The sequence below is a fragment of the Arvicanthis niloticus genome, chromosome 3 (assembly GCF_011762505.2).
Source record: "Arvicanthis niloticus isolate mArvNil1 chromosome 3, mArvNil1.pat.X, whole genome shotgun sequence".
Lineage (NCBI taxonomy): Eukaryota > Metazoa > Chordata > Mammalia > Rodentia > Muridae > Arvicanthis > Arvicanthis niloticus.
Window position 1 is genome coordinate 138,335,411 of NC_047660.1, and position 288,358 is coordinate 138,623,768.

At 44.4% G+C, this 288,358-nt stretch overlaps 3 protein-coding genes, 1 long non-coding RNA gene and 3 pseudogenes across 5 annotated transcripts in view; 4 read left to right on the plus strand and 3 right to left on the minus strand.

Annotated features, from left to right (window-relative positions):
- The window catches only part of LOC143441847 (uncharacterized), a 4,667-nt gene extending 58 nt beyond the window's left edge, over nt 1-4,609 (minus strand). The window contains exons 1-3 of one of the 2 annotated variants that reach the window (XR_013109592.1): nt 4,431-4,609; nt 801-1,065; nt 1-86 (exon numbers count right to left, since the gene is read on the minus strand). The exon at nt 1-86 is cut by the window's left edge and continues 58 nt beyond it. This is a non-coding gene — a long non-coding RNA (uncharacterized LOC143441847). Of the gene's footprint in view, nt 87-800; nt 1,069-4,430 lie in introns of both variants that reach the window. The other variant, XR_013109593.1, reaches the window with a different exon arrangement.
- Nucleotides 1-25,328, plus strand: part of Vav1 (vav guanine nucleotide exchange factor 1) — a 52,279-nt gene extending 26,951 nt beyond the window's left edge. The window contains exons 15-27 of the mRNA XM_034497804.2: nt 15-124; nt 903-1,004; nt 1,342-1,439; nt 1,522-1,544; nt 1,733-1,778; nt 2,268-2,404; nt 3,152-3,217; nt 6,617-6,648; nt 9,692-9,808; nt 13,724-13,811; nt 16,765-16,879; nt 21,552-21,703; nt 25,024-25,328. Coding sequence (XP_034353695.1) covers nt 15-124; nt 903-1,004; nt 1,342-1,439; nt 1,522-1,544; nt 1,733-1,778; nt 2,268-2,404; nt 3,152-3,217; nt 6,617-6,648; nt 9,692-9,808; nt 13,724-13,811; nt 16,765-16,879; nt 21,552-21,703; nt 25,024-25,077 — 1,140 coding nt within the window. The 3' untranslated portion in view covers nt 25,078-25,328. The remainder of the gene's footprint in view (nt 1-14; nt 125-902; nt 1,005-1,341; nt 1,440-1,521; nt 1,545-1,732; nt 1,779-2,267; nt 2,405-3,151; nt 3,218-6,616; nt 6,649-9,691; nt 9,809-13,723; nt 13,812-16,764; nt 16,880-21,551; nt 21,704-25,023) is intronic.
- A 47,161-nt stretch (nt 25,329-72,489) lies between these two features.
- Nucleotides 72,490-187,511, plus strand: Adgre1 (adhesion G protein-coupled receptor E1). Its single transcript, XM_076932044.1, has 22 exons — nt 72,490-72,622; nt 77,097-77,159; nt 86,763-86,909; nt 87,391-87,546; nt 87,631-87,750; nt 106,427-106,573; nt 108,114-108,263; nt 126,042-126,182; nt 126,269-126,415; nt 128,994-129,082; nt 138,818-138,901; nt 143,627-143,804; nt 151,313-151,432; nt 157,063-157,247; nt 158,152-158,322; nt 160,861-161,055; nt 163,213-163,448; nt 167,343-167,409; nt 173,948-174,039; nt 183,166-183,334; nt 185,309-185,413; nt 187,111-187,511. The coding sequence occupies exons 1-22, from the start codon at nt 72,592-72,594 to the stop codon at nt 187,114-187,116; spliced, it is 2,799 nt and encodes a 932-aa protein (XP_076788159.1). The 5' UTR covers nt 72,490-72,591; the 3' UTR covers nt 187,117-187,511.
- On the minus strand, nt 95,617-96,269 carry LOC117705095 (large ribosomal subunit protein uL1 pseudogene; annotated as a pseudogene).
- LOC117705093 (ATP synthase F(1) complex subunit alpha, mitochondrial pseudogene) lies at nt 101,526-103,340 on the plus strand (annotated as a pseudogene).
- LOC117705097 (peptidyl-prolyl cis-trans isomerase A-like) lies at nt 152,772-153,651 on the plus strand. Its single transcript, XM_034497430.2, has 2 exons — nt 152,772-153,096; nt 153,272-153,651. The coding sequence occupies exons 1-2, from the start codon at nt 152,772-152,774 to the stop codon at nt 153,439-153,441; spliced, it is 495 nt and encodes a 164-aa protein (XP_034353321.1). The 3' UTR covers nt 153,442-153,651.
- On the minus strand, nt 156,226-156,705 carry LOC117705094 (U1 small nuclear ribonucleoprotein C pseudogene; annotated as a pseudogene).
- Nucleotides 187,512-288,358: the final 100,847 nt, after the last annotated feature.

Consider the following 288,358-nt stretch of genomic DNA (forward strand, 5'->3'; position numbering starts at 1 on the left):
TTTTCCATATCCAGTGGAGCCATATGTTCCTTCTGATTGAGGATCAAGGTGCCCAGGGCTATGAGCTGTTCTTCAAGACTCGGGAGCTGAAGAAGAAGTGGATGGAACAGTTTGAAATGGCCATGTGAGCCTCCTTTTCCTGTTATTTGGTTCAATCGTCACATCACAAAAACATCAGCAACAATAAACTCAAAACAAAAAACCCAAAAAATAAAAATAAAAACACCCAAAGCAAACAAAACAGCAACAAGCCAAAAAGAAAAAGACAAAAAATCAAAACAAAACAAAATATACCAAAAAAACCCAAACCAAAAACCCGAAGCCAAAAAGCCACCAAACCAAAAAACCAAAACTAAAGACCCAAAACCCGAAAACCCCCCTTCTCAACCCCCCAAGCCAAAACCAAAGACTGTCTCCTCACGTTTCTCCTCTATCTTCTTCATTCTCTGCTCTTTCTTCTTTCCCTCTGCTGGTCTTCCCCCCATGCACACTACCCACCCACTTCTCTGTTTTCTCTTTTTACCTTTCTTTTCTTCTACCTCAATGTCCTCTTCCTGCTCCTCTGTCTCCTCCTCTGCTGCCCTTTATTCCGTTGATGTAAAAATTATAACTAAACCCAAACACCCCAGAGCTACAATTCTATGGCATTTAACGCATTTGAAAGTGTAGTTATCACCTTGTAGCTCTAAACTCTTTCATCATCCTCAAAGGAGACCCCGCTCCCATTAAATAGCCACCTTCCACCCTTCTCTTAGCCTTGGGCACCTGCCCACCTGTTTCCCCTCTCTGCTGTTACTCACACTCGCCTGAGGCTGGGTGCCCAGATATAGTATTTATTCTGTAGACTTATTGATCCATGTTCAGGATGAAGTATTGGTTCTGATTTCAAATTCTCTCTCCAGCTCCAATATCTACCCAGAGAATGCGGCGGCCAACGGTCATGATTTCCAGATGTTCTCCTTCGAGGAGACCACTTCCTGCAAGGCCTGCCAAATGTTACTCAGGTGTGTATCGGGGAGATCCTGAGCCTTGAGCTTTCTCGGCTTTCCTCTCTAGAGAGGTCACCTGCTTGAGAGGAAGGAAGCCTTATGTTGACCCATTACTCTTCGTCTACACTTCCTCCTTCTCCTCTTCCTCTGCTTCCCTTGTTCCTGCCTCTTTCTTCTTTTCCTTCTTTTAGATAGTGTCTCCCTCAGTAGCCCTGGCTAGGCTTGGATGCAGTATCTGCCTCATCCTTCCAGTGCTAAATTGCAGGTGTATATCACTAAATTTGGCCTTTGCTTTCTCTCAGTGACTTCCCATGTCTCCATGTCTCCTTTATCTTTCTTTCTTGCATTCCAGAGGCACATTCTACCAGGGATATCGCTGTTACAGGTGCCGTGCACCTGCACACAAGGAGTGTCTGGGGAGGGTGCCTCCCTGTGGTCGTCATGGGCAAGGTACTTCTATGATAATGTGAGGGAAGTGGGCTAGCTTCTCTGTAGGGGAGTTTCCTTCTGAATGAAATTTTTCCTTCCATAGATTTCTCAGGAACCATGAAGAAGGTAAGATCTGATTTCATTCTGTACCTGAGAAATCACAGAGGCTCACAGAGAAATCAGAGAGGAACCAGAAGACCCCAGGAATGAGCATCTTCATCCTTGGCTGGGCAGGGACAATGAAGGGCTAAGGAATCACTTCTCTGGGAATAAATGCCTACTTCTGTGCCTACTTTCTTTGTCCCTCCTTCCAGGACAAGCTACATCGAAGGGCCCAGGACAAGAAAAGGAATGAGTTGGGTGAGTGTGCAGAGTGCTGTGGGGGAGATGACTGAATGATACTCCAGGAGGGGGAGGAGGCTCTACCCCTAACCATGTCCCCAACCTCTCATTGGGAGACTCTAGGCAGGGGTTCCACTTCTGACTCTTAGCCCCTCACTTTGGATTCTAGATGGGGGCTCTACCCCGCCATACCCCGAGCCCCTCACTGGGGGATTCTAGGCAGGGTCTCCACCCCGGCCACACCCCGAGCCCCTCACTGGGGGATTCTAGGCAGGGTCTCCACCTTTAAGCAACTGTATATTTTCATTCTCCTCAGTATTTATACAGGAGTGGTATTGCTGGGAACCAGGGTAGATACACTTATTTTCAGCAGATGCTGTCCAACTCGTGTTATAGTTTTTTCATCCCGTCATTACCACTTGGTATTGTCAATCTTTTTCTTGTGTTTAAAGATGCAGCTTTGAGTGTCCTACCGACCATGTTGTGTCATCTCCTCTCACCTTCCAGGTCTGCCTAAGATGGAAGTGTTTCAGGAGTACTACGGGATCCCTCCTCCACCTGGAGCCTTTGGACCATTTTTGCGGCTCAACCCTGGGGACATTGTGGAGCTCACTAAGGCAGAGGCTGAACACAACTGGTGGGAGGTATGGACACTGGCTGTAGGAGCCAGAGGCAAGCTATGAGTGTGGAGTCATGGATACAAATGACATGAAGGGTCAGGGAACAGCCTCAGGAGGCTCTTGAATTGCTTCCTGTGGAGTTCAAGAGTAAGTGAGGTCATAATTATGGGCTCAAGTCAAGGTCATGGGTGCAGGGAATCTGAGGGAGTGGGGTCATAGTCTCAAGAGGTTCTGGTGTTGGCCCTTGTGGGAAGGGTATGTGAGTGGAGATGTCTGGGGATGGCCACCTTCCTGGGAGTCTAGTTTTCCTTGGTAGCTCCAGGGTTATCACAGTGTCCTTTCTTCTATGGGTTAGATACCGTCTTTTCTTCTATAGGTTAGATTACTTTTTTGTGGTTCTGGATATGAATCTCAGGGCTTCAGGGTGCTAAGCAGGTACTCTATCTGTTGAGTAATAGCCTAGACTCTCACTGAGGGGTTCTAGGCAGGGGCTCCACCCATAAACATGCCCCCAGCCCCTCCCTGAGGGATTCTAGGTTGGGGCTCTGCCTTTGAAACATGTCTCAGGTTCCTCATGTTGAATGAGAGATAAATGAATAATAGTGTCCACTGAGAGGAGAAATGGATACACACATATAAGTGAGTGGATCTCTCTCTCTTTCTCTCTCTCTCTTACACACACACACACACACACACACACACACACACACACACACGCACGCCCCAGATACCTATACATTCTGATCATGCTTTTGTCTCTTGCATTTTTAGGGAAGAAATACTGCTACAAATGAAGTCGGCTGGTTTCCCTGTAACAGAGTGCGTCCCTATGTCCACGTGAGTGCCTCAATTCTGGATTGTGTGAGGGTCAAGGGTTCAGACACAGCCCTAGTAGACTGGGCTAGTCAGGTAGGTGAGAATAAGCCATAGATGTGTTAACTTAGCCTCTCCCATTCTGTTTATCGTGGCAGGTCACATCTTGTCAAACCAAGGTCTTATCTGCTTCTCTGAGCCACCTTTAGTCAGCATATGACTGATACAGAAGCTTTTTTCTTTTTCTTTTCTTTCTTTTTTTTTTTTTTTGTGAAACAACTTGCAGTTTCCCTGGGGTGTTGTATGGGACAGAGCAGATGCTCAGAAGGTGGGCCAGTCCCTAGCTTCTTTCCAAAACACTGAGCTGAGTCCTGTGAAGGCATCATGGGCTCCTTCTTCCTTGCCATGCTCCTGATGGACAGATCTGTTGTTTCCTCCTCAGTGGCTCCCTGTTTGTTATTATTTTTCTTTCTTTTTTGTTTGATAAATACAATTCTTGGAGAATTTCCTACATACATAGAATATATTTTGATCATATTCCTCCACTGTTCATTCCTCTAATTCCTCTCAGATCCACTCTCATCCCTACCAACTTTGTGTTATTTTTATTTTTTTTCTTTTAAAAATAATTCAGAGTCTATGTTGTGCCACCCATACACTTACGGGTATGAGGCCACTGACTGTAGCTAGGTTCATCTACCAGGGGCCACGCCCTTTAAGTTCAGCATTCTTAATTCACCTTTAGAGTTTTTCCTTTACTCTCTGCTTGTTTATTTGTTTTGTTTGTGTGTGAGTGTGCATCCCATGGCCTGCGTGTGGAGGCCAGAGGACAACTGGTAGGAGCTGGGTCTCCCCCTCCGCTGCATAGGTCCTGGGGATTAAACTTGTGTGCTCAGAGATGGTGCTGAGAACCTTTACTTGCCAACCATCTTGCTGGCCCTGTTAACGTTTCCTTAATATCAAAACAATGGGCTTCAGATGACAGTTTTATATGTTTCTGTCACTGTCCTTTGCTTGAATTGTTAACTCCCCAGCTGCCCTCCCGTCCCTCTCCTCCTGCTGTTCACTGTTCTCTTCCCAAACAGTTCCCCTTTATTTTCATGTTACATTTCTATGCCCTCACTCAGAACTTAAGTATTGTTGCGGTAAATCTCCTGCCCATAGGGAGTCCATAGAATAAAGACACAAGTCAATAAGTATCAAATGAATGCTGCATGCCTAGATTGGGCAGATTTACCATTAAACTACACTATTCCCCGGCCATGAGAGCTCTTAACAACTTGCGGTTTCCTTGGTCAAGGTCTCCTTCGTCTTCTCTCCTTCCACCAACTGCCAACCTCCTCTGCTTCCACCAACTGCCAACTCCCTGCTTCCACCAACTGCCAACACTCCTCACTCCAACGGCTCTCTTCTTCTTATCTCCTTTCCCTGCCTCTGGCTCCTCCTACTCCTCTTCCACTGCCCAATCACTGGCTGTAGCCTTTATTTAACAAATTTGATTGGACAGAAGGTTTACAAGATTCATTCCTCCTTTGCAGCCCCTCCCAGGAGTGGAATTACCATGACAACAAGAGGCTAGGGCTATCCACCACAAAGTATCTTAACTTACACTGTGAGCTTCGAACTCCATCATTCCTTCCAGATTGGGTAGTATTAATCGGTTATCTCAAGGTCAAGGCGGTGGCTCAGGGATGTGGCTAGGTCCCGCTTAGGAGCCCCCAATGAGGGGCTGGGTTTGTGTTTAGGGGTGGAGCCCTGCCTAGGATCTGTCTGAGATCTAGCTGGGTCGGGGGGAGTAGGATGCTTGCTTTTATGTACAAGGCTCCAAATCTCTCCTCATCATTGCCTACAAATTCTAAATGATGACAGAAAGACATCTTTTAAGGGCTGACAGTGTAACTGAGTGGTGAACATCTTACCTAGAAAACACTGTCCCCCTTCTCTATCTCCATAGCCACTCATGTATCCACTTGTCACCTGCCTACCCACCATCTCTGTAAGCAATGATTTGTATAATTTGTACACATCAGGAAGTCTTTTTATATACTTTTAAATAGTGAGCACTCATTGTACACAGCTGTGGACTTCCTAAGGCCATTGTCATACATGTGTATGATGTTCCTTCACTGTATTCACTGCTCCCTGCCGCCTTCCTCTTTAGTCTTGTCCCCACTCTTTCCTCCAGGCCTTCTTGCTCCTACTCCCAGGTCATCTATACATCTGTCACTTTATCTTACTTTGTGTGGACTTTTGCCCTTTGTTGAAGTAAATAAACACCATCCTTGGTGTTCTAGTTTCATTTCTGTTGCTGGGATAAAATACCCTGACAGAAAGCAACTTGGGGGAGGAAAGTGTGGGGAAGAAATCTCGAGGGGGGAGGGAGTCCGGTGGCGGGGTCTCGGCAGCGGCAGCGGGCTTCCCACACCGCCAGGAGGTCTCACATTGGTACAACCGCCAGGGGCTGGTGGTGGGCGGCTCAAGTTTCCAAAGGCTGGGAACCTGGCGGTGGCAGATCAGGCAGATCAGGCAGATCAGGCAGATCAGGCAGATCAGGCAGATCAGGCAGATCAGGCAGATCAGGCAGATCAGGCAGATCAGGCAGATCAGGCGACATGTGGAGTCTGGTTTTCCAAAGCTTTTATTGTTCATGACATGGTAAATAGATGTAGGTGGTACACGCTTCCCCCCCCTCGCCAAAGGCCAGGGGAGCCTAATTTTATAGGGAGGGGAAAAAGAGGAGGGAATAACTTAATTAGCTATGCCCCTGGCCTTTAGATAACTCATTAATATTTAAATCTCTGGAGGTGGAGACTTGTTAATCACGCCTTCTACCTGTGTGTTATGTGACTGAAGGTGGCAGGTTAAATGGAGTTAGCTCATCCAAGGCCCAACAGGAAAGGATCTATTTCAGCCCATCATTGTAGGGAAACCAAGGCAGGAGCTTCAGACAGCTGCTCACAGCACACTGACAGTCAAGAACAGCGGGAAATGGCTGCCTGCATGGCCACCTGCTCACTTGCTTGTGCTCAGCTCTGTTTATCCTCTTATAAAGTTCAGGACCTCCTGCCTAGGGAATGGTCTCCCCATAGTGAGCTGGGCTTCCTACATCAGTTAATATAATTTAGAACCCCCCTCCCCAGACACACCCATTAAGCACCCAATCTATGCAGTCCTCATTGAGACTCTCTTCGTAGGTGAGTGTAGTTTGGGTCATGTTGGAAAGCTAGCCCTCATACTTGACTTGAGGTTAATATATGTAAACTATATATAATATGATGTAAACACATGAGGGAAATGGGGTTCTAGAGTTGTTTCTTCCATGAATAGCACATACCTGGAACATGGTACCAATTCAGCAAATGTTAGTGGAGTAGATGTGTGTGCGCATCTTCTCTGAGTCTGGATTTTTGTCTGTGTTCCCAGGGCCCTCCTCAGGACCTGTCTGTGCATCTCTGGTGAGTACAGTTATGTTTCCTTTCTTTAAAATGGCTGTGTGTTGCAGGGTGGGTGAGTGAAGGGAGAACTCAGGCTGGACATGGGGGCTTTCACAGTGATCAGTGCTTTATTATTTGGATCCCAAGCACATACTTCTGAGTTTATCCTGGTCTGAGACCTGCTGGGAAAGGACAGGGGAAGGGAAGGTTCCTGATTCTGGGCAATTATGAAAGTCACAGTGACAGTCATGATGGTGGTGATAGTGATCATGGTGATGATGAAGATGATGATGATGGTGGTGGTGATGGTGGTGGTGGTGATGGTGGTGGTGGTGATGGTGGTGGTGGTGATGGTGGTGGTGGTGGTGGTGGAGGTGGTGGTGATGGTGGTGGTGGTGGTGGTGGTGATGGTGGTGGTGGTGGTGGTGGTGGTGGTGGTGGTGATGGTGGTGGTGATGGTGGTGATGGTGATGGTGGTGGTGATGGTGGTGATGGTGATGGTGGTGGTGATGGTGGTGATGGTGGTGGTGGTGGTGGTGATGGTGGTGGTGGTGGTGGTGATGGTGGTGGTGGTGATGGTGGTGGTGGTGGTGGTGATGGTGGTGGTGGTGGAGGTGGAGGTGGTGATGGTGGTGGTGGTGATGGTGGTGGTGATGGTAGTGATGGTGGTGGTAGTGATGGTGGTGGAGGTGGTGGTGGTGGTGGTGATGGTGGTGGTGGTGGTGGTGGTAGTGATGGTGGTGGTGATGGTGGTGGTGGTGGTGGTGGTGATGGTGGTGATGGTGGTGGTGGTGATGGTGGTGATGGTGGTGGTGGTGATGGTGGTGGTGGTGATGGTGGTGGTGGTGGTGGTGATGGTGGTGGTGGTGATGGTGGTGGTGGTGGTGGTGATGGTGGTGGTGGTGGAGGTGGAGGTGGTGATGGTGGTGGTGGTGATGGTGGTGGTGGTGATGGTGGTGGTGATGGTAGTGATGGTGGTAGTGATGGTGGTGGTAGTGATGGTGGTGGAGGTGGTGGTGGTGGTGATGGTGGTGGTGATGGTGGTGGTGGTGATGGTAGTGGTGGTCGTGGTGATGGTGGTGGTGGTGATGGTGGTGGTGATGGTGGTGATAGTGGTGGTAGTGATGGTGGTGGAGGTGGTGGTGGTGGTGATGGTGGTGATGATGGTGGTGATAGTGGTGGCGATGGCAATAGTGGTGATGGTGTTAATTGTGGAGAGGAGATATGATTGTGATGAATGATGGTGGTGAGAGTGATAGCAACAGTAATAGTGATGGTGGTGATGGTGATGATGGTGATGATAGTGATGATGATACTGTTGATATAGAATATATATATATATATACTCACAATATATAAAATGTAGTTATATATAATTATACATTATATATAATGTATATATATTCATGATACATATATCACCATAGCACACTCTACATTTACTTACACATATAAATATGGATACTTTAGCATGTATAGTGTAAGGAGACAGACATGGCTGGTGAAACAACTCAGTGGATAAAAGTGCTTGCTGCTAAGTTTCAGGACCCAAGTTCAAAAAACAAAACAAGTCTTTATCTCTCTGGTGGGAGGAGAGAACTGACTGCCAGTCTCCACCGTACTACGAAATATTTTGTGTGCCTGGCCCTTTAAATGACCCTCTGCTCTTCAGTGGCAGTTGGCTTTCCTGGGAAGGCGAGAGGATAAAGAAGGCAGCAGAGGCTGAGGCAGTGGAGGAGCCTAAGGAAGGAAGCCAGTCGGGTCCAGGAGACAGAAGAAGAAAGATTAAGCAGGACTGGGAAAGAGTAGAGAAGAGATTTTGACGAGTGAGAGTAAAGACAGATGAAGTGACTCTGGCTTGTAGACTGAGGAGACGGTCGGTGACAGCAGAGCCAGGAGAAGCTGAGCTGAGCCAGAGAAGGTATTGTTAGGAGACACATACAAGCAGAACCCACGAAGAGCCCACAAACAAAGTTGCTATATAAGTTTATACAGACAAAAATTATAAAACAAAGGCAACAGTTTTACATTTTACTTTTTTCACTTTTTACAAAGGCCACACTCTATAGCTAATTCAACAGTAATAAAGAAATTTAAAGGAGATGTAAATATATTACATCAACTATATTTCAATCATATTTACATTTGTCTTCACTATGTTTTGGTGTACTCAGAATGGAGTGCAACCATTGTCTAGTTCCAAAACATTCTACCCCATCTCACGGTCCTATTCCTCCAAGCAGGATTCCCCTGACCAGTCTCAGTACCTATGGATCTGCTCGCTCTCTCTCTGAACTCTTCTGCTCTCTGTGTGGACATTTCTCACATGGAGTTGCACATTGTGCAGCTTTTGGTGTGTGGTTTTTATATTGGCCTTGGCGTCCTTGAGGCCTCACTTTGTGAGCATGGTGTCCTTGAGGGCCCACTGTGTGAGCATGGTGTCCTTGAGGGCCCACTCTATGAGCATGGTGTCCTTGAGGGCCCACTGTGTGAGCATGGTGTCCTTGATGCCTCACTATGGTTGTGCATAAGCCTCATTCCTTTTTTAGTTGGCTTTTAATTGTTCTGTTTTTTTTTTTTTTTTTTTTTTTTTTTAACATTGCATTAAAATACTATTGATTTATTTCAGGCCTTCCCTGAAATGTTTTTATACATTGTGTGTGTGTGTCTCTGTGTGTGCATGTATATATGCATACGTGTACATGTGTATGTGCATGTGTGTATATATGTTCATGTGTGCATGTGTGTGTGTGTAGGTCACAGAAAAACTTGCAGGGGTTGGTTCTTTTTCTATTTTTGGATCCCGGGATTGAACTCAAGTCCTCAGGCTTGGCAGCAAACTCCTTTACCTGCTGAGCCCTTCTGCTAGCCCTTCCAGTAACCTCTGTATCTGAGGCTGACACCTCACTCCGTTTCTATCCTGGTGCTCACAAAGATTAGTTTCTAAAGTGAGCTCGGAAGATGCCCGTCAAAGCAAATGGCCAAATTCCAGGGATTCCCAAAAGCCTGAGCTTTAACCCACCCTGTACCCCTTGGCATGACTGACTGAGGTGTGTCCTGACAGGTATGCGGGCCCCATGGAGAGAGCAGGCGCTGAGGGCATTCTCACCAACCGCTCTGATGGGACCTACCTGGTGCGGCAGAGGGTGAAAGACACAGCGGAGTTCGCCATCAGCATTAAGTAAATCCTCCCTCCCTCCCTCCCTCTCAGACCACGCCCCTTTGACCTGGGTTTCTCCCTCCATGACCACGCCCCCTTACCTGGGCTCCTCCCTGACCACGCCCCTTTGACCTGGGTTCCTCCCTCCCTGACCACGCCCCCTTGACCTGTGTTCCTCCCTCCCTGACCACGTCCCTTCGACCTGGGCTCCTCCCACCCTGACCACGCTCATTTGACCTGGGCTCCTCCCTGACCACGCCCCTTTGACCTGGCTTCCTCCCTGACCACGCCCCTTTGACCTGGGTTCCTCCCTCCCTGACCACGTCCCTTCGACCTGGGTTCCTCCCTCCCTGACTGAGACCCCACAGACTTGGATTCCTCTCTCCATGACCATACTCCCTCTGACCTCCCCCCCCCCCATATGATCATGCCCTCTTTGACCTGGTCTCTTCCTTCTCTGACCACACCCCTTTCACCTGGGCTCCTCCCTCTCTGACCATACCCTCTCTGACCTGGGCTTGCCAAGGCTGTCTTGTCCTTTACCATACAAAAGTGTATACTTGTCCACAAGCACCTTTTATTGAACTACTGTTTTCTACCGACTTTCACTTTCCTCCCCTCCTCTTCCTTCCCTTACCTTGTGCCCCGTTCCTTCTCCCTCCCATTGCATCTTTTTTCTCTATTCCTTTTTGAGGCAAACACTTCTAGCTTTCATGTGTGCTTTAGAAGCTGTGATATTTGTCTTTCTGTGTCTGACTTGTTTCACTTAACACCCTCCAGTCCCTCCACAGTGTAAATGACGGGACACCATCCCTTTCTTGGCTGAATCCGCTCCACTGTGTGTGTCTGTCACAGTTTCTTCATCTGTAGACACTTTAGTTGATACTGTGTTCTGGCTGTTGTTGATAGTTCTGCAAAATGAGCACAGGCTTGTTGGAATCACATGGATATGCTGACCAATATCCTTGGGAAATAAAATCTAGCTGTTCCAGGACAGACCTCCTGGTCTCCACACTAGTAATTTCCATTCCTGCCAATTGAACAGTGACTTTTACTTGTGTTATTATTTTTTTGTTATTTGTGGACATGTATGTGGGCATTTACCAACGTGTCCACACATGGAGGCTGCAGGCTGATGATAGCTGTTTTTCAAGGAATCAAAAATTTTATGTATGTATGTATGCATGCATGCATGCATGTAGTATGTGTGTAAAGGCATGTGTGCCACTGCATGCATGTAGAGTCAATGACAATTTGTTGTAGTTAGTTATCTCTTTCCACAATATAGGTATCAGGGCTTGAACTCAAGTTGTTAGGCTTGGTGACAAGTGCCATCTCAGTAGTCCCTACCTTGAGTTTTGAAGCATTATTTTTCGCTGAGAACAGGTTCTACAGGCTGCCAGGGAGTCCTAGGGAACCCCTGTCTCTGCTACACCGGGCTGGGATTATAAGTGTTACCACTATCTTGCTCTTCTTATATGGGTATTGGGAATTAAACTCTAGTCCTCAATGCTTGAAAACAAGCCTGTACCGACTTAGCCATCTCCCCAGGTCCTAAAGACATCTCACCCTGGTTTTGGTTGAGGAGAATTCTAGCTTAGCTTGCAACCTCACAGGGTCCTTTGCTCACCTAATCCTCTCTAGAAATTTGGTTCTGCTTTTTCTTGGCAACAGCCATAATGGCTGGGGTCAGATGGTGCCTAAATGTAGTTTTAATTTGCATCTGCACAATACCTTCAGAAAATACGCCATGATAGGAGCTGGGGAGACAGCTGTTTGTGATGCACCCTCCACACCATATTCAGGCCTTGGTGTGATTTCTCAGCAGCCACTTAAAGCCAAGTCTGGCTGTGCTTGTGACCCTAGCAACTGGAGAGGGAGAGGCAGGAGGACCCTAGGGCTTCGCTGGCCAGCCTCATGTAATCTCTGAGCTCTAGGACACTGGAGGGTGGAAACAGTGCCTATGCTTGTGCAGGGGCCACATGAAGTGTGGGGAAAATAGCCATAGTGCTGGGGCCCACTCCACCTGTGCACATGACTGGCTGGTACAGCCACCTTTCATGCCAAGCTTGGTACAGCTATCAGGGAGTTAACGTGCACTGGCTGGCTGCTCTACCCTTGTTTCCAACTTTATTTTTACCATACCATTTTTACCATTGGGGTTTTCCAATATTTTCGTGAGAGTTCACTGGTTTGAAAACGTTCATTTTCGGTGTTGCCCATGTACGGCGGCGCAGTGTGAAGGCTGGAAGACAACTTGCATAAGTCAGTTCTCACTCTCCAACATGAGGGTTGTGGGGGTTGAACTCAAGTTGTCGAGCTTTGTGGCAAGCCTCTTTACTTGCTGAGCCATCTGGGTGATCCCTCAGCAATTAAAAACCAAAAGCATTTCTAGGGTTTTTGTGTTACTTAGCTTCCCCTTTGGCCATCTTCTCCCTATGCTGTCTTTCTTAGTGTGTCACCTGCCCCATTCATGAGGTTGGGTGTCACCTGCCCCATTCATGAGGTTAGGTGTCACCTGCCCCATTCATGAGGTTGAGTGTCACCTGCCCCATTCATGAGGTTGGGTGTCACCTGCCCCATTCATGAGTTTGGGTGTCACCTGCCTCATTCATGAGGTTGGGTGTCACCTGCCCCATTCATGAGGTTGGGTGTCTCTCTCCAGTCTGTTGTTCTGTGACCCTCCACATTAGTAGAGACTCTGTTCTTTGAGTCCTTCCTATTCGCCCATCTTTCATGTTGTGTAGCAATCTTTTCCTCTCTATCCAAGGACACTGTCTTTTTTGCAGGGTCCTACTGGCTTCTTAACATACCCTTGAGGCAGGGGGTTTATGTGTTGCACCACAGTGATAAAGTTCCTAACAAAGCCAACTTGGTGGAGAGAGGGTCTGTTCAGCTTGCTGTTGGAAAGAACAGTCCACTCTGATGGGGAAGGCATGGTGGCAGGAGCATAAGGCAGCTGGTTGGATCACATCCACACCCAGGGAGCAGACTGTGTCTTAGGGTTTCTATTGCTGTGGAAAAAACACCATGACCAAAAGCACCTTGGGGAGAAAAGAGTTTGTTTCAGCTTGCACTTTGACATTGTCAGGCTCCATCTCTGAGGTCAAGGCAGGAACCAGGAGGTGGAGCTGAAGCAGAGGCCATGGAGGATCACTGCTTACTGGCTTGCTTCCTATGGCTTGCGCAGCCTGCTTTCTTGTAGAACTATAGACGACCAGCCTAGGGATGGAACCACCTACAGTGGACTGGGTTCTCCTATATTAATCATCAAGCAAGACACTGCCCCACAGGCCAATCTGATGGGAACATTTTTTCAATTGTAGTTCCCTCTTCCCAAATGACTGTAGTTTATGTCAGGTTGATGTAAAACTAGCCAATGCAGAGATGAATAGATGAATGCTGGGTTTTGGGTCTTTCTTTCTCTCTCTCTCTCTCTCTCTCTCTCTCTCTCTCTCTCTCTCTCTGTTTGTTTGTTTGTTTCTTGCTTTCTTTAGTCTAGAACTTCAGCCCAGGGGACGTTGCCATCCTCATTCTGGGTGGGGCTTCCCCTGTCAGTTAACTCACACACAGACATGCCCAGTAGACATGCCCAGTAGACAGACAGGCAAGCCAGTAGACACTCACACACAGACATGCCCAGAGGTCTTCTATGGTGATTCTAGACCCTGTCAGGCTGACCTTCAGGATGAGCTACCTCAGGGAGAACAGGAAACTCCTTCTATATAAGGCAATGAAAGGAGGGTTTAAAGTAGTAGAGACCCCAGGAAGGGATGGGTCAGTCATTGTTCTGCATTCTGAACTGCAGGGCTCCCTTTGCTTGAAGGAGTCCAGCTTGATTCTTTTGTCCTTGGGGCTAGTAGCCTGGGTGGATGGGGGATAAAGATCCTCAGATTCAGGATTCAACCATCTGATTATCTTTCTCCCTTGCTCTAGGTATAACGTGGAGGTCAAGCATATTAAAATCATGACGTCAGAGGGGTTGTACCGGATCACAGAGAAGAAGGCTTTCCGGGGCCTTCTGGTAAGGGCCGCTGTTGGCTAACCCCACCTAAGCTGCTCAGAGACCATGCAGCAGTGTCTGCACCTGTGTCTTAGGGTCCTTACTTTATATTTATAGAAGCCCTTCCCAGGGAGCACTAACCATGAACTCATCCCCTTAAGGACCAGTAGTAAAAACAGTTATGACAAATAGTGCTTGTGGAGGAATGTTTATTGATGCCAAGCAAGCTGAGCTATGGGATGCTTCGTGGATAAAGCTCCCGAGGACCTGAATTTGATCTCCAGAACCCATGTAAAAGCCAGCTGTGGCAGTGCATGTCTGTAGCCCCAGCTCTGGGACCTGGAGACAAATGGGTCTCCTGGGCTTGCCACTGAGTCATGGTAGGCAACCAGGAAGCTCTAGGCTCAGTGGGAGGTCCTTACTCAAAATATTAGGTGGAACACAATAGAGGAAGACACCTGAAGTCAACCTCTGGTCCCCACATGCGTACCCATACTCACAGCCACAGGTGTGCACACTCAGTGTATTAGGGTTTTACTGCTGTGAACAGACACCATGATCAGGGCAACTCTTATAAAGACAACGGTTAATTGGGGCTGGCTTACAGGTTCAGAGGGTTCAGTCTGTAGTCATCAAGGCAGTAGCATGGCGGCATCTAGGCAGGCAGAGTACAGGATCAGCTGAGGGTTCTACATCTTCTTCTGAAGGCTGCTAGGAGAAGAGTGACTTCTTCTCCTTCTTCCTCTTCTTCCTCTTGTTCTTCATGTTCTGTTCTTCTTGTTCTTGTTCTCCTCCTCTTCTTCCTCCTCTCCCTCCCCCTCCTCTTCCTCCTTTTCCACCTCCTCCTTATTGTGTGTGTGCATACTCACTACAATGAACCTGTGAAGGTCACAGACTCTGGAGGCAGGTCTCTCTTTCCGTCTTTCCATGGGTTCTTGGATGGAACCCAGCTCTCCAGGTTTTTGAGGCAAGAATTTGACCCACTGAGCCACCTCACCAGCCTTGCCCCCAGTTTTATTTTTTTCTTTTTTTTTTTTTTTTTTTTTTTTTTTTTTTTTTTTTTTTTTTTTTTTTTTTATGACATTGGACATTTTCAGTCTGTATCTCTCCAGTAGAGTAGTTTTTTTTCCTGTGGAACATTCTTGAATTTGGACCCAACTAGTTTTTTGTCACCATCACGAGCTATTTGTGAAAGAAATATCCGTAAATCAACACACTGGGAAGCTGAAATCAAATAAAGTCTTTTACAGAGGCCCAGGTCTAAAAGTCAGCTGCCACCCAAGATAAGCTTGTGCCTGCTGTGGGACCTGGGCAGAGAACTTGGTGTCTCTGTCTCTATTTCTGTTTATAAAATGAGAAGGGACTGGCAAGCTGGCTCAGTGTGTAAGGGTGATTTTCACCAACCAAATCAAGTCAATGCCAGCAGCCAATAGCTGATATTCTAAAGATGGAAGAAGTGACCTGCCTCCACAGTCTGTGACCTTCACAGGTTCACTGTAGTGAGTACACACACACACACACACACACACACACACACACACATCATCATCATCATCATCATCTAATTTTAAGTTATAAATTTTCATTCAGTGGCCCCAGTTTCTTCTCAGGTCTAATGATCATGGGAAAGGCCCGCAAGACTCTGATCCCTTGATCCTGCGTGGTGAATGGTGAGAATCAATTCCTACAAGTTGACCTCTGACTGCCACATGCATTCCTTGATGTTCATCTGTAATTCAAAGTTATTAGTAAATCCTGATGTGGGGTTCCTTCCCACCTTAAACCATTTATGTTCCCAGATGAAAGACACATACACACATAGAGCTTTTATGTTTTAAAATATGTCTTAGGCATCACAATAGCTGGGAAGCTACCTACCCTCCATGCTGTTAGAATCTACTTTCCCATCGATAACCCCAAGTCATCACTTACTATTTACTGTGTTCCATCTTGGCTTCTCTTAACCCAGTTGGGAAGGCCTCTGGGCCATGATCTCTTGGCCCTTAGCCCATGACTACCCCCTCCCCCCCATTCTTTCTCTTCCATGCTCCGTCTTCTCCTTCTGCTCCTTCCTTGTGGCCTTTAGCGGGGGAAACCTCAACCCGCCTGTATCTCTTCTCCCAGCTTTTACCTGCTGACATCTTTATTTACCAGTCAGATTTAACTGGGGGCAGGTTCCCTCAGGCTGCTGCAGACTCCAAATCTTGGAGGCCAGCACTTAGCATTAAAATAAACAGTAAAAGACAAACCTCAACATTCATCTCACAAACAAACAAACAAGCAAGCAAGCAGACAACAAATACAAAATGGGAGAATTGTGAATATCTTTATCACTTGGGGTTCCTAGGAGACCTTGGTGACGTGTTCTGTGCACACTGGTCTGCACTTAGATGATTATTAGTTATAAAGACGTAGGCATTGATGGGAGGCCTTGAATTTTATGAGCTTATTTGGTAAGCTTGGCAGGAAGTAAGATGAGCTGGCTGGCTGGCAAGAACTGGCCTCAGCCTGTGGTGCCTATTGGCTACTTTGCTCATTGCTGTGAGAAAACAAAGCAGCTTAAAGAGGGACAGGTTCTTCCAGACCACAGGCTGAGGACTGTCATGGAGGGAGGCATGGTGGCAGGAGCATGAGGAGGCTGGCCATGTTGCAGCTGTAGTCAGGGAGCGGGGAGAAATGGAGGCTGGTGCACAGCTTGCTTTTCCTTTGGATTCAACCTGAATGAATGGGCTGGAGCCGTCCATGCTCAGGGGCCCTGCCCTTCTTAGTTAGTGTAGACATGGCTGCAGGCTAGTCTCTTAGGCAAGTCTAGGTTGAGTCAATATTACCCATCCCTTCCGCAGATGGTCCTTGCTGTTCCAGTAGAGGAAGGAGTTTCCCATCACAGGGCAGCCAAAGGGTTGTTTGGGGGGCAGCACTGCACCAGGGGCCGGCCATTTGGGATAATGACTATTCTGTGGTTACTTTTTTTCAGGAACTGGTGGAGTTTTATCAGCAGAATTCCCTCAAAGATTGCTTCAAGTCACTGGACACCACCTTGCAGTTTCCTTATAAGGAACCTGAGAGGAGAGCCATCAACAAGGCGCCAGGTAGGAGGATGCCCCTGCAGGCTGGAGGGCTGCACAGTAGTACCTTCCTTCTCTTGGTGTAGGGAGAGCCAGGGCCCCCAGGGCCTGCCTGCCTGCCTGCCTGCCTGCCTGCCTGCCTGCCCATCCATTTTCTTTTTAATAATTCTTTATCAGATGCTTATTTATGTGGCATTGTGTGGTGTTGGAGATGTCTCCTTTTTTGTTAAAGATTTATTTATATGTGTGTTGTACGTGTACATTGGTATGTGTGCTGCACACTAGTGCAGTATCTGCTGTGGCCAAAAAAGAACACTGTTTCTGGAGCTGGAGTTAGAGTGGTTGTAAGCTGTCCAATGTGGGTGCTGGGAACTGAACCCGGTATTCTGGAAGAGTGGCAAGCATTTCTTCTTTCTCTCTCTCTTTCTCTTCCTTCTTTCCTTCTTTCCTTCTTTCCTTCTTTCCTTCTTTCCTTCTTTCCTTCTTTCCTTCTTTCCTTCTTTCCTTCTTTCCTTCCTTCCTTCCTTCCTTCCTTCCTTCCTTCCTTCCTTCCTTCCTTCCTTCCTTTCTTTCCTTCTCTCCTTCTTTCCTTCCTTTGTTTTTTTTTTCTTTTTGAGGCAGAATTTCTGTATAGTCTTGGCTGTTCTGAAACTTGCTCTATAGACCAGGCTGGGCTTGAACCCAGAGATCCACCTGCGTCTGCCTTCCCAGTGCTGTATACCACCACTGCCTTGGCTGCAGTCAGCATTCTTAGTTACTAAGACATCTTTCCAGCCCTTAGTGTTTCAATTCAGTTGTTATCCTCCTTCCAGTCTGCGCTCTGACTGTTCCTCACCCCATACCTCTTCCCTCATCTCTAAGAGGATGTTCCCACCCCCATTAGACCTCCCTACTCCCTGGGGCCCCAAGTCTTTCAAGGATTAGGTGCATCTTCTCTCACTGAGGCCAGACCAGGCAGTCATCTGATGTATATGTGTTGGGGGGTCTTATATCAGCCAGTGTGTGCTGCCTGGTTGGTGGCTCAGTGTCTGAGACCTTGGGGGTCCTGGTTAGTTGAGAATTCTGGTCTTCTTATGGGGTTGTACTCCTCCTCAGCTTCTTCCAGCCTTTCCCTAATTCAATTGCAGGGGTCCCTGGCTTCTGTCCATTGGGTGGGTGTAAGTTTCTGCACCTGACTCTTTCAGCTGCTTGTTGGGCCTCTCAGAGGGCAGCCATGCTAGGCTCTTATCTGTAAGCACACCATAGTAATGCTGTCAGACCTTGGAGCCTCCCCTTGAGCTGGATCCCAATTTGGACCTGTCACTGAATCTCCTTTCCCTCAGGCTCTTCTCCACTTTTATTCATGCAGTTCTTTCAGACAAGACCAATTCTGGGTCAGAGCTTTTGACAGAGGCACGGTAACCCCATCCCTCCACTTGATAACCCCGTCTTTCTGCTGGAGGTGGACTCTACAAGTTCCCTCTCCTCACTGTAGGGCATCTCATCCAAGGTCCCTCCCTTTGAATCCTGAGAGTCTCTTACCACCCAGGTCTCTGGTACATTCTAGAGGGTCCCCCCTAATCTCCTGCCTCCCAAGGTTGCCCATTTCCATTCTTTCTGCTGGCCCTCAGGGCTTCAGTCCTGTTTCCCCACCCAATATCTGATCATGTTCTCCCTTTCCCTTCCTGTCTTCTCTCCCACCCAGGTTTCTCCCTCCCTCGCTCCCCATGATTTCTTTCTTCTCCCTCCCAAGTAGGATGGAGGCATCTTCACTTGGGCCCTTCGGCTTGTTGACCTTCTTGAGTTTTGTAGATTGTGTCCTGGATATCCTGTACCTTTTTGGCTAATATCCACTTACTAGTGAGTACATATTATGCATGTCCTTTTGGGTCTGAGTTACCTCACTCAGGATGATATTTTCTAGTTCCATTCATTTGCCTGCAAAACTTGTGAATTTCACATCAAACCCAGTGATCTCCACAGTTCTCCACATCTGTCCTCTGCCTCTGCAACCTTCCCCCAAAGAAAACAAACAAACCTCACCTCACCTCACCTCACCTCACCTCACCTCACCTCACCTCACCTCACCTCACCATGAAGGCTGCAGTGTGTCACAGCATGCCATACAATACACCCTCCTTGTCCAAACAGCTTTACTCCCAAATGATCATCGTAGTGAGTCATTGGTCTGGTCCGAGGACTCTGGCTTCTGCCACACTCCCAATACTGGTTCCTCATCTGGACTCCTCTTGGATATCCCGTGGTTGCCCTGTGGCACAGATATCTTGTAGCTTTAGATCTACAGCACTGGCCCCTTCACATGCTCTAGCAGTTCATAGATAGAGCAGACGGTGGAGTGGGATAACCCTAAGCTGTGGTTCTGGGCCTGGGTGGTAACTGAGTAGTTCTACCTGACAGCACTCCTGTACCCTCGCCACTAGGGCCAGCTCTCCTGCTTTGCCTGGGGGTGAGTGTAGTAGGTGTGAGTAGGGGAGTGGGTAAGGGTGAGTAGAGGTGGGGGGGTGCAGGGCCAACTCATCTCCTTGCTGTAGGAGGCAAGGAGTGTGGGTGGGATATCTCTTCCATATCCATGCCACCTCCTGGCATGAGAGTAGGGCCAGCTCTCCCAAGTGCTGTAGTTTGTGAGAGATGGGGCTAGCTCTGTCATGCTGCTCAGGTGAGGGCTATGGCGAGCTTTGCTCAATTCTTGGACATCTCTATGGCTCCAGGTGGCAGCCCAGCCCAGGGTCCTCCTTATGGCCTTTGGTAGTAACGTGGACTGTGGACATCGACACACAGACCCCAGCTGCTGCAGTGCCACAGACCTAGACATGGCCCTTGGTGGCAGCACTGATTGGACCTTCACCATGGCCTCAGGTGGAGCACAGGCTACTCACATCATTTTGTTTCTCACTACCCTCGTGTCTCCAGCTCTGCCTCTTCATAGTGCACAAACCATTTCCCTTCTCTTGCTCTCCTATTTCTCCATCACATTCTTGCTCATCATAGTGCCTCTCTCCAGAGCTATCAGTGACATCTTCTTTTGGAAGGTATGATGGTTACATGTTTGTCCAACCCAAAGATTCCAAAGGAAATACATCCCTGGCCAAAGTTAAACACAGCACAGCAAAACCACAATTCAACATATAGTTTCAGTCTCATGGTTGAACCACAAGCAACTAGAGAGATCAGCAGATAGGCCAATGATGAGAAGTCAACACAGCTGGACACGACAGTCAGCTGTGGTCTCCTCTGCAGGGTTTGCTTTTCTCCCTGGGCTAGGGTACAGCTCTGGGAGTCACAGCGACTCACATTGTGGTGGGTTTTCTCAAAGGAAAAGGCACAGGCCACTGGCACTTGTGTTTCTTCTGGCTCTATTGAATGACAGTGTTTTCCCAGGGAGCAGAAGCAGCAGCAGCCTTTGTGTCACCAATCCCACCTCTCCTCACAGTGCACAAACCACTCAGCTTCTCATATTCTTCCAACTCTGCCTGTTTGCTTCCTGCTGTGCCTGCCCAGCGATGCCCTCAGTCTTATCTCTGTGTTTCCCACACTGCATCTGGGTAACTCAGTGGAATCTGGAGGGAACTCTAGAGACAGAATGCCCTTCTCCCTAATAATCCTTGTCTCAGCGCCACTGACAGTGAGCCTTATTTTTTAATTTTTAGCTATGTGTATACATGTGTGTCTATGTATGGCTATGTGTACTGGAGAGCAGTGTTTATAGAATATGGAAGAGAGTGTTCAGTTTCCTGGAAATGGAGTTAAAAGTGGTTGGAAAGTTCTGTGTGGGTGCTGGAATTGAAACTCTGAATCACCTCTCTAGCCACCTGTAATGGCTTTTTAAAATGTAGTCTCTCTGTGTCTCTGGACCTAAATATGCTGGTTAGGGATTCACAGATGGAGAGAAATTGAGTGTATACAAAACACTATTAAAATTATGGAAGATCTGGTTTTTACCAGGTGCGATGGTGCGTGTTTGTAATCCCAGCACTGAGGAGGAGGCTGAAGCAGGAGGATGACAAGTCAAACCACACTGGCTACATCATGAAACCTTACTTAAAAAATTCAATTTTCCTAAACTTGGGTACTTATCAGATTGGGAGGTCAGTGTTGGGAGTAGAGTTGTGTCCCTTCAGCCTAGAGGTCACTCAGTACTGCGCATGCTCTTAGTTTCATGTCTACTGATGTGATAAACTATCATGGCAAAAGGCAACATAGGGGAGAAAGGGTTTGTTTTACTTCACAACTCCAGGTTACTGTCCCTCACTGTGGGGGAGTCACAGAGGCAGGGGCTCTGAAGGATGTGAAGGGGCTGGTCACATCCTATTAGTAGTCACGAGCAGAGAGAGTTGAATGTGTGCTTGCTCATTGCACTCAGCTTACTTTGTCCACTCTTAATTTGGTTTAACCTCCACCCCCAGCCCCTGCTTAAGGAATGATGCCACTCATGGTGGGCTGAAAATTCCACATCAATTCACTTCATTAAGACAATTCACATAGACATATTCACAGGCCAACACAGTGTAGACAATCCCTTACTGAGACTCTCTTCCTGAGTGACTCTAGGTTGGGTCAAGTTGACAGTTGAAGCTAACCATCACAAAAGCCCAACTAGATGGTACCATCCTGAGAACATGTCCTCACTCTACATTGTCTACAGATAACAGCTGGGTGATTCTCTCAGATGCTTAGGTATCTCATTTTCACTTCACAGCTGGAAGCACCAAGTATTTTGGCACTGCCAAAGCCCGCTACGACTTCTGTGCCCGGGACCGATCAGAATTGTCCCTTAAGGAAGGTGATATCATCAAGATCCTCAGCAAGAAGGGACAACAAGGCTGGTGGCGTGGGGAGATCTACGGCCGGGTGAGGCTGGAGGGACGGCCATCTGAGTGGGGGTGTGCAGTGAGTGTCCTGGCTGTGCTGAGATGGAGTGTGGCTGCTGTGCAGGTCATGCCAGGCCAGAGGGGCAAAAGAGCACTGAGATTTAACATATTTTCCCCACCGACATCAATTTATTGAGGACCTCCTGTGAGATGGAGGGGTTTCTGGGTGCAAAGGGAGCCTTTTCTAGTTGTTGTCTTTGTGAGACAATGTTTAATGAGCTGTGCTGAATTCTAACCAGGCAGTCACACTAAGGAGTGGTCAGGGTGGCGGCCACCAGGAAATAGGACTCCTGCGGGAGCTTCTGGCCCAGACTTCCAGGGATGATGCCTGTGGGCTGGGTTAATTCTTAGCTTACCAGCTTTTATTACAAACTTGAAGACTGAGTTCAAATCCCAGAACCTGCTGATCCTAGAACCCACCCATCCATCAGTTCATATATCCCTCAGATCTTACCCATTCACTCGTCCATCCATCCATCCACCCACTCATCAATTCCTTCAGTCACCTATGTGTACATCTGTCCACTGGTCCACTCTTCCCTTCCATCCCCCCATTATTCACATAAAAAGAAAATTGGGTATGGTGGCATCCGTATATAATCTCAGTGCTGTAAAGATTAAGACAGACAGATAACTCAGCCTCACTGAACAGCCAATTATTTAATTGGTGAGTTCCAGGCTGATAAGTTATCCTGTACCCATCCCCCAAAACGGACTGTTTCAGTAAGTGTCTTAGTCAGGGTCACTATTGCTGTGACCAAACATCATGGCAAAAGCAAATATGGGGGAAAGAATTTATTCACTCACAGTTTCATATAACAGTTAATCATCAAATTAGAGAGGGCAGGAACCTGGAGGCGGAGCTGATGCAGAGGCCACGGATGGTGCTGCTTTCTGACTTGCTCCCCATGGCTTGCTCAGCCTGCTGTCTTATAGAACCCGGGACCACCAGCCCAGGATCACCCACAGTGGGTTGGGGCCTCCCCCCATCGATCACCAATTAAGAAAATGCTCTATAGTCAGATCTTTTGGAGGCATTGTCTCAATTGAAGCTCTGCCTTTCAGATAACTCATGCTTGTGTCAAGTTGATATAAAACTAGGCAGAGCAGTAAGGTTGGGGAACATACAGAAGACAAATCCCCCAGTGTAAAAGGTGAGGGAGAGATTAACAAATATGGGAGATGAAATGGAGGGATTTGTGTCTTTGTGGCTAACTGCTTTGTCATGGGGTGTGGCACACAGTAGGTTCTCAGTAACTATTAAATGTGTGAAGAGGCAGATTTGGGGTGAACCACAGTGATCTTTGCCTGCTCTGGTCCTGGCTTCAAGGAAAAACGATATTGTTGAAGAGACTTTCAGTCAGCTTGCTCTGACTGAGTTCCTACTTCGTACTGTGGATGGAGATCTTTCTTCCTTCCAGCAGCTGATGAATTTGAACATTCTTCCTTGCTGGAAAGATTTCTCAAATATTTGTTGAGTGAAGTTAAGGACACTGGTTAGAACTTTTATTCTATTGGGAGAAACACTTCACAAAGCTCCCATGATTTGGAGAAATACTTACAAACTTGTTTAAAACATTTGCTGTCACATTTAGTGAGTGGTAGTAGCCATCTAGTGGCCGAAAGAGTCATTCACACTGCTTAAGGAAGTCTGGGGCAGATGGGGTTTATCCAAGCATCCATCTCCAGTTACCCTTCTCTCTGCCCAACCATCATTTTTATTTGTCTGTCACTGAACCCATCCATCCTTCCATCCATGTATTCATCAAACTATCATCCACCCATCATCCATCTGTTTACTCATGTCATCTACCCATGTATCCGTCTAACGCCACCCGTCCACTCATCATCATTACCCATCCATCCATTTACCCATCTATCACTCTTCCTTCCATTCATTCTTTCATTCACCTATCCATCCCTTCATCTACCCATCTATCCATTTTCTATCTCTTTTTCTCTTTTTATTGGATATTATATTTATATTTCAGATGTTATTCCCTTACCCCATTTCCCTCCCCACTAGGAACCCCCTATCCCATCCCCCCTTCTCCTGCTTCTATGAGGATGTTCCCTCACCAACCCCCCCACGCCCACCTCCCCACCCTCAAATCCCGCCCCCCACTCAGTGTCCAGCCTTCATGGGACCAAGGATCTCCTCTCCCACCTATGCCCAACAAGGCCATCCTCCCCTACATATACAGCTGGAGCCATGGGTCCCTCCCTGTGTGCTCCCTGACTAGTGATTTAGACCCTGGGAGCTTTGGTTGGTTGGTATTGTTGTTATCCTCATGGGGCCACAAACCCAGTAGACAACATTTTCTATCTCTTAATTCATCTACTCATCTATCTATGCATCATCCATCCACTCATCTGCTTAATTATCTATCATCTATCTATCTATCTATCTATCTATCTATCTATCTATCTATCTATTGATCTATCTATGTATGTATATATGTATGTATCATCTACCTATATATCTATCCATATATTTGTATCTATTGATGTATTTATCTATTATCTATATATCTATGTATCTATTTCTACCTATGTATTTGTATCATATATCTATCATCTATGTATGTATGTATGTATATATGTATCATCTATGTGTCTATTTATATATTTATCCATATATCTATGTATCTATGTCTATGTATCTATATCATCTATTTATCTATCATCTGTTTATGTTTGTACACATGTATGTATCTATCATCTATGTGTCTATCCATGTATTTATGTATCTATCCATGTATGTATGTATGTATGTATGTATGTATCTATCTATCTATCTATCTATCTATCTATCTATCTTTAACTCACCCATTTATCCATCTGTCCACCCAACACTCCAACAAATATTGATAAAGTGTTTACTGAGCACTGGGATCTATTCTAGGTTCTTGGGAGTCTGGTGAGTAGAAGACAAACTTCCTGCCCTTGCTGACCTTGTGTTTGTTAGGGGAGGAAGTTGGTTTAACAATTAATCCTGTAAATAGGAAGAATATGTTATGTGATCATTCAGATGATGGTGAATTCTGCAGAGAACAATTGAGTGAAAGAGTGGGTGGAGTGTATGGGGCTTACTATGATAAGTAGGGTGACCGGAAGGCTTTCCTGACAAAGTGACACATGAGCAGAGACTTTTAGGAGCCTGGAGGGCCATCCTTGTGTGTGTACAGAGGAGGAGTCAGCAATAAGTGTGAAAGCCCCAAGGCAGGAGAGGTCCAGCCTGCTGTGATGAGGCTGGAAGATGACAGCGGCTTTTCTGATGGGTTTCTCTTCTCTCTCTAGATTGGCTGGTTCCCTTCTAACTATGTGGAGGAAGACTATTCCGAATACTGCTGAGCCTGGTGCCCTGCAGGACACAGAGAGAGGCAGATGAAGGCTGAGCCCAGGATGCCAGCAGGGTTGAGGGGCCGTGAGCTGTCCTCACTGGCTGAGGATCTGGATGGAGTGCAGATGGCTAGTGGCCAGCTGGCAGGGTTCCCAGGATGAAGCCCAGACAGAGATGGTTAATTTATAACACACTGGTGATTTTCTCCAGTCCTTCAAGAAAGGTGGGGCTTGAGGCAACTGATTCTAATAAAGTGAGAGCAGGAACTGGTGTGCTCCAGACTGACTGTAAGGGGAGCCCCAGGGAGGGTGCACACTAACAAAAGTTCACTCGGCAATGCCCTCCTTGTGCCAAGGCCTCCCTTCCCTGACTTTTACAGTACTGGTTGAAGAGACCTGGGATTCCTACCTAGCAGAAGAGAGTGCTGTGTTCATAGGGTCTGGATTACAGAAATCAAGTCTACACCTCTCCATCCCTTCTTTTTTGTCCTGGATTCCAAGGAATGACTTCATGACCTCATCACGATAGGAAGACACACTACTGCTGAGCCCCTCACTGGGAGATTCTAGGCAGGGACTCCACCCCAACCACACCCCACTCCTCACTGGGGGATTCTGTATGGGGGATCCACCCCTGACCACGCCCCCATCCTTTATTGTGGGATTCTAGGAAGGGGGGCTCTACTGTGCCACACCCCCAGTCGCTTTAAAATCTTTGAGACAGGGTCTTGCTATATAGGCCAGACTGAACTTGGAACTTATTGCAGCTGGCCTTCAACATGTTATCCTCCTGCCTCAGCTTTCTAATAATAGAAGTTAATGTTTTGAGTTCTCTCCTTTTGCATTATGCTGAGTAAGGGAAAAAAATCTCAATATATGTTCTTCAAAAATCTAGTTTAAATTCTATAAACCTTGGCTCTGGTGTACTGAGGAGATAGCCAGCTTTCCTCTGCCACCTTGCTTCCTGTGGAGACATTATTAATTACATCAGAACTCTTCTTTGCCTGCCAGGTAGAACAAACACACTCTTGTTTACCCAGAATCATTTTGCCTGTTGCCCTGGTGTAGTTATTAGTCATAACCTATGTCCTACTTTGATTTTGTTGCGGTGACAAACGACCTGACCTAATGCTACTTGTGGGGAGGGGGGAGATTTGTTTGGCTACACTTGCAGTGTGCAGTTCATCAATGATGGAAGTCAGGGCAGGAGCTGAATCAGGAACTGAAGCAGAGGCCGTGGGAGGATGCTCCTACTGGCTCATTCTCTGCTTTATTCTCAGCTACCTTTCTTTCTTCTTTTGTAGTAATGAAGTTTTTATGTACTTTATATCCAGATGGCAGCTTCCCAGCTCTCCTCTCTTCCAAGTCCCCCTGCTCCCCTTTCTTCCCCGCCACCCACCCTTCTTCTCAGAAGAGGGGAGGCTTCTCATGGATATCAACCAGCCTTGCCATATCAAGTTTTTGTAAGATAAGGCACCTTGTCTCCTATTGAGGCTAGATGAGGTAACCCAGTATGAGGAGAGGGTCCCAGAGGCAGGCGACAGATTCAGAGACAGCCTTTGCTCCCACTTTCAGAGTTCCCCACGAAGATCCAGTTGCACAACTGTAGCACTTATGTAGAGGGTCTTAGTCAGTCCCAATGCCTGCTCCCTGGTTGGCAGTTCAGTCTCTGTGAGCACCTTTGGGCTCAGGTTAGTTGATTCTGTGGGTTTTATTGTGGTATTCTTGACCCCTTTGGCTCCTTCCATCTTCTGTCCCCATCTTCCTCAGGGATCCCCAAGCTCTGCCTAATTTTAATTGTGGGTCTCTGCATGTGTTTCCATCAGTTGTTCATCTGGCTTTCTTATGTAGCTCTGGACCACCTGTCTAGAGATGGTACCATCATATCAGGCACCATCAGTTAAGATGATCTCTCACAGACATGGCCACAGGCCAGTCTAATTTGGTCAGTTACTCAGTGTAGAGTTTCTCAGAGTAGCCATGTTAAGTTGACAGCTAAAGCTAACCAGGCACTCTGTTTCATTCTCCAGAGTGTCACATTTTTGTGGTACCTGCTCTTCTCATAAGATACTCTGAGAAAAGCAATTAAGGAAAAAAAAGGTTTACCATGGTCACAGTTCCTGTCCACCACAGCAGGGAAAGTATTGTGGCAGACATGTGAGCTGCCTAGCCACATCGTATCCACAGTCAGAAAATAGAGTTGAATGTTGGTGTTCGGTCTAGCACTTGAGCCCACAGGATGAGGCTACCCACAGCCAGTTAGCCTAATCTAGGGAATCCTTTAACCACACTGCCAGAGAATGGATTCCCAGGTGATTCTAGAGCCTGTCTATAGCACCACCATCATGATTTTGGTGTCCTAGGCTGTGCCATCTGCAGTCACACCCCAAGATAACGATTTGGGGTTATAAGGTTTCCCTGGGATGTTTCACAGGATCTCCAGAAGAGAGGAAGAGGTGCCACATTAACTATCTCTTTTTCTTCTTGTGCATATATGCACGTGTGTGTATGTGTGTGTGTGTTCATATGTGTGCCAGTGCACATGTAAATGTAAGTGTGCTTGCACATGTGTGCATGGATATGTGGAGGCTGGAGTCAACCTCGTATATCGTTTCTCATGTGTCATCATTGTTTGAGACAGGGTCTCTCTCTTGTCTGGAAAGCTGTCAGTGAGCTGCCAGACAGGATAGCTTGGGCTGGAGAGCTGCAGACCATGTCTTTTCTGGGTGCTTGGAGAGAGGGAATATCAGAGCTTCTCTTAAAAATTAAAAAGTTCTTTATTCTGGGGCTGGAGAGATGGTCAGTGGTTAAGATTCCTGGCTGCTTTTGCAGAGGACCTGTTCGGTTCCCCACACCCACATGGCAAGTCACAGCCAACTGTAACTTCTGTTCTAGGGGATCTGATTTCCTCTTCAAGCCTCAGCAGGCACCACACACACATTGTGCATAGACAGACATACTGGCAACACATCCATGCACATAAAGCAGTTTTAAAAATGTTTTTTTTTATTTCTAAGAATTTCATATATGTGTATAATGAATTATGGTCATGTATAATATACATGTATACTTCTCTCTCCTTCCATGTCGTTCCTCCAACTCCACCCATACTCTACTCAACACATTCCTATCCGAACTCCATGTCTTTGAACAAGCCTACAAACAACCCTACTACCAAAGTGCAGTTAGTGCTGTCTGTGGTGCAGGACTGTGAGGCCCTCTGCTGGAGTGTGGGACAACTACTAGTGGCAAAGAATGACTCTCCCTCCCCCAGCAGCCCCCATTGCCAAGAACTCCTCAGTGAGCATGGGGCCTGGAGAACTCCTTCCCAGATGTGCTGGGACTTCGGCTGTCTTGGTCTTGTGCATGTAATCACAGCGACCGTGAGTGTCCTTGCCATGCCAGAGTCTCACTGTACTCTCCCCAGCCTCCTGCTTTTACAGTCTTCTTGCTTTCTCCTCTGTGATTTTCAGCAAGCCTCAGGGGTGGTGGGGTTAATTGTCTTGTTTAGGGATGAGCACTCCATCTTGTATTCTCAGCACTTTGACCAATAATGCATTTCTCTATTGAACACTGTGTATTGTAGAAGGAGGCTTTTGTGACCCAGGCTGAGGGATGCCAGGGTTGTGGATGTATACATAAATATTTAGAAGGTATTTTGATAACATGACCATTTAAGACAATAATAGCAGCAGGTGCTACCCTAGAGCTATGACTTCTAAGCCATGAGTCATGACATCCTAGCCCTGGTCATGACCTCCCAGCCCTTGTCATGACCTTCAAGCCCTGGTCATGACCTCCCAGTCCTGGTTATGACCTCCCAGGTGTAGGTCATGACCTCCCAGGTATAGGTCATAACCTCCCAGGTGTAGGTCATGACCTCCCAGGTGTAGGTCATAACCTCCCAGGTGTAGGTCATGACCTCCCAGGTGTAGGTCATGACCTCCCAGGTGTAGGTCATAACCTCCCAGGTGTAGGTCATGACCTCCCAGGTGTAGGTCATAACCTCCCAGGTGTAGGTCATGACCTCCCAGGTGTAGGTCATAACCTCCCAGGTGTAGGTCATGACCTCCAAGCCCTTGTCATGACCTCCAAGCCCTTGTCATGACCTCCCAGCCCTGGTCATGACCTCCCAGCTGAAGACTTTTGACCAGAGTCAAGGTCCTGAGCAGGAACTTTCTTCTGTGGAAGGGTTTCAGTTTTATTTTTTATTTTGTTATTGTTTATTTTGGAGACAGGGTCTCATGAGTCTCATGACTGGCTATGAACTCACTATATAGCCAAGGATGACCTTGAACTCCTGATCTTCCTATCTCCACTTCCTAAGTGCTACGATGATAGGTGTGTACCACAGTGCCTAGTTTATCTGTGCTGTAGATGGAACCAGAGCCTCATACATGCCAGATGAGAACTCTACCCACTGAGCCACAGCTTCACCCTGCACAGAGAAATCTCTTTTCTCATGGTACCCTATTTGGGTGGATGGACTTGGGATAGAATTCCATATTTTTTTTTACCACCTCAGACTGTTTCTCATTTTCTCCCATCTATCTGCCATCTGTCTGTCTGTTCTCTTGGCTTCAGACTTCTGTTTATTTTTTACATGTTTTTTAAATAGTAGATACTACTTAAACCTAATAATGGGTTTTATTATGATATTTCCACACATGTATTCTTTCATTCTCTCTGTGCCCTTCCACTCTCGCTTACCCCTTCCTTTTCCTACCCAGTCTACCTTCTACTTCCATGTCTGTTTTTTTTGACAGACCAGTGAATTCTATCAGGATTGAGATGAGAGGCTATTACAGGAGTGTGGGCCACTGACTGTGTCTACATCACTGAAGTAATGTCTATCCTGTCCCTGGAGTCCTTGAACTGTCTATCAATCCCAGGAAGGGATGGGGCCTCATGAACCCCATCCCCTTAGCTCTGTTGATTTTATTTCAGAAAAGGCCTGTGCATCAGACTGATTCTTTTCAATATATATTATTCATGTCCTGGCATTTCTTTCTTATTGTAATAGACTTTATTTTTAAGATTGTGGTTAAGCACAGCATGCAGTCTACCATCCCTGCCATTCTGAGTGTTTTAACTATTGCTAAGTGTATTCATGACTCCAGAACTAATACCCACCTTCCAGAACTTTCTCATCACTTATATTACACCCACCACCCTCTGCCCCCAGGCCTTGGCAGTACCTCTCTCTGGTTAGACTTTTCCTGTAGTACTTCAGGGCTAAGTCAAGAACCAAGGAATTGCCTTTTGGGGTGAATTTCTTTTGATCAGCGGGGATCACCCTTATCAAGCTTAAATGAAAGAAGGGCTAGTATGGGTTGCCAATGGGACAGGACTTCAAATTGAACATTTTTTTAGGAAGGCGCCATTGTATTGAACATCCCCATGGCCCAATATTAGATCCAGTTTTGTGGGCAGTGGAGAATGGTGGTTGAGACATAATGGACTTGGAGGACATCTCAACCCCTGGGAAATTTACTGTACATTACCAGAGAATCAGGGGCATACTTTTTTGAAGGCATAGCATTACGATGTGTCTGGGGAGATAGCTCAGAGGTTAAGAGTTCTTGCTGCACAAACATGAGGACCTGAGTTTGAATCCCCAGCACCCCGTAAAAGTCTGGTCTTGGCCATATGTACCTGTAACACTTGCCCTGTGCAGGAAGATTTCTGGGGCTTGCTGGCTGTCAACCAAACTTTTGCTGAACCCATTCAGCAAGAGACCACATGTTAGGGGGATAAGTAGGGAGTGTTAGTCTCCTGTGGCCTCCACACCTATGATGGTCTAAGCACCTGCATATGCAGGTATTACAGGTGTGAATATGTTATACACAGGAACACACTAGAAAAGCCATGTCTTAGGGTTACGCTGTGCTCTCAGCACCCTAGTGCAGTGGTCACTGCCCCTCTGGAGGCTTTCACAGGGGTCACATATCAGAACATCCTGCATATCAGATATTTATATTACAATTCCCAACAGCAGCAAAATTACAGTTATAAAGTAGCAATGAAATAATTTTACTGTTTGAGAATATCACAACATGAGGAACTGAATTAAAGTGTCACAACTTTAAGAAGGGTGAGAAGTACTAGTCTAGTGGCTAACAGAGGCCACAGTACTGCCTGGCTCTCTCTCTGGAAAGCCAATACCCAAGCACTGCCTCGTGCACACACTTGGCCAAGGATAGACCATGGCACAGGAGTCTGGTATGAAATGCTTGTCATGTTGGAGGGTCTGCCTTCACTGTAGGGAGAGTCAATGGATTCACAGGCACCAAGAACTGCATTAGAGTTCACTAGAGGAACAGGACTGATAGAATCAATAGATATCAAGATTTATTAGTTTGGCATATATGATACAGTTTGGGCAATCCATAATGGCTGTCTGTATGCTGCTGAGGCCAAGAACCTAGTAGCAGCTCAGTCTGTGTGGTGGGTGCTGCAAAGTTTTTATCTGAAGGCTTGGGGGATTTCTGGAGGGTATCAAGTCTTCAATCCATGTCAGATAAGGATTGTAGGAACAACACAGAGGCAGCAACAGAATGCATGTGCTCTCCAGGAAGCGGCAAAACCAGGCTAAAACCCAATAACATTTCCTTCTCTGGAAGCTTCCAGCCACTGTCCAGGAGGGCCTTCTCCCAGATTTTCCCAGAATCATGTCTCTCAGCTGATTCAAGTTCAAGTTGACAGTCAAGGTTAACCATCACAAGGGCCATGGTAACAGAACCTGCCCTTTCCCATGGTTTTTCCATGAGAAGGAGAGGCTGAATCATGTGATGCTGAGGAATTACAGGTCATGAGAATTTGCTCTGGGAGCAATTCCAGCCGTGCTCAGAATGCTCACTCCACCTTTAAGGCCCAGGCTGGCAGAAGTTTATATTAGTCAGCTCAAGATAGGTCTCTCTGTAGTGACTGCCTACACTGGGATAACTTGTAGGGTCTGTGGGGGATTGTCTTAATTATGCTAATTGGTGTGGGAAGACCCAGCCCATAGTGGGCCACACCATTCCCTAGGCAGGAATCCAGAACTGTGGATACATGAGCATGCTGGCCTTCACTTCTTCATTCTTGACTGTGGTTATCATGTGACCAGCTGTTTGAGGTGTCTGTTCCAACTGCCCCACAAAGATGGGCTGCAATCTAGAACTGTAAACTCAACCCCTAGCTCTCCAAAGCTCCCCCCCTTTTTTTTTTGTCAGGATATTTTATTATACTATCAGAAACTAGGCCAATTCCCAAAATACTTTTCCTCAGCTGTTCTAAGGATTTAAAAACATGGATGAAGATGTGGGAATTCGGATATAAGCTTCAAATGCAGAGGCAGACATATAAGCAGGACTGGTCCAAGCTGGAAATTAAAGGCACGACCGCCCCTGGTGGACATGTGCGGTAATGACACAAGGTCTGCAGCTGTGTGGGTCCCTTGCAGAGGGAAGGAAAGAGGAAAGAGACTGAGTTTGTGGGTGCGCATACACATGTTTGCTCACAAGACTCTATATAAGAGCCCAGAGAGGCCTCTAGGAAGGGACCCTGGTACTTCTGGCACCTCCATCCAGCCTTCTAGAAGGAATGGACAGCACCACTACTGGGATGATGTGGTATCTTCAACTTATTTTTAGTTTCTTACTAAACTTATTTGATTTGTGTGTTTGTGCGTGCACGAGTATCACAGGAGCATGTGGAGGCCAGAGGACAACTTGCAAGAGTCAGTTCCCTCTTTCTTTCATGGAGGTCTTGGGGATTGAACTCAGGTCACTAGGTTTAGCGGCAAGCTCCTTTATTTGCTGAACCACCTCACAGACCTACCCCTCAATAATTTATTGTTATATATTTTTCTTAAAAAATGTCAAAACTTAAAACTTATTTTTATCTCTAGTGATTTCTAGGTGGATCTGAGCTTCATTTGTTGAACTGGTATTCTGGACAATTTTATTATTTTTTTTAAAGAGAAATGCATTTATCCAAAGGAATGACCCTTGTACTAGTGGATTTTCATACTATGAAGTCAGGCATAGGGCTGGCTCGTCCTTATGACTCCAGCGGGTTGTGTTTCTTTCCTCTGTGGTGCTGAGAAGCCCCAGCTTCATTTCAAGGAACACTTTGTGTAGTCTAACCACACAGCGCTCACTTGCAGTGCTGTGCTGCCACCTAGGGTACGTGAGTAATATGGCCCTTGGGTTCAACTGCGTGTATGTTCCCCAACTCCTCCCAGTTCCACTGTCATCCCAATCTTCTTCCAACATTATGCCTTCTTTTTAAATTTAAAATAGCCCATCCAGTCCAATTTGGGGTGTCCATGTAGTCCTTGGTGTGTGGCTATTCACTGGAGCAGGTCAGCCTGAGGGGTCAGGGGCATAGTTTAAAGAAAACTGCCTCTCTCTCTGCCAGCAGTCATTGCCTGTCCAGTTCCTCAGTTAGTGTGGGCTCATGAGCCCTTCCACCTCCTGCTACAAGGTTGACTGGTCTGATCATAAGCAGCACCTACAGCTGCTGTTGTTCACAGATGCTGGGGTTCTGCTCTGGTAGTGCCTGACCTTTGGCTCTTACAGTCTTCTTGTCTCCTCTTCTAAGCCTTGGGGAGAGGGTTCCATCTTATTTTTTGAGACTCCATAGGCCTGGAGTTCAATAAGTAGGCTGGCCGGTCAGTGGACCTTGGGGATACATAGATCTCCACCCCTCCCTCTCTCCAGGGCTAGATCACAGAGCTTCATTTCCATGACTGGACTTTCAAATGAGGGTGTGGAGAGTTCACACAGGGTACTCTGCTTACTTAGCAAACACTGATTAAGCCTGACTCCCCAGGTTACACCCCCCACACCCCCTTGAGCTTGGGTTTCTCTATGTAGCAGATCAAGGCTGACTTTGCACCTATAATCCCCCCGCCTCAGCCTCCTGAGTATCTGAGATTTTATAACCCTGCACCACGAGGTTCAGGAGGAGGACAGTGAGACCGAGGGAGAGGCTGGCTGCACACAGAGCCTGGATCTTTTCGAGGTCCTAATTAGAAACCAGTAAGTGTATTAATAAAAACTTAGGCTGGCTGTGGTGACAGAGGCCTTTTATCCCAACACTTGGGAGGTGGAGGCACAGGCAGGCGCACATCTTTGAGACTAGCTTGGTCTACAGGGTGAGTTCCAGGACAGCCAGGGCTGCACAGAGAAACCCTGTGTCAAAACAAAACAAAAACAAAACAAAACAAGAAACCAAAACCAAACCAAACCAACCAACCCCAAACCAAACCAAACCAAACCAAACCAAACCAAACCAAACCAAACCAAACCAAACCAAACCAAACCCAAAACCAAACCCAAAAACCAAACCAAAAACCAAACCAAACCAAAGCAACAACACCAAACTCAAAAACCCAAAACCAAACCAAAAACCAAAACCAACCAACCCCTCCCCACTCCCCCACCAAATGGGTGTGGGTGGGCAGGGCAGAAGATAGCTCAGCACTTGCTGTGAATTTCTGATGACCTAAGTTTGGCCTCTGGGACTCACATGGTGGAAAGTGAGAACCATTTCTTGAAAGCTGAACCTCTGACCTCTGCATGCACAAGGCAGGAGACACATTCAAATAATAAATAAATAAATGAGAATTAACAAGGAAATGGTGGTGGGGGGTGCTAACTGCCTCGAGAGTTTATCGTTTTACTCTCAATATACATACCAAATTATTAAGGTGTGCATCACACAATGAGAAAAAAGGAGCAGAGTAGACACAGCCCATGTGGTTTGGAGTCACATTAGCAAGGGAGCTTGTGGAGAGGACGAAGGTGGGACCGAGGGAGAGGCTGGCTGCACACAGAGCCTGGATGTTTTCGAGGTCCTAATTAGAAACCAATGTCTTTGTGGATGGTTGTGCTTTTCCTGAAGCTTGTTGGGTAAGGATGGCCCAGTTGGTCTGGTGCTTGCCTCACAAACCTGAGGATCCATGTTTCTACTTGTGGATTGATTCTAGGGTAGTGAGAGAGACCCCATCTTAGGAAAACACACGTGGGCTGCACAGATTTAACTAAGGAGGTTAGAAGACCAACCAAGTTGGTAGTGGTGGGCGGATGAGAGGGGTTGGGGGCAGGGATCACATATAATGAAAACAGACATCGGATGCTGCTTGATGGAGAAGAGTAAAGTTGGCCTGTGTATGCACATCAGGTTTTCATGCACCCCCACCCCGCCACTGAAAACAATGGGCTATATTTAATTTTTCCAAGTCCTTTCTGATTCTTAGAAGCTTTTCCTTATCGAGGATCATGGCCTCCTGCTTCACTCTGATAAAGATGAAACACAGTAAACAAGATTTGCAAACTTCTCCTTTCTGAGTTTCTGGTAACCATAGTGACCGTGTCTCCAAATAAAGGGATAGCTCTTCCTCAGAATTCAGAATGGTCCCTCTTTTCTCAGTTGGTTCTTTTTTATTTTTCAAAAATATGATTACTTTTATCACTTCTTTAAGAATTTCATTTATATATTTTTCAATGTCCTTTTTTTGTAAAGATTAAACCATTTAGACTTATTTTATGGGTGTTTTGTTTACATGTATATATGTGCACCATATGCACATGTTTGGTGCCTGCACAGGTCCAAAGGTGTCAGATCTCCTGGAACTGGAGTTATGGATGGTTTTGACCCGCCATATGGATCCTGGGAATTGAACCGCAGTCCTTTGGAAGAGCTTCCTCTCTAGGCACCATGCTATGTACTTTAATAACATTCATTCTTCACTGATCCCAGCAACATCTCTTAGGTCCCTCACCCATCCTTTCCCTCTTTGTCCCCCTCCACTCCCCATAACCCACTGACTCCAACTGGAGCTGCCCACGTACTCCAGGGTGGCTGCCCTATTACAAATCACATCCCTTAAGAAAGCTGACTCTCGATCCCCTAGGCGCCATCATCTGCCCAGCTCCTCAGTTAGAAGTGGGGCTCAGAACCCCTGCTCTCCCTGCTGCAAGGTGGCCTGGCCTGATTCTGTGCATTGACCACAGCTGCTGTAGTTCACAGTTGCTGGGTCCTGTCATAGCCAGAAGACACTGGTTTGCTCTGGTCCTGCCTGATCAGGTTCTTACAGTCTTTCTGCTCCTGTTTGTGTCAGCCCAGCCAGTCATAGCCTTTGGCCTCTCTGAATTTCCCCTGGTGTTTCCCCACTTTGTTTCCTGGTCTCTCCCTGGTCACCATCATCTTCTGGGGTAGTGTCTCACTTCATTTCCTGTCTAGTCCTTTTAAGCCCATCCTGTGACCTTCCTATGATACTTCATCCTTAGACTTTTCTCTCTTCACCTCTGTCTCTCTCTCTTCCTCTGTCTCTTTGCACCTCTCTATTTCTTTCTCTCTTCCTTCAGATTCCTTACATTTTATATTTATTCATTCATTAGCATCTCTTTATTAGCATATATTCATTGTACATACTGGGCTTGTGACATTTTCACACACATGCACTCTGTCTCTGTCTCTGTCTCTGTCTCTGTCTCTCTATCTCTCTCTCACACACACACTACATTTTGATGATATTCACACCCCATTATTCCTTCCTGTCCTCTCCATTCCCTCTTCTCAATGAGTCCTCTATCTGCTTTTATGTTTTTGTGTTTTTAGTGACCCTGTGAGGTTCTTTTTCTTTTCCTGTTTATTTATTTTTATTTTATTTACACCCCAAACGCTGCTCCCGCTCCAGGTTGCTCTCTCACAGAGTCCAGTGAGTTTAATTATGGCTGCTCAGGAGTATGGCCATCTCACCAGTGACTACACCACTGTAGTGTAATGTAGGAAGAGAATGTCAGCAACTTCTAACTGTCCAGGACTCACACTGCACCCAGGAGTCAGGGTTCTGCACCCCTCCTCCTTCCCCCAACTCTCACATTCTTTCTGCTGGTTCTTCCTGATGTTCACTGCATCTTGGGAGGGGTGGGCGATGCAAGTGCCCTGTTCGAGGCTGAGCACCCAACAATCATTGATTCTCAATACTCTGGCCAGTTGTGAGTTTCTGCTGTTTTTGTTCTGATTGCACAGAGGTTTCTCTGAGCTCTGTTGAGAGCAGTGGATGGACATATCATGTTCACTCAGCAAGAAAGCAATGCCTAGGTTGGTGCTTAACTCAGAAATCCTCCTCAGAGAATGTGTATGAATCATCATAGGTGGCTTTGTTCTTTGTTTAAGCTGTACCTTTGAAATTATTTTGAGAATTTGGTAAATATACACAATAAAATATGATGACACCCACACCCATTTCGTCTCTAAGTCTCCCCAGATCTCCCACTACTTCCCGTCCCCTCCCACTTCCTCTCTTCCTTCTCCTCTTATCTTCTTCCATTTAGTGCTTGGGTTGCATTTTTTTAAAAATTTTTGAGATTATGATATAATTACAACATTTCTCTTTTTCCTTTCTGCTTTCCAAACACTCCTCATACCCTTCCCTCCTCTTCTTCAGATTCATGGCCTTTTTTTCATTAATGTTATTGTATGCATACAGGTATATGTGTACACATACTTACACACAGACAGGCTGATACACACATACATTCCTAAGTGTAATCTGCTCAGTCTGTAGAATGTTACTTCTATGTATGTTTTAAGGGCTGACCCTGTGGTATTAGATAGCCATTTCGTGTGCTCCTCCTTAGGGAAGACTATTTCCTGGACTCTTGGCATTCCTTAGTTGCCTGTAATTCTGCGTGTAGGGTTGAAGCCTCATGGGCTTTTCCCTGTCTGTTTTGGCATGCCTATTGTTATCCTTGTTCAGCTCATATTTAGGCGGTCATGTTGAGAATTTATGAGCACAGCTTCTGACATTACCAGAAGGCACACTTATAGAGAAAGCTCCCTGGTGCTCTGTTTCTCATAATCTTTCCACCCTCTTCTCTACAGTGTTCCCTGGGTCTTAGGATATATCCACTGGGACTGGGCTCCACAATTCTGCATTTTGGTTGGTTGTGGTTTTCAGTAATGGTCTCCATTTATTGCAAAGAGAAGTTTCCTTGATGAGGGGTGAGAGCTGCACTTATCTTTGGCTATAAGGACAAACGTTAAGAATATAGTTAGAGATTATGCTGGTTTAGGAAAGTGGTGGGTGTAGGTTCTCTTCTCAGATCCATGACCTCACTAGCACTGAGCAGTTGGCTAGATTTCCAGTCCCAGCAGTTTCCTTCTTGTTGAGCCTGTACAATTAGACAGTTGTTGGTTACTGCCAAGATGTGTGTGCAGCATCCATGTGAAACCCTAGGCAGAGTGGTTTTGCCTGTAACCACAGTGTCTGGGAGGTGGAGACAAGAGGGCCTACAGAACAAGTTGGTTGAATTACCCAAATGGAAAATACTTTTCTTAATATAAGGCAGAAGAAGACACCTGACAACATCTGGCCCTCACATGCACTTAAGCACATGTGCTCCCCCTCCCCTATATATCTGCACTTATGTACACTGTGAGATTGCATGCACACATGCACACACCTCTCTCTTACACACACACATAAATAAATAAATAAATAAATAAATAAATAAATAAATAAATACAGATAGCTCCAGCACCCTTGTTGGGTGGCTCATAGCCCTCTGTAATTTCAGCAACAGGAGATATGATGCCCTCTTCTGGTCTCCCTGAGCAATCACTGCGCGCGCACACACACACACACACACACACACACACACACACACACACTCACACACTTAAAGACAATATTAAATCTAGGACCAGGTGTGGTAGCACACACGTTTAATCTCAACACTAGGAGGCAGAGGCAGATGGTTCTTTGTAAATTGGAGGCAGGTTGGTCTATGTAGCAAGTTCAAGGGCAGGCAGGGCAACATAGTGAGACATGATGTTAAAAAAATCTTAAAAGAGAAGAAAAGCAAACACTAAGGGTTAATATTTAGTCTTGGACACCAGGTCACATGTCAAGGGCTGACTGGATGGAGCTAGGTATGGAAGGTAAAAGTTGAATTTAGTTATAACCGTCCCACATACACACAGAAGAATCAACTCTAGATTCTTCAAGTTGACTTCCCACAAATTGGGACTCCTTCCTCTTAGAGCTCTGGGGCCCCAGTTTTTGGGTGCAAAGATGATGATGATGATAGAATCTTATCTTCTGCAGCCTCTATAACTCCACTTCCTCTTCTGAATCCACTTGTGTTGATATAAGAGGTGGGGGAGGGGTGCAGCAGCTCCTCTTGCTGTTGCTTCTGCATTTGGTGGGGCAGAGAAGGCAGAACATTCGGGAAACTTTCTGGCTGCTCACCCCGAAGCTTTGGCAGAAATCTGCAGAGGAAGAGTAGAGACTACACTCACTCAATAGCCCAGCTCAAAAGAAATGGCCAAGCTCCAAGAAGGAGAAGGAAAATGAGTTCCAAGATTCCCCCTCCCCCTCCGTCTTCTCTCTGTTTCCTGAGACATTTTGAGACAAATGCAACTTAAGGAAGGGTTTGTTTGGATCACAGTTTGAGGGTATATGGTCCATCATGGTGGGGAAGGTGTGGACAGAGGAGCTTGGGGCAGCTGTCACATTGTGTCCATGCTAAGGAAGCAGAGAGTCGTCCGTGGTGCTAGTGCTCAGATCAGTCCTGCTCTGTCCAGTTGACCCAGCCTAGGCCATGCCTCACAGGCTAGGTCATGCCTCACAGGCTAGGCCATGCCTCACAGGCTAGGCCATGCCTCACAGGCTAGGTCATGCCTCACAGGCTAGGCCATGCCTCACAGGCTAGGCCATGCCTCACAGGCTAGGTCATGCCTCACAGGCTAGGCCATGCCTCACAGGCTAGGTCATGCCTCACAGCCTAGGTCATGCCTCACAGCCTAGGCCATGCCTCACAGGCTAGGTCATGCCTCACAGGCTAGGTCATGACTCACAGGCTAGGCCATGCCTCACAGCCTAGGCCATGCCTCACAGGCTAGGTCATGCCTCACAGGCTAGGTCATGCCTCACAGGCTAGGTCATGCCTCACAGGCTAGGTCATGCCTCACAGGCTAGGCCATGCCTCACAGGCTAGGCCATGCCTCACAGGCTAGGCCATACCTCACAGGCTAGGTCATGCCTCACAGCCTAGGTCATGCCTCACAGGTAGGCCATGCCTCACAGCCTAGGTCATGCCTCACAGGCTAGGTCATGCCTCACAGCCTAGGTCATGCCTCACAGGCTAGGTCATGCCTCACAGGCTAGGTCATGCCTCACAGGTAGGTCATGCCTCACAGGCTAGGCCATGCCTCACAGGCTAGGCCGTGCCTCACAGGCTAGGTCATGCCTCACAGGCTAGGCCATGCCTCACAGGCTAGGTCATGCCTCACAGCCTAGGTCATGCCTCACAGCCTAGGCCATGCCTCACAGGCTAGGTCATGCCTCACAGGCTAGGTCATGACTCACAGGCTAGGCCATGCCTCACAGCCTAGGCCATGCCTCACAGGATAGGTCATGCCTCACAGGCTAGGTCATGCCTCACAGCCTAGGTCATGCCTCACAGGCTAGGTCATGCCTCACAGGCTAGGCCATGCCTCACAGGCTAGGCCATGCCTCACAGGCTAGGCCATACCTCACAGGCTAGGTCATGCCTCACAGCCTAGGTTATGCCTCACAGGCTAGGCCATGCCTCACAGCCTAGGCCATGCCTCACAGGCTAGGCCATACCTCACAGGCTAGGTCATGCCTCACAGCCTAGGTCATGCCTCACAGGTAGGCCATGCCTCACAGCCTAGGTCATGCCTCACAGGCTAGGTCATGCCTCACAGGCTAGGTCATGCCTCACAGGCTAGGTCATGCCTCACAGCCTAGGTCATGCCTCACAGGCTAGGTCATGCCTCACAGCCTAGGTCATGCCTCACAGCCTAGGTCATGCCTCACAGGTAGGCCATGCCTCACAGGCTAGGTCATGCCTCACAGGCTAGGTCATGCCTCACAGGCTAGGTCATGCCTCACAGGTAGGTCATGCCTCACAGGCTAGGCCATGCCTCACAGGCTAGGCCATGCCTCACAGGCTAGGTCATGCCTCACAGGCTAGGTCATGCCTCACAGGCTAGGTCATGCCTCACAGGCTAGGCCATGCCTCACAGGCTAGGTCATGCCTCACAGGCTAGGTCATGCCTCATAGGCTAGACCATGCCTCACAGCCTAGGCCATGCCTCACAGCCTAGGTCATGCCTCACAGGCTAGGTCATGCCTCACAGGCTAGGCCATGCCTCACAGGCTAGGCCATGCCTCACAGGCTAGGCCATGCCTCACAGGCTAGGTCATGCCTCACAGGCTAGGTCATGCCTCACAGGCTAGGTCATGCCTCACAGGCTAGGTCATGCCTCACAGGCTAGGCCATGCCTCACAGCCTAGGTCATGCCTCACAGCCTAGATCATGCCTCACAGGCTAGGTCATGCCTCACAGGCTAGGTCATGCCTCACAGGCTAGGCCATGCCTCACAGGCTAGGTCATGCCTCACAGGCTAGGTCATGCCTCACAGGCTAGGTCATGCCTCACAGGCTAGGCCATGCCTCACAGGCTAGGTCATGCCTCACAGGCTAGGTCATGCCTCACAGGCTAGGTCATGCCTCACAGGCTAGGTCATGCCTCACAGGTAGGCCATGCCTCACAGGCATGTCCAGGAGTCTTTTCCCCTAACGGATTCTGGATCCTGTGAAACTGTCAGTCAATGGTAAATATTTCAGTAGCTGACATACCCCATGATCCAGATACTCATGGATCAGGATCCGAGGTCATGAGTGGGCCTTGGACATGAAGCAAGGTCTGCTCTCATGAGCTGTTCTATACCTTAATCAGGTACGCTGGTTGGTTCTTGTCAACTTGACATAAAGTACAGCCACCTGGAAAAATGGAACCTTAGTGGAGAAATTGCCTCCACCAGGTCAGTCTGTAGGCAACTCTGGGTTGTGTTTCCTAGATTGAAGTCCGTAGTGGGAGGGTCCTGCCACCTCTGAGAAGGCAGAAGGGGGTGAGAAAGTCATAGGAACAAGCTACTAAGCTGTGTCAGTTCAGGTTCCTGCTTCCAGGTTTCCACATTGACTTCTTGTCCTGACTTCCCTCAACGATAGACTGTTATTTGAGTGTATAAGTCAAATCCACGCTTTCCTTCCCCAGTTACTTTTGGTCAGTGTTTTATCATAGTGACGAAGGAGCAAAGTAGGTATCTGCATTTTGGAAGCCACTCATGTATAAAAGTGTTAACAAGGCTGGCTCCTGGGAATTTGGGTTTGGGGATGGCCTGCATCAGTCGTGGTACCCAGAAAAATGACTCATGGTGACCACAGTACTTGCTTCTGAGTCTTTAATGGGCATCCCTGGTAGAAGCCCTTTCTAATGTTGTCACAAGAAGATAGAAAGGTCATCTGGACTCTGTGGGACTGCACAGGTCAACCACCCTTGGGTATTTATTTGGCATCCTGTGGGCCTCAGATCACATACTCTTTGTTGATTTATAGTATGTTGTTCGATTTTCCTGGAGGGAGACATGAATAAATGTCTACTTACTGCAGGCACCAAAAATGGACCAAGGAAGTGACTACACATAGGTCTAGCTTAGTGAACCACTGATTTTTATGTGGGTGACATCACATAAAAGCCATCCAGCATGAGTATGGGCAGCTTGGAGCTGTCTATGACTCTTGGATGCAATGCTTCACATTGGAGAGTGTTCCTTCCTCAGCAATCATTCCTAATTATGTTACTTGGTGGAGGGCCTTGCCAATCTTGCAAGCTTCAGGGCTTTCCTGAGCCTTGTGAGTTGTTGACTGCTTACTTCCTGAGGCTCAAGGAGCATCCCTAGGCTAGGACATGTCAATTCCCAGGACACGGGTCTGCAGGTATTTCAGATAAGTCATTAAGATGTTAATTGAAGGCAAAAGTGTAACTTTTATTTATGAAAATTTGAAGACAAAGACTATGTTTTAATGTGTAATAAAAACTAAGTATATTTCTGCATTCTGAAACATTTCTTAAGTAAAAAATGCCATTTGTATACACAATGAATGTGCTTTTTATATTTGTAAATCCTGACTTGAAGTGTTCAGTTCACAATTTCATATGAGTGTGTGTACACAAATAATTTGTTGAATACAGAATGACATATTATAAAGCACATTGTGAAAGTGGTACCAAGCCCATTTTAGGGATTTAGGTAAGAGGTCCCTGAAGCTGTGCTCTTGAAAGAAGAGGGATTATGTGTGTGTGTGTGTGTGTGTGTGTGTGTGTGTGTGTGTGTGAGCAATAGTTCAATGACTTTTTTATTTGCTGTGATTAATTACTTAATTAATTCACCTCACAAAAGCAAGTTACCTGACAAGAAGGTTTGAGGGACTCAGTCGACATGCTGGGAGTAGGAGGAGGTGGCTGGTCACATTGTGTTCACAGTCAGGAAGCAGAGGGAGGGGAAGAGATATGCTAGATCTCAGCCCACTATCTTCATTGTCCCCCATTATACAACGGTTTGACAGTTTATACACATGTACAAGGGACTTCAAACCTTGCTCTTCCCCCTCCTGAAACTCCCTTACCAACAAGGCTCCTCTGACTTTCACTTATTCTTTTTGTGTGTTTGTTTTCTGCTTTTTATTCAGTCTGGAACCCCAGTCTGTGAGACATCACTGCCTACATTCAGAGTGGGTCTTCCATGCTCAGTTAATCCTCTCTTAAAATGCCCTTACAGCCAGCCCCAGCACTGGATCTCCTAGCTGATTCTATCTTGTCAGTTAGACTTGCTTAGGATACTTAGGATATCAGCTAAACTCGTGCAGCTCCACTCAGCCTGGAGCCTGGGAGCCTGAGAGCCCCAGAGAGGTTTGTCTCCCTTCAGGGTCTGTGGATTTCCATGTTTCTGTGATCTTTAGATAATGGCTATAATTTGGGTCTGTGGTTTTCTGGAGCTGGTCAGCAAAGAGCAAAGAGGAAGTTGTGATCTGATAGCAATAGTCAGAGTAGCTGGATGCAGCAGCCAGTGCATGGTGCCAAGTCATGAGTTCTCAGAATACACTACAGGGACTCTCAGATTTTGGCAGGTGTATGTAGCAATGAATCAAGATGGCAGATAGGCAGATACCTTGGTTTTTTTTTTTTATCAACTTGATACCAACTAGAGTTGTCTTAGTTGAGAAAACGCCCCATGGGACTGTCTGTAGGCAAATCCGTGGGGGTATTTCTTGATTAATGATTGATGTCGGAGGTCCATATCCACTGTGGGTTGTACAACACTAGAGCAGGTGGTCCTGGATTGCAGGGAAAGCTGGCTGAGGGAGCTTGGTCCTGCATTGCATGGAAGGTTGGCTGAGTGAACCTGTAAGCAGTGCTCCTTTATGGCTCTGCATCAACTCCTGCCTGCAGGTGCCTGCCTTGACTTTTCTCAGTGATAGAGTGTGACCTAGGAGTTGTAAGATGTAATAAAGCATTTTCTTCCCATGATGCTTTTGGTTATGGTGTTAATCACAGCAACGGAGATCTTGAATAAGACACTAGACTAGACGATTCCTATGCAGGGTCTTAGGCTCTACTGGGCTCAAATGTCTTCCCAAGGGCAATGGGGAGCCAAGGGAGGACCGAGAGCACTAGAGGGACATGGTCAATTTTAATGGGGCTTCACTGGAGCCTTTCCCTGGGGGTCCTCCAGGTTCCCCCCACTCAGGGTGACAGCTCAGGAGCTCTGTTCATTGCAGCCAACTTCTCTAATGGAGAATGTCTCGTGCTTTCTCCACTGCTGGGAAAGTTATAAAGGGCTTTGGCTTGTGTAAGCAGCTTGGTTAGAATTTCTCACTTCCCCCTTTCCCCTTCCTGTCCTTTCAGTATCTCTTCAGGCCACACTGGACATCCCCAGTCATCTTCTAGGTTATAAGATGTGTAGGGTTTTCTGGCTTCAGTGATTCCTCACAATCAAGACCTCACCTGGGGTGGGTAGAGTAAGATATGACTCCTGACTCTCCACGTTCCTGTGTCCTTGACAAGGCATGAGCATTCTCTCTCCCATGGAAAAGGGGCATTGCAGATAGGGCTTCGTTAAGGACTTTGAGAAGAGGACATTAGATAGACGTTTGGATGTTACCACAGGGTCCTTGTATGATCAAGAAGGAGAGAAAGAGGAGAGGAGAGGAGAGGAGAGGACAGATATATGATAAAGAGAGAGGAGAGAAAGGAGGGAGGAGAGAGAGAAAAGAAAGAGGGTAGATTAGAGAGAGGGAGGTGGGGAAAAGGGAAAGAGAGAGAGGAAGAGAAAGGAATAAACAGAGAGAGGCTGAATGGAGAGAGGGAGAGATGATAGACAGACAGACTGACAGAGATAGATAGATTGATAGATAGATAGATAGATAGGTAGATAAATTACTGTGCCATTTCTGGAGACAGTTCTTTCTACAATGTGGGACCTGGGGATTGGACTCAGGAGGTCAGGCTTGGCTGCAAATGCCTTTACACTGAGCCTCCTCAACCCCCACAATACTCTTTCTGGAGACAAATGAAAAACCACAAACCAAGGAGGACAGAAGCCAAAAGACTCTTTCCTCCAGCTTCTAAGGATGCTGCTAGAACCCTGATTTTAGACCCCAGGACCCAGGGCCCTGACTTCCAGAGCATCATACTGTGCTCTTGCAACCCAAGTGTGTGCTGGGTCACACAGCAACTGCAAGACACTTGGCTACTGTCTCCTATCCTGTGCCCTCAGAAACTTGGGCTTGAGTGTAGAGGCTTCCAACCTTGTAGTCTAGCCTCAGATTTCAGCTTCTCTCTCTGACTCATCTTCCTGTCCATAGCCAAGTGTAACCCAAATGTTCTTGGTTTATCTCCTAAATTTGTTCCTTTTTATACATTTGAACTTTACCGTGGCCAATGCACAGCTTGTGTGGTACCAGTGACATAAAAATACTGGCTTGAGTCTGTGGTGTCATTATGGAACCCATTCATATTGTCCCAAAGGTGAGACCCTGGGAGCTGGAGTTAAGGCAGCTGTGAACAGCTGGACTGGGTGCTGGACCAGAGCACAGGCCCTCAGATGGAGTATTAAGTGCTCTTAATCGTATCACCAGCGTCGGATTATTTTCTCCTGAGATGAGGTCTCACTATGAAGTCCAGGCTGGCTTCCAACTCTCAGACCTCCAGCCTTACTCCTCCATGTTGAGTGCTAGGACCACAAAAGTTTACCATCATGTCTATCTCAGAACAAATCCTTTCCCATTGAAAATGTAAATAGTATTTTTAATTTATTTTTTGAAAATTTTATACACATAGCCACTCCCCTCTAACCTTCCCCAGGCAGCCCAAACTCATCTCAATCCTAATTTTATGTTTTATTTTTCCAAAATATATTTATTTTATCTCACATTTGGTTACATGAGAATAGAATAAATCAATCAATAATACAATTATTAAAAATTACTAGATTGTGTGTTCTTGATTAATATTAAACATTGCAAGTCCATGCACTTTCTTGCTAATTTTGTGATTTCAGTTTTTACAGATGTATAGTATTATTCCCTTTTCTATGTGCACCCAGTTTTCATTATTCATTCACCACTGGATAAGCAGTCAGTACAATGTGTAGAAAAGACAACAAGTCAGGTAGTATTTTGTGAAGGACATGTAAGTTATGATGGGGGATAGAAAGCTGATCGTTTCAGTTTTAACTCTGTCGTGGATATGTTTGTGTGGTGGAGAAATGCATAACAATGTATTGGCAGTTAGAGCATGAAATCCAAAGATGTGTGCACCCACATTACTATGAGCCTTGGGTCTGGCTCATCTCATTTGTGATACTTTTCAATCACAAGTTCTTTCCAATAAAGTGATTTTTATTATAAATAATTAAAAAGAACTTAAGAGAAATTGAGGATGAATAGACATTTACTTACATCTTTTCAGAAGTGTTCAAAACCTCTGTTTTGAGGGAGGCAGTTTGGTCACGGTGGGTGCCAGTTGGGTGGTGCTAATTGAGCCCTCATGGGGCTGGTTTGGTGCCTGTGAGGGCGAGTGTGTCTCCTTCTCAGTGTCTTGCTTCCTGTCTCATTATGTGATCTCTTTTGTATGTGTTTCTTCTCTTGGATGCTATCTGTCAAAAGATCCTCACACAAGCTGAGCTCAGGCTAGAATATTGTATCTTCAGAACCATAAGCTAGGCAGACCTTTACTCAGTCTTGGAGATTTTGTTATAGCAATACAAAATGGGCCAAGACATGTGAACTCCTCCATAACATCCCTCAAACATTCTCACAATGTAAGTGAGCAATTGTACCAAGGCATAATGAGGAGGAAGAAGGCCCATGCCACCATGGCGTAGTCTCAGTGGACATATACGGGCACATTTTTTCCTGCCTGTCAGGATCAGGCCACTGAGTTCAGCTCATACTCAAGAAGGGAGGAATGAAGCCCAATTGCTTGAATAAAGAAGTGTCAAAGAATATTCAACACATAATCAAAATGCACAATGTACTTAAATGAAGAAGTCATTATAGAGCTGATGGCTCAGTTAGTGAAATCTGTCTGTCTGACAAGCACATGGTTATGAGGGAACCCCAGGCACATAGAACAGTTATGCATGGTGGTGTATGTGTGTGATCACAGCCCTGAGGATGCAGAGAGAGTAAGGTTCCTGAGACTCACAGGAGTTATGGCTACCCACATGAGATCTGCCTAAGATCAAGCCAGCCAAACTTCTAGCAGAGATGAAGTCCTGCTCTTTTGGCCCTGCTCTTTACTGAGGGGTGACTGGCAGGTGCTGGGTGCTAGGGAAGGAGAAACAACCATTTGAGGGTGTGGCCAATGGTTGGGTGCCTTCATACATGCACATAAGGTACACTAACTAGACTTAGTGGCTTATATAAAAAAGACAGTTGGGAGAGAGTGTGTTTGGGGGTGTGGGAGAAGGAAAATAGGGGTGCATATGATCATATTTTTGTATGAATACAACTCTCATGGATAAAGAAAATTTACTTTGAGAGAAGTAGAGATGAAAATACAAATGCTTAGCAAAGGCTGTGAGTTGGCAGTGTTCCTGTAGGTGCCTGGTTGTGGTTCTCACAGCACTGGTGCTTGTTTGGGGGGGGGGGAATCCTCTTTGTGTGGCTATTTGTGTTCTGGGACCTTCCTTGTACTCAGCATTGAATGATTAGACACATCTTATAAAGTCCCGAGGGAGCTGGGCATGGTGGCCATGCCTCTAATCCCAGCACTTGGGTGTAGGGGGTGGGGGTGGTGTGGCAGGTATCTCTCTGGGAGTTCCAGGCCAGGCTGGTGTACATAGTGAGTTCCAAGAGAACTAGGCTACAGCTTCACCAGCACCTCATTGAAGAGATGCTCTGGTGACAATTTCAGTGAAACGGAAGGAACAAACCCAAGAGAGCTGCTGTGCCCTGTGGCCACTCTAGCTAAGAAAAGCTGCCATCTTAAGTAATGTCCTGGGAAGTTACAATTGACCTAGTGTGAGCAGCATTCACATCATAGTTATCTGTTTGCTTGGAAGAACATGGAAGGAGATGGCTCAGTAGGAGAAAACCCTGATTGCCTATCCTGATGAGCTGGCTTCTGCCTTGTGCCTGTGATCCTAGCCTCTGCCACCCTCTTGGGTACAGAGAATTTCATACATACAGTGAAATGCTCACCACACTTGGCTTCGTGCCAGCTTCTTATCTGGAAAACAGGGGAAAACTGTACCTTTAAGGACATGAGCTGGTCCACATTGATTGTCAATTTGACAGGATCTAGACTCTCCTGGGAGACAAGCCTCCTCAAACACCTGTGAGGGATGACCTAGGTAGGGGTAGCTGTTGGCTGTGCCTGTGGCTGATTATCTTAATTAGGTTAATTAAGGTGGCAAGAATCATGCTAAATTTGGGTGGCCCGAGGATCTTGACTGATAGAAAGGAGACAGCAAGCTGAACCCAGGTGACTGCAGATGCTGCTTCTTTGACATCTCCATCATGATGGACTGTACCCTCAAATTGTGAGCCAAAATAAAGTCTTCTCTAAACGGCTTTGTTGACATATTTTTAACTGTATTTTTCACAGGGCCAGAGGGCACTTGTGTACATTACATACATGTGGAAGTCAGAGGAAAAGCTGCAGGAGTACGTTCTCCACTTCTACCGTGTGGGTTGGATGGCTCTCAGGTTGTCAATCTAGGTGGCAAATACGTTTACCTGATGAACCATCTCTAGCTCTTATCAAAGTATTTTCTCACAGAATTAAGACAAGGAACTAGTAAGGCCCCAGTGAATGGCCAATGCATGGCATGTATTCAATGAATAGCACTGACCCTGGCCATTGGATATGAATGATGTTGACACTTTTGGCATCCGAGTGTGGGCAATGATTTGTTCTCATTGTGGAATACAAACAAGAAGATCCAAGGGACTCAGACTGTAGTTATAAGTGTGACCCAGGCAGGGGTGGAAATGATGGCCGTCCAGAGGAGTCAATGTCTAAGAGGAGACCTGGAAAATCTCCAGCCCAGGATTCCTGCCTAGAGAATGGCGCACCCACATTTGAGGTAGGTCTCCCCACCTCACTGTGCCTAATATAGACAGCCCTTCACAAGCATGCCCTTGGGCTAATCTAATCAAGGTCATCCCTCACAGGCAAGCACAGGGTCATGTCTCCTTTGTCACTCTGGATTCTGTCAATTAAGCTCAGCAGAAAGAGGGTGCTGGCCAAAGCAAGATTCACACAGGTGCTACAAACTTTAAGGAAAACTGGATTCTGAAGAGGGACTTTTCACATTCTTCTAGTTCCAGGATTCCTTCTATATTTAGAGAGAGAGAGAGAGAGAGAGAGAGAGAGAGAGAGAGAGAGAGAGAGAATGTATGTGTTGTATTCAAGTGTGGAGGTCAGAAAACAGCCTCAGGTATAGGTCTTTACCTTCCTCATTATTGGTTCAGGTCTGTCTCATTTCTGCTGTTCCATACACCAGGCCAGCTGGCCCAGGAACTTCCAGAAGATTTTCCAGTCTCCATCTCCCATTTTACTATAAGCTGAAGAAGCTGAGATTACAGGACTCAAGAGGCAGAGACAGGGGAATCTCTGTGAGTTTGAGGCTAGCCTGGTCTACTTAGTGAGTTCCAGGACAGCCAGGGCTACATAGTGGGACTATCTGAGTGTACCAGCCATTTCCATCTTCACTTAGAAGCAGCCATGACTCCATTCCATGAGAAACTATGGAGATGGGCCTTCATGATCTCACAGAATGGGGGTGAATATGATCAGAGTAATTAAGATGTGTATAAAATGTCACCATCAAGTCCATTATTATGCATATATACTATGATATATATTAACAAAACATTTACATTTATACATTATTATTATAGAGGACTATCAGCTGTATCATTTGTTTGTGCAGCTAAGGACTGTCACTGCTGATGCTGTGGTGAAAGTGCTCATGAGCCTGTCCCATCTGGGAGGAAGCTGTGGAGAACTATGGAGACGTGTAGGAGAAATGGAGGGTAAGCTTGACTCTGAGTCATCAGACCTCAGGGCTTAGCCTCTCTCTCCTATGCCTCTCCGACAGCTGTACCCCAGCTGCATGTGGTCTTGAAGGTGCTAGAGAGATAGAGGTTAATTTTGTCACTATGGGGAACTTGCCATCCATTGAAGGGTGAGATGTTTATGTTGGTGAGGTTGCTTTGGTGTCAGTTACCCCCATGAAAGTCATCTTCACTCATTCTTTTGTAACTAAGCCCAATAAAATCATTGTATCACCAAATTGGACTTGAGTGGAACTATCACTTTAGTGTGTCATTGGTGCCCTGTCTTGGGTGAGTAGATGCTAGTTCATGACTCCCCAGGAGAGGTTTATATAATGATGTAAAAAAGTGAGGCAGGGCTAGTTAGCTTTCATAGTCCTGAAAGGTGCTGTGTTGCCTGCTGGGTGACAAAAGACATCAGTGGGCCCACCCAGCTATGAATTCTACCCAGGAGACTGACTTTACCAGCAAGACGTCTCTACTTGCACAGTAGTGGCTCTGATGTTATGAGGTAACCAACTGCTCTTTGGTTGGATCTGAGGTCCATTTTACAATCCTGGTACTGTAAACTCATCTAAACCCTAAGTCTGGAGAAGTCATTGGCCATTGAGGGGACTGAATACTGTTGCTTGGTTCTCATGACACAGTGTCAAGCTGTCTTCATAAAAATTTATGGTTTCATCTATGGACAAATGCCACTCTGGGCTTTGACCTGAGAAGTTCTTCATGAGTTGGGATAAAATCAGAGACTCATGGCTGCACAGGGTGCTGGGAGTGAGTGAAAGATGAGTACTGGGCTCTGCCTAAGACATTCATACCACTCCTTCTAAGGGTCAAGGAACACTGTTGAGAGAGGACAGGAGAATGTAAGAGCTGGACAATAGGGAGAAAGACTGTGAAATGCCACCTTTGGGGGAAGACACAGCCATTTCAATTATGATTCTACAACAGTTGTGAATGCACATAGTGGGTCTACAGAGTACAGAAGAGATGGAGTAGGGGCTCAGGGCCTCACTCCTCACTGCTGAACTATTTGCTACAGGTTCAGGGAAATGAGCAGTCATTGCCCTCATTGGTGTACTCACTGATAACCCAACAGGCTCCAACACATAGGGGGTCAAGCAAAATGGTTACAAAGCAAATCCCAAAATCACGAGTCTGGGAAAAAGACAGTTAGCATAAAGTGGGATAAGGGATGGAAAGGAAATAAGAACAGGGAAGAAAAATTGTCAAGTGAGAGACATAACCAATACAAATGGAAAAAAGGTAAGGTTCAGAAAGGTGAGTCACCTCCTGTGGATACCTTAGGTGGGCCTACCAAGCACCAAGATTTGATAACATTTCTTGGTAACAGATCATATTGGCCAGACAGTGTTCAGAGCATTTCTCATGCCAGGCTATGCTCCAGGCATGTAAGCACCAGGAGGTCAACTCTATTGCATCTCACTGTGCTGGAGAATCAAAGCCTAGCCCTTGAGAATACTGACCAGGTGCTCCTGAGTATGGGGTCAGCCTCCTAGCCCCTTAAAGAAAATGGACTCTCAGTTATGCAGAAGCTACCAACTGTCCATCTGTTCATAGCTCTTTAATCATGTACTATGCTGGAAGGCTAACTGGCCTGGTCCTATACAGCAACCTACTATACCTGCTGTGGGTTCATGAGTGCTGCAGTCCTGCCATGTCTGAAAGATGATGTCTGCTCCAGTTTTTCTCAATCTCTGGCTCTTAAGTCTTTGGGACTCCTCTTCTGTGATGGTCCTGCGTCTTGGGAAGGTGACATAGTGTTATAACAGTACCAGACCTTAGCATGACTGTCTCTTACCTGGTGATGACTATAATGGATTGAAAGGTGAAACCAGTTATATGGTAACTGCAGCAGTTATTTTACCTGGAATGATCTGGGCTCAGGCCAGATACCTCAGCCTAGAGAAAAACTGATGGACCTGACATAGGCTTTCAGGTACGAAAAAGGAAAGTCCTCTACCATATATGTGGATAGTTGCTATGCTTTTACTACTGGGTGTGTCCACAGCATGATCTACACAAAAAGAGGAATTCTCACTGCTGGGAAAGGACATTAAAAAATACTGTCCCCCCCCTAGAGGCTATTTGTCTTCCCCTATAAATTGCTGTCCTTCATGTGGGCCGCTGATCTGGCTTCCCAACAAAGAGCCCTGGTATAAGTGTCACTTTTATTTTCTCAGATAAAGGAAGGAGACACACTGGTTAAGCTGAGCCCAGAGCATTTCCTTCTCTGTTCTAAGTATCCCTAGGCCTGGAATCTTCTAGCCTACATACACTCTAATCTTCCAAGCTGACTGATTCAATTCGACTTCTTTTGGCTTCTCACTGAATTGTTCTCCTTGGAAAAACTGCTGCTGAGCTCCATGAACTGAACTGCACTGACTAAATGGAACTGGATGAACTCAACTGCACTCAACTGAACTGGGCTAACACTTTCCTCGCACAGCTCTTAATTAGCCTCTCCTTCCTGTCCTTGTAAGAGTTGCATGTATCTTATTTCTGACTTACTTTGTCAAAACTTTCTGATTCATCACTTTACCCCTGAATTAGAGGTCATTATTTGGGAATAAAGGTTTGTACTAAAGGTGTGTCTGTATTTCAGCCAGAAGAATTAAATGTGTGTTGTGTGTCTGTATTCCAGCCAGATCATACAAATCTAGAACGTCTTTGGATGTGATCCCTTGCCAGAGCAGTCATGTTACTGGATTAAAATTCCTTTACATCTTCCCCATTTCTGTTTAAGCTAAAAATTGTATACAGTTTAATTGTTACAACAGAAGCAATGCTCAATTTTACAAACTTAACATTCAGAATGTCCTAATGAAGATCCATTGGTGAGATGATCCTTCATAGCTGCAGTCCTGATCATCTGCCCTTCAGCAAATGTCCCTTTCAACATCAAGGTTTTCCAGTCTGACAGTCTGATGAACAATTTGTCCTTCTTTAGTTGGCTTGTTGAGCTGTCCCTATGAAATGGGTATTGTAAGGCCCCCCACAAAGGGAGGACCTCACCCAAGCCTCAGGAATTCACAGCCACCCACTAACTCACAAGACACCGAACTTGATGTAATCAGCAAGAGGTATATTTTAATCGATCAACATGTTGAGGTCAAGACCCATGACCCACACAGGGGCAGTGGGGTCTGACCCCAGGGCTTTGGAGGCAGAGAAAATTTAAAGGCCAAAACCACAACGGGGGGGGGGGGGCGGAAACCACAACCCAGGGGGGAGTGAAGGAAGGTTATTGGAGAGTACCTGTGGAAAGTCCCAGCCCATTATTCAGTTTGTGACAGGGTCCAAGGAACAGTCTTGGGGAACATTTTGTATAGGCTATTCTCAAAGAGCCTATTCGTAATCAACCATCTATCTTATGGTCAGCCAAGTTCCTGAAATACAGAGCTCATGACCAAGCTGACCTGCACTCTTGGTTTTGCTCAGCCTGTTAGGAGTTTTTTTTTTGAAAAATTTTAACCCTTTCAGTTCCCTATTTCTTCTGATGTAAGTGTTCTAATCATAGAACTCATTTTAGTATCTTTATAATCTTGATTTTTCTGACCCTGTAAAGCATGATATTGTTGGCATAACATCAAAATCTGAACAGCACTTATTTTTTTAACAAAGGTAACTAATCTACTTAGAGATGTCTTTGACTTTCACCACTGTGGGGGTGGTCAGGAGCACCAGGTATGGTCTTTTCTAGTGAGGCTCAAGGTTCTTGATCCGGTGGTGGCAGATGAGAACAGCATCTTTAATCTGGAACTGATGAGGCACACTCAGGTCTCCAGTCTCATAAGCTTCTTTTAACTGTTCCCAGACCTCATGTCGGACCACCTCAAGTGTTTTCATTTGGATGAACAGGGATTTAGAAAGAACAACATCAGAATCATATATTTTATCTATCTCAGTAAGTGGTGGAGACCCCTCACATAAAATCTTATAAGGTGTTAACTTAAATCATAACCTGAAACAAGGCACAAGGAAGGAGGGCTGTCCAGTCATCCCCGCCAGTCTCCAAGACTAATTTAATTAAGGTGTCTTTAATAGTTCTATTTATCTTTTTTGTCTGTCCTGAGCTCTGGGGTCTGTAAGTACAATGTAATTTCTAATTAATCTCCAGCTAGGTGGCCAGTTCCTGACTTACCTGGGCAACAAAGGCAGGTCTATTGTCAGACCCAATTATCTTGGGTATTTAAAACCTGGGAAGTTCTCTTCTAAGATCTTCTTAGGCACCATGTTGGCAGTCTCAGTCTTTGTAGGAAAGGCTTTTACCCAGCCTGAAAAAGTATCTATACAAACTAACAAATATTTGCTATCATATTTAGCAGGATTGACTTGCGTGAAGTCCACTTCTCAGCAGGCCCCAGGTCTGTCTCTTTGAAGTCTTCTTCCTGGGGGACATCTTGAATACCCAGCGTTAGTGCACAGGCCTCACAGTTTTTTATTACTGTTTCAGCTACATCAGATGAGTTCACCACATAAAATTGAGAGGACTTTACCAAGTTTTTCACGTGTTTAGCTCTTAGGTGAGCTAAACAATGTAAATTTGTTACATATCTTTGTCTTTCTCTCTGTGGAAGGATTATTTTTAACATGGACATCAAAATATCTTTTAGGACTTTCAACAGTCAAGATCATAGCTCTTTGAGCAGCCTTTTTAGCTGTCAAATCTGCCATCTGATTTCTTTTCAGCAACAGTATCCTGGGTTTTCTGATGTCCAGGACAATGACTTTTTCTTCAGAAGTCAGCAGTCCCCTCTGTCTGTAAATTGTCCCATGAATATGGGCAGTGGCAAAAGCATACCTGCTATCAGTGTTCTTTTTGGCAGGCTGCTCACACAAATCACTTGTTTTTTTATCTACCACTGCTATTCCCGCCATCCGCTTACCTTCAGTCACAAAGCTGCTCTCGTCCGTATCTCAGGCAGCAAGGTGGCAGGGTTCAGGATGGCCGGGGAGGCAAAGATCACCCTTTCATGTGGGCATTAGTCATCCATCGGTCAGGGGGCTGCTGGATAATGTTCTCAAGGGAGTGAGGTCCCACAACAGTTGTTTGTTGTCTCAGAGTCAATTTATCAACATCTTTGTAAAAGCCAGCAGTGTCTAGGAACTCTCTCATTTGTCTTAGTTCTTTGTAGGTCTTTAAGTATAATCAAATGTAGTACCTGGCTTTTTTACTGGTAGCAGGGAGATGTTCCATGATGACTGGCAAGAAACCAGAATGTCCTGTTGTAACAGTCTGTGAATGTGAGGTCTAATTTTTTTCTCTGGCTCCTCTACTCATTGGGTACTGCCGCACTCTAATAGAGGAGGTTTCCGTCCAAGCTTTTGGAAATTCTGTTAACCATTTACTAATGTCGGGGCTTTTTGCTGTTCTTGAAGCTCATGAAGCCGGTACTCATCTTCTAGTTTTAAGGCCAATATCATAGAGGTGGGGGTTCTCTCAAGACACCCCTGATCCTGTCTGAGTAAACTTCAACTTTGTCTCTCTCCAACAAAGGCATAGGACACTCAGGAATAACTGGAGACTCTTGTCTTTTCCCCAGATCAATAGTTCATGAAGTAGTCCAAGAATATTGTTTCTGCCCAGTTGTCCCTATGACTATGGTCTTTTTGTTTTTTTAATTTTCTCAATAATTGTTTCAGAACTGAATAGTCTGCTCCAGTATCTACCAGAAAGTCTATAGGAGTCCCCTCCACTCTCATGGTCCCCTCTAGTCATCTTCTTTGAGATTCAGGACTTAGAGTGTGGGGAAGAAATCTCACGGGCGGGGGGTGAGGGAGTGCGGCGGGCTTCCCACATCGCCAGTGGAGGATCCCACATTCATACAGCTGCCTCGGGCTGGCGGCATCGGCAGGGTTCCAGGGTTCCAAAAGCTGGGAATCAGGCGGAGAGACCATGCGACACCTGTCCGGTTTTCCAAAGCTTTATTGTTCATGACATGGTAAATGGATGAAGGTGGTACGCGCTTCCCCCGCCAAAGGCCAGGGGACTCTCATTTTATAGGGAAGGAAAAAGGGGAGGGAATAACTTAATTAGCTACGCCCCTGGCCTTTTGATAATTCATTAATATTTAAATCTCTGGAGGTAGAGACTTGTTAATCACGCCCTCTACCTGTGTCCTACGTGACTGAAGGTAACAGGTTAAACGGAGTTACCTCGTCCAAGGCCCAACATTAGAGGTCCTGTCTTTTTTCTTTGGGCAGTCTCAAGCCCAGTGTCTTACAGCAGGCACACTGATCTTTTAAAAATCTTTTTTTTTTCATCTCTCTGTTCCCATTTGGTCTTGGTCTTCTGTTGCCCAGGTTCCCTGTCTATCTAGGCCCTGCCCTTTTTCTCTCTCTATCTCTTACAACTGCAGCCAGTATTCTAGTCTTCAGTGATATACTTTTTCTGTCTCTTTAACTAAATCCTGCAGGGTATAATCTTGCAATCTGTCTATACGCTGTAACTTCTTACTTGTCGCTAGAGTCTGGAGGGGTAAACTGTCAGCCGCTCCCTACCTGTAGCCGTGTTGAAGTCTCAGTCTGGTCAGTTAAGGGGGGCTTCTTTTTTTTTATTAGATATTTTATTTACACTTCAGATGCCATCCCCTTTCCCCATTCCCCCCCCCCCTTAGAAAACCCCTATTCCATGCCCCCTTTTCCTTTTTGCACTTATACATTTTTTTAAAATAATGTTAATCATAAGTGTTATAAGTTTGGAATTGTTTAATCAGAGGTGTAACCCACTGACCAACCTAGCTATAACAACTATCTTTGACTGGTGGAGATATATGAATATCTGCCTCCCTGTCTCCCTCCTCTTTCTCTCTTTCATCACCTAGCTTCTCCTCTCCTTCTTCTTCTCCTCTTCTTACTCCTTTTCTTCCTCTCAGTACTCCTCCTACCTTAGCTCCTCCTACACATCACCCTTCCTGTTAAAATGAAACTTTTCTCTCAAAATACAATTAGAGCATAATTATGCCAATTTGTACCAGTGAGGTACAGGATAGTCCTAATACCCCGTCCATCCTTTTGTTGACTAACCAGCACCTCTGTCATGTATCCTAACTAAAACATTTAGTTCTGAACCTGGCTTTAGGATGAATGTCAGCTGACGACCATCCACTCAAATCTTTTCTCTTACGGTAAATAGTAGTTTTCAACCCCGTCAGAAATCCAGAATGACTGAGTTAACTATAATTGTGGGAAGCACAAAGCATAGCTTCTAAAACTTAGCCAATTTATAGAGACCTCTGAACACCTGAAAAGCCTAAGGGGGGCTTCTAACAGGATCCTTTCTCGTTCTTCTCTGGTAAAGAGAACCTGTAAAAGCTTCTGGCAATCATCTCAGGTAGGCTGGTGGAAAACATTAAAGACTTTTCCAGTCCCATCAGACTGGCAGGGTTATCTGAAAAGGAAGGGTGATTAATCTTCTAGTTTGGTCTGTGCCTCGTTCTACGGAGGGCCAGGGCTCGGGAGCCTGGCTTCCTCCTTCTCACCCATGGTGGTGGATCTTGGACCAGTTCCTGCCACACAGTAATGTATGGCTGTTGATCGGGATGTGACCCCGGTCCTTCCTGAAAAATAATAGCTTTAACTTTAATAATAATAATCAAGTCATAAGTCTCTTCCGGTGGCTGGTCAACATCAAAAGTCGGCCACTCTGAGGCACAAAAAGTCTGTCATAGTCCTTTCTTGATCTCAACTGATAAGTTATGTGTTCTGGTTCTAACTTCAGTCCAATGGTCTAGGGTTAAATTTAAGTCACAGTCTGTCTCATTGTCACAAATAACATAAAACCCAGACAAAACATTTATACAGAGAGACTAACAAAATCCTGTTTTAATCCTGAGTGCCAGCCAGGAGGGATTCTACTTCCTCTCCGGCCCCCAGTGCCAGCCAGGAGAGATTCCACATCTCCTTGGCTCCCAAATGGGAACCTCCTAGACGTCTCTGGGGTCCCTGTCTTCCTGAGACGTCTCTCAGGGCACAGTAGCCGGTGACTCTCACAGCTCGTCTGCTGGTCACCCGTTTGTCTCTTCCTGAGACAAAAAACGGTTTACTGTCTCTTCAGACAGAAATAACTGTAGACCAAAATCAAAGTGCACTTTTCAGAAACCAAACAATTCACACAGACGGCCACATGAGAAACCAAACAATTTACACAGATGGCCACACAGCAGCCAGCCAGACAACTGCAGGTGAAATCTTACCTCCAAGTGGGTTCTTGGAGATAGGGTGGTTGCAGTTTCCCGGTCAGGGAACCAAAAATGTAAGGCCCCCATGAAGGGAAGACCTCACCCAAGCCTCAGGAATTTATGGCCACCCATTAACTCACAAGACACCGAACTTGATGCAATCAGCAAGAGGTGTATTTCAATCGATCAACATGTTGAAGTCAAGACCCATGACCCACACAGGGGCAGTGGAGTCTGACCCCAGGGCTTTGGAGGCAGAGAAAATTTAAAGGCCAAAACCACAACCGGGGGGGGGGGCGCGGAAACCACAACCCAGGGGGGAGTGAAGGAAGGTTATTGGAGAGTACCTGTGGAAAGTCCCAGCCCATTATTCAGTTTGTGACAGGGTCCAAGGAACAGTCATGGGGAACATTTTGTATAGACTATTCTCAAAGAGCCTATTCGTAAACTATCTATCTTGTGGTCAGCCAAGTTCCTGAAACACAGAGCTCATGACCAAGCTGACCTGCACTCTTGGTTTTCCTCAGCCTGTTAGGAGTTTTTTTTTGAAAAATTTTAACCCTTTCAGTATCAGCTTTCTGCATTGTCTATGTTGTTGTCTTTCTGCACCTTTCTTCCTTGAGTCATGCCTTTTATGTGGAGGCTTCTCTTACCTGGATCAGATCTTTATCAAATTTGTTAGAACCCATAGTCTTTTGTAGGCAAAAATCTCTTTTTCAGTGTAACAGATTCCCTGACTTTCATCCTGATATTAAAACATCTTTAAAGTATACAGGTTTATATAATTCAGCAGTTTTTCTACAATCAGTGTATTCCTGCTAATCTTATTCCCTCTTTCTGTTTATCCAGGTATAATTATATCTTTTTGAAACCACAGAAAACCTACACACTTCAGCACTCACATTCCATACCTGCCTCTGTGCTAGAGAGTTGGGCTTCTTACCCATTTAAACACAGAAACAATCAAATCATATTACATAAGATGTCAATATACAATGTCAGTTAAAATAGGTATCCATTGTCTAAGATTGAACGAATATTAATCTGTGTTAGATCTCCTTCCCATAGGTTTATGGCTATATCCTCCACAGAAGGCTTTACTCTTTCTATTTGACCATCTGGTTATACACATTTAATTTATTTTACGCTTTGTTTTACTTGGGATAATGTTCCAATCCCTACAAACTGTGTAGCTACCTTCTGAAGGTAACAATGTGGATTCTAAGATTCTCATGAAATCATAGTTATATCAGCTCCTGGTTCCACTAAACCTCCAATTTCAATACCATTTAATTTAAATTTAAATTTTGGTCTCTGGTCAGCAAACACCTTTAGGAAGTTTTCAGTATTTAAAGGATCATCCTATTGGTGAGGGTTTACCTCATATATTGCTTGCTAATCTTCATTAATTAGTCCAGTGCCTACCCTTACTTTATGTTCCACAGATTCTGGAAGGCTGAGGTCATCTAGAAAAGTCTCTAGGAATACCTTGCCTACAATTCCTTTCAGTTTAGAAGAATTAATGCTCTTTAGGACCCACTATGCCTCTTTAGATTATGATGAGTCCACAATTTGATTCATTCACTAAGACCAGTGGGGAATGTAACAGGGCCCCACGACCTTAGCATGACTAACTCCATGATGGAAGTGCCTTTCAGTATGTAAAACTCAGCACTAGACAGCACCACATGCCAAAGTGACAATAAAGACCTAATCTATCAGATCCATAGATCTGGGAAAGTATCCAAATGCACTAATCCTGCTTTTTAGCTTTTATAGTTCTGCTACTGGCTAACTGTTCTTGTTAACTGAAGTATGTCAACCCAGAACATGAAACCTCAGCACGAAAAAGGCTTGAGAAAACACTGGGATCCTGAACACCCAGTGTAGTCACAGGCTGACTGATAAAGACTTTCCATGTTTGAGTAGTTTTCTCTGGTGAGTACCTCCACAACGATACAGACACCACATTTGCAGCTTAGCACACCACTGACACATTCCCTGCACTTTGACAGTTGTGAGTGTCTAACACCATTCACACTGTACAAAAACACTTCTCCAACAAGGTGTGAGTGCTGCCAATCATGAAGGTGGCAACAGGGAGAACTCCCTACCAGTCAAACATGGTGCTGTTTTTGAAGCTTTTGATGGTGATTACATCAGATTAAAACATGTTTCTTAGAAGATACTGACTGGGCATGATGACAAGACTAGTTATGGTGTAGCTTGAGCATATTCACGCCCTTGTTGCTAACATGTTTCTCCTGCCCATTCAGCCACTCCACTCCTCTTCCCACCAACTCACCCTTCTACTTCCATGCCTTTTTTTTTGGTGACCCAGTGAATTTCTTTTTTTAAAAATTTTTATTGGTTATTTTATTTATTTACATTTCAAATGTTATCCCCCTTCCCAGTTTCCTCTCCACAAACCCCCCATTCCCTTCCCCATCTCTCGTGCTTCTATGAGAGTGCTCCCTCATCCACCGCTCACTAGTAGCACTCTGCTGTGCTGGGGACATTGAGCCTTCACAGGAACAAGAGTCTCCCCTCCCATTGAGGCCAGATAAGGCCATCCTCTGCTACACATGCAGCAGTGCCATGGGTCCCTCCATGTGTACTCTTTGGTTGGTAGTTTAATCCCTGGGAGCTCTGGGGGGCTGAGGTTGGTTGATATTGTTCTTCCCATGGGGTTGCAAACCCCTTCAGCTTCTTCAGCCCTTCCCCTAAAAGTTCTCCATTGGAGTCCCTGTGCTCAGTCCAATGGTTGACTGGGAGTATCTGCATCTGTATTGGTCAAGCTCTGACAGATCCTCTCAGGGGACAGCTATACCAGGTTCCTGTCAGCAAGCACTTCTTGGCATCAGCAACAGTTTCTGGGTTTGGTGTCTGCAGATGGGATGGATCCCTAGGTGGGGCAGTCTCTGGATGGCCTTTCCTTCAGTCTCTGCTCCACTCTTTGTCCCTGTATTTGCTTTAGACAGGAGCAATTCTGTATTAATATTTTTGAGATGGGTGAGTGGCCTCATCCCTCAACTGGAGGCTGTGCCTATCCATTGAACATGATATTTATAGGTTCTCCCTCCCCTTTGTTGGGTATTTCAGCTAATGTCATCCCTTCTGGGTCCTAAGAACCTCTTTGGTCCCTGGCATCTGGGACTTTCAAGTGGCTACCTCCAGTTTCCCCTCTTCCACTACTACACACCTCTGTTCAAATTCCTGACCCTCTGTATTTCTCCCTGTCCCCTCCCACACTTGATCCTGCCACTTCCCCTTTCCCTCCGTATCCTCTCTCCCTCCCAGATCCTTCCCTTCCTCTACCTCCCATGATTATTTTCTTCCCTGTTCTAAGTAGGACTGAATCATCCACATTTTGGTCTCCCTTCTTTTTGGGATTCATATTGTCTGTGAGTGTATTGTGGAGATTCCTGAAGGTTTTTTTTTTTTTTTTTTTTTTTTTTTTTTTTTTTTTTTTTTTTTTTTTTTTTTTTTGCTAATATCCACTTATCAGTGAGTATATAACATGTGTGTTCTTTTGTGACTGGGTTACCTCACTCAGGATGATATTTTCTAGTTCTATCCATTTGCCTGAAATTTCATGAAGTCATTGCTTTTAATAGCTGAGTAGTACTCCATTGTGTAAATGTTCCATATTTTCTGAATCCATTCCTCTGTTGAAGGACATCTGGATTGTTTCCTGTTTCTGGCTATTATAAATATGGTTGCTATAAACATAGTGGAGCATGTGTCTTTATTACATGTTGGAGCATCTTCTGGGTATATGCCCAGGAGTGGTATAGCTGGGTCCTCAGGTAGTACTATGTACAATATTCTGGGGAACCACTAGATTGATTTCCAGAGTGGCTATACCAGCTTGCAGTCCCACCAGCAATGGAAGAGTGTTCCTCTTTCTCCACATCCTCACCAGCTTCTGCTCTCCTGCATTTTTGATCTTAGTCATTCTGATGGGTGTGAGGTGTCATTATGATTTGCATTTCCCTGATTACTAAGGATGTTGAACACTTCTTCAGGTGCTTATTGGCCATTTGATATTCCTCGGTTGAGAATTCTTTGTTTAACTCTACACCCCATTTTAAAAATAGGGTTATTTGATTGTCTGGAGTCTAACTTCTTGAGTTCTTTTTTAATATTAGCCCTCTATCAGATATAGGATTGGCCATGGCTGGCTTGGCTTGTTTGCCTGGATTGGTGGTCTCCATGCTGGGAATGCAGAGGGTTCTTCTGTGGGAGATTAGGCAGTGATTCTGTATATGGAAAGCTGCTCCACTGTTCCCCACTGTGAGTCCCAAAGAAGAGAAACAGTCCATGGTTTTAAGATGCTTATTGTTATGGTAGAAAGATGAAAACTATACCCCGGTTTCCTCAAGGCAGGCCTGATGCTAAATACCTTTTTCAAGGAGGAAGAGGGTCTGGGAAGGAATGTTTAATTGGCTATGCTCCTCTGGCCTTTAGGTATCTCATTAATATGGAGATCTGTCTTGAGGTTCTGTGGCCTGTAGTCGCACCCTCTACCTGTGGAGGGGCTAAGGGTCATTGCCCTACCTGATTTACCTGATTTGAAAGGCACAGATTTATGGAGGTCTGTGACCTTCTGTCAGGAGCCTAGAGTTTGGAAGGGTGGGGAAATGCATACTGTCCCTTAGGTCACCTGTGTCCCACCTGGGGCCCCTCAGAATCACCTGGGATCTCTGGCAGTTTCCAGCCAGTGCTTGACAAGAAACCAGGTAGCCTTTCATGGTCCTACACTTTTATTCTTTGAGTATAGAAAGGCTACTGATTTGTTTGAGTTAATTTTATATCCAACCACTTTGCTGAAGTTGTTTATCAGGTTTAGGAGTTCTCTGGTGGAAGTTTTGGGGTCACTTAAGTATACTATCATATCATCTGCAAATAGTGATATTTTGACTTCTTCTTTTCCAATTTGTATCCCTTTAACTTCCTTTTGTTGTCTAACTGCTCTGACTTCCAGTATTACATTGAATCAGTAGGAAGAGAGTGGGCAGCCTTGTCTGATTTTAGTTGGATTGTTTCAAGTTTCCATTTAGTTTGATGTTAGTTACTGGTTTGCTGTATATTGCTTTTACTATGTTAAGGTATGGGCCTTGAATTCCTGATCTTTCCAAGACTTTTACCATGAGGGGTTGCTGAATTTTGTAAAATGTTTTCTCAACATCTAATGAAATGATTATGTGTTTTTTTCTTTGAGTTTGTTTATATAGTGAATTACATTGACAGATTTCCATATATTGAACCATCTCTGCATCACTGGGATGAAGCCTACTTGATCATGATGGATAACTGTTTTGATGTGTTTTTGGATTTAGTTTACGAGAATTTTATTGAGTATTTTTGCATTGATATTCGTAAGTGAAATTGGTCTGAAATTTTCTTTCTTTCTTGGATCTTTGTGTGGTTTAAGTATAAGCATAACTGTGGCTTCATAGAGCTAACTGGGTAGTGTTCCTTCTGTTTCTATTTTGTGGAATAGTTTGAAGAGAATTGATATTAGGTCTTCTCTGAAGGTCTGATAGAATTCTGTACTAAAACTATCTGGTCCTGGGCTTTTTTTTGGTGGGGAGACTTTTAATGACTGCTTCTATTTCTTTAGGGGTTATGGGACTGTTTAGATGATTTATCTTATCCTGATTCAACTTTGGCACCTGGTATCTGTCTAGAGAATTGTCCACTTCATCCAGATTTTGCATTTTTGTTGGGTATAGGCTTTTGTAGTAGGATCTGATGATTTTTTGAATTTTCTCAGTTTCTGTTGTTATGTCTCCCTTTTCATTTTTGATTTTATTAATTTGGATACTGTCTCTCTGTCCTATGGTTGGTCTGGCTAAGGATTTATTTATCTTTTTTATTTTCTCAAAGAACCAGCTCCTTGTTTTGTTGATTTTTTTTTGTATAGTTTTTTTTTTTTGTTTCTACTTGGTTGATGTGACAAATAATCAGCCCTGAGTTTGATTATTTTTTGCTGTCTACTCCTCTTGGACATAGACTAACAGACAGGATATGTAAGCAGAACCCAGCTGTATTTGGTACATTTCTTCAATCCTCGGGTACATTTGCTTCTTTTGTTCTAGACCTTTCAGGTGTGCTGTCAAGCTGCTAGTGTCTGTCCTCTGCAGATTCTTTTTGGAGGCACTCAGAGCTATGATTTTTTTCTCTTAGCACTGCTTTCATTGTGTCCTATAGGTTTTGGTATGATGTGCCTTCATTTTCATTAAATTCTAAAAAGTGATTTATCTCTTTCTTTATTTCTTCCTTGACCAAGTTATCAGTGAGTAGAGCATTGTTTAGCTTTCATCTGCATGTGTTGCTTTTGTTGTTAGTCTGTGGTGATCTGATAGAGTGTAGGTAAAAAAAAAAATGGTTGGGGAACCCAGGGTTCCTCCCGCCACGCTGTGTGTAGTTGGCTGGGAACCCCTAGGTTCCTCTAGCTGGAAGTTAGGCCTGGCTGCTGACTAAAGGCTTCTCCACGGTTCCGCACGGCAAGGCCCCAACACACGAGGAAGTCCTTGGATTTCCAAAACTGGTTTATTGGCATGGCGGATGGTGGATGGATCTGGATGTGCTCCCCCCCAAACCCAGGATGGACCTGAGTTAAATAGGGAGGGGAAGAGGGGAGAGGGTCTGAGGAGGAATGCTTAATTGACTCCACCCTCTGGCCTTCAGGTACCTTATTAGTATGTAAATCTCTCTAGGGCCTGGGGCCTATATCATGCCCTCCACCTGTGACTAAAGGGTGAAGGTGGAATGGAGATTAGACCTCATGTTAGGCCCGACAATAGACAATAGAGTGCATGAGATTATGTCAATCTTCTTGTATCTGTTGAGGCCTGTTTTGTGACCAATTATATGGTGAATTTGGAGAATGTACAATGAGGAGCTGAGAAGAAGGTATATTCTTTTGTTTTAAGATGAAATGTTCTATAGGTCTGTTAAATCCATTTGGTTCATTACTTCTGTTTTACTGTATCTCTGTTTAGTTTCTGTTTCCATGATCTGTCAGTTGCTGAGAGTGGGGTGTTGAAGTCTCCCACTATTATTGTGTGAGGTGCAATATGTGTTTTGAGCGTTAGTAAAGCTTCTTTTATTAATGTGGATACCTTTGGATTTGGAGCACAGATGTTCAGAACTGAGAGTTTATCTTGGTAGGTTTTTTCCTTTGACGAGTATGAAGTGTCCTTACTTACCTTTTTTGATAACTTTTGGTTGAAAGTCGATTTTATTTGATATTAGAATGGCTACTCCAGCTTGTTTCTTGGGACCATTTGCTTGGAAAATTGTTTTCCTGCACTTTACTCTGGGGTAGTGTGTGTCTTTGACACTGAGGTGTATGCAGCAAAATTCTGGGTCCTGTTTATGTATCCAGTCTGTTAATCTATGTTTTTTTTTTATTAGAGAATTTAGTCCATTGATGTTAAGAGATATTAAGGAAAAAATGATAATTGCTTCCTGTTATTTTTTGTTATTAGAGGTGGAATTATGTTTGTGTGGCTATCTTCTTTTGGGTTTGTTGAAAGAAGAATACTTTCGTGCTTTTTCTAGGTTGTATTTTCCCTCCTTGTGTTGGAGTTTTCTATCTATTATCCTTTGTAGGGCTGGATTTGTGGAAAGATATTGTGTAAATTTGGTTTTGTCATAGAATATCTTGGTTTCTCCATCTATAGTGTTTGAGAGTTTTGCCAGGTAGTCTGGGCTGACATTTGTGTTCTCTTAGGGTCTGTATAGTCTCTAGTGAGAAGTCTGGTGTAATTCTCATAGGTCTGCCTTTATATGTTACTTGACCTTTTCCCCTTACTGCATTTAATATTCTTTCTTTGCTTTGTGCATTTGGTGTTTTGGCTATTATGCGGCAGGAGGCATTTCTTTTCTGGTCTAGTTTATTTGGAGTTCTGTAGGCTTCTTGCATGTTCTTTAGATTAGGAAAGTTTTCCTATAATTTTGTTGAAGATATTTATTGGCCCTTTAAGTTGGGAATCTTTACTCTCATTTATACCTATTATCCTTAGGTTTGGTCTTCTCATTGTGTCCTGGATTTCCTTGATGTTTTGGGTTAGGAGCATTTTGCATTTTGCATTTTCTTTGACAGTTGTGTCAATGTCTTCCATGGTATCTTCTGCACATGAGATTCTCTCTTCTATCTCTTGTATTCTGTTGGTGATACTTGTGTCTATGACTCCTGATCTCTTTCCTAGGTTTTCTATCTCCAGGGTAGTCTCCCTTTGTGATTTCTTTATTGTTTCTATTTCCACTTTTATGTCCTGGATGGTTTTGTTCCATTCCTTCATCTGTTTGGTTGTGTTTTCCTGTAATTCTTTAAAGGATTTTTGTGTTTCCTCTTTAAGGGATTCTACCGGTTTACTTGTGTTCTCCCGTATTTCTTTAAGGGAGTTATTTATGTCCTTCTTAAAGTCTTCTATCATCATTATGAGAAGTGATTTTAAATCTGAATCTTGCTTTTCTGGTGTGGTGGGGTATCCAGGACTTGTTGTGATGGGAGAACTGGGTTCTGATAATGCCAAGTAGCCTTTGGTTTCATTGCCTATGTTCTTGCCCTTGAACCTAGCCATCTGTTTATCTCTGGTGTTAGCTGGTCTTGCTGTCTCTGACTGTGGCTTGTCCCTCCTATAAGCCTGTGTGTCAAGGCTTCTGGGAGACTATTTCTCTCTGGGAGGAATTTGGATATGGAGAGCAGTGTCACAAGGTCAGCTCCGGGGTGCAGATTGAAGTCAGAAGGATCCTGTCCCAAGCCGCTCCTCAGTTCCTGTGTCCTGATGTCTCTGGGTGGGATCCTCTTGGGCCAGGTATTTGAGAAGAAGTGGAGGTCTTACCTGTGATTTCAGGTGTGTCAGCACTCCTGAGAGAACAGCTCTCTCCTGGTGGGATTTGGGTATGGAGAGCTGTGGCAGGGGGTCAGCACCAGGCACAAACCTCCCCTGTATTTCTTTAAGGGGGTTATTTATGTCCTTCTTAAATTCCTCTATCATATTCATGAGATGGGATTTTAGATCTGAATCTTGCTTTTCAGGTGTGTTGAGGTATCCAGGAGTTGGTATGGTGGGAGAAGTGGGTTATGATGTTTTCAAGTAGCCTTGGTTTCTGTTGCTTATGTTCTTACACTTGCCTCTCACCATCTGGTTATCTCTAGTGCTAACTGACCTTTCTGTCTCTGACTGGAGCCTGTCCCTCCTATGAGCCTGTTTGTGTCAGAACTTCTGAAAGTCCAGCTGTCTCTATGATCCTGTGATTCTGGGGATCTTGTGATCCTGAGATCTTGGTGTGGGAGAGCTCCTAGGAGTCAAGATTCCTCTGAAATACTGAGATCCTGGTATGTCAGAGCTCCTGTGATCCTGTTATCCTGTGATCCTGTGATCCTGTGATCCTGGGTGTGTCAGAGCTCCTGGGAGTCAATCTTGCTCTGAGTGTTGTAGGAATGGGTGGAAAGTTGGAGCTTTGGTTCTTCTGGGCACAAGTGCAAACTGGAACAAAAGTGTCCTTCTGGCTGGTTGGGGATTCCTGCATCCCTGGGTCCCAGAGGGTCCCAGTTACACTGGTGTTAGGGCAGATGTTGTGGCCTCACCTATGATTCTGGGTGTGTCAGAACTCCTGGAGTTCAAGCTTTCTCTAGGTTTTGCAGGAGTAGGTGGGGAGCCAGAACCCTTGATCTGCTCTAGGCACAAATGCAAACTGGAAGGAACATGTGCCTTGGCTGGTCAGGGGTTCCTGCATGCGCAGGTCCTGGGGGACAGTGTCCCAGTTATGCTGGGTATTGAGGCAGAGATTGGGGCCTCACCTGAGATCCTGGTGTGTCAGAGCTTCTGGAAGTCAATCTTCCTCTGGATGTTGTAGGAGTGGATGGGGAGCCAGAGCCCTGGGTCTGCTTCAGGCACCGACCCAGTGAATTTCGTTGGAGTTTCTGCATGCACATTGGTCTGGGATTATTTCCATAATTGGCCACACCACTTAATAAAAATGCCTCTCTTTCCCTCACCAACCATTAATTGTCAATTCAGGAGGAGGGCCTTTATAAACCTCTTCCCATAGCTACCATTAACTGCCTTTAAATTCTCAGGGAGAGGAAGTGCCTTGGGAGCTCCTTTCCTGACCCCAGCAGATGCTGGGTACAATCCTGCACAGGTCTTACCCATGTGACTACCAGCCTCTGTGAGTCTGTGAATGTCACTCCATACCACAATATAGCATAACACAGCATTCCACCCCATCCTGAAGCTCTTGCTTTCTTTCCATCCCTTCTTCCATGATGTTCTTTGAGCCTTGGAGGGTGTGATGCTGATGCCCTATTTATGGCCTAAAGAACATCTGATAGTTGGTTATTCCCATGACCTGTATTGAGTGTTTATACTGCCCAATGGAAAAAAACCAAACTTTTTGGAATGTCAGTGTTTTGACACAAAGTAAAAGAAGAAACTCTGCATTTTATGGAACAAAAGGAAGTATAAAAAAATAAAGACAAAAACAAAAACAAAAAACCAAACCAAACCAAACCAAAACCAACCAACCAACCAACCAACCAACCAACAAGGGAGTGGAATGTTCACCCCAAGAGCTAGACCCTGAACTTTCATTTCTTTCTAATGCTGTGTGTGTTTGATCACACGGGTGATTCTTTTTTTAAATTTACTTTATATTCTGATTACAGCTTTCCCTCCTTCCTCTTCTCCCAGTCCCTTCCTCTTACATCTCTCTTAATCCCTCTTCCTTTATCCTCAGAGAAAGGGAGGCCTCTAATGGATAACAACCCACCTTGGCATATTAAGTTGCAGTCGGACTAGGTACATCTTCTATTGAGGATAGATAAGGTAACCCAGTTAGAGGAAAGAGAGCCAAAGGCAGGAAGCAGAGTCAGAGATAACCTCTGTCTTGCTTTTAGGGTTCTCACATGAAGACCAAGCTTTATATCTGATGTATATGTGTAGAGGGACTAGGTCTGTCCCATGCATACTCTCTGGTTGGTGTTTCAGTTTCTGTGAGCCCCTATGGCCTCAAGTTAGTTAATTCTGTAGGTTTTCTTATGGTGTCTTTGACCTCTCTGGCTCTTTCAATCCTTCCTCCCTTTCTTTCACAAGATTTCTGAGCTCTACCAAATGTTTGGCTGTGGGTCTCTGTGTTTGTTTCCATCAGTTGTTGGGTAAAGCCTCTCTGATTGCAGTTATGAGAGGCTCCTGTCTGCAAGTATAGCAGAATATCATTAATAGTGTCAGGGGTGGGCTCCCTTTCATGGCATGGGTCTCAAGCTGGGCTAGTTAATCATAGGCCATTCCCTCAATTTCTGATCCAACTTTATCCTTGCACACCTTATAGACAGGACAAATTGCAGGTTTAAAGTTTTGTGGCCGTGTTGGTGTCCTCATTCCTCCATTGTAAGTCTTGGCCAGTTACAGGAGATGGTTGTTTCAGGTTTCATATCCCTTATTGCTAGAAGTCTTATGTTGGATCACTTTCATAGATTCCTGGGAGTTTCCACTGTCCTAGGTTTCTAGTTCATCTCAGAGATGACCAACATAGATTCCAGTTCTCTGTCTGGCCATCCTCCCCATACTTGATCTTTCTTGTTCCCCTCCCCACCACCTTTCCCACCCTACTCCCTCCCTCCCTTCACTCCTGATGTCTATTGTATTTCCCCTCCTAGCTACTTAGCTTCTTTGGGTCTGTGGATTATAGCATGTTCTTTACTTTATTTTATTTTGTTTGGTTCTTTACTGCTAATATCCACTTATAAGTGAGAACATACCATATTTGTCTTTTCAGGTCTGGGTTACCTCACTCAGGATGATCTTTTCTAGTTCCATTCATTTGCCTGCAAATTTCAAAATGTTTTTGTTTTCAGTAGCTGACTAGTATTCCATTATGTAAATATACCACATTTTTAAAAATATCCATTCTTTGGTTGAGGGACATCTAAGTTGTTTCCAGTTTCTGGCTACTCTGAATAAAACTGCTATGGACATAGTTGAGCATGTGTCCTTGTCATATGGTGGAGCATCTTTTGGGTATATGCCCAAGAGTTGTATAGCTGGGTTTTGAGGTTGAACTATTCCAAATTTCTGAGAAAACTCCAAATTGATTTTCAGAGTGGTCGCACAATTTTGCACTCCCACCAGCAGTGGAGGAGTGCTCCGCTTGCTCCACATCCTCAGCAGCATGAGCAGTTGCATTGAATTTTTGATCGTAGTCATTGTCTGATGTGCCTGATGTCCTAAAGGCACTGTTTTATTGTTGCCAGAATTGTGTCAGCTGGAATCAACCATCTGCTTTTGGGGCCAGGCTCAGAAGTATTATCAACCTGGAACCCCATAAAAGCAAACCCTACTAGATAACTGACAGTAATGGAAATATCAGGACACTTCAGCAGCACTCTAGAGAATGTGTTCTTTGATGTTGTGCTGGCTAGTTTCATATTAACTTGACACAAGCTAAAGTTATATGAGGGATGGGATCCTCAATTGAGAAAACGCCTTCATGAGATCAGGCTCTATGCAAGCCTGTGCAGCATTTTCTTAATTAGTGATTGATGGCGGAGGGTTTATCCCATGTGGGTGGCACCATCCTTGGGCTGGTGGCCTTGGGTTTTATAAGAAAGCAAGCCGAGCAAGCCATAGGGAACAAGTCAGTAATCAGTACCCTCCATGGCTTCTGCATGAGCTCCTGCTTCCAGGTTCCTGCCCTGACTTTCTTCAATGATGAACAATGATGTGTAAGTGTAAGCCAAGTAAACCCTTTCCTCACCAAGTTGCTTCAGTCATGGTGTTTCCTCACAGCAATAGAAACCCTGAATGAGACAGATGCTTCCATAGACTCCACCTTCAAGACACTAGTTTGATGGCCCTCATTTTGGCTCCTCTCTCACTGCCCTGCTTTCCAACTGGTCTATTGAGGGGTCATCTCTCTGACAAGCAGCTTTGACCAGGACCTTTGTGTAAGGGCTTTCACCTAGGGGACCTCAGTTAACATATGACTTGGCTTCTGTATCTTCTGAGGTGGTGTTTTCATATGTGTTGGAGGCTGGTGTGTGTGGTGTGTATGGTATGGTGTATATGGTGGTGGTGGTGTGTGGTGTATGGTGTGGTGTGTGTATGGTGATGTTGTGTGTGGTGTGTATGATGTGGTGTATGTGGTGTGGTGTGTGGTGGTGGTTATGGTCTCTCTGTATCTGTCTGCCTCTGTTTTTCTGTCTGTCTGACTGTCTGTCTATCTCTGCCTCTCTCTCTCTCTCTCTCTCATCTCTCTCTCTCTCTCTCTCTCTCTCTCTCTCTCTCTCTCTCTCTCTCTCTCTGTCTCTGGTGTTGTGCATGTGGTGTGTGTGTATTGTACAAAGTTGACATGATTACAGAATTGAATTTTCTTGGCAGCAAGACCATGGATCCTGGTGATAAATGCAGCATGACTTTGTTGAAAAGTCTTTGAGATCTTGAAGGGTGGGATTGACCTCACTGTGGGCAGGATGTGCAATCTCACTTGTTTGGTGCAATGAAAGATGAGGATGAGAGGTGGGAGGGGGTGGTGGTTTGAAAAAAAAGAATGTTGGAGAGGAAACTGGAGTGTGTGTGTGAGAGAGAAATGGAGAGAGATGGGGTAGATGGTGAGATATGGAGAGAGAGGGAAGGAAATGGAGAGTGAGGAAGAGGGGTAGTGGGAGAGGGAAAAATGTGTACACCAGCCAGATTTAAGGGAGAAATTAGGGGATTGCCAGGCTGTCTACCTCTGATGGTGGCAACTCAGCAGAAAGCTGCTGGGGCCCTGTCTGGCTTTGTTGAGCAAGCCTGGCTCCACCCCTTTCCTTTCCCACAAAGCAAGCTTTTAAAGGGAAGGCTCTCTTCATTGAATGACTGCCACAGTACGATGTGGGGCTTTTGGCTGCTCCTCTTCTGGGGTGAGTATGAGGTTGAATGGGGCAAGGGGAGGTGGCTGAGGTGTGGGCTGGAAGCAGATTGTAGGAAGGGCTAGCCTTGGAGGGGTCCAGCCCATAGACTAATGTCTCAGGCCTACTGCACACAGCAAACCTCAGCTTGGCAGATCTTTGACAAAATTCCTTGACTCAGGAAAGTTCATTCATCAGCATAGACCTTCCTGTAGCTGTTCATTTGGTATGTATGTGTTTGTGAGCCATCTCAGTTCTAGTTAGAATTTAGCATGGAGTAAACTTACAGGGCTCCTGCATGTGCATCCAGGTCCCTAGGGATGGTGCGAGGGGATGGACAGGCACACAAGAATGGGAACCATTCCCTTACCATTGCATAGCCCTTCATTATCAGCCACATCTCACCATGCAGAACATGGGAGTGACGGAGGTAACTTTCTGGGCTTGGGCAACAGTATAGTATGTAAAGTGCCTGTCCTGCAAGCATAAAGACCTGGGTTTGATCCCAGAATTTATGGTAAAAAGCCAAGTATAATGTTGCACTTCTACCTCTGGATCTGGAGAAGAAAAGGAGGATCCCTGGTTCTTGATGGCCAGCTAGCCTAGCCCACGTGGTGGACTCCAAATCAGTGAGAAAGCTTGTCTCTAAACAATTAAGGTAGGTGGAACTTGAGGAAAGGTGTCTGAAGTCATCCTCTGGTCCCTACATGTGTGTACACACACATGTATGCTTACCTGCACTACACATTGTACAAAATGCAACACACACACACAACACACATGCAATGCACACACAGGCATTCAATGCACACAAAATGCACATGTGTACTCACAAATACACAAAGAAATACTGTGATCAAGTCTTAGTTGATGAGGGGTGGAACCATGGTGTAAAATCATTCCAGCTTTGACCTGGTTCAAACTTTTAGCCTTGGCTCATTTGTGCTGTGGGAGTCAGGGAAGACAGTCCCATTCTGGAAACAGACTGAGGCTTCACCTTCCTTTCCTGGCTCCTGTTGCTTTTGTTTTGGGGACTGGTGTGTTTCACTGCATGATCTTCCACTTCACTGGTTTTCTTGCATGTCTGCAAGATTTTTTTCATTGTTTTAAATATAAAGATGGGAGATACAGATTTCCTGTTTTAGGGATAAGAAGAAACTGAATCATAGAGAGTTGAAATAACTTTTCCCAGGGCATAAATTGTTATCAGTGAAGACATAATTAGAAAATGCCCAAACATTAAAATATGCACAATACACATATACAGGTACAAGCGTAACCCTAAAAGTCAGAGAACGACTTTGGGTATTGGTCCATACCTTTTATCTTGCTGAGAAAGAGTTTCCTCTGTACACTAGACTTACTGACTCTCCAGCTTCTGGGGATTATGTGTTCTCTGCCTTGAATCTTATTGTAGGAATGCTGAGATTATAGGCACACACTATGGCTAAACTTATGTGTTTTCTGGAGATTTGAAATCAGCTTCTCATGCTTGTGTAGTCAGTGTTCTACCCACTGTCTGGATGGGTGTCTGTCTGGTTTAATGTCTTTCTAAAAGCTCTCCATACTTATTTTCTGTTTATGTATGTATGCATACGTATATGTAAGTATGCATATATGTGTATGCATGTATGAGTGTATGCAAGTATGCATATATGAATGTAGCTATCATCTCTCATCTATTATCTATTTTTTCCTTTCTATCCATCCATCATCTATCTAATCTGCATGTCTATTATCTAACAATTATTTACTTAGATACATATCTATCATTTACCACTATATCTTTCATCTCTCTACATCTATCATCTATCTGTCTGTCTATCTATCTATCTATCTATCTATCTATCTATCTATCTATCTATCTATCTAATCTACCAACTGATGTATGGCACTTAGCAGGATGCTTTTATAGCATTCATAAATCGGTGAGTTTCCTCCCCAACACTGCATATGGCAGGTGTGTTGGTACACACATATGTTTTCAGCACTTGGGAGGTAGAGGCAGGAGAAGAAAAGGTTGAATGTAATCTTTGGCTACAAACTGAGTTTGAGATCAGCCTAGGCTACATGAGAATCTATCTAAAAAAAGTCTATGATTATTCTCATGACATTGATGATAGTGATGAAGCATGAAGATGATTACAGTAAGTACACAGGTGGCGATACTGGTGGTCACTACACAGGTGGTGATACTGCTGATTGCTACACAGGTGGTGATACTGGTGGTCACTACACAGGTGGTGATACTGGTGGTCACTACACAGGTGGTGATACTGGTGGTGGCTACACAGGTGGCGATAATGGTGGTGGCTACACAGGTGGTGATAATGGTGGTGGTGGCTACACAGGTGGTACTACACAGGTGGTTAAAGATGATGATGGTGGTGGTGACTATACAAACTGGGAGGCAGCATAAAGGAAAAAAATCTATTTTGCCTCACAATTTGAGATGGTATGGTCTGCCATGTTGTGGAAGCCTTGGAAGAATTATGGTTGGATTGTGGGACTGCCACTGCTTTATGCTTGTTGGCTGTGAAGCAGAGAGCTAAGAAGTTGGACTGGCATACAGATTTTCAGGTCCCCTTCCACGGCCTCATCCAGAAACTCCCCCAGACAACACCACCATCTGGTGACCAATAGGTTAAACACACGATTGTGTGGGTTACATTTCACATCCAAACCACAGCAAACAGCCTGCATACTTATGTCTATTACATGTACATGCCTTACACACATAAAAGCAATAATTTTAATATATTCTTATGAGTCAACTTAAAATAGCATTGTGTTTATTTATTTAAATATATTTTAATTTATTCTTTGAGGATTTAATACATAAATGCAGTGATTCTGAACACACGAACCCCCATACTACTCTACAACTCCTCTCAGACCCCTCTTCATTGTGATCATTCCTAATGTCATGTCCTTCTTTAAAAAAAAAATCCACCTAGATGCATGTGGGCATAGGGCCATCCAACTGGAGAGCAGGTGACCTTCTGGGGCACATCTCTGAAGCAAGCAGATTCTCTTCTCAGAAGCCACTGATTCTCAGTAGACCATTATCTGAGGATGGGACCAGACTAGAATGTTGGCTGGGGCTTGACTCTGTAGGTTTCATGTAGACAGCCACAACTGACATGAATCTTTAAGTACTATCATGCTAGGAAGACATAGCTTTTCCAAGTCCTCCTCAACTCCCAACTTTGGCTCAGAAACTATTGCAGAAGATGGGGCAATACTCTCCCCATGTAGTCTATTTCTCATAGGATGAACTGGTCACTGTGGGATTAAAACTTCATGGGAGAGCAGCATGGGTAATTTTAAGATTATTTATTGTCTTAGGGTTACTATTGCTGTGATGAAACACCATGGCCAAAAGAAAACTTGGGTAAGAAAGTGTTTACTTGGCTTACATTTCACATCACAGTTCATTAGTGAAGAAAGCCAGGACAGGAAGTCAAACAGGGTGGAGCTCATGCAGAGGCCGTGGAAGGCACTGCTTACTCACTTGCCTTCATAGCTTGCTTAGCCTGCTTTCTTATAGAACCCAGGACCACAATTCTAAGGATGGTACTACCCATGATGGGCTTAGCCCTCCCCCATGAATCATGCAATAAGAAAATGCCTTACAGGCTTGCCTGCAATTACATCTGTTCTGGCTGGTTTTGGTGTCAAGCTGACAGCAACTAAAATCATCAGAGAGGAGGGAGCCTCAGCTGAGGAAATGACATCCTGCTGTAAGGCATTTTTTTTCAATTAGTGATAGATGGGGGAAAGCCCAGCCCATTGTGGGTGGAGCCATCCCTGGCTGGTGTCCTGTGTTCTTTAAGGCTGAGCAAGTCATGGAGGCAAGTCAGTAAGCAGCACCCTCCATGGCCTCTGCATCAGCTTCTGCCTCCAGGTTCCTACCCAGTGTGAAATTCTTAAAATGTTAAAGAAAGTGCTGCAAGAAAGGATTTTAAATATTCTCACACAAAGAAATGACAAACTTTTGAGGGGAAGCATAAGAGTTAAAACCAAAACAAGACCTCCACACAAAAAGAGACATGAGAATAGAGGCAGATCATAGTGGTGCATGAACACAATACAGAGCATACTCCAGAATATACAAACCACGAACAGTAGCAACACTAACAAAATGTAGGTCTCAGAGAGATGCCTCTGCAGGTAAGGTACTGGCTGCTCTTGAAGAGGACCTGGGTTCCGGTCGCAGCACCCATATGGTGCCTCACATCCACCTGTAATTCCAGTTCCAGAGGCTCCTTCTATCCTGTGTGGACACTGTACCCATAAAACCAAACATCCCAATAAGACAAAGTGCAAAGAAATCAGGAGTGCTCTGTGGAAATTATGCAAAATGACATGGCCTCCTCAGTGGGGGTTCCCTTCTAGCTTTGTTTAACTGGTTTATAGGAGGTAAAGCTACAGTTTGAGCACAACCGGCTTTTCAACATTTTATGCTTTCTCCTCCTCTTCACAGGCTTCAGTGGAATTCACAGATGGCGGATGACCACACTTCCCACCCTGGGACAAAGTCTTAATGGTGAGTCAGTTAAAGAGAACAAATGTCTGGCCTGAACAAGATGGTTTTTTGGGGCGGGGGGAGCTCTTGTGTCCCAGAGGATGACCCTCACACTTTGTGGGACCAAGTTAAAGGCAGAAGCAATGCGATATATGTCTCCTGGTTCCTACTCCAGGACAGCTCCTCAATGCTCTAAAATTACTGTGCAACCCTAGGCAAGATATGTAGTCTCTCTGGTGTTCAGTTCCCTCAAGGGTGGGCTTTAGAGACCTATGTGCATATTGTCTGGGTGCTGCTAGGCCTCTCTTCTAGTATAAGTCCCTTCCCAACAATATTCTGCAGTCTTAACATAAATTCTCTTTTCTTGTTCTCTAATTCTTGTTTTGGAAACAGTAATCGGGACATTAGGATGTCTTTATTATTATTACTATTATTATTATTATTATTATTATTATTATTATTTGCAATTCTGGAATGCCATAATCAAACCTGGTTATTATATTTGAGCTTGCTTTTGTGGGGCAGAAATCTCGCGGGCAGGGGGAAGGGAGGGAGTCCGGCGACAGAGTCTCAGGGCGGTCTGGCACCAGGGCTTCCTGCGCCGCCAGCCCCACATTCATGCAGCTGTCGGTGGGCGGGCCAGCGGCTGCATCGGCAAGGTTCCAGGGTTCCAAAAGCTGGGAATCAGGCGGAGAGACCATGGACACGTGGAGTCCGGTTTTCCAAAGCTTTTATTGTTCATGACATGGTGAATGGATGTAGGTGTTGTGCGCTTCTTCCCCCCTCAAAGGCCAGGGGAGACCAGTCTTATAGGGAAGAGAGAAAGGGGAGGGAATAACTTAATTAGCTACGCCCCTGGCCTTTTGATAATTCATTAATATTTAAATCTCTGGAGGTGGAGACTTGTTAGTCACACACTCTACCTGTCCTACGTGACCAAAGGTAACAGATTAAATGGAGTTACCTCGTCCAAGGCCCAACATCCCACCCTCTTTTCTTTCATAAAAGGAGAGGCAACTCTGTGTTAATGAGAGATGTGGACCACATGGAAGTAGTTTGGAGTCCCAGAGCGCGGGGAGATAATATGCTGTCCCTGACAGGCAATGTCCTGTTGGGTCTCCTGGCTATCTCAAACCCAGCGCTCTATCAAGGGGGCCTAGGAACAGGGCTAAACATCCTACCATCCCTAAAAGGGTCTCCAGGGTTTAAAGCCCGTTCAACCAGGCTATGTCCAAACCATGTCTTCATGGCCCAACATCTCACTGTTTTTAGTGAAAATTTTGGATGAGGTGGTCAAAATAAAACACTATGTAGGCCAGAGGGTGTAGCATAACTAAGTCAAGGGTAATGGGAATTGAGGGTAGGGTTTGGAAGGCAGGGAATCATTGAAACAATTAAATACAGATTGTACAGTTTGAGGGTAATGACATCTGATTAATCTAAATAGACATTATGTTTTCCTCACTAACATGTAACTTTAGCTATGTGACTTTGGCAAAAGAGTTTATTTGTAGCTGGAAGGTCTAGATTTGTCTTCTGTAGTGAGCATCTCTGGGTTCTGGCATGCATCTCTGGAGCCTGGTGTGGGTCTCTGGATTTCAGCATGTTCTGGGGTCTTCAGTCAGATGAGACGACTGGAAGAAGGCAGCTTAGCAGGTTTCAGGAGGTGGCGCTGTCACTGGATCTCAGCATGTCTCTGGAGTCTGCAGTCAGATGAGTGGCTGGGAGAAAGCAGCTTGGCATCTCAGGCAGGTTCCAGAAGATGGCTGGACTCTGTTGGATCTGTGGGTATACCTGTAGGATAATCACAGGAGGGAAGCAGCATCTCGGGCAGGGAGATGTCTGTAGGCTGGACATGGGGCATTAAATTGCTTGGGAACAAGCACCTTATGGCCTGTTGTTAAGATCCTGGAAAAGCAAAGGTGTTTGAGGAAAGTTTGGTCTTGGAAGGTATCTGAGTCTGTTTTTGGATGGCTGAGGGAGAAAAACAATGTTAATTTTGTATCTGGGATTGGCAGCAACAGTTTGCCTGTAAAAGAAATTAGTTGTTAATTAAGACTCAAGAAATGGTGATCAGCACGTTCACTTAAACTGTGGAAGGAAATTAGATGGCTTTTAAACCTTGAAGAAATTATAAAGGTTGAAAAATAATGTTGGACATCTATCACAAGTATTAGAGAGAAAAGGCAGCATTAAAATAGAAAAAATAACAAATTTTTGGTTGAAAAAACACAAGCATTGTTGTTCTAGGTGTTCCTGTTAGGAAGAAAAGGAAACGTTTAAAATTTTTGTTGAAAAACAGGAACGTTTGTTGCAGGTCCTCCTGTTGGGGAGGAGCAGTAATGGCGGGTTTAGAAGCAGTGGGGGGAGGGGCCTAGCTCTGCCATGTGGCGTCTGGGTGCTCTGGCAGAGAGGTTCTGCATTCCTGCTTTTCTTTTTCTTAACTGGTAAATTTTAAATGTAGATAAAAGTAAAGGCCAACTTTGAAAAAAATTTAAGGCAAGCAAGAAGTATTGGGGAGGGCTAAGAGTCAGAAAGAGTGAGAGTCTGTGTCTATGAGAAAGACACGTGGAAGCTGGATTGGAGTCAGCAGCTTTGAAAGAAACTGGCAGGCAGCACAGGGGGCAAAGGGTGTAGGCAGGATTTTAGATCCGCTGCTTCAGGCAAGCTGGCTGAGCTAAGTAGCTTTAGTCAGCTGTAAATGATTGAGGGTGAGGGGCAGCATAGGCTGGCTAAGGAACACTGGGCTGGGTAGCAAGCAGGGTTCTGCCCTGTTGCTTCAGGCAAGCAGGCTAAGCCAAATAGCTGTAGCCTGTCGCATATGACGGGGGAGTAGGAAAAGAAGCTACCTGGCAGGGTGCTAGGGGCTAGAGTTTGGAGTTGGCGATTTTGAGAGAGAGAGAGAAAGAGAGAGAGAGAGAAAGAGAGAACGGTCTCAGCCGCGAGAAGGAGTCTCTCAGCCAAGGGAGTCTTAGAAAGAGGGTTATAGCAGGTGTTGTGGTTTGAAAGACAGCTATTAGCTGTGAAGGAACCCCCTCTGTGGAGCTGGGGGGATGGGAAGAGTGGGGGGCTAAGAAGCCGCCGCCATCTTGTCTTTGAGCTGGAGAACACGTGGGGAGAGAGACCTAGTTCTTTTGTATTAGGCAGGGGTTAGGCTATAGCTAAGAATTAGAGAAAGAAAGAGGGGGTAGGGTGGACACAGAGAGATGTTACTCACAGTTTTTTGCAGACACCAGTGGGGGCGCTTGCGGAGCTGGCTCTGTGCACGTTGTCCACCACCTGTGGGAAACAATGTGGCCCGTGCATGGGTGCACGAGTGTGGATCTCTGTTGCTGGTCTGCACCGTCCTTTGTCAGAGATAGGGCTATTGTAGAGGAGCAGGGGCTAAGCAGGCACTCACAGTGCGCAAGGCAGACTCTGCGGTAGGAGTCTCTCGGTGGGAAATCTCCGTTTTGGGCCCAAGCCTCGGCGATGGGTGGGTGCGGCAAAACGGGAGAATGTGGGGGTCGTATGGGCAGCAGATCCATATGCCGAGATTGGCCTCCAACTGGGGTCTAGGAACTCCGGCAGAATGGAGGCGGGGAGCGCGGGGCGCGCTGAGAGAGGACCAAGAGACTTTACATCTCGCAGGAAGTATACTTGCTTAGCAGATTTAGCCAGGATTTTTCTTGTAGACGCATGGGTGGTCGTGCCCCACGTTGGGCGCCATCTGTGGGGCAGAAATCTCGCGGGCAGGGGGGAGGGAGGGAGTCCGGCGACAGAGTCTCAGGGCGGTCTGGCACCAGGGCTTCCCGCACCGCCAGCCCCACATTCATGCAGCTGTCAGTGGGCGGGCCAGCGGCTGCATCGGCAAGGTTCCAGGGTTCCAAAAGCTGGGAATCAGGCGGAGAGACCATGGACACGTGGAGTCCAGTTTTCCAAAGCTTTTATTGTTCATGACATGGTGAATGGATGTAGGTGTTGTGCGATTCTTCCCCCCCCAAAGGCCAGGGGAGACCAGTCTTATAGGGAAGAGAGAAAGGGGAGGGAATAACTTAATTAGCTACGCCCCTGGCCTTTTGATAATTCATTAATATTTAAATCTCTGGAGGTGGAGACTTGTTAGTCACACACTCTACCTGTCCTACGTGACCAAAGGTAACAGATTAAATGGAGTTACCTCGTCCAAGGCCCAACATGCTTTGGGTCTGAGTAATCCAGCTTTGACTATAATAAATATCCAAGTTAATCAGTTTATAAAGAGAGAGGTTCATTTTGGCTTGTATTGATAGGGCTCTCCACTTGTGGTTGGTTAGTTCTGGGGGCCTGCCTGCCTGGAATGGGTTGAAGTGGGATGCAGCATTGAATGTATCAGGCCAAAAGACTGATGATCACCAGCCTTGTAGGAAATGCAACTTGTTTTTACTGTTCTATGCTTCATTAAGCGTGGGGGACATTTATCTCTTTATCTTTCTCATTACTTACATTATAATTCTCTGTGCTTGAATAAGCCTAAAAAACTTAACTCCTACATACTTATAAACTTACTTTATAATTCTCTGTCAATAAGCATATGCTGAATAGCAGTAGGGAATTCAGTAGCGGATTTATTGCTAAAGTTCCTTTCTCTCTGGGCAGGCAAGAGGAAGGCTTGGGGCAACTAATATTTAGTGAACCAGGGAAAGAAAGTCATGCTTGCAGAAAGAAAAATGTTTACATAGGCAATATGCAGAGAAACACATGAAATTATAAACACACAGAGACACATTCACATATTTTGCCTAACCACCTGTCTCATCCACTCCACAAGTATTCATGCATACAGTATTTGGTAGATAGAGCAAAAGCTTCCATGAGCAGATTTCATTGAGCAAATGCCAGTGCAGAAAGAACACACTCATTCTGGAAAAATAAGCTCCAACCGTTACTGCATAGAGAAAGACAACTACTTTTTAACTGGGTATGAAAAAGCCCTGTCCTTGTCAATGAGAAGAAGCTTGATGTTAAGAAAAAGCCTATCTCATGATAAGAAGAAGCCTGCCTGCTCTCTCTGTTCTCTCTGCTCTCTTATTGTCATTGTTCCTAGTTCTTGTGCTTTTGCAGGATACATGATCACATGGTATTATAAGCATCCTTTTTCAAAAGTTCACAAGTTCAAACATAAATTCAAACCTTAAATTGAATAAGAAGTTACAACAGAGATGTTTTTTACATGAGTTTCCATTAAGACTAGTTATCTAAGTAAGCATTTATTATCTGTCATTAACTCCATATATTCATTAAGAGTTTAAAACAATAATTCTTATGTCTTACTTTAGCATGATTTTGCCAAGAGGAAAATCATCTGCCTCATTAGATTAGAGGTTTTGCATAGATAAATCCAGTCAATATTTTATCTTCTGTCCCTGTACCTACAATAAATTGTTCATTCCCAGTTTATGACCTTTAGTTATCAGATAATGGTTTCATAGCTAGCCTAAAAGGAATATTTTCCCTAATCATAAATCTATTTCAAGCCTTCTTTCTATCTTAGTGCAATTAACCTGTAACACATGAAGCTTTACAGAGTACTAATTGCAGTCTCCATACATAGAGGGCTCAAACTTACCTGTATAAATTAAGGAATTCCATAGAATCATTATTAGGAGTTAAGAAATTGTCTATTTCTCTATATAGTATTAGTACAAGAGAGTACATCTTTGTTGATCTGCAGAAAATTTGCCCAACAGGGTGGGCTAAATAGATCATCATACTATTTAATAATAACAGGAAAGGCATGAATCAGTTTTGAGATTAACTCTCTTGTACTTTTAGAGTCTATCCATCACAGCCATGCAAAATGTTGTTACTTTCTTGTCTCTTCTAGATGGCTAGCCCCCAAAATTATCGGTCTTGGACTGGATGAAACAAGGGAAAGCCTGTAGAAAAGAATTTGTCTCTCTAGTCCGGGACTGCAGATGCAGTGTGAACTTTGCTCCTGTCAAAGTGCTTTCTTTGAAACCAACCTTTCCCTCCTGAAGGGACTCTTGTGGGGCATTTTGTTACATAATCAAGATAACCTACCTAAAACTATGACAATTGTGTTAGTTCCTTGAGAATGTTGTACAAAGATGCTGTGTGTTTTGATTGCATTCACCTCTCATTTCTCCTCTGTCTCCTCCCAGAACCACCCCCTAGGTGCCTTCTTTTAAAAGTAATGTTATTTTTAAGTATTTGTTTAAAATTTAACACTTGTATTCACTTTCCTCCAGTTCCTCCTTTGTCTTCCTCATCACTTTCCCTCCCAACTTCATGTTATCTCTATTTTTCTTTTATTCTTTATTTAAAATAATTGAATATTAAAATATAATTATATCATTTGCTCTTTTCTCTTTTTCCTTCCTTCAACCTCTCCCATGTCCCCACCCCTGCCACTCTTTACATTTCTGGTCTTTTCTTTTAATTGATCTTGTGTTATTGCTACACACACACACACATACACACACACCCCCCTACACTCTCTCCCAACATACCACACACAAACACATACACACACTCATATATACACACATACATACACAGAACCTCTCTAACATAATAATACAACATATACATACACACATACCCCCTCTATATAAACACATAATATATACAAACACTCCCCCAAATAACAATACAACATATATACACACATGCACATTTACACCACCCCACATATATAATACTCCCTATTTACACACATACACACATATCCCTCACACATATGTACATATACAAGCATCCTCACATATATACACATACATCTACATACATCCACATACCTCCATACACACATATACACATATACCACTCACATATCAACATATGCATATATACATACACACATCTATATACATCCATATACCCCCATACACACATATACATATGCACACATATACCTCTCACATACCAACATACACATATATACATATACATACCTCCCATACCCCCATACCCATACACTGCACACACAGATAGCACCCCTCCCCACATGAATGTGACCTTCTTAGTCCATTTAATGTGTTACTTGTATGTATACAATTTCAGGGTTGACCATTTTGCATGGAATAACCAATTGAGCCCTTTCCCCGGGAAGAATGATTCTCCCTCTCACCACATTCCTTGTTTGCCTATACGTCTTTATTTAGGGGTGAGGGACCATGAGGTTCCCCTTTCCACATTATTGTGTCCATTGCTGCCATCCTTTTACAGATCATTTTAGGTAGATTGTATTGCTGAGGTATCATAGGTGAAGGGTCTCTGTCACTTCTTGGAGACAGATTCTCTCTCAGCACACTTCTGATCCTCTGGATCTTGCAATCTTTCCACCTTATGTTCTATGATGTTTCTTGGGTCATAGGTGCAGTATCCCTAGGGGCCGGGCTCTCCACATTAAGTTATCTCTGTACTTTGACCAGCTGTGCTGTGGTTTTCTGTTATGGTCTTCCTTTCCTTCAAAGGGATGCTTTTTTGATGAGGAGTGAGCACTATAATGATCTGTTGGTATAAGGATACATTTTAGAATGCAGTTAGGAATTATGCTTGTTTAATAAAGCAGCAGTGACAGGCTCTCCTTTAAGACCCATGACTTCACTAGCCCAGGTTAGTTGGCTGGGTTTACAATACCAGAAATGATTCCCCTCCTGTTTTGTGGGCCTTAAGTCCTATTAGACAAGTGTTGGCTACTTCTAAGCTATAACTGCTATGAATGGACCTTTAGGGACATCTTACCATTGGGAAGTATAATTAGCTCAGGCAAAACAGCTTTATTTTATATATGTCTGTCTATCTATCTATCTACCAATTATCTGCTTATCTATCAATTATCTCTCTACCAATCTATCAACCAATTATCTATCTATCTATCTATCTATCTATCTATCTATCTATCTATTATCTATTTCTATCATCCATCTACACACAATAAATGTTTGCTTATATGTATTACATATAATATATAATATATATAATTTTAGGTAAACATAAAAATAATGATTTTTAGCTGAACATTTTATCATACCACCTTTTAAAAGGACAATTTTATTTTTTTATTTCTAGTTTTTTATTATTTATTATTTTATTTTTATTTCATTTTTTATTGGATATTATATTTACATTTCAGATTTTATCCCCTTACCCCATTTCCCCTCCCCCAGGAACCTCCATCCTATCTCCCCTCCTCCTGCTTTTATGAGGATGTGCCCCCACCTACCCCCTACTCCCATCTCCCCACCCTCGAATTCCCCCCCCCCCAACTCTGTGTCCAGCCTTCATGGGACCAAGGATCTCCTCTCCCACCTATGCCCGACAAGGCCATCCTCCCCTATATATACAGCTGGAGTCATGGGTCCCTCACTATGTACTCCCAGGCTGGTGGTTTAGACCCTGGGGAGCTCTGGTTGGTTGGTATTGTTGCTCTCCTCATGGGGCCACAAACCCTTTTGGCTCCTTTAGTCTTCTCTCTAACTACTCCATTGGGAAACCCTTAATCAGATCAATGGTTAGCTGTGAGCATCTGCCTCTGAATATGTCAGACTCTGGCAGACCTCTAAGGAGACAGCTATATCAGGCTCTTGTCAGCATGCACTTCCTGACATCCACATCAGCGTCTACCTTTGGTGACTTCACATGGGATGGGTACCCAGGTGGAATGGTCTCCAGATGGCCCCTTCTTCAGTTTCTGTCCCACACTTTGTCTCCATATTTGCTCCCTTGAGTATTTTGTTATTCTTTCTAAGTAGGACCGAGGCATCCACACTTGGTCTTCCTTCTTCATGAGCTTCATGTGGTCTGTGAGTTGAATCTTGGCTATTTCAAGCTTTTGGGCTAATATCCACTTATCAGTGAGTAAACACCATGTGTGTTCTTTTGTGATTGGGTTACCTAACTCAGGATGATAATTTCTAGTTCCATCCATTTACCTAGTTATTATGTCTTTATTTCCATATAATTTTTTATGACATTGACCTGAACATCTAGAACAAAATATTAAGATTTTGTATGGCATATGAATGTAGCTTTTGAATGAAAGGTAGTGGGAGAAGAGAGATTTAAGCTTCAAAACTTCTCTTTTTATAGTCCCCTTCATAAGATCAGAGAAGGGCCCAGGAAAAAAAATTATGTTCTATATTTTATTAAAAGAGAACCTCCTAATTCTCCCTGTTGATCATCCTCCTGACTCCTCTGCCTGCTCTCATCTCCTCTTGATGCTTTCTGGCCAGACAAGGCAGCCCAGCTAGAAGAACATATATCATGTACAGTCAACAGCTTTTGGGATAGCCCCCTGCTCCAGTTGTTTGGGACCCACATGAAGACCAAGGTGCACATCTGCTACATATGTGCAGAAAGGCCTAGGTCCAGCCCATGTATGTTCTTTGGTTGGTGGTTAAGACACCTACTTTGGAGGGCTCAATCCAGGGGCAAGCATGCTTGTCTCTAGGCTGTTCTTATAAAAAACCAGTTACTTCATCTATTTCCCTTGTTTCTCACATGGGCAAGACATGGATAAGATATCTTCCACAGGCAGGAGAATCTAGGGTATGGCTCCTCCATTCCTTTCTGTGACTCCTTGAAAGCCCTATTCTAGTGCTTTACACACATCTATATGTTTCTTTCCATGTTACCTAGGTGTGAATGAGTGTCAAGACACTACCACTTGCCCAGCTTATGCCACCTGTACTGACACCACAGACAGTTATTACTGCACCTGTAAACGAGGCTTCCTGTCCAGCAATGGACAAACTAACTTCCAGGGCCCAGGAGTGGAATGTCAAGGTGAGTTTATGCTGTGTGACTTCCTGGGGAGACATGAATAAACATCTACTCTTACCATAGATAGAGTACTGGCCACAAGCTGAAGAAATTATTCCTATATCACACTCAGGCAGCTTAATTTTGTATTACTCATATAACCAAGGGAAGGGGCCTTGTGAATCTGATGTTGAAGATGTTTTGACTTAGTCTAAGGAGTCCCTGCCTCCCTCAGAAGGGAACACTTCAGTTCAGAAGAAATCACTACACAAGTGTTCATATTCTATCAAAGACTGCTAGTGTTTGGTAGGAGGTCAGTGGTGTTTGACTTAGTAACCCACTTTTATGAACTTGGAACCAAAATTATAAGACTGCTTAGATTTAAACAGAGGGACCCTAGACCCCACCAAAGTCGCCAAATAATGAGCTCACAGAAGGAGGGTTATTTCAATTATTAGTTCCAGAACAAGAACAGTTTGTCACTCCAGACTTTTTCTTTGCTCAGATGTTAACGAATGTCTTAAAAGTGACTCACCTTGTGGTCCTAACTCAGTCTGCACCAATATCCCAGGGAGAGCCAGGTGCAGTTGTCTTAGCGGCTTCTCTTCTTCCACTGTGGAAAGCTGGATCCTGGGAAGTCCAGGTCATGTTCCTTGCACAGGTAATATTTTCAGGCTCTCTGCCATGGGTCTTTGGTGGTCAGCACACAGCACATAGTTCACTCACTCTTTTGCTGCCCCTGCAGATGTTGATGAGTGCCTGACAATTGGGATCTGCCCTAAGTATTCCAACTGTTCTAACTCAGTGGGAAGCTACAGCTGCACCTGCCAACCAGGCTTTGTCTTGAATGGCTCCACTTGTGAAGGTTTGTAACACCTGGTCCTAGCAAATATTTTTTTTCCTATGTATGTATGTATGTATGTATGTATGTATGTATGTATGTATTCTGTTTATATCCCAATATCAGCTCCCCTCTCCTCCCAGTCCCTTACACAGCTCCTCCCTCTATTTTACTATCTTCTCTGAGAAGGCAGAGGCCCAACTTGTGTATCACCCTACCCTGGCACATCAAGTCACACTTCAGGATTGGGTACATCCTCTCCCACTGAACCTAACAAAGCAGTCCAGCTAGGGGAAGGGGATCCAGTGGTAGGCAACAGAGGCAGGGACAGCCCGTGCTAAAAATGTTAGGGGACCCACAGGAAGACTAAGCTGCATATCTGCTGTGTGTGTGTGTGTGTGTGTGTGTGTGTGTGTGTGTGTGTGTGTGTGTGTGTGTATGTATGTATGTATGTGTGTCTAGGATCAGGTCATCTTTGGTTGGTGGTTCAATCGCTAGGAGCCCCAAAGAGTACAGGTTAGTTGACTTTGTTGGTTCTTTCTGTGGAGTACCTGTCCCTTTCAGGTCCCCCAGTCTTTCCCCCAACTCTTCCATAAGACTTCCAGAGCTCCATTTAACGTTTGGATGAGGACCTCTGCAATTGTTTCCATTGGCTGCTGGGTGGAGCATCTCAAAGGACAGTTATGCTAGGCTCCTGTGTGCAAGTGTAGCAGAATATCATTAAGAGTGTTAGGGATTGGTTCCTGCCCATGGAATGGGTCTCAACTTGGGCCAATCATTGGTTGGCCCTTTTCTCTGTCTCCACTGTATTTTTGTCCCTTCACATCTTGTAGGCAGGACACACTATGGGTTGAAGGTTTTGTGGGTGGGTTGCTGTACTTATCCCTCCATTGGGAGTCCTCTTGACTACAGGAAGTGACTACTTCAGACTCTATCACTTACTGCTTAATAGTCTCAGCTAGAGTCATAGACTCCCTAGACTCCCTGGGGCCTCCCTCTGTCCCAGGTCTCTGGTACATCTTAAAGATAGCCTCCCTCTGCCCGCCATTGATTTCCTTTCTCTCTCCCTACACCTGTTATCCCCGTCCTGTTCTCACCATCACCTCTCCCAATCAGTTCCCTTCCTCCATATGCTTCCAGTGTCTATTTTATTTCCTCTTCTGAGAAAGATTCAAGGATCCTTCCTTGGACCTTCCTTGTTATTTGGCTTCTTTGGGTCCGTGGATTGTAGCATGGTTATCCTGTATTTTATGGCTAATATCCACTTATAGAAGAGAACATGTCATGCATGTCGTTTGGGCCTTTGTTACCTCACTCAGGATGATATTTTCTAGTTCCATCGATTTGTCTGAAAAATTCATGATATCTTTGTTTTTAACAGCTGAGTAGTATACCAATTTGTGGGGTAAATATGCCACTACACCATTCATTCTCCTGGATCTCTAGTTTTTTCTCGTCTCTTGACGATTCTTGATTCTGAATTCCCTTTTACCTCCCATTCAGTTCCCTCTATCTATCTGTATCCTTTGACTATTCTACTCCTTCTCAGTGAGATTCAAGCATCCTTGCTTGGGCTTCTATCTTGTTTAGCTTCTTTGGGTCTGTGGAGTATAGCATGGGTATCCTGTACTTTTTGGCTAATTTCTACTTATAAGTTAGTACATACCATGCATATCTTTTGGATCTGGGTTACCTCACTCTGGATGATATTTTCTAGTTCCACTTGCCTGCAAAATTCACCATGTCCTTGTTTTTAATAGTAGCCTATTGTATAAATGAACATTTTTAATGTATCCACTCTTTGGTTGAGGGACATCTGGGTCATTTCCAGTGAATAATAAAGCTGCTATGAACATAATGGCACATGTGTTCTTGTGGGATGGTGGAGCACTTTTTGGGTATATGCTCAGGAGCGCTATTGCTTGTTCTTCAGGTAGAACTATCCTTTTTTTTTTAATCTGCCAGATTGATACTGAGAGTTGTGTGCAAGCTTGCACTGCTCCCAGGAATGGAGGAGTGTTCCTCTTGTTTCATATCCTTGCCAGCATGTACGGTTTCTTGAGTTTTTAATCTTAACCATTGTGATGAAACCTCAGGGTCATTTTGATTTACATTTCTCTGATGACTAAGGATATTGAACATTTCTTTGTTGAAAATTCTCTGTTTTCTTTGTGGGGGGGGTTGGTGGTATCTAATTTCTTGAGTTTTTAAAATATATTTTGGATAATAGTCAGATGTGGGGTTGGTGAAGATTTTTACCAAGATGTAGGTAGGCTGCTGCTTTGTACTATTGACAGTGTTTTCTGTCTTCAGATTCATGAGGCCCCATTTATCAATTGTTGATCTTAGCGATGGAGTTGTTGGTGTTGTCTTGTTTCCTGTACTGATTAGTTCAAGGCTATTTCCCACTTTATTTTCTATTAGATGTAGTGTATCTGGTTTTATGTTGAGGTCCTTGATACACTTGGACTTGAGTTTTATGCAGTGTGATAAATATGGATCTATTTGCATTCTTCTACTTGCAGACATCTGGTCAGATCAGCACCATTTGTTTCATTGTATAGTTTTGTCTTCTTTGTCAAATATCAAGTATCCGTAAGTGTGTGGGTTCATTTTGGGGGCTTTGATTTGATTCCATTGATCAACTTGTCTGTTTCTATAGCAATACCATGCAGTTTTTACTGCTCTGTAGTACAGCTTTATGTTGGAGATGGTGATACCTCCAGGAGTTCTTTTTTATATATTAATTAATTATTTATTTTATTTATTTACACCCCAAATGATGCTTCCTAATGTCCCCTCACAGAGCTCTCCCCTACCCTTCACCTCTGAGAGGGTGCAGCCTCCAGATTTCCTCCTACCTTGGGGCACCAAGTCTCTACAGGATTAGGTGCATCTTTTCCCACTGAGGCCAGACAGGGCATCCCTCTGCTATATATGTGCCAGAGGCCTTGCACCAGCCTGTGTGTGTATGTTGTTTGTTGGTGTCTCAGTCTCTGAAAGCTTCCAGGGGACCAGGTTAGTTGACACTCTTGGTCTTCCTGTAGGGTTGCCATCCCCTTCAGTTCCTTCAATACTTCCCCTAACTCTTCCATAGGAGTCTCTGACTGCCAACCAATGTTTGGATATGAGTATCTGCATCTGTCTTAGTTAGCTGCTGTGTAAAGCCTCTCAGAGAACAGTCATGCTAGGCTCCTGTCTGCAACTGTAACATAGCATTATTAAAATTATTGTGTGTTTGTGCCTGCCCATGGGATGAATCCCATGTTGAGCTGGTCACTGGCCAGCTATTTCTTCAGTCTCTGTTCCATTTTTGTCCCCTCATTTCTTTTAGACAGGAGAAATTTTGGGTCAGAAGTTTTGTAAGTGGGTTGATGTCCCCATCCCTCCACTGGGGGTCCTATCTGACTATTGGAAATTGTATCTTCAGGTTTCATATCCCCACTGTTGGGCATTTTAGCTAAGATCACCAGCAATGAGTCCTGGGAGTCTCCTCCATCCCAGATTTCTTGGACTTCCTAGCGATGCTCCCAACCCCCACCCCAGCAGATGCCTGTTTTTATTTATTCTCCAGGCCCTCTGTGCTTCTCCAGTGCTCCCCCATACCTGATCCTACACCCTTTCTCGTCCTGCTCCCCACTCTCATCCAGGTCCCCCAGTTTCTCTGACTCCAGTGATTATTTTGTTCCCAATTCTTCCTTCTTGTTAAACCTCTGTTTATGGGTGATACTATGTGTATTCTGTGCTTTTTTTTGACTAATATCTACTCATCAGTGATTACATACATACCATGCAATTCTTTTTGGGTCTGGGTTACCTCATGCAGGATTGTATTTTCTAGTTCCATTCATTTTCCTGAAAAATTCATGATGTCCCCATTTTTAATAGCTGAATAGTATTTCCATTACATAAACAAATCACATTTTCTGTGTGTTTTTTGGTTGAGGGGCATCTGGGTTGCTTCCAGTTTCTGGCTACAGAAGCCTACAAATAAGGCTGCTATGAACATAGTGAAACAAGTGTCCATGTGGTATGGTGGAGCATCTTTTGGTTATATGTCTGGGTAGTGGTATAGTTAGGTCTTCAGATAGAACTATTTTCAATTTCCTAAGAAACCTACAGATTGATTTCCAGAGTGGTTGTACAAATTTGTAATCCCACCAAAAAATGGAAGAGTGTTCCCCCTGTTCCATATCCTTGTCTGCATGTGCTGTCACTTGAATTTTTGATCTTAGCTATTCTGATTGGTATAAGGTGGAATCTCAGGGTTGTTTTGATTTGCATTTCCCTGAATGAATAAGGATGTTAAACATTTCTTTAAGTGCTTCTCGGCCGTTTGAGATTTTTCTTTTGGGAATTCTCTGTTTAGCTCTGTACCCCAATTTTGAATTGGCTTATTTTTTGGAGTCTAACTCTTTGAGTTCTTTATCTAATTTGGATATTATACCTCCATTTGTTTTAGGGTCAATGAAACTCTTCTCAATCTGTAGTCTGCCATTGTGTCCTATTGACAGTGTCTTTTGCCTTACAGAATTTTTTTAGTTTCAAGAGGTTCCATTTATCAATTGTTGATCTTAGAGCCATTGGTGTTCAGTTCACCATTGATATTCAGTTTTCCCCTGTGCCAATGTGTTCAAGGATATTTCCCCACTTTCTCTTCTATTAGATTTAGAATATCTGATTTTATGTTGAGGTCTTTGATACACTTGAACTTGGGTTTTGTGCAGGGTCATAAATATGGATCAACTTGTATTGTTCTACATATAGACCACCAGTCAGACCAGCAACATTTGTTGAAGATGCTTTTTTTCCTCCAATGTATGGTTTTGGGTTCTGTTTCAAAAATCAAATGTCTATAGGTGTGTGCTTATTTCTGAGTCTTCTATTCTATCCCATTGATCAACTTGTCTGTTTCTGTACCAGTACCATGTAGGTTTTATCATTGTTACTCTGTAGAACAGCTTGAGGTCATGGATAGTGATTCCCCCAGAAGTTATTTTGTTGTTCAGAATTGTTTTGGCTATCCTATTTTGCTTTCCATATGAAGTTGAGAATTTCTTTTTCATTGTCTGTAAAAAAATGTGTTGGAATTTTGATGAATATTACATTAAATCTGTAGATTGCTTTTTAGTAAGATGGCCATTTTCATTATGTTAATCATACTGATGTATGAGGATGGGAGATCTATCCATCTTCTGAGGTCTTCTTCAATTCCTCTCCTCAAAGACTTGAAGTTCTTGTCATACAGAGCTTTCACTTGCTTGCTTAGAGTCACATCAAGATAATTTATATTATCTGTGGCTGTTGTGAAGGATGTTGTTACCATAATTTATTTCTCAGCCATTTTGTTTATATAGTGGATTATGTTGATGGATTTTCATATACTGAAGCATCCCTGCATCCCTGGGATGAATCCTACTTGATCCTGGTTAATGATGTTTTTGATGTGTTCTTGCGATCAGTTCTCTAGAATTTTACTATTTTTGTATTGATGTTCATAAGAGAAGTTGGTCTGAAGATATCTTTTTTTGCTGGATATGGTTTAGGTATCAGGGTAACTGTGGCCTAATTGAATGAATTATGCACTGTTCCTTCTGTTTCTATTTTTAGAAATTGTTTGAGGAGTATCGGTATTAGCTCTTCTTTGAAAGTCTGGTAGAATTCTGTACTAAAACCATCTGGCCCTGGGCTTTTTTTTGGTTTGGGAGGTTTTGAATGACTGCTTCTATTTCCTTAGGGATTATAGAAATGTTTAGATAGTGTACCTGATCTTGATTTAACTTTGGTATGTGGTATCTGTCTAGAAAATCATTCATTTCATTTAGATTTTCCAGTTTTGTTGAGTATAGGTTTCTGTAGTAAGACCTAATGATTCCTTGAACTTCCTAAGATTCTGTTGCTCTGCCTTCCTTTTCATTTCGGATTTTGTTTATTTGGATACTGTCTCTGTTCCTTTTAGTTAGCTTGGCTAAGTATTTGTCTATCTTGTTGATTTTCTCAAAGAAACAGCCTTTGATTTCATAGATTCTTTGTAAATCTCTCTTTGCTACTAATTTTTTTCAACTGAGTTTGATTATTTCCTGACATCTATACCTCTCAGTTTGTTTGATTCTTTTTTCTAGAGCTTTTAGGTACACTTTCAAATTGTATGAGAAGTCTTCATTTTTTTTTTAATGAAGGAACTAAGTGCCATATTTCTTCTTTGTTTCATATTTTCTTCTTTGGTTTCATTGTTTCCCATAAGTCTGAACACTTTGTGTCTTCATTTTAATTTAATTTTACAAAGCCTTTAATTTCTTTCTTTATTTCTTTCCTTATCCTGTAGTCATTGAATATAGAGTTGTTTAGTTCCCATGAGTACGTAGGCTTTCTAGTTCCCACGAGTACGTAGGCTTTCTGTTGTTTCTTTTGTTGTTTAAGTTCAGCTTCAATCCACCATTGTCTCATCAAATACAAGGATTTGTTTAAATTTTCTTGTATGAGTATAAGGCTTGCTTTTTATACTTGAGTATATGGTCAGTTTTGGAGAAGGCTCCCTGAAATGTTGAGAAGAAGGTATAATTTTTTGTGTTCCATTTGATTTATAATGTCTGTTAGTTTCATTTTTTCTCTGTTTAGTTTCTGTCTAGATGGATTGTCCATCTAGAGGTGAGAGGCCGGTGTTGAAGTCTCCCCCTATTAATGTGTGGGATTTGATGTGTGATTTTACCTTCACTAATATTTCTTTTATAAATGTGGATGTGCTTGTGTTTGGGATGTGCTTGTGTTTGGGGAGTTCAGAATTAAATGGTCCTCGTGGTGGATTTTTCCTTTGATGAGTATGTCGTGTCCTTCTGTATGTTTTTTGGTCACCATAGGTTGAAAGTCTACTTTATTTGATATTAGAGTGGTTACTCCAGCTTGTTTCTTGGGTCCATTTGTTTGGAAAACCTTTGCCAGTCCTTTACTCTGAGGTAATGGCTACCTTTGTTGGGTGTATTTCTTGTATGTACTCACTCTGTTAGCCCGTGTTTTTTTTATTGGAAAAATTGAGAATAATGATGTTGAGAGGTATTAATGGCCAGTGACTGTTATCTTCTGTTATTTTGGTGTTGGTGTTGGTTCTCTCTGTCTCTCTGTTTCTCTCTCTCTCTCTCTCTCTCTCTCTCTCTCTGTATGTATGTATGGAATTCTCTTTTGGTTTTGCTAGTGTGGAATTATCTCTTGCCTTTGTTTTCTTGGATGTAGTTATTTACCCTCCTTTTCTTAGAGTTTTTCTTCTAGCGAGGGTGGAAAATATTGTTTAAATTTGGTTTTGTCATAGAATACATTGTTTTCTCTATCTACAGTGATTAAAAGTTTTCCTGGGTATAGTAGTCTGGGCTGGTATCTGAAATCTCTTGGAGACTGTAAGATATATTCTGAGGCCCTTCTGGCTTTTAAAATCTCTGTTGAGAAGTCTGGTGTAATTCTAATAGGTCTTCCTTTATTGTTACTTAGCCTTTTTCCCTTGCAGCTTTTAATATTCTTTCTTTGTTTTCTATACTTAGTGTTTTGGTTATTATGTAGTAGAAGGATTTTCTTTTTTCTTTTTTTTGCTTCACTCTATTTGATGTTCTGAAGCTTCTTGTACATTTATAATCATCTCAGTTTTTAAGATTAGGAAAATTTCCTGCTATGGTTTTGTTAAAGTTATTTTTTGTGCCTATAATTTGGGTTTTTATCCTTCTATTATTTTTATGTTTGGTCTTTTCATAGTGTCTCAAATTTTCTGAATGTTTGTCTTAGAAACCTTTCAGCTTTAGCATTTTCTTTGACTGTTGCATCAAATTTCTTCTATGCCTGAGAGTTTCTTTTCCATCTCTTGTATTTTTTTTGGTGTTTTTTTTTTTTTGTGGAGGATGATAGTACTGAGGTTTATTGGAGTATCCTAATACAGACACTGGGCTTGCCCATGGCACTGTTGATTTACAAAGCCTGGTGTTTGCCAGTTTTTCTTGAGCAAGAACACCAAGAAATTGATAGCCAGGTGGTTGTTGTAGACCAGCTCATCACCTTCACATGGCTGACAGCCAAAGCCAGACACAGTACCTTCTTCATCTGAACTTGACGGTAGATTCCACCTTATTCACTTTGGCCGCCACATTTTCATTGTGTGCCAGCAGGGAGGGGAACTTGCCAACCTTGTTTAGGCCTGGGCCCAGGATACGTGGGACTTGCTTGATCAGAGACTCAGAGGCCAAAAAGGCATTATACTTCTTGGCCAGCTTTTTGACCAACTTATTATTATTATTAAGCTTCTTAAGCGCCTTGATGTCCATGTGGGGGATATCCATGGCCTTGGCTTCATCACAGTGCTGCTGGTCAACCAGGATGCATACCAAGAACTTGGGGCAAGGGGTGGACTTAAGCCTGACAGGGCCTGAGAAGCATTTGTCCTTCTGAGGGTTGTAGTTCTTCAGGCTGATCTGCAACTCCACCATCTCCAGAAACTTGTGTTGGTTCCTATGCAGGATTTCCCACACAGCCACATATAGGGTGTGGTGTGAGACTTTGCTGCTCATGGCTGCTCCTGTCATGGAAACTGGAAAAGAAGCTTGGTGCTTCTTTTGTGTGTAGTTCTTGCTCTTTTTCCTAGGTTTTTCATTTCCAGCATTGCTTCAGTTTGTGTTTTCTTTATTGTTTCTAGTTTCATTTTCAGGTCTTACATGGTTTTGTTCATTTCTTTCACCTGTTTGATTGTATTTTCATGTATTCCTTTATATTTATTCCTTTCCTTACCTTTCTTTTATTGGATATTTTCTTTCTTTCTTTCTTTCTTTCTTTCTTTCTTTCTTTCTTTCTTTCTTTCCTTTTTGGTATATGAATCACTTGTTTCTTATCTAAGCTGGTACTATCCACTAGGGTTACCTATCCACAAGGTCTATGGCTATTAGTTCTTATCCAGGCTGGTAAATTTCCACCAAGGCTTCCTGTTTACAATATCTTATAGCTGTCAGTGTCAGTGTTTTTCCACAGAGACCAAGGCTTTGTGTTAGCAGGCTGACTTAGGCCTATGGCTGATTTTAGGCCTTCAGTGTATAAGCAAGGCTGCCTCTGACATCTCCTCCCTTCTCCAAGTATAGAAGGACTGTGGTAATTCCAATCTTGCAAAGGTGGGGGTAGAGGTTTGACCTCCAGTAATTAAAGGGGGCCTTGTAATGGCTCTGGTCCTCCTGTCATTGTTCAGTGAGGCATGACAGCCATACCCATCCCGATAACTTTTTCCTGGAGAGGGGATACTTTTGACATCAACCCCTATGCAGTCAGATTTGTCCCTCAGGGAACCCAGAAGGATATTTTTAACTTTTATTTATATTCCCTTGTAGTGTTTAGCCTCACAGTCTAAGCAATAATTTAAATCACCAGTCAGAGGGGGTTCTGGGTGGCCCCTCTCTGTTTGGTCTAGGGGCTCTTTTAGATTGGGTGGAGATGGGTTTGGGGAACACCCTGGATAGAGTAACAACCTTTCCTTGAGTCTCGTAGCCCTCCATAGCTAACTTATGATAATGTATCTGAATAGGTTTTGCTGTCAAAATTATCTATCTGTTGTTTCACAAAGTTAGTCAGCCTATTTAAGGCCCAGGGACCAAAAGAAATGAGCAAAAATAACCCAATTATCGGTCCCAAGATGGAAGGAAGATGGTCCCAAGATGGTAGGGTTGACAATTATGAAGGAGTTGAAAACCAGCTCTCATCTTTCTCCCCCCCCATCTCTCTGTCTTTTCTCAAGGCCTTCTCTGACCTTTTTCATGTTCTCTTTAACCATCCCTGTCTTATCTATGTAAAAGCAACATTCTTCTTTAAGGGCTGTACACAGTTTAGAGCTGTACACAGTCTTTTCTATTGTAAAAGAGTAAATCAAGTCCAATAAAGTCCTTTGCAATTTTTGGAGATCATTTCAGACAGCAAACCGAGGGATTTCTTCAGATAGCGATGTCAGTCTCTAGCTGTTTGATGTCCTTGTCAATGGCCCATTGAAGATCTGAGTAGTGTAAGTCTGGAGGCCAGCATCAGGATTAGAACTTCCAATAGCAAACACCATGGGTAATTCACTTTTACCTGGAAAGGAAAAAGAAAGGAATTCTTAGGAAGATTTCTCTTTCCTGGATGTCAATTGTTATTCATCTTATGTATAATTGGGCCTGGCTTTGTGGGGTATCTATTTCATTAATCTTTTTGGCAGCCATTTAGCTGTGCCTTCTTTGGCATCAAATAAGCATATCAATTCTTGGTCCTATATGAGAACTGGGTCTGGGCCATTCCATTTAAAGGTAAGAGGGTTCTTCCATATAACTGTGGCATAGTTTTTATTGTTCTCAGCATGCCAAAGGCAATCATCAGCAGCTTTGTCATGAGCTTTTAGATTTAGAAAATTAATAATGAACAAGGCATGATGGAGAGTATTTCTGGGAGACTTCTCTGGGGGTATAGTTCCCCCTCTTTTGTTTTAAAAGCCAATTTTTCAGAGTTTTTGTAAAACCAGTGCAGAAGCACAGGTAGCTTCTTCCCTCATACTCAGAGAGTTACTAAGATATTATTTTAAAGTTTTATAATATTTGTTTTATAATATCTTGTCTTTGAGGATTACAAGGAATTCCAGTAATATGTGTAATAATAAATTGTTAACTAAACATCTCAAATGTCTGACTGTAACAGTCAGTTTTGTTTATCTTAATCTGATATGGAACACCAAGCATAAAAGATACTATAGGCCATAACTAATTATATTCTTAATTGTTTCTCTTGTTAAAATAATTGTAATTAGAAAGCCTGAAAAGGTGTCAAATCACATATACATATTTTAATTTTTTTAAATAAAAAATGAGTAACATCCACTTATCATAATTGGTTAGTTATAAGTCCCTAAGTATTAACATTATTATGAAAAGATTGAGGACATTAAAAACAAATTTTGTAATTTGATCCATATACTCTCTAAAGATGTCAAATTGTTGTCTCAGGTTATTATTATTAAACATAGAACTATAAAAATGTACTATCTTGTAATGATGTTATATAATAGATGACTTTTTAAATCTTAATAATGATCTTATAAAAAATTAAAAAATATATTCATGATTATTAAGCTCTTTTATAACGAGACTGTACTAGGCATTTTTCTGATAGACAAAAACTTTCAGAATTTTGTCAGAATTTTGTCAGTCTCTCAGATACCATCAGTTAATTGTTCCTAGACAAATAACCAGACTTTTACTCAGAGCACATTTCAGGAGGTTATAGAACAATTTGTCAAAGGTCAATGAAAAGGGAACCAACAATTTATCATAGGTGTTAGGATAGAAAATAAAATACTGTCTGGGCTTATCTACACAAATCTTCACTAATAACCCAGTTGTAGTTCTGTGGCTATCTTTTTTTGGATTTATTGGAAGGGGGAGGATTACTTTCTTGCTCTTTCTAGGGTATAGTTTCCCTTCTTGTATTGGAGCTTTTCTGCGATTATCCTTTGTAATGCTGGGTTTGTGGAAAGATATTGTGTAAATTTGGTTTTGTCATGGAATATCTTGGTTTCTCCACCTATGCTGATTGAGAGTTTTGCTGGGTATAGAAGCCTGGGCTGGCATTTGTGTTCTCTTAGGGTCTGTATGACATCTGTCCAGGATCTTCTCACTTTTAAAGTATCTGATGAGCAGTCTGGTGTAATTCTGATAGGTCTGCCTTTATATGTTACTTGATTTATTTCCCCTTACTGCATTTAATATTCTTTCTTTGTTTTGTGCGTTTGGTGTTTTGATTATTATGTGATGGGAGGTATTTCTTTTCTAGTCTAGTCTATTTGGCATTCTGTAGGCTTAATGTATGCTTATGGGCATTTCTTTTTTTAGGTTAGGAAAGTTTTCTTCTATAATTTTGTTGAAGATATTTATTGGCCCTTTAAGTAAGGAATCCTCACTCTCTTCTATACCTATTATCCTTAGGTTTGGTCTTCTCATTGTGTCCTGGATTTCCTGGATGTTTTGTGTTAAGAACTTTTTTGCATTTTGCATTTTCTTTGACAGTTGTGCCAATATTTTCTATGGCATCTTCTGCACCTGAGATTCTCTCTTTTGTCTCTTGTATTCTGTTGGTGATGCTTGAGTGTATGACTCCTGATTTCTTTCCTAGGTTTTCTATCTTGAGGGTACTTTCCTTTTGTGATTTCTTGATTGTTTTTACTTCCATTTTTATGTCCTAGATGGTTTTGTTCAATTCCTTCACCTGTTTGGTTGTGTTCTCTTGTAATTCTTTATGGATTTTTATGTTTCCTCTTTAAGGGCTGCTACCTGTTTACCTGTGTTCTCCTCAATTTCTTTTTTTTAATTTTTATTTTATATTTTATTTACATTTCAGATGCCATCCCCTTTCCCCATTTCCCCTCCCTAGAAAGCCCCTATCCCATGCCCCCTTTTCCTTTTTGCTTTTATACAATTTTTTAAGTGTTAATAAAAGGCTTTATAAGTTTGGTAATGCTCAATCAGAAGTGTAACCCAATACCCAACCTAGATATATAAACTATCTTTGACTGGTAGAGACATGTGAACATCTGCCTCCATGTCCCCCCTCTTTCTCTCTCTCATCACCTAGCTTCTCCTCTCCTTCATCTTCTCCTCTCCTTACTCCATCTCTTCCTCTTGGTACTCCTTCCCCCTTAGCTCCTCCTATATATCACCCTTCCTGTTAAAATAAAACTTTTCTCTCAAAATACAATTAGAGCATAATTATTTCTAATTGTATCAGTGAGGTACAAGATAGTCCTAATACCCAGTCCATCATTTTGTTGACTAACCAGAACCTCTGTCATCTCACCTAACTAAAACACTTATTTTTGAACCTGGCTTTTTTCTTGGCTTTAGAATGAATGTCAGCTGAAAACCATCCACTCAGATCTTTTCTCTCAAAGTAAATAGCCAGGATTGGCTATGAGGCTATAGGTCTTCAACCCCGTCAGAAATCCAGAATGACTGAGTTAACTGAAATTATAGGAAGCACTAAGCATAGCTTCTAAAACTTAGCCAATTTATAGAGACCGCTGAACACTTGGAAAGCCCCTATACTACCGAACGTTGGAGCATCAAATCTTCAGCCTTCTGGCCCAGAATCATCTGACAAACCTTAGTGCTGCAGAATTATTAAGGGCTGATTACTCTGTCTAGGCAGATATAATCAGTCAACTATTCTGCAAGTGTGTCCTTTTCTGGACAGTAATTTGTCTGTAGATGGAGAGAGGTAATTCTTGCCTAGTGGCTGTCACCGCACAACTGGAGTAACTCCAAGGATGCTCAGTTTCTTCTTAGAATCCACAACAGGAAGCTGTCAGTAGCAGACAGGTCTCTAATCAAAATGAACATTAATATATAAATATTTGTAATGTCAATTCTATGGACTTCTGACGTTTTGAAAACCAACTATCCATGTAAGGTAACCTAGACTGTTGTCTGTTAACTCCTCTCAGCTATTTCTAAAGAAACTATGGAAAACACCCTAACAATAAACTCAAAGCCCTGAATTTGCTATAGTCCCTTAACTCATAGGCTAACCGTCCCAAATCAGTTAAAAAAGTTAAAGAAGGACTGGGTCTAAGCCTTGTATTCCTAAATGTGTTATACAGGCACAATGCCCATGAGAGTATCAATATTCATCTCACTTTTATATCAATAAGAAGCTCGTACCAATGAAAACCTTAAATTTGAAATCAAAGTAAATTTTGTACCATTTAAGAAATTATAACTTCGAGCCAGTCGTCCGGAGGCTGCGGCTGCGGCTGCAGAAGAGCTCTCCAAGAAGCTGCAAGGATGCTGTCTGTGCGCATCGCCTTGGCCGTGGCCTGTGCCCTCCTTCGACGGGTGGGACTGGTCTCCAAAAATGCTTTGGGGTCATCCTTTGTTGGTGCAAGAAATCTCCATGCCTCTAACACTCGACTTCAGAAGACTGGTACTGCTGAGATGTCGTCCATTCTTGAGGAGCGGATTCTTGGAGCTGACACTTCTGTTGACCTTGAAGAGACCGGGCGAGTCTTAAGCATTGGTGATGGTATTGCCCGAGTGCATGGGCTGAGGAATGTTCAAGCAGATGAAATGGTAGAATTTTCTTCAGGCTTAAAGGGCATGTCCTTGAACTTGGAACCTGACAATGTTGGAGTTGTCCTGTTTGGGAATGACAAACTAATTAAAGAAGGAGATATTGTGAAGAGAACAGGGGCCATCGTGGATGTTCCAGTTGGCGAGGAACTATTGGGCCGTGTAGTTGATACCCTGGGAAACGCCATTGATGGAAAGGGTCCAATTGGTTCCAAGACCCGTAGACGAGTGGGCCTGAAAGCCTGGGATTATCCCCCGAATCTCTGTACGGGAACCAATGCAGACTGGCATCAAGGCTGTGGATAGCCTGGTACCCATTGGCCGTGGTCAGCGAGAGCTGATTATTGGTGACAGACAGACTGGGAAAACATCGATTGCTATTGACACAATCATCAACCAGAAACAGTTCAACGATGGGACTGACGAGAAGAAGAAGCTGTACTGCATCTATGTTGCTATTGGTCAGAAGCGGTCCACTGTGGCTCAGCTGGTGAAGAGACTGAAGGATGCAGATGCCATGAAGTACACCATTGTGGTGTCAGCCACTGCTTCTGATGCTGCCCCGCTTCAGAATTTGGCTCCTTACCCTGGCTGCTCCATGGGAGAGTATTTTAGAGATAATGGCAAGCACACTCTGATCATCTATGACGATTTATCCAAACAGGCTGTTGCTTACCGCCAGATGTCTCTGTTGCTCCGCCAACCCCCTGGTCGTGAGGTCTATCCTGGTGATGTGTTCTACCTACACTCTCGCCTGCTGGAGAGAGCAGCCAAGATGAACGATTCCTTTGGTGGTGGCTCTTTGACTGCCTTACCAGTCATTGAAACACAGGCTGGTGATGTGTCTGCTTACATTCCAACAAATGTTATCTCCATCACTGACGGACAGATCTTCTTGGAAACAGAATTGTTCTATAAAGGCATCCGCCCTGCCATTAATGTGGGTTTGTCTGTGTCCTGTGTCGGATCTGCTGCCCAAACCAGAGCCATGAAACAGGTGGCAGGTACCATGAAGCTGGAGTTGGCTCAGTACCGCGAGGTCGCTGCTTTTGCCCAATTTGGTTCTGATCTTGATGCTGCCACTCAGCAGCTTTGGAGTTGTGGTGTGCGTCTAACCGAGCTGCTAAAGCAAGGACAGTACTCTCCCATGGCTATTGAAGAGCAGGTGGCTGTTATCTACGCGGGTGTCCGGGGTTATCTCGATAAACTGGAGCCCAGTAAGATCACAAAGTTTGATAGTGCATTCTTGTCTCATGTTATCAGCCAGCACAAGACCCTCTTGGGCAATATCAGGGCTGATGGGAAAATCTCAGAACAGTCAGATGCAAAGCTGAAAGAGATTGTAACAAACTTCTTGGCTGGGTTTGAACCATAAAGCCCTGTCACTGTCACCAGACACTGCTTTGGTTTTGTCATTTATTCTGGTAAAATCAGTACCATTTGTAAAGGGTTACTCGTGTACTCCTGATGTACAGGAATCACATGAATAAAAGTTCCATATTGTGTAAAAAAAAATTATAACTTCATCTTGATATTAATTATACAGATTTCTACCAATAGGTTATGGCTATGCAATAAGTCCTAGCTAATCCTCCCTGTTCCAATGAAACCACTACTTTTCCCTAGAAAGACCCACCAATGTTAACACCTTAGTCCCCAAGCCCAGGGAATAGGGGCGCTGACTCTTCTTTAACTTCTTCAAGCTGATTAAGGGCATTGAGATATTAGAAGAGGGGTGGGGGGAAGAGTAAGTTGATAAGCCTCTGACACTGTGTCTTCACTGCATCCAGATGGAATTCCAGGACATTGGAGGTTTGGGCAGGTCTGCTCAGTATGCTTGATGAGTAGATACACCAGGGCTGTGTATTCTGCAATATACAATTCTCAGAACAAGTTTTAGTATCAAGAAAAAAAATTTTTTTCCTAGAGGGCTGACATTTTTTTTTAAGGATGTTGGTTCTAACAACTTTTCTTTTTTCCCCCTTTTTAAAATTGGTTGTAATATTTGCATTTCAAATTTTATCCCCTTATCCCATTCCCCCCCACACCCCTCAATTTCTTTGAGAGTGTTGTTTAAGACCTTCTTAAAGTCCTCTATCATCAACATTAGAAGTGATTTTAGATCTGACTCTTGCATTCCTGGTGATATGGAGAATTCAGGACTTTCTAGTGTGGAAGAACTAGGTTCTGATGATGCCAAGTAACCTGGGTTGCTGATGCTTATGTTCTTGTGCTTTCCTTTTGCCATCTGGATTTCCTTAGTGCTACCTGCTCCGTCTCTGGCTGGAGCCTGTCTTTCCTATTATTTTTGTTGTATCAGAACTGTGTGGGGTGGGTGTTGCTACTGGGTTTAGAGCTGAGGCCCAAGATATGCTCAGTTCTCAGGCCCAGACCGGAAGGAACCAGTGCTCTGGGCCAGGAGTGACTTCCTGGGTCCTAATGGGTCCCAGTTACTCCCTGTTTGGGGTGGGTGTTGCTGTCTCCTTACCTAAGATACTGCCTGGGTTAGAGCTCCTGGGAGCCTGGCTCCCTCTGTTTTTTGTGAGATTGGGTGCAGAGCTGCCTTCTGGGATCTGCTGAGTCAAATATTTTCTTTATTTATATTTCAAATGTTATCCCCTTTCCTGGTTTCCCCTCTGGAAACCCCCTATCCCATCTCCCCTTCCCCTGCTTTTAAGTTTGATTGTATTTTCCAGTATTTCTTTAAGGGATTTATTTATTTCCTCTTTAAAGGCCTCTATCATGTTCATGTGGTTAGATTTAAGGTCATTTTCTTGTGATTCAGGTGTGTTACAATAGTCAGGGCTTGCTGTAGTATAATGGTTTGGCTCTGGTAATGCCATATTGCCTTGTCTTGTGTTAATTATGTTCTTATGCTGGCCTTTACCCATCTTCTTGACCCTAGTGTTCACAGGTCTAGTAGTCCCTGATAGGAGCAGGCTTCTGGTGCTTCAGGTAGAGTTGGTTGTTCCTGGTGGCAGCAGGATTTCAGGGATATAGGCAGAGCTGGTAGTCCCTAATGGCTTCAGGCTGCTGGTTATCCCAGGTGACAGCAGGCCTCGAGGGATGCAAGTAGAACTGGTGATGTCCCTGATGGCTTTAGGTGTCTGGTATTGTTGATACAAGTGTGGATTGGAACATGGAATGCAGAATGGACAGGGAAGACCTCGTGGCTGCTGGGCTTGCTAGGAACCCTGTAGATAGAATTGGGGAATCTCAGCTGGTTGTCCCTGGCAGCAGTAGGCCTCCAGTAATTCAAGTAGAGCTGTGGCCCAGGACATGGAGTGCAGAGGGTGCAGAGTGAAGCTTGCTGCTGCTGGGTTTGCCCAGAAGGACTGGTAGTCAGGGAATTGGGGTAGGGATCTCACCTGGTGGTCACTGATAGCTGCAGACATATGAGATTGTGGTTAGAGGCATGAACAAAAGAAAGGTGTGCAGAGGGGACAGAGCAGACTTCATGGCTTCTGGACTTGCTGGACACCTAGCAGGTGGGAGGTTGGGTCTTGGGGATCTCACCTGGTTGTCCCTGGCAGTAGCAGGTTTCTAGGGATTCAGGTGGAGTCATGGTTCAGGAACTGGAATGTAGATCTCACTAGTGCTTGCCATTTTTCATATAGTTTTGTCTATATTGAGGACAGAAGCCAGGGCCTTACACCTGCTAGGCTGGTTCACTCAGATATTCCCTCTTTCTTTTTAAATGTAATTGTTCACAAATCATCCTGTCACAACCCTTCTTTTTTCCTACATTTTTTGCCTTCCTTTCATGACTTTGTTGGGGCTCCATTGTGCTTGATTTATTGATGTGCTTACATAACCATGGGTGAGAAATTATTTATTCCATCAAAGACAATTCAACACTGTCTACAACACTGAAGAAAATCTCCCTTCCTACAGTCCCTAGTAATCATATCTGCTCAGGGAGCATGGTATCTTGGGAGTAGCTACATCTATTGTAAGTTCATGTGTACCATAGATTTGTCATTCTAGAAGATGTAGTACTTTACAGCATGACTTTTCCTCCTCTGTCTCTTACATTTTTTCTGCTTCATTTTTGCCATTCCTTACATGAGCCTGGGCTTCGTTTGTGTGGAAGTGCCAATCAGTTTCAGAGAAAGAACACAGGCAATAAGGCTTCTTGAGGCTCAAGTTTGGAGCTGACACCCATCACTTGTGCATTCTATTGGCCAACACAAGTAATAGGACAAGATGAATTCAAGGAGGTAGGGAATCAGATATCATTTGTTTATGACAGTAGTGGAGAAATCATGTGGCGTATATATAATTCATACCCCAAACTGTGGTTACAGGAGGCTTGAAGAACTATGACTATTTTAAAATATTGATTATTATGTTTTTAAGCTCTTTGCAACATATCTGCTTAAATAATATTGGCCAGGATTTATTCTTATGGCTATGTAAAGCTGCAAGGGAGGATAGAAAGCATGTCTCTGTGTTGCAGGAAAAAAAGAAAACACATGTATATTGGGAAAGCCTTCATCTTGTCAGCTACCAGTTAGCACGTAGCGTGAATCTCTAGTATGTCTTCTTCACTTCTTGATACCTCACTTGACTTCTCCTGCATTTTATCCCCAACTCATCAGATGAAGATGAATGTGTGACTCAAAATGTTTGCCCAGAGCATGCAACCTGCCACAACACTCTTGGAAGCTATTATTGTATGTGCAACTCAGGATTTGAATTTAGTGGAGGAGGGCCAATGTTCCAGGGCCTGGAAGAATCCTGTGAAGGTAGGTGAAGGTTTTGTCCAGGAAATCAAAATCTATTGAAAGTATGATGATAAGAAGTTTGGGCTTAGGATGAGTTTAAAACTTTCATCTGAAGAGCTGAAGTCAAGATTTCTCCCTCTCCTCTCTCCCCTTCTTCTTCATTTCCCCTCCATCCATCCTTCCCTCCCTCTCCTGTTCTCCCTCCCTGTCTCTTACCTCTCCTTCCCTCTATGAGTGTGGGCATGTGTGCATGATGGTGCATGTGTGGAGGTCAGAGAACAACTTTTGGGAGTCAGTCCTTGCCTTCCACATTATTGAGACAGGGTCTTTCTTGTTTCTAATGCTGTGCTGCCTGCTGCCTACTTACTAAGATTATCTAACTCTTGTCCACTGTTCTGTAATAACAAATTCATTGAGGTTTTGGATTGTTGTGTAGTTAGTACCACTCCATTAAAGGGAGCATAGCTTGCCAAACCTCAACTTTTCTGCATACGTGTCTCTGCGTTTATTCACTATTTATTCCCTCACTGCCTCAGTCAGGTTTCCAGGACCTCACCATGTGGGTTACAACGCACTTCCATGAGTGTAAGTTTGAATGTGTGTATGCCATGGTTGAAGGCCAGAGTGTCAGTCCTTGCCTCTTACCTTGTTGGAGACAGGATCTCTTTGTTGTTCACTGCAGCATATATGAGGTTTCCTGGCCCATGGGAATCTGACTATTCTCCTATTCTTGCCTCTCATCTTACTTTGAGAGTGTTGGGATTGGATATGTATGGTGAAGTGTACATGGCTTCATGTCTTCAGGATCCCACAGTGTATTAGTCACTTATTTGAGCAGTGAAAAAAAGACACCATAACCAATGGCACCTTGATGAAGACAGAGTTAATTTGGTCTATGTATATAGACTGATGGGCTCATTATGGTGTGAGAACATGGCAAGGGATAGAAGGCAGGGCAAAGGTGGGAGATACGACAGCAGAAGCAGGAAGCTGAGAGACAAAGCTCATACATAAGCAACAAGCAGAGAAAGAAAACAGGAAATATGATGAAGCTATAGTCTCTCTCTCGCTCGCTCTCTCTCTCTCTCTCTCTCTCTCTCTCTCTCTCTCTCTCTCTTTTGGTTTTTCGAGACAGGGTTTCTCTGTGTCCTGGCTGTCCTGGAACTCACTCTGTAGACCAGGCTGGCCTCAAACTCAAAAATCTGCCTGTCTCTGCCTCCCAAGTGCTGGGGTTAAAGGCATGCACCACCACAACCCAGCAGCTATAGTCTCTCAAAGCTTGCTACACTCCACTCCCCAGTGACATACTTTCTCCAGCAAGTTCTCCCGCAGGTTTCTTCTGACATCTCCAAACAGCACCACCAACTGGGGACCAAGTGTCCAGATGTCTGAGTCTATGGAGGTCATTCTTATTCAAGCCACCACATTCTACTCCCTGGCCTCTACCAGATCGTGGCTATACCATAATATGAAATGCATTTAGTCACAGCTAGAGCTTTAGCTGCTAACAATTTTCTGATTCACAGGTCATTGTTTTGTCCAACTCTGATATTCTGTTTAGATGTGGATGAGTGCTCCAGGAATTCAACTCTTTGTGCTCCCACCTTCATTTGCATCAACACCCTGGGATCCTACAGCTGCTCTTGCCCAGCTGGATTCTCTTTGTCAACGTTTCAGATTCCTGGTCATCCAGCAGATGGGAATTGTACAGGTAATCTCCCCAGCCATGTAGAGGACTTGCCAATGGGTAATAAATTAATCTCAAACAAACATACTATCACAGCAACTACCATTTATCCTTGCTTACAACAGACTACCTTTTCTGTTTTATTTAGTGTCCCTAGGGGCTGTGCCTACAGCAGCTGGCATGGTTCAATAGTTGATCTCATTTGGCTGAAAACTATTGAAACAGTGACACATAGGGTTTCTCATAACATGGTTCCTGTTTTTAAAAAAGATGTGTTTCTAAAAGGAAGAATGCAGGTGTTTGAGTCTGGGCTTAGAGAACTCAGAACATCAGTAGTAGCTCATCTTGTTGGTTACAGTCAAGAACCACCCTATATTTTTAAACTCTGTGTGTGTGTGTGTGTGTGTGTGTGTGTGTATGCACACATGTGCTCATGTGTGTGCATGTGTGACTCTGTATGCCATAGTTTTGATAATTAGCTTGACATAATCTAGAATCATCTTGGAAGAGCATTTCAATGAGGAATTGCTTAGGTCAGTTTGATCTGTGGGTATGTGTTCTAGTTTCAACCCGTTGCTGTGACAAACACCATGACCAAAAACAACTTGGAGAGGAAAAGGTTCATTTGGCTTATACGTCCAGGTCACAACTGATCATTGAAGAAAGTCAGGGGAGGAGATCATATCAGAAACCTGGAGGCAGAAACCATGAAAAAATGTTTCTTGCTAGCTTGTTTTCAGGTTTGCTCACAGGCTTATGCTTAGATACATTTCTTATATAATTGAGAACTACCTGCCCAGGAGATGGTACGGCTAACAGTAGACTTTGTTCCATCAATTAAGATAATGAAAACAATTTCTCATAGACATGTCTACAGACAAATTTGATAAAGAGAATTAACGAAGGTTTTCTTTTAGGTGTTTCTGGGCTGCATCATGTTAATGCTAACTAGAATAGCATGTCTGTGGAGAATTGTCATGACTTTAGGCTGGGTCTTGGACTTCATGAAGGCAAAGAAAGTGAGCTGTGCAGTGAGCATTCATACCTTCAGTTTCCCCTGATCCTTTTGTTTATTTCTTTAAACATTTTAATAATTTTTTGTGCTTTTCACATCATGCACTCCAGTCTTAACTTGTCTCCCCATCCCTTTGTATCTACTCTCTCTTGAAATCTCCCCTCCAAAATAACAAAAACACAAACATATAGAAGAACAAAAGCAAACTAACCCTAAACAAAGCATAGAAAACGTCTTATTATGGAAGCTGTAGTATATCACAGTCGGTCCCACAGTCTATCCCTCTGTCTACATATCTTCACTTGCAAATGTTAATTGTAATGTGTTATTGGTTTGGCTTCAGCTCCCTAGTTTCTGTGACACCATCGATGTTGGATCTTCACTGGGATTCTTCTCAGTTATACTGTGGTTGCCTTGTGTCATGGAGATCCTGCAGTTTTGGCTCAGTAGGACTGAGCCAAATGTCCATGTCCAATGGTTCACAGATGATATAGATTTTGGGGTAGGCCAACTTAAATCCCCAGATCTGGGCCTGGGTGGTACCTGAGCTTGTCATCCTACCAGCTCTCACTTATCCACACTACCAGGGTGAATTCTCTAAGCACTGTTCCAGCTATGCCACCATGTCTCCATAGGCAGGAGGCAGACTCAGCTCTTCTGCTCTCAAGCTCTAACTCATGCCTCCAGAGTCAGCGACACTGTGTTACTTGGGCAAGGTTCCAGTTCACTCTCCTATTGCTGCAACCCATGAGGAGCTGGGCCAGTTCTCCTGCTCTTACAACCCTGGGGTTGGCTCATCCATGCCTTCACCATTAGGGTCAGCTCCACTATGTTGCTCAGGTGAGACACAGGGCCGAGGTTTCCCAAGTGCTACAGGTGGTGAGAGGCAGGGATAACTCTCACATTCTCATAATATTGAGCCAGCTCTTCTGACAAGTGGTGCATGGTGGTGGGGGACATGGCATCATCACTGAACCCTCTGTTCTTCTCTCTCACACCCAACTCACCTATGCCCTCTTCACCAAGGCCAGGTACACTGTGCTTCCCAGGCAAAGTGCAGGGCCCAAAGCTGGAGAGGGGCAGGCCCAGCTCTACTGCTCTCATGACCTTGTGGCCAGCTGTCCTGACATACGTGGAGAGGGTCAAGGAGGAGGGACATCGTCTCCCTACCTGTGCCACCTTATGGCAGAGAAATGGTAGGCCCAGCACTCTTTATTTTTTAATTTATTTTTATTGGATATTATATTTACATTTCAGATTTTATCCCCTAATCACCCTTCACCCACCACCCAGGAACCTCCTATCCCATCCCCCTCCTAATGCTTCTATGAGCATGTGCCACCACTTACCCCGCACTCCAACCTCCCTACCCTCGAATTCCCCCCCAACTCGGTGATTATCCTTCATGGGACCAAGAATCTCCTCTTCCACCTATGCCCGGCAAGGCCATCCTCCCCTTCATGTACAGATGGAGTCATGGGTCCCTCCCTATGTGCTCCCAGGCTGGTGGTTTAGACCTTGGGGAGCTCTGGTTGGTTGGTACTGTTGCTCTCCTTATGGGGCCACAAACCCTTTTGGCTCCTTCAGTCTTCTCTCTAACTTCTCCATTGGGAAACCCTTGATCAGATCAGTGGTTATCTGTGAGCATCGACCTCTGAATGTGTCAGCCTCTGGCAGACCTCTAAGGAGACAGCTATATCAGGCTCTTGTCAGCATGCACTTCCTGACATCCACATAAGTGTCTACCTTTGGTGACTGTACCTGGGATGGATACCCAGGTGGAATGGTATTCAGATGGCTCCTCCTTCAGTTTCTGTCCCACACTTTGTTTCCATATTTGCTCCCTTGAGTATTTTTGTTACTCCTTCTAAGGAGGACCGAGGCATCCACACTTGGTCTTCCTTCGTCATGAGCTTCATGTGGTCTGTGTGTTGAGTCTTGGCTATTCCAAGCTTTTGGGCTAACATCCGCTTATCAGTGAGTAAATACCATATGTGTTCTTTTGTGATTGGGTTACTTCACTCAGGATGATAATTTCTACTTCCATCCATTTACCTAAGAATTTCTCAAATTCATTATTTTTAATAGCTGAGTAATGCTCCATTGTGTAAATGTACTGCATTTTTTGGATTCATTCCTCTGTTAAAGGACATCTGGGTTCTTTCCAGCTTCTGGCTATTATAAATAAGGTTGCTATGAACATAGTCGAGCATATGTCTTTGTTATATGTTGGAGCATCTTCTGGTATATTCCCAGGAGTGGTATAGCTGGATCCTCAGGTAATGGCATGTCAAAATTTTCTAAGGAACTGCCAGACTGATTTCCAGCGTGGTTGTACCAGCTTGCAATCCCACCAACAATGGAGGAGTGTTCCTCTTTCTCCACATCCTTGCCAGCATCTACTATCACCTGGGTTTTGATCTTAGCCATTCTGACTGGTGTGAGGTGATATCTCAGGGTTGTTTTGATTTGCATTTCCCCGATGACTAAGGATGTTGAGCATTTCTTAAGGTGCTTCTCGGCCATTTGAGTTTCCTCAGTTGAGAATTCTTTGTTTAGCTCTGTACTCCATTTTTAATAGGGTTATTTGGTTGTCTGGAGTATAATTTCTTGAGTTCTTTGTGTATATTGGATATTAGCCCTCTATCGGATGTAGGATTGGTAAAGATTGTTTCCCAATCTGTTGGTTGCTGTTTTGTTTTATTGACAATGTCCTTTGCTTTACAGAAGCTTTTCAGTTTATGAGGTCCCATTTGCCAATTTTTGATCTTAGAGCATAAGCCATTGGTGTTCTGTTCAGGAACTTTCCCCTGTGCCTAAGTATTCGAGGGTCTTCCCCAACTTCTCTTCTATTAGTTTCTGTGTATCTGGTTTTATGTGAAGGTCCTTTATCCACTTGGACTTGAGCTTTGTACAATGAGATAAGAATTGATTGATTTGCATCCTTCTACATGCTGACCTCCAGTTGAACCAGCACCACTTGTTGAAAATGCTGTCCTTTTTCCACTGGATGGTTTTAGCTCCTTTGTCAAAATCAAGTGATCATAGGTGTGTGGGTTCATATCTGGATCTTCAATTCTATGCCATTGATCTTCCTGCCTGTCTCTGTACCAATACCATGCAGTTTTTATCACTATTGCTTTGTAGTACAGTTTGAGGTCAGGGACTGTGATTCCCCCAGAAGTTCTTTTATTGTTGAGAATAGTTCTCAGTATCCTGGGTTTTTTGTTATTCCAAATGAATTTACAAATTGCTCTTTTTATCTCTATGAAGAATTGATTTGGAATTTTGATGGGGATTGCATTGAATCTGTAGATTCCTTTTGGCAAGATGGACATTTTTACTATATTAATCCTGCCAATCCATGAGCATGAGAAATCTTTCCATCTTCTGAGATCTTCTTCGATTTCTTTCTTCAGAGACTTGAAGTTCTTGTCATACAAATCTTTCACTTGCTTGGTTAGAGTCACTCCAAGGTATTTTATATTATCTGTGACTATTGTGAAGGGTGTCATTTCCCTAATTTCTTTCTCAGCCTGTTTATCCTTTGAATAGAAGAAGGCTACTAATTTGTTTGAGTTGATTTAATATTCAGCCACTTTACTGAAGTTGTTTATCAGATTTAAGAGTTCTCTGGTGGAAGTTTTAGGTTCACTTAAGTATACTATCATATCATCTGCAAATAGTGAAATGTTGACTTCTTCCTTTCCTATTTGTATCTCTTTGACTTCCTTTTGTTGTCTAATTGCTCTAGCTAGGACTTCCAGTACTATATTGAATAGGTAGGGTGAGAGTGGGCAGCCTTGTCTAGTCCCTGATCTTAGTGGGATTACTTCAAGTTTCTCTCCATTTAGTTTGATGTTGGCTACTGGTTTGCTGTATATTGCTTTTACTATGTTAAGGTATGGGCCTTGAATTCCTGATCTTTCCAAGACTTTTACCATGAAGAGATGTTGAATTTTGTCAAATGCTTTCTCAGCATCCAGTGAGATGATCATATGGTTTTTCTTTGAATTTGTTTATATAGTCAATTACATTGATGCATTTCTGTATATTGAACCATCCATTCCTGGGAGAAAGCCTACTTGATCATGATGGATGATTGTTTTGATGTATTTTTGGATTTAGTTTGCAAGAATTTTATTGAGTATTTTTGCATCTATATTCATGAGGGAGATTGATCTGAAATTTGCTTTCTTTCTTTTGTCTTTGTGTGGTTTAGGTTTGAGCATAATTGTGGCTTCATAGAATGAATTGGGTAATATTTCTTCTGTTTCTATTTTGTAGAATAGTTTGAAGAGAATTGGTATTATGTCTTCCTTAAAGGTCTGATAGAATTCTGTACTAAAACCATCTGGTCCTGAGCTTTTTTGGTAGGGAGACTTTTATAATGACTGAAGCTATTTCTTTTGGGGTTATGGGACTGTTTAGATGGTTTATCTGCTCCTGATTTAACTTTGGTACCTGGCATCTGTCTAGAGAATTGTCCATTTCATCTAGATTTTCCAGTTTTGTTGAGTATAGGTTTTTGTAGTAGGATCTGATGATTTTCAAAAATTTCCTCTGTTTCTGTTGTTATGTCTCCCTTTTCAGTTCTGATTTTATTAATTTGTATACTGTCTCTGTGCCCTTTGGTTAGTCTGGATAAGGGTTTATCTAGTTGATTTTCTCAAAGAACCAGCTCCTGGTTTTGTTGATAGTTTATATAGTTCTTTCTGTTTCTACTTGGTTGATTTCAGCCCTGAGTTTCATTATTTCCTGGCATCTACTCCTCTTGGGTGTATTTGCTTCTTTTTGTTCTGATGCTTTCAGGTGTGCTGTCAAATTGTTAGTGTTGGCTCTCTCCAGTTTCTTTTTGTAGGCACTTAGAGCTATGAGTTTTCCTCTTAGAAGTGCTTTCATTGTGTCCCATAAGCTTTGGTATGATGTTTCCTCATTTTCATTAAATTCTAAAAAGTCTTTAATTTCTTTGTTTATTTTTTCCTTAACCAAGTCATCATTGAGTAGAGCATTGTTCAGTTTCCTCGTGTATGTGGGCTTTCCATTGTTTTTGTCATTATTAAAGAACAGCTTTAGTCCTTGGTGGTCTCATAGGATGCAAGGGATTATTTCAATCTTTTTGTATCTGTTGAGGCCTGATTTGTGACCAATTATATGGTCTATTTTGGAGAAGGTACTATGAGGCGCTGAGAAAAAGGCATATTTTGTTTTGGGATGAAATGTTCTATAGATATCTGTTAAATCCATTTGGTTTATTACTTCTGTTAATTTCATTGTGTCTCTGTTTAGTTTCTGTTTCCATGATCTGTCCATTGCTGAGAGTGGAGTGTTGAAATCCCTCACTATTGTTGTGTGAGGTGCAATGTGTGCTTTGAGCTTTAGTAAAGTTTCTTTTATATATGTGGGTGCCCTTGTATTTGGACCATAGATGTTCAGAATTGAGAGTTCATCTTGGTAGATTTTTCTTTTGATGAGTATGAAATATCTTTCCTTATCTTTTTTGATTACTTTTGGTTGAAAGTATTTGATATTAAAATGGCCACTGCAGCTTGTTTCTTGGGACCATTTGCTTGGACACTTATTTTCCATCCTTTTACTCTGAGGTAGTGTCTGTCTTTGTCACTGAGGTGTGCTTCCTGTATGCAGCAAAATTCTGGGTCCTGTTTATATATCCAGTCTGATAGTCTGTCTTTTTATTGGAGAATTGAGTCCATTGATTTTAAGAGATATTAAGGAAAAATGATAGTTGCTTCCTGTTATTTTTGTTATCAGAGGTGGAATTATGTTTGTGTAGCTATCTTCTTTTGAGATTGTTGGAATATTACTTCTTTGCTTTTTCTAGGTTGTCATTTCCCTCCTTGTGTTGGAGTTTTCCATCAATTATCCTTTGAAGTGCTGGATTTGTGGGAAGATAGTGTGTAAATTTGGTTTTGTCATGGAATATCTTGGTTTCTCCATCTAGAGTGATTGAGAGTTTTGCTGGGTACAGTAGTCTGGGCTGGCATTTGTGATCTCTTAGTGTCTGTATGATATCAGTCCAGGATCTTCTGCCTTTTATAGTCTCTGGTGAGAAGTCTGGTGTAATTCTTATAGGTCGGCCTTTATATATTACTTTACCTTTTTCCCTTACTGCTTTTAGTATTTTTCTTTGTTTTATGCATTTAATGTTTTGATTATTATGTGGCAGGAGGTATTTCTTTTCTGGTCTAGGCTATTTGGAGTTCTGTAGGCTTCTTGTATATTTAAGGACATCTCTTTCTTTAGGTTAGGGAAGTTTTCCTCTATAATTTTGTTGAGAATATTTACTGGTCCTTTAAGTTGGGAGTCTTCATCCTCATCTATACCTATTATCCTTAGGTTTGGCCTTCTCATTGTGTCCTGGATTTCCTGGATGTTTTGGGTTAGTAGCTTTTTGTATTTTGCAATTTCTTTGACAGTTGTGTCAATATTTTTCATGGTATCTTCTTTTTTTTTTTTTAATTTTTTTCTGCAATATACAATTCTCAAAACAAATTTTAGTATCAAGATAGTTTTTTTTTAAAAGAGGGCTGACATTTTATTAAGAATGTTGGTTCTAACCGCTTTTCTATTTTTCCCCTCTTTTATTGGATGTAATATTTACATTTCAAATTTTATCCCCTTACCATATTTCCCCCACCACCCAGGAACCCCTTATCCCATCCCCCTCCTCCTGCCTCTATGTAGGTGTTTACCCACCTACCCCCAGCCTCCCTCCCCACCCTAAGATCCCCTCCCCCCTCAGTGCTCAGCCTTCAGGGTACCAATGATCTTGTCTCCCACCTATGCCCAACAGGGCCATCCTCCCCTGCATATACAGCTGGAGTCATGTGTCTCTCCCTATGTGCTCCTGGGCTGGTGGTTTAGACCCTGGGGAGCTCTGGCTGGTTGGTATTCTTGCTCTCCTCACAGGGCCACCAGCCCTTAAGGTTCACGGTTCCTTCAATTTACTCTCTAACTCCTCCATTGGGAACTTTGATCAGATTAATGGATAGCTGTGGGTATCTGTCTCTGGGTATGTCCGACTCTGAGAGACCTCTAAGGAGACGGCCTTATCAGGCTGCTGTCAGCTTTCCCATCCTGACATCCCTATCAGCGTCTATTTTTGGTGACTGCCTATGGAATGAATACCCAGACACAATGGTCTCCCTACAACCCCCCCTTCAGATTCTGACCCACACTTTGTCTCCATATTTGCTCCCTTGGTTATTTAGTTACTCCTTCTAAGAAAGACCTAGGCATCCTCACTTGTTCTTTCTTCTTCATGAGCTTCGTGTCGTCTGGTAGTTGAATCTTTCTTGTTTCAAACTTTTGGGCTAATCTCCGCTTATCAGTGAGTAAATACCATGTGTGTTCTTTTGTGATTGGGTTACCTCACTCAGGATGATATTTTCTAGATCCATCCATTTACCTAAGAATTTCTCGAATTCATTATTTTTAATAGCTGAGTAATATTCCATTGTGTAAATGTACCACATTTTTTGTATCCATTCCTCTGTTGAAGGGCATCTGGGTTCTTTCCAGCTTCTGGCTATTATAAATAGGGCTGCTATGAACATAGTGGAGCATATGTCTTTGTTATTTGTTGAGGCATTTTCTGGGTATATACCCAGAAGTGGTATAGCTGGGTCCTCAGGTAGTGCTATGTCCAATTTTCTGAGGAACCGCCAGAATGACTTCCAAAGTGGTTGTACCAGCTTGCAACCCCACCAACAATGCAGGAGTGTTCCTCTTTCTTCACATCCTCGCCAGCATCTACTATCACCTGAGTTTTTGATCTTAGCCATTCTGACTGGTGTGAGGTGGTATCTCAGTGTTGTTTTGATTTGCATTTCCCTGATGACTAAGGATGTTGAGCATTTCTTAAGGTGCTTCTCGGCCATTTGAGTTTCCTCAGTTGAGAATTCTTTGTTTAGATCTGTACCTCATTTTTTAATGGGGTTATTTTGTTGTTTGGCGTCTAATTTCTTGAGTTCTTTGTAAATATTAGATATTAGCCCCCTATTAAATGTAGGATTGGTAATGATCTTTTCCCAATCTGTTGGTTGCCGTTTTGTCTTGTTGACAGTGTCCTTTGCCTTGCAGAAGCTTTGCAATTTGATGAGGTCCCATTTGTCGATTCTTGATCTTAGAGCATAAGCCATTGGTGTTCTGTTCAGGAACTTTTCCCCTGTGCCTAGGTATTCGAGGGTCTTCCCCAACTTCTCTTCTAATATTTTCAGTGTACCTGGCTTTATGTGAAGGTCCTTTATCCACTTGGAGTTGAGCTTTGTGCAAGGAGATAAGAATGGATTAATTTGCATTCTTCTACATGTTGACCTCCAGTTGAGCCAGCACCACTTGTTGAAAATGCTGTCCTTTTCCCACTGGATGAATTTAGCTCCCTTGTCAAATATCAAGTGACCATAGGTATGCGGGTTCATTTCTGGGTCTTCAACTCTGTTCCATTGATCGTCCTTTCTGTCTCTGTACCAATACCAAGCAGTTTTTATCACTACTGCTCTGTAGTACAGTTTGAGGTCCGGAATGGTGATTCCCCCAGAGGTTCTTTTATTGTTGAGAATAGTTCTCGCTATCCTAGGTTTTTTGTTATTCCAAATGAATTTGTAAATTGCTCTTTCTATCTCTATGAAGAATTGATTTGGAATTTTGATGGGTATTGCATTGAATCTGTAGATTGCTTTTGGCAGGATAGCCATTTTTACTAAATTAATCCTGCCAATCCAGGAGCATGGGAGATCTTTCCATCTTCTGAGATGTTCTTCAATTTCTTTCTTGAGAGACTTGAAGTTCTTGTCATACAGATCTTTCACTTGCTTTGTTAGATTCACTCCAAGATAATTTATTTTATTCGTGGCTATTGTGAAGGGTGTCATTTCCCTGATTTCTTTCTCTGCCTGTTTATCCTTTGAGTAAAGAAAGGCTACTGATTTGTTTGAGTTGATTTTATATCCAGCCACATTGCTAAAGTTGTTTATCAGGTTTAGGAGTTCTCTCGTGGAAGTTTTAGGTTCACTTAAGTATACTATCATATCATCTGCAAATAGTGAAATTTTGACTTCTTCCTTTCCTATCTGTATCCCTTTGACTTCCTTTTGTTGTCTAATTGCTCTAGCTAAGACTTCCAGTACTACATTGAATAGGTAAGGTGAGAGTCGACAGCCTTGCCTAGTCCCTGATCTTAGTGGGATTGCTTCAAGTTTCTCTCCATTTAGTTTGATGTTGGCTACTGGTTTGCTGTATATTGCTTTTACTATGTTAAGGTATGGGCCTTGAATTCCTGATCTTTCCAAGACTTTTAACATGAAGGGATGTTGAATTTTGTCAAATGCTTTCTCAGCATCTAGTGATATGACCATGTGGTTTTTCTCTCTGAGTTTATTTATGTAGTGGATTACATTGATGGATTTCCGAATATTGAACCATCCCTGCATTCCTGGGATAAAGCCTACTTGATCTTGATGGATAATTGTTTTGATGTGTTGTTGGATTCGGTTTGCGAGAATTTTATTGAGTATTTTTGCATCAATATTCATAAGAGAGATTGGTCTGTAGTTCTCTTTCTTTGTTGGGTCTTTCTGTGGTTTAGGTATGAGTGTAATGGTAGCTTCATAGAATGAATTGGGTAGTGTTCCTTCTGTTTCTATTCGATGGAATAACTTGAAGAGGATTGGTATTAGGTCTTCCTTGAAGGTCTGAAAGAATTCTGCACTGAAACCATCTGGCCCCGGACATTTTTTGGTGGGAAGATTTTTAATGATTGTGTCTATTTCTTTAGGCGTTATGGGACTGTTTAGGTGGTTTATCTGCTCCTCGTTTAACTTTGGTACCTGGTACCTATCTAGAAAATTGTCCATTTCCTCCAGATTTTCTAATTTTGTTGAGTATAGGCCTTTGTAGTAGGATCTGATAATTTTTTTAATTTCCTCTGTTTCTGTTGTTATGTCTCCCTTTTCAGTTCTGATTTTATTAACTTGAATGCTGTCTCTGCGCCCTTTGGTTAGTCTGGCTAAGGGTTTGTCTATCTTGTTGATTTTCTCAAAGAACCAGCTCCTGGTTTTGTTGATATTTTGTATAGTTCTTTTTGTTTCGACTTGGTTGATTTCAGCCCTGAGTTTGACTATTTCCTGCGGTCTACTCCTCTTGGGTATACTAGCTTCTTTTTGTTCTAATGCTTTCAGGTTTGCTGTCAAGTTGTTGATGTATGCTCTTTCCACTTTCTTTTTGTGAGCACTTAGAGCTATGATTTTTCCTCTTAGTACTGCTTTCAATGAGTCCCACATGTTTTGATATGATGTGTCCTCATTTTCATTTAAATCTAAAAAGTCTTTAATTTCTTTCTTAATTTCTTCCTTGACCAAGTTATCATTGAGTAGAGCATTGTTCAGTTGCCAAGTGTATGTCGGTTTTCTGATGTTTTTGTCCATGTCAAAGACAAGTCTTAATCCATGGTGGTCTGATAAGGTGCTGGGGATTATTTCAATCTTTTTGTATCTGTTGAGGCCTGTTTTGTGACCAATTATATGGTCTATTTTCGAGAAGGTACCATGAGGTGCTGAGAAGAAGGTGTATTCTTTTGTTTTAGGCTGAAATGTTCTATAGATGTCAGTTAAGTCCAATTGGTTCATAACTTCTGTTAGTTTCATTGTGTCTCGATTTAGTTTCTGTTTCCATGATCTGTCCATAGCTGAGAGTGGGGTGTTGAAATCTCCCACTATTATTGTGTAGGGTGCAATGTATGCTTTAAGTTTTAGTAAAGTGTCTTTTATGTATGTGGGTGCCCTTACATTTGGGGCATAGATGTTGAGAATTGCAAGTTCCTCTTGGTACATTTTTCCTTTGATGAATATGAAGTGTCCTTCTTTATCTTTTTTGATTACTTCTGGTTGAAAACTGATTTTATTTGATATTAGAATCGCTACTCCAGCTTGTTTCTTGGGACCATTTGCTTGGTAGATTGTTTTCCAACCTTTTTACTCTGAGGTAGTGTCTGTCCTTTCCACAGAGGTGCGTTTCCTGAATGCAGCAAAATGTTGGGTCCTGTTTACGTATCCAGTCTGATAGTCTATGTCTTTTTACTGGAGAATTGAGTCCATTGATATTAAGAGATATTAAGGAAAAATGAGTGTTGTTTCCTGTTATTTTTGTTATTGGCATTGGAGATATGTTTGTGTAGCTACCTTCTTTTACGGTTTTTGGAAGATTACTTTCCTGCTTTTTCCAGGTTGTAGTTTCCCTCCTTGTGATGGAGTTTTCCACCAATTATCCTTTGAAGTGCTGGATTTGTGTTGAGATACTGTGTAAATTTGGATTTGTCATGGAATATTTTGGTTTCTCCATCAATAATGATTGACAGTTTTGCTGGGTATAGTAGTCTGGGCTGACATTTATGTTCTTTTAGGGTCTGTATGATATCAGTCCAGGATCTTCTGGCTTTTATGGTCTCTGGTGAGAAGTCTGGTGTAATTCTTATAGGTCTGCCTTTATATGTTACTTTGCCTTTTTCCCTTACTGCTTTTAGTATTTTTTCTTTGTTTTGTACATTTGATGTTTTGACTATTATGTGGCAGGAAGTATTTCTTTTCTGGTCTAAACTATTTGGAGTTCTGTAGGTTTCTTGTATATTTATGGACATCTCTTTCTTTAGGTTAGGGAAGTTTTCCTCTATAATTTTGTTGAGAATATTTACTGGTCCTTTAAGTTGGGAGTCTTCCCCCTCATCTATACCTATTATCCTTAGGTTTGGCCTTCTCATTGTGTCTTGGATTTCTTGTATATTTTGGGTTAGTAGCTTTTTGTATTTTGCATTTTCTTTGACAGTTGTGTCAATGTTTTCCATGGTATCTTCTGCACATGAGATTCTCTCTTTCATCTCTTGTATTCTGTTGGTAATACTTGTATCTATGACTCCTGATCGTTTTTTAAAGTTTTCTATCTCCAGGGTGTTCTCCCTTTGTGATTTCTTTATTGTTTCTACTTCCGTTTTTAGATCCTGCATGGTTTTGTTTAATTCCTTCTCCCGTTTGGTTGCATTTTCTTGTAATTCCTTAAGGGATTTTTGTGTTTCCTCTCTAAGGGTTTCTATCTGTTCTTTGAGAGTGTTATTTATGTCTTTCTTAAAGTCCTCTATCATCATCATGAGAAGTGATTTTAATTCTGAATCCTGCTTTTCTGGTGTGATGGGGTGTTCAGGGCTTGCTATGATGGGGGAACTGGGTTCTGATGATGCCATGTAACTTTGGTTTCTGTTGCTTACGTTCTTGCGCCTGCCTTTTGCCATCTGGTTAATTCTAGTGCTACCTGTACTTCTGTCTCTGATTGAAGCCTGTCTTTCCAGTTGTCTCGCTTTTGTTTGGTCTTCTAGGAGTCCAGATGTCTTTGTGATTTTTTCCAGCTGCCCTGATTACAGTGGTATCTCTAGGATGCCTCAGGATATGGTGCCTCCAAGGTAGCAGTCCAGCTAGATTTCTGCTGTTCTGGGTGCAGTGTCTCCTCTTGGATATCTCAGGGTATGTTGTCTGACACTCTGAGTTCAGTTGTTCCTCTGTGGCTCTGGGTTGAGCGGACCTTCCAGTATGTCTCAGGTGGAATCTGGGGTCCACACAACTGCAGACCTGGTAGAGGTCTGGTCTGGGACTCAGACCCTGCAGGCCTCAGACCGGAGGGGGGGCGAGCAGCAGAGGGGGCGTGCTAGCGCTGGCTATGGGTTCTATGGATCCCCCAGAATGTGTCTGGGGGGCTCCTGGGTGCACTTACCCGCAGGCCTCAGACTGCAGGAGGGGTGAGCGGCGGAAGGGGCTTGCTAGCGCTGGCTATGGGTTCTTTGGATCCCCCAGAATGTGTCTGGGGGGCTCCTAGGTGCACTCACTCGCAGGCCTCAGACTGCAGGAGGGGCGAGCGGCCGAAGGGGCGTGCTAGCGCTGGCTATGGGTTCTATGGATCCCCCAGAATGTGTCTGGGGGGCTCCTAGGTGCACTCACTCGCAGGCCTCAGACTGCAGGAGGGGCGAGCGGCCGAAGGGGCGTGCTAGCGCTGGCTATGGGTTCTATGGATCCCCCAGAATGTGTCTGGGGGGCTCCTAGGTGCACTCACTCGCAGGCCTCAGACTGCAGGAGGGGCGAGCGGCAGAAGGGGCGTGCTAGCGCTGGCTATGGGTTCTATAGATCCCCCAGAATGTGTCTGGGGGGCTCCTGGGTGCACTTACCCGCAGGCCTCAGACTGCAGGAGGGGCGAGCGCTTCATGGTATCTTCTGCACATAAGATTCTCTCTTCTATCTCTTGTATTCAGTTGGTGATACTTGTGTCTATGCTCCTGATCTTTTTACTTGGTTTTCTATCTGAAGGGTAGTCTTCCTTTGAGATTTCTTTATTGTTTCTACTTCCATTTTTAGATCTTGGATGGTCTTGTTTAATTCCGTCACCTGTTTGGTTGTGTTTTCTTGCAATTCTTTAAGGGATTTTTGTGTTTCCTCTTTAAGGGCTTCTACCTGTGTTCTCCTTTAATTCTTTGAGAGTGCTATTTATGTCCTTCTTAAAGTCCTCTATCATCGTCATAAAAAGTTATTTTAATTTTGAATCCTGCTTTTCCAGTGTGATGCGGTGTTCAGGGGTTGCTATGATGGGAGAACTAGGTTCTGATGATGCCATGTAACTTTGGATTCTTTTGCTTACATTCTTGCGCTTGCCTTTCACCATCTAGTTACCTTTAGTTCTGCCTGCAGTGTCCACTCACTGTCTCTGACTGGAGCCTGCCTTTACAGTTATTTTGCTTGTGTCTGAACTCCTCAGGGTCCAGATGTCTCTGTGATCTTTTAATGCTGAGCTCCAGTTGCTTTGAGTACAGTGGCTTCTCTAGGATGTCTCAGGATATGGTGTCTCCACGGTAGCAGACCAGCTAGGTGTCCAATTCTCTGTGTGCAGTGTCTCCTCTAGAATGTCTCAGGATAAGGTATTCACTGCTCTGAGTGCAGCGGCTCCTTTAGCGTGTCTCAGGATATGGGTGCCCGCTGCTCTGAGTTCAGTTGTTCCTCTAGGATGTCTCGGGATATGGTGTCAGTTGCTCTGAGTTCAGTGGCCCCTGAAGGATGTCTTGGGATATGATGTCCACACGGGAGCAGTCACCCGCCTGGTGTTTGCACCAGGCCCAGGTGAGGGGCAGAAGGGGAGTGGTATTCTGCAGGAGTGGGGTTTGGGTGTCTGCTGGGACCTGCACACTCTCTGCCCCCAGTTGTAGCTCTGGCGCGGGCGTAGGACAGTGTGTGAGTGTTCTTACCTGCTGCTCTGGGTTCAGTGGTCTCTCTAGGATGTCTTGGGATCTGGTGTCAACAGAGGAGCAGATCAGGTGGGTGTCTGCTCCAGGCAGCAGGCCCAGACAAGGTGGGGGCAGCACTCTTTATGGGAAAGGCATGGCAGCAGGAGATTGAGGTAGCCAGTCACATTACATCCACATCCAGGAAGCAGAGAGAGATAAATAATGAATATTGGTGTCAGCTCTTAGCTCCTTTTCATGCTCCCCAGGACTCCAACCCCAGAAATAGTGCTACCTACATCTAGAGTAGGTCTCACTATAATCTAAGTAATTCTTCACAGATGTAAAAAATGTGTGTGTGTGTGTGTGTGTGCACGCGCACACACACACACACACACACACACACACACACACACACACACATCCCTCATGATGCCTATGTGACAGTCAGAGAACATCTGGGAGTCAATTCTTGCATTCTACCACATGAGTTCTGGAGATTAAATGAGGTTGTCAGGCTGAGCCATATTACTGGTCCTATTTTATCATTATTTGAGTGTAACCACACTATGACATTTACTGTTAGACAGACACCTCTAAATCTAGAATCATCCTCAAATATTTTATGTCTACCATCTCTTGGTTGTGCAAAGAAGTCCCATGTAGATATTGTTTCCATTCTAGTTGGTGATGCGAACCTGAATGGAGCCTAAAAATGAGATGAACTAAAAGTCTCATGCAATAGTCAACTTTATTCAGAGCAGTAGACAATTTATATTCTGAGGGGTAAACAAGGTCATGTGAGCAAATGAGTTCACATGAGTCAAAGTTGCATACAGTTTTTGGTCAAGGTATGTTTACATGCATTTAGGCTGTACACATTCAAAAGGACAACTTGTATGTGGAATCATCATCTGAATGATAGTAAGATAATAAATCATTTCTTCCTATGTATGTATGTATGTATGTATGTATGTATGTATGTACTTTATATCATGATCACAGCCACTCTTCTTCTCCCAGTCCCTCCTCACATAGTCCTTCCTTTTGTCCTACCTTCTACCTTCCTTTTGTCCTACCTTCTCCTCTGAGAATGGGGAGGACCCCCTGGGTACCAAGCCATCCTGAGACATCAAGCCACTGTAAGACTAGGTGCATCCTTTTTCACTGAAACCGGAGAAGGCAGCTCCAGTCAGAAGAACTAGATTCACAGACAGGCAACAGATTCAGAGACAGCCTCCATTCCAGTTGTTGAGAGACCTGCATGAAGACCAAGCTGCATATCTCATACATATGTGTGGGGAGCCTAGGCCTATCCCATGTATACTTTTTGAGTAAACCAACTCTTATGTATTACATCTGGGAAGGGCATGAAAGCACATTCCAAGAACAATCAATGTTATGGAGGAACAGAGATCACAAGTCTCTTGTCTTGTTTTCTTGGAATTTTCTCACAAGTTTTCAGAGTTCTCCTCACACAGCTTCATACACGGATTGTGTTCTGACTGTGTATACAGTCCATGTTTGTCTAAGTATATTCTATAATATCCTGACAGAATCACCTGATGATCCATTAATCAGAATGCATTATCATGACTATAACACACATCTGTACTGTGTGTGTGTGTGTGTGTGTGTGTGTGTGTGTGAATAAGGGCATTCTTAGTTCATTAGGTCATTGGCCAACTTAGTTTTCTTTTCTTTCTCTTCTTTTGGTGTGTGAATACATGTGTAATTATGTTTATGTTTATGCTCATGTATGTACATGCATGTATACATATGAAGGCTAGAGGTCAACCTTGGATGTCATTCTTTGTGGTTGGTTCACCTTGTTTGCCTGAGAGTCTTTCACTGAGCCTGGAGCACATTATTATTATGTGTGAGTTTATTAGTTTTAATTGCCAAAATTGACACAAGCTAGAACCATCTGGGAAGAGAGCCTCAATAAAGGATTGTCTAGATCAGGTTGACCCATGGGCATGTCTATGGAGGATTGTCTTGATTACATATAGTTGATGAAGAAAGACCCAGCCACCATGGCTGACACAATTCCCTAGGCACAGGGTTATTAATTGCATATAGTAAAAGCCAGTGACATACATTTATTTTCTTGCTGCCTTTGACTATGGATATGAATGGCTGCTTCAAGTTTCTTTCTTGACTTCCCTACAATGATGGCTGCAATATGGACTTGTGAGCTGAAGTAAACATTTCCCCCCCAAACCACTTTTAACCAGGGTATTTTTGTTCACTTTACATCCTTCTCACTGCCCTCTGCCAGTCACTCCCACCCCCACAATCCTTTCTCCATGCCCCTTTCCCTTCTCCTCTGAGCTGGTGAAGGCTCCCCTGGGAATCACTCCATGCCAGCATATATATATAATATATATTTAAATCACAACAGTAGTGAAACCAGGGATCTGGCTTCTGAGGGTCAAACTGAGGTCATTATGTTCACACTGCAAGCTCTTTTCCCACTGAACCATTACTCCTTACTCCATGTTCCTTCTCCACTGTGCAGATATCGATGAATGTGATGATTTATGCCCTTTCAACTCATCATGTACCAACACTCTTGGGAGCTACTTCTGCACTTGCCACCCTGGCTTTGCATCAAGTAATGGACAGCACAATTTCACAGATGTGAAAGTGACATGTGAAGGTGAGCAGAGGATTTCCCAGATGGCCTGGGGTGTACATTCCTCCATGTTCCTCTGAATTTCTTTATGTATTTGATTTTTATTGCAGATATTGATGAGTGCACCCAAGATCCATTACAATGTGGACAAAATTCTGTCTGCACCAATGTACCAGGCTCCTACATCTGCAACTGCCTTACTGACTTTCAAATGGATCCAGAAGGCTCCCAAGCACATGGAAACTTCAACTGTAAAAGTAATGTCTTGGTGCATTGGCAAGGGGAGCTGTGTCTTTGCTTTGCTCATAAACTTTTTTCCCAGTAACTAAGTTCTCTACTTTCATTTCACTCATGCAATATTTTGCTACCTCTTTACTCCTTTACTGATTCATTGGTGCACTCAATAGTAGGTTATTGAGTGAGTTTTGGATCAAGTATTTTTTTTTTGCAGACATGGTCTCATGTGTTACAGGTTAGCCTCAAACTCACTGTTAGCCTTGAACCCCATTACTCATTCTTCTACCTACCAACTGCTGGCATCACAAATGCACAGGATCATACCCAGCTTGAAGTATAAAATTGAAAGTGTAGAGGCACATTGTCACAGGTTACAGTATGTGCAAAGTCCTAGGGATTCACACAGAATGAGACACTTTAGATGTGTCTGTAACCATGGCTGGAGTTCAGGCTTTTTGACACTTTGGTGTCTTATGAAAACACTTAGTTTTTTTCTCTCAAGAACAATAAAATATTAGATTTTTGTTTGTTTTTCAAGACAAGATGTCACTATGTATCTCTGGCTGTCCTGGAAGTTACTCTATAGACTAGGCTGGCCTCAAACTCAGAGATCTTCCTGCCTTTGCCTCCCAAGTGCTAGGATTAAAGGTGGGCACTATGACTGCTTGGCCTAAAAATTTTGAGTAATAAAATTTAAAATTTACTGTACTGAGCATAAATATGGATGGGAGAGGAGCTCGTAAACCTCTATTTACTGAGGCCCATGGGAGGGTCACTTTTCCATAAGGGTGTGGCGCTATGTATTAGTGTAGTTATGATGAAACACCATGTCCAAGGCAACTTTTAGAAAAAAAGAGTTTATTTGAACTTATGGTTCCAGAGGGTTAGAGTCCATGATGTTGGAGAGTGACTAAGATGTCCAATGCCAACTTCTGGGTTTCATATAGATGGGCATACACAATGTATACACATGATCATGTTTACATACATGTATACCACACCCACATAAACTAAAATCTAAAACAGAATGTATGTATCCTGAATGGTTGCAATGAAACACAGTAACAATAGGAATTTATCTAAGATTCTTTCCTACACAGAGGTGAAGATGTTGCCAGTGCCATTCTGTCTCCTACACACTCCTTCCACCCTCCATCTTTCTGACTTCTTCTCACAAAGAGCTATCTTTAAATATGTATTTATTATGCCTTTTCCTTCCTACCTTTAATCTTTTATTCATGGTGCCTAGCACATGTGTAAATGCCATGCCAGTTAGCTCTGAGGAAATCATGAAAGGAAGACTATTCAGATGTAATCCCTCTTTTCTCCTTTTTCTCTCTTTCTTCCCATTTTCTCCATTTCTCTCTGCTTCTTCCCTCCTTCCCCTTCCCTCCTCTTTTCCTCTTTTTCTCTCCCTCTTCCTCCTCCCCTCTCCTTCTTCCCTCTTCTCCACTATCTTCTTATCCTCTGCTCATTACTCTTCTCTCCTTCTCCTCTTCCCCTCTTCTTTCCTCTTCTCTTCTTTCCTCTCACCCTCTCCATTTTCCCATCTCTTTCCATTACCTCCTTCCCTTGTCAATGCTTCCATTTTCCCTGTGTTTTCCTTTTCCCAATAGTTCCTCTCCTCTCCTCTAATATTTCAGGTGTTTTGTTACCCTTTTTCGCCCATTCTTTAAATCCCTCTAGTGTCTTGTTTTTCTCCTACACTTATATCCACTTAATTATATTTAACCTGTAGAAATCAGGATCTGTGTATGAGTGACAATATGTTGTGTTTGTCTTTCTAAGTTTCTACTACCTCAATATAATATTTTTCAGTTTCATTCATTTTCTTAAAAATTAATTTCTTATGGCTGAATAATATTTCATTGTGTATAAGTATCACATTTACTTATCCACTCACCTGTTTGTGAACATTCAGGCTGATATCACTTTCTGGTTATATTCTTCTACTTGAAAAAAAATCATTGTGCCTTCAGATGTGCACTAGCTTGCTTACCTTTCTTTGTCTTATAGTTTTGTATTACTGATATCTTAGTTTTTGTCAATGTAAAAAAATGCTCCAAGAAAAGCAAATCAAGAAGAAAGGGTTTATTCTGGCTATGTTTCAAGAATATAATTCATTATGGTGTGCAATTTGAGGCAGCTGGACACATCACACCCACAGTCAGGAGCAAAGAGTGATGAATGCTGCTGCTGGGGCTGCTCGATTTTCTCATTCTGTGCAGTCCAGGGGCTCCTGACCAGGAAATGGTCCTGTTCACATTAAGATGTGTCTTCTCACACAAAGTAACCTAATGCCCATAGGCATCCCCAGAAGCCCATCTCCCAGGTGATACTGGATACTGATGAAATGGTAGTTGACATGAATAGTCACTGTGACATTGGGCATGGCATCCTTTTACTCCCTTTAAACTTGTGCCATGATTTTGGAGCTTCTTGTACCTTGTGTGTAGAGCAGTTTGCTCTTGGTCAATTCTGTTTATTATGGCTGAGGTCAGATATTATGTATAAAGAACACAGAATCAGTTTTGTTTAGTAGTCAGTCACACTTCAATGTGCGGAACATTTTCCATGGTTGATTTTTCTTCCTTCCAGGGATCCCCTTCAAGTGTAAGGAAGACTTGATACCCAAAAGTGAGCAGATACAGCAGTGCCAATCAGGGAAAGGCAGGGATCTTGATTATGTAAGTTAAAAAAACCTGATTCTTTATTTTTGAGAATTTCATCCACATATTCAATGGACTATGATAATATTCACCCCTATTTTTCCCTAACTCCTCAACATCCCTCAACCCATCTCCCTTCCAATTCCATGTTTTTTCATTGATGACACACTACGTTCGTCATGGGTGCCCATACATGCCTGGGTGTGGGGCATCTACTGGAGCATGAGACTCTATGGGTCACCACACCATCAAGAAAGAATGATTCTCTCTGCCTTAGGAGCTCTCTCTGCTGAGACCTTCTCAGTGATGGAGGAGCTGGAGAGCACCTTCTCAGTCTATGCCTAGAATTTTGGCTGGTTTAGTCTTATGCAGGTACCCACAGCTTTTGTGTGTTCATAAGTGCCATCACTGTCTCATATTCAGAAGACAGCATGTCACTGCTTTCTTCTCTACCCTTCTACTCTTACATTCTTCCTGTCTCTTCATCTGCTATGTTTCTTGAGCCTTGGTATGTGTGTGGCTTTGATATAGATACCCCTATAGGGCTGGGTGAATATTCTTATTGAGTATGTAATTGTTGAACATTCTTAGTTATTTATGTTTTCCAAGAGGCTACTTAGGGTAAATATTTCTTCATCAATCTTAACCAAATAAATGCAATAGTAAAACAGCACAACCCATAGTAGCTGTATTGTTTTTAAAAGCAGAAACTATTTCTTTCTTTTATATGTTCTTTATTATTATTATGATTTACTTATTTATATCCCAAACACTGTCTCTGTTTCTCCCACAGAGACCCAGCTTTCATCCCCTTCCCTTCTTCTCTGAGAAGGTGGGGTCCTACTGGGTATCCCTTCAACCAGGTTTATCAACTCTCTACCAGATTAGGTGCATTCTATACCTCTGAGGCCAGACAAGGCATCCCAGTTGGGGAACAAATGCCACAGTCAGGCTACAGCTTTATGGAGAGCTCCTGCTTCAGTTGTTGGTAACTGAGATTCAGGTCTGCTACATTTATGCCAGGGACCTCATTGCAGCCCATGTGTGTTCTTTTGTTGGTGGCTCAGTCTCTGAGAGCTCCCAGAGTTCTGGGTTATTTGACTGTGTTGGTCTTCCTGTTGGGTTCCTATCTCCTTCAGGGCTTTCAGTACTTTTCCAAACTCTTCCACAAGTGTCCCTGTTCTCTGTCCAGTGTTTAGCTGTGGGTATCTGCATCTGTTTCAGTCAGCTGCTGAGTAGAGTCTCTCAGAGGACAGTTATGCTAGGCTCCTTTCTGCAAGTATAATAGAGTATCATTAATAATGTTAGGGATTGGTGCTTACCCATGGAATGGGTTTCAAGTTGGACTGGTTATTGGTTGGCCATTACCTCAATATTTGCTCCAAATTTGTTCCTGTGTTTCTTTTAGATGGGACATATTTTGGGTCAAAAGTTTTGTGGGTATGTTGGTGTCCTTATCTCTCCACTGGGGGTCCTGCCTGGCTACAGAAGGTAGTCTCTTCAGGTTCTATATTCCCACTGTTAGGCATCTTGGCTAATGTCACCTACATTGACTCCTGGGAGCCTCCCCCATCTCAGGTCTCTGAGACTTCCTAAAGATTTCCCCCACCCCCAGCAGCTGCCAATTTATGTTCATTCTCCTGGTCCTCTGGGTCTCTCTCCTGTCTCTCCCCACACCTGATCCCGTCTCCTCATTCTCCTCCCCCTGTCTATTGCCACCCAGTTTCTCTCTCCCTCTGCCTCCTATAAATATTTTGTTCCTCCTTTTAAGTATGATTCAAACATTCACACTTTTACCTTCCTTCTTGTTTAGCTTCTTTGGTCCATGGTTATTCTCTGCTTTATGACTAATATCCACTTAGTGAGTACATAACATGCATGTCCTTTGGGTCTGGGTTATCTCACTCAGATATTGGAAATTGCAATCAAAACAACTCAGCTTCCACTTTACATCAACCAGAATGGCTAAAATAAAATAAAAACACATGCTGGGGAAAATGTGGAGTAAGGGGAACACTCCTCCATTTCTGGTGGGATTAAAAACTTGTACAACCACTCTGTAAATCAATCTGTTGATTTCTCAGAAAATTGGAAATAATTATACCTGAAGACCCAGCTATACCGCTGTAGGAGAAGCTAAGGTGGGAGGAGTAAGGAGAGGAAGAGTAAGAGTAAGGAGAGGAAGAAGAGAAGGAAGAGGAGGATCTAGGAGAAGGAGAAGAGACAAGAGACGGGAACATGGAGGCAAATGTACACATGTCTCCTGCAGCCAAAGGTAGTTGGTATATCTAGGTTGGGTATTGGGTTACACCTCTGATTGAGTGGGGATCTTGTTATTGATCATTACCAAATATATAAGCCTTTGGGTAATCTAAGCATTAGAGTCTCATTTGTACCAAGCCCATGTGGTTGTTGGGATGGTCTGGGCAATGCCCAGCCTTGCAGAGAAAGCATGGAAGATTGGCAGAGCCAACTCCCACACTGGCATCTCGTGGGTGACAGGTCTGGTGTCTCTGGCTGGCCATTTCTAGATGCAGAGCTCACGTGGCCTCTGGCCACAGGACATGGTGGCTGAGCTAGGCAAAGCCACTGCAGCTTGGATAGTTGGCTTGACTGGCAGCTATTTTTAAAATAATTACAACAACATACCACTCCTGGGCATAAACCCAAAAGATGCCCCATCATACCACAAGGACAAATGCTCCACTATGTTCATAGCAGCTTTATTCATAATAGACAGAAGCTGGAAACAACCAAAATGTCCCTCAACTGAAGAATGGATACAGAAAATGTGGTTCATGTATGCAGTGAAATACTCAGTCATTAAAAACAAGGATATCACAAATTTTGCAGGCAAATGGATGGAACTAGAAAACAATTTCTTTCTTAACACAGGACTCCTGCTCTGTGCTCTAAAATGGCTGCTCTAGCTTCTGACATCAGATCTGTATTTTAGGTAGTGGAGAGAAGACAAGAGAACATGAAAGCCACCCTCCTTTTCCTTAAGAGTATGACTTAATAAGAAGGTTGGAGCTGAAAGGAGTATGTTGATTTTTGACTCAGGAGATTGTACTTTTGATGTGTACTTTTGAATTTTTGAAGTCAAATTGACAACTAGAGACACTCACTTGTCTCCAGGTGGAGAAGACTTTAAAAATTGAATGGCCAACCATTTCATTGCTGAGTTTAAAGGAAAGCACAAGAAGGACATCAGTGAGAACAAGAGCCATCTGCATGCTGCCTGTGAACTGGCCAAGCATATCCTTTCTTCCATCACCCAGGCCAGTATTGAGTTTGGTTGTCTTTATGAGGGAATTGACTTCAATACCTCCATTATCCATGCTTAATTTGAAGAATTGAATGCTGACCTGTTCCATGAGACTCTGGATCCTGTAATAAAGGTTCTTCAAGATGCCAAACTGGATAAGATACAGTTCCACGACATTGTCTTGGTGGGTGTATGACCAGAATCCTCAAGATTCAGAAGCTTCTGCAAGACTTCTTCAGTGGAAAAGAACTGAATAAGAGCATTAACCTTTACGAAGCTATTGATTATGATGTAGCTATCCAGGCTGCCATTCTATCTAGAGACAAGTCTTGAGAATGTTCAAGATTTTCTGCTCTTGGATGTCACTTCTCTTTCTCTTGGTATTGAAAGGGCTGGTGGAGTCATGACTATCCTCATGAAGCATAATACCACCATTTCTACCAGGGAGACACAGACTTTCACCACCTACTCTTACAACCAGCTGGATGTGCTCATTCAGGTGTATGAAGGTGAGAGGGCCATGACCAAGGACAACAACCTGCTTGGAAAGTTTGAATTCATAGGTAAACCTACAGCACCCTGTCGTGTTCCTTAGATTGAAGCCACTTTTAACATAGATATCAATGGCATCCTCAGTGTTTCTGATGTAGACAAGATCACAGAATAGGAGAACACAATCACCATAACCAATGACACTTGAGAAAGGAGGATATTGAGTACATGCTTCAGCAAGCTGAGAAGTACAAAGCTGAAGATGAAAAGCAGAGAGATAAGATTTTCTCTAAGAATTCACTGGAACCCCATCCTTTTAACATGAATGTAACAGCTAAAGATGAGTCAATGATGAGAACAAACAGAAGGTTCTAGGTAAGTGTAATAAAACCATCAGTTGGCTGGATAAGAACCAGACATCAGAGAAGGAAAAATTTAAACAGCATTGAAAAGTCTGAAACCATGTATGTCATTACCTAGATGGAGGAGAGTGCTTGTTGGCATGTCTGAAGAAATGTCTGGGAGCTTCCCTGGTAAGGGAGCTCCTCCATTTGGTGGTGCTTCTTCAGGATTCACCATTAAAAAGGTGTATTAAGTCAATCCAAGTATAGGTGTAACAGTATTCCACAGGGAAACATGCGAAACATCCAAAGTTAGCAAGTTATGTGACACTTTTACACTTAATTTAAACTTAAATAATAAAATTAAATTACAAGTGAAACTAAAATAAGTTAAACTTAAATTTAAGTTGCTACAATAAATTACTGGGCATTCTCAATACATGAACATGAAACATGTGGTCAGGGAGAGGAAACAAAACATTGTACTTTATGTACTTTACGGAAAGTGCAATGTCTAAAACAGGTGGAAAATGGAAAGTACAATAAATGGAATGTCTAATAGAACTATTTAAATTGGCATCTCTATCAAAAGAAAAGAGAGAGAATATTCTTAAGTATCACTTCTAGTCACACTTCATTGAAAAAAAAATTAGCCAGCTTGGGAGATAGGGCATTTGCCTAAAAAACTTGAGAAATTCTTTTAAAAGAAAAATGGGTGGCAGGGTAGCAGAGACTTGATTCAGTAGTCAAGAACCTGAACCTGGCTGCTCTCTCTGAAGATCTAAGTTTGAAACCCACCACCTACATCAGGTGGCTCACAACTGCCTATAACTCCAGCTTTAAAAGATCTGGTGCTTTCTTCTGGCCCCTAAAAGCAATCACATTTACATGGCAGTGTGTGTGTGTGTGTGTGTGTGTGTGTGTGTGTGTGTGTGTGTGAATTCATGTACCATAGACACACAGAAATACATATCAAACCCTTTAAATTTTTTAAAAAATTAAATTATGATGCTGAGGATTGAATCCAAAGATTTGTGCCTGCTAGGCAAGTACTCTACAATTGAGCTCCTTCCTTTTTTTTTGTGAAAATCTTTATTGGATATTTTATTTACATTTCAGATGCCACCCCCTTTCCCCATTTCCCCTCCCTAGAAAACCCCTATCCCATCCCCACTTTTGCTCTTATACTTTTTTTTTTTAATGTTAATCAAAGGCTTTATAAGTTTGGCAATGCTCAATATCAATCAGAAGTGTAACCCAGTACCCAACCTTAATATATCAACTATCTTTGACTGGCAGGGACATGCAAATATCCACCTCCATGTACCCCTCTCTTGTCACCTAGCTCCTCCTCTCCTTACTCCTCCCACCTTAGCTCCTCCTACATATCACCCTTCCTGTTAAAATAAAACTTTTCTCTTAGAATACAATTAGAGCATAACTATACCAATTTGTGTCAGTAAGATACAAGATAGACCTAATACCCAGTTCATCATTTTGTTGACTAAACAGAACCTCTGTCGTCCTTTGTAACTAAAAGACTTAATTCTGAATCTGGCTTTTTTTCTTGGCTTTAGAATGAATGTCAGCTGAAAACCATCCTCTCAAACCTTTTCTCTCAAAGTACATGGCCGGGATTGGCTATGAGACTATAAATCTTCAACCCCATCAGAAATCCAGAATGACTGAGTTAACTGAAATTATGGGACGCACAAAGCATAGCTTCTAAAACTTAGCCAAATTATAGAGACCACTGAACATCTGGACAGTCCCTATACCACAAAACATTGGAGCATTCGATCTTCAGCCTTCTGGCCCAGTATCATCTGACAGACATAGTGATGCAGAATTATTAAGGTCTGATTACTCTGTCTTGGCAGATATAATCAGTCGACTATTCCGCAAGTGTGACCTTTTTCTGGACAGTAATTTGTCTGTAGATGAAAAGAGGCAATTCTTGCCTAGTGGCTGTCTCACCACAACTGGAGTATCTCCAAAGATAATTGAGCTCCTTCCTAAGCCCAAGTAATTATTTTGAAATAAGCTTCATGATTTGAGTAAATGTCTAATATACATATATATGTATATATCACACATATATACACATATACACACTTATACATACATGTGTTTATGCATGCACACATATATGTACATGTGCACATTTATACATATATGTGTATATGCACACATACCCTGGGGTTGTGTGCATATAAACACTTCTCAGGCAGAAATGGGTTGTAAGTGACTGTGGTCAGTAAAAGACTTGATGTCCACCTTCAGAAATTGTCAACATTCATGTGAATTTACACATTATCTGTGGGATCCTCACACACCTTGGAGACATTTTTTGTAGTTTGTTGTGGTAGAATATTCACAACAAATAATCTACTCACTCATGTTGGTTACTTGTTTTGTTGCTGTGATAAAATATTGTGACAAAAGCAACATAAGGAAGAAAATGTCTATCTTGGCTTAGAGTGTAAGGAAGCAGTTCATCATGGTAAGGAGGCCCTGGCAGCAAGATCTTGAGCTGGTCACAGTGCATCATTAATCAGGAAACAGAGAACAATGAGTGTTGGTGCTTAGCTTGCTCTCTCTTTTATATATACAGTCCAGAATCCTAGCCAAGAGAATGGTACCACTTGCTATGTACAGGTTTTCTTACCCTAATTAACCTAATTAACCCACAGGGAACTGGAGAAATCACTCAAAGGTTAAAAGCACTGCATGATTTTCCAGAGGACCCTGGTTTAAATCTCAGCACCCACAAGATTGTTTACAAACATTTAAAGTCCAGTTCTAGGGGATTTGACACCCTCTTCTATCCTCCATAGGTATCAGACAGCCATAGACACACAGGCAATCAAAATACTCATACACACAAAATAGTAAGTTTTTAAAAAAGGAATCCTCTATAGGTGTACCCCAAAGTATCTCCCAAAGGATGTAGATTTCATCAGGTTGGTAATTGAGATTAGTCATCACATCACCACCTAAAAATGAGAAGTTCGGTGGTTTGTAGCAGATTTATTTGTCATGCAGAACTCATTAGTATCTTGTGTATTTTCATAAATTTCAGTGAAACCTTCACACCCATTAAACAGAAGCTGCCAAACCTCAAGGCTCCTGGAACACTAATTAGGTCTTTGTATAGGAATCTTTGTATTTTTGCCATTTCCTATAGCTGAGACAATTCCTTTAGCATATCCTCATGCTAGGTTACATGGTGGGTCTGGTTTTCATCCTGTGAGGGGCCTGAAAACAGTTCTCTAACAGTTGCTCCTTTGTACTCACACCATCAGTTCACAAAAGCTGGTCCACAAACCCTTACTGCATTTGTTGTCATTTTTGTTGTATCATTTTGATTCAAATTATACACACATTTTGGTCAAATCTACCTACTCCTTCTCTTCCATCCCTGCTACCTCATTCTCTCTCAACCTCATTCCACTCAACGCTGCTGTCTTTTTTGATGGTATCCAACTGACTTGGATGAGATGGAATCTCAATATACTTTTGAAATATTTTAATTATGGCCAGTAATTCAACTTTTTTCCCTTGTAACTCTTAGCCATCATTATTTTTTAAAACTAGCTGTTCATTCCTATATTTGTTATTAACATGTGTGATAATTAGGCATTTTTTGTTTTGGTTTATTTATTTGTTTTTGAGATAAGATCTTACTATGTAGCTCTGTCTGGCCTAGAATTTTATATATAGACCAGGCTGGTTTCAAACTCACAGAGATCTGCCTGTCTCTTCCTCTCAAGTGCTTGGACAAGATATGTGCACCACTATACCTGGCCTTGATAATTAATTTTAATTGTAAGTTTGAACCAACCTATAATCCACAGGGAAGAGAGTTTCATTGAAGGATTGTCTACTTTAAGATGGCCTTTGAGCATGTCTGGGGGGTAGTATCTTAATTAAGTTAATTGATGTGAAAAGGCCCAGTCCACAGTGGGCAGAACCATTCCCAGGCACAGGGTCCTAAACTGTAACAGTGGAGAGATAGAGCTCAGCACATGCAAGTATGAGAAAACACATGCCCACCACTCAATGTCACTGACTATGGCCATGATGAGCCATTTCAGGTTCCTACCTTTGCGGGGCAGTAGTGCCCATGCATGGGTGTGAGTCCTGTTGGGCTGTGTTGTGATTCCTGCATGTCTGCCACCCCAGGTGGCTGGAACCGTGGCTCTGGGGAGTAGCAGCATGGGAATTTGAATGAGTTTACTCCACGCAGCACCAGTGGATGCTGGGCTGTGAGAAGCCACTCGGGGCTCCACCAGGGCATGGAGAGGTCTCAGCCTGAAGTCCTGCAAGGGTAGAACTTCTGTGTGTGGGGTCTCTGGGCCAATGTGGCTTACCAGGAGACCAGTGGTCTCTGTCCTTGGACTCTCAGATGCCACTGGGACCATGGAAGAACTGAGATGGAGGGCATATGGGCTGGGCTGGCAAGCAGCTGAGAGGGATGAGGGAGAATCTCCAGCAGCACCCTGTGGATAGAAGACCCTTGGTTATGGCACTCACTTGGCTGGTTCTAGGTTGGCTCGACTGGCTTGCTTGAGTTGACAGGGCTCCATGGCAGGAACACAGAGAAGTTTTCTAGCAGGAGATTAAGCGGCAGCTTGGTAGTCAAAGGCCTCCTCCACTGTTCCCCATGGTGGGGCTCCAAAGACACAAGGAAGTCCTTGGTTTTAAGAGATTTATTGTCATGGCAGAAGGTGAATGTGGCTGTACTCCCCACCCCTTAACCTCAGGGAGGACCTGAGTTAAATAGGGAGGGAGGAGGGAGGAGGGTCTTGGGAAGGAATGCTTAATTAACTATGCCCTCTGGCCTTTAGGTATCTCATTAATATGGAGATCTCTTGAGACTGAGGCCTGTAGTCACACCCTCTACCTGTGTTGGGTGACACAAACCTCTCTTTGGGAGGAGCTGTAGGGACGTTGCCCTTCATGACTGAAAGAAGTGGATTAATGGAGGTCTTTTGGCTGCATGTCAGGAGCTTGGAGTCTGGGAGTGTGGCAAAATGTATGCCATCCCTTGTAGGATCTCTGGTCATCTCTAGCCAGTGCTCCACCAGAAACCAAGCTATCCTTTCACGGTCCCACATACCTTGAGTTCCCACTATGATGGATGGTAGCCTCGAATTGTAAACTGAAATAAAGCAGGTCTTCCCCAAGCTGCTTTTTGTCAAGATATTTTTTTATCTAGGCAACAGAAATGAAACCAAGACTGTGCTTAATAACTCTGCATACCGACAGAGTATATTGGGGTTGTTTCAGCATGGATATACAATGTGCTTTGATCAAATCAGGTCAGTTTTGCATTTCTTTTTTCTTGCCTTTGGTTTATAACTGGAGTCTTTACCTCTCCTGGTTATTCATGAACTATATATGAGGTTATTATGTACTAGTCTCTCTGCTGGGCAGGGGATTCCAGGACTCTCTAGAGTGAATGTATCTGTTATCTGCCATCCAACTTCTCTGAAATAAAGATTTGATGGATAAGATGATATTTCCCTGAGAATGAAGACTCAGGAATTTGAACCACTCACACGTTGAGCTTTATTGCTCAATTTTTGGACTTTGTGATTCATGACAGACTGGCTAGTACTTACAAGTGCTCTTTCTCTTGGAACACAGGCTTCCTTCTGCACACTTGTGAATGCCACCTTCACCATCCTGGATAACACCTGTGAAAACAAAAGTGCTCCAGTGTCTTTACAGGTAAGGAGAGCACCTTCTTTGTTGGTGTCTGTCTCTTCCTCTTCCTCTCTCTCTCTCTCTCTCTCTCTCTCTCTCTCTCTCTCTCTTTGTATGTGTGTATATGTGTATGTGTGTGTTGTGTAGTTATCTGTGGAGGTCAAAATGGGGCACTGGCTCCCTTGGAGATATTTTTTGTCTGTGAGCCACTTTATGTATGTAATGGGATCTGAATCTCAGTCCTCATGCATGATCATTGAGAACTCTTAGGTATAGAGACACATCTTCAGCCCCCACAGCTCAAATCTTGGTGATGTCACTTAATATTAAACAAATGTGAATACTCATTTTCTCATCTCAGACCATAAACAGTCATTGCCTGTAATTTCATAGATATTGGCTTCATACTAAATAAGGTGATATGTATGTATATGCTTACATATGATAATTAAACTATGCATATTTGACTCAGGTTGTGGCTCAGTGGGTAAAGGGCTGCTTTGTAAGTATGAAAACCCAGTATGTAAGTATGTAAGTATGAAAACCCAGAATCCACATACAAAAAGACAAAATCTAAGCATAGCTCATGTATTTGGAATCCCAGCACTGGAAAGTAGAGCCTGGAGATCACTGGCCATTCAGCATAGTCTATTTGGTGAGTTTTAGGCCAGTGAAGGACCAAGTTTCAACTAGATGAATGACATCTGGCATCTGAAATGCAACAGACACATTTGGCATTTGTCATGAGCATGTAGCCAGTGTGGTAGCACACACACTAACACACATGCATGCACATGCTCTATTTTACAATTCTATATAGTTTTTATTCTTATATGCCAGAAACATAAATACCATACCTAGATTTTAAGGATTTATGTTTTGTTAACTTTACATATCTTATGTGTGAGTTCCCAACAGAAGCCAGATGTATCAGATAACACTGGAGCTGGAATAACAGAGAATTGTAAGCCACCCAAAGTAGGTACTAGAACTGAATCTGAATACTCTGTAAGATCAGTTTTTGCTCTTGACCTCTGAGCCATTTCAGCCCATACTTACAACACATTTAATACATTTAATAAAAAAAAATTTTATTAGTTTTGATACTTTCATATATCTGTCTGCATGCTTGTCCACCTTGTGTACGTTCTTCCCATTACCCTCAGATACCACCTTTCTTTCCCTGGGATGACTTCTGCACAGCTAGTCCCCACTAACTCCATTGTAGGCTGTAAGTTAAGAACAATAGCCTTATCTATGTCTATTCTAGCTCTCAAATACCTTAGAGACCCAAATAATTGACACAAAGACCTGTTAAGATCTTTAACAAACTCCAAGGACCATGATTGGGCAGATATACTCTAAACTATATACTTCCCAGCCACAGGCCCCATGTTACTTGTAATCTGAGTATCACCCTGGCTTGCTCTGCTTCATATGTATTCTCATGGTGAATCCCTTAGTGACCTGCTTATCATGACTCCTCATGGACATTCTTCCTCATGGCCACCTCTTCTCTTCCTTTCTCTCTCCTTTTGGAATTCTCCTCTGAGGATAGAAGTCTTATCTTCTCTGCCCAGTCATAGGCTGATCAGCTCTTTTGTAACTAATCAGAGATAATTGGGAAGCATTCTTTACAAAACATAGATACAGGGTAGTTCAATACTCATGAAAATGTAGTGTCCAGACTATAACCTGATCTCTGGGCACAGAAATCAGCATGCAGTACCCAAATCGGAGTACACACAGTACCCCAAACTATCCCCCAACACTCCACCATTAGTAAAATAGACACCCATCTTATGGCAGCCATAGACAGTCATTAGTGTCACTGGAAAGGATGGAGTCTTGTGGGGAGCTCTGTGGTCCATGGTTGAAAGAGAGATGGCTGGGTCTTGTGCAAATATTCAGGGCTGCTGTGTTCATGGTTGCCATGGTGATGTTGTATTTGGACAGCAGCATTTACAATGCTCTCCCTCATCTCCAAGCTCTTTGGTGCTTTCTGTCCCCTCATTTGAATGTTCCCTGGATCTTGGGGTAGAGATCTGACATACGTATTTTGTCTAGAACTGAGTGTTCATCAGTCACTTACTCTGAGCACTCTGGCCAGATATGAGACTCTGAAGTACATTTCAAACTTGTTGTTGTTCCTAAGCCATAATAGATAGGATATGAATGCTAGTTGGTTATGTTTTCTCCTCAGTGCATGCAGGTGCCCTGTTGATTTTTCACATATGTTGCTTTGTACAGCATTATTTCCTAATATATCTGTCAACTATCATGTGGCTAGATTCCATGTTGAAACTGTTAAACTGCTTCTTGAGAAGTTAATATATCAGAAAGCATTTTAAATGATCACCATTGAGTGAGCTCTTTGAAAAAAAGTTTAGATGTATCTGAAGAGATTAATTTCTAAAAAGAAGTTTCTGGGTCAAAGAGGGTTTAACCACAGGCTTTTCCACCCACACCAAGTTTGTGAAATAACAACTCTAAGATTTAATTATATATGAATAAATGCCATAGGCTTTGATTTTTTTTCCCACAAGCTCATAACTCAACCCATTTGTTCTATTCTAAGTCCCACCACATGGTTAGCTATCTTTCCTCAGATTCATGCTACTATCTTCCTCAGAATTCAGGGCAAATCCCTTACTCCTGACTCTATCCCAGAATTCCTCTCTATGTGTCAAAACCTCCATCTACTATTTCCTGCCTAAGCTAATAGGCCAGCAGCTTCTTTTATTGACAGGTGATGCAGCCAAACAGTACACAAGAGATTCTCTCTCAGTTTCACCATTTTTGTCTAAATAAAAAACACTTTCTCTAACATCAATAAAGTCAATAAAATTGCATTCACAATGCCTAGTCCATATGTATTGGGCAACCTGGGAGAAAGTACTCTACTGTCTATCCTGTCTTGGTGAGTTCTGTACCTAAACCAATTTCTATCACGACTTGCATTACCAAACTAAAAAATCTTCTTAGACTTAAAAACATTTCCTTAAATCCTAAACAACTTACTCTCATATGTGAGACTATAACTATCTAGTCTTCAACCCAATCAGAGACCTGAGAAGGAATAAATATTATCTCAGTATGTAGGAAGCACAGGCAAGCAGCTTCCAAAACTATAGAAATGACAGAGAAAACTTGCTGCCTGGACAGTCCCCCAAAGTTTCTCTGTGTCATTAGAGTGTCATCTTCAGCCTTCTGACTCAGGTTATCTGACAGACATTTTCGTGAAGCAGGAAATATGAAGGACTACTTACCCTGTTTTGGCAATGCTCACCAATTGAATTTGTTGCATCTTGTTTGTCCAGTTTGGATAGCATTCTACCTGCAGTTGAAGCAAAGCATCAGTTTCTTGCCCAGTGGTTAGCATGCCACATTTGAAGCAAACTCCATATGGAAGTTTTTTTTTTTTTTTTTTTTTTTTTTTTTTTTTTTTTTTTTTTTTTTTTTTTTTTTGTTCTCATCATATTCTTTGAAGCATAATGGGGTGGGGTACTGCCAGGAGCAGAAATGTTTCATTGTCATAAATGCCTTTTAATGATAAAAACATTTAAAGATAAATCTTTAAATGCCATATTCTATGGATCTCTGAGGTTTTTGAAGATCTATTTATCTATCTATAATATTCTGAATAGGCAAACACTGCTTGCTTCTAGCTATTCACTATCTATTCAACCTTAGAAACATATTTCTATAATAAACTAGACTATTATGTAATATGAACATAAGTTTGATTGGTTAACTACTAATTTTCATTTCTTAATTATCCTAAGCAGTTTGTTATAGAAGCTTTCAAAAGGAGTAGAATTTAACATTGCATTTTAAAGAATTACATAAGTACAGTACATAAAAAGAGTGATACAAAGTATGTTATAACCAAATATAACCTTAATTTTGTTTCAGTATACAAAGATCTGGAGTACAGGTTGGCTTAGGTACTGGCTTACTGTGTCCTGCAAAGGCAAAGCAGAGCTTAAACATTCTTAGCAGGGCCTCTTAAGTATAGAAATGGAGCTGAGAGGTTGATGATTTTGTCTCTTTTTTGTTTATGAGACAGGGTCTTGCTGTCACTTGGGGTGGCCTATAACTTGTTATGTAGCCCAGGAACCTTAAGCCTCAGCCTTGTGAGTCTTGTGACTTCCCAACTGTATCTCCACACTTAGTAGATTTTTCTTTTGCCTCATCCCTAACTCCTTTTCTAAGGCTAGAGTGAGCATAGATTATTTTGCTAACAAGAGAGAGGGATAAGAAGGAGGAATAGGAGAAAGGAGAGGAACATGGAGAGGAGGATCTTGGGGAGGAGGAGGATCAAGGAGAGAAATGGGTGAAGGAAGCAGCAAGTGGAGAGGGAGCAGAAGGAGGAGGAGGAGAAGGGATGGGGCATGGAGAGAAGAAACCTGTAGAGGAGGTGGAGCAGGAGGAGGAAGGGGAGAGCAGAAACAGCAAAAGGAGAGGGGGCAGGAGGAGGAGAAGCAGGAAGAGGAGCAGCAGGAGGAGCAAGAAGAGAAAAGAGAGGGTCGTGGATAGAAGAAGCCTAAGGAGGAAGAGGAACAGGGAGAGGGGATAGGATGAATAGTAGAAGAGAAAACAGGAGGAGGAACAGGAGAGAGAGAGAGTGTGAGAGCGAGAGCAAGAGCGAGCGAGCAAGCGAGAGGGGGGAGAGGAAGGGAAGAAGAAGAAGGAGGAGGAGGAGTGGAAGGGGTGAAAAACCATTATCAAATGTTTCTTTTCTTGCAGAGTGCAGCTACCAATGTCTCCCTCATGCTGAAGCAAGCACCGACATGGTTTGAGCTCAGCAGGGAGGAGACATCCACTCTGGGCACCATCTTGCTGGAGACTGTGGAAAGCACCATGTTAGCTGCTCTTCTGACACCCTCTGGGAATGCCAGTCAGACCATTCAGACGGAGTACCTGGGTAAAGCATACTCTTGATGGAAAGGCTGATTTTCCGGGGTGATTTGTAGCTGGGTTCTCATGGCTGTCCATATACCTCCAATATCTCTAATCCACAACAAAGAAGGTCTAATATTAGTGAGATTTACAATTTATTAATCACTTGGCTAATATCAGACACAACACAAAGAGTATGTCATTAATTCATTCAAACATTTGTTGTTTGTCTATTATATGATTTAAGATATGATAATCACTTTCTTGTTCAGATATTTCTAGTTTTTCCATCTGAGGTGATAATTGGATTGTGCCTCTTGGTTTTACATTAGGAAAAGGTTTGTGAGTATACCAGGTCATTATTCTAGAGCACTTTTCCTTAGTGACTGAGTATTGTTTTTTCCCATTAATTTATTTATTCACTTTACATCCTAATTGCACCTCCTCCCTCTTCTCCCAGTTCCATCCTTACAAATCCCTTCCCCATTACTGCCTCCCCTTCTCCTTAGAGAAAATGAAGCTCCCCTTGGATACAATTTAGCCCTGGGACACCTAGTCTCAGCAATGCATCTTTTCCCACTGAGGATCAATCAGGCAATACAGATAGGGAAAGGGGATCCAATGGTAGGCAACAGAGGTAGGGACAGCCCTTGCTCCATTTGTTAGGGGACCTACGTAAAGAACAAGCTGCACATCTGCTCCAGATGTGTAGGAGCCCTAAGTCCAGACTCTTTGGTTAATGGTTTAGTCTCTGTGATCCCCCATGGTCCCAAGTCTTCTGGTGATGTCCTTGACACCTCCAACTCAATCCTATTCCCCACTCTTCCACAAGACTCCCTGAGCTCTGCTTGACGTTTGGCTGTAGGTCTCTGCCTCTGTTTCCATCTGCTGCTAGATGAAGCCTCTCAGGAAACAGTTATGCTAGGTTCCTGTTTACAAGCATAGTAGAGAATCATTAATAGTGTCGGGGTAGTCTCTCTCCCATGGGACAGGTCTCAAGATGGACTAGTCATTGGTTGACCATTCCCTCAATATCTGTCCTAACTTTGTTCCTGTACATCTAGTAGGAAAGAAAAATTTTAGGTTGAAGGTTTTGTGGGTCGGTTGATGTCCTTATCCCTCCACTGGGAGTCCTGTCTGGCTACAGGAAGTTGCTGTTTCAGGATCTATATCCCCCACTTCTAGGAGTCTCAACTAGAGTCACCATCATAGACCTTCTGAAGCCTTTTCTCATCTTAGATCTCTGGCACATCCTAGAGATTATCCCACACCACATCATCTTCCTTCTCTCTTCTCTACTCTCCTTACATATGATCTTTCACAACCCCATTGCCATCCCTACCACATCTTCCTTCCAGTTCTTTCTTTTCACCCACCTCTGATATCTATGTTGTTTTTCCTTCTAAAAAAGATTCAACCATCTTCCCTTGGGCCATACTTGTTATTTGATTTTTATGGGTATGTTGAGTATAGCACAGTTATCCTGCACTTTATGGCTAATATCCCCTTATAAGTGAGTACACTTCATGTATATTTTTGGATCTGGGTTACCTTACTCAGGATGATATTTTCTAGTTCCATCCATTTGCTTACAAAATTCATAATGTTCTTGGTTTTAATGTCTGAGTAGTATTCTATTGTATATACTACATTTTTGTATCCATTCTTCAGTTGAGAGACATCTAGGTAAAAATTCAGTTTCTGGTTATTATGATAAAGCCTATGAATATAGTTCAGCAAGTGTCCTTATGGGATGGTGAAACATCTTTTGAGTATATGCCCAGAAGATGTATAGCTGGATCTTGAGGTAGAACTATTCCCAATCATCTGAGAAACCACCAAATTGATTTACAGAGTGGTTGTACAAGTTTGCACTTCCACTAGCAGTGGAAGAATGTTCCCCTTTCTCTACAACCTTGTCAGCATGTGTTGTCCTTTGTGTTTTTGATCTTAGACATTCTGATGGGTGTAAGGTAGAGTCTCAGAGTCACTTTGGCTTGCATTTCTCTGATGACTAAGGATGTTGAACATTTCTTTAGGTACTTCTTGGCCATTTGAGTTTCCTCTGTTGAGAATTCTCCGATCAGCTCTGTACTCCAGTTTTTAATTGGGTTATTTGAATTGTTGATGTCTAATTCCTTGAGTTCTTTATATATTTTGGATATTAGCCTGCTGAGTCCAGCATGGCCTCGGTGTGGACATTGGCCTCCAAGAGCATCAATGCCTTTCATGGGCATAAGTCTTGTTTGTATAATAATGTACATATTTTACATTCATCATTTTACATTCATCTTTTAAGGAATGTCCTCTCTGTTAACATTAATGATCCTATGATAATCAGAGAGCACGAGTTCAGGAGGCAAAGATGTGGCAAATGTCTCAGCAAAATGGTAAATGCTGGGGTCTTCAGGACAGTCCTTAATGCTGTAGAAAAACTTTAAAACATGAGTTCAAAAATATACAGTTTTTTAACTATGCAAAAAATAAGGATGCAATACAAATTGCATAAGGGGCTTCATGAATCTAAAGAAACATTAATACACCAGCTTATCAGAAAGAGACAAAGGCAGACAAATTCATGGGTTCAAGTTCAACCTCTGACACAGTGACCCCAGTGTGGAAAAATGGTAATTTTAGGATGCAACTAGCTTACTGTCTGTGCTTAACAGAGGCAGGCAGATCTCTGAATTCTTTTGCAATGTTAAAGGGAAATGTGTGCTTGCTGTCTCCTAAGAATTAAGGGACTGGATTCATGGGATGCTAATTTTTAAGATAATCAAAAGGAAACCTGGAGTAAATGACTGGATTGCTGTGTAATATAAATGACTGGGCTTATGATATGCAGGAGATGGGCTATCCAGAGAAAGTTTTAGAATACCAAAAGAAAATTGCTTGGAGAACTGTCTCAAGCAGAACATAGAGAAAGGAGCTATCCAGAAAATTTTTTAGACTAGCAAGAGAAAGCTGCTTGGAGAACTGTCAGAACACACACACACACACAGACAGACAGACAGACAGACAGAGATACAGAGAGAGACAGACAGAGCCAGAGAGCCAGAGAGCCAGAGAGCCAGAGAGCCAGAAACACAGAGAGAGACAGAGACAGAGAGAAACAGAGAAAGACAGAGAAACACACACACACACACACACACACACACACACACACACACACACACACACACACACACACACAGAGAGAGAGACAGAGAGAGAGAGAGAGAGAGAGAGAGAGAGAGAGAGAGAGAGAATTAAAGAGACACAGAGAAAGTAGATCAGAGAGAAAGAATACAGAACAGAGAGAAAGCAGGCTGAAAAGCTGTCTCCAGCAGATCATAAGCAACCATCTTGGACCCACAATTTGACTTTGAATCATTTGTTTCACCACTCCCAGACAGCACTTCCTCATAACCTCTCTTCAAGCTAAGACTGGTCCTTGGCATTAGCCCTCTGTCAGATGTAGAGTTAGTGAAAATATTTTCTCAATCTGTAGGCTGTCATTTTGTCCTAATGATAGTGTCCTTTGGCTTACAGAAGCCTTTCAGTTTCATGAGGTCCCACTTACTAATTCTTGACTTTAGTGTCTGAGCCATTGGTATTCTGTTCAGAAAGTTGTCTCTTGTACTGACAGGTTCAAGGCTATACTTCACTTTCTGTTCTATTAGATTAGTGTATGTGGCTTTTTGTTGAGCTTTTTGATCCATTTGGACTTGAGTTTTGTGCAAAGTGGTAACTGTTGATCTATTTGCATTTTAAGTGTAGATATCCAGTTAGAACATTACCATTTTTTGAAGATGCTCTTCCTTTTCCACTGTATGGTTGTGGATTCTTTGACAAAAATAGAGTTGAAAGTCTAATTTATTAGATATTAGAATGGCCACTCCAGCTTGTTTCTTGTGTCCTTTACTTGGAAAATCATTTTCCTTTATACTAAGATAATGACTATCTTTGTTGCTGAGATATGTTTCTTGTATACAGCTGAATGATGGATTCTGTTTACATATCTATTCTGTTAGCCTGTATCTTTTTACTGGGAAATTGAGTCCAGTGATGAGAAATATTAATGAGCAATGATTATCACTTCCTGTTATTTTGATGTTGTTGGTTTTTTTGTGTGTGTTTCTCTTCTATTGTTTTTAATCATGTAAAATTATTCATTTCTCCTGTTTTCTTGTGTATAGTTATCCTCTTTCAGTTGGAGTTTTCCTTCTAGTATCCTCTGTAGGGCTAAATTAGTGGAAAGGTATTGTTTAAGTTTGGTTTTGTTATAGAATATTTGTGTTCCTTCATCTATAGTAATTGAAAATTTTTCTGGGCATAGTTGTCTGGGCTGGCATTTGTGTTCTCTTAGGGTCTGCAAGAACTCTGCCCAGGCTTTTTCTAGCTTTTAGAGTCTCAGATGAGATATTGGGTATAATTCTGATAGGTCTCCTTTTAAATGTCACTTGTCCATATTTCCCCTTGCTGTATATTTTTTCTGTATATGTAGTGTTTTGATTATTGTGTGGCAGAAGGTTTTTCTATTCTGGTTCAATGTGTTTGGTGTTCTGTAAGCTTCTAGTACATTTATAGGCATCTCTTTCTTTAGGTTAAGAAAATTTTCTCCTATGGTTTTGTTGAAGATGTTTTCTAGGCCTTTGATCTGGGAATCTTCTCTTTTTTCTATTCCTATTATTCTTAGGTTTGGTCTTTTCATAGTGTCCCAAATTTCATGGATATTTTGTTTATGAACTTTTAAATTTGGCATTTTCTTTGACTGATATATTAAGTTCTTCTATTGTATCTTTTACACCTCTGATTTTCTTTTCTATCTACCATATTCTGTTGGTGATGTAGTTCTTGTTCTCTTTCCTAAGTTTCCCATCTCTAGGATTGCCTCAGTTTGTGTTTTCTTTATTGCTTCTATTTCCCTTTTCAATTCTTGGAAACTTTTAGTTATCATCCACCTGTTTATTTGTATTTTTTATATTTTTCTTATATTTCCTTATATTTATTTGCTTCTTCTTTTAATGCCTCTACCTATTTGAATGTATTTTTTGTATTGTATTAAGGGATTTTTTTTCATGTCATCTTTAAAGGGCTCTGTCATTTTTGTAAAACTGGTTTTAATATCCTCTTCTTGTACTTCAGTTTTGCTAGGATATCCAGGGTTTGTTGTAGCAGGATAGCTGGTCTTTGGTGATGCTATATTGCTCTGGGTCTTTTGATTGTGTTCTTATGATGTACTATAGGCATTCTGTTTTCCCTGGTGTTGGCTGGATGATACTGATGGCAGCAGGACTTTTCAGGAAGGTGGAGGGAGCTGTGGACCAGACAATGGAGGTCAGGGTACTCGACTCTGATGGCTATGTCTCAGGCAGTCCTCACTCTACAGGCTGTGTCCTTGGCAGACCCTACTCTGTAGGCTGTGTCCCAGTCAGATCTAAAAGGGATTGCCAGTGGCTCCTACTCTGCAAGATGTGTGTCAGGCGAATTGGCTGGGATGACAGGCGGATCTGACTCTACAGGCTATTGCAGCAGACCAACTGTGATAGTGAGCAGATCTGACTAGAATAGGATTGGTCAAGGCAGGATTCTAAGATGGTTAGTTTTGGGGCCTTCAAAAATTTCCACATGGAGGCAGGACATTCTTGGGCTCCTGCAAGTCTCTTCTGGACCAAAGAGCAAACCCAGAGCTAGGCACTGGGGTTTGGGGACCAAGAGCCACTTACCTCTGCAGGCCGTCCCAGGCAGACCAACTGGAATGGTGGGCAGATTTGACTAGGATGGGTGGTCAGGCAGGGTTCTAAGCTGGTGAGTTTTAGGCTCCCCCAAAGGTTTCCACAGGGAGGCAGGACATTCTTGGGGTCCCACAAGTCTTCTCTAGACCGAATAGCATGCCAAGAGCTAGACAAGATTTAAAAAACCTGAGAAATACATGCCATTTTACTGCATAAAGACTTGGGGAAGTTTGTTATTACATCATGGATCCTTTCCTGACTGATACATGCTGACCACTTGGGGCTATTGGATGCCATCATTGATCTTTGTATGTAATTCTCACTCTAGTTAATAGTTTTTGTGTCAGTCAGTTCCATGAACACTGGAAGTTCTTTTCTAATTGCTGCTCTGACCAAGCCTGACTAAGGCATAAGATATGCTTTTTATTATTTAAAAGTATGTGTTTCTGCATGTCTCTGTGTGAGTGTATACATATGAGTACAGGTGCCTGTGGAGGCCATAAGAGGGCATTGATATCAGGTTGTGAGCCACCTGACATGGGTGCTGGGAACTGAACTTGGGTCTCCTACAAGAGTAGCAATTAACCACTGAATTAGCCCCTGTGCATCTTATTTATTTATTTACATTTTAACCACAGTTTCCCTTCCTTTTCTCCTCCCAGGCTCTAGTACACCTCCATCTCTTTCTGATTCCCCACTCACTTCTCCCTTTCTCTTCAGACAAGGGGGGCCTCCTATGGATACCAACCATCCTTAGAATATCAAGTTGCAGTAAGACTAAGTACCTCTTCTTCTTTTGAGGCTAGATGAGGCAACCCGGTAAGAGGAAGGGATCCCAAAAGCATACAACAGAGTCCAAGACAGCCCTTGCTCCTACTGTTTGAAGTCTTACAAGAAGACTAAGCTACACAACTGTAACATATGTACAGAGGGCCAACATATGTCACATGCAGGCTCCCTGGTTGGTGGTTCAGTCTCTGTGAGACCTTATGAGCCCAGGTTAATTGATTCTGTGAGTTTTATTGTGGTGTCCTTGACCCTTCTAATTTCTACAATCCTTCCTTGTCCTTTTTAGGATTCCCCAAGCTCTGCTTAATGTTTGACTGTAGGTCTCTGCACTTGTTTCCATCAGTTTCTGGGTGAAGCCTCTCTGAAGACAATTGGGCTAGGAACCAATTTATGAGTACAACAGAATATTATTAGAAATAATTTTATCAACTTTTTTTTGCCAGTTGTGTTTGGTTCTCTTCTAGGTCTCTGGGCTATCCAACATCTGCTTTCTGGCTTTCCAGACAATGTCAGGGGTGGGCTCTCTCTCATGGCATGAGTCCCAATAGTTGGTCACTCCCACAACTTCTGTGGCACCTTTACCCTAGAATATCTTCTAAGTAGGACAAATTGTAGGCCAAAGGTTTTGTGGCTGAGTTGGTATCCCAATCCCTCCAATGGAGGTCTTGTCTGGTTATAAGAGATGGCTGATTCAGGCTTATGCCCATTGCTGGAGGTCCCACCCCCACAGATTTCTGGGAGTTCCCATTGCACTAGGTTTCTAGCTCATCCAAGAGATGACCTCCCCATTCCAGTTTTTTCTCCCAGTTCTCCCCACTCTGTCCTCCCTCCACCCCACCCCTTCTGCTCCCATCCTCCCCTTCCCCTGTCTATTCATGATCTCTATTTTATTCTTTGTTCACAGTGAGATTCATGTGCCCTTGAGCCATCCTTGTTACTTTGCTTTTTGGTTTCTTGGACAGAAACCAAATTCAATGTACATATACTTTCTGTATGTCTTAACAAAAACAATCCCCTTTACTTTCAGACATCGAAAGCAAAGTCATCAATGAAGAATGCAATGGGGAGAATGTGTCCATTAACTTGAAAGCCAGAGGGGACAAGATGAATGTTGACTGTTTCATAATTGAAGAATCAATATCTACAGGTACAGAACAACCTTGACAGTCAGCCCACTAGGTTTACTGATCATTTCAAGGCAGTTATGGGTGGTAGAGAACTGATGAGAGAGAGTTTTCTACCTGCTGGGAATGTTGAATATTAAAAGTGAACATTAAGATCAAGACACTGGAACATTGTCTGTCACCAGTGGGGTGTAGCTACCAGCTATGTGTGACTGTTTTGAGTTCTGATGATCCATCCACCTGGCTCATTCTATTGTAAGGCTTTCCATTGGGTTCTAAAATTTGATTTATTGAGCATATTATTTTTGCAATTTCAGAGTGATGCTGTTACTATTTCTAATCTCTTTAGCAAACATGAGTTTTGTGACCAGTTTGACTTTTTTATCTAGGTATTTATTTGTATCTTCTTCAGATTCAGTGAGTTTATCTATGTCCTCTTTGATTTTTGTTATTGTTTAATTTAATTTTATTAATTTATTTTATTGTTTGAGAATTTCATTTTGATGAAACATTCCCATCACTTTTCCTCTCTAATTTCTTCCCCATCTCTCACCAGTTTTCCATCTCAACTGTGTGTTTTTTAAACTTATCAAGTTCACTTTGTGCTTCCTGTGGGTGCAAGGGTCTATCTACTGGAGATGGGTATCTTCTCAGGGGGGACACATCCCTGAAGACAACAGCTCTCCAGTAGCCATTAATTGTCAACAGCATCTCAGCTAAGGGTGAGAGTTCATGAGCTTCTCTCCATCCATGTTGGGATTTGAGTCAAGCTTGGTTTTATGCATGTAGTCATAGCTGCTGAGAGAGTCCATGTATAACAGCTCCATCATGTTTGAAATACACTGGTTTTCTGTGGATGTGCATTCGTTCTGGATCCTACAGTCTTCTACTCCCCTCAGTCAGGTTGATCCCTGGTGTTTTGAAGGAAGGAAGGTGATACCAATGTCCCATTTAGAGATGAACATTGATGTTCTCATCCTTTTACATTCTTTGTTTGAGATTTCACCTACTTTGCCCTTTTTGGTATCTGTCATTGTGGAATTGGTACTTTTTGGATTAGCCATGTTAACTCGAGTTTTTCTATCTTTCATGTGTTACTAGATTAATATTTTCATATCTAGGATTAGGACATAGCAACAGAAAGAAAACAAATAAATAGCAGATAGAAAGATAGATAGATAGATAGATAGATAGATCGATAGATAGATAGATAGACGGGCAGACATCAAACATCAGATCAGGTGCTCAAAAGACCCAGCATAAATCAACTGGGGCTACCCCACTGAAGCAAGCAACTGAGTTTCTCAATCAAGAATATCTCAGGAAGCAGACGCCTATCACTTTTTGCAGCTTGCTGAAGCCATGGTCAACTCCACTGTGTTCTTCTACATCATGGCCTATGATGAGCCCTTGGGCCACGTCTGCTTCAAGCTGTTTGCAGACAAAGTTCTAAAGACAGCAGAAAACTTTCATGCTCTGAGCACTGGAGAGAAAGGATTTGGCTATAAGGGTTCCTCCTTTCACAGAATGATTCCAGGATTCATGTGCCAGGGTGGTGACTTCACACACCATAATGGCACTGGTGGCAAGTCCATCTACGGAGAGAAATTTGAGGATGAAAACTTCATCCTGAAGCATACAGGTCCTGGCATCTTGTCCATGGCAAATGCTGGCCCAAACACAAACGGTTCCCAGTTTTTTTTTTTTTTTTTTTTTTAGATTTTTTGAGACAGGGTTTCTCTGTGTAGCCCTGGCTGTCCTGGAACTCACTCTGTAGACCAGGTGGGCCTCGAACTCAGAAATCCACCTGCCTCTGCCTCCCAAGTGCTAGGATTAGAGGCATGCACCACCACCGCCTGGAGGTTCCAAGTTTTTTATCTGCACTGCCAAGACTGAATGGATTGATGGCAAGCATGTAGTCTTTGGGAAGGTGAAAGAAGGCATGAACATTGTGGAAGCCATGGAGTGTTGTGGGTCCAGGAATGGCAAGACCAGCAAGAAGATCACCATTTCCGACTGTGGACAACTCTAATTTCTTTTGACTTGAGGGCATTTTACCCATCAAACCATTCCTTCTGTAGCTCAGGAGAGTGCTCCCACCCCATCTGCTTGCAATACCCTGTAATCTCTGCTCTCACTGGAGTCTTTGGTTTCCATATTTTCCTCATTCCCCTTCAAGTCTAGCTGGATTGCAAAGTTAAGTTTATGATTATAAATAAAAACTAAGTAAGAACTGTTAAAAAAAAAAGAATATCTCAGGAAGAGTGGGGTCCCCTCAGTTGAGGCTTTCAAATCAAAGAAGAAATAGTAACACCTAGAAATCACATCACCAAAGTAAATGCTCACAACATTGGGAAGGAACTGACTATAGAAGTTGAGGTTGGCAGCTCAAGTTCCTGACCCAGGTCTCTCGTCTTGACTGAGCTTCTTGTGGCTGAAATTTTGGTTTCTCTTTCCCACCTCAGACACTCTCACATCATGGGACAGATACAGCAATCTCTGTTTAAAAATACACACATAGAAATTAATGAGTAAAATTTAGAGAAGAGAGAAAAAAGAAAACAAATACAGAGGTTAGTGGACAAGAGCACCTGTCACCAAGCCTGATCACCTGAGTTCAATCCCCAGGACCTACAAGATAGAAGGAGAGAGCTTATTCCCATCTGTTGTTCTCTGATCTTCACCCATGTACCATGGTCTGTTCACATGCATACTCATATTTTAAGAAAAACACTAAAAGATAAGGGGATGGAGTAAAATATAGATAAAATGTAACTAAATAATAGCATAAAGAGTGGTCAGTGGAACTGCCTTGTTTCAGGGATGTCATAGCCTGTATGGGATGCAGCTTCAGGCTCTGTGCATAGTATTTTGCTTTCTTCCTGACTGTGTGGTTGACATAGGTCTGTGTGAGCCTCTGTGAACCTTCCTTCCTATGTTCAGCTGTAGGCTTTTTTAAATTTTATTTTATTTTTATTTATTTATTTATTTTACAACTAGAGAGTGTGATTTGTGGACCTGGCAGTAGTGGATTTTGTGTTTTTTTTATTGAGGCTGAAGTCAAGTTTCTTCATATAGTCCTGACTGTCTTAGAACTACCCATATTTTCCAGGCTGGCTTTGAGCTCACATCTGCCTCTGCCTTCTGAGTGCTGGGTTCAAAGATTTGTATTACTATGCCTAGCTTTACTATATTTAAAGTTTTATTCTTCTGTGCAATAAATTCCAGTCTAGATGGGCGAATCCCCTAGATGAAGGACTGTTGGCAGCTGATGGATGCTGGGGAGGGAGAATCAGTTTTCTTCAAGGATGTGGTCCTGGGTAGTGTCCAGATTTCAGTAGATAGCTCTATGTATAGGCAGCACAAGATGGACTCTGTGGGTTAAAATCTCTCCCTTCTTCCACCTTGTCCTTTTTTCCTCTCCTTTTCTCCTCCTCTCCTCATTTTTTTTTTTTTTTTTTTTTTTGCTTTTCTGAGTAAGCTCTGTGCTGGTTAGTTTTAACTACCAACTTGATACAACTTAGAATCATCTGGGAAGAGTGTTAGTGAGGGACTGACTAGGTAAGAATGGCCTGTGAATGTGTCAGTGAGTGTCTGTCTTATATTAGTTGATGTGGGAAGACCTGGTCCACTGTGGGTGGCACCATTTTCTGGACCATGTGAATAGAGGAAACAAGCTGAGTAGTGAGTAGAGCAAGGAGGCAAAGATGCACAATCTCTCTTTGTTCTTGACTGCACATATGATGTGACTGACTAACTGCTTGAATTCCTGCTCTGACAAACAAGTTTTAAATACTAGGGAGTTTATTAAGTGTAAGTGTGTGTGTGTGTGTGTGAGAGAGAGAGAGAGAGAGAGAGAGAGAGAGAGAGAGAGAGAGAGAGAGAATTTAGGTGTTTTTAATCTATCTATCTCTATCTATCTATCTATCTATCTATCTATCTATCTATCTATCTATCATCTATTTATTTTTTTATGTGTGTGTGTACAAACATACATGAGCACGTGCATGCATGCACACACACATACCAAGGTACACTAATCGTAGTTACAAGACAAGTTTTAGGAGTCAATTTGGTTCCCTTCACTGTGTGGGGACTGTATAAAACTCAGGTCTTGATGGTTGGTGACAAACACTTTCCTCTGGTGAGCCATCTCTCCAGTGCCAGGTATCTTTACAGTGGCTGAGTATGTGATTCTGTGGCTTCTAAGTTACATTGCTTATTGGTGCCATTTATGTACAATTTATTTTGTATGACACTAGGCAGCAAGTGTGAGCCCTCACACATACCAGGCCAGTGCTCCACTAAGCTCCCATTCCTATCAGAAGGTTTACAGCTGATGCCGAGTTAAAGCTTAAGTTCACTTTAAAACTTGAGAAACATTATGAGGTCTGCTTCCTCACTTCCCAGAAATGACTCCCCCTTGTATATGAAATCATATGGTGGTTTCACAAGCTTTAGTTTTTATATCAGGGATGAGTGAGGAGTGTAGATGGGTGAAAGTATGAACTTTCTGCCCCTAAGTCAGCACAGCTCTGTTGATATTCCTAGTGCCCTCTTTGAGATGGCTCCAGGAAACACGTCTCCATAAGTGTTTGGTGTATTTTTAAATTTTAACTAAAACAGCTGGTGATTTTATTTTCACATTTCACAGTATAAGTGAAAAACCTCACTTTTTTGTATCACTTCTCCCTCCAAAATTATTCTCTCTGTTAGGAAGGGAAGTTTCCTTGTCATGTATTTAGTAAATACCAAGGCTCAGCACCAAGATCCCCTGGTGAAACACAACAAAAAATACTAAATGATAAAGAGCCCTTCATCTGTTTGGCTGAGTCATGCTAAGCTGTGTGGGTGCTATCATAGAGTGGGTGGGAGGTCTCATCTTTGGAGGCCCAGGCATCATGGGCATGTGGCTTCCCATGGGTAGTCCCATCCCAGAAGCAGGTCCCACAGGAATCATCCCAAGAGGAGGAGGAGGGCATCATTGGCATCATTAGAGAGCCTCTTATATGGAATGCAGGCATCATGCCAGGCCAAGGAGGAACCAGGAGACTGGGGGAGGTGGAATCATTGCCCCTGTAGGTGGAGGAGCAGAGAACAGAGCCGGAGGGATCTTTCCTTGTTGAAATGCAGCCATTGTTTTGTCAATCAGGCTCTGGGCCTGCTCCTCCACCCATTTCTGGTAATAGTCTTTCACATTCTTTTTGTGTTTCTGACCACTACAGTGTGTCTTCCTCACAGATGGAGAATCATGGGTAAGATACATATCTCAGTAGTCACACTAAAACTTACCCATGATGCTCCACAGGCTGTTGGCTACCCGGGTCCCCACTGTCAGAAAGTAGTGTTTGGTGAATTAGACCTGTTGAGTTTTCTTGACTCTCAGAGAGTAGGAACAGTAGCCTGGAGTTTGGGTGGGGTTTCTTTCCTTTTACATGTATCCTCTTTCCATGGTCTTCCAAACCTGCCTCAGCTGTTCTAGAAATTCTTAAGTCCTTAGAGTAAATTGGGGAGAGTCTGTATGTACATGTCACATGTGTTGCATGTGTGTACACATGTTGCTGTGTGTATCCATATTTCCTGTATGCACGTGCGTCATCTATAATAACAGTTCTATGCCTCTTTGTTTTTATTTTATTTTGGGGACATTCAGGGAACCCAGGAGTGGCTTTTGTCTCCTTTGCACACATGGAATCAGTTTTAAATGAACGCTTTTTTGAAGATGGTCAGGCCTTCTCGAAGCTGAGGATGAATTCCCGTGTTGTTGGTGGCATTGTAACTGGGGAGAAGAAGGAGGACTTCTCCAAGCCTATTGTCTATACCCTCCAGCACATCCAGGTTTGTGTGTTGTCTTCTGAGATGTCTGACTGTCTATGGAGGAGTCAGTCTTGCTACCCAAGATGCTCTAACCTATTTAAGAAACAATTGATTGTTTTTTCAAATGATCACAGATTTGGGTGCAAGAAATGCATTTCCATTTTTCCTTTACTAAGAGAGATGCTCTGTACCCTTTTCTATGTTTCCTCAGTAGTGACATACTGCAATCTATAATGCAACAAGTATTCATGCTTTTGTGTATGCATTTGTGCAAATGTGTATGTGGTAGCTAAAGATCAATGTTAGGTATCTTTATTGCCCTCATTTTAAAAAAAGATTTATTTTTATTATTTATAATTATGTGAATGTTCGTCTGTGGGTATGTGCATGCAAGTGCATGTGCCATGGAGTCCAGAAGCATCAGATTTGATGAAGCTGGAGTTATGTGTGGTTGTGAGCCACAATTTAATATGGGTACTGGGAACCAAACTCAGCTCTTCCAGGAGAATAGCAAGTGCTACTAACCACTGAGATATCTACCTCGCCTCCTTAATTTTAAAGACCAGCTCTGTCACAGAACCAAGAGCTTGTTGATTCAGCCAGGCTGTCTGGTCAGCAAATCATGTAAACTCTTACCTCTCTGCCTTCCAAAGCTAGGATTTAAATGTTTGTGTTGGGTATTTGAACAGCTTCCCATACACATACAGCAAGGACTTTTGTCTGCTAAGCTATCTTCTTAGCTCTGAAAGAAGTTTTCTTGAAGCAACAACAGTAGTCTAACACCAGATCAAGCACCATTACAGACTGAAATACAGTCAGTTTTTCCATTTCCTGAGTTTCTAGTCCCAGATGGATCTCAAGTCTGGTCACATTGAATCAATTCCAGTGTGAAGTTCACAGGAGACTGGGGCTTCTGATCTTTCAGCCAAAGCAGAAGTCTGAGAGGCCTATTTGTGTCTCCTGGAACACTGATGTGAAAGATGGGAGATGGACACCCTCAGGCTGTGAGATCATGGAAGCATCTGAGACACACACAGTCTGCAGCTGTAACCGGATGGCAAACTTGGCTATCATCATGGCTTCTGGGGAGCTTACAGTGAGTATTGGTAGCTCATTCATGTTTCCCTGAGTATCTTTCCTGAAACTTAGTGGAGGTGAATGGCAGAACATCTTTTGTGTTTCCCTAAGGTTTTAAGTATTGCAGAAGGTAACCATAGAGGGAGAGGAATGTGTGCCATACCTCCATGATTAAGGAATTTATTATGTGGTTAGAAAGCTATGACACTGAAGTACAAAGTCAAACATAACAATCCTGTATTATTCAGGCTTTCTAAGAGAAATATGACTAAAAGTAAACACACTTGTTAGAGAGATTTTATTAGACCGGTTTGCATAATATGATGTGTGCATTCCAACAATGGCTGCCTTCACATTAGAGTGTCTGAGAACCCAGTAAATGATCAATATAAGTAGGTGGATATCTCAGCAGCCTCACTCTGGCATTAACAGCATAAAGGATTTCTGGAGCACCATGGATTTCTGTCCACATTGGAAACCTGAAGAATCTGGATTCTGGTATCAGCCAAGGAGCATTGTAGCAGTTACAATATCAGAACAGATGAACATGCCAGATGTGAAGGCAATGAGGCAAAAGGAAAGATTTTCCTTTATGCTTTTTTGTCTAGGCTGCTACCCAAATATAGGCTGGTTCTTCCCACTTCAAATAACCCGATCAATAACATCTCCAAGGGTGTGCCCAATAGCTGATCTCTTCTGATTTAACTAAGTTGACCACCAAAGTTAACTGTCACAGACTATAATCAAACATACCCAATATATTTTACATGTCTCATTTAATGAGCAGTTTAGTGATCTAGGACTTTTTGCTTGAAGCTAATTTTTTATTGGTCAATTTCAAATTTCATGGGACAGAAGACTGATGCTCAGTGGCATGCTTCATTGTGTAGTTAGTGATTAGTGGAGATAGAACCTGAGCCTTGAGATAGCCTGGCCCCAAAGTTCTCTTTTTACTAAACTATAGAAGTTGAGCTGTAGGAATTCCTAGATGCAAGTGAAGGTTGATAATACACTGACATCACTCAGGACTCAGCTCCACCTTCAAAGGATGATCTTCACTCCATTACTGGAAAGAACATCTACAAATTATAATTCCAAGAATCCCTTGCTGTTTGGTCAAAGGTATAATGTGGAGTCTCTATTGAGATATATCCACAACACAGGGTCTATGAAATGAGTACAGATGAATATATTGACTTAATAAAGAGGAAATGTTTCCTAATTGGTGTGGAAACTGTTCTTGGCTGGTGTATTAGGAACAAGGGCACTTCCCTATTATGGAAGTACCACGCATCTTATAGAAAAACATGTAGCTTGGAATTTGCAAGGGGACAACAGGGAGGATGTTTCCTTTCAGGTTCTGTGTGGGTCACTTTTTTCTTGGATAAGTCCCTCTGTCCCTCTGAGTGGAACCCAACTCTCTCATGTCAAAGCAGCAAGAATAAAAAGCTAACACACAGTTAACACCATAGGACACAGTTATAAGTACCTGTATGCATTTACTGTAATCCTACATAAATGACCCTGTAAAGCAGCCCTGAACTGGGGATATGGCTGACTCTGTAAAGTGTTTGCTATGTGACACAAGAATCTGAGTTTTTTCACCCATGTAAAAAAGCCATGGTTGGTGACAAAGTCTTGAAATATCCCCAGTTGGGGAGGCAGAGCCAAGTGGATCTGGGAATTCACTAGTGACCTCTAAGCCAATGAGAGACCCTGTGGTTAATATTCCTTACTGCGGCACCTGAAATTGTCCTCTGTCCTTCACATGCATGTGTACACAAATGAACTGCACACACATAAGTGCACTGGGAGCTGACAAAATTGTGGGCAGTTTTTATGAACAGTTTGTGATAGTGTTGTGTAGTGCACTGGCTGATATTATCTTTAACACAGAGAAGGTACCATGAATTTCAAAACTAGTCATTAATGAACAGTATAGGGAAAGGACTGTTACTTTCAATCTAAATTGAAATGTCTCAGATATCAGCAACTTTGTTAGTGCTCAGTCCGAGAGGCAGAGGGATTTAATACAGGCAATTGTACACTTACAAAATCTTTAGAAAGAGATGAAGGAGCTTCAGAGTCATCCTCCCCTCACAGTTCAATTTAAATGGCCCAGAATTGCTGGTGTCATTTGTGTTCTATTCTTAGGCCTGGGGCAATTTGGTCACAGCTCATCTGACCAACAGATGGCTCATAGTTTCCTTTTCTTCTGCCTTCCCAGATGTCTGTATATATATTCCATGAAGAATCTATACTACACCCAAAAGGGTGTAGTACACACTCTATGACAAGGGATTCTGGGAACAATAGTTTGTAGATGTCCTCTCTAGTATGGAGGGTCAAGAAAACACTGGGGGTTGTGTGTGAATACTCAGGGATGCAATCAGATTTCTCAGAGTGTCATGGATAACATTCAGATCATTTTGAGGCCAGGGGACAGAAGTCCTGAGACTTTCAGGAGGTCTGGGTAAGGTGTTATCTTTTCTTTTCTGGTGCCGAGGGAGAATTTTAGTTCTATTGTGAGGCCAACAATTGTTCTCCTTCCTGATAGATGGAATTCTCCTTGTATATCATCAGCCATGTGGGCATAGTCATCTCCCTGGTATGTCTTGCCTTGACCATGGCCACCTTCCTGTTGTGTCGTGCTGTTCAGAACCACAACACCTACATGCATCTGCACCTTTGTGTGTGTCTCTTCTTGGCCAAGATTCTCTTCCTCACCGGTATAGACAAGACTGACAACCAGGTTTGTGACCTTTGGGCTGTGCTCTTATCCAGTTGCATCATCTGCCCATGTTCCTTTGCTTATCACTATCTAGTTCCCTCTCCCAGGGCCTTTTCATAGCATCCTCTGACAGTGTCTTAGTCTTCTTTCTATTGCTGTGATAAACAATATGACTAAAAGCAACTTGGGCAAGAAAGGTATTCTTTTTTTAAATTTTATTTATTTATTTATTTTTTATTTCTTTAAAATACACTTCAGATTTTATCCCCTCACCCCAGTCCTCCCACCACCCAGGAACCCCCTATCCCATTCCCCCTCCTGCCTCCACAAGGGTGTGTCCTCACCTATTCCCCTCCCCCTCCCCCTCAAATTTCTCCCTGCTCAGTGTTCAGCCTTCATGGGACCAGTGATTTCCTCTCCCACCCATGCCCAACAAGGCCATCCTCCCCTAAGTATATAGCTGAAGTCATGGGAACCTCCCTTTGTGTTCCTGGGCTGGTGGTTTAGACCCTGGGGAGCTCTGGTTGGCTGGCAGTGTTGCTCTCCTCTTGGGGCCACCAACCCTAAGAAAGGGATTCTTTTAGCCTACACTTTCATGTCATAGTCCACCATGGCAAGAACTAAAGTAGGGACCGGGGAGGAATGCTGCTTGCTGGCTTTCTCCTCTTGACCTACTTAGCCTGCTTCCTTATACAACATAGGACTACCAGCCCAGGGATGGTGTTGCCCATGATGATCTGGGCCCTCCAATCTCAGTGCTCCACACTCTTACCTAAAGGTCAGTCTTATTAAGGCAAATCCCCAGGCAAGGTTTCCTCTTGACTTTAGTTTGTGTCATGTTGACAAGAAACTAACCAGCACAGTCAAGTTCTCACAGAATTGACCTATTATGACAGTCTAAAATCAGCTCCTTAGACATTTTATGAAGTATTTTGGTCCCTTCCATTATTTTATTTTCTCATTATTCTTGAGTATGTGGTGTGCATGCATGTGCGCGCACACACACACACACACACACACACACACACACACACACACGTGTGTGTGTGTCTTTGCATCTGTTTGAACACAAGTGTGTAGCAGGCTTCCTTCCAGGGCTGGGATTACAGATGAGCCACTGTGCCCACTTAGCACTTATGTGGGTTCTGGGAATCCATACTTTTGGAGAAATGTTGTCCTCACACTTCTGTTACAAGTGGTTTAGCATTAGAGGTATCTTACCACCCCTGCTTCAAAACACACACACACACCCACACCCCCCCCCCCCCCACACACACACACACACACACACACTCAAATATTGTGTGTGTTTGAGCATGTGTGCACATGTGTGAATATATGCACACGTCATGGAATACATATGACACAAGTAGCAGGAATCAGTTCTCTCCTTTCATGTGATCAAGCTTGGCAGCAAGTTCAATGATCAGCTGAGCCATCTCATTAGTCTGACCTTGTGTTTTTAAGACAGAATCTCTCTTGGTTTGGAACTCACCAGTTAGTCTAGGTTGGCTAGATAGTGACTCCCACCATCAGTCTTCATCCCTCCTCCATACTGTCAGGCCTACAGATGCACATTTTCTTGGCTGGCTTTTACAAGGGTCCTGGGATGAATTATTTTACCTATGGGGCATGGAGTGGGCAAATACTTTACTGACTGATGGCGGATTGAGAAGACTTCATACAAGTCTAGTTGGTGAATGAATGTGATAGTGGACTTACTTATAGAGTACATGGTCACTAATAAGAGTATGGGAGACTCCCAAGTAGTTGCATCACTGCAGAGTTACACTGCATTATGGATGATGATCTCATGGAAGTTGTATCATAGAATCCCTTTTCCACTTATGTTCCCATTGCTTATGTACCCTAACGTTTTCTAGGGTTACTCTCAGCTATGTGAAACAAGGAGAAAGTACTCTTGGAGTCCTAGGTGGCCATTACCTTTCTTGATGAAATCCATTACTGTGACCACAGAACTTTCTCTGTTTAGTTTCTATGACTACCTGGACAAGATACTCACTACTCCTACATAGTGAAGGGATGGCTACATTATGCTTACTGAAAAACAGGCTGTATTGTTTGAGGAACCCCAGTAGAAGCCATTCCTCCCTTGCTTTTGTACTTCAACCTTCTATCTGCATGGGGGATCCTGACATGCAGACTTCTTCCCTGCAGACAGTTTGCGCCATCATTGCGGGATTCCTACACTATCTTTTCCTTGCCTGCTTCTTCTGGATGCTGGTGGAGGCAGTGATGCTCTTCCTGATAGTGAGAAACCTGAAGGTGGTGAATTATTTTAGCTCTCGCAACATCAAGATGATACACCTCTGTGCCTTTGGCTATGGGCTCCCAGTCTTGGTGGTCATGGTCTCTGCTACTGTACAGCCACAGGGCTATGGGATGCATAATCGGTGAGTGTCATTTTCTTCTCTATGAAAACCTTGTTACCAAGCTTCATGATAACTGAGCTAGCTACTTGATCAATGCCATGACAAGATACTTAATAATAATAAAATTAAGAGAGGAAGGTTTTATTTTAAACACATGTTGCAGGTATATGTATATTATGGTAGAGAAGTCAGGGAAGGGACTCAAGCAGGAACCTGGAGGTGGAGGCCATGGAGAAAGGATACTATATGTTCTACTTATGGTCATGTTTATCGAGCTTTATCATAAGGCCCAGGCCCACCTGCCTAGGAATGGTGTTGCCTACAGTTATCTAGGGTCTCCTGCATCAACTAACATTTAAAGAAATCACCCAAAGATATGCCTACAGGCCAATTTGATGGAGGTGGTTCCTCAATAGAGGTTCCCACTTCCCAGGAGTATGTACTGAGTCAACAAGCACTGACTGCCACAACATTCAAACCACAGAATACCTATGTGGCCACTAATAACAGTGATTGCAGCAGTGATATCACCAAGTGATTCAACCCTGATTGATCATGTATATAGGCAAGAAGACATTTCTGGGGTGGAAATCTAGGCCTTTAAATATTCAATGCCAATACAGATGCCTGTAGCTTTCAGCTGCAAGAGATAGCTTCAGGCTGTAGAATTCAGTGATTTATGTCTCAAAGTACTCAGATTGGAGGCATTCTAGTTTCATATCTGTTGTTCTAATAAACCTCTTTGACAAAAGGCAATGCAGAAGAGAAGGGGGTTCTATTTCAGTTTGCAGTTCTAGGTTACTGTTCATCATTGTGGGGAGTCAAGACAGGAACTTCAAATGTCTGATCACATGACACCCACAGTTAAAAGAAGAGAGAAATGCATTCAGCTCCATTTACCACAGTTTAGGAACCCCCTACCTAGGGAATGGCTCTGTGCACATCAATGAACTTAATTTAGACAATGGACAACTGAGCCTGCTGATTTCCATCTTCCCCATGAGCCCCTTCTACTTTCATGACATTTTTGGTATTATCTCGTGAGTTTAATTGTGGTTACTTATAGAGTATGGGTGAGAATTTATTTACAGGATTGTGGGTAATTAAAGAAAATGGCTCCTCTCTCCTAGCAACTATTAGCTGCCTATAAATCCTCAGGGAGAAGTGGGGACTTGTGGTGTACTCAAGGTAGCCAGCTGGGTTAGCATTAGGGCAGGTGCTTAGCTGGTAGTCCTTTGCAACTGGGATGCCAAGGAAGGATGCAATAGCTGTCAATTAGATAGTCAACTTGCCCTGGATCCCATCATTATTATCTTACTTAAAGAAAATATGAAAATGTGTCCTTGAAATTGGAGTTTATCATTAACATAAAATACTGTTAAATCAGTATTTTATGACACTCTAACAATGCTCAGCTTTTCCTCTGCCCTGGTGAGGAGTAGGTCTCTATAGTAATATTGTTATCAGGACCACCAAATTGTTTATGATACAGAGAACATACAACTGTCCGAGTGTACTATTCCAGAAAGAGAGTATATAGTTGGGCTAATTTGACTGTTTTCCTAAATGCATAAATAAAACCTGCTCAGTCTGTGTAATACTACTTGTACATGTGCTTTCTTAGCTGATCATTTGGTATTGGAGGATCAATTGGTATGCTCTTCCCCATGGAAGACTATTTCTTCCACTATCACTATTCTCTAATTTTGCCTGTAATTCTTTGTATAGAGGTGAGATCTTGTAGCCTTTCTCCCACATGAAGCCTCTGAACCACAACAATGATGCATGGCTTGATAACCCTACAGGTACAGCATTGGTATGCATGCCTTGATGGCAACTAACAGCTCTCTAACTGGACTTAAGACCCACTCAATGAGGGCTCTGCACTTCTTCTGGGTAGGACAATAGAGCTGGGCCTGGTGGTGTGGGCAAAGGAGATCCAGCCCTGAGGAGATAAGAGCAGGAGAGCTGGCTCTGCCCCTTTCCAGCTGCTGTACTCTGGTGAGCTGGCCCTACGCCTCACTGGGCAGTGCTGGAATGCTGTGTAGGTGGTGTGAGCATGGGAGAGCCACCAACTCAGCTACTACCTAGGCCCAGATCCAGGACTTTGAGTTGTCCAACCCCAACATCTGCCCCATCTATAAAATGCTGGAGTGCATGAAGGGGCTGTTTCTCCAGAACCAAAGATACATGATCTTCAAAACACAGGATAACTTCAGGATATCAGAGAGGAGTCCAGTCATTATCAAATATTGATAGCATAGCAGAAACCAGAGGCTTCAAAACAGACCAACGACTCACTGCAGTGTATATTTGCACAAAAGGCTGTTTGGGCAAAAGTTTATACTGTGTGACACACTGTAGCAGCTTCCAGGACAAGGTTTTTAAAAATATTTATTTATAACCAGGCTGAGCAAGCCATGAGGAGCAAGTCAGTAAGAAGCAGTCCTCCATGGCCTCTGCATCAACTCCTGCCTCCAGGCTTCTGTCCTGTTTGAGTTTCTGTCCCACTTCCTTTGATGATGAACTATGATGTGGAAGCATAAGCTGAATAAACCCTTTTCTCCCCCCAAAAGTAGTCTGACAAATATAGGTGGATTTCTTTTTGGGCTATGTAATCTCTTTTGTGACCTTATAATTTTTTGATTTATATATTAGTTATACTAGTGCCATGCACTTTTGATTGAAGTCATGTAATGTAATGTGTGATGCCTCCAGTTTGGTTCTTTTTCCCTTACTTTTTTGTATTTGTGTATTTTTTTCTGGTTTCAGACATTTTGAAAATTGTGGATTTTTTTGGTGTTTGTGGTATTTTTCTTTGTCAAGTGTCCAGAATACTGAAGAAAGAATGCACAGCCTTGGCTTATAAGATACTTAGACTCTCTTGATATATATAATAATTATTGTATTTTCTCCCATTAAGTTACTACTTTAATCAATTGATGACTTTTGTCTTTGATGTTTTCTTAAAAGTCCCATTTATTTGTTTATAACTTTATTTTCTTTTGTTTTAATATTATATTTGATACAAATAGAATTTTATATATAACTTTTGATACTTTATAGACTTGTCAGAAAGATATGCAAAATATTTATTTATTTATTTTTGCTTGTTTGTTTTCTTTCAAGGGTGAAGTTGTAAGGGTGGAGGATGAATATAGCAAGATGGGGAGATGAGGGTAATTGGGGTACATGATTTGAAATTCACAAGGAATCAATAAAAAGTAAAAAAAGAAAGGTCAGCTCAATAAAAGGTAAATCATTTTAAGTAGTAGAAACCTAACCAACTATAGGGTTAGTGAAGTCATTGATCTTGGAGGAGAGCTGATAACCCATACTTTACTAAATTAGAACTTCTAACCATATTCCAAATATTTGTCCTTGTCTTCAAAAATAGATGTAATCTTTATTCCTCAAGGAAATTTCTCTTTGTGACAGAGACCACCAAAAATAATCTACAATCAAACTACAGAGTTGTGGGTTTCTGTCCCAACTGATAGAACTACAAAACACTCCTTCACCTATGGCTCAGGGAATACTGAGGAAGAGGGAGTAGAAAGATTATAAGACCCTGAGTATATTCCTTAGTCAAGGATGATGAATAATGAGTTCTTACTGGAGGGAATGTTGGAGTTGATGTTTGAATGACACAGTGTACTAGTAGAGGATTACATGGAGGTAGAAAGTTCTGAACTGATCATTATCCTGGACTTTATTCTAGGCAAAGGTCTCATGAGTAGTTGTCTAGGGTCCATCTGGGCTCACATCACACTGTCACCCATGCACCCACCCACCTACCCACCCACCCCACAATCAGCATTTTTGAATGAATGTCAGTCTGTAGTATTGAGGATGCACAATTGCAAGGCCATGTACTGAGACAAATGCATTTGCCTTCTGTATTTTCCTTTACAGCTGCTGGCTGAATACAGAGACGGGGTTTATCTGGAGTTTCCTTGGGCCAGTCTGCATGATCATCATGGTAGGGAGAACATTTGTTCAAGAACATTTTGGTGACCTCTCCTTAGTCAAATTAGAAAGTGTCATTATACTGTGATGCTTGCTAATCTCAGAACTCTTTCTTATGTTTCTTTGTTCTTGAGGTAATTGAATTGGGATGTGATTTCTCTGTCAATTTTTATTGATGATCAAGTGCAAAATATATATAAGGGACAACAACTTTTCTTATTAATGTTTTAAATTTAATGGGAAATAGATTTGTTTGTAGAAAGAATCTCTTGTGTACTGTATGGAAGCATCACCTGTCAATAAAAAGGTGACGACTTATTGCTGAGGCAGAATATAATAGGTGGGAGTCTGGTAGGGTGATAGGCACTCTTGGATAGGGTCAGGCATGGGGAGAAATTTGCAATGAACTCTGAGGAGACAGACATATGAAACTGAGGAAAGGTAACTAAACATGTGGTGGAACTTAGACTAGTTTAAATGGGATAACTGAGTTACAAGCTAGCAGGAACCAGACAAAGGTTTATTCGTATACAATAAGTCTTATAGCCATTATTTCTGGAACTCAGGTGTGAGTGGAAAAGCCCACAGTTACATCCATCAGTTTCTTCCAGGTCTTGATGTTGAATGGAAGAGAAAGTAAAAAAAAAAATAACTACATTTAATATGTACAAGTAGGGAGATATCTGTCAGTCTGAGGTTAATCTGGTCTACACGACAAATTAAGTTTTAAATTAACTAGGCCATACTGCTATGTAGAAAGACCCTGTATACACAAGGAAGGAAGGAAGGAAAGGAAGGAACTGGGGAGATATGGTCTTGATTAGAAGTGAGGTGAGAAATTTTGAGAAATAAATAGAAGCCAGATGACATTTGAAGATACTGGGCACTCTTTTGGCTTCATTTCTATTGCTGTAATACGATTCCATAGCTAAAAGCATATCAGGGAAGAGAAGGATTTATTTCAGTTTACAGACTTATCCTGTCTAGTTTTACATCAACTTGACCAAGCTAGAGTCATCTGAAAGGAGGAAACACCAGTTGAGAAAATGCTTACAGCTGTAGGGCATTTTCTTAATTTGTGATAAATGGGAGAGGGCCACTGTATGTGGTGTCATCCCTGGGATGGAAGTCCTAGAGGCTATAAGAAAGTAGGTTGGGCAAGCTATGGGGAGCAAGCCAGCAATCAACCTTCCTCCATGGCCTCTGCATTCATTACCTCTTGCCTCCAGATTCTTGCTTTGTTTGAGGTCCTGTCCTGACTTCATTCAATGATGAACAATAGTATGGACATATAAGCCAAATAAACTCTTTCCTTCTTAACTTGATTTTTGGTCATGATGTTTCAGCAATAGAAATCCTAACAAAGACAAGGTCATAGTCTATCACTGAAGTAAATCAGGGTAAGATTGTAAGTAGGAACTTGAAGCAGAAACCCATGATACAATACTGATTTCAGCCCCAGGCAAGGACTCTTGCTTAGTAAGATTTGTTATACATCCAAGGACCACCTGCTGTGGGAACACTACTTTCCTTTACTGTCTGTCATCTTGATTTCTCACCCTACCCCTAGTCTTCAGTAAGATCCAAAGCTTAGACAGAAAAATTAGTTGTTTTCTTCTCTTTGCTAGGATTTTTGACCACCATTTTATCAACAATGCAGTCTTAGATTTATGTGGTGGTCTTCTTCCCTTATATGGAACCAAAAGCATTCCCTTTATTTAAGGAATGACCATTACCCCAGGGATTCACTGTCAGGAGTGTACAATATGTAGTCTGTGGGCTACATGTGCTCCAGTATATCTATGAATGAAGCACAATGAAATTATGCATGACAACCTTGCATCACCATGTCAGTTGCTGAGACACCCCTGATGATTTTCATATTATGGTTCTATAATTGTGGTGTATTTGTGAATCTGTTGTTTTTTTTATCATATTAAAAAATTAGTTGTGAATCTATATTTTGACAGTTGGTAGTGACTAGTTTTGAGATTGATATTCCTTAAAGCCAAAATTGACCCTGACACACTTCTGTTCACTATAATTGTCCCTCCTCTTCATGCTTTCCTCAAAATTTTTCTATCCAATGATACCTTAATAAATCCATGGTTTCTCTCATGTCCTCAAAATGATTGTCTTAGTTAAGGTTACTATTGTTGGATGAAACATCATCACCAAAAGCACCTTGTAGAGGAAAGAATTTATTTCACTCAAAATTCTATATAAGATTTCATCATCAAAAACAGTTAGGACAGGAACTCAAGCAGTACAGGAAACTGGAGTCCATAGCTGATGTCGAGGCCACAGAGCAGTGTTGCTTTCTGGTTTGTTCCTGATGTTCAGTCTGTTTTCTTATGGCACCCAGGACCACATGCCCAGGAGTGGCCCCACCCACAATGGGCCAGACCCTCACTAAGAAAATGCCCTAAAGGCTTGCTTACAGCTTAATTTTATAGAGGCATTTTCTCAGGAGGCTCCCTTTTCTCAGATGACTTTAGCCTGTGTCAAGCTGACATAAACATAAAATTAGCCAGTACAATGGTTTTCATCTCTGAAACCTGATTGTCTACTTGCTGGTGGTATGGCCTTTCCTGGGGAAATGTGAACAAATTTCTACTTACCTCAGATAGGGCACCCAGGATGCACCAAAGTAATGATTCTACCACAGATTAGTTTGGCAGACCAATGAACTTACTGGGATTATACACAGGAGCATGAGTTGGTGTAACCCTGAGCGTAGATGGCTTAAAGGCAGCTGCATCATTAGAAAGCTGAGGACATGAATGTTTCAGAAATAATCAACTGAGGGACATGCCAAGCTGGGGTACAATTCATGAAAGGGTTTCCAGACATCCTCCCATGGATCAGGCATTTAGCAGGCTGGAGAATCTCCCTTCCCAGGAGTCATTACTATTTCCATAACCTAGGGAGTGGTCTTGTAAATCCTGTAAGTCTAAGGAGATTCCTGAGACTTGTGAGGTTTTTATTTCCTGAGTCTTGACTGTAGGGAAGATTGTTTCTGCTTGGAGATTGCTAAACAAGCATTATACTTTCCCACCTTGCCTTGTTACATCTCCTAGTGTCCCATACCACCTGCATGCTTACTGTATCAAAGGATTTTCTTCTCCCTCATAATTCCAGCCCTCTCATGGAGGGATGTTGGAAAACAGAAATTTTAACTAATATAATTTGCACAATACCTGACATTGACTGTTCTTCAATACATACTAGGTTTGAGAAATGATGGGGATAAAAATAATAAATGTTTATGTCTTTAAGAAATTTAGAGTATTTTTATATTTTACATATTTTTATATGTAGTGGGATTCAAATCAAACCAGGAAGTAGTTGGCTACTTCCAAAAATAATCATGCCACTATTGTGCCAGAAGACATATCTTGCCTGGCAGGTTGATATTTCATTAATTTTACACAGAGTCTAGAGAGGTTAGACTGTTGATGGCAGTCCTCTCCTGACCAGTACCTAGCCTTCCAGAACAATGAATGTTAGCCAGCATGGAAGAAGCTGAAATGTTTATTTCACTTACTTTCAAATTTTTAAAACTATTTTTCCTCCTGAAAATTTTAGTTGTCAGGAAAAATAATCCCCTTATACCATAGGCTTTCCACTGGGGCAATTTTGCCTTTCATGAGACTGATGTGAAAATATTTTTTTTATTCTCACAACAAGGAAGGAGGATAACATTGACATCTAATACACAGTGTCCAAGAAGTTCCAGAATGGAACACTGTACATTCCACATTAAAGGTGATATGATCCCAGATGTCGATATGTCAACATTGCCAACATAGTTTGGAACATCAGATTGATGCTCTTTATACTATTCAAATTATTGGAAGGAGGTTCAGAGTTTAAGAGTAAGGAGCCATCTTGAGTCTCATGCCAGATACCAGTGGAATTTTGTTATTTCTAAAATTTACAATGATAGTCATAATTAGGAAAAAGTTTAAAGACACTTGCAGGGTATTTGGCATAATTCTAACACCTCTCTGGATGTTTTAGCTTTAAATAGTGAGTTTATGAATTTAAAGAATTCTGCTCTGCTGAACTTTGATGCTGCAGATAATGCTGATCAAATTACCCATGTCCTGAGGTCAGTATTTCTATTTTGGTCAAGCTTCAAGAATGGCATATATAGCTTGATTATGCTAGCCCTGGTTGTCCTGGGAATACTTTTATTTCTGCTCATCATGTAAAAGCTTGTCTTTAATAACATCAACATGTTGGCAGCCAAAGTACATGACTTGAAACTGAAAATGGACCCCCAAACAGAGTTATTAATTTAAGAGACTGGCAAGCCAAGGATCAGTAAGATTCTGCACATAGCCTTACCAACCTAAGACAGAGTGCATTGCTTTTGATAATGTATATTCCATGATGGATAAGGAAGGCATTCTTGGCAGAACAACCTAAGACAGACTCAGTCTTGTTTATGAAATAAAAAAGGGGGAGATGTGGAGAACTTTTGGGGCTGCCTGACAGGAATCTGACATTGGCCAAGGACAAGGAAATGAGCTTCAGTCAGGAATCTGACATGAGGCTAGAACAAAGAAGTAATTTCAGGCAGGAATCTAAATCCTAGGCTATAACAAAGATATAATTTCAGGCAGGAATCTAAATATTAGGCTAGAACAAAGAAGTAAGCTTCAGGCATGAAAATGATTTTGGGCTAGGACAGGGAAATAGGCTCAGATATTTTGGTCAACCTGATAAGCCCTTAGAAACAGTGATTATGGGACTTTGTTTATTGCCTTCCTTGTTTTTTTGACTATTTGTATTTATGGTCTTGCTTGTTCCTTGACTATTTGCATCTATTTTATTGGTAGTTCCTCAACCTATAATTGATCTTAATACTTGCATGTAATTAAAAACAGTATAAAAGCAAAAAAGGAGGAGGAGGACGGATGGGATAGGGGGCTTATAGGGGGAATGGGGAAGGGGATAACATCTGAAATGTAAATAAATATAATATACCCCCCAAAAGAATAAAAAGTTTACAAATACCTTAAAAAAGAAAATCTAGGTTCATGGTTTATGTGAGTCCTATTGCCTTAGTTTCTGTCCCTGTTCCTGTGATAAAATGCACTGCCAATGTCTCCCATTCATAGCAATCCTGGGTTGTCTGTTATTCTTTGTGTAGGGTTGAAGCCTCACGGTCTTTCCTTTATCCACTCTGATACGTCTATTGCTATTGCTTTTGTCCACCCTATGTTTCTTCAGTCATGTTGAGGCTTTCAGGGTATAACTCCTGACATTGTTAGGAAATATAATCTCACAACAAAATCCCTGATAGTCTGGCTTCTAGAATATTTTTTTGTTCTCTCTTCCATGATTTTCCCCAAGCCTTAAGTATAGTAATTTTATTGCCAAGAAAGAGCTTATCAATTGGTTATCCAATACCAAATGGTCATTTCTGAAATCATACAAGTAATATTATACAGACTAAGCAGGTTGCGTTTAGGAATATATATGTATATAATACATATATACATATACATACGTGTATATAATAACAATGAAAACAGAGGCCATGGATTTTAAAGAAAGCAAGGAGGCATATATTGGAAGGTTTGGAAGAAGGACAAAAAGGGGGAAATGAATATAATTATGTTCTAATCTTTCTCCTCCCCCAGAATCCTGACCAAAGCAACTTAAGGGAGAAAGAGTTTATATGGGTCAGAGTTCTAAGGTATATCCAATCACTGTGAGAATTCAAGACTAAAAGAACTCAAAGAAATCCATTACATTTCACTCATATTCAAGAGCAACAAGCAATGAATTTATGCACTGTGCTTAGCTCACTCTGTCTACTCTTATAAGACTTTGCATAGGGTATGGTACCACTCACAATGGCTGCGTCTTTCCACTAATCAAGATAATCCTCTACATGCATACTCATAGACTAACCTTACTCACCTTAGACAGTCCCTTACTGGTGTTCCTGGAGGCTTCTTTCCTAGGTGTTGACAGTTAATATCAACCATTACACCACTTTCAGAAGGCTGAGGGAACACCTTTGAAGAGAAGGAACCGTCTGTTCTGGGTCATAGTCTATGACATCAACATTGGTTTCAGTTCTAACTGAAATGATGGGAAATAGCTGGTGGAAATAAAAATATCTACATGGGAACAAGAAAGAACAATTTGTTGCAAGATAGCTATAGTATAATAGCAGAGGTAAGCCTTATCATCATTCACATTATAGACTCAGAAGCAGTCAGGGAGTTTCATTGCTTAAGAAATGGGCTTTGAATGCTATTGCACAAAGTAGCAGGTTGGCTAACTACAAGTGGGGTGTCCTATGGGGTCCATCAGTGGTGATGCTGACTTTCTGCTGTCCAACCTAAATTGGAAGAAGAGGCATCAGCTGGGTAACTGTTGGATAGGTATCAAGTCCAGGCTATTCAGGCCTGATGAATCCAAGATTGCAATTGAGGATGGGTTACTAGAGGCCATATTTCAATGTGTAGATGGACTGGTCATGGTTAGTCTATGTATCTTGTCTACATACCCTCTGCTTATCCTTACAGATCAACTCTGTCCTCCTTGCCTGGACACTGTGGGTGCTGAGGCAGAAGCTCTGCAGTGTCAGCTCAGATGTTTCTAAACTCAAGGACACGAGGTACAGTAGTCTCTTTCTCACCTTTACTCATTCCCTTTCTTCTTCCCACAAAGCCTCACTACTCTCCCAGCTTTCTCTATATATCATGTTCATGTGCAGGTGCATGCATGCCATGACACATGTGTAAGGGTCAGAGGACACCTTGGGTATTGGTCTCTACTCTTTTGTATCCTCCTCTCATCTCACCTCAGAGGCACTGGTATTACAAATGTTCATGTTATATGCACTTGGTTTATGTGGGTTCTCAGGACTTGAACTCAGATCTTCATATTTGTGCACTAAGCACTTCACTCACTGAGCCACCTCCCAGTCTGATCACTTTTTGTATTTTCATTACAGAGAAAGGATGAGGGTTGCATAGATTAGAAGACTCCAGATGTCAAACTTCCCGCTCCATTGATCTTCTTTATTATCTGTATGACATTATGCTGCATATATAGGACCTCTACAAGTTTCACTTTCTTCATTTGTAGAAAGGAGATACTGATATGGTTCACTTTAGGTAGCTAATAAAACATTGCTATAATTGCTGGGGACACTGAGCCTTTCATGGATCACAAATGTTGATACATTCAGTGTGAGTACCCTCACACAAACATAGATACACATGCATAATGCACATACACAAATATAGACAAATTTACTTATACATGCACACATACAAACATGGACATACACATGCATGGACACACAAGCACACACACAAACAGGAACATACATGCACATGCATACACATACTCATGGACATAAGCATACATGGACCCACATGCACACACATGAACTCACATACATACTTACAAATGCACACATACATATGTGTAGGTAATTGTGGCTGGAGAAAGCAAGGTTCCTCACTCCAGGCTGTGGGTAGTTGGCTGGGAACATTCTGGGTTCCTCCAGGGGGAAGTTAGGCCTGACTGCTGTGGCTCCATGGTTCCTTACAGTGTGGCCCCAACACACGAGAAAGTCCATGGGTTTTTAGAGGCTTTAATGTCATGGCAGATGATGGATGGATCTGGATGCACCCCCCCAAAAAAACCCAGGGCAGACCTTAGTTAAATAGTGAGGGAAAGAGGGGGGAGGGGCTGGGGAGGAATGCTTAATTGGCTCCACACTCTAGCCTTAAGGTACCTCATTAGTATGTAAATCTCTCTAGGGCCTGAAGTCTGTTAATCATGCCCTCCACCTGTGCCCTACCTGACTGAAGGGTGCAGGTTGAATGGAGATTAGACCTCTTGTCAGGAGCCCGGGTTCTGGGGGTGTGGCCAAACACCCACAACCCAAGAGTCAGGATACACTTCCATGGCCCAACATCCCACTCTCTTTTCTTTCATAAAAAGAGGAAGAACTCTGTGTTCTTTTATAGCTGAGTAATACTCTATTGTGTAAATGTACCACATTTTTTTGTATTCATTCCTCTGTTGAAGGACATCTGGGATCTTTCCAGCTTCTGGCTATTATAAATAAGACTGCTATGAACATAGTGGAGCATATGTCCTTATTATATGTTGGAGCATCTTCTGGGTATATGCCCAGGAGTGGTGTAGCTGGGTCTTCAGGTAATGCTATGTCCAATTTTCTGAGGAACCATCAGACTGATTTTGAGAGGGGCTGCACCATCTTACAATTGCACCAACAATGGAGGAGTGTTCCTCTTTCTCCACATCCTCACCGGCATCTACTATCACCCGAGTTTTTGATCTTAGCCATTCTGACTGGTGTGAGGTGGAATCTCAGGGTTGTTTTCATTTGCATTTCCCCGATGACTAAGGATGTTGAACATTTCTTTAGGTGCTTCTTGGCCATTTGAGTTTCCTCAGTTGAGAATTCTTTGTTTAGCTCTGTACCCCATTTTTAATAGGGTTATTTGGTTGTCTACAGTCTAATTACTTGAGTTGTTTGTATATATTGGATATTAGCCATTTATCTGATGTGGGATTGGTAAAGATATTTTCCCAATCTGTTGGTTGCCGTTTTGTCTTATTGAGTGTCCTTTGCCTTACAGAAGCTTTTCAATTTTATGAGGTCCCATTTGTCAATTCTTGATCTTAGAGCATAAGCCATTGGTGTTCTGTTCAGGAACTTTTCCCCTGTGCCCAAGTATTGGATGTTCTTCCCCACCTTCTCTTCTATTTGTTTCAGTGTATCTCTTTTTATGTGAAGGTCTTTTATCCACTTGGACTTGAGCTTTGTACAAGGGGATAAAAATGGATTGATTTGCATTCTTCTACATGCTGACCTCCAGTTGAACCAGCATCATTTCTTGAAAATGCTCTCCTTTTGCCACTGGAAAGTTTTAGATCATAGGTGTGTGGGTTCATTCCTGGATCTTCAATTCTATTCCATTGATCTTCTTGCCTGTCTCTGTACCCATACCATGCCATTTTCACTATTGTTCTGTAGTACAGTTTGAGGTTAGGGATGGTGATTCTCCCAGAAGTTCTTTTTTTGTTACGAACAGTTTATCCTATACTGGTTATTTTGTTATTCCAAATGAATTTGCATATTGCTCTTTTTATCTCTATGAAGAATTGATTTAGAATTTTGATGGGGCTTGCATTGATTCTGTATATTGGTTTTGGCAAGATGGCCATTTTTACTAATTAATCCTGCCAATCCATGAGCATGAGAGATCTTTCCATCTTCTGAGAGCTTTGATTTCTTTCTTCAGAGACTTGAAGTTCTTGTCATACAAATCTTTCACTTGCTTGGTTAGATTCCCACCAAGGTATTTTATATTATCTGTGACTATTGTGAAGGGTGTCATTTCCCTAATTTCTTTCTCAGTCTGTTTAATCCTTTGAGTAGAGGAAGGCTACTAATTTGTTTGAGTTGATTTTATATCCAGCCACTTTGCTGAAGTTGTTTACCAGGTTTAGGAGTTCTGTAGTGGAAGTTTTAGGGTCACTATCATATCATCTTCAAATAATGAAAATTTGACTTCTTCCTTTCCTATTTGTATCCTTTTGACTTCCTTTTGTTGTCTAGTTGCTCCAGCTAAGACTTCCAGTACTATATTAAATACGTAGGGAGAGAGTGGGCAGCCTTGTTTAGTCGATGATCTTAGTGGGATTGCTTCAAGTTTCTCTTTATTTAGTTTGATGTTGGCTACTGGTTTGCTGTATATTGCTTTTACTATGTTAAGGTATGGGCCTTGAATTCCTGATCTTTCCAAGACTTTTACCATGAAGAGATGTTGAATTTTGTCAAATGCTTTCTCAGCATCCAGTGAGATGATAATGTGGTTTTTCTTTGAATTTGTTTATATAGTCGATTACATTGATGCATTTCTGTATATTGAACCATCCATTCCTGGGGGAAAGCCTACTTGATCATGATGGATGACTGTTTTGATGTATTTTTGGATTTAGTTTGTGAGGATTTTCTTGAGTATTTTTGCATCGATATTCATAAGGGAGATTGATCTGAAACTTTCTTTCTTCTGTCTTTGTGTGGTTTAGGTATGCACATAATTGTGGCTTCATAGAATGAATTGGGTAATATTTCTTCTGTTTCTATTTTGTAGAATAGTTTGAAGAGAATTGATATTAGGTCTTCCTTAAAGGTCTGATAGAATTCTGTACTAAAACCATCTGGTCCTGGGCTTTTTGGTAGGGAGACTTTTAATGACTGAAGCTGTTTCTTTTGGGGTTATGGGACTGTTTAGATGGTTTATCTGCTCCTGATTTAACTTTGGTACCTGGTATCTGTCTAGAAAATTGTCCATTTCATCCAGATTTTCCAGTTTTGTTCAGTATAGTTTTTTGTAGTAGGATCTGATGATTTAAAAAAATTTCCTCTGTTTCTGTTGTTATGTCTCCCTTTTCAGTTCTAATTTTATTAATTTGCATACTGTCTCTGTGCCCTTTGGTTAGTCTGGCTAAGGGTTTATGTATCATGTTGATTTTCTCAAAGAACCAGCTCCTGGTTTTGTTGATACTTTGTATAGTTCTTTCTGTTTCTTCTTGGTTGATTTCAGCCCTGAGTTTCATTATTTCCTGGCATCTACTCCTCTTGGGTGTATTTGCTTCTTTTTGTTCTGGTGCTTTCAGGTGTGATGTCAAGTTGTTAGTGTCGGCTCTCTCCAGTTTCTCTTTGTAGGCACTTAGAGCTATGAGTTTTCCTCTTAGCAGTGCTTTCATTGTGTCCCATAAGCTTTGGTATGATGTGTCCTCATTTTCATTAAATTCTAAAAAGTCTTTAATTTCTTTGTTTATTTTTTCCTTAACCAAGTCATCATTGAGTAGAGCATTGTTCAGTTTCCTCGTGTAGTGGGCTTTCCACTGTTTTTGTCATTATTAAAGAACAGCTTTAGTCCTTGGTGGTCTCATAGGATGCAAGGGATTATTTCAATCTTTTTGTATCTGTTGAGGCCTGATTTGTGACCAATTATATGGTCTACTTTGGAGACGGTACCATGAGGTGCTGAGAAAAAGGCATATTCTTTTGTTTTGGGATGAAATGTTCTATAGATATCTGTTAAATCCATTTGGTTTATTACTTCTGTTAATTTCATTGTGTCTCTGTTTAGTTTCTGTTTCCATGATCTGTCCATTGCTGAGAGTGGAGTGTTGAAATCCCCCACTATTATTGTGTGAGGTGCAATGTGTGCTTTGAGGTTTAGTAAAGTTTCTTTTATGTACGTGGGTGCCCTTGTATTTCGACCATAGATGTTCAGAATTGAGAGTTCATCTTGGTAGATTTTTCTTTTGATGAGTATGAAATATCTTTCCTTATCTTTTTTGATTACTTTTGGTTGAAAGTATTTGATATTAAAATGGCCACTGCAGCTTGTTTGAGACCATTTGCTTGGAAAATTGTTTTCCATCCTTTTACTCTGAGGTAGTGTCTGTCTTTGTCACTGAGGTGTGCTTCCTGTATGCAGCAAAATTCTGGGTCCTGTTTATATATCCAGTCTGATAGTCTGTCTTTTTATTGGAGAATTGAGTCCATTGATTTTAAGAGATATTAAGGAAAAATGATAGTTGCTTCCTGTTATTTTTGTTATTAGAGGTGGAATTATGTTTGTGTAGCTATCTTCTTTTGGGGTTGTTGGAATATTACTTCCTTGCTTTTTCTAGGTTGTCATTTCCCTCCTTGTGTTGGAGTTTTCCATCAATTACCCTTTGAAGTGGTGGATTTGTGGGAAGATAGTGTGTAAATTTGGTTTTGTCATGGAATATCTTGGTTTCTCCATCTAGAGTGATTGAGAGTTTTGCTGGGTACAGTAGTCTGGGCTGGCATTTGTGTTCTCTCAGGATCTGTAGGTTATCAGTCCAGGATCTTCTGCCTTTTATAATCTCTGGTGAGAAGTCTGGTGTAATTCTGATAGGTTTGCCTTTATATGTTACTTGTTTTTTTCCCCTTACTGCATTTAACATTCTTTCTGTGTTTTGTGCATTTGGTGTTTTGATTATTATGTGATGGGAGGTATTTCTTTTCTGGTCTAGTCTATTTGGCATTCTGTAGGCTTAATGTATGCTTATGGGCATTTCTTTTTTTAGGCTAGGGAAGTTTTCTTCTATACTTGTGTTGAAGATACTTACTGGCCGTTTAAGTTGGGAATCTTCACTCTCATCCATACCTATTATCCTTAGGTTTGGCCCTCTCATTTTGTCCTGGATTTTCTGCATGTTTTAGGTTAGGATCATTTTGCATTTTGCATTTTCTTTGACAGTTGTGTCAATGTTTTTCATGGTATCTTCTGCACATGAGATTATCTCTTCTATCTCTTGTATTCTGTTGGTGATGCTTGCATCTATGACTCCTGACCTCTTTCCTAGATTTTCTATCTGAAGGGTAGTCTTCCTTTGAGATTTCTTTATTGTTTCTACTTCCATTTTTAGATCCTGGATGATTTTGTTTAATTCCTTCACCTGTTCGGTTGTGTTTTCTTGCAATTCTTTAAGGGATTTTTTTTTTTGTTTTTTCTTTAGGAGCTTCTACCTGTTTACCTGTGTTCTCCTGTATTTCTTTAAGGGAGTTGTTTATGTCCTCTTTAAAGTCCTCTATCATCATCATGAAAAATGATTTTAATTTTCTAATTTGCTTTTCCAGTTTGATGGGGTGTTTAGGACTTGCTATCTTGGAGAACTGGGTTCTGATGATGCCAGATAACTATCACCCGAGTTTTTGACCTTAGCCATTCTGACTGGTGTGAGGTGGAATTTCAGGGTTGTTTTGATTTGTATTTCCCTGATGACTTAAGGATGCTGAACATTTCTTTAAGTGCTTCTTGGCCATTTGAGTTTCCTCAGTTGAGAATTTTTTGTTCAGCTGTATACCTCATTTTTAAATAGTTTTTTTAAAAAAGTTTATGATAAAGTGTCAAACGAACCAACAAAAAAAGAAATGAAATTTGTCTTTGCTTTTATTTATGTTATTGAAAATTAAAATGCTTTTGTTTATTGTACTTATATATTTTCAACACATTAGGTTTAGTTAAACATATATGTATGTATGAACAGAAGTCTAGTACTTTCTCTATTATACTCAAAGGAAACCATATTATTGTGTTGCAGAAATCTTCTAAAAGTCATTTTGTTATTACTCTCCTCACAGCTGATTCTTAATGCAAACATGTAGTTGATTACAAATGTTGCTTTGTGTTCCCATTTCATGTGAAATGCTACTCTGTATTGCTGAGATCATGAATGGACTGGCATGTTATTTTTGTTGATGGAATCTCTCTAATATCTACATTATATGTAACATTAAAACTTATTTTTCTTTTGATTGAAGGATTTATATTTTTCATTTAGTCAATCAAAACCATAACCATATCTAAATATTACTAAATTTAGGAACTCATATATTGTTTATCACTGGAGAGAATTTGTTACTATGGTGATGTGGACATGTAAAAGCTCCCCTTATTGCTTAAACTACTAAATGTCTTGGTGTATAAATGTTCACCTTTATACTTTAGATTTGATTTAAATTTAATGATTCTGTATAATATTAGAAATTTACTGCAGAGTCTCATAAATCTAAATTACATGCATGTTTTATGTGTTATGGTTTACACTCCAATACAAAGACCTTTGTGCTAAAAATTATTTACTCTCAGAAGTTTTATATTAGTAGCCTTATGCTATGTCTTTAAGTTATATTTGATTCAAAATTCAAAACTTAAAAGTATCCTGGCTCCAAGACAATAAAATGATGATCATCTATGTCACTAAAAAATGTGGGTGCCCTTGCATTTAAAGCATAGATGTTCAGAACTGAGATTTCATCTTGGTAGATATTTCTTTTGATGAGTATTAAGTGTCCTTTTAAATCTTTTTTTTGATAAGTTTTGGTTGAATGTCAATTTTATTTGAAATTAGAATGGCTACTCCAGTTTGTTTCTTGGAACCATTTGTTCGGAAAAAATTTTTTTAGCCTTTTACTCTGAGGGAGTGTCTGTGTCACTGAGGTGAATTTTATGTATGTAGTGACATGTTGCATCCTGTATACATATCCAATCCATTAGTCTGTTTTTTTAATTGGGAGAATTTAGTTTATTGATGTTCAGAGATATTAAGGAAAAGTGATTGTTACTTCCTGCTATTTTTGTTGTTAGAGGTAGAATTATGTTTTTATCTTATTATCTTCCTTTTGATTTGTTGAAAGATTCCTTTCTTGCTTTTTCTAGGTTGTAGTTTCTTTCCTTGTGTTAGAATTTTCCATCTATTACCCTTTGTAGGGCTGAATTTGTGGAAAGATATTGTGTAAATTTGGTTTTGTCATGAAATATTGTGTTTCCTCCATCCATGGTAATTGAGAATTTTACTGGGTATAGTAGTCTGGGCTGGCATTTTTGTTCTCTTAGCGTCTGTATGACATCTGCCCAGGATCTTCTAGCTTTTAGCATCTCTGTTGAGAAGTCTGGTATAATTTTGTTGCTTATGTCTTGCACTTTCCTCTCTATCTGGTGTTTGCTGGTCTGTGTGACTCTGTCTGGAGTCTGCCTCTTTTGTCTCCAGCTTGCTTCAGGTCTCCTGATAGGCCTGCTGCCCTGGCCTTCCAACTCAGGGCTCTTTAGAGGGGTAGAGAGGCTGCTGATCTGTTGCCCTGGCTTCAGTAGATTTCCTGGGAGGCTTTCAGACTGTTGGATCTTCAGAGGAGTAGTTAGGCTGTTGTCCTGTGTGAAGATGTTCTCCAGGGGGGCCTACAAACTGTGGTTTCAGTTTCCCTGTGTGTAGCAGAATTCTAGGGAGGTTTTCAGTCTTTTGGGTAAGTTGCGCTACATGCCACAGAGCCCCCAGGAAGTCTTTAGACTGTGGTGTCTGTTGTCCAGTTGCCCTGTGTACAAAGGAGCTTCTCTTCTGGGATGCTTTCAAGCTGTGATGTCTTCAGAGGAGCAGACAAGTTGGCAATCAGTTGCTCAGTTGCCTGGTGTGTAGCCGATCTCCTGGGATACCTCAGACTGTGGTGTCAGTTACCATTATTGCAGCAGATCTTCTGGGATGGCTCAGGATATGGTGTTTCTAAGAGAGCAGACTAGCTAGCAGTCTTCCCAACAGAACGGACAGGGAGGAAGGGCTACATTTATGTTTTTATTCTCTAGTATGTCCATTAACTGATTTTAACCAAATCTGATCTACCCTATATTTATCTATACTTATTCTCTTCATTCATATTTTGATGAATATGGTAATTGTCTTCCTTAGGAAGAGGGTGAGAATGATTGCTTTGCCTGCATACCATTTTTCATGTATGTGTCTATTTCATTTTTAAGAGAGTCAAAAGCACTAAGAACTATATAGTAGTGATGGTTGTAAGATGTGTGAGTGTACTTAAAGCCACTGACTCACAGCTTTTGTACTCAACATCATGAATTTGCCTCAGTGAAAGAACCTCAGTATTTTATAACCACATGTTTTCCACTCACATGAGATCTACATGGGCCTTTCCAGCTGATCATTGCTAACCAAAAATCTATTCAACGTACACTTCCACACATCTTTGAATATATGTGTACTTGTGGACAACAGCATTTTAATTGCCTATAGGACTTGAGACAGCAAATTTTACTCTGTCTTTATCACCCATATGATATCATCTTCTGACAGTGCCAGGTCTCCATGGAGACCATACCAGCTCTCAAGACAATTCATTTTGTAAACATTTATCTTCCAGGTTGCTGACCTTCAAAGCCATTGCCCAGATTTTTATCTTGGGCTGCTCTTGGGTGCTGGGCATTTTCCAGATTGGCCCCTTGGCAGGCATCATGGCATACCTTTTCACCATTATCAACAGTTTGCAGGGGGCCTTCATCTTCCTCATTCACTGTCTGCTCAACCGCCAGGTATGCAGTTGTTGCCTACTTGAATTTGTTTCTCTGAATAGAACCACCTACTACACGTGCTTGTAGCAGACCTACTCTCATATCTAGGACTGTGGGGTGTGTGTGTGTGCATGCACTTTGTATATTGCATGCATTTGTGGGTATGTGTTTTGTGTGTTATGTGCTATATGTGTGAATTCATACCTGTGCTCTTGGCTAGGCACAGACATTGAAAATCTTTCTTTATCACATCTCTAGTATTTTATTTAAATAAAATTGTTGTGTATATGTGTGGAATCTCTTCATGGAGCAGTTTGAATGGGAAATAGCCAAATTGTAAATTCCCCACTTCTCCTCCTGTGCCTTCTGTGTGTGCATAGTCTGTGGCCTGTAGCCTATTTGTCTAGCATGTGGTGTTTGTCAGATTTGTTTGAATGAATTGCCTGTGTGTGTTATCTATCAGTTGTGTCACTGTCTAATAAAGGGATTGCCCTGTGTTTATTGAATAGCACAGAAAACACAACATAGAAAAGGGATAAGAAATTATTTTCAGAAAAATTTGACAGAGTTTTACCAGGGAAGAAATTATTTTACTGGCCATAGTTGACCCAGAAGAACATCCTAAACTGCTGCAGAGCTTATCAAACTGTTTACAGATGTTGCTTCCTGCATTTATGGGACATTTGTTTTGTTTCAGGTTGCTTTCAAATTGTTTGTTGCTCTCAGCAAATGATCACTCCCTCCCATACCCCACATACATTGTGCAGGGCCAGGGATATTGAAGGACATATAATTAAATGGCTTAGATTTTAAAAAAAACCTGATATCCTGAATAATTGAAGGCACAGTAATGTTGATTACATTGTTCTCTTAAAATAGGTTATAGTATACATGCTGAGCACATGTCAGGATAGAAGACTGAACACATAATCTTAGATTATTTCAAGATATATTATTAGCTTTGTAGCAATGTCTAGAAAAAGTTCAATGTCTTTCAAGGCAGATGGTATTTTCAGAAGAATGTTTCACCTCTTCTATGCATATGAGTGTAGTGCATGTAGTGCCAGAAGAAAGTGCTGGATCCCCTAGAGCTAAAGTTGTAGGTGTTCATGAGCCTCCTCCTGACATGTTTGTTTAGAACTGAAGTTGGGTCCTTCACACAAATAGAGGAGACTCTTAAGGCACTAAGTCTTCGCTCAAGCTCTTCCATCTTTGAGATAGGATATTTCCATGAGCTTGAAATATTAATTGATCTATACTGGTCAGCCATCAGGCCTCAGAAAGTGTTCTCCTATTTCTACCTCCCTAGAAGTGGGATTTCTGGTGTGTGCAGCCATGTTGGTACCCACTACCAAATTTTCTTTATTCTTGAGAATTTAGCACATATATACAATGGAATATTATTGTACCTACTCCCATTCCTCTCCACCAGATTCTATATATTTCTCTTAACATGATCCCCAACCAATATCATATTTCATGACTTCAAAAACCCTACTAAGTCCAGTTAGTGTTTTCCATATATGCACAAATGTGGAGCTATTTATTAGAGCATATTCCCAGAAAAGAATGATTCTTTATATGTCAGAAACTATCAACTTCCAATAAATTTTCAATAAGGGGTGGAGCCTAGAAGTCTTCTACCAAATACATACTAGAATTTGGTTGACTTGATCTTGTGCAGGTACCAATAGCTACCATGAGTTCATGAGTGTGATGGACATGCCATGGCCAGAAGACAGCACTTTATAGTACCCCTTATCTCTTCCAGATCTTTCATTCTTTCTAACTTCTTTTCTATGATATTCCTTGGCCTTTTGTGTGTTGGTTGATGTAGGTCTTGTTTAAGGCTAAGCACCATACTGATTTTTTATTTTTAAATGTGGGTGCTTGGAGATCCAAAACTTAGGAATTCATGTTGTATATATAGCAAACTTAATGACTGGGCCATTTCCCAGCCTGGTTTACTTTGCTTTCACTTGTCTCCATCTCCAGGTACGAGATGAATACAGGAAACTTCTAACCAGGAAGACTGATCTTAGCTCCCATTCCCAGACTTCTGGGATTTTACTGTCATCTATGCCATCTACTTCCAAGATGGTAAGGGACAATACATTTCTCACTGTTACTGATTAGAAGGGGCACATCTGCTGAACAAAACTTGTGTCAATACTGCTGGCTGCTAAGTGGGCTCACTGTGGGGATTGTAGGATGGGAATGTTGGGGCCAGGATCCCTGGGTTTGCAGCCCAAAATTTACCACTTATTAACTGTGCAACCTAAATAGGGTGACATTAGCAGATACAAAGAGAATATACATGCTAATAATTTTATCCTAATCAATGACCAGTGAGGATGTCAGAGAATGTGATAGTTTACATTCCCTAGTTCTATGACAAGCTTAGTTGTTAAGTCACAGGTTGGTGGATTAGGCTAAGAAGATGTCTTAGCTACTTTTTTTTTGTTGCCAGTACCCAATACTCAGCAAATGCAACATAAAGAAGGAAGGATTTATTTTGTCAAAGTTCAATGGTTTAATCCATTATGGTAAAGAGATCAGCATTAGGAGAATGGGGCAGCTGGTCACATGGCACCCACAATCAGGAAGCAGAGAAATGAAAGCTGATGCTTGGCTCACTTTCTCCTTTTTATTCACTCTTATCTCCTAGCTATTGGAATGATACTACAATACAAAGAGTGGGGCTTCACATTTCAGTTAATGTAAGGTAGATGATCCCTCACAGGCATGACCAGAGGCTTCTGATTCCAGAATCTTTCATGTAGACAGTAAATATTAACTATGAGAGATGAGGTTTTTTTCTTCCATAAACAAAAAGAAAATGGAATAATTTTTTTAGAAACATGGTTAGAACTTGAAATCATTATTAAGTGAAATAATCCAGACACAGAAGTACAAATACCACATATTGCCTGTCATATTAGAATTCTGGGATATATATATATATATATATATATATATATATATATATATATATATATATCTCAAAACATTATATATATATATATATATATATATATATATATATATATATATCATTCAATGATTTTGTATCAATTTTTACCTTAACATAACTTCATGCTGTAACCTCACTATTCACTTAGTGCATACCAAATACTTGGTCAAATGGGTCTGTCTTAATTTCAGTTTCTTTGACAATACCTTCACAAAAGCAACTTAATAGAAAAAAAGTTTATTTTGTCTCAAAGTTCCAGATAACAATTTATCATCAGGGAAGTCATGGCAGGAAGATTTTGAGAGAATTTGCCACATTACATTCACATTCAGCAGCAGAGAGCAACAAATTAAAGCACATATGCATTGCTCAACACACTGACCATTCTTACACAGTTTAGAATCACATTTCTAGGAATTGGTGCTACCCATGGTGGGTGGTTATTTATACGTCAGTCAGTATAATCAAGAAAAATCTATAGGTCAACCTGGTCTGACAATCCCAAACTGAGACTCTCTTCCTAGATGGTTTTCATATTGTTTCTAGTTGACAGATAAAATTAACCATATTTTTTCATGCTGTACTCATGATAAATGGCCCATCCTCCTTTAATTCACCTCTCCTAAAGATGCTCACATAACTAGTTAAACTCAGTGAATTGCAAAGAAGGACAACTGTGTTTAGCATTTTAATGTTTATGCTTATAGTATATTTCTATATTTATATTCACGTACATATGAAACAGTTGCCCCCACAGATAAGACTGGATAATTTTAGAGCAATTCTACTTCTAACTGAGATTATTCTCTTTTGTGTTTTTCAGGGTTAACATCCTTTCTTGCTTTTAAATATATTATGGAGCAACATTTGAGGATTGTGTGCTTTAAGGAGCCTACTTCTAACCACTATCTAGTTTATGGAAATTTAGGGTATCATGAGTTGGGAGCAGCTTTATTTTTTTTTAACTCAAAACCTGGATAGATGGAACTAAACTCCAAGAGTTTCATGCACCAAAGAGATACCCAAATTAGTTTGTCTCTGTGCCTTACAACTATGAAGCTCCACATGTTTTGAGAAGAGCATGTCCCACTTCAATGGCTCAAGAGATTACCATTTTTGTGTCTCCTATGCCCATTCTTGTGGGGTTCCAGAAATTCTCATTTAATACCTATCAAGTAGTGAACACAGATTAGCTCTCAATAAATTATTTGTTGTCTGTCTGAATGACTTACCTATCTTTTATTTACTCTTTTACAATTTTAGACATGTATGCATTGGTTATATCCATCCCAATTCTCCCACTTCCTGGGCAAACCCATCTTCACATTCTATTTCTCTTGTAAAGCAATGGGCCCAGTTATTGATTCTGAATGCTGGGATGTAAACTGATTTTGTGGATGTTGTGACCTGATTATGTGCAGAAACCACAGCTACAGTGAGTACATTGACATGAGTCCATGCAGTGTCCAGAAGACATCATGGCACCTCTCTCCTCTCCATCTCCAGCTCACGCATTCTATTTTTCTCTTCCATAATGTTCCCTGAATGGGGGTCTCATATAATTGTCTTATTTAGAACCCATCATTAAGTAGTCATTTATTTTCAGTACTTGAAAAGTTATGAGTCTTTGCATGTTTCTGATTTAAAAGAAATAACCAGTAAAACCATAATGGGAATAGTAAGTAAGCAACATCATACAAAGAGTGGATCAACTGTCACACAAACACTAAAAATCACATATATTGTAGTTTTTTTAAAAATGAATCATTCCATTTGCTTACATCTCAAATGATACCCCACTTCCCAGTTACTCCTCCACAACCCTCCATCACCCATCTGCTCTCTACCCTGTCCCTTTTGCCTCTATAAAGGTGCTCCCCCACCCACCAACCCTCTGTTGCTCTACTGCTCTAGCTTTCTCCTACACTGGGGCATCAAACTTGGTCTTCCACAGGACCAAGGGCCTCCTCTCCCATTGATGTCAGATAAGGACATCCTCTGCTACTTATGTATCTGAAAGCTTGGATCCCTTTCAGTATACTCCTTGGTTGGTGGTCTAGTCCCTGGGAAGACTGAGTGGTCCAGCCAGCCAACATTGTTCTTCCTATGGGGTTGCAATCCCCCTTCACTCCTCCAGGCCTTCTACCAGATCCCTGACTGGGGTCCCTGAGCTTAGTCTGATAGTTGGCTCTAAGTATCCACACCTGAGTTGGTCAGTTGCTGGCAGACCCTCCCAAGGAACAGCCACATCAGGTTCCTGTCAGCAAGGCAGCAGCAACAGTGTCGGAGTTTGGTGTCTGTAGAGAAGATGGATTCCCAGGTGGAGCAGTCCCTGGATGGCCCTTCCTTCAGTCTCTGCTCCATTTTTGTTTCTGTCTTTCCTTTAGAACATTTCTGGGTTAAAAACTTTGAGATGGATGGGTGGTCCCATCCCTTGACTGGGAGCCATACCTATCTACTGTAGGTGGTCTCTACAGGTTCTATCTCCCTTTCACTGCACATTTTAGCTAAAATCATCCCTCTTGGGCCCTGAAGCCTCTTGCTTCCCTGGCAACTGGGACCCTCCAGTGGCTATCCCCGTTCTTCATCTCCCCACTGCTGCATGTTTTTATTTGATTTCCTAACCCTCTGTACCTCTCTCCCATCCCCTCTAGTACCTGCTCCCGCTCCCTTATTTCCCCCTCTCACTCTCATGTACCCCTCCTTCCACTTCCTTGGATCATCCTGTTCCCTCCTTAATGCAGGACTGAAACATTCAAACTCTAGTCTTCATTCCTCCTAAGTTCCATATGATCTGTGGGTTGTATCATGTGGCATTGTGAGCTTTTGGGCTTATATACACTTGTCAGTGAGTACATATAATGTGTGTTCTTTTATTGCTTGGTAACTTGACTCAGGATAATATTTTCTAGTTCCATTCATTAGCCTGAAAATTTTGTAAAGTCATTGTTTTTAATAGCTGAGTAGTATCCCATTGTGTAAATAAATGCACCACAATTTCTGTATCCATTCCTCTGTTGAGGGACATCTGAGTTGTTTCCAGCTTCTGGCTATTATAAATATGGCTGCTATGAACATAGTGAAGCATGTGTCCTTATTACATGTTGGAGAATCTTTTGGGTATATGCCCAGAAGTGGTATAGTTGGGTCCTCAGGTAATACTATGTCCAATTTTCTGAAGAGCTGATTTCCAGAATGGTTGTAACAGTGTGTAGTCCCACCACTTGCAAGGAGTGTTCCTCTTTTTCCACATCCTCACCAGCATCTGCTGTCACCTGAGTTTTATCTTAGCCTTTCAAACTGGTGTGAGGTGAAATCTCAGGGTTGTTTTGATTTGCATTTCCCTGATGACTAAGCATGTGACAATTCTTTAGGTGCTTTTTGGCCATTCAAAATTCCTCAGTTGAGAATTGTTTGTTTAGCTTTGTACCCCATTTTTAATGGGGTTATTTGTTTTTCAGGAGTCTAGCTTCTTGAGTTCTTTGTATATATTGGATACTCACCCTCTATCATATGTAGGGTTGGTAAAGATCTTTTCCCAATTTGTAGGTTGATGTTTTGTCGCATTGACAGTGTCCTTTGCCTTACAGAAGCTTTTCAATTTTATGAGGTCCCATTTGTCAATTCTTGATCTTAGAGCATAAGCCATTGGTGTTCTGTTCAGGAACATTCCCCCTGTGTCCAAGTATTGGAGGTTCTTCCCCACCTTATTTTATTAGTTTTAGCATATCTGGTTTTATGTGGAGGTCTTTTGTAGGTAATAATGGCTGGGGAACCACAGGGTTCCCTATGCCACACTGTGGGTAGTTGGCTGGGAATGCTCTGGGTTTCTCCAGCTGGAAGATAGGGCCAGCTGCTCACTAAAGGTCTCTCCATGGTTCCTCATGGCTCAGCCCCAACCCACGAGGAAGTCCTTGGGTTTCCAAAACAGGTTTATTGGCATGACGATGGTGGATGGATCTGGATGCACACCCCACACCCAGGGCAGACCTGAATTAAATAGGGAAAGAGAGAGGAGGGAGGGACTGGGGAGGAATGCTTATTTGGCTCCACCCTCTGGCCTTCAGGTACCTCATTAGTATGTTAATCTCTTTAGGGCCTGGGGCCTGTTTATCATGCCCTCCCCCTGTGTACATGACTGAAGGGTGAAGGTTGAATGGAGATTAGACCTTGTGTCAGGCCCAACCTCCCACTCTCTTTTCTTTCATAAAAGGAGGGGCATCCACAGGGAGTAGTCTGGAATCCAGGAGCTTGGGGAGATATATGCCATCCCTAACCGGCAATGTCTCGTTGGGTCCCTGGCTATCTCAAACCTAGTGCTCTACCGGGGAGACCAAAGCACCTCTTTATGGCCCAAATCTCACTCTTTTTTAGTGAAAATTTCGGATGAGGGGGTTAAAAGAAGACACTATGAAGGCCATAGGGTGTGGCATAATTAAGCCAAAGGGTAAGGAAAGCTGGGATTGGGGGTTAGAAAGGCAAGGGATCATTGAAACAATTAAATACAGGTGGTACAAGTTTGAGGTAATAACATCTGATTAATATAAATAGACACTATGTTTTCCTTACTAATATGTAAGTTTAGCTGTGTGACTGGCAAAAGAGTTCATCTGCAGCTGGAAGGTCTGGATCTGTCTTCTATAGTGAGCATCTCTGGGTCTGGCATGTGTCCCTGGAGTCTTCAGCATGTGTCTCTGGATCTCAGCATGCATGTCTGTGTCTCAGTGTGCATCTCTGTGGTCTTCAGTCAGAAGAGGTGGCTGGAAGAAGGTAGTCTGGTGTCCCAGGCAAGTTCTAAGAGATGGCATTGTCTCTGCTGGATTTGTGGGAACACCTATAAGATAATCATGACAGGGAAGCAGCACCTTGGCAGGGCGATGTCTGCAAAGGGTGTGTAGCAACCATCAGGCTATTTGGGAGCAAGCACGTCATGGTCTGTCATTGAGATCCTAGAAAAGCAAAGATGTTTGAGGAAATTTAGTCTTAGAAGGCACCTTTGAGTCTGCTTTGGATGGCTGAGGAAGAAAAACATCATGTTAATTATGTATCTGAGGTAGGCAGCAACAGTTTGTCTGTAAAAAAGAAACTAGTTGTTAATTAAAAGCTGAAACTGGTGATCAGCATGTTGATTTAACCTGTAGAAGTAGAGTAGATGACTTTTGAACCTTAAAGAAATCCTAAAAGTTGAAAAAAATGTAGGGCATATCTCATGAGTGTTAGAGAGAAAAGGAAACATTTAAACAAAAAACAAGAAATTTTTTGGTTGAGAGGCACGGACCTTGTTGCTTTAGGTGGTCCTGTTAGGGAGAAAAGGAAACCTTTAAAATTTTTGCTTGAAAAACAGAAACAGTGTTGTAGGTCTTCCTATTGTGGAGAAGAAACAGTAATGGTGGCTTTAGAAGCAGTGGGGGGAGGGCCTTGCTCTGCCATGTGGTATCTGGGTGCTCTGGCAGAGAGGTCCTGTATTCCCCCTTCTTTTTTCTTAGCCGGTAAATTTTAAATGTAGAGAAGAGGAAAGGCCAACTTTGAAGAAAAGTTTAAAGCAAGAAGGATGGGGCTTGATAGGAGAGTTAAGAGTCAGAAAGAGTGAAAAACTGTGTCTATGGGAGAAACACGTGGCAACCAGGCCCAGCCTGGTGTTTTTAGCCAAGAGGAAGAAAGGTGGAGGTGGGGAAGGGAGCAAGCAGGGTCCTGGACCCACTGCTTTTCAGGCAAACCAGCTGAATTAAATGGTCACAGTTGGCTGAAAATGATGGAGAAAACAGGAAAAGACTATGTTAGCAGGCTGTGTGACTCCCTGGGGGGAGAAACACTGGGGACTAGAGTTTAGAGTCAGTGCTCTTGAAAAGTTAGCAGGCACCCCTGGGGGGAGGGGCAGAGAGCAAAAATTAGGAAGTTGCCACCATCTTGTTGAGTTGGAGTGAAAGACCCCCCCAAAGGGGACCCTCACCCAAGTCCGGACGTGCATGAACCCAAGGACACATGAGAAACCATCTTGATGCAATTGAAGAGGAGGTTTAATGATGAGGGCCCTTGGGCGGGAACATATCTCATGCAGGAGATAGAGGTTCCGACCCAGAACCCAGAAAACTTGGGATATTTATGGGTAGGGGTTGGGGAGAGCAAGAAAATTTGGTGCGGTTACATATGATTGGATATTTCAAACATCAGCAACTTGCAGAACTGGCAGAACTTGCAGAATCTCGGACCTCCCAGAAAGGGAGGGAGAGAGAAGTAAACACCAGATAGCCCATTACTCACTTGGGCTTGTTTGGACTTGTCTGGGCATGCCCTTGCATGCCTTTATTTTTGGTCACCCTGCCCCTGCAGGGATTTAATATTTTACTATGACTAAATTTAACAAATTGTTGGTGGTCTTTGCTGACCATGAATTTTTTGTTATTGTTTCAATGCTGCTTTCAAATTTTATTTTCACAGGAGAACACATGGGGAAAGACAAAGAGAGAAAGAGAGAAAGAGAGAAAGAGAGAAAGAGAGAAAGAGAGAAAGAGAGAAAGAATCTTATGTTAGCAGGCAGTGTGCAAAGACTGATCTCTGCAATCCTGAGAGCTTAAAATGAAAGGGGAATCTCTCACCTGAGGAAAGAGTCTTAGAAGGAGGGTCACAGCAGGTGCTGCCACTTGAAAGACGGCTGTTAGTGTAGAGTGAAAAATTATAAAGGCCATTTTATGAAATATGTGTAGATTTTTCGCCTTATAGAACGTGGAACTGAAAATAAGATTTCAGGCCTTCACATTCCAGGTGAAGGACACTTGCTGGATTACATTCCTTACATTCCAAGGCAGGGAGACACATTCCTGACCACAGATAAAAGATGCAGCCACCTAGGTGGGGCTATAGCCGGAAGATAGTTAATCTGAAATAGTTGGTAAATGGCAGGATAGGACACAATAGCATGTAAAAAACCACATTTTTGAGAAGAATGAGTGTGCAGAGTGTTTTTCACATGACTCTAGATCATTTGGGCTAGATTCTCTGAAATGTTCCACAGTTTTTGGTTACCCCTCCCTTGGTCTTCCCAGTGCTATGTTCAAAATTTGTAAAAACAACCAATCATGTGTAAGCACTTGAAAATGCAACCATTCATGTGTAAGCACACGAAAATGCCTTCCTTCCCCCACCCCATGCTATAAAAGACCCTTTAACCCACCACTCTAGGCCAAAACCCTGCTCTTGGAGCTAAAGAGCTTGTCGTTTTGACCGCTGGCTTACTTCCCTAATAAAGCCTCTGCTGATTGCATCCAGGTATGGTTTCTTGTGATCTTTGGGTGGTCTTGATTTCCGGAGGCTTGAGGAAGGGACTCCTGAGTATGGGGGTCTTCTTTAGCTGTAAAGGAGCCCTCTCTGTGGAGCTGGGGGATGGGCAAGGTTGAGGCTAGGAGTCCGCCATCTTGCCCTTAACTTGGAGAGCACATTGGGAGGGAGAAACAGAGAAAGAGGAAGAGAGAGGAGTTAAAGCAGAGAAGCTGACCAGGAACACATGGAGAGAGAAAGAGTGGGACCTAGTTTCTTTGAAGGAGACCTAGTCTAGCCAGGAGCTAGTGGTAGCTAAGAATTAGAGAGAAGAAGCTAGCAAGGAACACCTGGAGAAAGAGAGAAGGGAGACAGAAAGAAACATGCCTAGTTTTGTGAACTAAGCTGGGAATTACTCACTGTCCTTGAGTTTCATGGAGAGGTTTTTTGTGGGCATCAGTGGGGAAGCACTCTTGGAGCTGGCTCTTCCCGTGTCCTCTACCACCTATAGGGAACGATGTAATCTTGTGAGTGGGTGTGAGTCTGTGTTGTCTTGTGGGTCCATGGGTCTGTCACAGCTCAGTTGACTGGAACTGTGGCTCAGCATGGCAGAAGCAGAAGTGTGGGATCGTTTACTGAGTTGGTTCCACACCACACCAGCAGGTGCTATGGGCCCCATTTGGTGGGGGAAGTTTGTATTCAGTCTGAAGTCCAGTGGAGTGCAGAGCTCTTGGGTTGGGGATCCCTGGAGGTGACCAGAGACTGACTGGTCTCAAGCCCTCAGGCTCTCAGACTGCTGAGAGGCCACAGAAGGACCGAGATGAGGGGGCATGTGGGAGCGCAACCAGCTAGCCCACAGCCAAGAGTAATGAGGGTGAGGGGAGAAGAAAGAGGCTCTGGCAACACCCCATGGAAGAAAGGTTATTGTACTTGCTTGGTTGCATGGATGATCGAGTCCCACACTGGTTGAGCCATCTTTTGTCAGGGGTGGATGTCTCAAAGTAGGAGAGGCAGGTGCAGGGCTCTCATTGAGAATCTCCGTTCTGGGCCCCAGCTGTCTCGAGGGTGGGTGGGCAGCAGGATGGAGACTGTGGGGGTGCATGGTGACAGGTCCATGTGCCGAGATTGGTCACCATCTTGGGGTCTTTGGACACCAGCAGGATGGAGGCAGGGAGCACGTGGCGCGTGCTGAGAAGGGAGAGCTCTGGCACCAAGCCTCACGGGAAGTATACTTGCTTAGCAGACATGGCCAGGATGGTTCTTGTAGACACGTGGGTGTTCGTGGTCCACGTTGGTGTGCCAGCTGTAGGTAAAAAATGGCAGGGGAAGCAGAGAGTTCCTCATGCCAGTATGTGTGTCATTGGCTGGGAACACTCTGGGTTCCTACAGCTGGAAGTTAGGCCTGGAAGCTCACTAAGGCCTCTCCATGGCTCCTCATGACATGGCCCCAATACACGAGAAAGTTCATGGGCTTCCAAACCGGGTTTATTGGCATGGCGGATGGTGGATGGATCTGGATGTGCGCCATCTAGGAATACTTAATTGGCTCCACCCTCTTTCCTTCAGGTACCTTATTAGTATGTAAATATCTCTAGGGCCTGGGGCCTGTTTATCGCCCTCCACCTGTGTATGTGACTGAAGGGTGAAGGTTGAATGGAGATTAGACCTTGTGTCAGGCCCAACAGTCTTTTATCCACTTGGACTTGAGCTTTGTACAAGGGGATAAGAATGGATCAATTTGCATTCTTCTACATGCTGACCTCCACTTGAACCAGCATCATTTCTTGAAAATGCTGTCCTTTTGCCACTGGACAGTTTTAGCTTCTTTGTCAAAGATCAAGTGATCATAGGTGTGTGGGTTCATTTCTGGATCTTCAATTCTGTTTCTTTGATCTTTCTGCCTGTTTCTGTACCAATACCAAGCAGTTTTTATCACCATTGTTCTGCAGTACAGTTTGAGGTCAGGGATGATGATTCCCCCAGAAGTTCTTTTATTGTTGAAAATAGTTTTTCCTATCCTGGGTATTTTGTTATTCTAAATGAATTTGCAAATTGTTCTTTCTATCTCTATGAAGAATTGAGTTGGAGTTTTAATGGGGATTGCATTAAATCTGTAGATTGCTTTCAGCAAGATGTCCATTTTTATTATATTAATCCTGCCAATCCATGAGCATGAGAGATCTTTCCATCTTCTGATATCTTCAATTTCTTCAGATACTTGATATTCTTGTCATACAAATCTTTCACTTGCTTGGTTAGATTCCCACCAAGGTATTTTATATTATCTGTGCCTATTGTGAGGGGTGTCACTTCCCTAATTTCTTCTCAGCCTGTTTATCCTTTGAGTAGAGGAAGGCTACTGATTTGTTTGAGTTGATTTTATAACCAGACACTTTGCTGAAGTTGTTTACGAGGCTTAGGAGTTTTCTGGTTGAAGTTTTAGGGTCACTTATGTATACTATCATATCATCTAAAAATAGTGATATTTCGACTTCTTCCTTTCTTATTTGTATCCATTTGACTTCCTTTTGTTGTCTAATTGCTCTGGCTAGAACTTTCAGTACTATATTAAATAGGTAGGGAGAGAGTAGGTAGCCTTGTCTAATTCCTGATTTTAGTGGGATTGCTTCAAGTTTCTCTTTGTTTAGTTTGATATTGGCTACAGGCTTGTTGTATATTGCTTTTACTATGTTTAACTATGGGCCTTGAATTCCTGATCTCCCCAAAACTTTTACCATGAAGCGCTGTTGAATTTTGTCAAATGCTTTCTCAGCATCTAATGAGATGATCATATTTTTTTCTTTGAGTTTGTTTATATAGTGGTTTACATTGATGGATTTCTGTATATTGAACCATCGCTGAGTTCCTGGGATAAAGCCTAGTTGATCATGATGGATGATTGTTTTGATGTGTTCTTGGATTCAGTTTTTGAGAATTTTATTGAGTATTTTTGCATCGATATTCATAAGGGAGATTGATCTGAAATTTTCTTTCTTTTTTGTGTCTTTGTGTGGTTTAGGTATGAGTATAATTGTTGCTTCAGAGAATGAATTAGGTCCTATTTCTTCTGTTTCTGTTTTGTAGAATAGTTTGAAGAAAATTGTTATTAGGTCTTCCTTAAAGGTCTGATAGAATTCTGTACTAAAACCATCTGGTCCTGGGCTTTTTTTGGTAGGGAGACTTTTAATGAGTGAAGCTATGTCTTTCAGGGTTAGGGGACTGTTTAGATGGTTTATCTGCTCCTGATTTAACTTTGGTACTGTAAGGACCCCACGAATGGAGGACCTCACCCAAGCCTTGGAAATTCGCAGCCACCCATTAACTGTAAGACACCAAACTTGATGTAATCAGCAAGAAGTATATTTTAATCAGTATACTGAGGTCAAGACCCATGACCCACACAGGGGCAGTGGGGTCTGACCCCAGGGCTTTGGAGATAGAGAGAATTTAAAGCACAAAACCACAACTCAGGGGGGGAACCACAACCCAGAGGGAGTAAAGGAGGGCTATTGGAGAGCACCTGCAGAAAGTCCCAGCCCATTATTCAGTTTGTGACAGGGTACAAGGAACAGGCTATTCTCTAAGAGCCTATATGTAATCAGCCAAGTTCCTGGTATCCAGGGTGCACAGGCACACTAACTTGAACTCCCAGCTCAAACCCTATTTAATCTATCTTGTGGTTAGTTTTTAGTTCCTGATACCCATAGCACTTGGTCGAGCTGTCCTGAACTCCCAGCTCTGAACTCCTAGCTTATCTATTTTGTCTTGTGGATAGCTAGTTTCCTAGGACCCAGAGCACAGAACAAGCTGATCTTGACTCTATCTGTGGAAGGTTTAAAATTTTTAACTCTTTCAGTACCTGGTATCTGTCTAGAAAATTGTCCATTTCATCCAGATTTTCCAGTTTTGTTGAGTATAGGTTTTTGTAATAGGATCTGTTGATTTTTAAAAATTTCCTCAGTTTCTGTTGTTATGTCTCACTTTTCAGTTCTGATTTTATTAATTTGGATACTGTCTCTGTGCCCTCTGGTTAGTCTGGCTAACCTGGTTTAACTATCTTGTTGATTTTCTCAAAGAACCAGCTCTTGGTTTTGTTGATAGTTTGTACAGTTGTTTTTGTTTCTACTTGGTTGATTTCAGCCATGAGTTTGATTATTTTTTGTCCATCTACTCTTGTTGAGTGTATCTGCTTCTTTTTGTTCTAGAGCTTGCAGGAGTGCTGTCACGTTGCTAGTGTATGCTTTCTCCAGTTTTTTTTGGGGGGGCACTTATCCCATCATATAATAATCAAAACACTAAATACACAGAACAAAAAAGAAAATTCAAAGTGTTAAAAGAAAAAGGCCCAGTAACATATAAAGGCAGAGTTATCAGAATTACACCAGACTTCTCAACAGAGACTCTAAATGCCAGAAGATACTGGGAAGATGTCATGTAGATCCTAGGGAAACACAATTGTCAATCTAGGATACTATAACTTGGTTAATTCTCAATCAGCATAGATGGGCAAACCAAGATATTCCATGACAAAACCAAATTTAAACAGTATCTTTCCACTAATCTAGCCCTTCATAGGATACTAGAAAGATGGAAACTACAACCACAAACCTAAGAAATTAATCATCTAATAACAAACCCAAAAGAAGAGAATCACACAAACATAATACTACCTCTAACAACAAAAATAACAGGAAGCAACAATCATTGGTCTTTAGTATTTCTCAACAACAGTGAACTAAATTTCCCAATAAAAAGATATAAGTTAACAAACTGGTGACATAAACTGGATCCAGAATTTTGCTGTATATAAGAAACACACTTCAGTGACAAAGACAGACACTACTTGAAAGTAAAAGGCTGGAAAAATTCCAAGCAAATGGTCCCAAGAAACAAGCTGGAGTAGCCATTTTAATATCCAATAAAATAGTCTTTCAATCAAAAGTTATCAAAAAAGATGGGGAAGGACACTTCATACTCATCAAAGAAAAAAAATCTACCAACATCAACTCTCAATTTTGAATATCTATGCCCCAAATGCAAGGGCAGCCACATTTGTAAAAGACACGTTACTAGAGATCAAAATACACATTTCACCCTACACAGTAATAATGGGAGACTTCAACACCTAACACTCACCATTGGACAGGTCATGAAAACAGAAACTAAACAGAGACACAGTGAAACTAGCAGAAGTTATGAATCAAATGGATTTGACAGATATCTACAGAACATTCCACTCTAAAACAAAAGAATATGATTTCTTCTCAGAACTTTATGGTACCTTCTCCAAAACTGACCATATAATCAGACACAAAACAAGCTTCAACAGATACTAGAAAATTGAAATAATCCAATGATCACTACACTATTAGTATCAGATCACTACAAACTAAGGCTGGTCTTCAATAAAAACAAAAACAACCAAAAGCATACATACTCATAGAAACTGAAGAATTCACTACTCAATGATAACTTTATCAGTGAAGAAATAAAGAAATTAAATCCAAGAGCACATTAAAATCATCAGTAACCATGATCAAGTAGGCTTCATCCCAGGGATGCAAGGATGGTTCAATATATGGAAATCCATCGACCTAATCCATGATATAAAATAACTCAAAGGAAAAAAAATCACATGCTCATCTCATTACATGCTGAAAAAGCCTTTGACAATATAAAACACCCTTTCATGTTAAATGTCTTTGAAAGGTGAGGAATTCAAGGCCCATATTTAAACACAATAAAAGCAACATACAGCAAATCAACAGCCAACATCAATTTAAATAGATGGAAACTTGAAACAACTAAAATCATGGAAAAGAGAAGGCTGCCCACTATCTCTCTCTCTCTATTTATTGAACATAGTACTTAAATTTTTAGCTAGAGTAATTAGACACCAAATAAAGGTCAAAGGGATACAAACTGGAAAGGAAGAAGTCAAGGAAGGTATCACTATTTGGGGATGATACAATAGTATACATATGTAACCCCAAAAGTTCTTTTTTATTGCATATTTTATTTACATTTCAGATGTTATCCCCTTACCCCATTCCCCCCCACCCCACCCAGGAACCCTCTATCCTATACCCCCTCCTTCTGCATTCTCTGAGGGTGTGCCCTCACCCACCCCCACTCCCACCTCCCCACCTTCAAATTCCTCAATATTGGGCATTCAGCCTTCATGGAACCAAGGATCCCTTCTCCTACTTATGCCCGACAAGGCCATCTACCCCTAAATATACAGCTGGAGCCATGAGTCTCTCCCTATGTGCTCCAAGGCTGGTGGTTTAGATTCTGGGAGCTCTGGTTGGTTGGTATTGTTGCTCTCCTCATGGAGCCACAAACCCTTTCAGCTCCTTCAGTCTTCTCTCTAACTCCTCCATTGGGAACCCCATCATCAGTTCAATGGTTAACTGTGAGCATCTACCTCTGAATATGTCAGACTCTGGCAGACCTCTAAGGAGACAGCTATATCAGGCTCCTGTCAGCATGCACTTCCTGACATCCACATCAGTGTCTACCTTTGTAACCCTCAAATTCTACCAGACAACTCTTATACCTCATAAACAACTTTAGTAAAGTTGTTGGAAATGAAAGTAACTCAAACAAAATAGTAGCCTTCCTCTTCACAAGGATAATATGTAGAGGATGAGAAAAAATCAGGGAAAGAACAACCTTCACAATAGAGATAATATAAAATATCTTGGTGTAACTCTAACCAAATAAGTGAAAGACCTGTATAATAAGAACTTGAAGTCTCTGAAGAAAGAAACCTAAGAAGACCTCTTAAGATGGAAAGATCTCCTTTGCTCATGGATAGGTAGGATTAACATAGTAAAAGTGGCATTATTACCAAAATCAATCTACAGATTCAATGCAATCCCAACCAACATTCCAACTCAGTTATTCACAGAGATAGAAAGAAGAATTCTCAATGTCATCTGGGATAATATAAAACCCAGGATAGCAAAAATAATTCTCAACAATAAAAGAACTTCTGGGGGAAATCACCATCCCTGACCTCAAGCTGTACTACAGAGTAATAGTGATAAAAACTGCATGGTATTAGTACAGAGACAGGCAGGTAGATAAATCAAGTAGAATTGAACACCCAGAAAGAAACCCATATACCTATGGTCACTTAATCATTGACAAAGAAGCCAAAACCGTCCAGTGGAAAAAAGAGTATTTTCAACAAATGGCATTTTCAACAACTGGTGGTCTGCATGTAGAAGAATGCAAATTGATACATTTTTATCTCTGTGTACAAAGCTCAAGTCCAAGTGGATCAAAGACCTCTGCATAAAACCAGATATGCTAAATCTAATAAAAGAGAAATTGGAAAGGATTGTTGAACACATCAGGACAGGGGAAATTTTCCTGAACAGAACACCAATGGCTCAGGTTCTAAGATTAATAACTGACAAAGGAGACCTCATGAAACTGAAAAGCATCTTTAAATCAAAAGACACTGTCAATGGGACAAAATTGTAACCTATAGATTGAGAAAAGATCTTTACCTATCCTACATGCAGTAGAAGGTGAACATTCAAAACATACAAAGAACTCAAGAAGTTAGAGTCCAGAAAACCAAGCAATCCAATTAAAAATGGGGTCCAGAGCTAAGAAAAGAATTTTTAATTGTGGGATATTGAATGGCCAAGAAGCACCTAAAGAAATGTTCAACATCCTTAGTCATTGAGGAAATGCAAATCAAAATGACCCTGAGATTCCACTTTACACCAATCAGAATGGCTAAGATAAAAAACTCAGGTGATAGCAGAAGCTGACCAGGATGTGGAGAAAGCTCCCAAGACCAAGTGGGGATGACTACCCAACAGCTCAGAGTTAGAGACCAACACTTCATTGCTTGTGGGATTGCAAGCTGGTACAATCACTCAGGAAATCAGTCTGGCAGTTCCTCAGAAAATTGGACATAGTACTACGTAAGGACCCAGCTTTACCACTCCTGTGTATATACCCAAAAGATGCTCCAACATACAACTAGAACATATGCCCCACTATGTTCATAGCAGCCTTATTTATAATAGCCAGAAGCTGGAAATAACCCAGATATCCTTCAACAGAGGAATGGATACAGAAAATGTGGTGCATTTACACAATGGAGTACTGCTCAGCTATTAAACACAATGACTTCATGAATTTGCAGGCAAATGCATGGAGCTAGAAAATATCATCCTGAGTGAGGTAACCCAGTCACAAGAGAACACACATGGTATATACTCACTGATAAGTGGATATTAGAAAAAAAGTTTAGAATACCCATGATTCAACTCACAGACTACATGAAGATCAATACGAAGGAACCCAAAGTGTGGATGCTTAATTCCCACTTAGAAGGGGGAACAATATAATTATAGGAGGCAGGGGAGAGAGGGACTTGTGTGGAAGAGCGTAGTGGAAGTGGAAAAATGGGGGTCAGGACCAAGTATGGAAAGAGACAGAAGAGAATTCCAGTGGGCCAGTAGAATAAATAGAAATATGCAGCAGTGGGGGTGGGAGACAGGGGAACAACTATAAAGATCCAGATGCTAGGGATGCAAGAAGCTCTCAAGACCCAGTGGGGATGACTACTCAACAGCTCAGAGACAGAACCTGAAGAGACCACCTCCAGTATATAGACATGGCCCCCAGAGGAGGGATGGGTCCATCCACTCATCTCAAAATTTTTATTCTAGAATTTCTGTCTAAAGGAAATGCAGCAACAAAAATGGATCAGGGACTGAAGAAAGGCCATTCAGAGGCTGTCCCTCCTTGGGATCAATCCCATCTGTAGGTACCAAATCCTGATGCTATTGCTGATGCCAAGATGTGGATGCAGACAGGAGCCTGCTATGGCTCTTTTCTGAGTCTTTGCTAGTACCTGAGTAACACAGATGCATATACTCATAGTCAACTACTGGACTGAGCCTGGGTACCTCAAAGGAAGAGTTAGGGAAAGGACTGAGGAGCTGAAGAAGATTGCAACCTCATAGGAAGAACAACTAAACAGAACCCCCTAGAGCTGCCAGTGACTGAACCACCAACAAAAGAGTGTACATCAATGGATCCATGGCTCCAGCTACATATGTAGCAGAAGACCATCTTATTGTGTATCAGTGGGAGGCACTTGGTACATTGAAGGTTTGATGCACCATAGAAGAAGGATGCTAGAGGGGTGAGTCAGGAGTGGGTGAGAGGGTGGGGGAGAACCCTCTTAGAGGCAAAAAGAGGGGAGATGGTGTAGGAATTTTACAAAGTGGAGACTAGGAAGCGGGGACGACATTTGAAATGTAAATAAATAACATAATTAATAAGACAATACAAACAAGTCTCTTATGAGATTCATCTAATCACTTAATTGTAATCCCCAAAACAAGTGAATAAAGCAGCTGGGCAAACTTCAAACTCTGCATCTCCATTTCTGATGCCAAAGTGGTCTTCAGATCTTCACTCCTTTTCCATCTTTGTTGACTGCAACAAAGTCCTTTCTTCTAGGATGGTTCCACTCCTGTTAGCAGCTTCCCTTGGCATGTATCCTTTGGGTGTGGCATTTAAGAAATCTGGTGGTCTCCTAGGCAACTTCAACTTTACAGCTTTGTGTTCTAATATCTGGATTCCACACATGATCTTCTGGGCTCTTTCAAAGGGCTTGAGTCTTATCTCCATTTCTGTTCTTTGCAACACTGTAGACTCAGGTTGACTCAACTACACTGCTGTTGCTGTTCTTAGTGATCATCCTGTGGTACTGTTTTCTCCAATACTCTAGGGTCTTTCACTGCAATTAGGCTTCACCAATAGCTTCTCATAGGTTCTCTACACAGTGCCAAGCCTCAAATTCCTTGCATAACTCCTTCAGTCCTGGGCCATCAACTACAACTGAGGCTGCACCTTCACCAGTGACCTTCTCTGGCCTCTCACAGTGCAGAGCCTCAGATGCTCTCTATGAGCCTTTCATACCTTCAAAACTAGTACCACCTGGGTGATTCTTACACATTATCAAGTCCAGCTGCAACATGAGCTACAACCTTGACTCTTTCTGGAACATGGTTTCTTTGTGCTCTCAGAAAATACTTCCCAGAAAATATCACCTCAGTAATGCTGGTCTCTTCTTAATTATTGATAATTTTTTTTTAGCTCTAGCTAACCAGAATCAATTGTCCGAGTTGTCTCTTCTATTGTGGTCTCTCAATCCAGAGGCACATGGCTAAAGTTGCCAAGTTTTACTTTCTGGAGCTGGAACATGGCCCCCATTACATTATCACCTACTTTCTGTTTTCAGCTTCTTCCCTGACTAAGCATGGCTGTCATGGAACTTGCTCAATAGACTGACCTTGAAATCAGATATCTGCATGGTTCTGTCTCCAAAGATTAAAGCTTGTACCACCATACCTAGACATAAGCTTTTCTTCACCTAGAACTTTCTCTGTCCCAGGCTGTCCTTGAATTCAGAGATCTGTTTACCATTGTCTCCTAAAGGTGTATACCACCATGCCTGGACCTAAACTTAGCTGGGTGGGACTTGCCCCCAAATACCACTCCCTCAATCTATTAACTCCTATAAGATAAGATCCAGCTCCATTCTAGTTCCTTGTGTCTCTTTAATACTTGAACCATATATTTTGTATTTTTTTGTTTCTCAGCTTGCTTCTTTCATTAAAATGCTCTTCATAAGAGAGAAATTTAGCAGAGGACTGCTGGGTCTGAGTTTAGTCAGAGAAGATGCACCTAACCCTTTAGAGACTGGAGGCCTCAGGAGCTTAGAGGTCTGGTAGGGTTGGGGTGGGGATAAGGGGGAAGGAGTTATGGGATGTGGAACAGTTGGAGGGTAAACCAGGAGGGGAATAAAATCTGGAGTTTAAAATAAATAAAAATTTAAAATAACAAACAAACACAAAAATCAAACCAAAAAACAAGACAGACAGACAAAAAACCCAAAAAACAAACAAATACAAAACAACCAAAAGAGATATAGAAATAGATAGATAGGTAGATAGATAGATAGATAGATAGATAGATAGATAGATAGATAGAGAACTTAAGCAACCATACAACAAAATTTATACCAGGCTGTTTTGAGATTTCCTTTGTCAAAACAATTAATCTAAATCTTTTCATGTTAGCCTCAGGCAGACTCTTTGGACAATGGCAAAAAGCAGCCATGTCCTTCATCAAAATATCACAAAACAGTCTCCTGAGCATACACCAACATTTTCTCCACAACAAAGTCTTCCATAATCCTACTGTAAGGCTCCAATGAAGGGAGGACCTTACCCAAGCTTCAGAAATTCACAGCCACCCAATAACTCACAAGACACCAAACTTGATGTAATCAGCAAGAGGTATATTTCGATCAACATGTTGAGGTCAAGACCCATAGCCCATGCAGGGGCAATGGGGTTTGACCCTGGGGCTTTGGAGACAGAGAGAATTTAAAGCCAAAAACCACAACTCACGGGGGGGGGGGACCACAACCCAGGGGGAGTGAAGCAGGGTTATTGGAGAGTACCTGTGGAAAGTCCCAGCCCATTATTCAGTTTGTGACAGGGTCCAAGGAACAGTCATGGGGAACATTTTGTATAGGCTATTCTCTAAGAGCTTGTTCATAATCAACCATCTATCTTGTGGTCAGTCAAGTTTCTGAAACACAGAGCTCATGACCAAGTTGACCTGCACTCTTGGTTCTGCTCAGCCTGTTAGAAGTTTTTGAAAATTTTTAACCCTTTCATTTCCCCACTTGTTCTGATGTAAGAGTTTTAATCATAAAACTTGGTGTAACATCAAAATCTAAACTGCACTTATTTTCTTTAACAAAGGTAACTGATCTATTTAGAGATGTCTTTGACTTTCACCACTGTGGGAATGGTGAGGAGCACCAGGTGTGGTCTTTTCTAGTGGAGCTCAAGGTTCTTGACCCGGTGGTGGCAGATGAGAACAGCATCTCCATCCTGGAACTGATGAGGCACACTCAGGTCTCCAGTCTCATAAGCTTCTTTTAACTGCTCCCAGACCTCACATTGGGCCACCTCAAGTTTTTTCATGTGGACAAACAGGGATTTAGAAAGAACAACATCAGAATCATATATTTTGCCTGTCTCAGTAAGTGGTGGAGACTCCCCTCCCATAAAAACTTATAAGATGTTAGCTTAAATCATAACCCGGAACAAAGCAAAAGGAAGGAGGGCTGACCAATCATCCCTGCCGGTCTCTAAGGCTAATTTAGTTAAGGTCTCTTTAATAGTTCTATTTATCTTCTCTATCTGTCTTGAGCTCTGGGGTCTGTAATCACAATGTAATTTCTAATTAATCTCTATTTAGGTGGCCAGCCCCTGACTTACCTGGGCAACAAAGGCAGGTCTATTGTCAGACCCAATTATCTTGGGTATTTCAAACCTGGGGAAGTTCTCTTCTAAGATCTTCTTAGCCACTATGTTGGCAGTCTCAGTCTTTGTAGGAAAGGCTTTTACCCAGCCTGAAAAAGTATCTATAAAGACTAACAAGTATTTGTTACCATATTTAGCAGGTTTGACTTCCGTGAAGTCCACTTCTCAGTAGGTGCCAGGTCTGTCTCTTCAAAGTCTTCTTCCTGGGGGACATCTTGAATACCCAGTGTTAGTCAGGGCATAGGCTTCACAGTTTTTTTACTATTGTTTCAGCTGCATCACATAATGTCAACACATAAAATTGGGAGGAGTTTACCAAGTTCTTCAGGTGTTTAGCTCTTAGGTGAGCTAAACAATGTGAATATAGCCAGTTTTAGGCAAATGGACGGCCTTGAGGAGGCTCAGTAGTTTTTTTTGTCCTTAATGTCTTTTTTGCAGAAGTCAGCCACCCCCTCTGTCTGGAAATTGTCCTGTGAATATGGGCAGTGGCAAAAGCATACCTGCTATTTTTTTTTATCTACTACTGCTGCTCCCATCATCCACTTACCTTCCATCACAAAGCTGCTCCCGTCAATATACCAGTTCAGACTTCTTGGCCAAGGTTGATCTTCTGCCAGAATGTCAATACAGCAATGGATGGGGCATCAGTCTCAGGCAGTAATGTGGAAGGGTTTAGGATGGCCGGGGGGGGGGGAGGGCAAAGTTCATCCTTTCATGTGGACATTAGTCATCTATCAGTCAGGGGGTTGCTGGATAATGTTCTCAAGGGAGTGGGATGCCACAACAGTTATCTGCTGTCCCAGAGTCAATTTAAGCAAGGCCACAGTAGCAATTGCTTTCAGATGATTAGCCCATCAGCTGGCAACTAGGTCAAAGCCAGCAGTGTCTAGAAACTCTCTCATTTGTCTTAGTTCTTTGTAGGCCTTTAAGTGTGGTGGATGTAATCAAATATAGTGCCTGGCTTCTTTACTGGTAGCAGGGGGGTGTTCTATGGAACTGGCAGGGAACCAGAATGTCCTGTTGTAACAGTCTATAAATGTAATTCTTTCTCTGGCTTCATGACTCATTGGGTACTGCCACACACTAATAGAGGAGGCAATGGTTTTTGGGGCTTCTTTCTGTTCTTGAAGCTCATGAAGCCAGTATTCATCTTCTAGTTTTAAGGCCAATATCATGGTGGGGGTTTTCTCAAGACACCCCTGGTCCTGTCTGAGTAAACTTTGTAAAACTTTGTTTTTCCCCAACAAAGGCATAGAGCACTCAGGAATAACCAGAATGAGACAATTGTCCTTTCCCTAGATCAACAGTTTGTGAAGTAGTCCAAGAACACAGTTTGTGCCCAGTTGTCTCTATGACTATGTTTTTTTTTTTTTTTTAAATCTCAATGATTGTTTCAGAACTGAATATTCTGTTCTGGTATCCACCAGAAATTCCACAGGGGTCCCCTCCACTTTCAGGGTCCCCTCTAGACCTTAGAGGTCCTGTCTTTCTTCTTTGGGCAGCCTCAAGCCTAGTGTCTTCTGTTGCCCAGGTTCCCTGTCTGTCTAGGCTCTGCCCTTTCTCTCTCTCTATCTCTTATAACTGCGGTCAGTATTCTAGTCTTCCGTTTCTCTTTTGTGATATACTTTTTCTGTCTCTTTAACTAAATCTTTTAGGATATAACCTTGTAATTCCTCTATATGCTGTAACTTCTCACCTGTCACTAGAGCCCAGTGGGGTAAACTGTCAGCCACTCCCTACCTGTAGCTGTGTCTCTATCTGGTTAGTTAAGGGGGGCTTCTAACAGGATCTTTTCTCATTCTTCTGTGATAAAGAGAACCAGTAAAATTTGCTGGCAATCATAAAAACTTTAAAGACACTTCCAGTCTGGTCAGACTGGCAGGGTTATCTGAAAAGAAAGGGTCATTAATTTTCCAGTTTGGTCTGTGCCTTGTTCTGCGGAGGGCCAGGGCTTGGGAGCCTGGCTTTCTCCTTGTCACCCATGGTGGTGGATCTTGGACCAGGTCCTGCCACACAGTAATGTATGCCTGTTGATTGGGATGTGACCCCAGTCCTTCCTGAAAAATAATAGCTTTAACTTCAAAAATAATAGTCAAGTAAAGAGTCTCTTCTGGATGCCTCCTGTGCACCACAGGAAAGTCCTCCCCAGTGTCTACCACAGAAACATACTCCCCATGGTGCACCACAGGGACTTCTTCCCCACTGTTTAACACAGAGATGTTCTCCCCACTGTCCTCCACAGGTACATCCTCCCACTGTCCACCATAAAGACATCCTCCCCACTGTCCACCACAGGGAGGTCCTCCATGCTGTCCACCACAGGGATGTCCTCCTGTGCACCACAGGAATGACCTCTGTACCACAGGGACATCCTCACCACTGTCCACCACAGGGGCATCCTCAATGCTGACCACCACAGGGATGTCCTACTGTGAACCACAGGAACGTCCTCCACAATGGCCACCACAGAGATGTTATCCCCACTGTCCAACACAGGGATGTGTTCCCCATGTCCACCACAGGCATGTCCTGAGTGCACCACAGGGATGTCCTCCCCACTGTCCACAACAGGGACATTCTCCCCACTGTCCACCACAGGGATGTCTTCCATACTGTCCACCACAGGGACGTCCTCTCCAATGTTCACCACAGGCATGCCCTCCTGTGCACCACAGGATCATCCTTCCCACTGTCCACCACAAAAATGTCTTCCTCATTGTTAACCACAGTGAAATTCTCCCTACAGTCCATAAAAGGAACGTCCTCTCCACTGTCCACCATAGGGATGTCCTCCTCACTGTCCACCACAGGGATGTCCTCTCTACTGTCCACCACAGGGACATCCTCCCCAATGTCCACTACAGGAATGTCCTCCCCACTGTCCACCACAAAGATTTCCTCCTCACTGTCCACCACAGAAAAGTCCTCCCTACTGTAAACCACAGGGATATCCTCCCCACTGTCCACCACAGGAACGTCTTCCTCACTGTCCACCACAGAGATGTCCTCCACACTGTCCACCACAGGGACGTCCTTCTTGCTGTCCACCACAGGGACATCCTCCTGTGTACCACAGGATCTTCCTCCCCACTGTCCACCACAAAAATCCTTCTCATTGTTAACCACAGTGAGATCCTCCCCACAGTCCATAACAGGGACGTCCTCTCCACTGTACACCACAGGGATGTCCTCCTTACTGTCCACCACAGAGAAATCCTCCCCAGTGTCCACAACAGGGACATCATGTCAACTGTCCACCAGTGAGAGGTCCTCCCCACTGTCCACCACAGGGATGTCCTTCCCACTGTCCACCACAAGGAAATCCTCCCCACTGTTCACCACAGGGATGTCCTTTCCAGGGTCCACCACAGGAACATCCTACCCACTGTACACCACAGGGACGTTATCTCCCATTGTCCACCACAGGGACATCCTCCTGTGCACCACAGCATCGTCCTCCCCACTGTCCACAACAGGGACGTCCTCCCTACTTTCCACCACAGTTATGTCCTCCACACTGTTCACCACAGAAATGTCCTCCCCACTGTCCTCCACAAGGTTGTCCTCCACAAAGACGACCTCCACACTGTCCACCAGAGTCAAATCTTCACCACTGTCCACCAAAAATACATCCTCCCCACTGTCCACCATAGTTATGTCCTCCTCACGGTAAACCACAGGGAAGTCCTCCCCACTGTTCACCAAAGGGACATCCTCCCCACTGTCCATCACAGGGAAGTCCTACCCACTGTCCACTACAAGGATGTGTGTCCATCACAGGGAAATCCTACCCACTGTCCACTACAAGGATGTCTACCGCACTGTAAACCACAAGGAATTCTTCCCCACTGTCCACCACAGGGACATGCTCCCCACTGTCCATTACAGATATATCCCTCTCATTGTCCACCACAGAGATGTCCTACCCACTGTCCACCACAGGGAATTCCTTCCCACGGTCCAACACAGGGAAGTCTTCCCCACTGTCCACCACAGGGACGTCACCCTCACTGTTCACAACAGGGATGTCCTTTCCACTGTCCACCAAAAAGACGTGCTCCCCACTGTTCACCACAGGGAAGTCCTTCTTTCTGTCCATTACAGGAAAGTCCTCCCCACTGTCCACCACAGGGATTTCCTTCCCACTGCCACCACAGAGACATGCTCCCCACTGTCCACCACAGGGACATTCTCCTCACTGTCCACCACAGGGATGTTCTCCCCAGTTTCCCCACAGGGGAGTCTTCCCCACTGTCCCCCACAGTTACATCCTCCACACTGTCAACTACAAATATGTTTTCCACCCTGTCCACCACAGCGACGTCTTCCCCACTGTCCAACACAGGGGTATCCTCTCTATTTATCACCACAGAAACGTCCTCCACACTGTCAACCACAGAGATGTCACCCCCACTGTCCACCACATGGACATCCTCCCCAGTGTCCACAACAGGGATGTCCTCTTGTGCACCACAGGGACATACTCCCCACTTTCCACTACAGGGATGTCCTTCCCACTGTCCACCACAAAGACATCCTCCCCACTGTCCACCACAGGTACGAACTTTTCACTGTCCACAACAGAGGTGTCTTCTCCACTGTCCTCAACAGGGACATCCTCCCCACTGTTTTCCACAGGGATATCCTCGACACTGTCCACCACAGGGATGTTTACCTGTGCAACACAGAAATGACCTTCACACTGTTCACCACAGGGATGTCCTCCACATGGTCTAACATAGGGACATACTCCCCACTGTCCAACACAGAGATGTTGTCCCTAATGTTCACCACATGGACTTTCTTCTCACTGTCTACCACAGGTATGTCCTTCGCACTTTCTACCACATAGACGTCCTCCCCACAGTACACCACGGGGACATCCTCCCCACTGTTTAACACAGAGATGTTCTCCCCACTGTCCTCCAAATTGACATCATCCCCACTGTCTACCACAGGTACATCCTCCTTATTGTCCACCACAGGGATGTCCTCCCCACTGTTACCACAGGAAAATCCTGCCCACTGTCTACCACAGGGATGTCCTCCTCATTGTCCATCTCAGGGTCATCCTCCCAAATGTCCACTACAGGGACATCCTCCTGTGCACCACAGGAACATCCTCCCCACAGTCCACCACAATGACATTCTCCCCACTGTCCACCACAGGAATGTCCACCCCACTCTCCAGCACAGGGAAGTCCTCCCCACTCTCCAGCACAGGGAAGTCCTCCTCATTGTCCACCACAGGGACGTCCTCCTCACTGTCCACCACAGGGATGTCCTTCCTACTGTCCACCACAGGGATCTTCTCCCCACCATCCATCACAGAGACATCCTCCCCACTGTTCACCACAGGGAATATTCTTCCCAGTGATCACCACCAGTACATCCACCCCATTGTGCACCACAGGGGCATCCTCCCATTCACAACAGGGCCATTCTTACCCCTGTGCACCACAGGGACATCCTCCTGTGGACACCAGGAAAGTCCTCACCACTGTCCACACCAGAGATGTCCTTCACACTCTCCACTTCATGGACATCCTTCACATGGTACACCAAAGGGATGTTCTCTTGTGCACCACAGAAATGTTCTCACCACTGTCCACCCCAATGACCTCCACCCCACAGTCCACCACAGGGATGTCCTCCCCACTGTCCACCAGAGGGAGGTCCTCTCCACTGTCCACCACAGGGATGTCCTCCCCACAGTCCACCACAGGGACATCCTTCCCACTGTCCACCAAAGGGATATTTTTTCCAATGTCCACCACAGGGATATCCCTCCCACTATTCCACCACAGGGACGTCCTGCCCACTGTTCACCACAGGGAAGTCCTACCCACTGTTCACCAGAGGGAGGTTTTCCTCACTGTCCACTTCAGGGATGTACTTTTTTGTACCACAAGGACATCCTTAACACTGTCCACCACAGGGTCATCCTCACCAATGTCCACGACAGTGTGGTCCTCCTCACTATCCAACACAGAAATGTCCTTCCCATTGTCCACCACAGGGATGTCCTCCCAACTCTCAACCACAGAGACATCATCCCCACTGTCCACCACAGGTACATCCTTTCTACTGTCCACCACAGAGATGTCCTTTCCACTGTCCACCAAAGAAACGTCCTTTCCATTGTCCATCATCGGGACATCTCTCCCTCTGTCCACCACAGTGATGTCTTCCCCACAGTCCACCACAGATATATTCTTCCAACCATCCACCACAGAGATATCCACCCCACTGGCCATCACAGGGATGTTTTCCCCACTGAACACCACAGGGAAATCCTTCTGTGAACCAGAAGGACATCCTTACTACTCTGCACCACAGGGTCGTCCTCATCTATGTCCAGCACCATAACATCCTCCCCACTGTTCACCACCATGATATCCTTTCCAATGTGCACCACAGGGATATCCTCCAGTGCACAACAGGGATGTTTTCACCACTGTGCCCCACATGGATATCCTTCAGTGCACAGCAGAAACACCCTTCCCACTGTCCAGTACAGAAAATACCTCCTCACTGTCCACCAAAGGGATGTCCTTTCCACTGTCCACCACAGGGATGTCCTTGCCACTGTACAAAAAATTAACATCCTTCCCATTATGCACCACAGAAATGTCCTTCCCACTATCCCCCACAGGCAGGTGCTCTCCACTATCCACCACAGGGACGTCCTTCCCACTTTACACCATAGAAATGTCTTCCACACTGTCAACCACAGGGATGTCCTACCTACTGTCCAACACAGGGACATCCTCCCCACTGTCCACCACAGGAATGTCATCCCCTTTGTCCACCACAGTGATGTTCTCTCCACAGTCCACCAGAGGGATGTCCTCCCCACTGTCCACTATGTGGATGTCCTTTCCATTGTCTACCAAATTGATGTCCTTCCCACTGTCAACTACAGAGATATCCTCCCTACTGTCCACCACAGGGACATCCTCCCCACTTTCCACCACAGTGTTGGCCTTCCTACTGTCCACCAAAGATAGGTCCTCCGCGCTGGCTACCACAGGCATGACCTTCCCACTGTCCACCACAGAAACGTCCTCCCCACTGTCCACAACTGAGAGGTCCATCCCACTGTCCACCACAGAAATATCCTCCCCACTGTCCACCACAGGTACCTCCTCCTCACTTTCCACTAGAAGGAGGTCCTCCTCACTGTACAGTACAGTAACATCTTCACCACTGTTTACCAAAGGAACGTCTTCCCACTCTCCACCACAGGGTGGTCCTCTACACTGTCCACCACAGAAACATCCTCCCAACTGTCCACCACAGGGACATCCTCACCACTGTCCACCAAAGTGACATACTTTCCACTGTCCACCAAAGAGACATCCTTCCCAGTGTAAAGGACATGGATTGTCCTTCCAACTGTTCATAACAGAGACATCCTCTCCACTGTCCAACACAGAAACATCCTTCCACCTGTCCACCACAGGGAAGTCCTCTCCACAGTCCACCAAAAGAAGGTCCTCTTCACTGTCCACCATAGAAATGTCCTCATCACTGTCCATCACAGGGACATCTTTCCCACTGTCCACCACAAAGAATTCCTCCCCGCTGTCCACCTCAGAGATGTCCTTCAAACTGTCCACCAAAGAAATGTCCTCCTCACTTTCAAACAGGGACGTCCTCTCCACTGTCAACCACAAGGACATACTAACCACTGTCTACCACAGTTAGTTAATCCCTACTGTCCACCACAGAAACATCCTCTCCACTGTCCACAACTGTGAGGTCCCTTTCACTGTCCACCACAGTGACGTCCATCCCACTGTCCACCACAGAAACCTTTTACCAATGTCCACCAGATGGATTTACTCCCCCCTGTTCACCACAGGAACATGTTCACCACAGTCAACCAAAGGGATGTCCTCCCCACTGTCCACCACTGAAACGTCCTCCCCACTGTCCACCACAGGTATGTCCTTCCTACTGTCTACCACAGGGCCATCATTCCCACTGTCCACAAAAAGGACATCCTTCCCACTGTCAATGACAGGGAGTGTCCATCCAACTGTCCACAACAGAGACATCCTTTCCACTGTCCACAACAGGGATGTCCCCGACACTATCCACCACATGGATGTCCTTCCCACTGTCCACCAAAGAAACATCCTTCCCACTGTCCAACAGAGTGATGTCTTCTTTACAGTCCACTGCAGGTACATTCTTCCAACCATCCACCACAGAGACATCCACCCCACTGGACACCACAGGGATTTTTTCACCACTGAACACCACAGGGATATCCTCCTGTGTACCAGAAGGATGTCCTTATCACTCTGTACCACAGGGTCGTCCTCACCAAAGTCCAGGACCATAACGACCTTCCCACTGTTAACCAAAGGGAAATCCTCCCAAATGTGCACCACAGAGATATCCTCCAGTGCACAATAGGGATGTCTTCACCACTGTGCACCATATGGATATCCTCCAGTGCACAACAGAAACGTCCTTCCCACTGTCCACCAAAGAGACGTCCTTCCCACTGACCACCACAAGGATGTCCTTGCCACTGTCCACAAAAAGTAGGTCATCCCCAATGTCCACCACAGGGATGTCCTACCCACTGTCCAAAACATTAACATCCTTCTCAATATGCACCACAGAAACGTCCTTCCCACTATCCCCCACAGGCACGTCCTCTTCACTATCCACCACAGGGACATCCTTCCCACTTTCCACCACAGAAACGTCTTCCACACTGTCCACCACAAAGATGTCCTACCTACTGTCCAACACAGGAATGTCCTCTCCACTCTCCACCACAGGAATGTACCACCCCACTGTCCACCACAGGGTGGTCCTCCCCACTGTCTACCAAAGAAACTTCCCCACCACTGTCCACAACAGGGATGTTCTCCCCATGGTCCACCAGAGGGACATCTTTCCCACTGTCCAAAAAAGGGACGCCCTTCCCACTGTCCACCACAGGGACTTCCTCCCAACTGTCCACCACAGGGATATCCTCCCCACTGTCCACCAAAGAAACATCCTTCCCAGTGTTCACCACTGGTAAATCTTCCCCATTTTGCACCACAAGCACATCTTCCCATGCACAACAGGTACATTCTTACCACTGTGCACCACAGGGACATCCTCCTGTGCACACCAGGAAAGTCCACACCAATGTCCACACCAGAGATGTTCTTCACACTCTCCAATTCATAGACATCCTTCCCATGGTTCACCAAAGTGATGTTCTCTTTTGCACCACAGAAACATCCTCACCACTGTCCACAACAGGGACCTCTTCTTCACAGTCCACCACAGGGACATCCTCCCCACTGTCCACTACATGGAGATCCTCCCACTTTCCACCACAGGGATGTCCTCCCCACTGTGCACCACAGGGATGTCCTTACCACTGTCCACCACAGGGACATCCTCCCCACTGTCCACCACAGGGACGTCCTACCAACTGTTTACCAGAGGGAGGTTTTCCTCACTGTCCACTTCAGGGACATACTCCTGTGTACCACAAGGATATTCTTTAACACTGTCCACCACAGTGTCGTCCTCACCAATGTCTAGCAGAGTGACGTCCTTCCCACTGTCCACCACAGGAAGGTCCTCTCCACTGTCCACCACAGGGACTTTTTTACTGTCCACCACAGCAAGATCTTCCACGCTCTGCACCACAGAAATGACTTCCCCAATGTCCAAAAAATGTATGTCCTTTCCCCTGTCCTCCACAGAAACGTCCTTCCCACAATCCACCAAAACGAACTTCTCCCCACTGAACACTACAGGGACGTCCTCCCCACTGTCCACCAAAGGGACATCCTGTCCACTTTCCACCAAAGAGACATCCTTCTCACTATCCACAACAGGGATGTTCTCCCAACTGTAAACCACAGGGACATCATCCCCACTGTCCACCAAAGGGATGTCCTTCTAACTGTCCACCACAGGGATGTCCACAAAACTGTCCACCAAAGGGACATCCTCCTCATTGTATACCACATTTATGAACTCCCCACTGTCCACCACAGGGATGTACTTCCCACTGTCTACCTCAGGAAGGTCCTCTCCACTGTCCACCACCGGGATGTCTTTCCCACTGTCCACCACAGAAAGGTCCTCTGCACTGTCCACCACAGGGACATTCTTTAAACAGTCCACCACAGAAATGTCCTCCCCACTGTCCAAAACAAGGATGTCCTCCACACTCTCCACCACAGGGACATCCTATCTACTGTCTACCACAGGGATGTAATCCCCACTCTCCACCACATGGACGCCGTCCCCACTGTTTACCACAAAGACATCATACCCAATGTCCATTAAAGGAATGTCCTTCCCACTGTCCACCAAAGGGACGTTCTTTCCTACTGTCCACCCCAGAGAGGTCCTCCCTGCTGTCCACCACAGGTACATCCTTCCCACTGTCCAACACAGTGAGGTCCTCTCCACTGTAAACCACATGGACGTCCTTTTTTCTGTCTACCACAGCAACATCCTCATCACTGTCCACCACAAGGACGTCTTTCCCACTGTTTTCCACAGAGGGATCCTCCCCGCTGTTCACCACAGGAATGTCCTTCCCAATGTCTACCACAGAAACGTCCTCTGCAGTGTCCAAAAGAGAGACGTCCTCCCCACTGTCCAACACAGGGATGACCTACACACTGTCTACCACAGAGAGGTCCTTCCCACTGTCCACCAAAAGGACATCCTTCCCACTGTGAATCAAAGGGATGTCCTTCCCACTGTCCACAACTGGAACATACTCCCTACTGTCCACCACATGGACGTCCTTCCCACTGTCCATTAGAGAGAGTTTCTCTCCACTGTCCACCACAGAAACAGCCTCCCAACTGTCCAACACAGAAACGACCTTCCCACTGTCCTCCACAGGAAGTTCCTCTCCACTGTCCACCACAGGGATGTCCTTTCCAATGTCCACAACAGAAACATCCTCATCACTGTCCATCACAGGGACGTCTTTCCCACTGTCCACCACAGAAATGTCCTCCCCGCTATCCACCACAGTGAAATCCTTTAAACTGTCCACCCCAGAAATGACCTCCCCACTGTCCAAAACAAGGACATCCTCTGCACTCTCTACCACAGGGACATCCTATCTAATGTCTACCACAGGGAGGTAATCCCCACTGTCCACCAAAGGGACATCCTACACACTGTTCACCACAGGGACATCCTCCTCACTGTGCACCACATGGACATCCTCCTGTGAACACCAGGGAAGTCCTCACCATTGTCCACCCCAGAGATATCCTACACACTCTCCACTACAGGGACATACTTCTCACGGTCCACCAAAGGGATGTTCTTTTATTCAACAAAGAAATGCCCTCACCAATGTCCACCACAGATATGTCCTCCGCACTGTCCACCACAGAGCCGTCCTTTCCACTGTCCATCACAGGGACATCCTTCTGACTGTCCACCGCAATGACATCCTCCCCACTGTCCACTACAGGGACGTCCTACCCACTGTTCACCAGAGGGAAGTTTTCCTCACTGTCTACCCCAGGGACATCCTCCTGTGTACAACAAGGACATCCTTAACATTGTTCACCACAGGGATGTCCTCCCCACTGTCAACCACAGGGACATCTTTTCCATTGTCCACCACAAAGATATCCTTAAAACTGTCCACCACAGGGTTGTCCTCATCAATGTCCAGCACAGTGATGTCCTTCACACTTTCCACCACAGGAAGATCCTCTCCACTGTCCATCACAGGGACTTTTTTACTGTCCACCACAGAAACATCTCATCACTGTCCACCACAGGGACGTTTGTCCCACTGTCCTCCACAGAGAGATCCTCCATGCTCTCCACCACAGAAACATCCTCCCTCTATCCACAAAAGGGATGTTCTCCCCACTCTCACCACAGGGACGTCATTCCCACTGTCCACCACAGAGAGGTCCTACTTACTGTCAAACACAGGGAGGTCCTCCCCAAAGTACACCACAGAGACATCCTCCCCACTGTGAACCACAGGGATGTCCTTCCCACTGTCCACCATAGGGATGTTTTTCCCACTGTCCACAAAAGTCATGTTCTTCCTACTGTTCACCAAGAATACATCCACCAAAGTGTCCATGACAGGGAGGTCCTCTCCACTGTCCACCACAGGGACATCCTCCCCACCATCTACCACTGGGACTTCTTTTCCACTGTCCACCACATGAAGGTCCTCTCCACTGTTGACCACAGCAATGTCCTTTCCACTGTCCACCATGGAAACATCCTCATCACTGTCCACAACAGGGGTGTCTTTCCCACTGTCCACCAGAGAGAGGTCTTCCCCGCTGTTCACCACAGGGATGTCCTACCCAATGTCTACCACAGGGAATTTTTACCCACCTTTCACAACAGTGACATCCTTTCTACTGTCGACCAAAGGGTTGTCTTTTCCACAGTAAAAGACAGAGATGTCCTCCCAACTGTCCACCATAGGGACATCCACCCCACTGTTCATCAGAGAAATGTCCTTCCCACTGCCTACCAAAGGGACGTCCTTCACACTGTCCACCAAACGGACGTCCTTCCCACTGTTCCCCAAAGGGAGGTCCTCACGACTGACTCCCAGAGGGACATAGTCCCCACTGTGCACCACAAGGACATCCTTCCCACTGTCCACCACAGGGACATCGTCCCCACTCTCCACCACAGAAACGTTCTTCCCACTGTCCACCACAGGGACGTCCTTCCCACTGTCCACCAAAGGTACGTCCTTCCCACTGTCCTCCAAAGTGAGGTCCTCACAACTGTCCACCACAAGGACATCCTTCCCACAGTTCACCACAAGGACATCCTCTCTACTGTGCACCACAGTGACATCCTTCTGTGCACACCAGGGACATCCTCACAACTGTGGACAAAAGAGACATCCTTTCCACTGTCCACAACAGGGCCGTCATTCCCACTGTCCACCACAGAGAGGTCCTTCCCACTGTCCACCACAGGAACATCCATTCCACTGTCAACCAAAGGGACGTCTTTCCCATGTCAACCACAGGGACGTCCTCCAAACTGTCCACCACAGAGACATCCTTCCCACAGTCCACCACAAGGACCTTCTCCCCACTGTCCACAACAGAAACCTCCTCCCCGCTGTCCATAAGAGGGAGGTCCTCCCCACTGTCCAACAAAGAGATGTCCTCCCCACATTCCACCAAAGGAACTTCCTTCTCACTGTCCACAAAAGGCATGTTCTCCCAACTGTAAACCACAGGGACATCTTTCCCACTGTCCACCACACCTACCCAATATCCACCACAGTGACATCCTCTCCACTGTCCACTACAGGGACGTCCTTCCCACTTTTCACCACAGAAACATCCTCCCCACTGTCCACCACAATGACACCTTAACCAGTGTCCACCACTGGGAATTCCTTCCCACTGTCCACCACAGGAAGGTCCTCTCCACTGTCAACCACAAGGACATCCTTTCCACTGTCCACCAGAGTGATGCCCTTTTCACTGTCCACCAAAGTGACACCCTTCCCAATGTCCACCACAGGGATGTCCTCCCAACTGTCCACCACAGGTACATCCTCTCCAATGTCAACCACAGGGACGTCCTTCCCACTGTCCACAACAGCGACGTACTTCCCACTGTTCACTGCAGGGACCACCTGCCTACAGTCCACCACAGTGACGTTCTAACCACTGTCCAAAACTGGGAATTCCTTACCACTGTCCACTTCAGGAAGGTCCTCTCCACTGTCAACCTCAGGGACGTCCTTTCCACTGTCCACCACAGGGACGTCCTCCATACAGTCCACCACAAGAAGATCCTCCCCACCTTCCAAAACAGTAACATCCTTCCCACTATCCACCACAGCGATGTCGTTTCCACTGTCCACCACAGGGACATCCTCCCCACTGTCCACCACAGGGACATCCTTCCCACTGTCCACCACAGGAACGCTCTTCCCCCAATCCACCAAAGTGACGTCCTTCCCACTGTCCACCACAGGGACGTCCTCCCCACTATCCACCGCATGGATGTCCTTTCCACTGTCCACCACAGGGAGGTTCTTCCCACTGTTTACCACAGAGATGTCCTCCCCACTGTACACTAGAGGGAGTTCCTTTCCCCTGTCCACCACAGGGACTTCCTTACCACTGTCCACCACAGGGTCATCCTCACCAATATCCAGCACAGTGACATCCTTCCCACTATTCACCACAGTGACATCCTCAACACTGTGAAACACAGGGATATCCTCCTGTGCACAACAGGGAGGTCTTCACCACAGTGCACTACAGAGACATCCTTTCTACTGTTCACAAAAGAGATGTCCTCCCCACTGTTCAACAAAGTTAGGTCTTCCCCACTGTTTACCACAGAGACGTCCTTTCCACAGTCCACCATAGGGACATTCTTCCGACAGTCCATCAAAGACACGTACTTCCCACTGTCCACCACAGGTACCTCCTTCCCATTGTCCAACAAAGGGACGTCCTTCCCTCTGTCCACCACAGGGACATCCACTAAACTGTCCACACAAGAACATCCTCCCCACTGTCTACCACAGGGACGTCCTTCCCACTGTCCAAAACAGGGTTTTCCTAATCACTGTCCACCACAGTGGTGTCCTTCCTTCTGTCCACCACAGGGAGTTCCTCTCCACTGTCCACCACAGGGGTGTCCTCCCCACTGTCCACTATTGGGACTTCCTTCCCACTCTCCACCACAGGAAGGTCCTCGCCACTGTCCACCACAGTGACATCCTTTCAACTGTCCACCACAGAAATGTCCTCATTACTGTCCACTAGAGAGATATCTTTCCCACTGTCCACCACAGAGACTTCCTCCCTGCTATACACCAAAGAGACATCCTTCCCACTGTCCACCACAGGGATGTCTTACCCACTTTCTACCACAGGTAGTTTTTCCCCACCTTCCACCACAGGAACGTCCTTTCCACTGTCCACCAAAGGGACATCCTTCCCATGCTCCACCACAGGTATGTCCTCCCCACTGTCCATCACAGGAACTTCCTACCCTTTGTTTACCAGAGGGAGGTCCTCCTCACTGTCCACCACAGGGACATCCTCCTGTATACCACAAGGACATTCTTACCTCTCTCCACCTCAAGGTTGTCCACACCAATGTCCAGCACAGTGACGTCCTCCTCACTTTTCTCCTCTGGGACATCCTCCAATGCACAACAGGGACTCCTCACCACTGTGCACTACAGGGGCATCCTTTCCACTGTCCACAAAAAGGACATCCTCTCCACTGTCCACCACAGTGATGTCCTTCCCAGTGTCCACCATAGGGATGTCCTTTTCACAGTCTACCATAGGAACGTCCTTCTGACTGTCCACCAAAGGGACGTAATTCCCACTGTCCACCACAGGGACCTCCTTCCCATTGTCCAACAAAGTCATCCAATGAGACGTACTTCCCACTGTTCACCACAAGGACCTCTGTTTCATGTCCAACAAAGGGACGTCCTTCCCTCTGTCCACCACAGGGACATTCGCCAAAGTGTCCACAAGAAAAACATCTTCCCCACTGTCCACCATAGAGACAGCTTTTCCACTGACCACAACAGGGACATCCTAACCACTGCCCACCACAGTGCCATCCTTCCACTGTCCACCACAGAAAGTTCCTCTCCACTGTCCACCACAGAAATGTCCTCATCACTGTCCACCAGAGGGATATATTTCCAACTGTCTACCACAGAGACTTCCTCCTCCCTGTCCATCACAGGGACATCCTTCCCACTGTCCACCACAGGGAAGTCCAACCCACTATTTACCACAGGGAGGTCTTCCCCACTTTCCACCACAGGGACGTCCTTTCCACTGTCCACCAAAAGGACGTACTTCCCACTGTCCAGTACAGGAGTGTCCTCCCAACTGAACACCACAGGGACATACTCCCCACTTTCCACCACAGGGACGTCCTTCCCACTGCCCAACACAAGGACGTCCTTCCCATTTTCCAAAACAAAAATATCTTTTCAACAGTTCACCACAGGTATGTCCTTCTCACTGTCCACAGAGAGGTCCTTTCCACTGTCCACCACAGGGATGTCCTTTCCACTCTCCACCAAAGGGACGTTTTTTCCACCCTTAACCACAAGGATGTCCTCCAAACTGTCCACTGCAGAAACATCCTCCCTACTGTCCACCACAGGGACATCGTGCCCACTGTCCACCAAAGGGACATCCTCCCAACTGTCCACAACAGGGACATCCTCCCCACTGTCCACAGTGTGGACAGTGTGGAGGACATCACTTTGGTGGACAGTGAGGATGTCTTTGTGGTGGACAGTAGGGAGGATGTCCCTGTGATGAACAGTGGGAAAGACATCCCTGTGTTGAATATTGGAGAGGACCTCCTTGTGGTGGACAGTGAGGAGGACGTCTTTGAGGTGGACAGTGGGGAGGACTCCCCTGTGGTAGACATTGGGGAGGACCTCCATGTGATAGACAGTGGGAAGGACTTGCCTGTTGTTGACAGTGAGGAGTACATCCCTGTAGTGAACAGTGGGGAGGTTATCATTGTGGTACACAGTGGGAAGGATTCAAATATTGTGGACATTAGGGACTATGTCCTTGTATTGGACTGAGGTCTTTATGGTGGACAGTGTGGAGTATGTCCTTGTGATGGAAAGTGAGAAGGACGTTTCTTTGGTGGACATTAGGAAGACATCCTTGTGGTGGAAAGTGGGAAGGACGTCCCTGTGGTGGACACTGAGGAGCACGTGTCTATGGTGAAAACTGGGGAAGACACCCCTGTGGTGGACAGAGGGAAGGATGGTGCTGTGTTGCACAGGAGTTTGTCCCTGTTGTGGACAGTGTGGAGGATGTCCCTGTGGTGGAAAGTGAGAAGGACGTCCCTGTGTTGAACAGTGGGGAAGACTTTATTGTGGTGGACAGTGAAGAAGACATCCCTGTGGTGGACAGTTAGGAGGATATCGCTGTGGTGGACAATGAGATGGACATCCCTATATTGGACAATGGAGGGGACATCCCTGTGGTGGAAAGTGGGAAGGACATCCCTGTGGTGGACACTGAGGAGCACGTGTCTATGGTGAAAACTGGGGAAGACACCCCTGTGGTGGTCAGAGGGAAGGATGGTGCTGTGTTGCACAGGAGTTTGTCCCTGTTGTGGACAGTGTGGAGGATGTCCCTGTGGTGGAAAGTGAGAAGGACATCCCTGTGGTGGACACTGAGGAGCACGTGTCTATGGTGAAAACTGGGGAAGACACCCCTGTGGTGGACAGAGGGAAGGATGGTGCTGTGTTGCACAGGAGTTTGTCACTGTTGTGGACAGTGTGGAGGATGTCCCTGTGGTGGAAAGTGAGAAGGACGTCCCTGTGTTGAACAGTGGGGAGGACTTTATTGTGGTGGACAGTGAAGAAGACATCCCTGTGGTGGGCAGTTAGGAGGATATCGCTGTGGTGGACAATGAGATGGATGTCTATATTGGACAGTAGGGAGGACTTCCCTGTAGTGGACAGTAGGGAGCGTGTGTCATTGGTGGACAATGGGGAGCACGTGTCTGTGGTGGACAGTGGGGAGGACATCCTTGTGGTGGACATCGGGGAAGGCTTCCCTGTGGTGGACCGTGAGGAGGATGTCCCTGTTGTGGACAGTTGGGAGGGTGTCCCTGTGGTAGACAATGTATAGGAAATCTGTGTGGTGGACAGTGGAGTGGACTGTCCCTGTGGTGGACAGTGGGAAGAACATCCCTGTGGTGTACAGGAGAATGTACTTGTTGTAGACAGTGGGGAGGATGTTGCTTTGTTGCACAGGAGTACGTCCCTCTTGTGGACAGTGTGTAGGATTTCCCTTTGGTGGTCATGGAAATAAACATCCCTGTTTATTGGACAGGGACATTGGGCAGGCTTCCTTGTGGTGGACCCTGAAGAAGACATCCCTGTAGTGGACAGTTAGGAAGACATCCATGTGTGAACAATGAGGTGGACTTCTCTGTCGTGGGCAGTGTGGAGGAGGTCCCTGTGGTGGACAGTGGAAAGGACGTCTCTGTGGTGGCCAGTGTTGAGGAAGTCCCTTTGGTGGTCTGTGGGGAGGACACCCCTGTGGTGGAGAATTGTGACAACATTTCTGTGGTAAACTGGAGTACGTCCCTGTGGTGGACAATGGGGAGGATGTCTTTGTGGTAGATAGTTGAAATGACATCTCTGTGGTGAACAGTGGGAATAATGTTCCTGTGGTGGACAGTGGAAAGGATGTGCCTGTGGTGCACAGGAGGACGTCATTGTTGTGGACAGTGGGCAGGACGTCCCTGTGGTGGAGACTGGGGAGGACATCTCTTAGGTGGACAGTGTGAAGGAGGTCCCTGTGGTGGTCAGTAACTAGGACCCCCTGTTGTGGAAACTGCAGATTCCTTCTGGTGGACAGTGAAGATGACATCCTTGTGGTGACAGAGAGGAAGACATACCTGTGGTGATCAGTGAGGAGGACGTCACTGTGTTGGATAGTGTGAAGGAATTTTCTGTGGTGGAAAATGGGGAGGACATCCCTGTGGTGGACAATGGCAAGCACATCATTGTGGTGCACCGTGGGAGGACATCCCTGTGGTGCACAGTGAGGAAAATGTCCCTGTTGTGGACAGTGGGGAAGACTTTCCTGTGGTGGATAGTGTGAAGGACATCCCTGTGGTGGACTGTTGTTAGGACATCTCTCTGGTAATCAGTGAGGAGTATGTCCCTGTTGTGGACAGTGGGGAGGACGTTCCAGTTGTGGTCAGTAAGAAGGTCTCCTGTGGTGGACGTTCCTGTTTTACACAGGAGGACATTCCTGTGATGGAGAGTGGGGAGGACATCTTTGTGGTGAACAATGAGGAGCACGTCCTGTGGTGCACAGTAGAAAAAATTTTCTGTGGTGGATAGTGTGAAGGACATCCCTGTGGTGGACTGTTGTTAGGACATCTCTCTGGTAATCAGTGAGGAGTATGTCCCTGTGGTGGACAGTGGGGAGGACGTTCCAGTTGTGGTCAGTAAGAAGGTCTCCTGTGGTTGACGTCCCTGTTTTACACAGGAGGACATTCCTGTGATGGAGAGTGGGGAGGACATCTTTGTGGTGAACAATGAGGAGCACGTCCTGTGGTGCACAGTAGAAAAAATTTTCTGTGGTGGAAAGTGGGGAGGACATCCCTGTGGTGTATAGTGGGGACCATATCTGTGTGGATGACAGTGAGGGGGATTTTTTTGGTGGACAGTGGGGAGGACATCCCTGTGGTGGTGAGTGGGGACCATATCTCTGTGTGATCTACAGTGAGGAGGCTATTTTGTGGTAGACAGTGGGGAGTACATCCATGTGGTGGAGATTGTGTAGGACATCTTTGTGGTGGACAATGAGGAGGATATCCCTGTGATGGACAGTGGGGAAGTTGTCCATGTGGTGGAAAGTGGTGAGGACATCCCTGTGGTTTACAGTGGAAAGGACATAACTGTGGTGGACAGTGGGGAAGATGTTTCTGTGTTGGACAGTGGGAGGACATCCATGTGGTGGACAGTGGTTAGGACATCCCTGTGGTGGACATTGAGAAAGACATCCTTGTGGTGGACAGTGAGGAAGATGTCCCTGTGGTGGACAGTGGGGAGGACATCCCTGTGGTTTACAGTGGAGAAGATGTACCTGTTATGGAGAGTGAAGATGATTTCACTGTGGTGGACTGTGGGGAGGATGTCCCTGTGGTTACCAGTAAGTAGAATGCCCCTGTGGTGGACAGTGGGGAGATTCCCTCTGGTGTACAGTGAAGAGGACATCCCTGTTGTGACAGTGAGGAAGACATATCTGTGGTGGTCAATGAGGAGTACGTTCCTGTGGAAGACAGTGTGGAGGAATTTTCTGTGGTGGACATTGGTGAGGACAACCCTGTGGTGGACAGGGGCAAGCACATCTCTGTGGTGGACCGTGGGAAGACATCACTGTGGTGGACAGTGAGGAGGATGTCCCTGTGGTGGACTGTGGGGAATATTTTCCTGTCATGGACAGTGTAGAGGACATCCCTGTGGTGGACTGTTGTTAGGAAATCTCTGTAGTAAACAGTGAGGAGAATGTCTCTGTGGTTGACAGTATGGAGAATATCATTGTGGTTAACAGTGGGGAGGACATACTTGTGGTGAATACGTACCTGTAGTAGACAATGGGGAGGATTTCCCTGTGGAGGACAGTGGGCAGGATGTCCCTGTGGTGGTCAGTGGGGAGGACATAATTCTGGTGGACAGTAGACAGGACATCCCTGTGGTGGACAGTTGGGAGGACTTCCCTGTAGTGGACAGTGAGGAGGACTTCCCTGTTGTAGACAGTGGGGAGGATGTCCTTGTGGTGACCAATGGGGAAGATTTCACTGTGGTGGACAGTGGGTAGGATGTCCTTGTAGTGGGCAGTGAGAAGGATGTTCTTGTGTTGGACAGTTTAAAGGACATCTCTGTGGTGGATGGTGGTGCGATTTTGCTGTTGTGCACAGGAGGTCATCACTGTGGTGAACAGTGTGAAGGATGTTCCTGTGGTGAACAGTGAAAAGGACGTCCCCATTGTGGACAGTGGTGTGGACTTCCCTGTGGTGGACAGTGAAGAGGACATCCCTGTGGTGACAGATAGTAGGATATCCCGGTGGTGGTCAATGAGTAGGATATTCCTGTGGTGGACAGAGGGAAGTATTTTTCTGTGGTGGACAGTGGGGAAGACATCCTTTGGTGGGCAGTGAGTAGGACATCCCTGTGGTGGACAATGGGGAAGATTTTCTGTGGTGGACAGTGGGGAGGATATCCCTGTGGTGTACAGTGGAAATAACTTTTGTGTGGTGGGTAGGACATTCCTGTAGTGGACAGTTTGTAGAAAATTTCTTTGGTGGACAGTCAGCAGGATGTCCCTGTGGTGTACAGTGAAGAGGATGTGCTGTGGTGGCCAGTGGAGAGGATATCCCTATGGTTTACAGTCCAGAGTACATTCCTGTGGTGGACAGTGTGGATGACGTCCCTGTGGTGAACAGTGGAAAGGATTTTTCTGTGATGGACAGTGGGAAGATTGTCTCTGTCGTGGACAGTGGGTAGAACATTTCTGTGGTGGACAGTTGGGAGGACAACCGTTGTTGGACAGTGGGGTGACTTCCCTGTTGTGGACAGTGAGGAGGACATCCCTGTGGTGGACAGTGGGGAGGACGTCCCTGTGCTGGACAGAAGGATGTTTCTGTGGTGGACAGTAAGAGGACGTCCTCATGGTGGACAGTGCAGAGGACATCTCTGTTGTGGACAGTGAGAAGTATGTCCTTGTTGTCTACAGTGGGGAGGACATTTTTGTAGTTGACAGTGGGGAGAACATGTATATGGTAAACAGTTGGGAGGACATCTCAGGTGTGAACAGAAGGACGTCCCTATGGTTGACAGTGAGGAGGATTTCCCTGTGGTGGACAGAGTGGAGGACATCTCTGTGGTGGAAAGTGAGGAGGATGTTCTTATTGTGGAGAGTGGGGAGGACGATCATGTAGTCGACAGTCGGGAGGACTTCACTGTAGTGGAAAGTGAGAAGAACATCCCTGTGGTAAACAGTGGGGAGGACATCCGTGTGTTTGACAGTGTGGTGGACGTCCATTGGTGGACAGTGGGGAGTACTACTTTGTGGTGGACAGTGGGGAAGACTTCCCTGTGGTGAACAGAAGGGAGGATTTCACTGTGGTGTACAGTTAGGAAGATGTCCCTGTGGTTGACAGTTAAAAGGAAAACACTGTGGTGGAAAGTGCCATGTATGTACCTGTGGAGCATAGTGGTGAAAACATCCCTGTGGAGGACAATGGAAAGGATGTCCCTGTGGTAGACAGTGGAAAGGACAACTTTCTGGTGGACAGTCAGGAGGATGTTTTTGTGGTGCACAGAGGGACATACCTGTGGTGGACAGTTGAAAGGAAGTTTCTTTGGTGGACATTGCTGAGGACATCACTGTGATGCACAGAAGAATGTCTTTGTTGTGGACAGTGAGGATGACATCCCTGTAGAGGACAGTAGGGAAGACATCTCTGTGGTGGACAGTGTGGAAAATGTCCATGTGGGGGTCAGTAAGGAGGATGCCACTGTGGTGGACAGTGGAGAGGATGTCCTTGTGGTGCACAAGAGGACGTTTCTGTGGTGGACAGTGGAGAGAACATCCCTGTGGTGGACTGTGGGGACAATTTCCCAGTGGTGATCAGTGAGGAGGACATCCCTGTGGTGTACAGTGGGAAGGATTTCACTGTAGTGGACAGTGGGGTGGATGTCATTGTTGTGGGCAGTGGGGAGGACGTCCCTGTGGTGGACAGTGCAGAGGATATCTCTGTGGTAGACAGTGAGGAGGATGTACCTGTTGTAGACAGTTGGGAGGATGTCCATGTCATGAAAAGGAGGACATCTTTCTGGTGGACAGTGTGGAGGATGTCCCTGTGGTGGTCAGTGGACACCCCTGTGGAGGACAGTGGTGATGATATCCTTGTGGTACACAGGAGGACGTCCATGTGATGGACAGTGGGGAGGACGTCCCTGTGGCAGACAGAGGAAAGGATTTCACTGTAGTGGACAGTGGGGTGGATGTCATTGTTGTGGGCAGTGGGGAGGACGTCCCTGTGGTGGACAGCGCAGAGAACATCTCTGTGTTGGACAGTAAGGTGGACGTCCATGTGGTGGACATCATTTTGGTGTACAGGAGGACGTCCTGGTTGTGGACAGTGGGGAGGATGTCTTTGTTGTGGACAGTGGGGAGGACAACTCTTTGTGGACAGTGGGATGAGTTTGTTGATGTGAACAGGAGGTTGTTATTGTGGGGAAGAGTTTGGAGGATGTCGCTGTGCTGGACAGTGAAAAGGATGTCCCTGTGGTAGACAATAGGGAGATTCCCTCTGGTGGACAGTGAATAGGATATCCTTGTGGTGACAGTGAGGAAGACACATCTGTGGTGGTCAATTATAAGGACGTCCCTGTGGTGGATAGTGTGGAGGAAATTTCTGTGGTAAACAATGGGGAGGGCACCACTGTGGTGGATAGTGGCAAGCACAGCTCTGTGGTGGACAGTGGGAGGACATAACTGTGGTGGACAATGAGGTGTATATCCCTGTGGTGGACAGTGAGGAGGACTTCCCTGTGGTGGACAGTGTGGAGGACTTCCCTGTGGTGGACCGTGGGGAGGATGTCAGTGTGGTGGACAGTGGGGATGGACGTCCCTGTGGTGGACAGTGGGAAGGATGTCCTTATAGTGGACATTGGGAGGACATCTCTGTGGTGGACAGTGGGGAGCACATCTCTGTAGTAGTGATTGGCTAGGACATCTCTTTAGTGGACAATGAGGAAGACATTCCTGTTGTGGACAGTGGGAAATAATTACTTTTGATGGACTATGGGGAGAACATTCCTGTGGTGTAGAGTGGGTAGTACATTACTGTGGTGGAAAGTGAGGAGGACATCCCTGTTGTGGACCATGAAAAGGATGTCACTGTGTTGGACAGTGGGGAGGACATCTATATGGTGTACATTGAAAAGCATATCTTTGTGGTGGACAGTGGGGAGGACTTCCATGTGATGGAGCGTGGGGAGGACTTCTCGATTGTGGATGGTGAGGAGGACATTTCTGTGGTAAACAGTTGGGAGGATGTCCTTGTGGTAAACAGTGGAGAGGATATTTTTGTGGTGGAGAGTGGGTAGGACATTACTGTTTTGGACATGAAAAAGGACAAACCTGTGGTGAACAGTGGTGAGGATGTAACTGTGGTGGACAGTGTGGAGGATGTCTCTGTGGTGGACAGTGGGAAGGACTTTCTTGTGGTGGACAGTGGGAAGGATATTTCTGTGGTGACAGTGAGAAGGATGTCACTGTGATAAACAGTGTGGATGATGTTCCTGTGATGGACAGTGGTGAGGACTTCCCTGTGGTGTACAGTGGGGAGGATGTCCCTGTGGTGGACAGTAGAGAGGACGTCCCTGTGATGGACAATGAGAAGGATGTCTCTGTGGTGGACAATGGGGAGGATTTCCCTGTGGTTGACAGTGATGAGAACATCCCTGTGGTGGCCAGTGGGGAGGAAGTCTTTGTGGTGGACAGTTTTGGAGGATTTCACTGTGGTGGATAGTGGGGAAGATGTCCTTGTGGTGGACCATGAAAAGGATGTTCCTGTGGTGCAGAGGAAAAAGTCCCTCTGGTGGACAGTGCAGAGGATATCCCTGTGGTGGAGAATGTGGAGGATATCCCTGTGTTGAATAGTGAGGAGGACATAGCTGTTGTTGAAAGTGGGGAGGATGGACCTGTGGTAGACAGTGTGGAGGATGTCACTGGTGGACAGAGAGAAGGATTTCCTTGTGGTGGACAGTGGGAAGGACTTCTCTGTGGTGGACAGTATTGAGGACATCCCTGTGGTAAACAGTGGGGACAATGTCTCTGTGGTGTATAGTGGGGAGGACATCCCTGTGGTGGACAGTGGAAAGGACATCCCTATGGTACACAGGAGGACATTACTGTGGTGAACAATGAGGAGGACTTCGCTGTGGTGCACAGTGGGGAGCAATTTTCTTTGGTGGACAGTGAGGAGGACATTCCTGTGGTGGAGAGTGGGGAGCATATCTCTGTTGTGGACAGTGTGGTGGACATCTCTGTGGTGGACAGTGAAAAGGAAATCACTTTGTTGGACAGTGGGGAAGACTTTCTTGAGTTTGACAGTGGGAAGGACATCCCTGTGGTGTACATTTGTAGAGGATGTTCCTGTGGGGGACAGTGAGGATTTCACTGTGGTGGATAGTGGGGAGGACGTCCTTATGGTGGGCAGTGGGGAGGACATTCCTGTGGTGCACAAAGGATTTCCCTCTGGTGAACAGTAAGAGGACATCCCTGTGGTGGACAGTGGGGAGGACGTCCCTGTGGTGGAGAGTGGGGAGGACGTCGCTGTGGTGGGCAATGAGGAGAACATCTTTGTGGTAGATAGTTGGAAGGAAGTCCCTATGGTGTACAGGAGGACTTCCCTGTTGTGGGCAGTGTGGAGTATGATCCTGAGTTGGACAGTGTGGAGGACGTATCTGTGGTGGCAAGTGTTGAGAAAGATCCTGTGGTGGTCTGTGGAGAGGACATCCCTGTGGTGGAGAGTGGTGACAACATTTCTGTGGTACACTGGAGTACATCCCTGTGGTGGAGAATGGGGAAGACCTCCCTGTGGTAGATAGTTTAAAGGACGTCTCTGTGGTGGACAGTGGGAATAATGTTCCTGTGGTGTACAGTGGAAAGAACGTCCTTTTGGTGCACAAGAGAATGTACTTGTGGTAGACAGTGCGGAGAACATTGATTTGTTGCACAGAAGTATGTCCCTCTGGTGGACAGTGTGTAGGATTTCCCTTTGGAGGACATTGAGGAGGACGTCCCTGTGTTGGACATTGGGCAGGACTTCCCTGTGGTGTACCCTGAAGAAGACATCCCTGTGGTAGACATTTAGGAAGATATCCCTGTGTGAACAATGAGGTGGACTTCACTATATTGGACAGTGAGTAGGACTTCCCAGTTGTGGACTGTGGGGAGGACATCACTATGGTGGAGAGTGGAAAAGACTTTCATGTGGTGGACATTGGGGAGGACATTCCTTTGGTGGACAGTGAGAAAGACATCCCTGTTGTGGACAATAGTGAGGTCTTCCCATTGGTGAACAGTGAAAAAAACTTATTTGTGTTGGATAGTTAGGAGTAATTTTCTGTGGTGGACAGAAGGGAGGACATCACTTTGGTGGACAGTGGTGAGGACATCACTGTGGGGGAATGTGAAGAGGATATCCCTGTTGTGGACAGTTGAGAGGACTTCACTGTGGTGGACAGTGAAGAACATCCCTCTGGTGGACAGTGCGGAGGATGTCCCTGTGAAGGACAGTGGAGAGGACAACCCCCTGGTTTACAGTGGGGAGGACATACCTTTGGTGGACCGTGACAAGGACTTCACTGTTGTGGAGAGTGAAGTGGCTTTCACCATGGTGGATACTAGGAAGGATGTTCCTGTAGTGGACAGTGGGAAGGATGTCCATGAACTGAACAGTTGGGAGGACATTCCTTTGGTGGACAGTTGGGAGGACATCTTTGTTGTGGGCAGTGAGTAGGACACCCCTGTGGTGGACAGTAATGAGGATGTTCCTGTGGTAGACAGTGAAGAGGACATCCCTGTGGTAACAGTAAGAAGGACATCCCTGTGGTGGACAATGAGGAGGACGTCCTGTGGAGTAAAGTAGAAAAAATTTTTCTGTGGTGGACAGTGGGGAGGACATCCCTGTGGTGGAGAGTGGGGACTATATCTCTGTGGTGGACAGTGAGGAGAACCTTTTTGTGGCGGACAGTGGGGAGTACATCCATGTGGTGGACAGTGTGTAGAACATGTCTTTGGTGGACAATGAGGAGGACATCTTTGTGATGGACAGTGGGGAGGTTGTCCATGTGGTGGGAAGTGGGGAGGACATCCCTGTGGTTTACAGTGGAAATGAAATACCTGTGGTCAACAGTGAGGAAGATGTCCTTGTGTTGGACAGTGGGGAGGATGTTCCTGTTGTTGACTCTGGAGAGGATTTCACAGTGGCGGACATTGTGGAGGACGTTTTTGGGGTGGGCAGTGGGGAGGACGTTCCTATGGTGCACAGGAGGGTGTCCCTGTGGTGATCTCGAAAAAAGGATACACCTTTGGTAGAATGTGGGGAGGACATCACTGTGGTGGATAGTGGGCAAGACATCCCTGTGATGGAGGTGAAGAGAACACCCCTGTGGTTACAGTGAGGAGGATATCCATGTGGTGCACAGTGGAAAAGATTTTTCTGTGGAGGACAGTGGGGAGAACATTCCTGTGGTGGTCAGTGGAGACCAAATCTTTGTGGTAAACAATAAAGAGGACATCCTTGTGGTGGAAAGTGAGAAGGACATCCCTGTGGTTGCCAGTGAGGAAGACATTTCTGTGGTGGACAGTGAGAGGACATCCATGTGGTTGACAGTGGGTAGGACATTTCTGTGATGGACAGTGTGGAGGATTTCCCTGTGGTGGACAGTGGGAAGATGTCCCTGTGGTTTACTGTGGGGAGGTTTTTCACTGTGGTGGACAGTGTGGAGGATGTTCTTGTGGTGGGCAGTGGGAAGGATGTTACTGTGGTGCACATGAGGATGTCCCTGTGGTACTCAGGAGGACATCCCTGTGGTGGACAATGAGGAGGATGTCCTTGTGGTGCACAGTAGGGAGGATTTTTCTTTGGTGGACAGTGGGGAGGACATCCCTATGGTGAAGAGAGGGGAGCACATCTTTGTGGTGGACAGTGTGAAGGACATCACTGTGGAGAACAGTGAAAAGGAAATCACTTTGTTGGACAGTGGGTAAGACTTTCCTGAGTTGGACAGTGGGGAGGAAATCCCTGTGATGTACATTGGAGAGGATGTTCCTGTGGTGGACAGTGAGGAGAATTTCACTGTCGTGGACAGTGGGGAGTACGTCCCTTGGTGGCCAGTGTTGAGGAAGTCCCAGTGGTTGTCTGTGGGAAGGACACCCCTGTGGTGGAGAGTGGTGACGATATTTCTGTGGTACACTGGAGTATGTCCCTGTGGTGGACAATGAGGTGACGTCCCTGTGGTAGAAAGTTGAAAGGATGTCTCTGTGGTGGACAGGGGGAATTATGTTCCTGTGGTGGACAGTGGGGAGGACGTCTGTGTTGTACACAGGAGGAAGTCCTTGTTGTGGACAGTGGAGAGGATGTCCCTGTGGTGGACAGTGGGGAGGACATCTCTTTGGTAGACAGTGTGGAGGATGTCCCTGTTGTGGTAAGTAAGTAGGACACCCCTGTGGTGGACAGTGGGGAGATTCCCTCTGGTGGACAATGAAGAGGACATCCCTGTGGTGACAATGAGGAAGATATGTCTGTGGTTGTCAATGAGGAGGACGTCCCTATGGTTGACAGTGTGAAGGAATTTTTTGTGGTAAACATGGGGAGGACATCCCTGTGGTGGACAGTGGCAAGCACATCTCTTTGGTGGACAGTGGGAAACATCCTGTGGTGGACAGTGGGAAAGAATTTCCTGTAGTGGACAATGTGGAGGACATCTCTGTGGTGGACTGTTTTTAGGATATCTCTGTGGAAAACAGTGAGAAGGACATTTCTTCAGTGGACAGTGAGGAAGATGTTTCTGTGGTAGACAGTGGGAGAACATCCATGTGGTGGATAGTCGGTAGGACATCTCTGTGGTGGACAGTGAGGAGGACATATCTGTGATGGACAGTTGGGAGGTTGTCCCTGTGGTGGACTGTGGGAAGGATGTCCCTGTGGTTGACTGTCGGAGGTTTTCACTCTGGTGGACAGTGAGGAGGACGTCCTTGTGGTGGGCAGTGGGAAGAAAGTTACTGTGGTGCACAGGAGGACATCCATAGGGTGGTCAGTAAGGAGGACACACTTTTAATGGACAGTGGGAAGGACATCCTTGTGGTACACAGGAGGACATACCTGTGGAGGACAGTTGGAAGGATTTCCCTGTGGTGGACATTGGGGAGGATGTCACTGTTGTGGACAATGGGGAAGATCTCACTCTGGTGGACAGTGGGTAGGACATCCTTGTGGTGGGCTGTGAGGAGGATGTTCCTGTGGTGGACAGTGGAAAGAACATCTATGTGGTGGACAGAGGGAAGACTTCACTCTGATGGACAGTGGGGAGGATGTCCCTTTGGTGAATAGTAGGATGTTCTTGCTGTGGACAGAGGGGAGGATGTCCCTGTGGTGGACAGTGGAAAGGACATCTCTGTGGTGGACAGTGGGGCGATTTTGCTGTTGTGCACAGGAGGTCATCACTTTGGTGAACAGTGTGGAGGTGTTCCTGTGGTGAACAGTGAAAAGGACATCCACATTGTGGACAGTGTTGTGGACTTCCCTGTGGTGGACAGTGAAGAGGACATCCCTGTGGTGACAGTTAGGAGGATATCCTGGTGGTGGTCAAGAGGAGGACATCTCTGTGGTAAACAGAGGTGAGGATTTTTCTGTGGTGGACAGTGGGGAGGACATCCTTGTGGTAGAAAGTGAGGAGGACGCCCAGTGCTGGACAGTGGCGAGGTTGTTCCTGTGGTGGACAGTGGGGAAGATGTTCCTCTGGTGGACATTGGGGAAGATTTCACTGTGGTTGACAGTGGGTAGGATATCCTTGTAGTGGGCAGTGAGGATGATGTTCCTGTGATGGACAGAGGAAAGGACATCTATGTGGTGGACAGTGGGGCAATTTTGCTGTTGTGCACAGGAGGTCATCACTGTGGTGAACAGTGTGGAGGATGTTCCTGTGATGAACATTGAATAGAACGTCCCCATTGTGGACAGTGTTGTGGACTTCTTTGTGTTGGACAGTGAAGAGCACATCCCTGTGGTGGACAGAGTGGAGGATTTTTCTGTGGTGGACAGTGGGGAGGACATCCTTGTGTTGAGCAGTGAGTAGGACATCCTTGTGGTGGACATTGGGGAAGACTTTTCTTTGGTAGACAGTGGGGAGGATATCCCTGTTGTTTATAGTGGGGATGATATCCCTGTGGTGGAAAGTGAGGAGGACGCCCTGTGGTGGACAGTGGGGAGTTTTTCCCTGTGATGGATAGTTAGGAGGATGTCTCTGTGTTGGGCAGTGGGGAATATGTCACTTTTGTGCATACAAAACAATACATCTTTGTGGTGGACAGTGTGGAGGATGTCTCTGTGGTGGTCAGAGGGGAGGAAAACCCTGTGGTGAACAGTGGTGAGGACTTCCCTGTGGTGTAGAGTGAAGGGGACATCCCTATGGTAACAGTGAGAAGGACATCCCTTTGGTGGACAATGAGGAGGATGTCCTGTGGTGCACAGTAGAAAAAAAAATTTCTGTGGTGGACAGTGGAAAAGACATCCCTGTGGTAGACAGTGGGGATGATATCTCTGTGTTGGACAGTGATGAAGACCTTTTTGTGGTGGACAGTGGGGAGTACATTCATGTAATGGACAGTGTGTAGGACATCTCTGTGGTGGACAGTGAGGAGGACATCTCTGTGATGGACAGTGTGGAGGTTGTCCATGTGGTGGACAATAAGGAGGACATCCCTGTGGTTTAAATTGGGGAGGACATACCTGTGGTGGACAGTGAGGAAAATATCCTTGTGTTGGACAGTGAGGAGGATTCCCCTGTGATGGACAGTGGGAAGGATGTCCCTGTTGTTGACTGTGGGGAGGATTTCCCTGTGGAGAACAGTGGAAAGGATGTCCCTGTGGTAGACAGTGGGGAGGACATCATTCTGGTGGACAGTTGGGAGGACATCTCTATGGTAGATCATTGGGAGGACTTCCATGTGGTGGACAATGAGGAGGACATTCCTGTGGTGGACAGTGGGAGGATGTCCCTGTGTTGGACAGTGCAGAAGATTTCACTTTGGTGGACAGTGGTTAGGACATCTTTAAGGTGGGCAGTGAGGAGGATGTTCCTGTGGTGCACAGTAGAAAGGATATCTCTGTGGTGTACAGTGGGGCGATTTTTCTGTGGTGCACAGGTCATCACTGTGGTGAACAGTGTGGAGGATGTTCCTGTGGTGAACGGTGAAAAGGATTTCCCCATTGTGGACAGTTGGGTGGATTTCCCTGTGGTGGACAGTGAAGAGGACATCCCTGTGAAGACAGTTAGGAGGATATCCCGGTGGTGGTCAATGAAGAGGACATCCCTCTTCTGGACAGAGGGGAAGATTTTTCTGTGGTGGACAGTGGGGAGGACATCCTTGTGGTGTTCAGTGAGTAGGACATCCCTGTGGTGGACAGTGGGAAAAACTTTTCTGTGGATGACAGTGGGGAGGATATCCCTGTGGTGGATTGTGAGGAGGACACCCTGTGGTGGACATTGGGGAGGTTGTCCCTGTGGTGGACAGTGGGGAGGATGTCCCTGTGGTGGACAATGAGGATGATTTTACTGTGGTGGACAGTGGGTAGGACATCCTTGTGTTGAGCAGTGAGGAGGATGTTCCTGTGGTGGACAGTGGAAAGGACATCTCTGTGGTGGACAGTGGGGCGATTTTGTTGTTGTGCACAGGAGGTCATCACTGTGGTAAACAGTGTGGAGAATGTTCCTGTGGTAAGCAGTGAAAAGGACGTCCCCATTATGGACAGTGGCGTGGACTTCTTTGTGGTGGACAGTGAAGAGCACATCCCTATGGTGACAGTTAGGAGGATATCCCAGTGGTGGTCAATAAGGAGGATGCCCCTCTGGTGGACAGAGGGGATGATTTTTATGTGGTGGACAGTGGGGAGGACATCCTTGTGGTGGGCAGTGAGTAGTACATCCTTGTGGTGGACAGTGGGGAAGACCTTTCTGTGGTGGACAGTGGGAAGGATATCCCTGTTGTTTACAGTGGGGATGATATCTCTGTTGTGGAAAGTGAGGAGGACGCCCTGTGATGGACAGTGGAGAGGTTTTCCCTATGGTGGACAGTGAGGAGGAGGTCTCTGTTTTGGACAGTGGGGAAGATGTCCCTTTTGTGGATACAGAGAAGGACATTTTTGTGGTGGACAGTGTGGAGGATGTCTCTGTGGTGGTCTGTGGGAAGGAAACCCTTGTGGTGGACAGTGGTGAAGACGTCCCTGTGGTAAACAGGAGGATGTCACTGTGGTGGACAGTGAGGAGGTCATCCCAGTTGTGGTCAGTAAAAAGGAATCCTTTGTGGTGGACAGTGGGAAGGATATCCCTGTTTTACACAGGAGAAGTTTCCTGTGGTGGAGAGTGTGGAGGACATTGCTGTTTTGAACATTGGGGAGGACATCCCTGTGGTATACAGTGAAGAGCACATTCCTGTGGTAACAGTGAGAAGGACATCCCTTTGGTGGACAATGAGGAGGTTGTCCTGTGGTGCACAGTAGAAAAAAATTTTCTGTGGTGGACACTGGAGAGGACATCCCTGTGGTGGACAGTAAGGACCATATCTCTGTGGTGGACAGTGACGAGGACCTTTTTGTGGTGGACAGTGGGGAGTACATTCATGTAATGGACAGTGTGTAGGACATTTCTGTGGTTGACAATGAAGAGGACATCTCTGTGATGGATAGTGGGGAGATTGTCTATGTGGTGAACAGTGTGGAGCACATCCTTGTGGTTTACATTGAGGATTACATACCTGTGGTGGACAGTGAGGAGGATATCGTTGTGGTGGACAGTGGGGAGGATTCCCCTGTAATGGATAGTTGGAAGGATGTCCCTGTGATGGAGAGTGGAAAGAACATCATTCTGGTGGACAGTTGGGAGGACATCCCTGTGGTGGACTGTTGGGAGGACTTCCATGTGGTGGAGAGTGAGGAGTATATCCCTGTGGTTGACAGTGGGGAGGATGTCCCTGTGGTGGACAATGGGGAAGATTTCACTTTGGTAGACAGTGGGTAGGATGTCCTTGAGGTGGGCAGTGAGGAGTATGTTCCTGTGGTGGACAGTGGAAAGGTCATCTCTGTGGTCGACAGTAGGGCTATTTTGCTGTGGTGCACAGGAGGTCATCACTGTGAACAGTGAAAAGGACGTCCCCATTGTGGACAATGGGATGGACTTCCCTGTGGTGGACAGTAAAGAGGACATCCTTGTGGGGACAGCTAGGAGGATATCCCAATGGTGGTCAATGAGGAGGACGTCCCTGTGGTGGACAGAGGGGAGGATTTTTTTGTGGTGGACAGTGGGGAGGACATCCTTGTGGTGGGTAGTGAGTAGGATATCCCTGTGGTGAACAGTGGGGAAGACTTTTCTTTGCTTGACAGTGGGGATGATATACCTGTGGTTGACAGTGGGGATGATATCCCTGTGGTGGAAATTGAAGAGGACACCCTGTGGTGGACAGTTGGGAGGTTTTCCCTGTGGTGGACAGTGAGGAGGATGTCTCTGTGTTGGACAGTGGGGAGGATGTCTCTTTTTTTTGATACAGAGCAGGACATCTTTGCAGTGGACAGTGTGGTTGATGTTTCTGTGGTGGTCAGTGGGGAGAAAACCCCTGTGGTAGACAGTTGTGAGGATATCTCTGTGGTAAACAGGAGGATGTCCTTGTGGTGGAAAGTGTGGAGGACATCCAAGTTGTGGTCAGTAAGGAGGACTCCTCTTGGTGGACAGTGGGAATGACATCCCTGTTTTACACAGGAGAACCTTCCTGTGGTGAAGAGTGGGGAGAACATCTCTGTGGTTGACAGTGGGAAGGTCGTCCCTGTGGTGTACAGTGAAGAGGACATCCCTGTGCTAACAGTGAGAAGGACATCCCTGTGGTGGACAATGAAGAGGACTTCATATGGTACACAGTAGAAAAAATTTTTTTGTGGTGGACAGTGGGAAGGACATCCCTGTTGTGGACAGTGGGGACCATATCTCTCTGGTGGACAGTGACAAGGACCTTTTTGTGGTGGACAGTGGGGAGTACATTCATGTAATGGACAGTGTGTAGGACATCTCTGTGATGGAAAGTAAGGAGGGCATCTCTGTGATGGACAGTGGGGAGGTTGTCCATGTGGTGGGCAGTGGGGAGGACATCTTTGTGGTTTACAGTGGGGAGGACATACCTGTGGTGGACAGTTAGGAAGACGTCCTTGTCGTGGACAATGGGGAGGATTTCTCTGTGATGGACAGTGGGAAGAATATCCCTGTTGTTTACTGTTGGGAGTATTTCACTGTGGTGGACATTGTGGAGGACGTCCTTGTGGAGGACAGTGGGGAGTACGTTCCTCTGTTGCACAGGAGGATGTCCCTGTGGTGATCAGCAAAACGGATGCACCTGTGGTGGACTGTGGAAAGGACATCCCTGTGTTACACAGGAGGACTTCCTGTGGAGGACAGTGGGGAAGACATCTCTGTGTTGGATAATGGGAAGACATCCCTGTGATGGACAGTGAAGAGAACATTTCTGTGGTGACAGTGAGGAGGACATCCCTGTGGTGAACAGTGGAAAAGATTTTTCTGTGGAGGACAGTGGGGAGAACATCCCTGTGGTGGTCGCTGGGGACCACATCTCTGGTGGAAAATGGAGAGGACATCCCTCTGGTGGACAGTGAGAAGGACCTCCCTGTGGTGAACAGTGAGAAAAATGTTTCTGTAGAGAGTGGGGGGACATCCATGTTGTGCAGAGTAGGTAGGACATCTCTGTGGTGGACAGTGAGGAGGACGTCTCTGTGATGGAGAGTGGGGAGGTTGTCCCTGTGGTGGACAGTGAGGAGGATGTCTCTGTGATGGAGAGTGGGGAGGTTGTCCCTGTGGTGGACAGTAGGGAGGACATCCCTGTGGTGTACAGTGGAGAGGATATACCTGTTGTGGACAGTGGGGAGGATGTCCCTGTGGTGGACAGTGTGGAGCATTTCCCTGTTTTGGACAGTGGGGAGGACGTCCCTGTGGTTGACTATGGGGAGGTTTTCACTTGGTGGACAGTGGGGAGGACGTTCTTGTGGTGGGCAGTGGGAAGGACATTACTGCGGTGCACAGAAGAATGTCCCTGTGGTGGTCAGTAAGGAGGACACAACTTTGGTGGACAGTGGGAAGGACATCCCTGTGGTGGCCAGTGTTCAGAAAGATCCTGTGGTGGTCTGTTGGGAGGACAACCCTGTGGTGGAGAGTGGTGACGACATTTCTGTGGTACACTGGAGTACATTCCTGTGGTGGAGAATGGGGAGGATGTCCCCCTGGTAGATAGTTTAAAGGACGTCTCTGTGGTGGACAGTGGGAATAATGTTCCTGTGGTGGACAGGTGTGAGGATGTCTCTTGGAACACAAGAGAAAATTTCTGTGGTGACAGTGAGGAGGACATCCCTGTAGTGAAAAGTGAAAAGGATTTTTCTGTGGAGGACAGTGGGGAGAACATCCCTGTGGTGGTCACTTGGAACCACATTACTGTGGTGGATAATGGAGAGGACATCACTGTGGTGAACAGTGAGAAGGACATCCCTGTGGTGGACAGTGAGGAAGATGTTTCTGTGGTGGACAGTGGGAGGACATACATGTGGTGGAGAGTGGGTAGGACATCTCTGTGGTGGACAGTGAGGATGATGTCTCTGTGATGGACAGTGGGGAGGTTGTCCTTGTGGTGGACAGTGGGGAGGACATCCCTGTGGTTTACAGTAAAGAGGACATACCTGTGGTGGACAGTGAGGAGGATCTCCCTGTGTTGGACAGTGGGGAGAATTTCTCTGTGGTGGACAGTGGGAAGGATGTCCCTATGGTTGACTGTGGGGAGGTTTTCACTTGCTGTACAGTGGGAAGGAAATCCTTGTGGTGGGCAGTGGTAAGGATGTTACTGTGGTGCACAGGAGGACGTCCATGTGATGGTCAGTAAGGAGGACACACCTTTGGTGGACTGTGGGAATGACATTCTTGTGGTACACAGGAGGATATCACTATGGTAAACAATGAGGAGGACGTCACTGTGGTGCACAGTGGGGAGGATTTTTCTTTGGTGGACAGTGGGGAGGACATCCTTGTGGTGGAGAGTGGGGAGCATATCTCTGTGGTGGACAGTGTGGTGGACATCACTGTGGTGGACAGTGTAAAGGAAATCACTTTGGAGGACAGTTGGGAAGCCTTTCATAATGTGGACAGTGGGGAGGAGATCCCTGGGTGTACATTGGAGAGGATGTTCCTGTGGTGGACAGTGATGAGGATTTCACTGTGGTGGACTCTGGGGAGGATATCCTTGTGGTGGGCAATAGGAAGGACGTCCTTGTGATGGTCAGTAAGTAGGACGCCCCTGTGGTGGACAGTGAAGAGGACATCTCTGTGGTGACACTGAGGAAGATATATCTGTGGTGGTCAATGAGTAGGACTTTCCTGTGGAGGACAGTGTGGAGGAATTTTTTGTGGTGGACAATGGGAAGGACATACTTGTGGTGGACAGGGGCAAGCACATCTCTGTGGTGGACAGTGGGAGGACATCCCTTTGGTGGACAGTGAGAAGGATGACCATGTAGTGGACAGTGGCAAAGACTTTCCTGTGGTTGACAGTGTGGAGGACATCCCTGTGGTAGACTGTTGTTAGGACATCTCTGTGGTAAACAGTGAGTAGGATGTCCCTTTGGTAATCGTGAGTAGTATGTCCCTGTGGTCGACAGTGTGGAGAATATCCTTGTGGTTTACAGTTGTGAGGACATCCTTATGGTGGACAGTGAGGGGTACGTACCTGTGGTGGACAGTGGGGAGGATTTCCCTGTGGAGGAAAGTGGGAAGGATGTCCCTGTGGTGGACAGTGGGGAGGAAATCATTTTGGTGGAGAGTAGTGAGGACATCCCTGTGGTAGACAGTTGGGAGCACTTCCCTGTGGTGGACAGTTGGGAGGACTTCCCTGTGGTGGACAGTGGGGAGGATGTCCCTGTGGTGGACAATGAGGAAGATTTAACTGTGGTGGACAGTGGGTAGGGCATCCTTGTGGTGGGCACTGAGGAGGATGTTCCTGTGGTGGACAGTGGAAAGGACATCTCTGTGGTGGACAGTGGGGCAATTTTACTGTTGTGCACAGGAGTCATCACTGTTATGAACAGTGTGGAGGATGTCCCTGTGTTGAACAGTAAAAAGGACGCCCCATTGTGGACAGTGGGGTGGACTTCCCTGTGGTGGACAGTGAAGAGCACATCCCTGTGGTGACAGTTAGGAGGATATCCTGGTGGTGTTCAATGAGGAGGACGTCCCTGTGGTGGACACAGGGGAAGATTTTTCTGTGGTGGACAGTGGGGATGACATCCTTGTGGTGGGCAGTGTGTAGTACATCCTTGTGATGGACAATGGGGAAGACTTTTTTGTGGTGGACAGTGGGGAGGATATCCCTGTTGTTTACAGTGGGGAGGATATCCCTGTGGTGGAAAGTGAGGAGGATGCCCTGTGGTGGACATTGGGGAGGTTTTCCCTTTGGTGGACAGTTGGGAGGACGTCCCTCTGGTGGACAGTAAGAGGACATCCCTGTGGTGGAAAGTGGGGAGGTCTTTTCTGTGGTGGACAGTTGGTAGGACGTCACTGTGGTGGGCAGTGGAGAGAACATCTTTGTGGTAGATAGTTGGAAGGACGTCCCTGTGGTTTACAGGAGGAATTCCCTGTGGTGGACAGTGTGGAGGAGGTCCCTGTGGTGGACAATGTGGAGGACATCTCTGTGGTGGCCAGTGTTGAGACAGTCCTTGTGGTAGTCTCTGGGGAGGACACCCCTGTTGTGGAGAGTGGTGACGATATTTCTGTGGTACACTGGAGTACATCACTGTGGTGGAGAATGGGGCGGATGTCCCTGTGGTAGATAGTTTAAAGGATGTGTCTGTGATGGACAGTGGGAATAATGGTCCTGTGGTGGACAGTTGGGATGACGTCCCTGTGGTGCACAGGAGGATGACATTGTTTTAAACAGTGGGAAGGACGTTCCTGTGGTGGACAGTGGGGAGGGCATCTCTTTTGTGGACAGTGTAGAGGATGTCCCTGTGGTAATCAGTAAGTAGGATACCCCTGTGGTAGACACTGTGGAGGACATATCTGTGGTAGACAGGAGGACATCCCCATGGTGATCAGTTAGAAAGACATCCCAGTGGTGGGAGGTAGGGAGGACTTGACTGTGGTGGACAATGAGGACTATTTCATTGTTTTGGACAGTGGGGAGGACATCTTTTTGGTGGACAGTAGGGAGGACTTCCCTGTGGTTGACAGTGAGAAGAACATGCCTGTCATGGCCAGTGCTGAGGACGACTTTGTGGTGGATAGTGGAGAGGATTTAACTGTGGTGGACAGCACAGAGGATGTCCTTGTGGTGGAACATGGGGAGGACATTCCTGTAATTCACTGGAGCATGTCCCTGTGATGGACATTGGGGAGAATGTCCCTGTTGTGGACAGTGTGTAGGACATCCCTGTGGTGGACATTGAGGAGGACGACTCTGTAGTAAATAGTGGGGAGGACGTACCTGTGGTGGACAGTGGGGAGGACGTCCCTGTGTTTGACTTGGGAAGATTTTACTGTTGTGAATAGTGGGGAGGATGTCCTTATAGGCAGTGGGAAGGATGTTCCTGTGGTGCACAGAAAAATGTCCCTGTGGTGGACAGTGTGGAGGATATCCTTCTGGTGGACAGTTAGGAAGATGTTTCTGTGGTGCACATGAGGACGTCACTGTGGTGGACAGTGGATAGGACTTCCCTATGTTGGACAGGTGAGAGTACATCCCTGTGGTGGACATTGAGGAGGAAATCCTTTTGGTGGACAGTTGGGAGGATGTCCCTGTGGTGCACAGTGAAAGGACATCCCTGTAGTTGTCAGTGGGGAGGACTTTCCTGTGATGGACAGTGGGGAGGACTTCTCTGTGGTGGACAGTAAAAAGGAAATTCTTGTTGTGGACAGTGGAATGGATGTCCCTGTTGTGTACAGTGGGGAGGACAACCCTTTTGAGTACAGTGTGAAGGATATCTGTTTGGTGGACAGTGAGAAGGATGTCCTTGTGGTGGAGAGTCGGGAGCACTTTTCTGTGGTTGACAGTGGGGAGGATATCCCTGTGGTAAACAGTGTGGAGCACATCTCTATGGTGGAAGGTGAGGAGGATGTCCCTGGGGTGAACAGTGGGGAGGTCGTACCTGTGGTATACTGTTGGAAAAATTTAACTATGGTAAACAGTGGAGAGGATGCCCTTGTGGAAAGTGAGAAGGACATTTCTGTGTTGCACAGAAGGACATCCCTGTGGTGGACAGTGGGTAGGATGTTTCTATGGTGGACAGTGGGTCGGATTTCTCTGTGGTGGAGCGTGGGGAAGACTTCCCTGTGGTGCACAGGAGGAAGACCTTGTGTTGGACAGTTGGAGGAAGCCCCTGTGGTGAACAGTGGAGAGGATGTCACTGTTGTGGACAATGGGAAAGATCTCACTCTGGTGGACAGTTTGTAGGACATCCTGGTGGTGGGCTGTGAGGAGGATGTTCCTGTGGTGGACAGTGGAAAGAACATCTCTGTGGTGGACAGAGGGAAGACCTTCACTCTGATGGACAGTGGGGAAGATGTCCCTTTGGTGAATAGTAGGATGTTCTTGCTGTGGACAGAGGGGAGAATGTCCCTGTGGTGGACAGTGGAAAGGACATCTCTGTGGTGGACAGTGGGGCAATTTTGCTGTTGTGCACAGGAGGTTATCACTTTGGTGAACAGTGTGGAGGATGTTCCTGTGGTGAACAGTGAAAAGGACATCCCCATTGTGGACAGTGGTGTGGACTTCCCTGTGGTGGACAGTGAAGAGGACATCCCTGTGGTGACAGTTAGGAGAATATCCTGGTGGTGGTCAATGAGGAGGATGTTCCTGTGGTGGACAGAGAGGAGGATTTTTCTGTGGTGGACAGTGGAGAGGACATCCTTGTGGTAGAAAGTGAGGAGGACGCCCAGTGGTGGACAGTGGGGAGGTTGTCCCTGTGGTGGACAGTGTGGAGGACATCCCTATGGTGCACAGGAGGACGTCCCTGTGATGGACAGTGGGGAGAACATCCAGGTGTTAGACAGTGGGTAGGATTTGCCTGTGGTGGACAGTGTGGAGGGTATCTCTTTCTTGGACAGTGTGGAGGATGTCCTTGTGGTGGTTAGTGGGGAGGATGCCCCTGTGGTGGACAGTGGGGAGGACATCCCTGTAGTATACAGGAGTATGTCCCCTGGTGTACAGTGTGGAGGACAACGCTGTGGTGGACAATGTGTAGGCCATCACTGTGGTGCACAGTGGGGAGGATATACCTGTGGTGGAGAGTGTGGAAGACAACCCTGTTTTGATCAATGGGGAGGATACCCCTGTGGTGGACAGTGGGGAAGACATCTCACAGTCCACCACAGAAACATACACCCCACTGTCCACCACAGAGACTTCCTTTTGTGCACTACAGGGACATCCTCTCCAATGTCCACCACAGAGAAATCATTCCCACTGTCCACCACAGGGACATCCTCCACCCAGTCCATCACAGGGAGGTCTTCCCCACTGACCACCACAGATATGTCCTTCCCATTGTCCACCACAGAAATGTTCTCCCAACTGTCCACCACAGGGATGTCCTCTTGTATATGACAGGGATATCCTTTCCACTGTCTACCACAAGGGCGTCTTTCCCACTGTCCACCACAGGGATGTCCTCTTTTATATGACAGGGACATCCTTTCCACTGTCTACCACAGGGGCGTCCTTTCCACTGTCCACCACAGGGATGTCCTTCCCACTGTCCACCACAGAGACTTCCTCCCCACTTTGCACCACAGTGAAATTCTTCTAACTGTCCACCACAAATATTTCCTCTCCACTGTCCTCCAGAGGTATGTCCTTCTCACTGTTTACCACAGGGAAGTCCTCCCAACTGTCCACCACAGGAACATCCTCCCCACTGTCCACCGCATGGACAACCTCCACACTGCCCACCAAAGTGATGTCATACTCACTGTCCACCACAGAAACATCCTCCTCACTGTCCACTACAGAGAAGTCTTCCTCACTGTCCACCACAGGGAAGTCCTCCCCACTGTCCACCACAGGGACATCCTACCCACTGTCCACTACAGGGATGTCCTCTTCACTGTCCACTGCAGAGATATCCTACCCACTGTCCACAACAGGGATGTTTTCCCCACTGTAAACCACAGAGATGTTTTCCCCACTTTCCACAACAGGGACATCCTTCCTACTGCCCACCAAAGGGATGTCCTCCTCACTTTCCACTACAGAGATGTCCTACCCACTGTCCACCACAGGAATGTCCTCCCCACTGTCCACCACAGGTATGTCCTTTCCAATGTCCACCACAGGGATGTCCTCCCCTCCTTAAACAACAGAGATGGTTTCCCCACTGGCCACCACAGGGACATTTTCCCCACTGTCTACCACAGGGACATTCTCCTCACTGTCCACCACAGGCATGGCCTCCCCACTGTCTACAACCAATATGTGCTTGCAACTGTTCACCACAGGACATACTTTCCTCTGTCCACAACAGAGATGTCTTGCTAAATGTCCAACACAGAAATGTCCTTTCCACTCTCTACAACGATGTCCTCCACACTGTCCACCTCAGGGACATTGTTTCCACTGTCTACAACATGGAAATCTTCCCCACTCTCCACCAGAGGGATATCCTTCTCACTGTCCACCACAGGGATGTCCTCCCCACTGTTCACCACATTGACGTCTTTTTCACTGTCCACCACAGAAACATCCTCCCCAGTTTCTACCACAGAGACGTCCTCCTCACTGTCCACCACAGAGAAGTAATCCCCATGGTCCAAAACAGGAAAGTCCTCCTCACTGTCCACCTCAGGTATGTCTTTTTCACTGTCTACCAAAGGAATATCCTTTCCACTGTCCACCACAAGGAAGTCTTTCCCATTTTCCACCACAGGAAAGTTATTCCCACTGTCCACAAAAGTGACGTCCTCCTCACGGACCTCCACTGGAATGTCCTCTCCAAAGTCTACCACAGAGACGTGCTCTCCACTGTCCACGACAGGGATATCCTCTCCACTGTCCAACACAAAGATGTCTTTCTCACTGTCTACCACAGAAACGTTCTCCCCAATGTCCACAACAGGGACATTCTCCCCACTCTCCACCACAGAGACTTCTTCCTGTGCACCACATGGACGTCCTCCCCAATGTCCAACACAGAGAAATCCTTCCCACTGTCCATCACAGGAACATCTCCACACAGTCCACCACAGCGATGTCCTCCACACTGTTCACCACAGCGACATCCTTAACAGTGTCCACCACAGGGACATCCTCCCCACTTTGCACCACAGTGAAATCCTCCTAAATATCCACCACAAAGACTTTTCCCCACTGTTCACCAGAGTTATGTCCTCCTCACTGTCCACCACAAGGAAGTCCTCCCAACTCTCCACCACAAAAATGTCCTCTCCACTGTCCACCACAGGGATGACCACCCCACTGTCCAACACAGAGATGTCCTACTCACTGTCCACCACAGAAATGTCCTCCTCACTGTCCACTACAGAGAAGTCTTCCTCACTGTCCACCACAGGGAAATCCTTCTCACTGTACACCACAGGGATGTCCTCTCCTCCTTAAGCCACAAAGATGTTTCCCCACTGTCCACCACAAGGACATCCTTCCCACTGTTCACCACAGGGAAATCCTTCCCACTGTCTACTACAGAGATATTTTACCCACTGTCCACCACAGGGATGTCCTCCCCACAGTAAACCACAGAGATGAATTTCCCACTTTCCACCACAGGGATATCCTTCCCACTACCCACCACAGGGATGTCTTCCTCACTGTCCACCACAGAGATGCCCTCCCCACTGTCCACCACAGTTATGTCCTTCCCACTGTCCACCTCAGGTATGTCCTCCCCTATTAAAACCACAGAGATGGTTTCTTCACTGACCACCACAGGGACATTTTTTCCACTGTCCACCACAGGGATATCCTCCTCACTGTCCACCACAAGGATGGCCTCCCTATTGTCTACAAGCAAGATGAGCTGTCAACTCTTCACCACAGGATGTACTTTTCTCTGTCCACCAGAGATGTCTTGCTAAATGTGCAACACAGAGACATATTCTCCATTCTCTACCACAGGACCTTCTTTCCACTGTCCACCACAGAGATGTCCTCCCCAATGTCCACGACAGGGACTTTCTCCCCACTGCCCACAACAGGGATGTCCTCCCCACTGTCCACCAAAGAGACCTGCTCCACATTGTCCACCACAGAGATGTCCTTCACACTGTCCACCACAAGAAAATCCTCTCCACTGACCACCACTGTGACATACTTAAAACTGTCCATCATAGGGACATCCTTTCCACTGTGCACCACAGGGATATCCTCCTGTGCACCACAGGAACTTTCTCCACACCGTCCACAAGTTTGTCCTCCTTACTGTCCACCACTGTGAAGTCCTCCTCACTGTCAACCACAATGATGTCTTCCACATTGTCTACCAAAAAGACATCCTCCCAACTGTCCACCAAAGGAACATCCTTCCCTCCTCACTGTCCACAACAGGAAAGTCCTCCCCATTATCTACCTTCAATTGAACCATGCATTTTAGCTGCAATATAGGTACTTGGTTGTACATAGTATACAAAATGAAACACAATGCTTGGCAGGCTACTACAGTGTTTATACCAAAATTAAAATAACATGTCTTAACTCAAACTGCACAAGTATTGTGCTTTTATTGATTTCTGCTCTCTAATAGTTGTCTTTAACTCATGTAGCACTCATGCTTTTCTACTTAGGTGTTTATACATGTATGTCCTCCTCGCTTTCCACCACAGAAACATCCTTCAAACTGTCAACCACAAAGATGTCCTCGCCACTGTCCACCACAAAGATGTCTTTCTGTGTACTACAGAGATGTCCTCCCCACATTCCGGCCCAGAGGCGTCCTCCCCTTTGACATCCTCCACACTGTCCACCAAAAAGATTTCCTCCCCACTGTCCACCACAACAACATCCTCCCCACTGTCCACCACAGAAAAATCCTTCCCACTGTTCTCCACAGGGAGATTCTCCACACTGTCCACCACAGGTATATTTTTCCAACTGTCCAGTACAGAGATGTCCTCCACACTGTAAACCACAGGTACATCCTCCCCACTGTCCTCCCCACAGTGGTATCCTAACCAGTGACCACCACAAGGCCATCCTCCACACTGTCCAAGACAGAGTTGTCCTCCCCACTGTTCACCACAGGGACATCCTCTCCACCGTCCACCACAGTGTTTCCTCCTGTGACTCACAGGGACGTCCTCCCCACTCTCCAACACAGTATCATCCTCCTGTACACCACAGGGATGTCCTCACCACCGTACACAACAGAAATGTCTTCTCCAATGTCCATAATGGGGACATCATTCCCACTGTCCACCACAGGGATTTCTTCCCCATTGTCCTCCACAGGGATGTTTTTCCCACTGTCCACCAGAGGGCATCCTCCCCACTGTCCACCACAGGGTTTTTCTTCTTACTGTCCACCAGAGGAAAGTTCTCCAAACTGTCTATTAAGCAGGGACATCCTCCTCACTGTTTACCTCACTGAAATTTTTTCCACTGTCCACCACAGGGACCTCCTCTTGTGCACCACAATGTCTTCCTCCCCACTGTCCACCACAGAGATTTCCTTTCCACTGTTCAACACAGGGATGTCCTCCCCACTTTCCAACATAGGGACATCCTCCTCACTGTCTACCTCAGGCCTGTCCTCATTGTCCAACACAGGGACATCCTCCTGTGCACCACATGAATTTACTCCCCACTCTCCACCACAGAGATGTCCTCCCCACTCTGCACCACAGGGATGTCATTTTCACAGTCCGCCACAGGGACATCAACCCCACTGTCCAACACAGGGACGTCCTCCCCATGGAAAATACAGGGACATCCTCCTGTGTACCACAGGGACATCCTCTACACTGCCCACAACAGGGAAAACCTCTTCACTGTCCACCACATGAACATCCTGCCCACTGTCCATAAAAGAGACATCATCCCCACTGTCAACCACAGAGACATACTTCCCACGGTCTGCCACAGGAAGGTCCTCCCCACTGTACACCACAGGTATGTTCTTCCACCTGTTCACCAAAGAGATATTTTCACCAATGTCCACAACAGGGATGTCCTCCTGTGTACAACAGGGACGTCCTTACCACTGTCCACCACAGGGGCATTCTCCCCACTGTCCACCATAGGATCTTGCTCCCCACTCTCCACCACAAAGACATCCTCCTGTGCACCATAGGACATCCATCCTCTCACTGTCTACCACAGAGATGTCCTCCACACTGTCCACCACGGGGACATTCTCCACACTGTCCATCACAGGGACGTTTTCCTGAGCACCAAAGGAATGTCCTCCCCACTTTCCAGAAGGTCGTCTTTCCAACTGTGGACAGAAATGTCCTCATCACTGTCCACAACAGGGATGTCCTCCCCACTGTCCACCACAGTGATATCATCACAACTGTCCACCACAGTGACATCCTCCCATGTACAACAGGGACCTCCTCCCCACTCTCCACCACAGGGACGATCTCCCCACTGTCTACAACAATGTTGTCCTTCCCACTGTCCTCCACAGGGACATCCTATTAAAAGTCTACCAGAGAAATGTCCTCCTCACTGTCCACCACAGGAATATCCTCCCCTCTGTCTACCACAGGGATGTCCTCCAATGCACAACAGGGATGTCCTCCACTCTTTCCACAACAGGGACATCCTCCCCACTGTCCAACACAGGTATATCTTCCAATGTACCACATTCACATCCACCCAACTCTACACCACAGAAACATCCTTTCCACTGTCCACCACAGGGACATCCTCCCTGCTGTCCACCACAGGGACATCCTTTATACTGTCCACCACAAGGATGTACTCCTGTATACCACAGAGATTTTCACCCCATGTCCACCACAGGGACATCCTCTCCACTGTCTACCACAGGGATGTCCTCCTGTGCAAAACAGGGACCTCCTCCAAACTGTCCACAAAAGAGACATTCTTTCCACTGTCTGCCACAGGAATATCCTCCATACTATCCAAAACAGTGATGTCCTCCACACTGTCCACCATAGAAACATCCTTTCCACTGTTCATGACAGAAAAGTGCTCACTGTACACTACAGAGAAGTCCTCCAGACTGTCCACCACAGAGATGTCCTCCCAATTATCCATCACAGAGATGTCCTCTCCACTGTCCACCACAGGGATGTCCTCCCCATTGTCCACCACAGAAAATTCCTCCCTACTGTCCACCAGAGGGATGTCCTCCACACTGTCCACCACAGAAATGTCCTTTTCACTGTCCACAACAGAGAAGTCCTCCCCACAGTCTACCACAGGTACATCCTCCATACTCTCCACCACAGAAACATTTTCCTCACTGTCAACCACAGGGATGACCTCCCAACTGTCTACCACAGAGAAGTGTTCCCTACTCTTCACCACAGAAAATTCCTCCACACTGTCCAATACAGGGATGTCATCCTCACTGTCCACCACAGAAATGTCCTCCTCACTGCCCACGACAGTGAAGTCCTCCCCACTGTCCACCACAGGTACATCATCCTCACTGTCCACCACAGGGAATTACTCCTATGTACCACAGGGACTTCCTCACCACTGTACTTTAAAGGGGCATTCTCAACAATGACCACCAAGTGAAAGTCTTCCACACTTTCCAGTACAGAGATGTTTTACCCACTGTCCACCACAGGGACATGCTCTCCACTGTCCACCACAGAGACGAACTCCTGTGCAACACAGTTATGTCCTCTCAACTGTCCATCATAGAGACATCCTCCCCAATATCCACCATAGGAATGTTTTTATTACTGTCCACCACAGAGACATACTCCTGTGCACCACCACAATGTCCTATCCATTTTCCCCACAGATGTGCTCCCCACAGTCAACCACAGGTAAGTCCTCCTCACTTTCCACAACAGATATATATTCCTCACTGTCCACCACAAGTCATCCTCACCACACTCCATTACAAAGACATCCTCCTGTGTACCACAGAGGCGTCCTTTCATCTTTCCTCCACAGAGGCATCCTCCCCATTGACCACCATTGGACATCCTCCACACTGTCTACCAAAGAGATGTCCTCCGAACTGTCCACTACAGAGACATCCTCCACACTGTCCACTACAGGGACTTCCTCCTGTGCACCAGAGTGATGTCCTCCCCACTGTCCACCAGAGAGAAATCCTTTCCAGAGACCACCACATGGACATCCTACACACTGTCTACCACAGAAATGTCCTCCCCACTGTCCTCCACATAGTTGTCCTCCAAACTGTAAACCACAGAGACATTCTCCACACTCTTCACAACAGTGATGCGCTCCTGTGTACCACAAGGATGTCCCTCCCACTGTTCACCATATGGGCGTCCTCCCCACTGACCACCACAAAAATGTCCTCCTCACTGTCCACCACAGTGTTGTACTCCTATAGACCACAGGGACATCTTCCCCACTGTCCACAACATGGACATCCTCCCCCCTGTGAACAACAGAGATATCTTCCCAAATGTCCAACACATCCACATCCTTCCCTCTGTACACCACAGAAATGTCCTCCCCACTGTGCTCCATAGGTACATGCATCCCACCATCTACCACAGAGACATCCACCTTACTGTCCACTACAGTGATGTTTTCCCCACTCTCCACCCTGGGAATGTCCTCCTGTATACCACAAGGACGTCCTTACAATTGTGCACCACAAGGGCGTCCTCCCCACTGTCCACCACAGGGACTTCATTCCCATTGTCCACCACAGAAACATCCTCCCCACTGTGCACCACAGGGTAATCCTCCTGTGCACAACAGGGATGTCCTCACCACTGTCCACAACAGAGATGTCCTTTCCATTGTCTTCCACAGGGACATCTTTGACACTCTCCACCACAGGGACATCCTCCCCACTAACCACAAAGAAACATCCTTCCCACTGTCTACCAGAGGAACGTCATACCAACTTTCCACCACAGAGATGTCTTTTCCACTGTCCACAACAGAGACATTCTCCTCAGTGTCCAACACAGGGACGTCATTCGTACTGTCCAGCACAGGGATGTACTTCTGTGCACCACCAGAAAGTCCTCTCCATTATCCGCCACCTATCTCCTCCCCTAAGTCAACCACTGGTACGTCGTCCTCACTTTCCACCACAGATATATATTCCTCACTGTCCACCACAAGTCATCCTCACCACACTCCACCACAAAGACATCCTCCTGTGTACTACAAAGACGTCCTTTCATCTTTCCTCCACAGAAGTGTCCTGCCCATTGTCCACCACGGGATGTCCTCCACACTGTCCACTACAAGGACATCCTCCTCTTTGTCCTCAGCATGGAAGTTTTTCCCATTTTCCACTCTGGGACGTCCTACTTATGGTCCACCACAGGGATATCCTTCCCACATTCCAACACAGGGACTTCATACCCACTGTTCACCAAAGGGATTTCCTTCCCACTGTCCACCAAAGGGACAATGCGTGGACAACTTATACAGTGTTTATAACAAAATCAAAAGAACACATCTTAAACTGCACAAATAATGTGCATTTAGTGTTTTCAGGTCTCTAATAATCATGTTTAACTCATGTAGTACACATGCTTTTCTCCTTGGGTATTTTTATAGACAGGAACTGCCTTGCATTGTACAATGTCTTTGAGCTGCAATACATGTACTTATGTTTACATGGTATAGAAAACAAAGCACAATGCTTGTCCGGCTACTACAGTGTTTATACTAAATATCAAAATAATATGTCTTAACTCAAACTTCACAAGTACCATGAATTTAGTGTTTTCAGCCCTGTAATAGTTGTCTTTAACTCAGGCAGTACACATGGTTTTCTCCTTGGGTATTTTTAGAGTCAGGAACTGCCTTACATTGTATCATGCATTTTAGCTGGAATACAGGTACTTATTTGTACATGGAATACAAAAAAATGAACAATGCTTGGCTGGCTACTACAGTGTTTATACCAAAGTCAAAAGAGCACCTCTTAACTCAAACTGCACAAGTATCCTGCATTTAGTGTTTCCAGGTCTCTAATAGTTGTATTTAATGCACTTATTACACATGCTTTTCTCCTTGGGTATTTTTACAGTCAGGAACTGCCTTACATTGTATCATGTGTTTCAGCTGCAATACAGTTCTTATTTGTACATAGTATATTAAAAAAAACAATGCTTGGCCGGCTACTACAGTGTATATATCGAAATCAAAGAACCTATCTTAACTCAAACTTCAAAAGTAACGTGAATTTATTGTTTCCCTCTCTCTGATAGTTGTCTTTAACTCACATAGTACACATGGTTTTCATCTTCGGTATTTATACAGGTACATCCTCCTCACTTTCCACCACAGAAACGTCCTCCCCACTGTCCATCACAAAGACATCTTCACCACTATCCACCACAAAGACATCCTCCTGTGTACCAGAGATGTCCTCCCACTTTCCTCCACAGAGGCATCCTCCCTATTGACCACCACAGTGACGTAATCCACACTGTCCACCAAAGAGATGTCCTCCCCCCGTCCACCACAGTGACATTCTCCCCACTGTCCACCACAAGGATTTAATATTGTGCACCACTGTGATGTCCTCCCCACTGTCCACCTTAGGAAAGTCATCCCCACTGAACACCACAGGGACTTTCTACCCTCTGTCTAAAAAAGGGAAATTCTCCACACTGTACACCACAGGGACATCCTACTTTGTAACACAGAGATGTCCTCCCCACTGTCCACCACTGAAATGTCCTACTCACTGTTCATCACACAGAAGCCCTCCCACTGTCCACCTTAGAAACATCCTCCCCACTGTCCACCACAGAGATGTCTGCCCCACTGTCCACCACAACACCACAGGTACGTCCTCCTCACTGTCCACCACAGAGATGTCGTCACTGCTGTACACTACGAGGACATCCTTTTGACTGTCCACCACAGGGACATGATCCACACTGTCCACCAGAGAAGTATCCTCACCACTGAACACAACAGAAACATCCTCCCCAATGTCCACCACAGGGAAGTCCTCCTCACTGTCAATGACAAAGATGTTTTAAGCACTGTCCAACACAGAGAAGTCCTCCTTCTTGACCACCACAGGGAAAACCTCCTGTGAACCACAGGAATGTCCTCCCCATTGTCCCCATGTCCACCACAGGGACATCCTACTGTGTAACACAGAGATGTCCTCCCCACTGTCCACCACAGGAAAATCCACCCCACTGTCCACCACAGTGATTTTCTCCTCTCTGTCCACCAGAGGGAAGTCCTCCTTACTGTCCACCACAGGGACATCTTTTCGAGTGTTTACCACAGGTATGTACTTTTCACTGTTTACCAGAGGGAAGTCCTCTACACTGTTTACCTAATGTAGACACACCTCACTGTCCACCACAGGGATATCCTCCCCACTGTCCAGCACAGTGATTTTCTCCTCTCTGTCCACCAGAGGGACCTTCTCATGTGCCCCAAAGCAGTGACCTTCCCACTGTCTACCACAGGGACATCCTCTCCACTGTTCACTACAAGGATGTTGTAGCCACTGTCCACTATAGTGAAAACCTCCCCACTGTCCACCACAGGGACATCCTTTCCAACGTCCAGATGGGAACTTCCTTACATTGTATCATGCATTTTAGCTGCAATACAGCTACTTATTTGTACATAGTTTCCAAAACAAAAACAGTGCATGTCCAGCTAATACCCTGTTTATACCCGAATCAAAGTAACACGTCTTAAACCAAACTGTACAAGTAACGTGCATTTAGTGTTTTCAGCTCTCTAAGACTTGCCTGTAACTCAGGGAGTACACATGCATTTCTCATTGGATAGTGATATAGAGGGGAACAGGCTTACATTTTATCATGCATTTTAGCTGCAATACAGCTACTTATTTTTACATAGTTTTCAAAACAAAGAACAGTGAATGGTGGCAAATACATCATTTATACCCAAATCAAAGTAACACATCTTAACCCAAACTGCACTTGTAACGTTCATTTAGTGTTTTCAGCTCTCTAAGAGTTGCCTGTAACTCAGAGAGTACACATGCTTTTCTCCTTGTGTAGTCTAATAGAAGAGAACTGGCTTACATTGTATCATGCATTTTAGCTGCAATACAGCTACTGTTTTGGAATACATAGATTCCAAAACAAAAAACACTGCATGGGCGGCTAATACGCTGTTTATACCCAAATCAAAATAACACGTCTTAACCTAAACTGCACAAGTAACATGCATTTAGTGCACTTGTAACGTTCATTTAGTGTTTTCAGCTCTCTAAGAGTTGCTTGTTACTCAGGGAGTACACATGCTTTTCTCCTTGGGTAGTGTTATAGAGGGGAACTGCCTTATAATGTATCATGCGTTTTAGCTGGAATACAGCTACTTATTTGTACATAGTTTTCGAAACAAAGAACAGTGAATGGCTGACTAATACCCTGTTTATATGCAAATCAAAGTAATACGTCTCAAACCAAACTGCACTTGTAATGTTCATTTAGTGTTTTCAGCTAAGATTTGCCTGTAACTCAGGGAGTACACATGCTTTTCTCCTTGGGTCGTCTTATAGATGGGAACTTCCTTACATTGTATCATGTATTTTGGCTGCAATAAAGCTACTTATTTGTACATAGTTTCCAAAACCAAAGAACAGTTCATGGCCAGCTAATACCCTGTTTATACCCAAATCAAAATAACACATCTTAACCCAAACTGCACATGTAACGTGCATTTAGTGTTTTCGGCTCATTAAAAGGTGCCTGTAACTCAGGGAGTACACATGCTTTTCTCCTTCGGTAGTGTTATAGATGGGAACTGCCTGATATTGTATCATGCATTTTAGCTGGAATACAGCTACTTATTTTTTACATAGTTTCCAAAACAAAGAACAGTGAATGGCTGGCTAATGCCCTGTTTATACCCAAATCAAAGTAACACATCTTAACCCAAACTGCACGTGTAACATTCATTTAGTGTTTTCAGCTCTCTAAGAGTTCCCTGTAACTCAGAGAGTACACATGCTTTTCTCCTTGTGAAGTCTAATAGAAGAGAACTGGCTTATATTGTATCATGCCTTTTAGCTGCAATACAGCTACTTATTTGTATATACTTTCCAAAAGAAAAAACAGTGCATGGTCGCTAATACACTGTTTATAACCAAATCAAAATAACACATCTTAACCCAAACTGCACAAGTAACATGCATTTAGTGTTTTCAGCTCTCTAAGAGTTGCTGTAACTCAGGGAGTACACATGTTTTTCTCCTTGGGTAGTGTTATACATGGGAACTGCCTTATATTGTATCATGCATTTTAGCTGGAATACAGCTACTTATTTATACATAGTTTATGAAACAAAGAACAGTGAATGGCTGAATAATGCCCTGTTTATACCAAAATCAAAGTAAGATTTCTTAACCCAAACTGCACTTGTAACGTTCATTTAGTGTTTTCAGCTCTCTAAGAGTTACCTGTAACTCGGAGTACACATGCTTTTCTGCTTGGGTCTTCTTATAGATGGGAACTTCCTTACATTGTATCATGCATTTTAGCTGCAACACAGCTACTTATTTGTACATAGTTTCCAAAACAAAGAACAGTGCATGGCTGGCTGATAAACTGTTTATACCCAAATCAAAATAACACATGTTAACCTAAACTTCACAAGTAATGTGCATTTAGTGTTTTCAGCTCTCTAAGAGTTGCCTGTAACTCAGGGAGTACACATGCTTTTCTCATTGGATAGTGATATAGAGGTGAACTGCCTTACATTTAATCATGCATTTTAGCTGCAATACAGCTACTTATTTGTACATAGATTCCAAAACAAACAACAGTGTATGGCCGGCTAATACCCTGTATACCCAAATCAAAGAAACACGTCTTTCTTTGATTTCTGAAAATCAAACTGAAACCCAAACTGCACAAGTAACAGTTTCTGAAACCCAAACTGCACAAGTAACATTCATTTAGTGTTTTCAGCTCTCTAAGAGTTGCCTGTAACTCAGGGAGTACACATGCTTTTCTGCTTGTGTACCCTTATAGATGGGAACTTCCTTACATTGTAACATGTGTTTTAGCTGCAATACAGCTACTTATTTGTACATAGATTACAAAACAAAAAAGAGTGCATGGTCAGCTAATATCCTGTTTATACGCAAATCAAAATAACACGTCTTAACACAAACTGCACAAATAATGTGTATTTAGTGTTTTCAGCTCATTAAGATGTGCCTGTAACTCAGGGAGTACACATGCTTTTCTCCTTGGGTAGTGTTATAGATGGGAACTACTTTACTTCATATCATGCCTTTTAGCTTCAACACATCTACTTATTTGGACATAGTTTCTGAAACAAAGAACAGTGAGTGGCTGGCTAATACACCATTTATACCCAAATCAAAGTCTTAACCCAAACTGCACTTGTAACATTCATTTATTGTTTTCAGCTGTCTAAGAGTTGGCTGTAATTCAGGGAGAACACATGCTTTTCTCCTTGGGTCGTCTTATCGATGGGAAATGCCTTACATTTTATCATGTGTTTTAGCTGCAATACAGCTACTTAATTGTACATAGTTTCCAAAACAAACAACAGTGCACGGCTGGTTAATATCCTGTTTATACCAAATCAAAATAACACATCTTAACGTAAACTGCACAAGTAAAGTTCGTTTAGTGTTTTCAGCTCTCTAAGAGTTGCCTGTAACTCAGGGAGTACACATGCTTTCTCATTGTGTAGAGTTATAGACGGGAACTGGCTTACATTTTATCATGAGGTTTAGCTTCAATACAGCTACTTATTTGTACATAGTTTCCAAAACAAACAACAGTGCATGACTGGCTAATACCCTGTTTATACCCAAATCAATGTAACATGTTTTAACCCAAACTGCCCTTGTAATTTTCATTTAGTGTTTTCAGCTCTCTAAGAGTTGCCTGTAACTCAGGGAGTACACATGCTTTTCTCCTTGGGCCATCTTATAGAAGGGAACTGCCTTACATTGTATCATGCATTTTAGCTGCAATATAGCTACTTATTTGTACATAGATTCCAAAACAAAAAACAGTACATGGTAGGCTACTAACTTGTTTATACCCAAATCAAAATAACACGTCTTAACGCAAACTGCACAAGTAACGTGCATTTAGTGCTTTCAGCTCATTAAGAGGTGCCTGTAACTCAGGGAGTACACATGCTTTTCTACTTGGGAAGTGTTATAGAGGGGAATGGCCTTGTATTATATCATGCGTTTTAGCTGGAATACAGCTACTTATTTGTACATAGTTTCCGAAACAAAGAACAGTGAATGGCTGGCTAATACCCTGTTTATACCCAAATAAAAGTAAGATGTTTTAACCCAAACTGCACTTGTAACGTTCATTTAGTGTTTTCAGCTCTCTAAGAGTTACCTGTAATTCAGGGAGAACACCTGCTTTTCTTTGTGCATCATCTTATAGATGGATACTTCCTTACATTGTGTCATGCATTTTAGCTGCAATACAGCTACTTATTTGTACATAGTTTCCAAAACAAACAACAGTGCATGGCCGGGTAATATCCTGTTTATACCCAAATCAAAATAACACATGTTAACCTAAACTTCACAAGTAATGTGCATTTCGTGTTTTCAGCTCTCTAAGAGTTGCCTGTAACTCAGAGAGTACACATTCTTTTCTACTTGGGTAGTCTCATTGACGGTAACTTTCTTACATTGTATCATGCATTGTGTCTGCAATACAGCTACTTATTACTACATAGTTTCCAAAACAAAGCACAGTTGCATGGCCAGTGAAAACACTGTTTATACCCAAATCAAAATAACACGTCTTAATCCAAACTGCACAAGTAACGTTCATTTAATGTTTCCTGCTCTCTATATGTTGCCTGTAACTCAGGGAGTACACATGCTTTTCTCCTTGGGTAGTCTTATACATGGGAACTTCCTTATATTGTATCATACATTTTAGCTGCAATACAGCTACTTAATTGTATATAGTTTCCAAAAAAAAAAAGAACAGTGCTTGGCCTGCTAGTAAACTGTTTATACCCGAATGAAGATAACATGTCTGAACCCAAACTGTACAAGTAATGTGCATTTAGTGTTTTCAGCTCTCTAAGAGTTGCTTGTAACTTAGGGAGTACACATGCTTTTCTCGTTGGGAAGTGATATAGAGGGGAACTGGCTTACATTTAATCATGCGTTTTAGCTCCAATACAGCTTTATATGTACATAGTTTCCAAAACAAAGAACAGTGCATGGCCTGCTAATAAACTGTTTATACTCAAATCAAAATAACACATCTTAACCCAAAGTGCACAAGTAATGTGCATTTAGTGTTTTCAGCTCATTAAGAGGTGCCTGTAAATCAGGGAGTACACATGCTTTTCCCCTTGGTTAGTGTTATAGAGGTGAACTGCCTTATATTTTATCATGCATTTTAGTTCAACAATCTACTTATTTGTGCATACTTTCCTAAACAAAGAAAAGTGGATGGCTGGCTAATACGCTGTTTATACCCAAATCAAAGTCTTAACCCAAACTGCATTTGTAACGTTCATTTAGTGTTTTCAACTCAATAAGAGGTGCCTGTAATTCAGGGAGAACAAATGCTTTTCTCCTTGGGTTGTCTTATAGAAGGGTACTTCCTTACATTGTATCATGCATTTTAGCTGCAATACAGCTACTTATTTGTACAAAGTTTCCAAAACAAACAACAGTGCATGGCTGGCTAATACACAGTTTATACCCAAATCAAAATAACATTTCTTAACCCAAACTGCACAAGCAATGTGCATTTAGTGTTTTCAGCTTTCTAAGAGTTGCCTGTAACTCAGGGAGTACACATGCTTTTCTCCTTGTGTCGTCTTATAAATGGGAACTTCTTTACATTATATCATGCATTTTAGCTGCAATACAGCTAGTTTTTTGTATGTAGTTTCCAAAACAAAGAACAGTGCATGGTAGGATGCTACCCTGTTTATAACCAAATCAAAATAAAAGGTCTTAACCCAAAATGCAGAAGTAAAGTTCATTTAGGGTTTTTAGCTCTCTAAGAGTTGCCTGTAACTCAGGGAGTACAATGCTTTTCTCCTTGGGTAGTCTAATAGAAGGGAACTGTCTTACATTGTTTCATGCATTTTAGCTGCAATAGAGCTACTTATTTGTACATAGTTTCCAAAACAAAGAACAGTGCATGGATGGCTAATACCCTATTTATACCTAAATCAAAATAACACATCTTAACCCAAACTGCACAAGTAAAGTGCATTTAGTGTTTTCAGCTTTCTAAGAGTTGCCTGTAACTCAAGGAGTACACATGCTTTTCTCCTTGGGTTGTCTTATAGATGGGAACTTCCTTATATATATCATGCATTTTGGCTGCAATACAGCTACTTATTTGTACATAGTTTACAAAAAAAACAGTGCATGGTCAGCCACTACTGTGTTTATACTCAAATCAAAATAACATGTCTTAACCCAAAGTGCACAAGTAACGTGCATTTAGTGTTTTCAGCTCATTAAGAGGTGCCTGTAACTCAGGGAGTACACATGCTTTTCTCCTTGGGTAGTGTTATAGATGGGAACTGCCTTATATTGTATTATGCATTTTAGCTGGAACACAGCTATGTATTTGTACATAGTTTTCGAAAGAAAGAACAGTGAATGGCTGTCTGGTACACCGTTTATACCCAAATCAAACTCTTAACCCAAACTGCACTTGTAACGTTCATTTAGTGTTTTCAGCACTCTAAGCATTGCATGTAATTCAGGGAGAACACATGCTTTTCTCCTTGGGTCGTCTTATAGATGGGTACCTCCTTACCTTGTATCCTCTATTTTAGCTTCAATACAGCTACTTATTTGTACATAGTTTCCAAAACACAGAACAGTGCATGGCCGGCTAATACCCTGTTTATACCCAAATCAAAATAACACATGTTATCCTAAACTGCAAAAGTAATGTGCATTTAGTGTTTTCAGCTCTCTAAGAGTTGCCTGTTACTCAGGGAGTACACATGCTTTCTCGTTGGGTAGTGTTATAGACGGGAACTGGCTTACATTTTATCATTCATTTTAGCCACAACACAGCTACTTATTTGTACATAGTTTCCAAAACAAACAACAGTGCATGGCCGGCTAATACCCTGTTTATAAACTAATCAAAATAACACATCTTAACCCAAACTGCAAAAGTAAAGTACATTTAGTGTTTTAAGCTCTCTAAGAGTTGCCTGTAACTCAGGGAATACACATGCTTTTCTGCTTGGGTAGTCTTATAGATAGGAACATTCTTACATTGTATCACATGTTTTAGCTGGAATACAGCTACTTATTTGTACAAAGTTTCGAAAACCAACAACAGTGAATGGCTGGCTTATACCCTGTTTATACCCAAATCAAAGTAACATGTCTTAACCCAAACTGCACTTGTAATGTTCATTTAGTGTTTTCAGCTCTCTAAGCATTGCCTGTAACTCAGGGAGTATACATGCTTTTCTCCTTGGGTAGTGAAATAGAGGGGAAATGCCTTATATTGTATCATGTGTTTTAGCTGGAACACAGCTACTTATTTGTACATAGTTTCTGAAACAAAGAACAGTGAATGGCTGGCTAATACCCTGTTTATACCTAAATCAAAGTAACACGTCTTTACCCCAACTGCACTTGTAATGTTCATTTAGTGTTTTCAGCTCTCTAAGATTTGCCTGTAACTCAGGGAGTACACATGATTTTCTCCTTGAGTCATCTTATAGATGGGAACTTCCTTACATTGTATCATGCATTTTAGCTGCAATACAGCTACTTATTTGTACAAAGTTTCCAAAACAAACAACAGTGCATGGCTGGCTAATACACAGTTTATACCCAAATCAAAATAACATTTCTTAACCCAAACTGCACAAGCAATGTGCATTTAGTGTTTTCAGCTTTCTAAGAGTTGCCTGTAACTCAGGGAGTACACATGCTTTTCTCCTTGTGTCGTCTTATAAATGGGAACTTCTTTACATTATATCATGCATTTTAGCTGCAATACAGCGACTTATTTCTACATAGTTTCCAAAACAAACAACAATGCATGGCCGGTTAATATCCTGTTGATACCCAAATCAAAATAAGACATTGTAACCTAAACTGCACAAGTAAAGTGCATTTAGTGTTTTCAGCTCTCTAAGAGTTGCCTGTAACTCAGAGAGTATACATTCTTTTCTACTTGGATAGTCTCATCGATGGGAACTTTCTTGCATTGTATCATGCACTTTGTCTGCAATACAGCTACTTATTACTACGTAGTTTCCAAAACAAAGCACAGTGCATGGCCAGCTAAAACACTGTTTATACCCAAATCAAAATAAAACGTCTTAACTCAAACTGCACAAGTAACTTTCATTTAGTGTTTTCAGCTCCCTAATAGTTGCCTGTAACTCAGGGAGTACACATGCTTTTCTCCTCGGGTCGTCTTAAAGAAGGGAATGGCCTTACATTGTATCATGCATTTTAGCTCAATACAGCTACTTATTTGTACATAGTTTCCAAAATAAAAAGCAGTGCATGGTTGGTTACTACTGTGTTTATACCCAAATCAAAATAACACGTCTTAACCCAAACTGCACAAGTAACGTGCATAAGTAGTGTTTTCAGCTCATTAAGAGGTGCCTGTAACTCAGGGAGTAAACCTGCATTTCTCCTTGAGTAGTGTTACAGAGGGAACTGCCTTATATTGTATCATGTGTTTTAGCTGGAATACAGCTACTTATTTGTACATAGTTTCCGAAACAATGAACAGTGAATGGCTGGCTAATACCCTGTTTATATGCAAATCAAAGTAAGATGTTTTAACCCAAACTGCACTTGTAACGTTCATTTAGTGTTTTCCGCTCTCTAAGAGTTGCCTGTAATTCGGGGAGAACACATGCTTTTCTCCTTGGTTTGTCTTATAGATGGATACTTCCTTACATTGTATCATGCATTTTAGGTGCAATACAGCTACTTATTTGGATATAGTTTCCAAAACAATGAACAGTGCATGGCTGGCTAATACAATGTTTATACCCAGATGAAAATAACACATGTTAAGCTAAAGTGCACAAGTAATGTGCATTTAGTGTTTTCAGCTCTCTAAGATTTGCCTGTAACTCAGGGAGTACACATGCTTTTCACCTTTGGTAGTGTTATAGATGGGAACTGGCTTACATTTCATCATGTGTTTTATTTCCAATACAGGTACTTATTTGTACATAGTTTCCAAAACAAACAAGAGTGCATGGCCAGCTAATACCCTGTTTATGCCCAAATCAAAATAACACATGTTAACCTAAACTGCACAAGTAATGTGCATTTGGTGTTTTCAGATCTCTAAGATTTGCCTGTAACTCAGGGTGTACACATGCTTTTCAGCTTGGGTAGTGTTATAGACAGGAACTGGCTTAAATTTTATCATGCATTTTAGCTGTAATACAGCTACTTATTTGTACATAGTTTCCAAAACAAACAACAGTGCATGGCCAGTTAATACGCTGTTTATACACAAATCAAAGTAACACATCTTAATCCAAACTGCCCTTGTAATTTTCATTTAGTGTTTTGAGTTTTCTAAGAGTTGCCTGTAACTCAGGGAGTACACATGCTTTTCTCCTTGGGTTGTCTTATAGATGGGAACTTCCATACATTGTATCATGCATTTTAGCTGCAATAGAGCTACTTATTTGTACATAGTTTCCAAAACAAAGAACAGTGAATGGCTGGCTATTCCCCTATTTATACCCAAATCAAAATAACATGTCTTAAATTAAACTGCACAAGTAACATATATTTAGGGTTTTCAGATCTCTAAGGGTTGGCTGTAACTCAGGGAGTACACAAGCTTTTCTCCTTGGGTAGTCTTACAGACACCAACTTTCTTACATTGTATCATGCATTTTTATCTGCAATAGAGCTACTTATTTTTACATAGATTGCAAAACAAAGAAAAGTGCATGGCCGGCTAATACCCTGTTTGTACCCAAATCAAAATAACACATCTTAACCTAAACTGCACAAGTAAGGTGCATTTAGTGTTTTCAGCTCTCTAAAAGTTGCCTGTAACTCAGGGAGTACACATGCTTTTCTCCTTGGTTAGTCTTATAGATAAGAACATTCTTACATTGTATCACACGTTTTAGCTGGAATACAGCTACTTATTTGTACAAAGTTTCGAAAACCAATAACAGTGAATGGCTGGCTTATACCCTGTTTATTCCCAAATCAAAGTAACAAGTCTTAACCCAAACTGCACTTGTAATGTTCATTTAGTGTTTTCAGCTCCCTAAGCATTGCCTGTAACTCAGAGAGTATACATGCTTTTCTCCTTGGGTAGTGTTATAGAGGGGAAATGCCTTATATTGTATCATGTGTTTTAGCTGGAACACAGCTACTTATTTGTACATAGTTTCTGAAACAAACAACAGTGCATGGCCGGCGAATACCCTGTTTATACCCAAATCAAAGTAACATGTCTTAACCCAAACTACACTTGTAATGTTTATTTAGTGTTTTCAACTCTCTAAGATTTGCCTGTAACTCACGGAGTACACATGCTTTTCTACTTGGGTAGTCTAATAGAAGGGAACTGCCTTACATTGTATCATGCATTTTAGCTGCAATACAGCTAGTTATTTATAAATAGTTTTCAAAACAAAAAACAGTGCATGGTCAGCTAATACCCTGTTTATACCCAAATCAAAATAACACGTCTTAACCCAAAGTGCACAAGTAATGTGCATTTAGTGTTTTCAGCTCATTAAGAGGTGCCTGTAACTCAGGGAGTACACATGCTTTTCTCCTTTGGTAGTGTTATAGAGGAGAACTGCCTTATATTGTATTATGCATTTTAGCTGAAACACAGCTACTTATTTGTACATAGTTCCTGAAAGAAAGAACAATAAATGACTGGCTGATACACTGTTTATACCCAAATCAAAGTGTTAACCCAAACTGCACTTGTAACGTTCATTTAGTGTTTTCTGCGCTCTAAGCGTTGCCTGTAATTCAGGGAGAACACATGCTTTTCTCCTTGGGTCATCTTATAGAAGGGTACTTCCCTACATTGTATCATGCATTTTAGCTGCAATACAGCTACTTATTTGTAAATAGTTTCCAAAAGAAAAAAAATGCATGGCCAGCTAATACCCTGTTTATACCCATATCAAAATAACACATGTTATCCTAAACTGCACAAGTCATGTGCATTTAGTGTTTTCAGCTCTCTAAGAGTTGCCTGTAACTCAGGGAGTACACATGCTTTTATGTTGGGTAGTGTTATAGATGGAAACTGGCTTACATTTTATCATGTGTTTTAGCTGCAATACAGCTACTTATTTGTATATAGTTTCCAAAACAAACAACACTGCATGGCCTTCTAACACCCTGTTTATACCCAAATCAAAGTAACACATCTTAATCCAAACTGCCCTTGTAATGTTCATTAAGTGTTTTCAGTTCTCTAAGAGTTGCTTCCACAGAAATGTGCTCCCCACTGTCTACCAAAGAAACTTTCTCCCCACTGTCCATTACAGTTGCATCCTCCCCATTGACCTCCACAAAACGTCCTTCCCACTGTCCACCACAGTGTCATTCTCCTGTGCACCACAGGGATGTCCTGCCCACTGTCCATCATGGGGACATCCTCCCTGCTTTCTACAACAGGGACATCCTCCTCACTGTACACCACAGAAATGTCCTTCCAGTTGTCCACCACAGAAATGTCCTCACCACTGTCCACCACAGGGATGTCCTCACCACTGTCCACCGCAGAAGCATCCTCCCCTCTGACCACTATAAGCATGTCCTCCACACTATCCCAAAAAGTTGCTCTCCACTGTTTTCCACAGTGACATTCTCCACACTGTGCACCACAGGGACCTCTTCCACACTATACACCACAGTGTCGTGATCCTGTGCACCAGAGGGATGTCCTTCCCAGGGTCCACCATAGGGACATTCTCCTGACTGTCCACAACAGGGCCGTCCTTCTCATTGTCCACCACAGAAATGTCCTCTCCACTGTCTGCAACAGGTACATCCCCCCCACTGTCCACCAGAGGGAAGTCCTCCATACTGTCCACCACAGACATGTCTATTCTCATTGGCCACCACAGGGACATCATCTGCACTGTCTACCAAAGTGACGTCCTCCTTATTGTCTATCACAGGGACATTCTCCTGTGCACCACAGGAACGTCCTCCTTACTGTCCACCACAAAGATGTCCTTCCCACTGTTTAACCCACTGATATGCTTCCCACTGTCTAACACAGGGATGCCCATCCACTGTCCACCACAGGAAAGTTTTTTCCACTGTTCACCACAATGATGTCCTCCTCACTGTCTTCAAGAAAGAAGTCCTACCCACTGTCCACTCAAGAATATTCTCCTTACTGTCCACCACAAGGACATCATTCCGACTGTCCACCACAAGGACATCATTTTTTGTAGCACAGAAAAGTCCTCTACAATGTCCACCACAGGGAAGTCCTCTCCACTGTCCACCACATGAACATTATCCCCACTGAACATGACAGATACGTCCTCCACACTGTCCACCACAGAGATGTCTTCCAGTGCACCAAAGAAACATCCTTCCCACTGTCCACAACAAGGACATCCTTCCCACTGTTCACCACAGAAACGTCCTCCCAACAGTCCACCACAGGCACCTTTTCCACACTGTCCACCACAGTGTCATCCTGATGTGCACCACAAAGATGTACTCCATGTTGTCCTTCACAGAAACATCCTCCCATTGTCCACCACAGAGATGTTATCCCCATTTCCCACCACAAAGACGTCCATCTCACTGTCCACCACAGTGAATACCTACTTATTGTCCACCACAGAGACATCCTTTTACTGTCCAACAATGAAACATCCTCTCCACTGTTCACCACAGGGATGTCCTCCACACTGTCCCCCACAGGGCATCCTCTCCTCTAAGCACCACAAACCTGTCCTCCACACTGTCCAAAACAAAGATTTTTCTTCCTACTGTTCACCACAGAGACATTCTCCCCACTGTCCACCACAGAAATGTCCTCCACATTGTCCTCCAAAGTGTTGTCCTCCTGTGCACCACAGGGATGTCCTCTTCAATGTCCACCACAGGGACAACTTCCCCACTGTCTACCACAGGGACATCCTTCTCACTGTCCACCACAGAGATGTCCTGTCCACTTTCCACCACAGGGATGTCCTCCCAACTGTCAACCAAAGAAGCTTCCTCCCCACTGTCCATCACAGTGATATGCTACCCACTGTCCACCACAGAAACATCCTCCCAACTTTCCACAACAATGTCCTCCCCACTGTCCACCACATGGATGTCCTTTCAACTGTCCACCACATGGACATCCTCCCCTGTGTCCAACAAAGTTACATCCTTTTCACAGTCCACCACAGGCCCATCCATCCCACCGTCCACCACACAGAGATCATCCCAACTGTCAACCACAGGAACATTCTTCCTACTTTCCACCAGATTGACATCCTCCTCACTGTCCACCACATTGACATTCTCCACACTGTCCACGACAGAAATGTCCTCCCAACTGTCCATCACAGGTATGTCCTCCTCGCTGTCCAACACAGAGATGTCCTCATGACTGTCCACAACAGGGAAGTCCTCTTGTGCACCACAAGAACATCCTCCCCACTGTCCACCACAGAGATGTCCTCCCCACTGTCCATCACAGGGAAATTCTTTCCACTTTTTTCCACAGAAACATCCTCACGACTGTCCAACACAAGGACGTCCTCCCCAGTGTCCACCACAGTGACATCCTCTACACTTTCCTTCACAGGGAATTCCTCTCCAATGTCCACTCATGAACATACTCCCCACTCTCCATGACAGAGACGTCCTTTCCATTGATCTCCACAGAAATGTCCTCCTCACTGTCCTCCACAATGTCATTCTCCAGTGCACCACAGGGACGTCCTTTCCACTGTCCACCAAAGAGATGTTTTTCCACAGTCCACCTCAGGGATGCCCTTCTCACTATTTACCACCGGGACGTCCTCCACAGAGTCCACCCCAGGGACATCCTCCTCAAGTCTACCACAGGATCGTCCTCCTCACTGTCCAGCATGGGCACATCCTTCCCACTGTCCACGACAGGGACGACCTTCCCATTGTCCACCACAGGGATGTAATCCCCACTTTCTACCACAGGGACATTCTCACCACTGTCTACCACTGGGACGGACGTCTTCCTCTACACCACTGTCCACCTTAGGGACCTCATCCCCACTGTCCAACACAGGTATGTCTTCCCCGCAGTCCACCACAGGTACGTCCTCCTCATACTCCACCACAGAGATGTCCTCACCACTGTCTACCATGGGAACCTCCTTTCCAATGTCAAGCAAAGGAACATGTTCCCCACTGTCCACCACAGTGACGTCCTCCTTACTGACCACCACACTGCTGTCCTCCTCACTGTCCACCACAGAGATGTGCTCCGCAGTGTCCACCAAAGGGATGCCCTTCTTATTGTCCACCACATGAGCATCCTTTCCAATGTCCACCAAAAGGATGTACTCCCCACTGTCTACACCACTGAAATCCTCCTCACTATACACCACAGGGATGTCCTCCCCACAGTCCACCACAGGGATGTCCTTTCCACTGTCCACCACAAGGATGTCCTCCTCACTGTCCACCACAGGGACATCCTCCCCACTGTCAACACCAGGGATGTCCTCACCCTCCACACCACTGAAATCCTCACCCATGTCCACCACAGGGACATCCTCCTGTGTACCACAAGGACATCCTTCCCTATGTCCACCACAGAGATGAACTTTCCACTGTCCAGCACAGAAATGTCCTCCCCACTTTCCACCAGAAGGACGTCCTTCCCACTGTCCACCACAGGAAGGTCCTTTTCACTGTCGACCACAGGGACATCCTTTCCACTGTCCACCACAGAAACGTTCTCATCAGTGTCCACCATAGGGATGTCTTTCCCAATGTGTCCCACAGAGACTTCTCCCTCGCTGTCCACCACATGGACGCTTTTTCACTATCCACCACAAGGATGTCCTCCCCACTGTCCACCACAGGGAGGTCCTTTTCAACTTCAACCACAGGGACGTCCTCCCCACTGTCCACCACAGGGACATCCTTTCCACTGTCCAGAAAAGTGTTATCCTCCTCAATCTCCACCACAGGGAAGTCTTTACCACTGTCAACCACAGAGACATCCTCCCAACTGTCCACCACAGGGACATCCTTTCCACTGTCCACAACAGTGACATTTTTCTGACATCCACAACAGGGATGTCCTTCCCTATGTTCACCACAGGATCATCTTCCCTATCATCCACCACAGGGATGTCCTACCCACTGTCCACCACTGTGACTTCCTTCCCACTATCCACCGCAGAAATTTCTCTCCACTGTTAAGCATAGGGATGGCCTTTCTACTGTCCACAACAGAAACGTTCTCATCACTGTTCACCACAGGGAGGTCCTTTTTACTGTCCACCATGGGGATGACTCCCCACTGTCCACCACATGGAGGTCCATTCCATGACAGGGATGTACTCTTCACTATCTACCACAGGGACATCCTTTCCACTGTCCAACAAAGGGATGTCTTTCCCACTGCGCACCACAGGGGAACCCTTTCCACTGTTCACCTTAGAGAAGTTCTCCCTGCTTTCCATCACAGGGACATCTTTATCACTGTCCAACACAGGGTCGTCCTCACCAATGTCCACCAAAGGGACGTTCTTCCCACTGTTCACCACAGGAACATTCTTTCCACTGTGCATGACAGGGACATCCTCCTCTGCACAACAGAGATATCCTCCACACTGTGCACCACAGAAACATCCTAATGTGGACAATAGGGATGTTCTTATCACTGCCTACTACAGAGAGGTCCTCTGCACTCTCCACTACAGGGACATGCTTACCACTATCCACCAAAGTGACTTTATCTTGTTCACCACAGAAATGTCCTCCCCACTGTAAAAAGGCCATCATCCCCACCGATCACCACAGTGAAATCCTTTTCACTGTCCATACAGGGATGTCCTCACAACTCTCCACCACAAGGATGTCCTCCCCACCCTCCACCACAAGGACATCCTTCAAACAGTCCACAAAAGGGACATCCTAACCACTGTCCACCACAGTGACATCCTTCCCACTGTCCACCACTGGGACTTCCTTCCCACTGCCCACCACAGGAAGGTCCTCTCCACTGTTGACAACAGGGAAATCCTTTCCACTGTACACCACAGAAATGTCCTAATCAGTGTCCACCACAGGGATGACTTTCCCACTGGCACCAGAGATTTCTTCCCCATGATCCACCACAGGGACGTTTTTCCAACTGTCCCCCCAAAGGGACGTCCTCCACATGGTCCACCAGAGGGAGGTCCTACCCACAGTACACCAAAGGTATGTACTTTCCACTGTCCAACAAAGAAACATCCTCCCCACTGTCCAACAAAGGGACATCCTCCCCACTGTCCACCACAGGGACATTCTTTCCACTGTCCACTACTGGGACTTCCTTCCCACTGTCCACCACAGGAAGGTCCTCTCCAATGTCGACCACAGGGATGTCCTTTCCACAGTCCACCACAGAAACATCCTCATCAGTGTCAACCACTGGGATGACTTTCCCACTGGCCCCACAGATACTTCTTCCCCGCTCTCCACCACAGGGATGTCCTCACCACTGTCAACACAGGGATGTCCTTTCCAACTTCCACCACAGGGATGTCTGTGGGGAAGAAATCTCGCGGGCAGGGGGAGGGAGTCTGGTGACAGAGTCTTAGGGTGGTCTGGCATCAGGGCTTCCAGTGCCACCAGCGAAGGATCCCACATTCACGCAGCTGTCAGTGGGCGGGCCGGCGGCTGCATCTGCAAGGTTCCAGGGTTCCAAAAGCTGGGAATCAGGTGGAGAGACCATGGACACGTGGAGTCCGGTTTTCCAAAGCTTTTATTGTTCATGACATGGTGAATGGACGCAAGTGATACGCGCTTTCCCTGCCAAAAGCCAGGGAAGGCCAATCTTATAGGGAAGGGAGAAAGGGGAGGGAATAACTTAATTAGCTACACCCCTGGCCTTTTGATAATTCATTAATATTTAAATCTCTGGAGGTGGAGACTTGTTAGTCACACCCTCTACCTGTCCTACGTGACTGAAGGTAACAGGTTAAATGGAGTTACCTCATCCAAGGCCCAACATCCCACCCTCTTTTCTTTCATAAAAGGAGGGGCAACTCTGTTAATGAGAGATGTGGACCACGTGGAAGTAGTCTGGAATCCGGGAGCGTGGGGAGATAATATGCCGTCCCTGACAGGGAATGTCCTGTTGGGTCCCCTGGCTATCTCAAACCCAGCACTCTATCAAGGGGCCCTAGGAACAGGGCTAAACATCCTACCGTCCCTAAAAGTGTCTCCAGGGTTTAAAGCCCATTTAACCAGGCTATGTCCAAACCATGTCTTCACGGCCCAACATCTCACTGTTTTTAGTGAAAATTTTGGATGAGGTGGTCAAAATAAAACACTATGTAGGCCAGAGGGTGTAGCATAACTAAGTCAAGGGTAATGGGAATTGAGGGTAGGGTTTGGAAGGCAGGGAATCATTGAAACAATTAAATACAGACTGTACAGTTTGAGGGTAATGACATCTGATTAATTTAAATAGACATTATGTTTTCCTCACTAACATGTAACTTTAGCTATGTGACTTTGGCAAAAGAGTTCATTTGTAGCTGGGAGGTCTGGATCTGTCTTCTGTAGTGAGCATCTCTGGGTTCTGGCGTGCATCTCTGGAGCCTGGTGTGGGTCTCTGGATCTCAGCATGTTCTGGGGTCTTCAGTCAGATGAGATGACTGGAAGAAGGCAGCTTGGCAGGTTCCAGGAGGTGGCGCTGTCACTGGATCTCAGCGTGTCTCTGGAGTCTGCAGTCAGATGAGGTGGCTGGGAGGAAGCAGCTTGGCATCTCAGGCAGGTTCCATAGGATGGTTGGACTCTGTTGGATCTGTGGGTATACCTGTAGGATAATCACAGCAGGGAAGGAGCATCTCCGGTAGGGAGATGTCTGTAGGCTGAATATGGAGCATTAAATTGCTTGGGAACAAGCACCTTATGGCCTGTTGTTAAGATCCTGGAAGAGCAAAGGTGTTTGAGGAAAGTTTAGTCTTTGAAGGTATCTTTAAGTCTGTTTTTGGATGGCTGAGTGAGAAAAACAATGTTAATTTTGTATCTGGGATTGGCAGCAACAGTTTGCCTGTAAAAGAAATTAGTTGTTAATTAAGACTTAAGAAATGGTGATCAGCACGTTCACTTAAACTGTGGGAGGAAATTAGATGGCTTTTAAACCTTGAAGAAATTATAAAGGTTGAAAAAAAATAATGTTGGACATATATCACGAATATTAGAGAGAAAAGGCAGCATTAAAATAGAAAAAATAACAAAATTTTAGTTGAAAAACACAAACATTGTTGTTCTAGGTGTTCCTGTTAGGAAGAAAAGGAAACGTTTAAAAATTTTGGTTGAAAAACAGGAATGTTTATTGCAGGTCCTCCTGTTGGGGAGGAGCAGTAATGGCGGGTTTAGAAGCAGTGGGGGAGGGGCCTAGCTCTGTCATGTGGCGTCTGGGTGCTCTGGCAGAGAGGTTCTGCATTCCTGCTTTTCTTTTTCTTAGCTGGTAAATTTTAAATGTAGATAAAAGTAAAGGCCAACTTTGAAGAAAAGTATAAGGCAAGCAAGAAGCAAGGAGGAGGGCTAAGAGTCAGAAAGAGTGAGGAGTCTGTGTCTATGGGAGAGACACGTGGAAGCTGGATTGGAGTCAGGCAGCTTTGAGAGAAACTGGCAGGCAGCAGTGTGGCAAAGGGTGCAGGCAGGATTTTAGATCTGCTGCTTCAGGCAAGCTGGCTGAGCTAAGTAGCTTTAGTCAGCTGCAAATGACTGAGGGTGAGGGGAAGCATAGGCTGGCTAAGGAACACAGGGCTGGGTAGCAAGCAGGGTTCCATCCTGTTGCTTCAGGCAAGCAGGCTAAGCCAAATAGCTGTAGCCTGTCGCATATGACGGGGGAGTAGGGAAAGAAGCTACCTGGCAGGGTGCTAGGGGCTAGAGTTTGGAGTTGGCGATTTTGAGAGAAAGAGAGAGAGAGAGAGAGAGAGAGAGAGAGAGAGAGAGAGGGAGAGGACGGTCTCAGTCGCGAGAAGGAGTCTCTCAGCCAAGTCTTAGAAAGAGGGTTACAGCAGGTGCTGTGGCTTGAAAGACAGCTATTAGCTGTGAAGGAACCCCCTCTGTGGAGCTGGGGGGATGGGAAGAGTGGAGGGCTAAGAAGCCGCCGCCATCTTGTCCTTGAGCTGGAGAACACGTGGGGAGAGAGACTTAGTTCTTTTGTATTAGGCAGGGGTTAGACTATAGCTAAGAATCAGAGAAAGAAAGAGGGGGTAGGGTGGACAGAGAGAGATGTTACTCACGTTTTTTGCAGACACCAGCGGGGGACACTTGCGGAGCTGGCTCTGCACACGTTGTCCACCACCTGTGGGAAACAATGTAGGCCCATGCGTGGGTGCATGAGTGTGGATCTCTGTTGCTGGTCTGCACCGTCCTTTGTCAGAGATAGGGCTATTGTAGAGGAGCAGGGGCTAAGCAGGGCACTCACAGTGAGCAAGGCAGACTCTATGGTAGGAGTCTCTCGGTGGGAAATCTCCATTTTGGGCCCAAGCCTCTGTGATGGGTGGGCTCGGCAAAATGGGAGAATGTGGGGGTCGCATGGGCAGCAGATCCATATGCCGAGATTGGCCTCCATCTGGGGTCTTGGAACTCCGGCAGAATGGAGGTGGGAGAGCGTGGGGTGCACGCGCTGAGAGAGGACTGAGAGACTTAGTATCACATCCCGCAGGAAGTATACTTGCTTAGCAGATTCAGCCAGGATGATTCTTGTAGACTCATGGGTGGGCGTGCCCCACGTTGGGCGCCAGCTGTGGGGAAGAAATCTCGCGAGTAGGGGGAGGGAGTCAGGCGACAGAGTCTTAGGGCGGTCCGGCATCAGGGCTTCTAGTGCCGCCAGCGAAGGATCCCACATTCACGCAGCTGTCAGTGGGCGGGCCGGTGGCTGCATCTGCAAGGTTCCAGGGTTCCAAAAGCTGGGAATCAGGTGGAGAGACCATGGACACGTGGAGTCCGGTTTTCCAAAGCTTTTATTGTGCATGACATGGTGAATGGACGCAAGTGATACGCGCTTTCCCTGCCAAAAGCCAGGGAAGGCCAATCTTATAGGGAAGGGAGAAAGGGGAGGGAATAACTTAATTAGCTACACCCCTGGCCTTTTGATAATTCATTAATATTTAAATCTCTGGAGGTGGAGACTTGTTAGTCACACCCTCTACCTGTCCTACGTGACTGAAGGTAACAGGTTAAATGGAGTTACCTCATCCAAGGCCCAACAAATGTCCTCCTCACTCTCCACCACAGGGAAGTCCTCCCCACTGTCCATCACAGGGACATCCTCCCAACTGTCCACAACAGGGATGTCTTTCCAACTTTCCACAACAGTGTCTTCCTCCATGCTGTCTACCATGGGTACGTCCTTCATACTGTCCACCACGGGGACGTTCTCCCCACTGTCCACAACAGGGAGGTCCACACCACCTTCCACCACAGGGATGTCCTCCCAACTGTCAACCACAGGGACATCCTTCCCACTGTCCACCTCAGACACCTCGTTCCCACAGTCCACTTGAGAGAGGTCCTCCCTGCTGTCCACCACAGAAATGTCCTTTCCACTGCCTACCACAGGGAGGTCCCCTTTAGTGTCCACCATGAGTACATTCTCCCCACTGTCCACCAAACGGACGTTGTTCCCACTGTCCACCAAAGTGATGATCTACACACTTTACACCACAGGTACATCATCCCCACTGTCCACCACAGGGACTTCCTCCCCACTGTCCACCAGAGGGAGGTCCTCCCCACTGTCTACAAAGGGACTTCCTACACACTGTCTACCACAGAGTGGTCCTCCGCAAAGTCCACCACAGAAACGTCCTATTCACTGTCCACAACAGGGATGACCTTCCCTCTGTCCACCAAAGTGACATCCTTCCCAGTGTCTACCACATGGACATCCTCAGACTGTGCACCAAAGGGAAATCTTCCAGTGCACAACAGGGATGTCTTCACAACTATGCACTACAGGAACATCCTCTAGTGCACAATAAAAATGTCCTTCACATTGTCCACCACAGGGAGGTCCTCCCCCTGTCAACCACAGGGATGTCCTTCCAACTGTCCACCACAAATAGGTAATCCCCAATGTCCACCACAGGAATGTCTTTCCCACTGTCCAAAACACTGAAATCCTGCCCACTGTCCACCACAGAAACATCCTTCCCACTGCCCACCACAGGGACGTCCTCCCTACTGTCCAATTCTGGAACGTCCTCATCTCTGGCCACTACATGGATGTCCTTCCCACTGTCCACCAAATTGAGGTCCTTCCCACTGTCCACTACAGGGACATCCTTCCTACTGTCCACTACAGGGACATGCTCTTCACTCTCTACCACAGGGACATTTTTTCAAATGACCAACACAGAAACCTCCTACCCACTGTCCATAACTGAGCTGTCCTTCCCACTCTTCACAACAGAAACATCCTCTCCACTGTCCACAACACAAACGTCCTTTTCACTGTCCACCAATGGTACATCCTTCCCACTGTCCAACACAGGGCAGTCCTTCCCACTGTCCACAACAGGGACTTCCACCCCAATGTCCTCCAAGAGAGGTCCTACCCACTGTCCACCACAGGAATACCTACCCACAGTCAACCTCAGGAAGGTCCTACCCATGAGTCCACCAGAGGGACATCCTTTCCACAGTCCAAAACAGGGATGTTTTTTCTACTGTCCACCATAGAGATGTCCTTCCCGCTGTCTTCCAAAGTGACATCCATGCCATTGTCCACCAAAGGGGCGTCCTTCCCACTGTCCACCACAGAAACATCTGGCAAACAGTCCATGGCAGGCACATCCTCCCCACTGTCCACCACAGAAATGTCCTTCCCACTGTCCACAACAGGGATGTCCTAACTACTGTCCACCACAGTGACGCCCTTCCCACTGTCCACGACAGGGACTTTCTTCCCACTGTCCACCAGAGGAAGGTCCTCTCCACTCTCGACCACAGAAATGTCCTTTCCACTGTCCCTCACAGAATTGTCCTCATCAGTGTTCACCACAGGCATGTTTTTCTCACTGTCTCCCACAGAGACTTTTTCACTGCTGTCCACCAAGGGGAGGTTCTCCCCAACTTCCACCACAGGGACATCCTCCTCACTGTGAAAAACAGGGACATCCTTCTGTGTACAACAGTGACATCCCCACAACTGTGGACCACAGGGACATGCTTTCCATTGTCCACCACAGGGAAGTCCTTTCCACTGTAAACCATAGGGATCTCCTTCCCACTGTCAACCACAGGGACGTCCTCCAAACTGTCTACCACAGGAATGTCTTTCCCACTGTCCACCACAGGGATTCCCTTCCCACTGTCCACCAAAGGGACGTCCTCCCCACTGTCCACCACAGGGAGATCTTTTCCCCTGTCCACCACAGTGATGTCCTCACCACTGCCTACCACTGATACGTTTTCCCACTGTCCACCACAGAAAGGTCCTATACACTGTCCACCAGAGGGACATACTACCCACAGTCCACTACAGTTAAGTCCTTCCCACAGTCCACCAGTGGGACATCCTTCCAACTGTCCACCACAGTGAAGTAATTTCTACTGTCCACCAAAGGAACGTCCTACCTACTGTCCAAAAAATGGATGTCCTTCCAACTGTCCACAACAGGGATGTCCTCCCCACTGTCAAACACAGGGACATCCTTCCCACTGTCCACCACAGAAATGTCCTCCCCACTGTCCACCACTGGGACGTCCTCCCCAATGTCCCAAACCTGGACATTCTCTTCACTGTCCACCACAGGAATGTCCTGCTGTGTACCACAAGGGTGTTCTTACCACTGTCCACCACAGAGTTATCCTCACCAATGTCCAGCACAGTGATGTCCTTCCCACTGTTCACCACAGGGTCATCCTTTTGAGTACAAAAGGGACTTCCTCACCACTGTGGACCACAGATACATCATTTCCTCTGTCAAGAGAAGTCTTTCCCACTGTCTACCACAGAGAAGTCCTCCCCACTGTTCACCACTGAAATGTCCTATACACTGTCCACCAGATGAAAGTCCTACCCGCTGTCAACCACAGGGAGGTACCTCCCCACAGTCCACCAGAGGGACATCCTTCCCACTGTCCACCACAGAAACGTATTTCCTACTGTCCACCAAAGGGATGTCCTACACACTGTCCAACAAATAGATATTCTTCCCATTGTCCACAACAGAGACATCCTTCCCACTGTCCAACACAGTGACATACTTTCCACTCTCGACCACTGGGCAGTCCTCCCCACTGTCCATAACAGGGATGTCCTTCCCACTGTCCACCACAGGGACATCCTCCTGAGTACACCAAGGACGTCCTTAACACTGTCCACCACAAAGTCATCCTCACCAATGTCCAGCACAGTGACGTCCTTCCCACTGTTCACCACAGGGACATTCTCCCCACTGTGCACCAAAGGAACATCCTCCTGTGCACCACAGGGATGTCCTCAACATTGTGTACCACAGGGACATCCTCCTATGCACAACAGGGACATCCTCACCATTGTGCACTGCAGGCACATTCTTTACATTGTACACCACAGGGACGTCCTCCTCACTGTCCATACTAGCAAGGTCCTCCCCTCTGTCCATAAAGAAACCTTCTTATCACTGTCCACCACAGTGTCATTCTCACCATTGTTTATTACAGAGACATCCTTCCTACTGTTGAACAAAAGAACATCCTTCTCACTGTGCAGAACAGGAACATCCACCTATGCACAACAGGGACATTCTCACCACTGAGGACCACAGGGATATGCTTTCCACTGTCCACAACAGGGACGTCCTTCCCATTGTCCACCACAAAGAGGTCATCCCCACTGTCCACCACATGGACGTGCTTCCCACTGTACACCACGAAAATGTCTTCCCCAATGTCAACCACATGAATGTCCTTCCTACTGTCCACCAAATGAACGTTTTTGCCACTGTCCACCACAGGGAGTGTTTCTCCAAGTTTCCATAACAGGGACATCCTCATCACTGTCTACAACAGGGATGTCCTCCTCACTGTCTACCACAGAGATATCCTTCCCACTGTCCAACAAAGAAACTTTCTTCCCATTTTCCACAACATGGACATCCTCCAAACTGTCCACCACAGAGATATCCTGTACACTGTTCACCACAGTGATGTCCTCTCCACTGTCCACCACAGTGACGTCCTTTCCACTGTCCACCACAGAAACGTCTTCATCACTGTCCACCAGAGAGATGTCTTTCCCAATGTTTACTACAGAGAGGTTCTCCCCACTGTTCACCAAAGGATGTCCTCCCCACTGTCCACAACAGGGATGTCCTACCCACTGTCCACCACAGGGATGTTTTCCCCACAGTCCACCAAAGGTACATTCTTCCCACAATTCAACACAGAGATTTCTACCCCACTGGCCACCACAGGGATGTTTCCCCAATGTCCACCACTGGGATGTCCTCCTGTGTACAAGAAGGACATCCATATATCTGTCCACCACAGGGCCGTCCTGTAAAATGTCCAGCAAAGTGATGTCCTTCCCACTCTTCACCACAGGGACATCCTCCCCAGTGTGCACCACTGGGACATCCTCCAGTGCACAACAGGGATGTCCTCACCACTGTGCACCATATGGACATCCTCCAATGCACAACAGAGATGTCCTTCTCACTGTCCACCAAAGTGACGTCCTCCCCACTTTTTTCCAAAGAGATGATCTTTCCCACTGTCCACCAAAAGTAGGTCATCTGCAATGTCCACCAGAGAGATGTTCTTCCCACTGTCCACCACAGAGAGGTCCTACACGCTGCCCACCAGAGTGACGTCTTTTTCATATTTCACCACAAAAACATCTTTCACACTGTCCACCACAGGGACATTCTACCCACTGTCCACCACAGGGACATCCTTTCCACTGTCCAACACAGGAAAATCCTGCCCATGTGCACCACAGGATGGTCCTGTCCACTGTCCATCACAGAAACGTCCTCCCCATTGTCTATCACAGGGGCGTCCTCCCCACTGTCCGCCACTTGGATGTCCTTCCCACTGCCTACCAAATTGTCGTCATTCCCACTGTCCACTACAATGACATCCTCCCTACTGTCCACAACAGGGACATCCTCACCACTGTTCACCACAGGGACATCCTTCCCACTGTGTACCACAGATAGGTCCTCCCCACTGTATACCACAGGGACGTCCTTCCAACTGTCAAACACAGAAACTTCCTCCCCACTGTCTACAACTGAGACGTCCATCCCAGTGTCCACCACAGTAATGTCCTTCCCACTGTCCACCACAGGTACATCCTCACCACTGTCCAACAGAGAGAGGTCCTCCCCACTGTCCACAACAGGAACTTCTTCCACACTGTCCACCAAAAGGACGTCTTTTCCACTGTTCACCACAGGGTTGTAAACCCCAATGTCCACCACAGAAACATTCTCCCCACTGTCCACCACAGGAATGTCCTCCACACTGTCCACCACAGTGACATCCTTCCCACTGTCCACCAAAGAGACATTCTTTCCACTGTCCACCACAGGCATGTCCTCCAAACTGTCCACCAAAGGGACATCCTCCCCACTGTATACCACAGGGACGTCCTCCCTACTTTTCACCACATGGACATCCTTCCCAATGTCCACCACAGGAAGGTCCTTTCCAGTGTCGACCACAGGGATGTCCTTCAAACTGTCCACCACAGAAACATCCTCCCCACTGTTTACCAAAAGGACATCTTCTTCACTGTCCACCACAGGTACATCCTTCCCACTGTCCACAACAGGGACGACATCTCCACTGTCCATCACAGGGACGACCTTCCCACTGTCCATCTCAGAGAAGTCCTCCCCGCTGTTCACCACAGGGACATTTTTCCCACTGCCCACCACATAGACATCCTCTTAAATTTCCACCAGAGGGACGTCCTCCTCACTGTTCACTACAGGGACATCCTCCCCACTGTCTAACACAGTGACTTCCTTCCAGCTGTCCACCACAGGGAAATTCTAGCCATTGTCCAAAACAGGTACATCCTTCTCACCATCCACCACAGAGACGTCCACCCCTGGCCTACATAGGGATGTTTTCCCCACTGTTCACCACAGGGATATCCTCCTGTGTACCAGAACGACCTTCTTACCACTGTCCACCACAGGTTTGTCCTCCCCAATATCTAGCATTGTGATGTCCTTTCCACAGTTCACCACAGAAACATCCTTTCCACTGTCCACCACAGGGATGTCTTCCCCACTGTCCACCACAGTGACGTCCTTTCCAATGTCCACCACAGGAAAGTCCTTTCAGCTGTACACCACAGGGATGTCCATTTCACTGTCCACCACAGGAAAGTCCTTTCAGCTGTACACCACAGGGATGTCCATTTCACTGTCCACAACAGAAATGTCCTCATCAATGTCCACCACAGGGTCATCTTTTCCACTGCCCACCACAGAGAGGCCAACCCCACTGTCGACCACAGGGACAGCCTTCAAACTGTCCTCCAGAGAAATGTCCTCCCCACCGTCCAAAACAGAGATGTCCTCCCCACTGTCCATCACAGGGACGTCAATCCAACTGTCTATTAAAGGGACATCCTTCCCACAGTCCACCAAAGGGACATCTTCCCCACTGTCCACCTCCGGGACATCCTACCCACTGTCCACCACAGGGACGTCCTTCCCAATGTCCACCACAGAAACATCCTGCCTACTGTGCACCACAGGATGGTCCTGTCCACTGTCTACCACAGAAACGTCCTCCCCACTGTATATCACAGGGATGTCCTCCCCACTGTCCACCAATTGGACATCTTTCCTACTGTCCACCAAATTTTCATCCTTCCCACTGTCTACTACAATGACATCTTTTCTACTGTCCACAACAGGGACATCCTCAGCACTGTCCACCACAGGGACATCCTTCCCACTGTGTACCATAGATAGGTCCTCCCCATTGTACACCACAAGGATGTCCTTCCCACTGTCCACCACAGTGATGTTCTTCCCTCTGTCCACACCAGGGATGTCCTCCCCACTTTCCAACAGAGGGAGGTCTTCCCCACTGTTTACAACAGAAACGTCTTCTCCACAGTGCACCCAAAGGACGTCTTCCCCACTGTCCACCACAGGGTTGTAAACCCTAATGTCCACCATAAAAACATCTGCCCCACTTCCCACCACAGTGACCTTCTCCCCACTGTCAATCACAGGGATGTCCTCCACACTGTCCACCACAGGAACGTCCTTCCCACTGTCCACCAAAGAGACATTCTTTCCACTGTTCACCACAGGCACATCCTCCAAACTGTCCACCAAAATGACATCCTCCTCACTGTCCACCACAGGGACGTCCTCCCCACTGTCCACCACAAGGACATACTTCCCAATGTCCACCACAGGAAGGTCCTTCCCCTGTCCACCACAGGGATGTCCTTCAAACTGTCCATCACAGAAACATCCTCCCCACTGTCCACCAAAGGGACATCTTCTTCACTGTTAACCACAGTTACATCCTTCCCACTGTCCACAACAGGGATGTCCTCCCCACTGTCCACCACAGAAACATCCTGCCCACTGTGCACCACAGGATGGTCCTGTCGACAGTCTACCACAGAAACGTCCTCTCCACTGTCTATCACAGGGACATCCTCCCCACTGTCTACCACTTGGACGTCCTTCCTACTGTCCACCAAATTGTCATCCTTCCCACGGTCCACTACATTGACCTCCTCTCTACAGTCCACAACAGGGACATCCTCACCACTGTCCACCACAGGAACGTCCTTCCCACTGTATAGCACAGATAGGTCCTCCCCACTGTACACCACAGGGACGTCCTTCTGACTGCCAACCACAGAATCTTCCTTCCCACTGTCTACAACTGAGACGTCCACCCCACTGTCCACCACAGTGATGTCCTTCCCTCTGTTCACCACAGGGACGTCCTCACCACTGTCCAACAGAGGGCGGTAATCCCCACTGTCCACAACAGGAAAGTCTGCCCCACTGGCCACTACAGGGTTGTAAACCCCAATGTCCACCACAAAAACATTCTCTCCATTTACCACCAAAGGGACCTTCTCCCCACTGTCCACCACAGGGATGTCCTCCACACTGTCCACCACAGGGACGTCCTTCCCACTGTCCACCAAAGAGATATTCTTTCAACTGTCCACCACAGACACGTCCTCCAAACTGTCTATCACAGGGACATCCTTCCCAATGTCCACCACAGAAAGGTCTTTCTCACTGTCCACCACAGGGATGTCCTCCCCACTGTCTACCACAGTGACTTCGTTCCAGCTGTCCACCACAGGGAAATCCTACCCACTGTTCACCACAGGTACATCTTTCTCACCATCCACCACAGAGATGTCCACCCCACTGGCCTACACAGGGATGTTTTCTCCACTGTCCACCACAGGGATATCCTCCTGTGTACCAGAAGGACCTCTTTACCACTGTCCACCACAGGGTTCTCCTCCCCAATATCTAGCATTGTGATGTCCTTTCTATAGTTTACCACAGAAACATCCTTTCCACTGTCCACCACAGGGAGGTCCTTTCCACTGTACAACACAGGGATGTCCATTTCACTGTCCACCACAGAAATGTCCTCATCAATGTCCACCACAGTGTCATCTTTTCTACTGTTTAACACAGAGAGGTCCACCCCACTGTCGACCACAGGGATGGCATTCAAACTGTCCACCACAGAAAGGTCCTTCCCACTGTCCACCACAGGGACGTCTGCCCCACTGTCCACCACAGGGTCTTCCTCACCAATGTCCAGCACGGTGATGTCCTACCCGATGTTCACCACAGGGACATCCTCCCCATTGTGTACCAGAGGGACATCCTCCTGTGCACAATAGGGACATCCTCCCCACTGTGTACCAGAGGGACATCCTCCTGTGCACAATAGGGACATCCTCACCACTGTGTACCACAGGGACATCTTCCTATTAACAACAGGAACATCCTCACCACTGTGCATTACAGGGACATCCTTTCCACTGTCCACCACAGGGAGGTCTTCCCCATTGTCCAACACAGGGAAGTCCTTCCCATTGTCCACCAAAGGTAGGTCCTCTTGACTATCCTCCACAGGGACGTCCTTTTTACTCTCCACCACAGAAACATCTCATCACTGTCCACCACAGCGACATCTTTCCCTCTGTCTTCCACAAAGAGATCTTTTCTGCTCTCCACCATAGGGACGTCCTTCCCACAGTCCGCCACAAAAATGTCCTCTCTACTGTCCACCACCGGGATATCCTCCCCACTGTACACCAGAGGGAAATCCTCCTGTGCACAACAGAAACGTCCTCACCACTTTGTGCCACAGGGACATTCTCCGGTTAACAACAGGGATGTCCTCACCACTCTGCACTACAGGGAAATCCTTTCCAGTGTCCACCACAGAGTGGTCCTCCCTGCTGTCCACCACAATGAGGTTCTTCCCATTGTCCACCAAAGATAGGTCCTCTCCACTGTCCACCACAGAAACATCTTGTCACTGTCCACCAGAGTGACATCTTTCCCACAGTCCTCCACAGAGAGATCCTGCCTGCTTTCCACCACAGGGATGTCTTCTCACAGTCCACCACAGAAATATCCTCCCCACTGTCCAAAACAGGGATGTCCAACTAACTGGGCACCAAAGGTATGACCTACCCGCTGTCTACCATAGAAGGTCCTCCCCACTGTCCACCACAGGGATTTCCTCCCCACTGTCCACCACAGAGACGTCCTATACACTGTCCACTACAGAGAGGTCATCCCCACTGTTCAATACAGGAACGTACTTCCCACTGTCCACCAAAGAAATGTCCTTCCTACTGTCCACGACAGGGACATCCTTTCTACTGTCCACCACAGGGATGTCCTTTCCACTGTCAACCACAGGGATGTTCTTCCCACTGTCAACCACAGGGATGTTCTTCCCACTGTTCGCCACAGGGAAGTCCTCTCCTTTGTCCACCACAGAAACTTCCGTCCAACTGTGCAAAATAGGGAAGTCCTCTGTCCTGTCCACCACAAAGACGTCCTTTCCAGTGTCCACCACTGGGAAGTCCTTCCAACAGTACACCTCAGGGACTTCCTCCCAACTATCAACCACAGGGACATTTTTCCCTATGTCCAAAACAGGGATGTCTTCCCTACTGTCCACCCAAGGGATGTCTTCCCCACATTCCAACACAGTGATGCTCTTCCCACTCTCAACCACAGGGATGTCCTCTCCACTGTCCACAACAGGGATGTCCTTCCCCCTGTCCACCACAGAGACTTCCAACACAGGGATATTTTCCACAATGTCCACCACAGAGACGTCTTACTGTGTACCACAAGGATGTCCTTACCACAGTCCACCACAGGGACATCCTTCCCATTGTTCACCACAGAAACTTCCACCCCAACGTGAATCACAGGGACATCTTTCTGTGCACAACAGGGACATTCTCCCACTGTCTACCACAAAGATGTCCTCTGCATTTCCATGACAGGGACATTCTTCCTACTGTCCATCAAAGGAAGATTCTCCTGTGCACCACAGAAATGTCCTCACCACTGTCCACCACAGGTTCATCCTCCTTACTGTTCACAACAGGGATGTCCTCCCCACTTTACACCACAGAGATGGCCTCCCCACTGTCCACCAGAGTGACATACTCCACATTGTCCACCCAGATGCATCCTACCCACTGTCTCCCAAAAAGTCCTTCTTCCCACTGTCCACAACAGGGATGTCCTCCAAACTGTTCACCACAGGGAGGTACTTTCCACTGTCCACCACAGGGATGTCCTTCCCACTGTCCACCAAAGAGAGGTCCTTTCTGCTGTCCACCACAGGGACATCCTCCCAACTGTCCACCACAGAATCATCCTCCCCACTGTCCAAAACAGGGATGTCCTTGCCACTGTCTACCATAGGGACGTCCTACCCACTGTCCACCACAGGGAGGTCCTCCCCACTGTCAACCACAGGGACAACCTCCCCACTCTCCACCACAGAATTGTCCACACCACTGTCCATCACAGGAATGTACTTCCCACTCTTCACCAAAGGGATGTCCTCCCCAATGTCCACCACAGGGACGTCCTTCACACTGTCCACCACAGTGAGGTCCTACCCACTGTTCACCACAGAAACAGTCTCCACACTGTCCACAACAGAAACATCCTTCCCACAGTCCACCACAGGGATGTCCTCCCCACTGTCCACCACAGAAACATCTTCCAATGTACCATAAGGACTTCTTTACCACTGTCCATCAATGGGTCATCATCACCAATGTCCATCACAGTGAAGTTCTTCCCACTGTTCACTACAGGGACACCATCACCACTGTGCACCACAAGGACATCCTCCTGTGCACAACAGAGAAGTCCTCACCACTGTGGACCACAGGGACATTTTTTCCACTGTGCTTAAGGGGGACGTCCTTCCAACTCTCCACCACAGGGACATCCCCCGCACTGTCACCATAGGGACGGTCTTCCCAATGTTCACCACAGAGACAGCCTGTCTGGGCAACCTAAAGACTTCCTCCTGTGCACAACAGGGACGTCATTACCCCTGTGCACTACAGGGATATCCTCCTGTGCACACTAGAGATGCCATCACCACTGTCCACCCCAGAGATGTCCTACCCACTCTCCAAGACAGGGACATTGTTCCCACTGTCCACAAAAGAGATGTTCTCCTGTGCATCACAGAAATGTCCTAACCACGGTCCACCACAAGAACGTATTCCCCACTATCCAACACAGTGACATCTTCCCCACTGTCTACCACAGGGACGTCCTCTTCATTGTCCACCACTGAGACATCCTTCCCATTGCCAACCACAGGGAGGTCCTCTCCACTGTTCACTAGATACATGCTTTCCACTGTTCACCACAGAAACGTCCTCATCACTCTCCACCACAGGGACGACCTTCCAACTGTCCAAAAGAGGAACATCTTTCCCACTGTCCACCACAGGGATTTCCTACCCACTGTCCACCAGATGGAGGTCTTCCTCACTGTCCACAACAAGGATGTCCTCCTGTGTACCACAATGATGTCTTTACCACTGTTCACCAGAGGGACATCCTCCAAATGTCCATCACAAGGACATCCTTTCCACTGTCCATCATATGGACATCCTTTCCTTTGTCCACCACAGGGATGTCCTCGCAATTGTCCACCACAGGGATATCCTACCCACTGTCCACCACAGGGATGTCCTTCTTTTTTTTCACTACAGGGACATCCTCCCCACTGTGCACCACAGGACATCCTTCTGTGCACAATAGGGACATCCTCAACACTGTACTACAGGGACATCCTTTCCACTCTCCACCACCGGGACGTCTTTCCCACTGTCCAAAATAGGGAGGTCCTCTTTCCTGTCCATCACAAAGACGTCCTTTCCACTGTCTACCACATAAGCGTCCTCACTACTGTCCACCACTGGGATGTCCTTCCAACAGTCCACCTCAGGGACGTCCTCCCCACTGTCAACCACAGGGACATTTTCCCTATGTCCAAAACAGGGACATCTTCCCCACTGTCCACCTCAGGGATGTCCTTCCCACTGTCCACCACAAAGAGGTTCTTTCCACTGTCTACCACAGCGACATCTTCCCCTCTGTCCACCACAGGGACATCCTTTTCACTGTCCACAACAGGGACTTCCCCCCACAGTCCACCAGAGGGATGCTCTTCTCA

Excerpts from the sequence above, each read along its gene's own strand:
- LOC117705097 (XM_034497430.2), top strand. The coding sequence starts at position 152,772 with ATGGTCAACTCCACTGTGTTCTTCTACATCATGGCCTATGATGAGCCC. Across the intron at positions 153,097-153,271 it reads TGCTGGCCCAAACACAAACG|GTTCCAAGTTTTTTATCTGC; the intron begins GTTCCCAGTTTT and ends CACCGCCTGGAG.
- Adgre1 (XM_076932044.1), top strand. The coding sequence starts at position 72,592 with ATGTGGGGCTTTTGGCTGCTCCTCTTCTGGG. Across the intron at positions 87,751-106,426 it reads GAATGGCTCCACTTGTGAAG|ATGAAGATGAATGTGTGACT; the intron begins GTTTGTAACACC and ends CCAACTCATCAG. Across the intron at positions 161,056-163,212 it reads TAGACAAGACTGACAACCAG|ACAGTTTGCGCCATCATTGC; the intron begins GTTTGTGACCTT and ends TCTTCCCTGCAG.